This window comes from Camelus bactrianus, chromosome 3, assembly GCF_048773025.1.
Source record: "Camelus bactrianus isolate YW-2024 breed Bactrian camel chromosome 3, ASM4877302v1, whole genome shotgun sequence".
NCBI classification, from domain to species: domain Eukaryota; kingdom Metazoa; phylum Chordata; class Mammalia; order Artiodactyla; family Camelidae; genus Camelus; species Camelus bactrianus.
The window spans coordinates 108751711-109040068 of record NC_133541.1 but is presented as its reverse complement, the minus strand read 5'-3'; the positions used below and the strand labels follow the sequence as shown (position 1 = coordinate 109040068).

The 288358-nt window shown below is 44.8% G+C and overlaps 4 protein-coding genes and 1 pseudogene across 9 annotated transcripts; 4 read left to right on the top strand and 1 right to left on the bottom strand.

The window, feature by feature from the left end:
- Positions 1-6424: 6424 nt before the first annotated feature.
- Positions 6425-28560, top strand: SPARC (secreted protein acidic and cysteine rich). Its single transcript, XM_010970013.3, has 10 exons — positions 6425-6566; positions 16414-16483; positions 18002-18064; positions 18665-18752; positions 20119-20240; positions 22029-22149; positions 23860-23993; positions 24653-24801; positions 26835-26983; positions 27378-28560. The coding sequence occupies exons 2-10, from the start codon at positions 16427-16429 to the stop codon at positions 27404-27406; spliced, it is 912 nt and encodes a 303-aa protein (XP_010968315.1). The 5' UTR covers positions 6425-6566; positions 16414-16426; the 3' UTR covers positions 27407-28560.
- A 51766-nt stretch (positions 28561-80326) lies between these two features.
- On the top strand, positions 80327-81610 carry LOC123612818 (ferritin light chain pseudogene; annotated as a pseudogene).
- An 11178-nt stretch (positions 81611-92788) lies between these two features.
- Positions 92789-163404, top strand: FAT2 (FAT atypical cadherin 2). Its single transcript, XM_010970011.3, has 24 exons — positions 92789-92946; positions 111972-115251; positions 116964-117278; positions 121805-121863; positions 123393-123704; positions 124755-124965; positions 126192-126331; positions 127003-127284; positions 128378-128588; positions 129138-133196; positions 134741-134937; positions 136838-136991; positions 138967-139200; positions 141516-141899; positions 143955-144169; positions 145063-145200; positions 145796-145939; positions 147486-147683; positions 149339-150149; positions 153134-153279; positions 155590-156031; positions 158162-158315; positions 159954-160411; positions 161465-163404. Exons 2-24 carry the CDS (start codon positions 111993-111995, stop codon positions 161995-161997), a joined length of 13056 nt encoding a protein of 4351 aa, XP_010968313.2. The 5' UTR covers positions 92789-92946; positions 111972-111992; the 3' UTR covers positions 161998-163404.
- Positions 163405-171016: 7612 nt separating this feature from the next.
- SLC36A1 (solute carrier family 36 member 1) lies at positions 171017-214613 on the bottom strand. 4 transcript variants are annotated; one of them, XM_045506696.2, is made up of 11 exons: positions 214491-214612; positions 204699-204846; positions 198856-198946; positions 197746-197834; positions 197192-197287; positions 195102-195186; positions 194485-194703; positions 190079-190177; positions 187295-187461; positions 183766-183935; positions 171017-175418 (listed from the first exon to the last, which is right to left on the bottom strand). In XM_045506696.2, the coding sequence occupies exons 2-11, from the start codon at positions 204839-204841 to the stop codon at positions 175147-175149; spliced, it is 1431 nt and encodes a 476-aa protein (XP_045362652.2). In that variant the 5' UTR covers positions 204842-204846; positions 214491-214612; the 3' UTR covers positions 171017-175146. The 4 variants fall into 4 exon arrangements, with proteins under 4 accessions (XP_045362652.2, XP_010968312.2, XP_045362651.2 ...); XM_010970010.3 differs by having other exon boundaries at positions 214432-214607; XM_045506695.2 differs by lacking the exon at positions 214491-214612 and adding an exon at positions 213813-214416.
- A 123-nt stretch (positions 214614-214736) lies between these two features.
- LOC105080901 (proton-coupled amino acid transporter 2) lies at positions 214737-277551 on the top strand. 3 transcript variants are annotated; one of them, XM_045506694.2, is made up of 12 exons: positions 214737-214966; positions 216509-216690; positions 239644-239773; positions 258327-258417; positions 259004-259092; positions 259634-259729; positions 263069-263153; positions 265655-265873; positions 267232-267330; positions 271859-272025; positions 274096-274265; positions 277283-277551. In XM_045506694.2, the coding sequence occupies exons 5-12, from the start codon at positions 259004-259006 to the stop codon at positions 277549-277551; spliced, it is 1194 nt and encodes a 397-aa protein (XP_045362650.1). In that variant the 5' UTR covers positions 214737-214966; positions 216509-216690; positions 239644-239773; positions 258327-258417. The 3 variants fall into 3 exon arrangements, with proteins under 3 accessions (XP_045362650.1, XP_074217052.1, XP_010968311.1); XM_074360951.1 differs by having other exon boundaries at positions 216459-216690; XM_010970009.3 differs by lacking the exons at positions 214737-214966; positions 216509-216690; positions 239644-239773 and adding an exon at positions 245044-255207.
- The last annotated feature ends 10807 nt before the right edge of the window (positions 277552-288358 follow it).

Sequence of the window (288358 nt, the reverse complement as noted above, 5' to 3'; positions counted from 1 at the left end):
TTCAGTTTCTTCTTTGGACAAGGGCATTAGATCAAATAGACATTCCCCAAAGACTCTTCAGGGAACACGAATTGTGTGGGATGCATTCAGAAGTTCATGGAAAAGAGGAACCTGTAACAGTTAAATGGAGTTAAACAGATTTCTTTTTCTGCAGACCTTATCAGAGGCTTTAATGTTCTAATGTGCCTCGGGAATAACCATGAGGAAGGTGGCAGATGCCACATTTCTTGAGTTCACTTGAACCCAGGGTCCTCCTTTTTTGCTGCAGACTAATATTTTGTGGACACACTTTGAGAAATGTTTAATGATCTAATGATAAGATAGCTAACATTTAATAGCATAGGCTATGAAACAGTGAGCCAAATGCATTACATAGATGGTCTATGTAATTGCATCCTCACAAGATCCTCATAAAAGAGGGGTTACACGTTACACTGGAGAAAAATAAGGGTGGAGGTGAAATAACAATGCCCCCAGTGTTAGAGTTAAGTCACTTGCCACAAGATCCAAGCCCAGAGATCCAAAGCTGGGCCTTTTAACTTCGCTTTCATTTACTGACTCTCTTAAGACTCGCGCTCTCTTGAATCTTACACTGACTTTGCACCCAGGAGGGTTAGATATAATAATCATGCCCATTTTACAGACAAGAAAACCAAGGTAGAGAGGAAGGGTGGGCCACTTAAGGACAGATGAGAGGCAGGGCCAGAGGGCACATGTCCTACTAAGGGCTGAACCTAACCAGAACGCAAACGAACCCATCTCCTTGGGTGGGTTTTTGTCAATGTGAGGAAGGGCAGCCAACACACTGTGAACCATCAGTGGAGGAGGCGGCTGTGAGGAGATGTGAGGAGATGTGCAGGCTCTCTCTGGCCCCAGGTAGAAGTGGCTGCCTAGTGGAAAGAGCCTCGGACCAAGTGTCATTTCAGCTCCACACAGGCCACCCAGGTGACCCTGAGCAAGACCCCGAGGGCCATTCTGTCTGCTCAGCCCCAAATGTGCTTGGTGAATCCTGGCTTTTCTACCTGAGAGACTGTGCCGCTCCACATGGTTATGGGTACAAAAGTCCTTTGTGAACTGTAAAGGGCTGAGGGAAAATCTGAGTTTGCCCAGTGGGAGTGCTGTGCGTGGGGAGGGGTGCTGATGTGAAATTTCATCCTCCTCTCCCTTTGGCCTTGCCCTGGTCGGAGGCCACTCTGCCCGGGGACCAAGGGCCAAATGACAATGGAGTCTTTGTGCCCTTCAGCCAATGGGAGGGCTGGTCTGGGGAAAGATACAGTAACAGGACGACAGGCTGAGTCAGGCTCCATGCGCCCAGCCCGTCTTAGCTTGGCAGACTTGACCTTGAGCCAGACACACAAAGGGTACATTGCAGAGTTTTGATACATAATCTTCAGCCCAAAGGAATCAGCCAGTCCAGTCCCAGCCTCCAGAGACTTGGAGCAGCCAGAGCTGGCCCCTGCCTGGGTCTGGAGTTGGGAGACCAGGGCTCCAAGCCTCCCTGTCTGCACTGTGAATTTGGGCTCTACGATTCTCACTTTCCTCAGCCATACAAGGAGGTGGAGGGTTGGATGGGGCCAAAGGGCCCCGTCAGCTGTAAGCTTTGAAAGACTAGGGGAAATTCAGCCTGAGCTTGAAGGATGGGTGGGTTTGGGGCAGATCAGGGAAGAGAGGCAGCCTCACCAAGAGAATGGCCTACGTTGAGCGGTGATTAGGGGAGTGATGGAGAGTTGGGGTATGGAGTTAAGCTACTCGTGTGGATTCCTGGCTTCACCTCTGTGGGACTTTGAGCAAGTTATTTAGTTTTCCGAACCTTTGTTTCCTCATCTCTGGAATGGGAATGGTAATGGGACCCACTTACGGTAGACAAAATAATAGCCCCCTGCCAAGATGTCCATGTCCTAATCCCTGTAACTGTAAATATGCTACTTCACATAGCAACGGGGACTGACTTTGCAGATGAAGTTAAGGCTTTTGAGGTGGGAAGATTACCCTAGGTTATCCAGGAGGGCCCAGTATAATCATAAGAGTCTCTATAAGAGGGAGGCAAGAGGGTCAAAGTCAGAAGAAGGAGCTGTAATAATGGGAGCAGAGGCTGGAGTGATGTGCTTGGTCGGGGGGAGGATGGGCCACAAGTCAAGGAATGCAGGTGGCCTCTAGAAGCTGAAAAAGGCAAGGACACAGATTCTTCCCTCAAGCCTCCAGAACACAGCCCTGCTGTCTCTTTAAATTTAGGACTTCTGACCTCCAGAAATGTAAAGTAATAAATGTGTGTTTTAAGTCACCAAGTTCGTGGTAATTTATTATAGCAATAATGAGGAATTAATATCCTACCTAAGTGTGTACATTAAGTGAAGATTAAATGAGATAATGGACATAGTGTTTTGTCCAGTGTCTGCTCAGAAATATTGGATATTATTATTTCTCTTCCCAGTTTACTCATAATCGTTCCAGCAGGACCTGGTCCCCACAGGCCCTCAAGTTCCTACATGCAAAATTCATCAAGTGTTTTACCTGCAAGGCCTACTCAGGATTTATAGCCTGAAGATTTGAACCACTGAGATGCTGACACTGTTTCCAATGTGAGGCCTTAGGGGATACTTCTTGGCACTGCTTTTATTTATTTAACTTTCTGCTTGGTTACTTTCCTTCTTGCTAGAAGCCAAATCAACAGACTCTCCTCAATCTATTTCCAGAGTTCAGACCTCTTGCTTCCTGTCCAGGTATTTCTGCCCACCTGGCCCCAGTCCAGCTCCCAGAGATGGTCCATCAGGTGGTTCAGGTGACAGGGACTCTGAACTTATGAGCAGAAAGACAAGGAGGTTCTTGGTGGGGCTGAGACCCTGCCTCTGAGCCAGAGCTCAGGAGACCTGGTTTTGAGTCCCAGCTCCATGGTGTGATAAGGGCCTCAGTTTTCCCATGTCTGCAATATCGGTGCTAAGCTCTACTCAGACTCCCTCACAGGACGGCTCTGTCATTCGCTGAGAAAGCAGACAACGAAGTACTTTGGAATGGCCAAAAGAGTGTAAAAATAATAGGAATGAAGCAGGGACAGAGGAAGGAGAAAAGGAAGAGGAAGGCCAGGAGGAGCAGGGAAATCTCTGATTAGTGATTCTAGCCACACTTCCATTCACTTGAAGAATCCACGCTCTCCCCACTCAAGGTCTTGGCACTTATTTTCCCCTTGCCTGGAATACTCCTCCCCTAGCCCTTCTCACTGACTCATCATTCAATTTTTTTTTTTCCTCAAAATCGGTCTCCTCCAAAAGGACCACCCTGACTACCCTACCTAAATAGTCCCCCTATTACGTTCTCATGTCATTCTGTTTAGTTCATTCATTGCATTGATCATGACCAGAAACTCGTTTATCACCTGCATCCATCTATTAGAATGTAAAGGGCAGGAAGACAGTCTTGGTTCTGTTGATTGCTAGAGCCCCGGTGCAATGGAGTCAACCAGTGAATGACGGAGGCAGCTGATGTTCCAGGAGGTGTGGGGAGCATGGATGCCGTGCACCTGTGGGCCCTGCCCTGGCGTTCTCAGGCTGTGCTGGGTGCTAGGTCAGGAAGGACAGGATCAAGGTAGGGTGGGCAGTGCCTAGAGAAGCACAGCTGGTGAGTGGCTGGTGGGGTTCCGGGCAGGTGGCTGGGACCCCAAGGTACTGACTTCTCATTCTGCAAGCGGAAAAGCTGACCCAGTCTGATGTTGGGTCAGCAACACACTGAACTAGGGAGACAGGCACCCAGTGGCTGTGTAGTCTAGAGTCCACAGATGCCAGAGCTGCAGGGGAACTTGGGAGGGGGTAGGGCACAGTGGCTAAGCACTTGGGCTCTGATGTCCCTTAAACGTGGATTTGAACCTCTGCCACATACTTGGTGCATGAGCCTGGGAAAATTATTGAGCTGAAATTCACTTTCCACATCTCTAAAATGGGGATAATAATAGTTCCCATTTTATAAAGATTAGGTCAGAAAATATGTGCCAAGCACTTAGTTCAGTGCTCGGCATATAATGGGTGTTTAATACACACTGGCACTTATCACTATTATGCTGTCCAATCTACTTGTTGACGGAAAATGTGTAGCTCAGACTGGAACAGGGATGAGCCCTGTGTCCCTCAGCAACTCAGTGGCAGAGCGGGGACTGGCACCCAGGTCTAGCACACCTGGCTCAGTTGCACTTCTCTCCCTTTCTATAATGCCCTTGGTGGTGGTGGCAGGAGGACCAGCTTTGGTCCTAGCAGTCTCCCTCCCTAGCTCAAAGGCATCTTGCTTCAGAGGCTCCTGTTTCCCCCAGAGTGCTCTTACCCCTAGATATAAAACCTACCAAGTTTTCCTCTGAGGGTGTTCTGGCTCAGGGTGCACCCACAGGGGCTTGGGGGTGGCCCTCAGATGGGAATCTCTGTCCCAGAACTTTAGCCTAGCCCCAAACAGCTTTCCAGTTCCCGAACCAAAGGCCACGTGGCAACTCCAGCCAAATGCTGGGGATAGTTCCCTTGGCTCATTCTCATCAGAGTCATTATCTTAGTTTATGAAGGAAAACACAAAGTTTAAGTTAATTTTAGTCCTATGATCCCTGGGAGCTATAGCAACCAGTCCTATAAAAACAACCATCTGTCCAGATTGCAGATATCGGAGGAGTCTGCCAGCACCCTGTACTGAACAGCTAAGGCAGAACATCCACTCTTGGCTTCTGGACCAAGGAGAGGCCTTGGGGGTCAACTGGAGCAGAGATCGTTTCTTGGATTCCTGACTAGTCCCTTTAAAACCTGAAGGAAGCCACGGAAGAAATATGCACAGATGCTCAGACTTTGGCAGGTTAGAGGATCTCCTGATGACCAGTGTTGGGCACTATTCCTATTAAAAGACAACTCCTGCATTGATTGAGAGCGAGCTTTGTGTTGGCCACTGTTGTAGATGCTTGGAGCACTGCAGTGAACAAGTGTCTGTAGTGTCTGTCTAGTAGGGGTGACAAGTAGCTTCTGATCATCACAAGTGCCAGGAAGGAAATAAGAGAGTGGGAGGTGTTGAACTATTCCTGTGAGAGAGGGGGTCAGGGAGGGCTTCTCTTAGGTGATGACGTTATAGAGCAGGAACCTGAAGGATGAAAAATCTCCAGGCACAGGAAAATCAAATGGCAGAATGTAGCTGGCAGAGGTAAGAGCCAGTGCAAGGATCCTGGGGGTGTTAAGGAAGTGAGAGGAAGCCAGTGTGGCTGAAGCAGAGTGAAAAGAGAGGAGAGTGGTAGGAGGAGAGGATGCCAAAGGAGGCAGAGGTCACACCGTGTGGAAATTTATGAGAATGTTCTCTGCCTTCTCCCTTTCTGTGTTATTCAAACCCAATCCACGTTGCAGGAGCCACCTATTCCAGGAAGCCTTCTCCACCTGCTCCAACTCAGAGATCCTGCCACTCTGAACCCCTGGGATAAACCTCAGAGTCTGTCCCACTCATGTGAGTGGGTGTATGCATAGGACATGCCCTCTTAGCAAGATCCAAAGCTCCTCAAGGACAAGGACCAGATATTCATTCTTGTGTGAGGCGTACACTCATAAATACTCATACACCCATCAATATGCTCATAAATATTCAACCAAGACCTGTTGCACCGAGACGTTCACACTGCGTAAGAGCGAATCAAGTTGAATGTAGAATCAGCCTGCCTATCCACTTCTAGCCAGGTGGTCTTGGGCAGGTGTAGCCTCTATGAGCCTCTATTTCTTTGTTAGTAAAATGGGCATGATAACAATACCTAAGTCAAGGGTTTGCTGTGAAAATTCTAAGTCCTCAGTAAACCTTAGCCTTTGTTACCTCTGGGAATGTAATCAATATCATCAATCACTTTATCTGTCCTATACTGATGACACAGATCCCCCAGCTAGAAAGCTAATCCCTAACATGTCTATTGGTGGCACGACTAGAGTCTGAGTGGTTATTTTTAGACCATGTCCTGAATCGTCAGCGATGATGCCATCAGTGGCGGCTTCCCCAGCCTGTGCAGAGGCGAGTCCTGGCCTTGCCTTGGTCACAGATACAACCCCCTTGAATTGCTTTGCCCTCCTCAGCATTGCCTAATGTTAGGGAGGCTCTTGTAAAGATCACTGGTCATAAAATCAAGACACATGGGCCTGGCTCTGCCCCTGGGAGCCCTTGGGTAATCCCTTGCTCGCTCCAGGCCTCAGTTTGCCTCTGAACAAGGAGGAGGTTGTTCTAGGTGATTCCTGCCTGCCCTTCCAGCCCTTGGGTGCTCTGCTCTGTCAGGCTGTTTAGGCAACAGCCCCAGAACCCATGTGGCAGCCGGGGTTGGAAAGGCTGGTCAAGAAAGCCCACTGCAAGGAGAGGGAGAAAAAATGGAAAAGAGAGACAGCTTTGACTGCGGGGAGAAGGGGGAGGGGGAGGGGAGGGAAGGAGGAGACAGAGGAGGAGGAGGGACCGCGTGGTGGAGGGGGAGACAGACCCAGCCCAGAGCTCTGAGTGGTTTCCTGTTGCCAGGCTCTAAACCCCTCCACATTCCTGCAGACCTTCAGACTGTCCGGAGTGCACCGCCTGCCTGCTGCCTGCCTGCCACTGAGGTACGCACGACCCCTGCCCTGCCTGTCCCTTCTCCAGTCCCATAACCCCGACACCCTGGTTCACTCCTCCAGTCTGTGTATGAGGGAGGGGAAGCTGTGCTGGGAGGTCTCCGGGATCAGGGACGGGGATGTGCATCTTCTCTGGGCTCCACCTCTGCTCCCCTTACGGGCAGGGGCCACAGACTTGCTGCCTGTTGCTTTTCGGGTGAAATCAGGATCACCTGATCTCCCCTTTAGGTTTGCAGAAAATAATCTGACTGTCTTTGAGGGAGTATTTTCTGTCTCTCTTTGTCTCTCTGGTTTCAGAGGCTGCCTGCCTGGCCCCTTTGCTCCCTTTACAAATGTAGCAGCCTCCTCCTTTCCGGGGAATCCGATCTGGTCACAGCTGCAACGGGGACTGGCCAGCAGCCAGAGCCTGCTCTGCTCCCCATTCCAGGAGAAGCAACTTCCTAGACTTGGTTCTTGATCGGGACTCTGTTTTCTAAAAGGGATTTTGCAAGAATGATAAATTGAACCCTGGAAGGCTAAGGGGAAGTCTTCAACTTTAATCAGCACCTCTTGGAAGGCTCCTAGAATTCTGTCCTCTCAAGTCCCCTCCGCCAACACACCCACACACACACACGCGCGCACACACGCACACAAACACACAGTGATTCCGGTGCCATTCTGCCTGAAATAGCCCTATCAGATAGTCAGTCTTGGGTTAGGCATTGTTCCCACCCCTGGCTCCCCGGGGTGTAAACAGGAACTTGCCAGCAGTAGCCCTCCGTGTCTAGATCTGAAGACCCCAGACATCTGATATGGTCCAGCCGAGGCACTGGGTCCGATGGGAGGCTGGGTGTGCGGGGGACATGCTGTAAAAAGTGGAAGGGGGAAGGCAAAACAGAGGGGGCTCCATGGCAACCTTCTCATGACTTGTTTTGAGCAGCTCAAACCCTACACAAGGCTGCTGTGTAGCCTTTTAGGGTATTAGGGCTTCTTCAGGTAAACTCCTTCCTGTCTTTGGTTCCTTGGCTGGTTGATGAGGGAACGTCCAGAGCCCTAAAGAACAGCAAAGGAAAAGGGGGCACTGGGATGAGGCATGTCTTCCAGGAAGCCCGTCTGCCCAAAAGGGAACAGACAGACACACGTTTTCCCCCAGAAAATTCTATCCTATGCAGAACACATAGAGAAAGTATTTTCACCAGCGATTCTCTGGGGTTAAATTTCTACACACCCCAAGCATTGATGGCAGGGTGAGAAGAACATCAGAGGCAGGGTGACAGACTTAAGGCACCCCTAAATCACACACTTTCACATGTGACCTTGGGTACGTGTCTCCTCTGGACTTAGTTTCCTTGTGTGTAAAGTTAAGAGGGGTGGACTTGATGGCCTTTGGGGTGCCTGACGTCCCCTGAAACTTTCAAAGGAAGGTCTCGTAAACCAGAATCCACAGACTAGCCTTTGAATAGGCTCCAAGGTGCTTGCAAGCCCCTTAAAATTGTGTATACAGCAGTGTCTGTGTGTATGTGTGTGTGTGGGAACAGAGACAGCAGTGCACAAGAGGGTGTTCACAGCCTTCAGTCTTAAGATATTCTCCAACAGATGCCTGACCCTCCAGATAGCCAGAGGGCATGACGTAGGAGATGGAGTGGGTGGGGACTGGAAGCAAAGGTATATTTTCAAGGGGATGAAAAGCTTTGACATGGGAGTGGCTGGGGAAAGAGAGAGTTAACTTGCAGCCGTCAGCTGCCACATCGACAAAGCCTGGAGCAGAGGGAGGGAGGGGTAGAAGGGGGGTGCCTGGAGAAGGAATCAACTTTTGAAACTTTCTCCAAGTCCCACCCACCCCAAGGCTCTTCTCTGCCGTGACTCACTCTAGGAGGAATGCGAGTTGCCACGGTAACCTTTTTTTCAGGGTCTCTGCCTGCTGGCTGGGAGGGGACACTAGAAACAGTCAGAACATCAGGCTCAGTCTGAAGGTCCCCTACTCTACTCTGTCCCCAAACACCAGGACTTACTGTAGGCCCTGCCCCTCTGATCTCCTGGAACCTGGGGCAACTGTGGGGCTGTGACCTGCTTCCTGGACAGGTTACTTGAAGACCTGAGTTTTCATTCCACCTCTGCCTCAAAGGTGCCATTTGACCTTGAACTATTGGCTTCTCCGTTCCGAGCCCCAGCTTCTTCCTTGGTTAAAAGGCGAGAACAGCAGTCACCTCAAAGGAATATGGTGTGGCCAAAATGGGATGAGGCACGGTGAAGCACTTTAGAAAGTGAAGCACTTTATAAAGTTTAGAAACTGTGGTCCCCTACCTATTAGAACTGACGGCATCCAAAGAGTTGATGAGATCATTTCCAACTTTTTTGTCTGGCACTTTCATCATCTTGGGGTTTGGATATAACTTCCCTTTCCTAAAAAGTGCTAAACAAAATAAACACTGTTCAAATTCTCCTGATTTGGGCATTTTCTTGAGTACTTCCCAAGAATGTTGGACCCTCCCATGTGGAAAGAGTGTTGGCCAAGGCAATGGCAGAGGAGGGTCCTAATTCACAGTGAGTGATATTGGAAAGGACTCTTCCCCTCTCTGGGCCTCCGTTTCCCAATCTGTTAAATGGGTAATCTACCCTAGATGGTCTCCAGATGCCCTTCCAGCTCTGAAGTCCTGTGAACCTAAATGCCAGGGGTGGCTTTCATTAGAAAGAGTCAGTCTATATTTTAAACACCCACTGGCCCCCTAGTTGAAAAGGAAACAAGAGAGAAGGGACTAGGGGACCTTGGGTTGCATAACAGTCCTGTTAAAATCTTTATCCATCAGTAGAGACTTGTCAACCAACAGCATGGCTGGGGTTTGCTATTCACAAGAGTAGTTTTCCTTGCTGAGAATGAGCTATAAATAGAAAAGGATGGTGGAGGAAAGGAAAGGGCTGAGGATGTGAGGTAAACAGGAGAGTGTTTGGTTTTGGACGATATTTAGATAGGTAGCTATGTGTGCAGAGACAGACAAGGACAGACACAAACCCACGAGGATGCCGAGTATATAAACACTGATTTCACCAACAGGTACCCACTGGCAACAGCTAAAAATAAATGTCTCAATACAAGAGCAGACACAGAAGGTCATGCACTCACAGAGCTCTCCCTGAACAATACCCTGACTCGCAGACAAGGTCCAGGTGTGCATCTTGATGCACAGGCAAACTCTGACCCTCATCTGTACAGGCTGAAACTGACGGGTGCCGAGTCAGGTAGACATACTCGGACTCACAGACACAGCTTCATACAGGTCCACAAGTGCCGTTTGTAGCCACGCAGAGATGTGCACAGCCAGGCCTAACTACAGGTCATGGCAGGGAGACAGACACCTGACCACCTGTTACATACGACAGACAGAAATCAAGACTCAGAAAGGGAAAATAACTCACTTAAGGTCACACAGCTAACTGATGTCTGAGCCACATTTTCAGACGTTCAGAAACATCCACGTGTTCATCTTGCCTTTTTGGTCTGTTTCATCTGATCGGTGTGGCATCCTGCCTACACGTCCCTCTATAGGAAACAAGCCCTGTGGATAATGAGTGATGAGCAGTACTCCTCTCTCCTTTGCTGGCCTGCCATGGCCTAACCCCGCCCCCGTAGCTTTGTCTGTAGGGCGGCAGGACATGGTTAAGAGGCGGCTACTCACTTGCTTCCTGCTGGCTCCCTCTCTAATCTCCTTTAAAGGACAGAAGGGCAGCCTGGAGCTGAGTTTTCAGCCAGCCCCGGAGATTAATGAAGTTACCTTTTCCCTACAGCACAGAGCCTGGGGCCTGACCCCAGTCCTGAACTCAGGGACAGCTGGGCTGTATGGGGCCAGGGCCAGTGACCAGTGATTTGACAGCACTATTAGAAAACCAGCCTCCTTCTCAACTAGGAGATGTATTAGAATTAACTCTGCCCTCACTCGTCAAGCCGTAGAGCTTGATGAAGATAGGAATGGTGATACCAGCTCTTTCAGAAACTTGGCAGTAACACATCTCATCTGGGGATCCTTCTGGGCCACCTTGTGTTAGTCATGGCCTTAGATGAAAACAAACTGATCAATGAAAACAAGCAAACAAAAAAACCCCCAAAATCAAGGTAAGCATCTGGATGTTCCTGAACATCTGGAAGTTTGGCTCAGGTACCAGCTTGCCATATGACTTCAAGTGAATTATCTTGCATCTCTGATTCTCAATTTCCCTAGCTCTAAAATCAGAAGTACGGCAAAGCGGTTTCCTATGACTTGACAACACCAATCCACTGGTAGTAGCTGCCAGAACTGTGCGCAGGAATTGAATGCCACTACGGACTTTAGACGCCAAAGGTCATATGACTGATCAGTAATGTCTGCCACAGGCACAGGATGGGTAGGTGGAGGCATATATGCCATGGATTTGCTATCTTTGGGATGTGACAGCCTGGACACTTTGATGTTATTTCTCAGCCACTCCATTTGTGGTCACCGGATGCAGCAGTGGCCTCTAGGGGGAGCCAAGGAGGAGAGTCTGAAGCCCCACCCTGGAGCCTCTCCTGACCACCGAGAAACGTGGCATCTTAGATGTGTGTATGGAATCTCAGTCAGGCTGATTCCAGTCTCAAACTCTGGGGCTATTTCTGAGTTGCCCAGAACCTCTTCAAACCTCAGCTTAAGCATCCATAACACCTTAAAAATTTCCCTTAATTTCTTCCCTTCCAGCAAAAAATGTTAGAAGTGGAAGCAGAGAATCCAGGGGCAAGTTGGGAGAGGTGTCATTCTGGAAGGCTTCTGCTGGAGTTGACTCAGAACACAAAGGCTGAAAGGAACCTTACTGACCACCTTGCTTCAGGGTTTTCAACTCTATTCATAGGAAAACCGAGAGACATCCCAAGGTGTGCCGGGGTGTGCCAGGGGTGTGCCAGGGGTGTCCCAGGGGTGTCCCAGCCTCCATCTCAACACCACTTTCACCTGGCTTTCTTTTTTTTCAATTTCAAGCTGATTTAGTAAATAGATAATAATACAGTCACATGCTTCAACAAATGCAAAAGGCTTTTAGCTGTTTTCAACTTGGACTTCTGCAGAAGTCTTCACTGAGAGAAAGGGCTCCCTGGCTTGTAGACTTTTGAACACCACTGATCTAAAACAACCTCCTAATTGTGCAGACCAGGGGCACTAGGTAGGGTGCTGGGAGTACAGAAGCCTGCTTTCATTAGCACGGTGAGCTGGGAGCCACATCGCCAAGGCTCAATCCCTGGACTCCTGACTTCCACGTCACCTCCGAGTGGCTGTGTCTGCTCCTGGGGATGTGAGAGCCAGCATGGCCACACGGGCCAAGATGGCGCCTCTCTGGCCTGGCTCGGCCCTCCTTCCGAGTCCTGGCTCCCTGGGGGGCCTGGCACATGAGCTCCTTTATTAGCCTCTAGGCTTGTTTTCCTCTCTTTGGGCTTGTTTACCAGCAATGTGTGTTTTTGGAACCCTTGTTTCCAAGCCAAACAGTGGAAGCAAGATGCCTGGTTTGCGTCAGCAGCCCAAGTGAGAGGGCAGCCTAGGGCCCAGCCTTTGTCACTGTGTCCTCTGGGAGCCAGGCTGGTGTGCCCGAGATCAAGAGCAGCAATGTCTCCTTCGTTCCACCCCAACACCTTTTCTCCCTGGGCCACAGGCAAAGAGCTGGAATTCTTGCTTTGGATTTTCGAGGGGGATGGAGATTCTGGGATCCTTGGATTTTAAGATACTCTTCCAGTGCTTACCTCTTGTATTCTCTCATGTAAATCACCCTGAGCCTTTCAAGGTAGATGTCTTATTTCCATTTTACAGATGGAGAGATGAATTGAAGCCCAGAGAGGGACAGTCACTTTCTGAAAAGTCACACAACTGCTAAGTAGCAGAGCCAGGACTTAAACCTGCACATTCTGTGTCCAGAGCCTGTGGGCTTACAGTTCTGCCATACTGCCTCTGTAAGAGTTGATAAACACTCTAATATGGTAGCCACTAGCTACCATATGACTAACATACGGCTATGCAAATTCAAATTAATTAAAATGAAATACAGTGAAAAACTCAGTCCTTCATTTGCACATGTGCATAGGAACATTTCAAGTATTCAATAACCACATGTGGCCAGGAGCTACCATATTGAACAATGCAGATGTAGAGTATTTTTGTCATCTCAGAAAGTTCTATTATCCAACATTACTCTACAAACTCTTTGACTCAAATCAGATCTGATGATTGCATCTCAGATTCTGTGTTTCATGTTCTCCAGAGTCTATGATTCCAAGACCCACATTCTCAAATTGTATGATTCTGAGATTTCCCCCAGTTCTGATATTCAGCAAATTTTCAATATCCAGCGAGAGCCCAAAGGAGGCCCTTTATGTTCTGAAGGAGATAAACTGGGGTAGGGGGGCTGGCTGTACTTTTCCATCCCTAGGAGTCTTTCTAAAGAGGGAGAAGTGACCTCAGCTTCGGGTCCTGCTGGCAGCCAAGGACGGGTTTTCAGACATCTCCAGAGCAAATAAAGGCGAAAGGAAGGGACTTGATGTACGGAACAGGAGGCGGTGGGGTGGGAGTGAGTGGTGTCTGCATCTGATGACCACTGAGCCAAGGGAAACACACCTCCTGTTCCCCCCTGGCCCAGGCTAATTTCCTTCCCTGAACCTCAGGCCAGTTCACAGCCCAAATGGGCCCCCTTCAGGTGAGCAGCTGAGAGAGAACGGCTGCCAAGGGAAATAGCCTGCGAGCTGGAGGGCTTGCCAGGGCCTGGGTGGGGGGTGGGGCAGCCTGGGTCCTCATTCAGCCCTGACACTTGCTCCCTCGGGCTCTGGGCAGGTTTTTTTCCCTTCACTGGGCCTCAGCCTTCTCTCCTGTACTAAAGGGCAGAAAGACATACCTTGAACTCTCAGTGGGATGCTAGCTTATGGAAACACTTTGAAAAGGATAAACACAGGCAACAACACAAACTAAAGAGATACAAAGGAGGGAGTTTTCATTTAATACTGGTCCTTTATACAATGGTGTTTCTCTTTTCACGGGGCACGCCAGGCCTAGGATTGATTGGCAAGGGTATGTGCACAGCTGATAGTTTCCGGAAGCTGGGTTTTGAGCCTGTGCTCTGACCTTACTGGGCTTAACGATGCACCCCCTCCCCTTGCAGGATGCGCACTTGATCTCTTCGGCCAGTGGTGGTTTAGAGAACCTCAGAGAGGGAGCTCATGGGTACGGGGAGTCCAGCCAAGCACCCAAGAGCTGTCCAGACGCCCCCCCTTCCCTCCCATCCATCATCTGGAGGGAAAGGGTGCTGGGACTGGTGATGGAGCACTGGGCAAAACCCAAAACTTGGAAAATAACTCCTCTTCCAAGATTTTCTGTCCTTAATACTCTCCTTTTCTGCGTTTCTCCCCCTGCCCCAACCCCAGTCTCTGCTGAGCGCAATCCCTATGAGGCCCAGCCCAACTCCACAAGGAGGGAGTCTGTCAACTTGGCAGGGTCTGAATGTTGTGTGACTTCCTCCCTCTCAGCCTCAGACTCCGCATCAGGACAGTGGGACTCAGAGCCCCCCTGTGCCTGCCCGCCTGCCTGCCAGGGGGTCAGGGGCTCCAAGGAGACAGAGCTGTATGTGAGGCCTTTAGAAACCATAAAGCACTGTAAGATCTAGAATTATTTTTCTCTTCCTGCTGCAGCACCAGCTATGGGGGTGGCAGAAGGGGTCAGTGCACTGCTGAGAAAGTGCAGGTGGTGCAGCAGGACAGATGGAAGAGCTGACCAACAAACCCTTCCCTGGTCAAGGAGTGGGGGGCGGTTCCTCTGCTCAGATGCAGGACACAGGTTCTGGAGACGTCAGTCTTCCTGGCTCTCCAACCTGAAGCTTACTGCATTTCCAGTCCTAACTGGGCTGTTTCTCCAACGACATGACCTCTCTGTCACTGGAGCCCAGAGAAGGTGACTTTTTTTGTTCCAGCTACCAGTCTTCATTTTGACTCTTCACCTTCAAATCATCTCAGATATGTCCTTCACTGATGCTTTCTCTCCTGTCTCGTCCAAAGCCACAAACAGGGGTTTTGCTTGGGTCTCCCAAATGCGGAAGTAAGAAGGGAGATTTTTCCATGTCTAGGCTGGGGGCTGGGGGTGCAGGAAGGGGGACAAGCATACAACTGTGTGATGGGAGGGACATTCCCAAAACTGCCTGGAAAGGGAAGCCTGGACTCCTCTGGGAGTTAGGGTCATGATGAAGCAAAGCCAAGCTCCCAGGCTGATTTCTTTAAATTTCTGTTAGTTTTACTTCTTGTACATTCCGTGACATAGTGAGGTTTGGTGGCTATTTTAATCCAACAAAGGACCACTTTGAAACCTGCTCTTCCTCTGCCTGTTTCTGCTATCTAAATACTATAACCCAAGTGAGGATAGGGGCAGTGGGACATGATGATGTGTGCCAAGACCAGCATGTGCTGGGACGTTTTTAGGGCCCAGCCTACCACCTCAAAGGTCACCTTGTCTAATCCTCTCAGTTAATGGAAGGGGGAACCAGGTCCAGAGAGGACGAAGGGTTTAACCAATACACCAAGTTAGTATTGAGATAGAACCAGCATGCCGGGCATTTAGTTTCAAGTCAAGTGTTTCTTCCATGATGCTAGGGTACCTCCCACCAAGGTGCCTGGTCCGTTGAGGAGTCTTGGAAGGAACTAGGGATGATAAGCCTGACATGGAAGTTTGGGGGACAAACGAGGGAAGACATGGCCACTGCTCCCCTTGACTAAAAGCTGCCTAGGGGCAGAGCGAGCATGCCTGCTGTGTGTGACCACAGAAGGACGATCAGAATAGACCAGGAGAAGCTTGAGGGAGGCAAATTTAACAGTATAAGGAAGAACTTTCTAAAGCCATTTGGAAATGGAAGTTCCTTGAGTTAGAACTAGAAACAAAATGTCCCCATCACAGCTCCTCGGTCAGGGATGATACTTTGGCAGTGAGTCATCAGAGGAGATGCTGGTCCAAGATGCCTTCCAGTCACCGGACTGTTAGAATCAAGAGCTCAGCCTCTAGGGGAAGGTCTAAGCAGTGACCAGGGCAGGAGAAATCTCTAGATCTCCGCTGACATCCTTGAGCTGTGAAGGGAGAGGGCAGGTAACAGGCAGCACATGTCTAAGCGTTTGGATAGTTTCCACACAGGGTCCAGAGAAGTGTCATCTATCCTGGTGCAATGGAGGAAAATGTGGCCACCGACAAGTTTCCATGGCCACCCTCCAGGACTATCTTTCTTTGTTTAAGAATGTAGAGCGCATTGACTCAGATTAGCAAGGGGATGCTGCCTACTAACTTCTCCTGTCAGGGGTAGGAAGGAGGAGGAGGAGGGGAGGAAAAGAACCCTAGGACATCCGGGCTGGAAGGGCCCTTGCACATGATCTGGTTCAGCATCACCCAAACTTGACTGATTAGCCAATCACCTATGGCGACTCACCTTTTAAAAACTTAACTAAATGTGCTGAGAAAGGACATTTAATAGCATCACCATAAATGGAAAAACCTGTGCACCTCTGTCACAAATAGAAGGAAACTGTAAAACTGAACACAAAGGAGACAAAACAACTTTACTGAATTCCAGCTGGATGTAGTTTCCTGTGGAGGCTCAGAGCCAGAGACCTGCTCTCTGTTCAAAAGGGAGGTGGAGGAGGGTTAGAGAGGGGTTAAAGACAGGTTAGCACCAAAATGAGACTTCCTCATATAATCAGGACTGAAAGACAACCAAGAAGAAGCAACTTTCCCCCCTGTCTTTCACAACCGTTTAACATGTACCAGCCGAAATGTTCTTGCACAGCGCAGGAATTCAGCATCAGAAGGACCTCTCCATCACTGAGCGCTCAACCTCTCTCCCCCTACAGGGTTCCCAGCACCATGAGGGCCTGGATTTTCTTCCTCCTTTGCCTGGCCGGGAGGGCCTTGGCAGCCCCTGTAAGTACCTAAAGGTCCTATCAGCCTGGTCTTACCTCCTACCACCAGCTCAAGGGCATCCAATCTGCCAGCCCTGGATACTTGGAGGGGATGGGGACTTCCCCAGCCTGAGTTGACTGTCTTATTTTTTAAAAATATTTTTTTTCTTAAACTAACAAGCTCAGAAGAAAAATTAAATGACCATTGGGTGGAGAGTCCAGAGACAAGAGATTTCTATGTAATGTGAAGATGAACTTCTTAGCAATCAGAGCTTCCCAGAGATGGACTAGAACTGCTTTAGAAGTGACCTTATTGTCCTACGAGGAATTCTAGCAGAGGGGGAAGTACTGTTTGGGATGATGTTAGAAGGTCAAGCCACAGAGAGAGGGCTGGGTGAGTTTCTGCATCAGTGGAGGCTGTTGGGTTGCAAGCCACAGACTCCAATCTGACTAAATTAGTGGGGAAAAGGATATAGGGGTAGATTATAAAGTCAAAGGCATGGGGGAGGCTTGGGAAAGGGCAGCTCTGGGATCTGGGAGGTGAGATCTAATGGACAGTCACGGAGACGGTGCCATCTGAATGTATCTACGCTAACAGTTCTCTCATCTCGAGAGAATGTGCCAAGAAGATTGAAAAAATTCAAGGAGAGTAGATCTAGTTGAAGTTGGGTCCTGGGCCTGCTTCTTGGCTAGGGGAGTGGGAGGCACCTTGACAGACAGACAGGCCCTCCAAGGATCGCAGGCAGAGGGCCAGTCGCGGTCATACAGCACTACCCTGGAAGCCAGGACCAGAAGAGGGAGGAAGAAAAGTGAAGAGGGCAAAAAGATCAGTTTCTTTCAAACTGTGATCCCCTCACCCTCTCTTCACTAGGAGGGGTGAGGATGGTAGACTCTGGCAATCTTGAGCAGGCAGGGACATTTAGGCAAAAGATTTGGCAAGGTTAGCATTACTTTTAGAAGTAGCCCCAAGGGGAAGGGTAGAGCTCAGTGGTAGAGGGCGTGCTTAGCATCTACAAGGTCCTGGGTCCAACCCCTAATACCTCCATTAAAAAAGAAAAAGAAGAAGAAGCTCCAGCCAACCAAGCACCTCGAAGTCATATGTTATCTTGCTTCTTCCTACTCCAAGTTGATAACAAGAAGGAACTGCCAAATAATAGTAGTAGTAGTAACGTCACACTTGTGGGAAAGGTAATGACATCTTTTGAAATTCAGTGTGCACGCCCTCTGGGTCTCAGTTTCCCATCTGTAAGCTGGAGGGGAGTGGTCTGTATCAGTGGTTTTCACACTTTATGGGAGTCAAAGCAACAGAAATGCCTTTCTAAGCCAAATCCTACTAGACACCCCAGACGTGAATATATAAAGTGAGGTGCTCTGGAGCTCCACCGGGCCCCCACGTTTGGCCCCTCTTGTGCCCTCATCGCCCACGCATTGTGGTCCCCAAGGTACAGATCCCAGTTCTAGTGATCCAGGCCAAGACACTTCAGCGGTGAAGCTGGCCTTGGCCCTGACCTCTCCAAACTCCATTTTCACTTCCTAACAGCAACAGGAAGCCCTGCCCGATGAGACGGAGGTGGTGGAGGAAACCGTGGCTGAGGTGGCCGAGGTAAGTGGGTGATGACCTGGGACCCCCGGCCCCTCTCTGCCTGTATCTGCTCCTTGGGGAGACCAGACAGGTGCTAGCGGGCCGTTCGTCCCTTCCCGTGTGCACGCGCAGCACGGGTGTAATCCTGTGTACCCCCAATCCAGACACACTCCTGAATGCTCCCCAAACCTTCCATGGAAACTTACAGTTGGGAGCTCTGATTTTAAATTTTTTTAATTTTTTAAGCCATAGGACATTTTTTTCTCAGATGATCACCCATTGTCTTCCTGTATGTCAACCAGATGAAGGGGGGCTCTGGTGTTGCTGGCAGGGCTGGAGGGCTTGGCACCCCTTCAGGCCCTGACACCCCTGGTGGCCTCTGAGGCATTCCCATAGCACTCCGGGGCACTCCAAGCACAGTGGGTCCGTAAAATTAAATCTCCATTCTGGACCTGGCATTTGTGCTTTTAGTGGCTTGGGCCCAGCACAGCTTTCCAGTCTCATCTCTCACCATCCCCTTGTGGGTCCCTGAGGCTCTAGGCAAGTCCTCTCCAGCCCTGACCCCTCTCTTTCAAGTGTGGACTGGGGGACCTTTGACTCATTCTTCTCCCTCCACCCCAGGCACCTGTGGGAGCCAACCCCGTCCAGGTAGAAGTAGGAGAATTTGATGACGGCGCCGAGGAAGCCGAGGAGGAGGTGGCGGCTGAAAGTAGGTCTCTTGCCCGAGTGCTGTCACATCCAGCCTTTGCCCTCTGCCGCTTGGGCCTGTGCGGTTCCTCCCCAAGGAAACGCAGGGCGGGGTCCTCCCTACAGGCTGGGCTGTGGAGGAGAAACTGCCTGGACTTCAAGGTTGGGAATATTTTCAGGAATCTGGAAAGATCTATTTATAGCCAGGCCGCTGTGAGTGTCAGGAAGGGAAGTTCACAAGTTGGAAATGGCCTTCTCCCCTCACAGCTCTTCACTCTGAGTCCAAGTGGGGTCTCCTATTCCGGATGAAGTCCCCAGTCACACCTGGTCCCTGAGCTCCTTGAGGGTCCTGGAAGCTTTCACACTCAGGAGCTTCCTTGATTTCCGCAAAGCCATGAGGAAATAAGGCCTGGAAACCTGACACAACTCATATAAGGCTACCCATGGGGTCAGATCCAGAGTGAGAGAGATGACCTTGGGCCCCTGGCTCCACCCACCATGAGGGCATCTCCATCCCATGGGGGCATCGGACCAGGGGTTAACAGGATGGACTCCGGAGGCAAACCAGCTAAGGCTGCCGACTCCCTCTGTGACGCCCTCTGGCAACCTGCTAAGCTTTTCTGAGCCTCAGTGTCCTCCTGCCTGACATGGGGAATGGTGAAGACGCTAGACCTTCACCCCAGGAAGGTCGGAGGATTAGGAAATAAAGCGTAAGTGCCGTTGGCCCAGTGCCTGGCGGAGCAGGCGTCCGACAAAGGATGTCGACAACACCCCCGATCAAGCATCAGGAGGAAAAGACTGGATGAGCTGTCATCCTGACGCACAGAGTTTTCGGTGGAGCAGGGGGCTGTCTCCTGAGTCGTGTTCCTTCCCCCTGCACACCCCCCATCCGGTGTTTACCGGACAGAGCCAGGCTCTATTGTTCAGCATGGGCCTTGGGGCCCTTTTCCGCCACAGCCACTTGAGTCCGTTTTGTTGGGCCTCACGGCTCCCCAGTCAACAGCTGACTTTCCACGTCATTCCAGAAAGTCTATCCTAGAATCCAGAAATGCCTCACTGTGATTGATTGACTGGACAGCTTAGAACACAATGCTTCCATCCTGGGGGGAGCCACCTGGCATCCAGTGCTCCTAAGTCCCAAACTGAGCCTCCAGCCCCCAGAGTGTGCCTGGCCCTGACCTCAGGCTGAATCTCTGATCCCCAGACCAAGGCAGCTGCTCCCCTAAGTGCCGACTGCTGGGTTCAGCAGAGGGAAGGGAGGACGCAGGGCTGGCCAAAGCCTGAGTTAGGGCCGCAGCCGAGGATCTCCGTCCAAATCCATCTGGATTAGGATAGGGTGGACGGGCCAGTCCGGGGGGTGCTCACTGCATGCTCTTGTGCTCTACCAGACCCCTGCCAGAACCACCACTGCAAACACGGCAAGGTGTGCGAGCTGGACGAGAACAACGCCCCCATGTGTGTGTGCCAGGACCCCACCAGCTGCCCTGCCCCCATCGGCGAGTTTGAGAAGGTGAGGACTGATGGACGAGGGGCAGGGGGCTGGGGCTCTCCAAACACAGAGTGTCTGCCCAGAAAACTGGTGGCTTGGTGGTCCCATGCGGCAGCCCCTGTCTCAGAAGTCCCCTCACTAGATCTAGTCACGGCAAGAGAGTGGAGGTGAGTTAGGGGGAGGCTCCTCCTGTCACTGGATCTCTCCAGGAACCAGGAGGAGTGTATTCAGCACCAGGAGGTTCCACCTCTATGCCGGACCCAGGAGAGAACACATCAACACTGACCACTGAGAGAGGGGTTTGCTCCATGTGGAAGCAGCTTAGCAGAGCATCAGGTCCAACAATGTGGGTTCTAGGTCAGACTGAAGGTTGACATCAAACCAAACATCCATCACTTGTTAGAGTGAGATCTTAGCTATGGAAACTTTTCAAGTTTTCTCACCTCTAAACATGGGACAGAAATAGACTTTATCTTATAGAGCTATTGGGGGGATTTGTCAGATACTGCCTGGTACTTAGTAAGTATTCGCTATGTGCTATTTTAAAAAATCTTTCAAACTTGTCCATTCTACCTCCAATAGGACTCATCCATCCATCCATCCAAGTAAATATTTATTGAGCACACATGCACGTCAACCATTGTGCTAGTGGTAATTCAGCTCAGGGCGGCGAATCTGGTACCAGCATCATTCCCACAGCCTCCCACCTGTCTTCTCCATCTTCAGTCTCTCCCCAGTACAACTTATCCTCTGGGCTCCAAATTTTAGCATCCTTGTCAACTCTTCCCTCCTCCTCACTCCTTCACCCCCTAATCCCACGGTCACCCATGCCCATCAAGTCTCCCTCTGCAGCGATATATAAGCAATAAGTATTTACAGGATATTCCCCGCAAAGCTCCCCTCCTCCTGACACAGCTATTTACTGCCATTGCCCTTGTTCAACCCACAGCATCTCTGCTCAGCCACCCCCATGTACAGAGACTTGCTAGGACGACCAACATAACTGAGCATACAGTTGTACTCACAGCTGAGACTTAAGGATACGTAGCTGGATGATGAGGGAACAAGACACATGCGGAATCTGGATGAATCCACGCATAGACGTGCTGACTCTCTCCTCGCCGCAAGGGGTCTCAGAGAATATACTCTTTCCCCAGCTACCAAGATGAGATGTAGCCACAGATGAGCAATGTTTCTGCCTGGGAAAGCCCATTACAGACTCAGCACCCAGCATTTAATTGAGGGCCAGTCACATAGGCACCCTCTGCCTAGCATGTACCCAAACGCCAGACTCCGAGCAGGAAAACAGAGGTTCAGCATAAACTGCACTGTTTGTACAAGCCGACTAGGCTCAGCGAGCCACCTGCATGGCTAGTGGGAAGTTTTTGAACAGTACAGTCTTCTGACTGCTGACTAGCCAACTTCCCAGATGCCAGTCAAGGGCCAACCTTTTAAGCAGGTCTTTCTAACGTAACAATCCCAGGCCTGCTGTATTAACTCTTTTCTGTACACCTTGCCCTTGCCCCATCCCACCTTTAATTCATCCTGTTCATACCTTCCAGGTTTGTTTGCCCATATATCAGCCCTGACTCTGCTCAGAGACCAGGAGTGGCTCTCAGCATGGGCTGAACTCAGCCCGGGAGTCCAAAGAGTGGGTTCTTGCTGTGGCCCCACCACTACCTCACTGTGTGACCCCAATCATGCTCCTTGCCTGACCCTCAGTGTCCCCATCTCTGAAATGGGCAAGGATGGCAGTAACAGTGAAGGGCCTTGGGAATGAGGGTGAGGAACTCTGTGCTTTGCCAACAGGTGTGCAGCAATGATAACAAGACCTTCGACTCTTCCTGCCACTTCTTTGCCACCAAGTGCACACTGGAGGGCACCAAGAAGGGCCACAAACTCCACCTGGACTACATTGGGCCTTGCAAGTGTGAGTCTCCCCTTGGGCCCTGCCAAGCCTCCCATCTCAGGGAGAAGGCAGTGAACTGTCAGTGATGCTGGCGCTGCCACCCCTGTGCTGTGTGATCTTGGGCAAGTCTCTTCCCCTCTCTGAGCCTCAAAGTTCCTGTCTACGAGTAGGTTCCTCTCAGCTCTGCATTCAGGACGCCTTGGGGGAAGGACTGAGCAGGTGTGGGAGCACACGATCAGGGAGGATTTCTGGAGCCTCTCACTAGCATCCAAGACAGCTCGTTTCTTTTCTGTAATGATGAGGAAGTTCTTCTTTAGGGCTAACCCCAATCTTTCCTGCTTCAACACTGTAAAACAAAATGATGTTTTACCTGGGGCAAAAAAGTGTTTTAAAAATATGTGAATTTGAATGCTTTAAAACTGGGGCAAGCCTGTCAGTTCCCCTCAGGCCCTGTCACTCTATATTGTCATATCCTTGGCCCTTTTGCTCCATTACATTCCTATCTGCCTGCATAAGACATATGATTAACCACCCTCTTCTATAAACTTGGGAGCCAGGTGTTTGGGAGAAGGGACACCAGGGTGTTGTCTGGCCTTTTGTTAGTGATACCAGGTGCAGATTCAGCTGGCCCAGGTGCCTGCTTCAGTGTTGGCTGCCTCTCTGTCATGTGAAACAGCCAAGGCCACCTCTGCTCCCTCTCCAAGCCAACATCCACATGGTGCATTTGGTACATTGTGGCACCAGACGACACGGGAGAGCCACTCACCTGCCTCAGGTGTGCGGAGTGCAGAAAGGTGCAGGAGGGGAGAATCAGGTTCTCCTGGGACCAGCCCTGCACTGATGGTGTGAAATGAGAAGGCACAGGCCTGGAGAGGGAGGCGGGGGAGGAACGTTGGTAGGAATTCTTGGGCAGTGAGACTGACGTGTGCCAAGCAGCTCTTCCATCCTCTAGGGCGCATCCCTTACTCCAGCTCCTACTGCCTCCATCCCAGACGTCCTCTCCCACCCCCCCCAGCTGCTGGCAAAGAACTTAGTGGTCCTAACCCCAGACGGGGCTTTCCACAGGCCAAGGATGGGGGAAGGACAGACCCCTAGGCCCCCAGGCACCCACATGCCCTGGTCCTGAATGAGGCTCTGACAATGTGGCCTTAAGCAAACCCCTTCTCTCCACACTGACCTCTAATAAATCCAATAAGAGGGTGGACCTGGATGTCATCTCCAGGTCCAACATTCTGGAATTCTAAGTTCCAAAGACCAGGATGGAATCATATTGCTAGGGATGTTCTGGTGATTAAGCATTCCTGACCCTCCCACCCTCGCTCAGCGGGGCCTGTGCATAGATGCTGCTCCTCAGCCTTCCAGCTTCAAACACCTCCCAACGGTTGATACCCACATCATGGGTCCTGGCCTCTGTTTTCAGGGCCCAACACCCAGAAAAGTGCAGCAGCCATTGGAGCGAACCATTTCCCTCAGCAGATCAGATCAAGGCCAAGGGAACAGCAGACGTGCCTTTGCACGTTTCCATTTGCAGAGCATTCTTCCCCACACACAATCTCCTTTGTTCAAAAGGTGGGAAGAAATTGTGGCCCAGAGAGGCTGAGCTACGGTGCCAAGATGGCTGACTGAAGCAGGACAAGGGCACAGGGTAGGGAGAGCGGCCCGGCCAGCATGATGGCCACCAGGCAGGGAGAGTGGGGTCTGTCCTGACCACCCCTGTGTTTTGGACCCTAGACATTCCCCCTTGCCTGGACTCCGAGCTGACGGAATTCCCCCTGCGCATGCGGGACTGGCTCAAGAACGTCCTGGTCACACTGTACGAGAGGGACGAGGACAACAACCTGCTGACCGAGAAGCAGAAGCTGCGAGTAAGTGGTCTCTTTCCAGCCTGTCCCAGGGCGCCTGCCTGGCCCTGCAGTGGACACACCTTGGCCCCGGGCTGGCTCAGACCCACAGTCCCATTCCCAGATCTAAGTCCACATCCCTGCTCTGACAAATGCTTTTATCCTGGGCACCAGGGCACAGCGTCCTCCTTGCTGCCTTGGGAGGCTCACAGAGCACATTCACATCTTAAAGGCTCTAAGAAGTCCTGTACTGAAAAGACCTGCTCACTTTGTTTGGCTCAGTGTTAAACAAGAGACATAAACAACTCTATTCCTTTTTCCTTCTGAGTCTGTGGATCTTAAACTCTAATGGACATCTCAAGTGCTTGGAGTACTGATAAAATGCAGCTCCCTGGGCCCCACCTCAGGCCCGCTGAATTAGTGTCTCTGTGAAGCAAGGCCGCGGAAGCTGCATTTTAACATATGCCCCAGTCATCTCTACAGAGAGCCCTCTGAGATCACCCCGGGGCTCCACTCTTGTGGATGAGATGCTGGCTCCCATCTACGCCACTTCCTTCCCTCATTTTGAACCTTGGCCTTGGCTGGTCTTAGCCTGCCCTGTCTCCCGTCAGAGGTGGGAGAGGCCTTCACTGGCCTGGACAGTCTCCCTGGACCCTTGTCACATGGTGTCCCTGCTCCCCCAGGTGAAGAAAATCCACGAGAATGAGAAGCGCCTGGAGGCCGGAGACCACCCCGTGGAGCTGCTGGCGCGGGACTTCGAGAAGAACTACAACATGTACATCTTCCCCGTGCACTGGCAGTTCGGCCAGCTGGACCAGCACCCCATTGATGGGTAAGACCCAGGCCCTCAGGAGCACAGGGGCTGCTCTGGCCTGGCCCAGGGGAGGACAGTCGTGGGTCAGGGCTGCCAGGCGCACTAGACATGGCTGGAAGACCTCCCAGCAGACTCTGCTGCTCCCAGCCCTGGAGCCTAAGGGCTGGAGTAGGAAGGGACAGGTGTAGGAGAAGGGATGCAGAACCAGGAGGAAGAAAGCCATGAGACACTCCCCCCTGCCAGAAGAGGCAGACTGCATCAGAACTGATAACCCCTCCTTAACCCTGCGAGTGCCGGCCTTGGGTATCCATTAACGCTTAGGAAAGAGAACGACTTTGCAGGGTAGCTGGGCTGAGGTGGGGCAGCCTGCACACTCACAGTCCTTCAGCAAGACCCTGAGACTCAGCCCCAACAGGGCAACCTGGCCCCAGAAGTTCTTAAGAAGTTCACAGAGCCAGTCCTGCCCCCATGGCAAGCCCTTGGCTTGATGGCTCTCACGGCTCTTGTCAAAATGAGTTAGGAAGTGCTGTGTGACTGCCCTGCAGGACAGGTAGGGAGCTGTCAGTGAACACTTACTGAGTGACTGTGACGTGCCCAGCATGATTCTAGGCAGGGGATTTAACAACAGTCAGAACTGACACAGCCCTTGCGCCCATGGAGCTCACACTCTGGGTGATGATCTGCTTCTCACAATCAAAGGAAACAGTAAAGAAGGCTCCCACAAATTGCAGGTGGTGGCGAGCAGGGGTTGTTACCCTCACCTTCTGGCCTTTTTCTGCCGTGTGTTCTAAGAGGAGCACAGAAAGGAGGGCTCCCTGCTCTCACACTGTGCCCAGGGGGGCTCCTCTCCAGGAGGCTTACTGCGCCCTCCTGGTCCAGCCCTTGTCTGAAGCCTGACCACCCAGTCTGCAATCCTGGGGAGCTGGGGCCTCCCCAGCTCTGGGAAAATCCCTGCTGCTCCTCTCCCAGGCTCTTTCTGTGGCTGGAGCCAACTGAGTCACCCTGTGGAGGGAACATCTGGTGCTCAGGCTGAGCAAGGAAGGGCCAGGAGGGAGGCTTCCAGATGGGACTGCAAGGACTGTGTCTGGGAAAGCGCTCCAGCTGGGTCAGGAGATCCATCCTCCCCCTGTTGTCCCAGAGCTGCACGGTGACCTTGACTGAGACCCTGCCCGTCTCTGGGACTCCGTTTCTCCCAATGAAAGGGGATGGGGGCTTCCTTCAAGTTCAACCATTGTGGGATTCCTTCCATGAGTTGGGAGGAGCAGGAAGGCCTGGGGATTGGAGAGAAAATTGGACTCACATTGCAGCCCCCGGGGGAAGAGGGTTTTGAGGACAATGAATTGAAGGCTCTGGGGAACAAGGGAAAAAAATCAGACAGTGCTCTGGAGTCCAGACCAGCTGGGAGAATAGGAATGGAGGACAGTGGGAGAGAAATCAGAAGGCGCCCTCTGACACATTACATGGTGTACAAAAGATTAAAGTTCCATGAAGCTATGAGTTCCCTTTGACCCTCCCACTAATCCCAGTCCCTTCCTACGCTCCTCCCCAAAAGTCAGCACCATCATCATTTTGATCCTTCTCTTTTTAGCCTTTTTGCTGTGCATTTGTATAAGTATGTGTCTGCAAAAAACATGCCTTACTGTTTCATACCAGATTTTGACCTTCCACTCACAGAAGTGCTGAATATTTTCATTTTAAATGTCTGTGCCCCCAACTCTTGGCCAATCAGGAAACAATGAAATGCACCCAGAGACCTGTGTTATGAACCCATGGACCTCAGAACTGGAAGGGCCCTCAGACTTTATGGTCCACTCCGGCCCCTTTGATGGAGGGGGAAACTGAGGCTCAGGGTGGGGCAGTGCTGTGCCCTAAGCCCCACAGCAGATCAGCGGCGGAGCTGGGGGTAGACCAGGACCCTGGCTTCCTGTTCTGCACTGAGCATCCTTTCCTTCTGCCCTGGGAGAGGGGGGCAGGCTCGCTCCCCCTGTCTCCCCACTCGGGGGTGTGGGGCTTTCTCATGCCTCAGGCTCTCCCCACCTCATCCCCCGCAGGTACCTGTCCCACACCGAACTGGCCCCACTGCGTGCACCCCTCATCCCCATGGAGCACTGCACCACCCGCTTTTTCGAGACCTGTGACCTGGACAATGACAAGTACATCGCCCTGGATGAGTGGGCCGGCTGCTTCGGCATCAAGGAGAGTGAGTGTCTGAGCAGAGGGTCCGCCGTCCTCTCCCTCCCTCCTCTCTGCCCATCTCTGCTCTCTGTGCCTGGTTAACTCTGGGCCTCGCTTGCTCACTCAGAGATGGTGTCTTTCTCTTTTCCCTTCCTCCACTTGCTCAGTGCCTAGCACTACTTTGGGAACTCTCAGGCACCCAGGGAGGCAACGGGAAGTGTAACTTGGCAGTATGTGTAAGTGACAAGGACAAGCCAGGGACGGGGAGACCAAAGCTCTCAGGCATTGACTTCCTGGGTGACCTTGGACGGGTCACCCGGCCCCTGGTCCTGGGGATGGGTCGGATCCTCTGACCCCCTGGGAAGCACGTCTTCACCAACACTGGCCTTCAAGTCTAACTGCTCCTTCTTGCTTTGCAGAGGACATCGACAAGGACCTCGTGATCTAAACCCACGCCTCCTCCTGCAGAACCAGATTCTCTCTCTTTAACCTTCCCCCTCCTGTTTTCCCCAATGTTTAAAATGTTTGGATGGTTTGTTGTTCTGCCTGGGGACAAGGTGCTAATATAGATTTCAATGAACACATTAACGGTGCTAAACATGGAAATTTTAACCCAAGTCACGACATCCTTAGTTGCTCCTCAGCTATCACGGCCTCTTGCTCACCCACTAACAGTCGCATTTTTCTCTTGCCATTTGCAGCTCTGCCCATTGTCTCAGGGGCACATGGGTGGATGCTTCCATCTGCTCAAGTCTGCCTTCAACACATGTTGCATCTTCAGATTTTCTACTTTTCTCTTTGAAACTAATACTCGCAGAGTCAGGCTTTGTGTTAATTTTATTTTAGGGTATTGGCTGCCAGGGGGGGTCACCCCTACGTGGCCAGAAGGTGGGCAAAGGGAAGTAACAGACACGTGACGTTGGCAAGGATGTTTCCAGGGCTAGAGGATCAGTGGTGGGGGAGCCCTGCACAACCCACCAGCCAGAACCGCAGATAATGAATCTCATTTGCCTGGGGCTGTGTTATGGAAACGTATAAGCGCTCACAAAAACCCGCCTCCTCGCCGTTTCCCCCTCCCCTTTCAGTGGCATTTCTTTTCACAGTAGGCTGTTTGTTCAAACTTTGGGGAGCCTCTGGAATCCACCTCACCTCTGGGGGGTGGACCCCCACATCCTACAGGGCTACTCCCCCACAGATGTCTCTCGGAGTTGCAGGACTGGGAGGCTGCTTCAGCCAGGAAGGCCAAAATCAAGAGTGAGGTGCAGAAAATGGCAAAATAGAAAAAGTGCAGTTGGTGAATTGGTTTTGTTTTTTTGTTTGTTTGTTTTTTTCTCTTTTTTTCACATTTGGATGGCTGTCATGAGGGAGCTTTCCTTTGGTTTCTAGCATGTTCCTCCTTCTCCCCCCGTCCCCTCTCTTTTCCTTCTGTTAATCAAGAGAAACTTCAAAGTCATTGGGATGGTCGGATCTCACAGGCTGAGAACTCGTTCACCTCCAAGCATTTCATGAAAAAGCTGCTTCTTATTAATCATGCAAACTCTCGCCATGACGCGAGGAGTTTGACAAATCTTTCAAAATAAAAAGTACTTACTGACTTAGAAACGGCCTTCCCGAGTGATTCTGCACGTGTCTCAGTGACCTCATTTCCCCGACCCGTGGACCCGCGGACAGACATGTCCACACATGACCGCACAAGTGAGCAGCTTTGCACACTCCTGCTTCTGTACACACACGTGCACACTCACACAGGTTGATTTATACACAGGGATGGTTCCCATAAGCACGGAGTTAGCTTGCTTTTAATTTTATGACCTGTGGGCTGCATTTCATGATCAGTGCACCAGGCTAAGCAACTCTCTCCTTTCAGTAACCATTCACTCACTCATTCATTCATTCATTCCATAAATGTTTCTGATGTACCTACTGTGGACATGTCCCACTCCAGGTGATGGAGACACAGCTGTGGCAAAGCAGACAAGATGTGTGTTCTTCCGGAACTTAGAGTCTAGCAAGGAATCGATTAAACAAGTGCACAACTAAATACAAATTACAAGATGTGATAGGAGCACTGAAGGAAGAGTGTAAGAAGCCAGGAGTGTGTGTCACAGGAGGACTAGAGTCACACTGTCCCACACGGTAGCCACTACTCACGCGTGGCTATTTCGATTTCAATTTAAATTAATTAAAATGAAATATTTAGTCTCTCAGTCACTCTAGAAACTTTTCAAGTGCTAAGAGCAAAACGTGGCTACTGCTGACCGCATTGGACAGGGCAGGTCCAGAGCATTTTCATCATCACAGAACGTTCTATTGGACAGGGCTGTTCTCGGGCTTCCTTGGGAAGATGAGCTGAGTCACAAAGGGAAAGAAGGAATTGTTTGGAGGGGCAGAGGTGAGACAGGGGGAAGGAGAGAGGGTCAGGGGAAGAGCATTCCAGGGGGAACAGCACCCGCAAAGGCAGCATGATGTGTTCCAAGCCAGCGTGGCTGGTTCACCAAAGAAGGGTGGGTCACGCTGGAGGAGGCAGAAGAGGTGGGCCATGGCAAGGAGTTTGGATTTTAGATTTTTGTGCGGTGGGAAGTTGTTGGAGGGTTTTAAACCAGAGAAAGAGAAAGAGACAAGATTGGATTTGGTTTAAAAAGAACACTCTGGTTCTGGAAAGATAACAGCATTGTAAGTTCAGAGAGCACTTTTTGAAGCTCAGGCATGCCCATGATGCTGGTGTGATATTTCAGGCTGGGCTTCTGAGACTCCCTTTCAAGACAGAGAAACAGATCCTAGAAGTGGGTGCCGCTGCACTGGCCACAGAGCTGGGTCATCAGGTGCTGAGCCCAGAGTTGTTTTTTTTTCCCCTTCTATTTTAGATTCTTTTCAAATTACTAAAATAATACAAACTCATAAAAAAATTAAACTGTGTTGGGGTGCTCTGTTTTTACACAATGGGAGGGAGAGATTGGCCAGTTTGGTCTCGGCCATCTGAGGAATGCAAGACTAGCACTAGTCTCACAATCTCTAAGGATCGCGGCAGAAACTGATGGGGTAAATTTCAGTACTGGCTCATTCATTCATTCGATGACGTTTACCAGATGCCCGCAGCATGCTAGGCTTGTTCTATGTTCTCATGTGTGAAGCGGGCAAGGTCCCTGCTGTCCTGGAGCTTTCATTCTGGCTAGGCAGGCAATGCACAAGACCTTCTGAGGCAGAGACGTGTGCTGTAAAGGAAACAAAGCACAGAGCTCTGATGGAACAAGGCTTGGATGGGTTGTTCCTCCAGGTAGGGAGGGAGATGTGACATTCTGCCTGAGACTGTAGGATGCAGTCTTTGTGCCTTGGCCAGCCTGGGGCAGATCACCCGTGTAACGCACAGCACCTACTATTACAACAGCTCAGCCGTCAGCTTATTCACAGATGGCGTTCAGGTTCAGGGAGGCTGAGTGATAAGGCGGTGAATCATGGGAGAACTGGCACCCAGAGCTTTCTCCTCCATAACTAGATGCCTCGCCATAGGGAGCACCTCAGAGTTTTCAAGGGAAAGGTAGCATGAAAGAGCGGCAAGGATGTGCATCAGCCCAGAGCCCTGGGAGGATGGGTGGGGCTGCATGGCCTGCCGGCTGCACTGACACTGATCGGCTGAGTGGACAGCGGCCCTCAGAATCCAGAATCCTTAAAGGCAGCGTTTTCAGACTTTCCTTCTATTTGTGCTTTCCCCTCCCTTTAAGTCAAAACTCTTTAAAAAAAAAACAAAACAAAACTTAACATTTCAAAGAAATGATCTCATTACCTTGGGTGGAAAACCACTATCATTTACCATAAATAGAGATAAACCTTAAAGAGAAATACAGTAAGAAAATAAATACAGTGGGGAAAAATGTTATGCAATTATGAATGTTCTTTGTGCTTGAAAAATGCTCTGCTTTTTGTTAAAAGAAGACATCTAAGAGACTTTCTCTTTGATAATCAAATGGTCTGAAAGACAACTGAATTATACCTAATTTAATGTCACTTCATGCCAAATCTGAAACTCTCCTAAAATCATCTCTTGCTCTGAAGTGGTGGGTATCTCTCCTCTTTTCCTTGAAGGGGGCGTGGGTCCTCTAGGGATCACCTAGGTCCCGGAAACAGAAACCTCCCTCCTCTCCTCCCTCCCACCCTCCAACATCTGCTGCAGAACGAAACTAAGCCTCACTTAGTCCAACGACCAAACACTGAGCTTGTCTCCTCATCTGCAAAATCCTGACAACAGTGGTCCCTGCCACACAGGTCTCTGTATTGGGCATAGAGGAAGCCGACGATGACAATGATGTTAACGACTGCCCACTTAACTGGGAGAGGCCTGCTGTCTCCCCACTGCCTAGCCTGGCCCTTTATGCCTGGCCCCCTCTCAATAGTAAGGTTTCAAGGCCACATCCCCTTTGTGAAGGGGCTCAGACACATCACACTTGTTAGGCTCTGCTGGGCAGCCTGGTGTCTGCACTGGTTTTGGCTTTAGAACTGCAAAGGGTTAAAATATGTTCAGCAGGAAGCAGAAGTAAGGGCACCCTAAGGATGTAAAGGGGCCATGGACAGGAAGTCAGAAGTCTTGTTTCCAGGACAGTGGTGTGAGCCTGGACAAGTGCCTTCCCCTCTGGAGTCCCGTCTCCCCTTCTAAATAATGGTGGAGGGGGAGCTGGATGAGATGGTCCCATCTTCAGAGACTCTATGACATCTCCTCTTCTCTCCATCTGAATAAGCTGTCTTAGGGAGGAGTAAGGACCTGGGGCCATCGAGGCCTCCTAACCTGGTTTCCACATGGCCCCCCAGAGCCAGAGGGACCAAGCTGACTGCTCCCTGAGCCACAGGCCTGCACAACGCTGCGGAGAGCCAGGGCGCCCTCTGGTGGATCAGGGGAGAAGGGCTCCCAGGCCGCAGGATGCGTCTGAATCGCATCCAAGCCCTAAGAACCCACAGAAGTCCCCACAAAATGGGGAAACTGAGGTTTGCAGGAGCAGAAGATACTCCCTCAGGTAGGACTGCCAAAACAGAGGGCTTCCAGCTAAATTTGAATTTCAGATATATATAAATGTTGTTTATATATAATGTATATATATGTATATATGTACGTATGTATGTATATGCGTGTGTATGTATATATGTGTGTGTGTGTGTGTGTGTGTGTGTGTGTGTGTGTATAGATAGATATATGTAAGTATGTCCCATGCAATGTTTAGAACATACTTCTATTAGAAAATTACTCGGTAGGTATCTGAAATTCAAGATTACCCAGATATACTATCTTTTTGATAAATCTGGCAACTCTACCTCCAGATCACCCACTGAATTCAGGGCTGAGATTCGACAGGAGCCCAGACATGGGTCATGGTTTCTTTCCCATCATACTGGACCAATGTCTTTTGCTAGCAGCTCTGCCGAGCACTCAGGGATGTGGGAAATGCTTCTTGACATTATTCTGGGAGACAGTAAGTTAAAGGATATCTGAATCCTGACTCTGATGATCCCAGGAGTGTTTCAAACAGAGCAAGGGAGATGGGTCCACCCCATTTCTCACACCACCTTCCCCCCAAATCCCCACACCAGCAACCATCAAAGACCCATCTTGAGGTTTTGGTCATAGAGTGCCTAACATCCCAGCCCCAATCTGACTTACAAGTTTAGGGAGGAGCCCAGATATCTGCATATCTGAAAGTTCCCCAGGTGACTTGGATGAGGAACAAAGATGCAGACCCCCTGGGTTAGCTATAAGAACAGGAAACTGCTTGGATGGGGCAGATTTTAATTGGTATATATGAGTAATTGTCAAACTATGCATAGGAATTGCAGTGCGTGAAGGAGTATGGCTTGTTAAAAGTGCACATTCTCAGAACCCGATTGAGTAGATCCAGGCTAGGGTCTTGGATATTTGTACCTGTTTTAATCCTTAAAAACAAAAACAAAACTGAAGCTAATATAGATGAATGGTAAAGTTCTTAAAAGCAGATAGTGATTATATAAATATATTATTCTATTTGCTATAACTTAAACATTTCACTAAAAACACTTTTAAAACTTAGGAACATTAGGGGACTGTGGTACAAGTGGTTTGAAGACCATATCTTGAGGACAGGTCTTGAAAGGTGGAGAAGAGTCAGAGAAGTAGAGAGAAGTATCATGGTCAGGGAGCAAGCAGTCTGAGCAGAGGGGAAAATAAGTCCAGGAGACAAGGTTATGTCTTGTTCATGGCTGTTGTCTAATAAATGACCTCTCCAGCCTTGTCTCCTAACACACTCCTCTCAGTCACTACACTCAGCTAAAATGGCCTTTGTTTTCCAGAAACATGCCAAGGTCTGCCCTGCCTCAGGGCCTTTGCACTTGCTGTCCCTCTGTTGGAACTACACTCTTTCCTCAGCTTTTCTTTAGTAGGCATACTAAAACACTTTCATTAGTAATGAAAATATTGTCTCTTCACCACTATCAGGACTCAGTTCAAATGTCACCTCCTCAGAGTGGTCTTTGGGGTCTTACTCTTACTCCCCTTTCTCTCTTTCATATCAATGATCACAATCTGTAACTATGATCTTGTTTATTCTCTTCTGCTTACTGCTGTGCCAAGAACCCCAAGCACATTTCTTGGAACATGTTCAGTTCTTAGTCGATATTTGTTAAGATAAATAATTAGGTCAATGAGAGGTAGGGCAGGCGGATATTGGGATCTGAGAAAATAGGGAAAAATTCTTTGACATTGCTCTTGGCTAAGATGTTTTAGATATGTCACTAAAAGTGCAAACAACGAAAGTGAAAATAAACATGTGGGACTACATCAAACTAAAAGGCTTCTGCATAGCGAAAGAAACAATCAGCAAAATAAAAAGGTAATCTGCAGAGTGGGAGAAAATATTTGCAAACCATCTATCTGATAAAAGGTTAACATCTAAAGTATATCATGAACTCATACAACTCAACAGCAAAACAAACAAACAAACAAGTAATCTGATTAAAATATGGGCAGAGAACTTGAAGAGATATTTTGTTTTTTTTAAGTTTTAAAATTTAATTAAAAAAAAATTTTTTTTCCTTTAACAGAAGCAGTGGGGATTGAACCCAGGACCTCATGCATGCCAAGCACACATTCTACCACTGAGCTATACCACCTATCCCCTTGAATAGATATTTTCCCCTCAAAAGATATTCAGATAGCCTACAGATATATGAAAAGGTGCTCAGCATCACTAACCATCAGGAAAATGCAAGTCAAAACCACAATGGGATCTCACCTCACGTCTATTAGAATGGTTGTCAGCAAAAAGACTAGGATAATGAGTGTTGGTGAGGGTGTGGATAAAAGGGAAGACTTGTGCACTAGCGGTGGGAATGTAAATTGGTGCAGCCACTGTGGAAAACCGTATAGGGGTTTCTCAAAAACACTAAACATAGAACACTATATGACCTAGCAATCTCACTTCAAGGTATAAATCCAAAGAAATGAAAATATTATCTTGAAGAGATATTTGTACTCCCATGTTCACTGCAGCATTATTAACAAGACATGGAAACAACCTAAATGTTCATGAACAGATGGATGAATAAAGAAAATGTAGACAAAAATGATTATATGGAGACTAAACAACATGCTACTAAATAACCAATAAGTCAATGATGAAATCAAAGAGGAAATTAGAAAATATCTCAAGACAAACGACATTGAGAACACAACCTTACAAAATCTATGGGATGCATGCAACAAAGGCAATTCTAAGAGGGAAGTTCATAGTGATACAGGTTTTCCTCAAGAAACAAGAAAAATCTCAAATAAATAACCTAACTAATCACCTAAAACAATTAGAAAAAGAATAACAAACAAAACCTAAAGTTAGCATAAAGAAGTAATAAAGATCAGAGAAAGAAAGGAAGCCATCAACAAAATAAAAAGACAACCTACTGATGGGAGAATATGTTTGCAAACAATGTGACCAACAGGGGATTAATATCCAAAATATACAAACAGCTCATACAACTCAATATAGAAAACACAAACTACCCAATCAAAAAAACGAGCAGAAGACCTAAATAGATATTTCTCCAAAGAGGACATACAAATAGCCAATAATGACATGAACAGATGCTCAACATCGCTAATTATCAGAGAAATGCAAACCAAAACCACAATGAAGAATCACCTCACACTGGTCAGAATGCTAACATCAAAAAAAAATCACAAATAATAAATGCTGGAGAGGGTGTGGAGAAAAGGGAACTCTCCTACACTGTTGGTGGGAATGTAAATTGGAGCAGCCGCTATGGAAAACGGTATGGAGATTCCTTAAAACAAACTAAAAATAGAATTACCATATGATCCAGCAATCCCACTCTTGGGCATATATCCAGAAAAGATGAAAACCCTAGTTTAAAAAGTTAAATGAACCACAATGTTCACAGAAGCACTATTTACAATAGCCAAGACACAGAAACAACCCAAGCGCCCACCAACAGATTGTTGATTTAAGAAGTTGTAGTACACACACACACACACACACACAATTGAATACTACTCAGCCATAAAAAAGAATGAAATAATGCCATTTGCAGCAACGTGGATGGACCTAGACATTATCATACTAAGTGAAGTAAATCAGACAAAGACATGTATTTCATTATATCACTTATATGTGCAATCTAAAAAATGATACAAATGAACTTCTTTATAAAACAGAAACAGATTCACAAACATAGAGAACAAATTTATGGTTACTAAAGGGGAAAGGAGCTGGGAGGGATAAATTAGGAGTATGGGATTAACAGATACAACTATATACAAAATAGAGAAGCAACAAAGATTTAGTGTATAGCATAGGAACTCTATTCAACAGCTTGTAATCACCTATAATGGAAAATAATCTGAAAAAACATATATATATTGAATTACTTTGCTGAACACCTGAAATCAACACAACATTGTAAATCAGCTATACTTCAATAAAAGGAAAAGAAAAGAAAACACACACATACAAATGGAAGGAAATAAAAGGAAATCTTGCATTTTGTGATATCATGAAAGGACCCTGAGGGCATTACGCTAAGTGAAATAAATCCGACAGAGAAAGACAAACTCTGTACGTTCTCATGTCTATCTGGAATGTAAAAAAGCTGAACTTACAGACAGTATAACAGTGGTTGCCAAGGACTGGAGGGTGAGGCAAATGGGAAGATGTTGGTCAAACAGTACATACTCCCAGCTGTCAGATGAATAAATTCTGGGAATCTAATCCACAACATGGTGACTATAATCAATACCCTGTTATATACTTCAAAGTTGTTAAGAGAGATCTTAAATGTTACCACCACACACACACAAAAGGTAATTTTATGAGAGGGTGGAGGTGTTAACTAACCTCTCTGTGGTAAGCACTTTGTAATACACGTGTGTACCAAATGACATTCACACCTTAAACTTACACGTTATATATCTATAATATCTCAATAAAGCTGGAAAAAATTAAAGACTAAAAACCCCCAAAATTCCTGCATTTCATACATGTGTGATAATTTAGTAATATTTAGCCCTCCATCTGTTAAAAGAAGTCTCAGATCTCTTTGGTTACATACTTGCCAAGGGATATGGCTACAAATGCAGGTGGGTAAGAGTGGGTGGAAATGGCGACCACACAAGCGCTACTGGCGATGTGATTTTATGAGATGGTGAATGACTCTTGGTAAAGTTCTAGACAAAGCAAAGCACAAGCACCCATCGATCTGCAGGGTCACTGCAATTCAGTAGATCTTAAAACAGTGCAAAACCAAATCAACAAACAAAAACCCAAACGACTTTGTTAATGTTTGTAAAGGAGAGTTAGATTCCAGGCTCAGATAATTATGAACAGCATTTTCTCATTGGCTCATTCAAAAGCCATTCAGGATATGAGACAATTCTTTACCATGCAGGACTGTCTCATGCTTTGGACGACGTCTAGGGTCTCTCATCCCTGGCCTGTTAAATGCCAGCTGGGCCCACACAGCTCCAAACAACTCCACACATCTCCAAAGGACGCCCAAAGGGAGGTACAGCCATCCTTTAGAATCTCTTTCTTGTAAGCTTCCTGACGGACCAGCAGGGGGAGCCCTAATGCAAGAAATGGGAACTCTCGTCCTTGTCGGCCCCAACTCCAGACCTCAGCTGACTGGCTCCTTCTGCCCCGAGACGCTGAGGGATCACCTTCTCCACCGCACTTCCTGCCACTTGCACACACCAGGTTACAGATGGGGAAACAGCCCCAGGGAGGAGAAAGGACTTGCGATTTGCTCCATATCTACTCTTAGCTGTGCAGTCCGAACGGGAATTCAAGAAGCAGAATCCCAAAGCCCTGCCATGTCATCATCGCTGTGCCCTGTAATGAAGTGTTACGCGCATGGTCAACACCTACCCGACATCCAACTCCAAAGTGCGCAGAAGAGCATCAAATGAAGTTAAAAGCTCTCCTCCTTGACTCCCATTTCTTTTAACTGTTAATATTCTTCACATATCTTTCTGGAAATATGTTAATAGTATATAAGAATACTTGTGTGTACATATTTATGTATACATGCTTTCTGTTACACAAATTGGGTCAGACCATATGTTTTATCATGTGCCTTATTTTTCATTTAAAATATCACCAGTAATCTTTCCATAGCGAGGATGTGTTTTTGCCTGCTTCCTCCTCCCAGGGCCTGCATGGTATTCCATAATATGAATCTGCCACAGTCTTGTGCTGCACCTACCAGTACCCATGCCCTGTGCTGTCTCTTGAGGTTCCTGCACTGACAAAGCTGCTACAGCGAACCTTGTGCATACAGCTCTGTGCATGTGTGCAAGGATTTCTGTCAGGTGAACTTGTAGACATGGAATTGCTGGGTCCAAGAATATATGTGTGTTTAAAACACTGACAGGTGTTGCCAAAGTGTCCTCTTCTGGCCTAGGAAAAGGTCACCTCCCCAGCTGAACAACCAGGGGAAGTTCTCACCTTTGGGGTCTCCATCTTTTCATCCACGGAATAAAAGGTTGGACTGCATGATACTCAGGGTCCCTTGCAGCCCTAACTTTCTAAATCTGCCTTTTTTTTTTTTTCCTCCAAGATGTCCAGCTTGGGGAGTGGGACTGAGCCTCCAACTTTAGCAGATCTCTGCTCCTCTCCTCTCCCTGCCTTTCCCACTTCCCTTCCAGTCCCGGGAGAGTGGAAAATGCAGGTGGCCTCCAGTTAGCAGACCCAGTTCCTGAATCGCTGTGGGAACCCTGTAAATCTCTCCCCTCTGTCTGTCCATTTCCCCACCTGGTTTTGTAACTTCTGCCTTCCCTCCCAGGGCTCCCATGCGGGTCTCCTGAGATAACATCTTATGAAGTCCTTTGCCAAAAGCATGCCTTTTTCTGCCCCTGGAAGGAATTATTTTCACTTGTTCTGAAGAAGAGTCTCTGCATGTACTAGGAACTCCTGCCAAGAAAACTGAGAGGCCCCAAATTCCTCAGCGCCTGGATCCCAGAATCGCTTAATCTGCTGGCTGCTCCCTTCCAAGGGGCGCTGAGATGATGGAGTTACAAGCTGCTTAAAGGCTTAGAGAGTGTCAGCTTGAAAGGAGGAGAGAGTGAGGGAGCGTCTGCTGCCACTTGGCTCGACCTCTCAGATGAAAGAGTTTGGGAGAAAGGAGTGTTTACAGGGATCAGTGAAGACACCCGAGAGGGGCCGGAGTTTCCCTCAGGTTTCTCAAAGATGACAGAGGATCGACATCATCAAAGCCCCTGAGGAAGACTCCGACTCCTTCCACCCCAAAGTCGCTTAGCATCAGGATCCTCAGAGCCTGAAGGCTCATGGGGATTGGGGTTAGAGGGGACGATCAGGGCTGCTTCAACTTGCACAACTCCAGGGGGCTCTGTACACAGACTATACAGTGAATGGTGCCCAGGAGAGGTAAAAGTGGTGCTGATGACAATAATACAGCAACCAGCAAGACTTTTCTTTTTAAAGTTAAAAAACTCTAACAATTTCTTGCTATACTTGAAATAAAATCCACAAACCTCTCTGCATAATCCAGCCCCATTTTCCTCTCCAACCACATGTCCTACCATCACCCTGGCTCCCTAAGTTCCAATCACATTGGCCTTCTTTCTGACCCCAAACAGGTTCAGTGGCTTACTCAGTTCCTGACTCAGGGCCTTTGCGTAAGCTGCCTCTAGACCTTCCCAAGGTTGGCTGCTGCTTGTTACTGAACGCTCATTTTGCTTTCAGACATGGGCTGTTACTATTCACTCCCATCTTACAAAGTTCTACCCACAAGGAGCCATGCTCCTTCTCAATGTGCTCTTCCTTTTCCCTACCACATTATTTCCAAGCCACTCATCTCATTTACGCATATATCCACAGAGCTAGGACAATGCCTGACACCTTATAGATGCTCAAAATTATTTATTGAGCTGTTGACCTAAAATAAAAAGACTGCCGGGTATTTCTCGAGCAAAAATGATTTTATTTGTGATGAACAAAACATTGCAGTTTGGGACCTGCAACCATGGCAAGCCAACATGAAAGTCCCCACAACAACAAGAGCAGGAGACTTCTTTTTTAAAAAAATTTTATTTATTTATTTTTAAATGGAGGTACGGGGGATTGAACCCAGGACTCTATGCATGCTAAACACACTCTACCACTGAGCTATGCCCACCCCTAGGGGATCTCTTTTATAGAGGGGAGAAGGATGTTGGGAGGGCTAGAGTAAGGAGAGTCCATGGCTTTTCATTGGCTGAGCTGTTGCCAGGAAAGAAAAAGGGCCTTCCTTCTTCCTGGGCTCTGCTATCATCGTAGGGTGTGAAAGTTCCCCTTTCTGGTCTCCCAAGTCTATTTAATTGAGGCTTCTGTTTATTAATTTTTTACAGAACAAGCAGTGAATTGAGTCAGGGCAGTGACAGCACCTTGGAAACTGTAAAGTACTATACCTCAGTGAAAAAACATCCCAAGTAGTAGAAGAGCAATGAGTGTTAGAGTCAGAGGAAACTTGGTGTCCATGAGTTTCAGGAACAGCTCCTAAAAAGCTGAGAACTTTTTTCCTAGGGGGGAGGGGGCAAGGTCAGCACATCATTTTCTCCCCTACCTTCACTTGCACAGGCCTATAAATGGTGGGGTAATTCTGCCCAACCCCTTTACAGTAATAATGTGGAAAGTGAGGCTCTCCCAAAGGGCCTGAAAACACAGATATTAACAGTTGAGCTGAACTATTTGCAATAGCCAAGACATGCAAGCAACCCAAATGTCCATCATCAGATGATTGGATAAAGACATTGTGGTATATTTATACAATGGAATACTACTCAGCCATAAAAAGAATAAAATAATGCCATTTGCAGTAACATGGATGGACCTGGAGATTATCATACTAAGGGAAATAAGCCAGAAAGAGAAATAAAAATATCCTATGATATTACTTATATGTGGAATCTAAAAAAAAAAAAAGGATACAAATGAACTTATTTACAAAACAGAGACAGAATCACAGACATAGAAAACAAACTTATGGTTACTAGGGAAGAAATGGAGGAGGGATAAACTGGGAGTTCAGGATTTGCAGATACTAACTACTACACGTAAAATACATAACCAACAGGTCCTACTGTATAGCACAGGGAACTACATTCAATATCTTGTAACAGACTAGAATGAAAAAGAATATGAAAAGGAATATATATATGTATAACTGGATTGCTATGCTGTACATCAGAAATTAACACATTATAAACCAATGATACTTCAATAAAAAATAAAAATTTTTTAAAAATAGTGGAGGGTGGGAAGGGATAGACTGGGATTTCAAAATTGTAGAATAGATAAACAAGATTACAATGTATAGCACAGGGAAATATACACAAAATGTTATGATAACTCACAGAGAAAAAAATGTGACAATGAGTGTGTATATGTCCATGAATGACTGAAAAATTGTGCTGAACACTGGAATTTGACACAACATTGTAAAGTGATTATAAATCAATAAAAAATGTTAAAAAAAATAGTTGAGCTGAGATGAAGAGCTCAGGTCCCCTTATTCCTGGGCCAGCGTGTCCCAGTGTCTGTTGTACAGACAAAGGACACAGAGGGAACCGTACTTGAGAGGCAGCTTGATCTGCCTGAGAAACCTGTCACAATGCCTAGGCATTTAGTCTCCAGAAGATTCCTATTAAAACAGAAATACTTTATCAAAATCTCAACCCTTCTAAGGGTTTGAGATTTGTTTCTTAGATAAACCGATGTGAGAAAGCAAAGAATGAGAACCAGAGGGAGGAGGAAATTCCAAAGGTGGTGGTGGTGTCTGTTATGAAGAAGAGTTTAGGGTCTGGACATGGGGGCAGGAGAATGGAAGAGAGGTGTGGCACCCACGCCAACCTCTGCCAATCTCCTTTTGCCTCAGGCTGGCCTCAGAGTGAACCACAGAGAACTGTTCAAAGGCCAACAAACAAACACAAGCAGCCAACAAAGAGCTATTTGTGCTGGGGAGAACCAGTCCCACAGGTGGTTTGGGTGTAGCGGAAAGCAAGGCTTGGGTTTTGGAGCAGATGGAGTTCAGAAAGCTGAGGCGAGAGAGGGCCATCTCCGCCTCCCTGTGCCACCCTGCCCATCACTCCTGCGGCGCGGGAACAGTCTGCATCAGAGGTACCTCCTGGGGGCCTGGACCACACAATCTGAGTCCCTCTTCATTCATCCTCCCCCCGGCAGGTGGGTGGGGAGGACCCAGGGGGCTGTCTATACTGCTTGGACAGCTGGATCGGGCAGAAAACCAGCAAGTTCAGCAAGACTTTGATATTCTAGCTAAAAAGCTCAGAACTGTCCACACCCTGCTCCCCGCAGTCAACAACTAGAAACACAAGAAACTCAATGGAACAAATGATGTCATCAGTAGAAGTGGACCTGAGTGTCCCCTGGTTTGTTCCATTCATCCTCTGTTGCTCCAGGAAGGGAAATGAAGCCAGAACCTGCTGCCTGAGCTTACTTTGAAGGCTGCTGAGTGGGCCTTCAAAGCGCAAATAGATTTTCCTTCTCTCCCTATTCAAAACCTATCTGTTCGTAATGGCCCCTGCTCAAGTCCTTTCCAGTCCATAGCAGCTCTCCTCGTTCTGAGCTCTAATGGCTGTTTTCTTCACGTGGCACCTTGCACAGGCAGCTCCATGTCAGCACTGCTTATCAGTGCCTGACATCTCTCCCCAGTTCATCCTCACGCTTGTTGAAGGCACAGTGCTGGGCACACAGGAGGAGACCCTGATAAAAGCCTAGAGCTGGATGGAACCTGAGTCACCATGATTGTCCACCTCCTTCATGTTACAGATGGAGAAACTGAGGCCAAGTGAGGGCAAGGGGCTTGCACAATGGACAGCTGGTGAGGGCTGGGGTATTCACTGAACTAAGAAACAAGGATAATGATGTTCCCTGTGGTGTGTCTGCATTGGCAGGCCTGGAAAGCTGAACTTCCACGGATGAATCTGAGATGTCCCTCAACTTCTGGATAAACTGCATTTTAGGGAATCAAATCCTATTTTAGCTCTTTGGGGGCATTGTGGTTAAGGAAATTATATAGGATATTATTCCTTAAAAGTCAATGATCTAAAGAAAACAGAAGACACTAATGAATTCATCTACAAAACAGAGACAGACTCGCAGACGTAGTAAACAATGTTATGGTTACCGGGGGGAAAGGGGATAGGAGGGGATACATTTGGGAGTTTGAGATTTGCAAATATTAACTACTATATATAAAAACAGATAAAAAACAAATTTCTTCTGTATAGTACAGGGAACTATATTCAATATCTTGTAATAACTTTAAATGAAAAAGAATGTGAAAATGAATATATGTGTGTGTGTGTGTGTGTGCGTATGTGTGTGTGTATATATATATATATATATATGACTGGGACATTGTGCTGTACACCAGAAATTGACACATTATAACTGACTATATTTCAATAAAAAAAATCAATGATCAGTACTAGTAATTGGTCTATTCATATTTTCTATTTCTTCTTGGTTCAGACTTGGCAAATTGTACTTTTCTAAGAAATTGTCCATTTCTTCTAGGTTGTCCTTTTTGTTGGCTCATAGTAGCCTCTTATGATCCCTTGCATTTCTGTGATGTTGGTTGTAACTTCTTTTTTATTTCTGATTTTATTAATTTGAGCCCTCTCCCTTTTTTTCTTGACGAGTCTGGCTAAAGTTTTACCAATTTTGTTTGTCTTTTCAAAGAACCAGCTTTTAGTTTCATTGATCTTTACTTTTTTTTTTTTGGTCTCTATTTCATTTATTTCTACTCTAAGCTTTATGATTTCTTTTCTTCTAATGACTTTGGGTTTTGTATGTTCTTCTTTCTCTAATTGCCTTCGGTGTGAGTGTAGGTTTATTTGAGACTGTTCTTGTTCCTTGAGGTAGGCTTGTATCGCTATTCAGTTTACTCATCTGTAAATGATAGTTTGAGCTGTGCTTCCTTCACATGTCTTTCCAGCTGACTTAACTTAGCCCATTTGTTCTATAATTAAGTCTTTCAAAAATAGTCTTTATTTCATGCCCATTAGGATGGCCATCACTGAAACAAGACAAACCAAACCAAAACAAAACAAAACAGGAAAGAACAAGTGTTGGAGAGGATGTGGAGAAATTGGAACCCTTGTGCACTGTTGGTAGAAACGTAAAATAGTGCAGACAATGTGGAAAACAGTATGACTGTTCCTCAAACACTTAAAACTGGAACTACCATACTCCAAAGAATTGAAAGCAAGGTCTCAAAGAGATATCTCAAAAGAGAGATCTACACACCCATACGTGTAGTAGCACTATTTATGACAACCAAAAGGTGGAAGCAACCCAAATGTCCATCTGTGGGTGAATGAAGAAAATATGGTATATACTATGATGGAATATTATTCAGCCATGAATAGGAAAGGAATTCTGAAACACACTACAACATGGATGAACCTTGAAGACATTATGCTAAGTAAAATAGGCCAGTCACAAAAAGACAAATGCTATATGATTCCATTTACATGAGGTACCTAGAGAAGTCAACTGATAAATAAAGTAGAGTGCTGGCTGTCATTGGGCTGGGGGTGAGGTAGACAAAGGATAACTGTTGTTTAATGGGTATAGAATGTCAGTTCTGCAAAATGAAAAAGTTCTGGAGACTGGCTGCACAACAACGTAAATTAGCACTGCTGAAATATACATTCAAAAAATGGTAAATTTTTTTTCAGTTTTTTTGTGTTGGGCGGAGGGAGGTAATTAGGTCTATCTATCTATCTATTTTATTTTATTATTTTTCTAATGGAAATACTGGGGGTTGAACCCGGGACTTGTGCATGCTAGGCACACATTCTACCACTGAGCTATACCTTCCCCACCCCCAAATGGTAAATGTTATGTCTATTTTAACATAATTATAAAAAATTTTTTGAAGAAGTCTTTAAAGTCTTTAAAGTCTATGTGACTTAATGAATCATGAGAGTTCCATGGGCAGCGATTTTTGTCTGTTTTGAGCTGTATCCCTCACTCTAGAACTGTGCCTGGCATGCAGCAGGGGCTGGGCACATGTGTAGGGAACGAGGGAACCCTGGCCACTTTGCCATGATATTTTATTCATGACCCTTTAAGTGTGATGATGATACTGCAATCACTGTTTGAAGGTCAAGCCAAACCCCTGAGGATCCTCATGGGACTTGCCTTTTCACCTGCTTCCTGCCACCAGCTGAACGGGCACAGCTTGTGCCAGGGCAAGGCAGCAACCGCGCGTGGGCTGTGACAGCCCAGAACCCAGCCTGCGCCAGGCTGTGCCAGCATTCGTACGGGGAACTTAATCAAACAGCCATGTCTCTGAGCACTCTCACTTAACCTGCTCTATCACAGGTGAGTATACCAAACAGTATCTGAAACTAGGACCAAACAAAACAAATAACTCTGTCCTAGAGGCACAGTGTGCCTCCCTGCTGTCACAGTCGCCCTGTTTTGGCCATGTTGGGTAGGGGTCCTTCTCTTCTTTGACTCTGGAATTGGGGACCTGTGACTTGCCTTTATTCTTACACAATACTGGGAACTCCTCAAAGAAGAGCATTTTAGAGAAAGAAGAGCTCTTCTCATAACTTTCACTATGGGACATTTCAAACACATACAAAAGTACACAAGATGCCATAATGAACCCCGGAGACCTATACCCTCACTTCAGCAATGATCAATTCACATCCAATTCTGTCCTGTCTCTACTCACACCCACTCCCACATCTTGTTTATAGATTATGTAAACTTTTATTGAAGCAAAATGCACACCCAGAAAAGTGCACACACTATAAATGTACAACTCAACAGATTTTCACAAATTGTACCCATCCGTGTAATCAGTGCCCAAGAAACAGGACATTGCCAGCTCTCCAGAAGTCCCCTTGTGTCTCCTGGAAGACACTAACTGAATTCTGGTCCAATGTTTTCAGTCTGCAGAGGAGAAAACTAAGGCCCAACAAGGGGAACGGCTGCCCCAAGATGACAAATTTCAAAGCACTGCTATTACTTTATAGACTTAAGAGGTGCAATGAGTCCCACACAGAACACTTCCCTCTGGGGTGCAGTCACAAGCATTTATGGAGCAGAACATGCAAGGTACCTAATGCCCTATGCCTGAGGATGCTCAAGTCAGGGCATGGTCTGCACCTGCCCTTTCTGGGGATGTTTCTACATCCTGGCTGTTCCCAGGGGTTTGTATGGACCTCTCTCCTGACCGCAGACTCCCAAGAAGCTTAACAAGATTGTGCCAGAAAGATCCTAAGAGATCCAATCATCTTAGGGTTTGCTTAAAAAAAAAAAAAAAGAACATTAATACAAAACAGAAACAGATTCATAGACATAGAATACAAACTTGCAGCTGCCAAGGGGGCAGGGGGTGGGAAGGGACAGACTGGGATTTCAAAATTTGTAGATACTGACAGGCATATGTAGAATAGATAAACAAGACTATACTGTATAGCACAGGGAAACATATACAAGATCTTGTGGTAGCTCACAGCGAAAAAAAATGCAACAATGAATATATATATGTTCATATATAACTGAAAAATTGTACTGTACATGGAATTTGACACAACATGAGTTGGCTAGGGAAATCCTGGCTGGTAAGCATGTGCAGCCATCAGAAATAATTAGGTTGCAAGTGACAAAAACAGAGATCACATGACCTTAAGCAAAAAGAGAATTCATTGGTTCTTGCAACGAGTAAGTGGAGACTTCAGGCATGGCTGGATCAAGGGCTCCCTTCCCTCCATCTCTCAGCTCTGCTCGCTCTGCTCGCTCTGCCTGCTGGCTTCTCCTTTTTGCCACTGCTGAGCTTCCTCTACATGAATGGGTGTGGTGGGCTGAATAATGGCCCCAAAGATGTCTATGTCCTAATACCTGACTTGTGAATATGTTACTTTACATGGTAAAAAGTAATATATGACCAAGGTAAGGATCTTGAGATGAGGAGATTATCATGGATTATCCAGATGAGCTCAATGAAACCACAAGAGTCCTTTATTATAAGAGGGGGCAGGAGGGTCAGAGGAGAAGGAGATGTGATGACAGATGAGGTCAGAAAGAGAAAGAAAGTTTTGAAGATGCTCCCTTGCTGGACTTGAAGACAGGAAAGAGCCATGAACCAAGGAACAGAGATGGCATCCAGAAGCCACAAAGGTCAAGGAAATGGAGCCTTCCCCAGAGTGTCCAGAAGGAATGTGACCAGCTGACAGCTTAACTTCAGCACTTGTGATCTCCAGAATGATAAGATAGTAGATTTGTGTTCTTTTAAGCCACTAAGTTTGTGGTACTTTACTACCACAGTACTAGGAAACTGACACAATGGACTGACTTCTCCAGGTTTAAATCTTCTCACGCAATAACCCAGTAGTCCATGGGGGTGGGGAAATTTCTTTCTCCCAAAGTCCCCGTGGGACTCCCAGAGGAAGATTCTCTTTGGCCACAATCAGGTCACAGGACTGTCTCTTGTGGCACCAATCACTGGTCCCTGAACAGGGGAGTAAGAAAGCTGGCCCAGCCTGGGTTACCTGCCTGTGGTGGCAGTTTGGATGGGGACACAGTGAGCAATGGACCCTCAGAGTCACTTAAACGGAGAGAGGAAAGCCTGCTGGACAGATACATAACAACACACATGCCCTAGAGCTGGGATTACCTGGAGAGTGATGTGAGGAGCTGAAACCAAAGGCTGGATTAAGCGCTGTTGATGGTAGGGGAGGTGAGTGAACCAGAAGGGGATGATAGAATTACCTGGAAGGTTCTGGGCCATTTAGAGCCATGTGGGTATTTTTGTTGCTACATTGCAGAGCTGCCAGTGTGGATATTGCTGGAAGAGAAGTTTCGGGGTGCGTGTGTGTGTGTATGTAGGGTGTGTATGTTTATGGGGGGTGTCTGTATTGAGGGCGGTGTGTATGGGTGTGTGTGTATGTGTGTGGTTATGTGTGTGTATGTGTATGTATGTGTGTATGTGGCGTGTGTGTGTATCTATATGTGTATGTGGGGTGTGTGTGTATGTATGTGTGTATGTGGCGTGTGTGTGTATCTATGTGTGTATGTGGGGGGTGTGTGTATGTATGTGTGTATGTGGCGTGTGTGTGTATCTATGTGTGTATGTGGGGGGTGTGTGTATGTTGGGGTGAGCATGTATGTGTGTATATGTGTGTGTATGGGTATGGGTGTGTGTGTGTGTGTGTATGTATGTGCATAGAAGGTAGCAGAGTGCAGCAGTTAAGCTCTGAAAAGTCTGGGCTCTTAATCTCAGCTCTGCTACTTCCTCGCTGAGCAGCCTTATACAAAGTTCTCCATCTCTCCTAAGACTCAGACTCCTCATCTGTAAAATGTGCACAATAGTAATCCTTGCCTCGTGGGACCACTGTGAGGAGTGAAGGGCATCAGGCCTGTAATGTGCTCAGCAGAGTGTCCAGCACATAGTAAATACCATATAGATGGTAGCTACTATTATTATTTTAATTAAGGAGAAACACCTTCAAAGAATGAAAGATTTTCAAGGGACAGCTTGCTTTGTGAGGTCCTGGAGGGCAGAACCAGGGCCAAAGGGTGGAAGCCACAGTACAGCATAAGGAAGAACTTTCTCTGGAGTCTTGGAAGAAAGTCCAGGCCGCCTGGAGAGATGGTGAGCAACCATCGCGGAGGTACTCAGGCAGAGCAGAAGACCACTCGGGGGGGATGCCATGGAGGGACATGTATTCAGCAGGACTTAGCCTCTTAAGGGCTCTTCTTGCTTCAGGAGCCACTGGTTCTCACCCCTTACAGGGAGCCTTCCCCATGTGAGTTGGGCCGCCGTGGTTTCAGAAACTCTCCAGGAGCCCCAAGTCCACACACATTTGGTTCTGACCTGCCCGGCCTGGGATTTCTTCCAGGCTTTGTGTTTGTAGCCCAAGAGCTTGACTCCATCTCCAACTTGTTCAGCTACAGATTAGAGAATGGAGGAACTGGTGTGTGTTCAGTAACCACCTCAGGAATCCTGCATGGAAGGCTTGGGAAAGTAGCTTCTGTCTTGGGGATAAGATCCCAGCACCCCCTGGAGAGCTGAAAATAATAACATTAACAGTTTTTGACTATTTCCTAAGTGAGTGGCACTGTGTGAACTCTGGTATCAACTAGAATCCAGCTCATCTGCACAGCAAAAAACCCCAAATAATCACAGTTTATAGATAAAAGTTTTGTTTTTTCTAGATGTAAAAGAAGTTTGAAAACAATAGAAGATATCAATAAAATCAAGAGATAGTTTTTTTTGAAAGAGTAAACAAAATTGACAAACCTCTGGCTAGGCTCACCAAGAAGGAAAGAGAGAGGATTTAAAAAAACAAAACAAGAAACCAAAGAGGAGAAAGCACAACCAATATCATAGAAATACACAAAACCATAAGAGAATACTATGAACAATTATATGCCTACAAATTGGACAATCTAGAAGAAATGTACAAGTTTCTAGAAACAAACAGTCCACCAAAACACAATCAAGAAGAAACAGATAAACAGATTAATCACTGGAAGTGAAATAGAATAATAGAATCTGTAAAAATAAATAAAAAAAAATCCTCCCTGCAAACAAAAGTCCAGAGCCAGATGGCTTCACTTGGAAATTCTACCAAACATTCAAAGAAAAACTTTCACCAATTCTTTCTCAAATGCTTCCAAAAAGATTAAAGAGGAGAGAACACTTCCAAACTCATTCTATGAAGCCACCAGTACCCTGATACTAAACCAAACAAAAGAATTATCAAAAAAGAAAATTATAGGCCAATATCTTTGATGAATGTTGATGAATGTAGATGGGAAAACTCTCAACAAAATATTAGCAAACTGAATTCACATCACACAAAAAAAGATCATACACTATGATCAAGTGAGATTCATCCCAGGGTCACAAGGATGGTTTGATACTTGCAGGTCAATCAATGTGTTATATACCACATCAGCAAAAGAAAGGACAAAAACCACATGATCATCTCAATAGATGCATAAAAAACATTTGATAAAATTCAACATCCATTCAGGATAAAAACTCACCAAAGTGGGAATAGAGGGAACATATCTCAACATGATAAAAGCTATTTATGACAAACCCACGGCTAACATAATACTCAAGGGTGAAAAGTTGGAAGCCTTCCTGCTAAAATCTGGAACAAGACAAGGATGCCCACTCTCAGTACTTATTTTCAACATAAGTATTGGAAGTCCTAGCATAGCAATCAGACAAGAAAAAGAATTAAAAGGGATCCACATTGGAAGGGAAGAGGCAGAACTGTGACTATATGCAGATGACATGATACTATATAGAGAAAACCCAAAAGACTCCACACAAAAACTGCTAGTGCTGATAAATGAATCCAGCAAGGTAGCAGGTTACAAGAGTAACATACAGAAATCTATTGCATGTCTTTACACTAACAATGAAATATCAGAAAAGGAAAGTTAAAAAAAATCCCTTTTAAAATCACATCAAAAAAAGATAAAATAAATCTGACCAAGGAGGTGAAAGACTTATATGTTGAGAACTATAAAACATTGATAAAGAAAATTAAAGATGATTTAAAGAAATGGAAAGATAGCCCAAGCTCCTGGATTAAAAGAATTAATGTTGTTAAAATGACAGTACTACCCAAAGCAATCTACAGATTTAACGTGATCTCTGTAGAGTTATCCAGGACATTTTTCACAGAACTAGAACAAATAATCCTAAAATTTATATGGAATCACAAAAGACCCACAATCACCAAAGCAATACTGAAGAAAAAGAATGAAGCTAGAAGAACAAGCCTCCCAGACTTCAGGCAATACTACAGAGCTACAGTAATCAAAACAGTGTTGTATTGGCACAAAAACAGATACACTACCACTGGAACAGAATAGAGAGCCCAGAGATAAACCCACAGATTTCTGGTCAATTAATCTTCGACAGAGGCAAGAACATACAATGGAGAAAAGACAGCCGCTTTAGCAAGTGGTATTAGGAAAGCTGCACACCTGCATGTAAATCAATGAAATTAGAACACTCCCTCACACCATACACAAATATAAACTCAAAACAGCTTAAAGACTTAAACATTAAGACTCATTAACATTAAGACTCATCGTACATCTCCTAGAAGAGAACATAGGCAAAACATTCTCTGACATAAATCACAGCAATCTTTTGCTAGGGCAGTCTACCAAGTCAATAGAAATAAGAGCAAAAACAAACAAATAGGGCCTAATTAAACTTATAAGTTTTTGCACAGCAAATGAAACCATAATCAAAATGAAAAGACAACCTACGGAATGGAGAATATATTTGCAGATTATGCAATTTTACAAAGGCTTAATTTCCAAAATATACAAATAGCTCATATAACTTAACAATAAAAACACCCACAAGCAATCCAATCAAAAAATGGTCAGAAGACCTAAAGACATTTATCCAGTGAAGACATACAGATAGCCAATAGGCACATGAAAAGATGTTCAATATTGCTAATTATCAGAGAAATGTAAATCAAAACTACAATGAGGTATTACCTCACACCAGTCTGAATGGCCATCATTAAAAAAATCCATAAACAATAAATGCCGGAGAGGGTGCGGGAAAAAAAAGAACCCTTTTACACTGTTGGTGGGAATGTAATTTTGTGCAGCCACTATGGAAAACAGTATGGAGATTCCTTAAAAAAACTAAGAATAGAGTTACCATATGATCCAGTAATCCAACTCCTGGGCATATATCCAGAGAAAACTCTAATTTGAAAAGATACATGCACCCTAATGTTCACAGAAACACTATTTACAATAGCCAAGACATGGAATCAACCTAAATGTTCATTGATGACTGGATAAAGAAGTTGTGGTATATATGTGGTGTATATATAGATATATATAGATATATCTATATATATATCACGTATACTATATATATCTCAAATACTACTCAGCCGTAAAAAAGAATGAAATAATGCCATTTGTAGCAACATGGATGGACCTAGAGATTATTATATTAAGCGAGGTTAGTCAGGCAGAGAAAGACAAATATCATATGATACCACTTAAATGTAGAATCTAAAAAAATTATACAAATGAACTTATTCACAAAACAAAAAGATACTCACAGACATAGAAAACAAACTTATGGCTACCAAAGGGGAAAGAGGGGGAGGGATAAATTAGAAGTTTGAGACTAGCAGATACAAACTACTATATACAAAATGGATAAACAAGGTTCTACTGTATAGCACAACGAACTATATTCTATAGTTTGTAATAACCTATAATGAAAAAGAATATATATATATACATATATATAACTGAATCACTATGCTGTACACCAGAAACTAACACAACATTGTAAATCAACTATACTTCAATTTTAAAAAGAAAGAAGTTTGACAAGCAGTTCTGGTTCATTTGATGGTGTCATGAAATTACCAGGGACCCAGAATTATTCTTTTTCTACTTAGAGTAGCATTTGTCCAAAGGTTCTTTGGTCCGATAAATTTGGGACACACTGCAGCCTATAACCCTTCTTTAGAAATTCACAAATCAGCCCCATCAGGCTGAGGACTTGCCTTGCTTCCCTGATGCTTCTTGTGAATAATTTTTTAAAGTATTTGCTTTTTTACCCAAACAATTCATATTTGCTATGCAAAGAAAAACTTTAAGTATAAAGACAAAAATAAAAAATAAAAAATAAATTGTCTTTACCTTTTCATTTAGAAAGAACCCTTAATAGGAAGTTGATATGTTACCTAGACTATACATAAAAAATACACAAACATAAGTATTTACAAAATGAGATCATTCTCACATACTATTCTATAACCTGTTTATTGCATTTAGCAAGATATCCTGAACATCTTTCCACATTGGGATATATGGTCACAGCCTCAAATTAATTGGTTTATTCAACAGTTTATTCGGTGTCTAGAAAGTGACAGGTGAGCTATCCCAGGTGGGTTGGACAAAACCAGGCTGTCTCTTCCTCTTGGAGCTCAAAGCAATTCTCCACTGCACTGTGTTTCAACTTGCAGATTCTTGACTCTGCGAACACACGTCCATATAGATATGATTGTTTATTGACAAGTACATCAAGTGAGGGGCTGACACGTCACAAGCACAGCTCAACGAACTTTTCCACATGCACGCGTCCCTGGAACCAGCACTCACATATAGAATGCGTCCAGAACCCCAGAAAGTTCCTTCCTGCCCTTTCCCGGTCACAGATCCCTCTTAACGGAAACACATTTTGGAGAATGTGGATTTTTCACTGGAGTGGGTTTTGTCTCTAGAACTAGGCAGAATTGGGGCTCCTCAGCACAGCCCTTGGGGACAGGGCAGGCCAGTGGGCACTGCTGAGGTCTGGGAGTGTGCCCCGTGCGAACTCCAGCCCCTACCCTCCCTAGGCTTAGGTGTCCCGTGCTCCCAGCTCAGAGGGGAGGAGAGCTTACGGGCTCCTCACAGCAGCGCCTCCTGTTCCATCTGGTCTGGGCATGTCTCAGCGGAGGGGCAAGGGCAAGGGGCACTAAGTGGGAGGTGGCGGGTGGAGAGAGAAAGGATTAAAGACCTTATTCCCATTGCCCAGGTGAAAAGGAGGGGCATCTGGCCACAGGGGTAATGAGTAAAAATAACTGGGTTGGGGTGGGGAGGAATGACCGAGGAAATTTGAATATGGACTGTATATTAAATAATGTTACTGTAGCAAAGTTAAATTTTCTGATTTTGATCATTAAACTATGGTTATGAAAGGGAAATACTCACTAAAGCACTGAGGGATGCTATATTTGACTTAATCTCAAATGGTCCAGATAAAAAATAGGGGTGTGTGTGTGTACTTATGGAAAGAAGAGAGGGGTGAAGAAAATGGGGCAAGAGGTAAACAAATGGTGAATCTGGGTAAAGGGTTTCTGGGAGTTCCCTGTACTATTCTTTCAACTTTTGTCAAGTAAGTTAAAAATTATAACAACGTACAAAGTCACAGAACATAACAGTGCCTGAGACCTGCCTGGGTTTCAGATGTTTCTACTCTGACGCTGGGGAACGAAGTGGTCTTGGGCACCTTCCCATCTCTCTTTGGTCCTAAGGTTCTACTTTGCAGGGGAGAAAACTGGACACCAGATGGTCTTTGTGAGACAGATTAGCTCTGGCTTTCTGGAAACTTAAGGCTCTGGGTTTGTGGAATCACAGGATTACTCAGGTGACCCACAGGGTGACTGATGGGTGTGGGGTCCCTCCATCTTAAACTTCTCATTTTGATCAAATCGCCTGGGGTGTGGGGTTTGCTTCACGCTGGGAAGGAGGAGAGGAGAGGTGATGATTTTCCACTGGTTGCCTTTCTCTCAAAGTAGCAGAAAACTTAGAAGTATGGGAAAAAAGGGAAATGACAAGCAAACAGCCAGGGCCTCTCTAGTCCCACTACCCTAATGCTGGCACCCATCTGACAGGTACAGGCTGTTAGAACTGGAGGGAATTCCCACTTGCTGTGCTGCTGGGGAAACTGAGGCTCTGAGGTGGGGAGTGACTTGCTCAGCATCCCACAGATCTCCCCTGGTGGCAGGGCTGGGATTAGAGACTATGTGCTGTGAATTTCAGACCAGTCCAAACCTGGTTTTTGATATGCAGTGTTATTTTTTCTAATTATGTAGGAAATATAAAACATTTGAAAACATGGAAAAATCCGAGGAGCTATATCTGATAGATTTACTTAATGACTTTCCTGCTCTAAGAATCTCTAGATTCCAGATGGTGCATTCCTCTCTGACTTTGGGCCCCATACCTGGCCCTTCTTTCATCCAGTAGCCTGGACAGGGCAGGGCAGGGCAGGGCAGGGTAGAGCACGGCAGGGCTGGGCAGGGCTGGACTCCATTCCTCAGCAGGGTATTAATGGATTCCAGCTGACAGTCAGTAAAATACCCAGGCCCTGAACTGTTCCTGGTGATTCCTTCGCATCCCTCCTTGGAAAGTTGGGCTGGGGCTAGTCCTTGGACTAGGTGTTGTATATGCCACTCACAGAGCCTGGCTTTGGAGGGTCAGAAAGATAAATCATCTGTGCATTGTTTTACCTGAAATTTCACAGTTAGTGCTTCATTCCTTTACCTTAAGCGTTGGCCGAATTCCTTGGATAGCCATGCCCACCTCTAGAATTCATCAGAAATTTATTCTGTTTGTGGGGAGATGAGGTATCCTGCTTTACTTTTTCTCACTTCCCAGAAACATTTTCATGCCTTTCTCAAGTGCACATCTGAGCTCTGCTCTGGGGCCATCCCTGGATGGGGTTTACTATGATCTTGAGGTATGTGAAATTCAGAATGCCTGAGGGCAGATACATTTAAGTTGTTTTACAAAATAAAACAAAAATTATGATGAACCTAATGTTTATCGAGCTGTTATTTTGAGGTAGGCACTCTGCTAAGTGCTTGACATGCATCAGTTCTTTTAACGCTCACAACAGCCTTATGAGGTGTACATTTTCTTCTCCCTGGTTTAGTGTTGTGGAAAACCTGGCTAGAAAGGTTAGATTACACACGGTTAGAAAGAGTAATGGGGATGGAGTCAGAGATGCAAATCCAGGCCAGGCTCTGGAAGGAGGGGTCACCATTACTTTTGGGGATTGGCTATCATTCAATTTGTACACCTTCTTTGTTGCCATCTCCGGCATTGGGCAAAGGGTCCACCCTCACCCTCTCTGAAGCCCCAACTCTACTCACACTGCTGCCAGATGAGACTTGGAATCACCCTCAGAGATGATCTACACCCACTCCGTCCTCACTTTTCGCACAGCTGAGAAGGCAGAGATGGGAGGCAGGGCCACTGGGTTGCACAACTCCAGGGGCCTCATTTCATTGTATTCCATGTGAATGTTATTTCCTGGAGTTGTGCAATGAGAGAGAGGCAGGGACTATCCCAAGGCACAAGGACTAGGAGGGCCAGCTCTTGAGCCTAGAGCCAAGGCCTTTCCTGACAGTCAGGGGGGCCCTGTGGGTGCATTTTGGAGAATGGGGAGACTTAAGTCTTGGATGGGCATCTGCCCCAGAGGCTTGGTGTCCATTCCAGCCATCCCTTAGGGGGAAAGCCTTTCCTGCAGGAAGACCCACAGCCTCCTACATCTCACCCAGAGCACAACTGGGAGGCAGAGGCGCCCGTGTGCAGCTGTGCAGCCTGGATGGGAACCCTTCTTCCTCCGTCCTGGGCAGCTCTTCCGGAAGGCCCGGCAGATGGCAGGAAGTGGTCAGGCCTCCTCCCAGAGCTGGCCCTGGCCTGCTTCCTGTTCTTTCATATGCCGCCAGCAAGCACAGGGCACAGCAGGTCTCTCCTCCCTTACAAAACCGTCCAGGGTGCCCCAGGGCCTGCAGGATGGAAGAGTCCAGACACTTCTGCCCAGCGTCCAAGGCCTGCCATACCTGGGTTCTACTTCCTTTTTTTTTTTTTTTTTAACATTTTTTATTGATTTATAATCATTTTATAATGTTGTGTCAAATTCCAGTGTAGAGCACAATTTTTCAGTTATACATGAACATATATATATTCATTGTCACATTTTTTTCTCTGTGAGCTACCATAACATCTTGTATATATTTCCCTGTGCTATACAGTATAATCTTGTTTACCTGGGTTCTACTCCTTCAGCTGCATCTTAGGTCATAGCTTTCTTTGCGCTCCATCAACCCCCAGACCACTTACAGCTATCACCAAGCACCTTGAACTCTCCTGCCTCATGCCTTAGCTCAGTTTGTCCTCAGTTCCCCTAGACACCTTCCTCCCCTCTAACCTTTTGTTCTTACCCTGATGAAATTTTAACACTCAGGCCAAAGGTATCTTCTCTAAGAAGTGTTATCTTAGAATCAGAATTATCGTTCCTCTGGGTTCTGAAAATATTTAACTGTCCATCCATCCATTCATTCATCCATCCATCCACCCATCCATCTATCCATTACTACCACTATGTCTTATGTTTAAAGATTCAGTAAGAAATACTGCTTGGTCACCATCCTCAATTAGCTGTTAGTCAAGGAGGCAGATAACTAAGCAAGGAATGTGGTTAAGTGCTGCCCTGGGGGAAGATAGGTCCTCAGCAAAGTCCTCACAAGGAGATGGGAAAGTTAATTCTACTTTAATAAATAAGGAGGATTCAACTCTACGCTATATTTGGAATTAAAGAATAGCTGTTGGTGATTATACTTGTACATGCAAGTTGTCCAGCATGTACTGTTTGTCACCAGCATGGTTGTGTGTTCTTAATAACTCCCCATAGTAACATTTTGCTTTATTTTTTTTTGCTGCAGGCTTTCTTATACATTCTCATTTGGGTCCTACAATAAGCCTGCTGTTTATAGATGAAGACACTGAGGGTCAGAGTGGTGAAGTGAACTGTCCACAGTACACAGCCAGTAAGAGGCAGAGTTAAGACTAGAACCCAAGTCTCCTGAATTTTTTTTTAATATTAATGCCATTTTATTTATTTATTTATTTATTTATTTATTTATTTATTTATTTATTTATTTATTTATTTATTTATTTATTTCAAATGGAGGTACTGGTAATTGGGCCCAGCACCTCTTGCATGCTAAGCATGCACTCTACCTCTGAGTTATTACCCTTCCCTCCAGATCTCCTGATTTTTAATCCCTGGCCTTTCATCTGTATTTCAGCTGCCTTCTTTTGATCTTTTTGCTTTTATACTCACTGGCTCCCTTTACTTAATAGCCAGCATGATGGACATGGTCCCTGCCTTTATAAACGTGGAAATTATAGCCTTTCACCTCTAGCTTATTGAAGAAGAAGCTCTTCTACTGGGAACTTGGAGCCACAACATTCATTCATCCTTTCTAGGGATCCTCTTTCTGGTTGGCTGTACTTCAGCTATGTGACCTTAGGCAAATAACTTAACCTCTCTGGGCCTTGATTTCCTTATTTATAAAGGGGAAAATCATAACTTCCTCCATATACATGTTCCATATACTTGTTGTTAAATACTCAACTCCCTTTGGGGGAAGTTATGATTTATTATATATATAAATATATATAAAATAAATAAAAATATAAATAGTATATAAATATAAAATAATATGATGATTTAGAGCTTGGGCTGTGGAGTTTTTACACAGACGTAGTCACACAAATCCCAGCTCTGCCACTAGCCAGCTCTGTGACTCAGAGTCACTTATGTGACTCTGGTTTCATATCAACAAAATGGGGATATAAACATGATTATACTGGATAGCACAGGGACATATACATAAGATCTGATGGTAGCTCACGGAGAAAAAAATGTGACAATGAATATATATATATGTTCACGTATAACTGAAAAGTTGTGCTCTACACTGGAATTTGACACAACATTGTAAAATGATTATAACTCAATAAAAAATGTTAAAAAAATGGGGATAATAATTGGCAACTTCACAGTGTTTTTGAGGAGATTAAATGAGACATGGCATGAAAAGAATTCCTCTCAGGGCCTGGCATTTTGTAAGTCCTCACGCTTCCTGGTCTTTATCTCTTCTCCCTTCTCACAGTCCCCAACTCACCCTCTTTTAAATTTTAATTGTATTCGATGTATCATATGAGTAGGTAATTCATACAAAAGCCTATGTGAAAAATCTCTTCCTATAGACCCTCTGTGTGTTTTGAATTTGTTTACATAGTCTCTCCTTTTTTACACAAATGGTAGCTTTATATATATATATATATATATATATATATATATACACACATATATATATATATGTGTGTGTGTGTGTGTGTGTGTGTATATATTCATTCATTTTTCTGCACTTTGCTTTTCACTGCTTAATACTATAATAAAGAGGCCATTCCATAGTATATATAAAAAGCCATTCCACTCATCTTCTATAAAAAGCTGCACCACACTCCATTATGTGGATGTCCCACCGTTTATCTAGCCGGTGTGTGGGGGGGATGTTTAGGCTGTTTCCAATCTTCCCCAGTTAGAAAGGGTGATGCAGAGAATATGCTGTCCTTCTGAAATTCCTTTCAGCCTCCCTCAGCCACCATCACCCGGAGGGAAGACACGGGGACCACAGGACACAGGCAGCACACGCCAGAGGTTCGATATGTGAGCCCCAGAGCAGCCAGAACAGCGTCTGAGTCCACTGCTCTGTGCCTTGCACCTGTGTCTTACTCTAAGGCAGTGGGGCCCAGAAATTTGCATTTCTAACAAATGTCCAGGTGATGCCGATGCTGCTGGTGCAGGGATCGCACTTTGAGAACCACTGCTCTACACCTCTAAAGTGGGGAATCTGATCATTCCCATCTCATAGGTTTATTGTGGGGATGTAGCCCTTGAGCACCGCGCCAGCACCAGATGAAGAACTGAATACATCTTAGCAATTATTACCATACCTGCCCCCTCACCACAGAGAGAAAAGGAAAGCCAGAGACAAGGAAGCTGCACAGCGATCCTCAGAGTCCTGATCTAGGCTGGAGGTTTGGGGTGTGCTGGAGTTTCTCCCCCAAATCTCCTTTAAGCCCCAGGTCTTTGAATGGCTAGGGAACTCTGCTGAGCTGCCTGATCAGAAATCTTCACTTTTATGGCAGCTAGGGGTGGAGAACTAAGGGGTAGGAGCCCAATCCAAAGCCCCAGTGTCCACCACAGTGGTGGACGCTTCTCGGAGCACCATCCTGTGCCAGCTTGTTCCTTAGCAAAGGGGGTTACCCAAGAGGACAGAGGAGGGCCCTCCCTGTCCCATCCCAACCCTCACCCTGTGGCCATCAAAGGGCCCCTTCCAATCTTAGAGCCTTTGTAATTTGCTCTCATTAACCGAGCTTTGTTCTGGTTGGCGCGGGGGGTGGGGGTAGTGGAGAACCCCAGGCGTCCACTGCAGGCCTGGTCATGCCCCTACCGCCCTCTCCTTCCTGCCCTGGGAGGGGAAGCCCGGAGTGAAGGCCATGCTTGGTTCCTTCCCACGCCACCCTCTCTGCAGGGAGCCAGGGGACTCAGGAGAGCCGGACCGTGGCTGGCGGAAGTGTGTGAATCTGTTAGAAGAAGGGCACTTGGCAGAGTACCAAAATCACTGGGCTGGGGTCAGGGACTGGGCTGTGTGACTTTTGGAAAGGCCTTTGCCCTCTCTGAGCCTCACTGTTCCTTTTGGTAAAACAAGGGGTTCTCAGGCTCTGCACCTGATGCCCTGAGTCAGTGTCAGTTCCTAGAATTAAAAAGTCAGCAGCATTTTCCTTTGGCTCACCTGTGCCCAGATTGGAGACCTTGAGCTCTAGCTCCTGCACCTCTGCTGCTTGGTGTCCCAATTTGCCACCATCACTTCCCAGCCTCCTTCCACCATCTCCAGTTTGCATTCCATTCCCAGGTCTCACAAGACAACGACATACCACCACGACACTGCACTACTTGCTGGCTGTGGGTCTGCAGGGATTCAGAGTTCCCATGGGTAAATGGAAATAACATCATTATCCACTGCCTAGAGCTGTCGTGAGCGTTCAGTGAGATGATACACAAGCAGGGTCCTCAGCACGGTGTCAGGCACATGATAAACTCAACAACTGTGAGCCCCTCTTGTGATTATCATTGCTGGTATTTAAAAAAATTATCATTGCTAGCTGAACCAGGGATCTGGGTAGACAATCTCCTAACTCTTTTTTAAAAACACCTTTATTGTGGTATGGTTCCTGTACAGTAAACTACACATATGTCAGATGTACAATTTGATGAGTTTTGATAGATGTATACACCCATGAAACCACCACCACAATCAAGACAGCTAACATTTTCATCATTCCCCAAGAGGTGCAATTTTTGAATTCCCAATTTATCGCTTCCCACCCCCTTTACCCCCTGGTAACCGTAAGTTTGCTCCCTATATCTATGAGTCTGTTTCTGTTTTATAGATAATTTCCTTTGTGTCCTTTCTTTTTTATTTAGATTCCACATATGAGTGATATCATATGCCATTTTTCTTTCTCTTTCTGGCTTACTTCACTTAGAATGACAATCTCCAGGTCCATCCATGTTGCTGCAAATGGCATTATTTTATTCTTTTTTATGGCTGAGTAGTATTCCATTGTATAAATATACCACAGCCTCTTTATCCAGTCATCTGTCAATAGACATGTGGACAATCCCCTAACTCTTGAGACCCAATGTCTTTGCTTGACTTTTTGTTTTAACATTTTACCACTCTTTCCTCTATCCCTAACACCTAATTATCTAGAAACTGTCCAACTTGTCTTTTTTTTATCAATGAAAAGACATAATTTTATTTCTTCTTTCCTTCAATAAACATTCAAATATTTATAAAGCCCCTACCACATCCCAGGCCCAGCAGCCATCAAAGCAAAAAAAGATCAGGAGGGTCCCTGACCTAGGTGGGGAGGCAGGGAATAATTGAATAAGTTAATATGTGATTATAACTTGGAACTACCCTCTGGATGGTACGGTAGAGGCAAGAGAGGGCTCAGATATTGTAGGCTGAGGTCCTTTGCAGATGGGGTGCATCTCACACTGGGCAAAATCAGATATCACAGAATCTCCATTCCCAGGGTGCTTAGGGGCCTGTAGGTGAAGGGAGTGTCAGGGTGGAGGAGGGCTGCTTGGTAGACAGTGGCTGCAAGCGGGATACGGTAAGTGACTCTGATGAGTCACCGGGCCTCCCTGATCTGCTTAGCTTATTTAATAGGAGCAAGAAAACTGACTTCCCTTGGTCCCAGGAAGGGCTGCAGAGACTTCTGACATAAGAGAATTGTTCATGTGTGCCTTCATTTATTCTCAAAAGATCCCTTGAGCGCCTACTCTGTGCTCTGCACTGGAGGGATGGCGAACCCATGGGCTGGGCTCTTGAGAGGCTGATGGTAACAGCCAGGAGTTATTGCGTGTTATTATGTTTCAGGTACTTTATCCATATTAAGTCATTTTATTGTTGAAAGAGTCTTATGGTGACAGTTCTTATTCTCCCACATTTTATAGGCAAGGAAGCTGAGGCACAGACAGGCTGAATGACTTGCCCAATGTTCCCAATAGTTTACCTGCAATAACTACACCAGTGGTTCTCAGGAGTGGCCCGGGGAACCGTGAGGGTCCCAGAGACCTTTGCATGTGGTCCAAAAGGTCAAAGTAATTTTCCTGGTGACTAAGAACTTGCTTGCCTTTTTTACTCTCATTTTCTCATGAATGCACAGTGGAGTTTTTCAGAAGCTTCATGGTTTAAAACATCACAACAAGCAGTGAGGAGAACCCCAATGTCTTATGTAGAGATGTGCAAAAATGTAAAATAATGCCACTCTCCTCACTGTTTTTTTTTTTTATTTTGAAAATCTTTTTCATAAGGATACTTTATGACTATGTGATGGGTTTATTGTTACTTTTATAATAAATTGCCCCATCAGGATTGAGAATGTTTTTCTCAGTGTTAATTTCTAAAAAGGTAAGAATGTAAAGGGGTTTGGAGACCAAAAAGCCCCCATCATCGTAATGCGGGCATAATGCTCCAGGAGAGGCCTGGTGGAGGTGTGGTCCATGTGTTGTTTGCGGGTATCATTAGCACGATGAAGAGACAGATCCCTGGACCATGCTACATGGAGAACCAGTCCCATCACAAATCAGTGTCTGTGATTCAGAGCGTCTGCCCTTGTGACTTGCAATATGGGAGTTAAATTTTAAACTCCTCATTGTGTTTCTCTTTCTATAGCTTCCTGAGGACTATGCCTTCTCTATGTTGATCAGCCACCCCTCCAGTATCTAAGGTGACTTCCCCACTCTTTAAGATGCCCTCCGCCCGACTTGAGTCCTGCAAAATAAATCTTGTTTCCTACACAGCCTGCGTGTCATATAAGATGCTCACAAACATTCCTGCCAAATTTGGTGACAATCCATCCAGCTGCTTTCATTTGATACAGTGACAAATCAAAACTGAATAATTTAAAAGGAGGGTAACAGTGATAGCAGGAATTCGGTCAATGTTAATGGCCTGGAGACAAATGCCAAACCACGGCAGACCTGAGGAAAATTCTGTGAAAACTTTCACAAAATCTGTATGTGCTCCTTGTGGGGGGATCTGGTCTTCTAGATGGCAACCTTGATACTGTCTTTTTAGATTATTCTCTTTATCTGGAACTCTACAGGAGCTTCTTGAAGGAATTCCAAAGGACGTCTATTGGAGAGGAATTTCATTCCAGAAATATTAAGTTATAATCTGACAAGAACAGGATTCTAACTTAGTGTTTCTCCAAAAGACGAGAGCTAAGTTTTTAGCCATCTTGGTTTGAAATACTACAGTTGCGCGCAGTGTGTTTGTTCTCTGTACAGACACACCCCAGAGCATTCTCTACCATGGCTGGCAAATCGGCTTCACCCGGCTCTGCTTTGAACTTTGTAACCCACGCAGAGGCTTTCCCAGGAGCTGATCTGGTTTTGGAAACTCACGATGGATGGCACGGTGTCAAAAGGAATGAGCTTCCCAACTGACCTGAAAAAATAGTGCCGACCACAGATTTCTGTTCCTGAATCAGGATATTCCTGTGTGATTCTGGCTAAATTGTTAGACATTCTAGAGCTTCAGCAACTAAGCTGTCAAATGGAAAAAGAAATCTACCCTTCCAGCTTTGTTCTGAGGATCAAATGAGGTAAAAGACTTTAAAAAACAGAAAGCCCTTGTCTCTCTGCTGAGGCCTTCACACATGCTTTGCTCCCTACCTGGAAGCAGCTCCGACCCTGCCCTGCAGTCCTAACCTACGGCTTGCTCTGCTCCAGCCATGCTGGCCTGCCCTGCAAGCCTGTCTCAGGACCTTTGCAGCTGCCATGCCCTTTGCATGAAATGCTCTTCCCTCAGGGACTGCACAGCCAACTCCTTGATTTCCTTCAGGTCTCGGTTCAAATGTCACTTTGTCAGAAAGGCCTTCTCCTGATGCATTATGTGAACTAACATCCAATCACCAGGGGCTCTCAATTCCCCTTACACCACATCCACGTTCCTCAGAGCACGTACACATTTTATAGCTATTTACCTGTTGATTATCTGACTAAAATGTCAGTTCCCAGAGAGCAGGGGTTTTGATTTATTCTTCTATAATCCTAAAGTGTAGAACCTAGCATGCATGCTCTCCTCCACCAAAATAATAATAATAAGAAAATCAGCAGACAGGCTTATCAGAGTACAAAACAGGGTGGGTGGAGTGGAAAAGACTTTGGCAGGGCAGACCATACAGAACAAAGAGGAGGCCCCATGTTCCTTCCTGCCCCAACTCCCACCTCTTGGCTTACATGTATTAGAGCAAATCCTCAGTATAATTATGAGGATTTGGATTGTTTACTCCTTATTAACCACCCTCTTTGCTCACTTAATTGGTCCAAAGCCCGCAGTATGAGTAACTAACTGTGCAGCAACAACATGGCATGTGGCGAGCCAGTAGCGGCAGGGTGATTACACAGCGAGGGCTGCGCTTGCACTAACAGGGCTCTGGGTGCAGTTCTCATGCAGTAATGGGGCTCAGACGGGTGGCTACTGCTGCCCACGGCACCTTTGATATCTTGGCAAACACATCCAGTGGGACTTGCCGAGCCCCGGCATCTCAACTCTGGGCTTCCTTCAGGTGCCTGATTGTCTCCAGGATTCCATGCTCTCTGAGTATCCTACTCAAACAGGCAGAGTAATTCACATCCCTGCTTCAGTGAGAGTAAAATCCAAGCCCCATAGCCATGGCCTGCCTTCTACTTGCCTGACCATCTCACCTCATAATGTTTCTCCTCATTCAACTCCTGCTTGCTTTCCTCTACAGGTCCTACCTCAAGCCCTTTACACTAGCAGTTCCCTTATATCCTCACCTCTTCTTATCCATCTCTCAGCTTATATGAATGACTGGATGGATTGCATGACTTTGGGCAAATCCTGGTCTCCCTCTGAATCTCCATTTCTCCAGCTGAGAAATGGGTAGATGGATTCAGAGTCTACATTCCTCTCCAAAACGTATGTCTGAGCACTGTGCTCATCATTGAATGAGGCCACAAAATTTTTTTGAGACCTTACTGGGCACTGGGTCCTAGTGGGCAAGGTAAATAGTGGTGATAAAAGAAGGAAGAAATACTGCTCTCCAGGGGAGTACATTCTAGTGGGAAGACATTGACAGACAATAAACATAGAAACAAATAAATAATTTCAGTTACTGTAAGTGCTGTAGGATGCTAAAAATAAAAGAATGTGATGGAGAGTGAGCGATGGTGGAGGGGCTGTGGTTAGAGCAGTCAAGGAGGGCCTCTTTGAGGAGGTGATTTTTGAATTGAGACCTGGACAATAGCAAGCTGGATGAACACTCCAAGAAGCAGCAATTGCAGGGGTCCAGAAAAAGGAACGAGGGTGCCATCTTCTAAGAGAAGGAAGAAGGGGAAAGATGAGCAGCAGGCAGGAGACAGAGTATGAAGGTCTTGTCCAGGGATCATGGTACATTGTGTGTGTTTCACACTAAGGGCCATGGAATGTCCATGGAGGGTTTTAGAAGGGTGATTTATATATCAGAGCAAATAATTTTAGCTGCTTTGAGAACAGACTACGGGGAGTCAAGAGAGGAGGCAGGGGAGGAAACATCCAGGGGATAACAGGCAGCATCTGGGTCAAGGGCAGTTTTGGGGCTGATGGATTGGATGTGCTCATGAGAGAGGGAGAGGCATGTGGGGTATCATTAACACATGTCTGATGAGTAAAAACAAGGCTCCATGATCCCTGCAGGGTGCTAGTTTGCCGAAGGGCTCAGCATTGGGATTTAGGCACATCTGAAATGATAACAGGATGATCTTTATATTTCCCACTTGTCCTTGTCCTCAGGAGCAGGAACCAGGTGGGTTTTGTCCCTTTACCCCTGGTGCTTTGCACAATGCCAGGCACAGAATGACACTTACAATAGTTACAAATGCTCTCTGGAGATTGTATGTCCCCAGGCACCTTACGGGGAGGCTGGAAGGCTGGGCCAAGAAGGCTCTCAATACACATGCTACCTCATAGTCCTATTGGTCCCTTGATTAACCAATCAACTCTGCTGCATCCCCACTACCAAATGCAGATCACCCAGAGTCCTCCTCCTGTCGCAGGCTCTCAATTTTGATGTAGTCTGGCCGTTTTTCCAGCCCCAAAATATGCCCACTGCTTAAAATTTACCAAAAGTCTGGACCTCCAACCCCTTCTTCCTCTGATGGTCACGTGCACATTCACAGAGGCTGTTGGGAGACCCAGGAATCTGTTTCATACTAAGGGTGGAATTTCCACTGTACGGGGGAAATGTTAGGGGTACGGGTCCTTTGGGGAGGGGATAATCTCTATTAGTCCAGGCTTCTTTTGGCTAAAGGGATCCCCACTCTGTCTATGACTGTGGTTGGTACAGGAAAAACAACTTCCTTTTTCAGAAGGTGCCCCCCAGGATGCCTCTAGCAGGACGAGGGCTGCCCAGAGAGCTTCTCGGGGAAGGGACTCCAACCCTTGCATTCTTGGCTCAATCTGACTCTGCAGGCTTCGCCCTGTTCCAGAGCTAATAAGAAAGCACAGCCCCAAGGCACTGGGCTTTATAGTAAAATTTTAATAGCCACAGTGGGTTTGATCCCACACTCCTGGGAGAATTAGTCACTCCAGGTTCAAGTGAGGAATTAATGGGCAGGCCTCAACAATCTGCTTCTAATTTGGGGATGGAAACTTTGGTTCAAGAATCCCAAGAGACAATATGGTATAGACAAGGAGGTTGAGGTTCCTACTGTTCAAAAAATTCTATTAGTCTATGTGTCTGGCACTGTGCTAGTCCAGGCTCTTTCCTGCGAGTCTAAAGCTGTGTGATTTGGGGCAAGTTCCTCCCCATCTCTGGCCTCAGCCTCCTGACTTGCAAATGATAGAGTGAGACTCTTCCCACCTCTGAGGTCTCATGTCTGGGTCTATGAATGACAAATGGCATCTCCAGCTGCAGCTGCTCCATGGGAGCAACTTACGGAAAGTTGGCTTTGGGGGCAGAGCAATTCCTAGATGCACAAGCATGCCCTGCCCTGAAACCCTGCTGGCCCTCCTGCTTCTGAGGGAGGCATGGAAGGGGTTAAAGTTGGCTCAGCCAGACAGGGAGAGACTCACTCAATCTCCTCCCTCTTCAGGTCCTCTCCTCTTTTTGTTCTCAAGGATTTTCTCAGCTTGCTGAGCTGAGGTTAGGTAAGCTCCCTTGCTGGGCTGGGAGACATGCCCCTCCGCCTCTCTGCTGTGTGAGAGAGCAGAGCTGTAGTGACTTGCCTTAGCTCTTCCCCTAGGCAAGAAATCTGAAGCTAAGGTAAGGGGTGGAGAAATCTTGGAAACTGACACAGTGATTCTAGCTGGAGCCAGAAGAGGCTTTAGAGTTTACTGAGTCCAACTAACTCCTTTTGCAGATGGGGAAACTGAGGCCCAGAAAAGGGACTTTTCTTAGGTTCATCCATAGAGTTAGAGATAGAGACTTAAATGTAGGTTCCCAGAATCCCAGGCCAAATCTTTTCTCCTGGGCTGATTTCTGGAGTTTGGGGACAGTCCTTTGGGCTGAAGCTCTCAGGAAGAGATAACGTTGAGGTTGGGGGCAGGCAGGAAACAAGCAGAGGGGGCATGATTCCAGGTGTCATGAAAGCAGGAAAAAGGGCCTGACTCTGGTGATGCTTCTTGGAGCTGCCTTCCTGACATTCATCCCTGCCTCTACCAGCTTGCACCAGGCACCAGAAATGTCTACCCCTCTGATCCTCTGATCCTCCGATTGCAGTGGGCAGGTCTGCTTTTACTAAGAACCCAGTTTAGATGCAGGTTCCTTTGTGTAGGGCCCAGTTTTGTCAAGAGTCCCTGCCACGAGCCCCAGCTTCTTTTCTTATTAGCTGTGTGACCCTGGGCAAGTTGTTTAACTCTTCTGATTCTGAGATACCTGTCTGAAGAATGGTAGCGCTAATAGTTCTCTCTTCACAGCATTGTTGAGAGATGAGTGAGACAATGCAGGGCTGGGCATAAGGTAAGCACTGGAGAGATGACAGCAGCTATTATCACTCCTTAACTTCCTCCTCTTCTCTTCCAGTAAAATGAACCCATTTCTAGGCCTGCCCTCCTCACAGGGCAGTGTAAAGCTCTAACAAGGCAATGGAGATAAAGGAGCTTTATAAGTACGATGTGGAATCAGTGGTTTCTCTTGGCGGTCCCTCTAGCTAGCTTGTCCCATGGCTCCGTGGCTCTGGACGATTCCTCGATGGACCAGTTGTTGGTCAGCTGAGGATGTGGTGTAGGGGAAACACCAGAAAGCCAGAATCCCTGCTTTTCCTAATTCATAGGTCTATGGTGAAACTGCAAAGCTCTATGCCTGCTCCATTCCCCCTTCCTCTGGTTCCACATCTGATTTTCATGAGGGGTCCAGTCCACTCTAACCTTCAATTTTAAGCAGTGGTTTGGGGACAGCTGACCCAGCCTAGGCTCCAGGGTTGGGGCTGAGACCTGGCCTTGCCAATTAGAGCCTTGAATTCCCTATGGTCACCATGATTGGTTAGGCGATGGGCCTGGGAGACAATCACAGCCAACCAGCTTTCATCCTGGAACTTTTACCTGTAGTGACAGGGAGAAATGACTCATTCTCTTTCCTGCCTGACAAGAGCTGGGGTGAATGAGAGCTTGGAGCTTCTAGGCACCATTGGGTGAGGAGAATCTACCTGATTCTCAAGCAAGTGCAAAGGAAAACAGACAAAAGGTGGAGAAGGGCACTCTTTTGTCTATGTTGTTTGCACACCTGGCCCCAGATTTACCTAAAGCCAAACTATTCCTGAACTTATCAGGAATCAATTATTTTTATTATTTCCCTTCCTTCTTTCTTTCTTTTTTCTTTCTATTAATTTCTCTGTCTATCCATTTATTTATTTTTGCTTAAGCCAATCTAATTTGGGTTTCGGTTACTTTCCATCAAAATTTCCTAACTGAGACCAAAAAAAAAAAAAAAGATAATAGTTACTGGGATAAACAATGTTAGCTGCTGACTCAATATCCTTTTTTCCTCTTCTTCACTAACAGAATACTGGTTGGAGGATGATGGCAGGAAGTAGTGTGGGAAGTCTCAAGAGAGATGTGATGTTTGGTTTAAGCTAATCATGACACCTCTGTTTCATGTTCTTCAGAATTCCTTACATTGACAGTGGTCATGTGACCTAGTTCTAAACCATGAAACAAGGAGAAATCCGCTGGAAAAGGAAACATAAGAGACATCTGTGAAAACAGACATAGCCAGGACACCCTATCTCCCTTTTCCTGCATTGAAAGAGGATGTGATGACTGGGATTACAGCAGCCACATTGTGACCATGAGGCAGGGGCCAAAAGAATTGCAGTGACACCAATTTTGACATCATTGAGCACTGAACTAATGTCATCAGTTGTCTGCCTGTGTGTTTCTTATAATATTATAAAAACAAATACTTATTTGTTTAGGATACTGTTAGCTGGATTTTCTGTTATTTGCAACTCAAAGCATTCTTTAGGAATGAGTCATCTTAGTCATGCAGAATTCAAGTAGCTATCCAGCAATATCACTGACCCAAAACTCAGACAAGAATACTAAGAATAAAACAAATAATATGTATTGGTTAGCTACTATTGCCAGGCAACGCGTTAAGTGCTTAAGTCACATATAACCTCATGTTTAGTTGCAATAATCTAATGAGGCAGATACTATTATTTGTCCCATTTTATAGATCAGAGCCACAGAAAGATATTTTTTAGGGTCACAGGGCTAAAAAATGCTGGAGAAAAAAAGGCTTCAGAGTAGCCACAATGAATTCTACCACGTATTTCACTCAGAGGAAAGCTCCTTGCTGAGATGGTATATGTACACATTTTCTACACAGTGTAGACATGGATTTATCTCACAGAATCACTGCTGTACAGAACAGAGAGAGAAGGGTCTCTGAAGCAAGTGACAGCTGACACTCTGCCAATGAACAAAGAAAAAATATGAAAAAGAAAAGCCTGGCTCTTTCGGTGCAGGAGCGAACAGCCTAACATACCTTCACGGCCCTTGAGGACCCCCTCAGCATTAAGACTCAGCTCAATCATTAATGTTTTATAATGGCCCTGAGTCATCAAGTAGAGATGAAGTCATGCTTAGCCTCTTGTTTGGGAAGGCAGGGAAGCAGTAATACATCTAGGGAAGTTTCCCACCTGAAATACTTAAAATTTTAGCATGTTCATCAGCAATACCTTTCTGCCCCACCCCTCCCCTCAGCCCAGCTCTCTCTGGAAAAATCAGCTGGTAGAATGCTCCCACTCCCAGAGGCCCAGAGGCCCAGAGGCCAAGGTGGTAGAGGACTGCATTTTTCATCACCACTTCCCCAAGATGTTCCCTTCCCAAGCCTAGAAATGTCAACCAAAGGGTTTCTAGCAAAGGGGATCTTAATTATAATGCCTGGGGGTTACCAATGGGCACTCACAGCAACAGCGAGATGACTTGAAGAGCAGGACTCGGTTGGGACCTCTGTTCACAGCCTGAGCTGGGATCACGGAACACTGTACAAGGAGTGGGAGAAGAATCCGATAGAGGCAATTAAATCAATCCAATGTCTGGATGGGTAGGGCTCACTGAGCAAAGGGCTTGAAAGTAAAAACCACACCAGGCTGAGACTGGATGTGGTCCCTGCTGTCTGTAAACCCAACTTGCTCTTTTAACAGATCGGAAAACTGAGGTCCAGAGAGGGAAAGGGACCTACTCAAGGTCACACAGCAAGGGTACAGCAGAACTCAGAGCTTTGTTTCTGACTTTTGACCAAGGCAGAGGGGCACACTGAACAAAAGTCTGAGGGTTAGAGAGGTCGCTGAGACTTGTGTCCTGAGCTAGGAATGGGATCAACCTGGTTGAAGTTCCTCTCCCACCTTGGGCCTCCTCTTTGGGACATCTGGGCCAGGTGGGGGCCTCTCTGAGATACTGATTCAACAGGTATGTACTGAGTATCTACTATGTTCTCACAACAGTGAGAAGAATGGGAAGTGGTGCCTGTCCTCATGGGACTAACAGTCACATGTGGTGGTTGAGATGACATATTCTGGAATCATATGGCGAGGCCAAGCTTGGGGCCTCTTGTTTGCTGTGCTTAGACAAGTTACAGAGGGAAAGACAGACATACAGACCACACAAGAGCCACAGAGACACAGGCAGAGTGACCTACACATTCACACACAGATGTAGACATTGCACACTCAGAGACACAAACACAGATGTATGTATAGACAGGTGTGCCCATCAGAGACACACATACCTATCACACACGACACATGAACGTGCACACACATGAACACATACATAAACACACACACATAGCCTTCTTACATGCCTCCCCATAAGCAAACTGCAGAACCAGCCACTCTGGAGATGATATCTACATATTTTCCTGGAAAAATGGACTTCAATGCTGCCTGATCCAAGACCAGGGGTGCCAGATCCCAGCCCCCTCACCTCCTGTCCTGCTACAGGTATTTGCCGGGTAGAGGCCGGAAACCAGGATCCAAGCCACTCCTGCCTGATTCACTCCTCTTGGGCCGAGGAGCTTCCTCTTCCCTGATCAGAGCAGCTTCCCAGGGCTCAGCACTTTGAGTTCTGCCCCTGACTCATCCTGCCTCAGCACAGTACACAGGCCTGTGGTTTGCACAAGTTGGGGCACGACCCAAGGTGGGGATGGCGTGATTTTGGCAGGGGCTGGGGGTCATTAGTAGGTAAGGGCTCAGGAGGAGGCAGAGGTGGGGGCTGTGTGTATTGCAAGGGTACAAGGAATATACTACTAGTCAGTCCTGCTCGAAAGCCGGCTCATGGGGACAGAGAGGGGGACTTAGCAGTAACTCCAGGATTGCCTGCAGTTAGGATACACCTCAGGCTGGAGCTATGAGGCCCCACCCTGCCCCTCCTCCAGCTGCATTCTCCCCACGGGGCCAAGAGTCTGTGGAGCCAAAGGGACAGCTCACCCTAAGCCTGTAACCCCTACTTCCCCATCACACTCTGGGCACCCAGATCTTGTTTTTTGTTGCTCAAAAGCCCCACATAGCTTCCTAGGCCTGTGCAGCAGGCCTCTGCCAGCTGTCTTCCTCCAAAGGCTGGCAGTGCATCCCTAGGTGTGTCTAAGGGAGGCCAAGTTGGTGCTGTTTGCTGGGCAGGAGTTAGGGTGCTGTGGATGGAGCTTGGGCTGGGAAGTGGAAGCACCTTCCTTGTGGGAAGGGAAGGGATGGGAAGGGAAGGCAGGTGGCCGGAGCCATGGGCCCCTGCACCTGTACTTGGCTTGGTAACTTGCAAGTTAGGGGTGGACCCACCTGAAGTTGGTCAGTTCTGGCTCAGAGGTGGAGAGACCTCCTGAGAGGCCAGGCTGAATTTCTATTCTAAAGACAGAAGTATGAGGCTGAATGTTAGAGAACCTGGGTTCTGGCCAAGTTCTGCCAGATTGAGGCCAAGAGTACCGCTGAATAGGAGTGTAGGCTCTGGGGTCAGCTACCTCAGTTTCAAATCTCTGGAAATTTGTAGCTATGTGACCCTAGTCAAGATCCCCTCCAGGAGCCTCAGCTTCCTCCTTTGTCACGGGAGACCAATAATTGTCTCTGCCTTGTGGTGATTAGCAAAGTGCTTAGCACGGTGGTCCTATTAAGTGATTAATTAGCATGATTATCTGTGACCTTGATAAAGTCCCTTGCTTTCTTTGAGTCTCAATTCTTTCAGGAAAGGGTGGGGTGGGGGTGGGGGGTGAATGATGCTAAATTCAATGATCTCTAAAGTTCCTTCAGATGCTCTTGGTCCACGATTAGGTCCCAGGGAGCACAGCAGCACACTGGACGGTCTCCAGCACCAGCTCTCTGCTCTCACTGATGGTTTGAACCTATGAATCCTCATCAAAGGGCTTGGAGAGGAATGTGGTTCTCAGAGAACCATACTCCCCACCCCAAGGCCTTTGCACATGCTCGTCCATTTGCTGGGAACACATCTTTCACTTCTCACCAGTTAACTTCCACTTAGGTTTCAGACCTTAGATCAAATATCACTTCCTCAGGAATGTCCAGACCTTCTCTTACAGGTTCTCATTGTTTCTCGTCTATTTCCATGTTTAACTATACACCTACGTAGGTGATATTGGATGCTACTTCCTCCAAGAGGCCTTCCTTAAAACCCTGCAGACATTTTGTGCCCTGCTGCTGTGCTCCCAGCACTTTCTACTTCACCTTTCATCTTTGAAATCTTTGCGTTTCATCTTTAAGGGGTGGATGAAATGTCACCTCATCACGGAGGCCCCAGATCAAGCTGGGCTTTCCTGCTGCATGTTCCCGTAGTGCTTCTTATTCTCCTTTCATAAAATGCCCTGCACTTGTCAAACTTGTCATGACTTACTCAATGTCTGTCTTCTCTCACCAGAACAGGGACTTCCTGAGGCAGGAACATACTTGCCTCCTGCACAGTTGTATGCCTAGCATACGGGACAGTGCTTAGCACATTGAAAGAATTAATGGCTACCTGCTTACCCTCTCCCCTCTCCAAACACACACACTCACTTTCACACTCACAAACCGGCTTTCATCTTCTGTGCCTATGACAGTGCCTGGCACAAGGTAAAGTTCTCAGTGAGCACTGGTTGGGTGAATGAATGAATAAAAGAGTCTCCTCTATTGGAGCTGAAGTTCTGGGAGGCCAGGGATCATGTCTTCAGCGATGTTTTCCATCTCTTTGTGAACATGGGATCAAATGGGAGCCCCAAAGAAATGCCCTTGTTACAGGACCAGGTCTCCCGGCTTCCACTCCAGGCAGAGCCAGCAGGTCCTCCATGTCCTCGCTTCTCAACTGTTTACAGCCTTCCCCCTTCTCCCATCCAGCCCCGAGCTTTCTTTCCACAACCTCCCCTCTACCTTGGGGATCAGCCACAGTGGCCTTCCTATGGTCCCCTGAGACCACTTGGGTTTCTCCATCATCCAGTGGCTCCCCTGGAAAGCCAGGAAGAAGGGCAGGAAGAGATACACAAGTTCAGGGGAATAGGGGAAACTTCACTGAAAGAGTGACATTTGACTTTGGCCTTGAAGGGTGGGTTTTTCTAGCAAGGCTGAGACTATGAGAGGTGGAGTAGAAAAGAGCACGAGCGGAAAGGCCTTTCTGGCAGAGAGAACAGCCAGTCAAAGCTCAAGGCAGGACCCGCTGAAATTCCCGGCAATGTGGCTACTCCGCTAAGAACACTGGGGTCCAGCATTAAGGGGGTAACAGAAGCATTAGCAGGGGCTGGAAGAGAACCTGGAGCTGGTACTGTTTTAGAGAGAAGAAGTAGTACTATCATCAGCAATAGGAAAATTAAGATGTGACCTTCCCTTTTAAAGAGACCATTGTGTCACGATGCATGGGCCCTTGCCTTTGCCTTTTCTGGGCCTCAGTTTCCTGTTCTACAGAATGAATATTTTGGATAAGCTGATCCCTCCAATTCTTTCCAGTTCTGAAGTCCTGTGACTGAAACTGAAGTCTTCCCTTGGCTTCTCGTTCCTGTTTGGGCCAGCTCCAGGACTTGTGACCAGATATGAAGTCAGTCTTACAGATTTCAAGACAAACGAGGGCTCTGTCTGCGCAGCTGGTGCCCATTTCCTGTGCCCAGGGTTTCACTCTTGTGCTTCGCGTGGCCGGCTGTCACCACGTCCACAGTGTCACCTGCTCCTACCAGCCTTTCAGCTTCTGGGCTCCTGGAGCACTCCCGGAGCTTGGCCAAGGGAAGGTGGTACAGCAGGTCAGGGAGGGTAGGTGGGCGAGAGGGGCCTACGGAGGGCTGGCAGGACACTGCAGACACCCTGAAGGTCCTTGGCTTGATGGTCAGTTTTCTGTCTTTTTTCCCCCTATACTCACATATGTTCTTTGCAGCCAGTAGATTTTGGAATGAGTCAGACCTGGCTTTGAATTCCCTCCTTGTCATTTACAAGCTGTAGGCATTTGGCCTAGTTTAGTTTAGTTGTTGGTTTACTACTTATTTCATATGTCCATTAGCTCAATTTGCTTGTCAGTGCATCCACTAATGCATGATTCAAGAAACATCTATGGAATACCTACTAAGTGCCCACACAATGCAGGGGATACAGGGTCAACAGGCTGACCCCTCCCTGCCCTCCTGACACAGTGTGACAGGAGTGTTGGGCTGCGTGTCCAAAGCAATAGCCACTAACCATTCATGGCTACAGAGCACTTGAAATCCGAGTACTGTGACAGAGGGAATGAATTTTAAATTTTATTTCATTTTTATTATTTGAAATTTAAAAGCACATCCTTGGTTCACCTTTAAGTATGCTGGAAATAACTCGGGAATGTGAAGCTACTTTTTCAACTGTCAATTTTGTGAACTTTAAACACAGATCAAATATCGCTGATGAAAATTTTAGCATTTGAGTCAAGACGTGCTGGACACGTACAAAAACATGCTGGCTTTTAAAGTGTTAGTGAGAAGAAAAGAATGGAAAATATCCTAATAAATATCTAAATATTGATTACATGTTGGAGAGGGTAACATTTTGGATATATTGAATTAAATAAAAATACACTACCAAAATGAATTTCTTGTACTGTTTCTTTGTACTGTTTCTTTTTCTGTTTCTTTTTACTTTCTAAATGTGGCTTCTGGAAATTTAACATCACATTGTGGCTCACATGGCATTTCTATTGGACAGTGCTGTATTAGTCAATTAAATAATATGATGTGAATTTACAAGATTGTGGTAAGCATCAAATGAGGTGCATCTTAAGTGCTTAGTTCAGGGTAAGCACTCAGTCAGTATTATCTGTATCTGAGTATCAGACATTCAGCTGTACCCCAAGTCACTCCTTTCCCTCATCTTGACAAGTGGTGGCTTCCTGGTGCCAAGATCTAGGTCCCTTGGTAGAGGGTAACTATTTTCCCAGGAGTCTCTTGGGACTTTCATGCAAATAGAGGCTTCCATGCCACCTCTCAGTGCTTCAGACACTCCAAGATGTACCCGTTACAACAACGTCCCGCTTGATGCCATCTCTGTTCCTCATCTTCCTCCTCCTCACCAGAAGTTCACTCTCTCCAACTTACCCCCAAATCTGACTCCTTCTCCAGAACTTTCTAAGTCACTTCTGGATTTCACATATTGTTAAAATGCCTCACAATTTTAGGGGCCCAAAACAAGATGGCTTTACTTTCTTTCTTTCTTTCTTTTTTTTTTTTTTTTTGGTTAAGTAAAGTCATTTAAAAATTCAATCACTGTCTTCTACCACCTTATTTCATGAGAGAAAGAACACTTCTAAAAACGGGACCTTTTTTTTTTTTCTCAGAATTTGACAAGCTAGTTCTAGAATTCATATGGAAATGGAAATGCCAGGGACCCAGATAAGCCAAAATCATCTTGAAAAAGAAGAGCACAGTTGAAGGACTCATATTTCTCCATTTCAAAACTTACTACAAAGCTACAGTAATCAAGACCATGTGGTACTGGCATAAGGCTAGACACGCGGGTCAGTGGAAGAAAATTGAGAGTCCAGAGATAAACCCTTACATTTATGGTCAATTGATTTTGATAAGGGCGCTAAGATAATTCATTGTGGAAATAATAATCTTTTCAACAAATTGTGCTGGGACAATTAGATAGGCAAATAAAAAAGAACAAATTCGGAGCCTCATATAGCATCATATACAAAACGGTTCAATATGGAATATAGACCTAAATTAAAGGGTTATAAACTCTTAGAAAATACAGGGGTGAATCTTATTGACTGCGGATTAGGCAAATGATTTCCTAGATACGACACTGAAAGCAAAAGCAATAAAAGAAAAACAATTGATAAACTAGACATCACAATTAAAAACTTTTGCATTTTAAATGATACTATCAAACAAGTGAAAAGACAATGCACAGAATGGGCAAAATATTTGTAAACTGTATATCTAGTAAGGAACTTGCATCCAGAATATATAAAGAACTCTTACAACTCAACAATATAAAGACAAACAATCTAATTTAAAAACAGGCACCATTCCCAGCAACATGGCTGGACCTAGAGATTATCATAGTAAGTGAAGTACGTCAGAGAAAGGCAAATATCATATGATGTCACTTATATGTGGAATCTAAAAAAATGATACAAATGAACTTATTTACAAAACAGAAGTAGATGCACAAACATAGAAAATAAACTTACAGTTACCAAAGGGGAAGGGGTGGGGTAGGGATAAATTCAGAGTTTGGGATTAACATATACACACTACTATATACAAAATAGATAACCAATCAGGACCTACTGTATAGCACAGGGAATGATATTTAATATCTTGTTATAACCTGTAATGGAAAAGAATCTGAAGAAGAATACATATATATCTGTATAACTGAATCACTTTGCTGTGCACCTGAAACTAATACAACATTGCAAATCAATTACACTTCAATTTTAAAAAATGAGCAAAGGATTTGCAAAGACAGTTCTTCAAAAAAACTGGTCAATAAGCACATGAAAAACTGCTCACGCTCAACATCTTTAGTCATTAGGGAAACGCAAATCAAAACCCCAGTGCCGGATCCTTTCACACCTGCTAGAATGGCTATAATCAAGAAGGCAAATAATAACAAGTGTTGTCAAGGATGTAAAGAAACTGGAAACCTCATATGCTGCTGGTGGGAATGCAAAAAGGCCGCTTTGGGAAACAGTTTGACAGTTCTTCAAAACGCTAAGGCTAGAGTTACCATATGACCCAGCCGTTCTACCCAAGAGAAATGAAAACACGTCAAAACAAAACCCCCTCATACACAAATGTTCACAGCAGCATTATTCCTAATAGCTATAAATGTAGAAAAAGCTCAAAAGTCCATCAACTGATGAAGGGATAACAAAGTGGGGTACACCCATTCAATGGAATTATCAGTAAGCCACAGAAAGGAACGAAGCACTACTATAATACATGCAACCATATGAATGAACCTCAGAAACATTATGCTCAGTGAAATAAGCCAGTAACAAAAGAACTCATAGTGTATGATTCCATTTATTTCAAATGTCCCATAGAGGCAAGTCTATAGAACCAGAGAGCAGATTAGAGGTTGGCAAGGGCTGGTGGTGAAGGATGGGGACTGGGGAGAGACTGCTGGTGGGTATGAAATTGGCGGGTGGGGCAGGGTGGTAAAAATGTTCTAAAACTATATGAGGGCAATCATTGCATAACTCTGTAAATAAACTGAAAGCCATTGACTTGTACACTTAATTTTTTTAATATTTAATTTATTTATTATTGCATTATTCAATTATTTTATTTTGGCAGGGGTGGGGAGGTAATTAGGTCTATTTATTTTTGGAGGAGGTACTAGGGATTGAACCCAGGAGCTTGTGCATGATAGGCATGCACTCAACCACTTGAGCTATACCCTCCCCCATTGACTTCTACACTTTAAATGGGTGAATCTTGTCGCATGCAAACTAAAGCCATTAAACATAAAAGTGGGCAGACAGTATATTGGTTGAGAGGGCAGAGCTCTGTGTCCTGAGGCCTCCGTGTGTCTCAGCTCTGCCACGTTTCAGCAGTGAGACCTCAGACAAATGAGTTGACTGTGCTAAGCCTCAACTTTCTCAACTATTGGGGGGTGTTGTGAGAATTAAACAGGAACATCTTTGTCAGTCGTCCAGGACACAGCCAGGGTTCAACAATTGCCAGGCATTTTTGTTTTTAGATAAGTTTTCATCTCTGAGTCAAGTACAGTCCTTTAAATGAAATAAAGTTAAATTTTTTTTTTTAAATCTCACTGGCTTGTCCTTCTTTTTCTCATTTTGTAAAAACTAATGGAAGCTTCTATACCAGCCAGCATCTCCCTCAACCCCCCGAGCAGCAAGGTGCCACATCCCTCCCTTTGAGAGGGAGATTGCCAGGGCTGCAAGATCTTTAGGGATCATTTACTCCAGCCCTTTCCAAACACACTTTAGGAGTGGAATCAGTTTCACATGAAATTAAAATACTAGTAACCATGATCATAGACAACGATTATTCAGACTTTATCATAAGCCAAGTACCAGGTTCAGCATCTCACGTGCACTATCTCCTTCAATAACCCTCCAGGTACCCAAGGCCACAGTGTTAGTAAGTAGCAGAACCCTCAAATCAAGAGTTTGTTAGTTTAATGCAAAACATCTGTCCTCTGAATCAAGGGACAATTAAAAGGGACCTGACCATAAGCGTTTGCATCCTAGTTCAGATCCTAGACAGGTTACTTAACAGTTCAGTGCTTTATTCTCCTCATCTATAAAATGTACATCCTCATGATACAAATACCATGCAGGGTTACTGCACTAAGAGCTTTGCACACACAAGCGCATGTAATCCACCCAACATCGTGTGAGGGCTCAGTGTTTATTTTCATTATTACTACACAGCACCTCCTCATGAAGAAACTCAGTGTGAAACAAATTAAAGAAGGGCTGTTCCGGTTGAAAAGAGTGGAGGCTCCACTTCTAACTGTCCTATCTTCTGCCCCTTCCCACAAGGCAGCCCTAAGAACCCATCTTTGGGACTCTAGGGCTCCCTGAAGAAGAGTTTGAAACCACTCTTCTTAGTCCATTCTCATTCACTGCACAGATGAGAGAACTGAGGCCCAGAGAGGGCAGGATACCCACCCAAGGTCACACAGTCACTCAAGGGCAGAGATAGGGCTACAACGCAGGCTTTCAGGCTCCCAACTCAGTTGTTGCTGAGGCACTCGGGGTCCTCAGGCCTCCCTGCTGCCTCAGGGGAGGTTGTATGGCTGCCAGAACTCCCAGGTTGGGCTCCCTCCCTTCCCCCGTCTCAGGGATAATCCTTTAAAGAATTAAGTGCAGCAATTATGGGGCTGAGAGGGAGGTTGTGTTACTTTTTGGTAACCAACTGGCATCTTACAGGGTCTCATTTACTGCCAGTTGAGTGCTTAGAAAGAAACTGTCTCACTTTCCACATCTTCGCGAGTTCCTCCCCACCGCTTTCCCCTTCAACTGATAGCAGCACCCGGCTGGGCAATGGGGACATGCGAATGAGACCCCCGACAGCACCTCCTTTCAGGACGCTTCCATCTAGTGCAGCAGGCGGCACCAACCAAGCAAAATCCAGAACAAAACCACAAAACATAAATAGTCTCAAACTACCTTCCAGCGTGCAGTTCTCTGGTTCAGAGCGGAGGGAGGAGGTGGGTCTTGGAGGAAGCACACAGAACATGGCCTGACTGTTGCTATTCCTTCTGCCTGGAATCTTCCTCTCCAGTCTGTGAGGCTGGCTCCTCTCTCCGGGTCCCCTCATGGGTCATCTGCTCAGAGTGGTCTTCCCTGGACACCCTACCTGAGTGCTGCCAAGCTACACTGGCCCTTTCTCTGCTTTACTTCCTTTGGGGGCCCACAGCTTGCTCCAATCATTCAACTGATTGATCTGCTGATGTGTGTATTCTGTCTCCTCCCCACAGTGGAATCTCTGGCAGGCAGGATGTGTGTCTGTCTCTCACTTGCTGTGTGCCTGGCACTTAGAGCAGAGATTGGCATCTGGTAGGGGCTCCGCAACATTTGTTAAATGAATGAGAAGGGGAGAAAATGGGAGAGCAAAGTGCAAAGAAGTGGGAGCTGGGAAAGGATTCTACTTCCACGTCTGTCACTAACTTACAGAGGGACCTTGGGCAAGCTGCTTACTCTCTGTTTAACCTCATTTTCTTCAATTGCAAAATTAAAGAACCAGAGTTAGCATCTCTTTTGGCTGTGTGCTCACATCTCCCTGTAAGGATTTTCACACTGAAATATAGTTTTGTCTCTAGACATCTGTTCATGTGTCACAAAATATTATGCTTGATTTGATTTTTTTTCAACTGTTTAAAAATCTAACACTCATTCTTAGCTTGCAGGCAGTACAAAAATAGGTGATGGGCTGGAATGACCCATGGGCCACAGTTTACTGGCCCTTGACCTAGAAGGGAGAGGATAGGTGTTAGGCAGCCTATCTGAGGGCTTTCTGGAGAAGGGACACAGAGGCACGGAAGGATGTGGACCAGGGAGCAGTGGAGATCTGAGTCCGAGGTGAGCTAGCAGGGGCACAAACTCAAAGGCTAGCAGAGGCCAGGGAGACCTAGGGAGTGAGAGAGGCCGGCTGGGAGGGGCTGAGGGAACTCGCACACTTGTGTCCCATCTAAACTCTGCAGCATCTGAGCTCTGGTGCTTTGCTGCTAACATGCCCATTTTTCAGACCATTGAAAATTTTAAGAGAAGCCTGGATTTAAAAAAAAAAAAAAAGTATAACAGTGCATTTGGCAGTCCTGCGGATCTGTCTCTTGCTTCAACAGTGTTTGGACGGCCCTTACTCCAGCCTCCGACCACCCTTCAACCTTTTTTCCAGTCGCATCCTTCAGAACCAGCCACTGTGCTATCTTGAGCCTCTGGGACCAGCCAACACCGTTTTGTGAGCTTAACTCCTTATTACCGATCAACCATGAGCTCCCAGATTTGTCAGAATTATTCCAGCGAGGTTGAGGCCTCTGTCAACCACCTGGTCAACATGCATCTGCGGGCCTTCTATACCTACCTCTCTCTGGGCTTCTATTTTGACCGCGATGATGTGGCTCTGGAGGATGTTGGCCACTTGTTCCACGAATTGGCTGAGGAGAAGTGTGAGGGTGTGGAGCATCTCTTAAAAACGCAAAACCAGCGCGGCGGCCGCGCCCTCTTCCAGGATGTGCAGGAAAACCCAGGACACTATGGAAGCTGCTATTGTCCTGGAGAAGAACCTGAACCAGGCCCTTTTGGATCTGCATGCCCTGGGTTCTGCCCGCGCAGACCCACATCTCTGTGACTTCTTGGAGAACCACTTCCTGGATGAGGAGGTGAAACTCAACAAGAAGATGTGCGACCACCTGACTAACCTCCGTAGGCTGTCTGTTCCCCAGGCTGGGCTGGGCGAGTATCTCTTCGAATGGCTCACCCTCAAGAACGACTAGGAGCCTCTGCAACCCAGCAGCCTTTATGGAGCCCCTCTGGTGTCAGGGCTTCTGCCTGAAGCCTCTCTGCAGTCACCAATCAGCTTTTAACCATCCTGGAGCCCTCTCCCAAGCCTTGGACCAAATGGAAACAATAAAGCTTTTTGCAACAACAACAACAACAACAAAAAATAAAGTATAGTTGGTTTACAATATTGTGTTAATTTCTGGTGTACAGCATAGTGATTCAGTTTTATATATGTATTACATACATACAGTCCTTTTCAATTCTTTTTCATTATAGACTATTACAAAGTACTGAATATAGTTCCCTGTGCTAGACAAGCCTGGATGTTTTTTGAAATTAAAAACTTAAAAACAGAGTGGGTCAAACAGAATGTGAAGAGGGATGACTGTGTCTCATGACTCTTGGCTTAGGATGTGTCTGGAGATCATTCAAACCAGAGTGAGGGGGAAAGCTTCTAGACTGGGGGAGTGTGCCTCTCAGGACAGGTGGACACTGGGAGGAGGGGACCAAAGTCCACTGGATAAACAGGGCCTATATTCCCAAAGAGTCCATTTTCCTGAAATATTTTGGAGGAAATCATTGTTAAAGTGCAAACATATTTGGATAGATCGCAAAACTTACATCTTTTTCCCTTTTTTTTTAACTAATGAAAAAAATTTTGGTTGGCATTACATAACATAAAGTTCACTAATCTTCATTGTACAGCTCAATGAATTAGTTTTGCCTGTTCCTGAACTTGACGTACATGGTATTTGGGGCCTGGCTTGCTTCTCTTGACATGTTGTCTGAGATTCCTCCATGGCATTCCATGTAGCAGTGGTCTGCTATGTTTTGTGGTCATGCATTAGTGCTCAGTCCACTTATTTTACTGTTAATAGACATTTGGCTTATGTCCAATTTTTGGAGTCTATGAATGACAGGGCTATGACAATTTCTGCTGCGTGAGTCTTTTGTGGACATAAGCACTCGCTTCCCTGCAGTATGTGCCCAAAGTGGACTTGCTGGCGGTCTGGCCGATGCGTGTCTCAGAAGAAGGATGTGCTTGCTGTGAGCGGTTTTAGACTCTGCCCCCAGGCCCTCAGGGGCCCAAGCCCTGTATCCTTTGCAGTTAGGTGCCACCATTGGAAAACTTGAGAACACTGGTGTAGGAGCAAGAGCATGGAATGAAGAACGGAAGCCAATAGATAGTACCATTATTAGCATCATTTTGCAGGTAAACACACTGAGGCTCAGAGAAGCAAGCTGATTTGTTGGAGGTCAGGCAGATGTTAAGGGGAGACCTCGGGTTCAAATCCAGATTCATCCAACTCCAGACTCATGTTTTTAACTGCTCTGCTTTAAAGCCTGGGAGTAGGCAGCTGTATTTTCACCGGCCCAGTGTCCATTCCTCTCTTTTTGCTAACAGCATCCTAGCTGTCCGTGGCTATCTGATGCAGTCTTAGTGGGCTGTCACTCTGGGTACCCTCCACCCTGGGCCAAGGTTCAGGCTCAGCACTAGGGTGAAGGGAGTAAGGTGTCTAAGGTACCTAGGGTGCAAAATTTCAGGAGGCACTCACTCTCAGGGTCAGACAAGTGTGAGGTCATCTTTGTCCTCAGCCCAGCCCTCCAGGGGGTCCAAGCTCAGCCAGCACCCACCACCCCACTGACCCCTCAACCCCGGACAGCAGTCTAGATCTTGAGAGGGCCAACTCATGGAGAGGAGGGGCATCTTTCTGGTGATGAAGGCCTGAGTGAATTGCCCATCCACTCCTAATTCTTGCCTTTGGGGAGGTCTAACTGTGAACCCTACACTGTCATTCTCTGCGTCACTGATAACCGTGCACTAAACTCCCCTTCTGTGTAAGTAAAGGGTTGGTTTCTGTGACTCATAAGGAACACACTATATGCTAGAGAGCAAGTTGCCTGACGTTTCTAACCCTCCTTTTCTCCATCTGGAAAATGGGAACTCCATGCTTAGCACTCCAGCTGGAAAACACAGCAGGTCCGTGGGTGAGGGATACTTCTAAGCATTGCTTCTCAGCCTTGCTTCCACACTGGCATCAACTACAGAGACTGAACAATCCGGCGCCCGGGCTCGCAGACATTCAGAATCTCCGAGGGTGGGCCGCCATGGCAAGTTTGTAAAGCTCCACAGGTGATTCCAGTGAGCAGCAAGGGCCGAGAACAACTGTTCTAAACAACTCGGGATTTCTGTGGGTAATTAGTAGCTCCACTTCCCCTGCAATGCCCCGTGGCTCCACAATTGGGACTTCGAGTATCAGCACTGGAAAGGCCCCCATCTGGGCAGCAGGCAGTTGGGAGGAGAAACAAGAATTTCTTGGGCCTCCCTTATCCCCGGGTTTTCAAGGATCCCAGCAGCAGCCTGGTGAAAGCCTGAGGGCTTAGTTCGAAATCCTCAGGCAACTGGAGAGGCTTGTGTCTGGGAGCTGCCGAGGAGTCTGCAATCCCAGAGCCGAGGGCCATGGAGAGTTCATTTGGGCCATTTCCTTGCCTCTGGGCAGGAGGCACTGACGGGGGCCCCGGAATAGGCAGCAGGAGAGCTGGGTCAAGTCTCAATCCTGCCACTGGGACATCAATCAGTGAACCTGGGCAAACAGCAACAGTTGCAAAACGAACAGATCTTTATTGAAGAATCACTGTGTGCAAGACACCAAGCAGGTATCCTCAATCTGGACACATCAAAGAACTCTGATGTACAGGAGAGAGGTGGGACCTGAGGGTCTGCACTTGTCCACGGGCATCCAAGCAATTCTGATATTGGTGGGCTCTGGATACTGACCCTAAGGCTAAGTAATCAAGGTGATTCTCAAGAGGGAAGCAGATTTGAGCATCACAGCAGAAGGTGCTGTGTCGGGGAGGAGTGGTGTGTTTTGAATGGTGAGACAAAGTGAGTAAACCCAGACACAGACATCGAGCAGTCCCCAAACATCGGGCCCTTACTTTGCTCAACGAGTACTTGATGGAGTAGGACCTACTGCTGTGTGATACAAATTCCAGCTCCACACCTACTCCTCCACTGGTCACTCATTATGTACCAGTTCTGAGTCTCTTGCATTGTCCTCAATGTATATCTAGGACCGAGAAGCCCTTTAGCTTTGCTCATGACCACTGGCCTGTGACACTTACATGCAGTTTATGCAGTGCTCCCTCTCATCTACTATTTTAGATAATTCTCATAATTTCCTGGGGGAGGTGGCAGGCTGGACTGACTTATCATCCCTCTTTTTCAGCACAAAACTCTCAGGGTCATGTGGCCAGTAAGAGTCAGTAAGAAGAAGGGCCCAAATCCAAACCTGGACATCAGACCCTACGTCATCCAATGATCCTAGACCAAGATTATCTTTCTGCCTCTCTGCTTGCTCATCCATTTCTCCATCATCCTTTATCATCCATCCACATGTCCATCAATACACGTGTCCATCCAACCATGCATTGCTAGCTTACTTTCACCTGCTTATTTCTGTCATCTATTTAATATACTCATCTATGTCTATGTATCCATTTAACACGATTTGGTGTCTATAGCCATCTGTTTACTGCAAACATTTGCAGAGCCTGCCATGCGTCGCACTCTCCCTACTTTGTATCGCCTGTTTCTGCTCTCCAGATACCCATCTTCCCTCCAAATGCTTTCTCCTCTGACCTCTTTGCAGGACCCTCAGTCTGTGTGGCCACGATCTCCACTTGACTGTCTCCTAACCCACACTCTTCCCTGATCACTTGGGAGCAGACCCCTTGTCCTTCCATGACTGCCCCAACCTGGCCCCGTTCCTCTCCATGCTAGACTCCACAGAAATATTGATTCACTTGATGACTGGACTCCTAGCTGGGCTGTTTGCAGCTGGAGAGCAAAGATCATGTCTTTTCCAACGTTCCATCCCCCTCAGTACCCAGTCTAGGGCTGTGCACATGTTATGCATTTTGTTCACACTGGTTGCCTGGAATTCACAGTCCTTGGGAATTGGAAGGAATTTTTCAACTATTATTCATTCAACAAATCTTGCATAGTTTTTCTTGCTAGATGCTCTTGCCAGGCATAGAGATGAATGAGTACAATTTTATTTACAGATCAGGGGAAGGAAGCCCTGTGAAGGACAGGGCCTTGCTCAAGATTCAAGGTCCCACAGCTGTGGCAGAACCTTGAGGACAGTGAAGAGAACGTCACTACTCTGGACCGAGACAGCTCCCGAGTGTCCCACAGAGCTAGATGGTGTGCGCTTGAAGGTCCCCAGAGAGGAGGTATGGGGAAACCCTGGGCTGCTTCACCAGGTCAGACCAGTCAGGCTCCATCAAGAGCCACGGGGAGCTACCTTCTGGGTGGCAGGGAGAGCCTGAGTCAGCAGTGCCTATACAGATAACATCAGGGTGACCTGCTGGCCAGGGAGGGAGGAGGGAGCCCTGAGGCCAAGGGAAGGGAAGGGAAATAGGGGACCCTAGCTCCATTCCAGAGTACCACACCCTTGATACAGGATATCTGGGCAATGGAGTCCAGCTCCAAGTGCCAAGGACACTCTCATTAGGCTGGACTTTCCTGGAATATCCTGTTCTTCCCATGCTTACCTATGTTAAAATCACTCATAAGATGTGATGTCAGAGTTTATGTAAGAGTTCAGAGGTTCTCAAACTTGAGTGAGCCCCAGAATGAGCTCCGAGCATGGGATGGAGTGATGTGTATTGTACTCCATGAAAAGCCCCCAAGACATGTTGAGTGAAAAAGCTACAGAATGACTCACAACTTATTGTTTTAAGCCCCATCCCCATCCTCTTTGAAACAAACAAAAACCCCAAATGCTATATATTTCCTACTGGTACATTTATATGTGAATGTAAGTATCTAGAAAGAGTACACACTTGAATGGTTATATTGTTTGTTTTTGGAGAAGGTATTGGTGGTGCTGGAAAGAGGGCTTCAGCCTTTAATGTAATGTTTTATTATTTCAGAAGGAAAATATACCATGTATTATTTGTATACATGCTATACTTAAAGATTTCTCCAATTTTTTTTTCACCCATTTTCTCTGGTTGAAAGTCTGAGAATGCATTTTAGCAAAGTTTCTGTGCTTCTATGGAGCTGATCCACGAACTGCACTTTGAGAAAAGCTGACCTAATCCCATCATTGTACAGATGAATAAGATGAGAGTCAGAGAGGGTCAGGAATTTGCCCAAGACCACACAGCATGGTAGTGACTAAGTTGGGCCTTGAACCCAGGATGATTAACTCCATGGTGCTCTCCTGTACATGGTGACGTGAGAAGGAAATCAACTAGGAGAGTGGAGGTGGAGGGGCCCATGGACGTCCAGAGGCTGAATGTGAGTGGTGGGGGCTCCGTGTACCACTGAGCTGGGCCAGTGAGCAGCCTCTTTAAGGGAGGGGGTACCGGGATGGTGGTGGGGCGAGAGGAGGAAATATTGCCCATCTTTCTAACTTTTCTTTGAGCCACTGTGTTCTCAGCCCCTCTCCCTTTCTGGGTTTCCCTGCCCTTGTGCAGCCTGCCGCTGACGCCCTCCTGTTTCCAGCAGGGGCAGTGGCCCCTGTTCAGACAGGGCAACCTTGGGCAATTCTCTTCCCTCTCTTGACTGCAGGTTCTTCATCTGTCACCTCCACAGTGGACTGAATCAGAGGCTCCCAAACCTAGCTTTGCACCCTCTTGGAGGCTCATTTAAAAATGCTGCCGAATGCTGGGCCCCTCTGTAAAGGCAGTGAGGGGGAAGGTGGGCTGGAACATGCATTTTTTCACAACCTCATTTGTCTTTCCCTCTATGATTCATAGAAAGGCTTACATTAGAAAACCACTGCACTACCAGTCTTTTCCCCCTGAGCAACCCTCCCTGAGCCTTGGGCCTCGGGCGGCCTGAGGTCTGGCCTGTAGGGTCAGAGCACCCGGCAATCCTGCCCCCAGGAGACCTCTCTCCTTGCAGCCCCCTGGTTCCGGATTTCCTCCCTCAGGGCTGGCCTCTTCCTCGCCTGGGCAGAATGTCTGGAATGTGGCTGCTGAGAGAGAGAGACAGGGCTGGTCAGGCTGCCAGAGCTGCCTTTGGAATTCAGGCGGCAGGGAGCAGACTCCAGCCCCGGAGGGCCTCTGTCCTGCTGGCCTCGAGGTGACCGGGCAGGACCCAAGCACCCAAGCAAATGAAGAAGGGAGGGTGGTGGGGAATCTCTCTGGGCCTCAGTCTCTTCATCCAGAATCATGTCCTATTTTCTACACGTGTGGCCTTTTGGCACTCGCAAAGCCATTTCACATCTACCTGTCCTCTGTACCTATCACATCCCATGACCACTATCTGGAGAGCTACTGGAAATTCATAGATGAATTAGACACCAAACTGATCCAGAAAACCACCATTTTTTTGCCTCAGGCATACTGCTTAGAGTTTGACAGATTCATCACTTTAATCTTGACAAGCCCTGCAAGGTAAGAACGCCACTTGGTCACCTCCACTGCCACTTCCATTTCAGATGAGGAAACTACTTCCCAAAGAGGTTAATAATTTGTCCAAGGCCACACAGTTGCAAGATAGCAGAGCTGGGTTTGAGTCCAACTGTCTTCCCTCAAGTCCAAACCTCCCCCTACTCCCCTGACAAGTATAGCGAAGGGGAGAAGGACCACAGCGGTATCCTGCCCTGATCTCACTGTGAGACCAGAGCCAAGCAGTCTGTACTCCGCAAGGGTGCGGAATCCCTAGCGGTTCATGGGGAGGCCAAGAGATGCTCCTGGCAACCTTGCAATGGGCCTGGTAGATGCAGTTGTGATGGCAATCTGGGTACAGACACAGCAAGAACCAGTGGAGGGTGAGGGGCTGATCTGCAGACCTGCTACCTCACCTGCAAGGCCAAGTGCAAAATGATAACGGGGAAACCTTATTCAAAAGTTATTGAGGTTTGCAACAGAGACAGCAGGGCATTGGAGCAAGAGCAGGGCCTTTCTGGATGCAGGTGGCATGCCCATGGATCCAAACCCTCTGATTGGACTGGAGCATAATGTAGGGTGGAGTTTAAGAGCACAGGTTTTAGATCTAGATAAACTTAGCTCAAATCCTGGCTCTGCCATTTAAGGGCATGACAACCTTGGACAAGTCACTTTAAGTCTCAGTTTCTTCCTCTGTAAAGTGAGAACGGTAATAGCAGTAACTTATTGGAAGGATCTATTTGAGGATCAAATGAGATGATGCTTAGGCTTGTACTTAATAAATGAGAACAAATATCAGTTATTGATATATTCACCACGGTTGTTATTGTTGTTATTACTATACAACAGGGAGAAATGGGAGATGATGCCGGAAATGTGGTTTGTGGTGGTGGAGAAGGGGACGTGGTGGGGATACTGGTTCTCGGGGCCAGGGCCACATCAGAGTCTAGGGGCACGTAAGGGTGGAGATTACATCAGAGGTTTCGCTTCCCATCCTCAGGGTGGCTCCCCATCTCCCAGGATTCCTGTTGGGGTGATCTAACAGAAGGCACTGACCCAGCCAGCCGGGCTCCAGGAGCTCTCAGCACCAGCCCCATCCCCCAGCACCAGCCTGGGCCGGGCCGACTGCGGGATGGATTGGGCAGGTGAGCTCATTCTCACCAGCCTGACCAACAAGGCCGGACACTTCTCCTGGCAGGAGCCTGTCAGAATTGCCAGCTGGGGGTCAGGATGAGCTGGAGGGCCTGGTGGTGCCCAGATGCCCATGGCCAGCAGGTCTGCTGAGTGTTTGATTACATTCCCAGGCACCCCAGGCAACGCCAGGGCTGGCGGTTCCAACTCCTGCTGGGTCCCGTCTGTCAGCCACAGAGCTGACACCCCAGACTCGGCCCCCACGGCCCACCTGCCTTCCACCTTCTGCTTCTTCCTCTTGGCTGCAGGCTGCAGCCCTCATGGAGCCAGGTGGCCTCATCTCCCAATGACTTCATCCCCCTTAAAGGCATGATGTCCCTTTGACAGCCAGGCCTCTGGAGGCCTTTCCTGTCCACAGTCCTGCAGACCAGCCTCCAGGGTCTCTGTCCCTACTCCCATCTTGCTCTAAGTGACCCTCCCCAGGGAGAACGCAGTACAACAGAAGGGATGAAGCCTTGGAAATGACAGTTTGCGTTTCATGTTCATTGAACACGTTGTCTCAATGTAACCAGTCCATCAGCCAACTGTCCCCATGAGCTGAATCTCCTCTTCAGACTTTCCAGGTGAACCGCCCTTACTCGGCACCTACTCTGGGTGGGCAACTCCTGTGGGGCAGTAATGCAGCTGTTCCTCCATTAGGGTGAGGCACTGTCCCCATTGCCCCGAAACTGTCCTGCTTACAGCACTGAAAGTCCTGCATCCCCAGAAGCCCCCGAGTCCCACCCCAACCAGGATGTTTGTCAGTGAACCCCACACACGCATCTGTGATGCACTGCCTCTCCTGATTCGTGCCTATGATTTTCACTGAATTAACCTGAGCCTTTAGCTGGCACCAGAAGGAACAGAGGGCTTCAGTCTGTTAAAAATGCAAATAATACTATCTGTGTTTACAGACTCCATGGACACCCTGAAATTTACCATCTGGTTAGAATTTTCACCACTGCTCAAGCCCCTCATTTATAGTCTCCACCCCATGGTGAATGTGGACAGATTGCCCTAGAAAGGAAAACCTAGGAGGGAGGGAGGAAGCGCTCACCCGATCCACAGGGGAGAGGACAGCTTTCCTCAGGCAAGTAGGAGGGTGGACAGTGACAATTTGCTAGGTCTTTCTTTAGAAGCCTACAACATCCTATGTCAAGAATATTAGAGCTTTAGAATATCAGGCTAGATGTTAAAGATCAGAGTTCAACACCTGCTTCAATGAGATAGGGAAACTGAGGTCCAGGCAGGGGATTCAGAATCAGATGTCATTCTTTTTAATGCCTGTGATGTGGCTAACACTGCTCAGAAACACTGATGCCCAGGGCCCACCTCCAGGGAGTTGGATGTAATTGGTCTGGGATGAGGTCCGGGCATCAGAGTTCGTGAAAATTCTCCTGGGGATGCCAATGCGCAACCTCAGTTGAGAACCACTGGTTTAGACAGAGGTCCAGACATCAGAGTGGGGCAGGAGGTGACGTTAAGAGAGGCACACATAGAAGTAGAACAAAGCAGAGGGTCACACAGGAGGTCCAGCAAGAGGGCTGTGGGGAGGAAGGGGAGTGCAGTCCAGTGGTTAAGGGGTCCAGACAGAGTGGGGCTTGCAACTTTGCTTAGTCTAGACCAGTGACCCTGGGCAAGTAATTAAAGCTTTTCTGAGCTTCAGTTTCTTCATCTGAAAAATAGAGAATGATAACAGCACTTAATCCATTGTGGTAGTGTTCAGAGAAACGAGATAATCCCCGCAGAGTGCTGAGTTGAGTGCCTGACATAAAGATTAGCTATTATTATTATTATTATTATTATCATTATTTCTGACTCAGGTCAGGGCCATGGTCTGGGGGAGCTCAAAGAGAGGAGCTGGCATGTGGGCAAGATGGATAGGTACAATTTTCGATGTCCAGGATGCTGTGAACAGGAGGGACACTGAGGAGTGTAATTTCCCTAGAGCCCAGAAGATTCCCCAGTTAGGTCCTGGGGCCAGTAGGGAGGAGGATCAGGGCCTGGGTCAGGAGTGGCAGGGGAACTGGAGAGTGGAAGGCGAATGCCGGTAGCATTCTGGGGTTCTGCATCCATCCCAATCCTCATCCCCTCCTTAGCCCCAGGCTGCAGACAGTCCCTGTGCTGGACCGGCTGGAGGCCAGCCTTGGCCAGGATGGGGAGCCCAAAGGCAGACAGTCACACATGACTAGCCAAAGGGCTCGTGCGGCCGCCTCGCCACCCTCCTCAGGTTAATGCCTAATCAGCCGGGTCTCGGAGACCTGGGAGGCAATCAGCCAAGTGGATAATTGCCCAGGTTAGCCTTCTCACTGGAGTTGATCACAGGAGTCCCCTCATGCTGTAAACCCTGAGGCATCTCGTGCAGTTTATAGGAGGGATGCCTGAGAAAATTTCCCTGGTATGGGGCCCCTCTGGACATCTTAGGCAACATGTGGCAGCAGCTTGCTTGACACCTGTGGTCATCCCCAGTGCGGTGACAGATCCCTGAAGGCACGGCCCATAGTGACTGTAAACATTCCATGAATAGGTATTGCCTGAAAACTAGGAAATAGCCAAGAGCCTCATTATTCCTTCATAAGCAACAAGACCAGAACCCTAATGGTTCCATTTATCCAAAGGGTCCAGCCTGAACTTCCAAAACCAAGTCCTAGCCATGGCACCAGGCTTTAGCTTTCATCACATGGCAGAGGAAGGAGATGAGTGGCCTCAGCAGGTGTGAGCCCATTTAACAAATGAGGAAACAGAGACTTAGCAAAATGACATCATTTGCCTTGGGTCACATAATTATAATAATAGCAATAATAAAGATAAGCAGAATTCTTGTTTCTTAACCAGGTTCAAGGGCTTCTGCTCAGCTGAACATCAGATAGAATTGCTTAGAGTCAGAACTGACTGCTAGGAGAGGTAATGAGATCCCTGTAACAAGAGGTATGCAAGCAAAGATTGACTTATTTGCCAGGGACACTACAGAGTGGCAGTGAATCCTGGGAGGAAGGGTGGGGGTTGAATAGGATCGTCATGAACCATTATCAGCTCTGTGGGACAGGAACAATTCCATTTACCTCTATGTCCCCAGGACCAGGTATAGTGCCTGGAAAAGCGATGCTTTGCACTTTACACACATTGTCTGTCTCATGATGCTGCGTAACCTTATGAAGCAGGAATTCCTGCTACCCCCATTTCACAGCTGGGGAAACCAGAGCTCAGAGAGGTTAAGTCACTTATGGAGGAAGTCACAGCTCATAACAATAAGAAGAGTTACCTTCTATGGGATACATTCTCTACTATGCGCCTTCCTGCAACCTTTATCTCATTTAATCCTCATAACAACCTCATGAGGTAGGAGTTATTATTATCTCCATCCAAAAGGAAACTGAGGCTCAGACCAGTAACTCATCCAAGGTTACTGAGCTAGTAGATGGCAGTACCAGGGCCCTGAACCAGACTTTGGCGAGGAGTTGTGGTTGTTGATCTCAGGTTTGCAGCATGTGGGAGGAGGGGGGAGAGGACACTGGCCAGAGAGCTGAGAGCCCTGGGTCCTTCCCCTTCCCCCCGTGGTCTCTGTGTGTCCTCAGGTGAGTACTACCTGTCTAGGGCCTCGGTTTATCCCTCTGTGAAACTGAGAAGAGAGGTGGAGATGGGCTCGGTTTCTCAGCAACTCTCCAGCCGTCATTTTCCATGACTTGATTCCCCACCGTGAGTTCTGGGCCACAAACCAGTTGGCTCCTTTCCTCCCTCTCCCTGAGACAGAGAGCTGGCAAGAGGGGATGATCCGCCTCAATTCTCCCACCTCCTTTTCCCTCCTCCTTCTCCTGGGCTGGGACACACCTACTCCAACTTTCTCAGCAGCCTCTTCTGAGCGCGCGCCTTCCTGCTCCGCGTCTCTGCACCTCCCTCCTTCCTGAGCCTGTCAGCCTGGTGCTTGTGAAAGGGGCTCCATCCCAGCAGCCCACCCCGGGGCACCCTCCCCGACGTGAGGGGCACAGGTAAGAGCTGCTGGAGGATGGGAGGTTAGGGGGAGGAGGGGTGCAAAGCTAATCCATTCTGGTCCCTGAGCAAAGGCTCTTGGAAGGTGGGGACAAAACCAGGAGATGGCCGGGGCAGGCGCGGCAGGGGGAGGGCAGGACACCTGGGCCTTGGATCACCTAGGTACACGGAATGCAGCCAGAGATGGAGCCAGCCTGAGCCTGGGGGCTGGGGCTGGTGGCCCAGGAATGGCTAAGGCTAGAACTTTGATCTCCTGGAGGAGCAAGGTCATATTTGCATGTGTGGAAAGTTGGACTCCTTTTCTTAGAAGAATGAAATTCCCTGCTGGGGCTGTTTGGGGATGAACCTTCAAGGGGATGTGGAGACAATTTCCTCTGTGGTTTTAGGGGGAAGTGCTGGGGCCAGGAGACCAAGAGGGGCTGGCTTCTTGTGTGTGTCCATGGGGGCACAGGGTCCCTGTTACAGACAAAGCCACCTGGGGAGGCGGAGAAGGGGAGGGCAGAAGGGAGAGTCAGATAACCTAGCCAGCCCTTGTGCGACTCTTTAGAGGCACCCAGATTAGAACCTCAGCTCTCCTGACTGTCAGATGGGGGTGCTCACTGTCTCCAAAGGCTGTGAAAGATGGCGAGTCTGAGAGGCACCAGGGGCAGCACCAGGGGTCGGGGGGAGTGGGAGCAGGTCTTGGGGGAAGCAGGAATCTGATGCATATCTTTGGAGGCCAGAGAACTGGAGTGGAACACTGAACAGAGCCACCAGGCCAGAGTTCAGCCCTCCACTAGAGCGGGGGACTCAAGCGGGGGTTGGGGGTGCTATTTGCTCCAGTATGGAAGCAGAAAGCCGTGCTGAGGTTTGCTGAGGGCTCCGAAAGGCTGCCTCCGTCCCCAGCCACACAGCACTCAGGAGCACGACCTGGGCTCAGGAGAGAGCAGGGAGGTAGAAAAGCAGGTGCAAGACTCAGCATTTCCAATCCTTCCTCTCCTTTTACCTGGCCAGGTGAACAGTGCCCTCCACACAGAAACCCCTAACAGTTATATCACAGCTGATACTCAACTGGATGCTTCCTGCATGTGGGGACTGGGGTGAGTCTGTGTGGTCATTTGAAAATGTTGAGGTTTCAAAGCCAGCAGGGCGAAAAGAGAATTTCATTATTCACATCCTTGTAATTCACAGGCGATGTGGCCTGAAACAGTGCCCTACTGCTCTGGGCCTATCTCCCTACTTTTAAAATAAAGGTGGTTGGATTTTTAAGATCTGTTCTTAATCGGTTCACCCCAAAAAGCCTGCTGGTAGGCAAAGCAGGAATGACTGCGTTTTGCGGGTGAGGAAGCTTTGGGACTTGACATCCCTCGGCGCAGAAGGAAGGAAGCTCGGGTTCCCCCAAGGCTCTCCATGGAGCACAGATTACACTTTGGGCAGGAAGGGGCCGAGTACAGGAGTTGGCCAGCCTGGTGGAGTGAAACAGTGAGGCCCCCTCTGCCACAAGCTCCCAGGGCCTCAGTTTCCTCATCTGTAAAATGGGGGAGGAACTGGAGACAGTCAAGATCTCCCTAGACCTCTCCTCTGTTTCCACCACTCTCTGTGGTCTCCTTAAGGACTCAGGGAACCAGACCCAGCAAGACACTGACATTCTCCAGCACCTACGTGTCAGCTGTGCCTGTGCTCTCCAGGGAGGGGTTGCCAGGCCTTCTCTGCACCAGTCCTCTGTGAGCTGGGCCACTACACTCCTCCCTGGTGCCACTGATCTCACCTTGACCTGGCATTTCTCCTTCCCCAGGGCAGGCCATGGTGCCGGCGCTGCTGCCGGCCAGGTGGGACCAGGTAGGAGAGCATGCAGGGCAGGTGCTAAGCCTCAGAGAAAACCAGTGTGCGCTGGGGGCAGGATGGGGTTGGTACAGGGGACCTTCCTGTACCTGTGCCTGCTGGATGGGCCCTGACTTTTGGGTTCCTTCTGGAACCAGTGGGCAGAACGAGTGGGCAGAGCTTCTGGAAGCTTCCCGTGCTTCCTAGGTCTCAGCACAAGCTGAGCTAACTCAGAAACTCAGTTCTACTGTTTCTATTACTAATGGTACTAACGCCTACATTCATAATAGGGGTTTCCAGACAGGTTTACAAAGAAGAGTGTGGGTCTAAATCCTGGATATTATTAGTTGTATGACCTGAGCTTCAACCTCATTAAACCTCAGTTTGAAGAAGTGGGGCTATTAATATTCCTTTTCTCAGAGATTGAGGTGAAAATTAAACGAGACAATGCATGTAGTGCCCAGGGCCTTGTTTATGATGCTCACAGTCATCAATTAATTGGCTCCTCTCTGCTTCCCTGGAGTGGAGATGCACCTCTAAGTGTTCCTTCCTAAGATGTGCCACAGTCATAATGATGAATTCCTTGTGTATATTTCGTTTGACATGGTCTCTCCTACAAAGCGTTGCTCACTGCTCTGGCACCCATGTCTAGCATAGCTCCTGGATCATAAAAGAATCTCATCGCATATCTGATGAGAGAATGAATAAATCTTCACTTCTTATTCAGAAATGAGAACAGTCACTCAGAGGGACTAAGCATTAGCCCAACCCCATCACAGATCAGAGTGGAAGGGTCGCTGGAGATCATTGAATTAGACAAGTGGAGATACTGAGGCCTCACCAGAGGAGGCTGACAACTTGGCTGAGGTCACACAGCAAGTAAGTGGGGAAGGCATGGCCACGACCCAGATCTTTTCACTTTCCTCTCCCTCTCTCTGCCTTGCCCAGCTCAGGAGAGAGTTCTGTTTCCTATGTGGGTGGTCAGCCTTGGAGGCCAGTGAATCAGTTGTCCCTACGTCCCTTGGAGACAATTTGGGATCAACCTGTAAGATGCCTTTCAGGGGACAAGGGACATATACCTCATCAATCAGACCCCTCCCCCAGAACCCAAAGACACTCACACACACACCATTCCAGCACTATCACCGACAAGTCAGCAGATATCTGTAACTGTACAACTGGAAGGTCCTCAGGAGTTTCCCAAAGTTTCCCTTCAAGAATTATTGGTTCCATTTTACAGATGTGCCTAAAGTCAGTAGCCAGAGTGTGATGGTGTCCTGGGTCGATGCGGATACGCAGCACTGAGTATTGAGATTTAAACGTTGAAAGGGGCACTCTGACTTCCTGAGCCCCTCGATGTGCCTGTCAGTGGGTTAGACCATCTCACATAAACCTTCTCTTCTCCTCTGCACAACTGCCCTGCAGGTCAGCAATCATCATCCTGTATGGCTTCCTTTTGTGTTGCTACTGTTGTTTTCAGTGTGGAGATGAATAGAGACTCAGAAAAGCTAAGCCACTTCCTTTCAGTCACACAGCTTCTGTTTTCTCAACAGATCCTTAGTTCAATAGATACTTAGCGCCTGCAATGTGTCACCCCCCAAAGACTCCCAGTTGGTGCAGGCAGACCATAGCTGGATGGCTTAATACCTTGAGGAAGGTGGTAAAATAGAGGCAAACTCGGGCTGGCAGGGGGCCGAGGGGGGCCAGAGTTAGCCCAGTTATGGAGTCAGAGAAGGAAGGCTGCTCGGAGGAGCTGGGACTGAACATCAGTTTTGAAGACTGAATAAGGCTTAAATAAAGAAAGAAGAATGGGAAAGGCAATTCAGAACGAGAAAGCAGTGTACGCAAAAGCACAGGGTTAAAAGAAAACGGCATGTGTGCGCTGGAAATTATCAGCTGGGTGGGGACCAGTGGGAGACGTGCTCTAAAAGGCAGGATGGGGCCAGGTCACTGAAGACTATGTGTGCCAGGCCACGGAGCATGGCTTTTTAAATATATATACACTCACATATATAATTTATATATAATTTTTATTAATGGGAAATTATAGAAATGCCCCAAAGTAAGCAGAATAGTATTTTAAAAACCATCACCCAGCTTTAATAATTATGTTTCCTCCATACTCCACCAACTCCTCCCTCACCAGGTTATTCTGCAATAAATCCCAGATACATAATTGCATCTGAAAATATTTCCATGTATATCTTTAAAACGTAAGGGCTTCAGGAAATCCACAGGAGCATGATTTTTATCTTGTTAATACTGGCAGACCATGTTGAAGAGGTTAAAGTTAACGAGAGCCTTGGCTGGGCGTGTGGCTGTGGGGAGGAGCAGGAATTTAAGGAGAGGGTCAGAGCAGAAGGTGAAATTATCTTGTCTCCCCTTTGGCTAGTCACAGTGCCTGATAGTCCACCATCACCCTTGGATTGACAAATTACCTCCTAAAGCCCATCGCCTCCTGAAAGAGGTGATGCCTTAAGCATTTTCCAGTGTGGAGCCTGCAGAAGAAAGAAATGCCTCCCCTATCCCCTTCCTGAGTCCTTCTCTATTGCTGAGACCAGGAGAGCCCCTGCGATGAGGCCTTGAGTGGCAGGTAAACAGCAGCAGTCCATCCCCTGGCTGGGGACAGAGAGCCCACAACAGAGAACTCATCAGTTCCCAGTTCCCATTCAGCCACAGCGCCCACAGCAGTTGGCCTCAGTGCCAGCTGAGCAGGACTGTACCTGCCAGCTGTGGGGTAATGTCAGCACGTGCGTGCGCGTTGGCCCGAGTGTGCTCACGTGTCCCAGGTCAGAGCTGCCATCTGTCCCTGCAGCATCCCCTTCCCTCTGGGTTCTCCCAGCAAATGCAGGGCTAGATGGCACAAAATGCATCACTGAGACTCTTAGATGCATTGCTTGGGGAATCAATGGAGCTTGATACCAGTATGGTGCCATGGCTGGGCACACCTGCTCTGCAGCCAGGGCCCTCCAGTTCCGGTCCTGGCTTTGCCACTTTCTATCTCTGTAACCTTGAACAGCCACCTTGAAGGCTGTGGGGTGGATAACGCTGCCTACTTCACAGAGCTGCTGTGAGTTGATCCATGTAAAGCTCTCAGCATAGTAGTTAGCACATACTAGGAGCTCACAAACGTTAGCTACTATTACAGATGTTGGGGCTCCTGAAATCTTGGGAGTTAAGTCAGAGAATCACAGCATCTTGGAAAACTCTAATTCTAGAATCTGAAAGTGTGTAATTAGAAGAACCCTATTGGATCTCTCCGAAAACACTGTGTGAAGGATCTCTTGGAGAACTCTACAGTGTCTCTGACAGTCAGCCTGATTTTCCCCCTTCTTTTTGTAAACATTCAAAATGATGGTGTAACAATTGTTAAGTTATTGCTTGATGAATTTTTACAAGGTGAATGCAAACGGTGGCTAACCAGCAACCAGAGCAAAAAGCAGACATCACCAGCCTCCCAAGGGCCTTCCTGATGCCCCTTGTCAGTCACTGCCTTCTACCCCAAGCATAGCTATTGTCCAGCCCATCTGGCTGTTCTCAAATATCTCCTTGAGGCATTGTGTACCACTGTTAGGAGAACTCTAATTATTAGAGAGGTTCAGTGAGTTAATTTAGAAGTTGCTAAACTAGGCTTCACCTTTAAATTGTTTTGTTTTTACTGTCATATTTCAGTGGCAGCCTGGTTTATAGCTGAGCATCCCAAATGCCTAGGGCTGTTTTTAAAAATACAGCTTTCTCAGCCCCATCCTAAGTCTATGTATATCATTGGAATGTGCGGTCAGGGGGTAGGGCCAGGGAATCTGGATTTTTACAAGCTCCAAGGGAACTCCAGGTGAGGTCCAACTGGGTTTGGGAACCACTGGACTAGTGGTTCAGAGCTTGGTTTCAACTCAGATAGACCACTTCTTCCAATCCATGCTCCATACTTACTGGCCATTGACCTTGGACAAGGCACTTGGACTACCTGACCTTTCAGTTTTTCCATGTGGAAAATGGGGATGAAATGATAGTACCTACCTGTTTGAGCTGTTGAAGGACTCTGAGCCTTCCCCTGGGAAAGTGCTGGCTAACTGACAGGTGCTGTAATCAGCACCCCTACGACTGGGAAGAGCCCATCTGCGGTGTAGCCAAGGAAGTGTTGGATTTGGCATCCGAAGCCTTGTGTTTGAGTCTTGGCTGGGCCACTTGCTAGCTCTTGCTAGCCTTGGGCAAGTCTTTTGACCAATTCCCCCCACCCCTCGCCGGCTCAGAGCCTCAACTTCCCTATCGATAAAATGGAAATACTCGGCTCTATTCATAGGGTCTTTGAGGGAATCAAACAAGAAAATGGACCAGAAAACTGCTCTGAGGATAGCAAAACGCTGCATGAAGCAAGACCCAATGAATTGGAACTCAGCTGAACCTGGAAGCCAGTGGAAAGCGGGTTGCCATTGTCCTTATGATTCTGTGAAAGGCAGGCTGGGTTGGGGTGGGGAAAGGGAACTGCTGAGGCATCGGTTTTCCACAGCCCTGGTATGCCCTGGCACGGTGCCCAAGCTCTTGGTTTCTGAGAACTATCTCCTTCCTGGTTCCTGGGATAGGAAGAGTCCACGATTCCATGGCTATGAAATCCTGCATAATTTGCTGTAGTCAGAAGTCACCTGGAGTCCCCTTTTATTAATTTAAGTGTTTTTCCTTGTATTAAAAGTCTTCTTAAAAGTCCTTACTAGCATTTTTAGAGAACTTTTGAAGTATAATATGCATACAGAAAAATGCACAAATGCTAAGTGTACAGCTCAAGGAACTTTTCAGAAACTGACCAGGTCCCAGATGAAGAAACAGAACATTATCACCATTCCAGAAACCCTCTTTGTACACCTTCCAGTCACTAACCACCCCTCTTCCCCTGCACAAGGGTACCTTTATCCTAATCAAATCCATAGATGAGTTTTGCCTGCTTTAAAGCTTTATATAGTTGGAAGAGCACAGTGTATACTCTTTGGCACATGACTGTTTTCACCCCATATTATGTAAGTGGAATTCATCTGTATTGTCGCCTAGAGCAATACTTTCATTTTCTGGGCTGTATAGCATTCCACTGTATGACCAAACCACAATTTACTTCTCCATCTGATCTTGATGGACATTAAGGCTGTTTCCAATGTAGGGCTATTATAAATAGTGCTGCTCTGAACATTCTCGTGTAACTCTCAGTGAACATATATACACACTTCTGTAGTGTACATGCTGAGAGTAAAAATGCTGGGCCATGAGGTATGCGAATGTGGCTAGAACCCTTTGATTTTCAGTTCAGGTCTATTCAGTGCAAGAACATGATTCACGGGGCTGAGTCTCTATCTGGGAGATAGACAGATGTGACCACAAGAAGACACACAGTTGTCTCCAGGGTCTGAGATGCTGATAAGCAGACAGATTTGCAGAGTAAGAGACTTCCAGGTGAAAGTTAGGCACAGGAATCAGATTTGTTGCTTCCCCCTCCTGTCTGCTCCTCTATTTGATTTTAGAGATAACCTCGTGTCTGCTGTGACTGGGCGCCAGTGTTCCCCATCTGCAGGGTAAAACATGCCCTCCAAGTTCCACCACAGCCTCAGGAAACCTTAAGAATGACACTGTGATTTTTAACACACTGATATTTGAGAAGCATTCATCTAGCTTAAAAAAGTCATGAAGATTTCAGTCTTTCCCTAACTTCCCCTGCCCCCTCTCCACTGGGGCTTGGAGAAAGTCACATATGGGATATCAACTTTGAAACAGGCATGGCAGGACACAGGATTCTAAAGAAAAGTACCATGTTCAGCGATCCCAAATACCAGTCACATGCAAATCACCCTGGGAACTTGTTACACATCTATTCTTGAACCTCACCCCTAAGGATTTTGATTCAGTAGATCTGGGGTGGGGCTTGGAATATGTATTTTTAACCTCCACTTCTACTCCCTTAGGGAATTCCCAATGATGGGAACCCCTGGTTCAAGTCCATGGCCAGCCCTCTCCGGTGAGAACACAGCAGGCCCAGCAGCTCTGTTGCGCTCTGGGTGCCTCAGTGGTTGGGTGGAGCAGAGTCATCATGGGTAAAAGGAATCGGTGTGGACAGAGCCCAGGGGGCTTGAATGTGGAACTCCAGGGCTTAAGTTGGAGTCCAGGGCAGAGGCCCCTTTGCATCTCATTAGTATGCACCCTGATGCTCCCAATTCATCCCTAACCCCTCTCTTGCCTCTGGCCCTGCAGTCAGGTTCAGCCAGCTCAACTGCAGGACTGGGTGCCGCAGACAGCAGAGCTGCCTGTCTTGCCCCGCTGCTAGGAGGCAGCTCCTCACCTGCCGAGGCCTGCCCACCTGCCGGCTTTGTCCTAAGCTGTTCTGCTCAGAGGGGATTGGACTTGGAAGGACAGACAGAGCTGTGCTGCTGGGCTGGGCTCGGCTAGAGGGAATGTGATTGAACTGGAGATGAAGCCTTTGCTGAGAATCTGTGTTTGCTGGTGTGAGTTGACCCATGGTTATATGATCCCTGGTGTTGGGGAGGGACCATAAACCCTCCCCATTCCAAGTGCTCTCTCCAGGCACCGCCCCCTCCCTTCCCCACCCAGCTGGCATGGAGAGGCAGGCCAGGGAACTGTTAGACACATAAGTGATCTGAGTTTTAATCCTGCCTTGGCTGCAAACTAGCTGTGTGAACTTGAAGCTGAGGTAACCTCTCTGAGTCTCATTTATCCCATGTGCAATTGAGGATAATTACAGGGTTGCTGTAAGCCAGCTTAAAAGTGATAATGCATGCCAAGTGCTCATGACAGGCCCGGCACACAGCAAACGTTCCGTGAACGTCAGCTGTGACAGTGCCTGTCTCTGTAAACGTTCTGTATTCTCCAAACCTCGCCTTCTTCATAGCATCATTTGACAAGTGCTCAGTGGAGGGTTCCTCAGGAAGGCAGGAGAGCAGGGACTAGTCCCAATTCCCAGATGGGCAAGTGGAGGCCCCGTGAAATGAGGGGGTTTTCTCAGGGTCCCTGCCTTGGTCCCTTCCTGGGCTGTCTATCACTGAGGCCCCTTGGTACCAAAGGCGTGGGGGCTCCGGTCCCTGAATCACTTCATCACAGCCGCTAGTGCGTGAGGGCTCACCTGTGAGGTACTGCGACCCTCATTTGAGGCCCTTCATCTTAAATGACCCTCACTGCAACTTGAAGATTACTTTCCCCAGTTTATATATGAAGGGACTAAGGGGCGGTCAGGTTCAGTGACTGGCTGGAGGCCAGACAGCCAGCAGCGGGCCGGGCAGGACTTGCCCGCAGGCCGCCTTACTCCAGAGCCTGAGCAGGTGGTGGTGGGATGTCCGTGACATCCTCAGCCACCCTCTTCCATCCACCTCACATCCAACCCTCTGGCCCCTCCAACTCTGAATGAGATCACACATATGACCTCTCTGCATCCACTGTGGGGAAAAGGGGGACAGGAACAGAAATGATTCTTATTCTTTGAATGCTGCTTAGGCTGTTGTGTGAGTTTTGCTGCAAATCTTTGCAAGGGGAGAGGGAATGTCACGGAGGCCCACAGGGTGTGTATGTGTGTGTAATGGTGCCTCTGTAAGGGGCTCCCGGGGTGTGGGTGGGGATCCATACACACACAGAGACTAGTTCCTAGATTCCACATGTATTTCTGAACACCTACTGTAAAAGTAATAACATTACTATCATTATTACAGCAGTGATAGTAATATGAGTAACAGTAACAGTAAGAACATTGGCTACTTTCTCTATGCTAAATGCTCTGCATGCATGAGCTCATTAAATCATCCAATGAGGTTACCGTTGCCAGCCCCATTTCACAAATGGGGAAACAGAGGCTCTGATAAAGGAAAAGGGTCCCCAGGTGAAAGCAGAGGCAAGATTGGGGGCAAGTCTGACCCCAAAGCCTGGCTGCTTCTGCGGCACTGCCCTGAGTAGAAGGACCTTGGCTCTGTGGGGTCCTGAGGGGCCCCAGGCTGGGAGAGGGGCTGGGTGGAGGGGAGCAACTTGGCTAGTGCAAACTGCTTAGGACAAGGGGCCCGGGTTCTGGTTCCAGGTGTGCCACCAACATGCAAGGTGACTTAGTACATAGCACTATGTGACTTCTCTTCTGGTACACAGTTTTCCCATCTTTACAAAATGGAGATTAAACTCCTAGCAGTTTTCAAACTGTGCCTTAGGGAGGCCTGGGAATTTCACAGAGATGCCTCAGAAGGTGAAGGCAGCAACAAATGGGGACGGGGCCCAGGGCAGCAGCTGTGTTTCAATCTGTTCTACATAATGATAACGATAGTTTTTACATTTTTTTTTTTTTTAATGGGAGTACTAGGAATTGAACCCAGGCCCTCGTCCATGCTAAGCATGCACTCTACCACTGAGCAATACCCACCATCCTCCCATAATGATAGTTTTAAAATAAGGACAGCTGGCACTAATTTAGTGGTTGCTGGTGCCATGCACTGTGTTAGCTGTTTAATACGAACCGTCTAGTCGAAACTTCAGAACAGCTATCTGAGGTGGGTTCAGTTAGTATTTCTCTTTCAAAGATGAGGGAAAACAAAGGCTTAGAGGTTCAGTTAGTTATCCAAGGTCACCCCTGTTAGAACTTGGTATCTGTATGTCTGGACACTCCTCCATAGCTCCTGGAAAGGCAAAGGATTTCACTGGATCAAAGAGTTGCAAGGAACACAGAAGAGGAAGGACCCCACCAGACGAGGCCCTTGCAGCAGGGACATTCTGGCCTCTGCAATCTGTTCTATCCACTGAAAGAAGCTTCCCAGTCCTCCGGGGGAGTCTAACTCCTGACTTCAGGATACAACCTCCAGCCTCCCAGAGAGATACCCCAAATCCAGGCCTGCAGGATAGCCCTCTCCTATACAGGGGGCTTCCTGGTCCCTGCCTGGCCAGAGGCTGCCACTACCAGGAGGAAAGAATCCAGGGTTCCCACTGGCCTTCCTGATGGGTCCCGGGGCAAAAACACAGAACTCAGAGGAAGTGCTCTTTTCCTCCTGCTTTGTCTCCGGAGCTTCCAATTGATAAATAGGTTCAATGCCCTGCTGAGCTGGAGCTGGTTTTTATCTTACAAACCCTTCTGACCAGGGAGCCCTGGAATAAGTAGGGCAGGATCGGCCCTCCCTCTAAGCCCTCTGATCCTGGGGCACCCTCTGGTTTAGGGAATTTTCAGCCCCAAATGCAACCCAATCATGGACCTAGATAGGCAACTCCAAGAGGAAGAGATCTCTTGCTCTCTCTGGAGCTCAGTGAGTGTCAGGGTCTCCAAACTCAAATGCCTACAGCCAGGGGTGGGGGACAGAGTGGGTGGCTCAGGAGTGAAGCAAACCTAATGTGTGGACAGGAGGACATCCTGGAGTGTATTTTCTTCACAGTTTGGGAAGAAACGTGGGTACAAAATGTGCGTCTCTTCTACTATGAAACTACCTTGGAGATAAACAAGCAGGAAGAGCCTTAGTGTCTGGTAGAGCTTGGGAGGGGGGACTGGGGTGCTCAGGCCCTGTCTAAGGGGACACCCACCACTCGGCTCCAGCCCACAGTGCTATGGGAGAACACAGACAGTGCCCTCCACTTTTTAAAAGAGAAGCTGGAATTTAGATTTTGGGGTGAAGCTCCCCAATGTTTATATGTTAATAATAAATTAAGTTGAAAACCATCAAGCAACAAAACAATGCATTATGGGCCCACAAAACTAAAGGCAGCTGGACAGCCTATAAACTACCAGTTGGCCACATGGGATGGTCATAAAGGGTTCTAAGATTTTATGTCCAACAGCAGGTCCCTCTCTCCTTCTACTCTTCTATAAGAACCATCAAGTAAATCCTATGATATGTTTCACCTCACTACAAGGCTTTTCTTTGGCCTGAATTGCCCTGGGCCACCTCCCTGACCTTGCTGGAACCTCTCTCTCCTTGCTAGCCTATCTGCATGACCTCTTTGCTCCTGCCCCAGGGCCTTTGCGCTGCCTGTTTCTTCTGCCTGGAACCCTTTGTCAAAGATGGCTTTGTGGCCCTCTCTTTGCTCAAATATCACCTTGTCATGTAGGATTTCCCTGATGGTCCTGTCAAAAACAGCACCCCCTCCATCACTCTCTAGCCTTGCCTGGCATGATACTCCTTCATATCACTTTTCATCACCTGATAATAGTATGCATTTTTAAATTTAATATCTCTCTCTCTGCCACTAGAATCTAATCCCTGCAAGAGCAGGGACCTCATCTGTCTTGTTCTCAGTTCTAGAATGCCCTCACAGGGTAGGCCCTCAATCAATAAGTATTGAATGAATGAATAAATGAATGAATGAACGACTTTGGCAGAGGAGGGCCAATAACAAAACACCTTCTCATCATCCCCCACTCCATCCCTTTTCTTCCTTAAAGCCCAAGTGCCCAGAAGCCCTTTGTTTCCTTCAACTATCTATCTCCCCACAGTCACATTATGACTTTCAAAGGCCCTAGTCACTTTAGTTTTTGTGAGCCCCTTCCTCCATGAAAAAATATATTAGAAATTATATTTAATGACAACATTGGTATAAAGATGAATATATTGGCTAGTGGCTCCAACACTGGACAGCTCAGTCATAGAACATTCCCACTGATGTAGGAAGTTCTGTTGGAGAGTGCTGCCCCAAGGAACTGGCTCCAGCCACTCCAGCCCTCTCTGAGTCTCTCTTCTTGGAATACCAATTCCTGTTCTGAACTACCACCTACCAGATGCGTGAACTGGGGCAGAACTGTCCAATTATCTGAGTCTCAGTTTCTCATTTACAAAATGAAAGTGATGATGGTAAGTGTCACAGTAAGGAGGGGATTGATAGAACAACTACTTACTGAGTGTAAGCTGTGCTGGGTATTTGCCATGCATTGACTCATGCAGCCTTCTCAACAGCTCTGTGAAACAGGTGCTAATCTCGTTTCCCTTTTTCTGGGAACAGAGAGGTTAAATAACTGCCCAAGTTCACACAGCTGGTGAGCAGTAGAGCTTGAAATTTGAAAGCAGGTCTATCTGACTCCAGAGACCACTTTCTTACTATTAATTCTACCCAAAACTGTACCACCTCCCCAAAGACCAAGTGGGAAAATGCAGGCAGATATGTTTTGAAAAACTTGTAGATTACCATATAGATTATAAGGCAGTATAATTTTTGTCATTCATCATCATCATCATCATCATCATCATCATCAGAATACTGATAAAGAAGGAAACCCCAAGTCCCAGCTCCCTTTCACCCATGCAGTAGGCAAGGAATTCCTTTTCAGTCATTTCTCTTCCCCCTAATTCCCGGCTTGGGCAGGCCTGGCTTTTACCGACAGCTCTCCCGGACAGCCTCTCCATTCCGGCTGCCATTCACCAAGCCATTATTGGTCCTAATAAGGTGTTCCTCCCTGTGCTTTCACCCTTCATATTACCTGCCTTTCCTCCAGCCCTGAGAAGTAGGTAGGAGTAGCTATTATTATCTCCATTTTACAGACAGGTAAATTGAGGCTCAGAAGAAGTTCTATGGCCTTCCCAAGGTCACACAACTCATCTAGCATTCAAGCTACTGATCCTTTTCCTGCTCGTATCCAGTTCTTTGACTTGTTTTTGTTCATGAGAACCCAGCAGTGCCCACCTACAGACTAGCACATGACTCAAGTGTTCATCCAAGATTCTTGAAGCACATCAAGCCTCCCTCCCAATTCCTGAATTCCAGTTGACTTAAACCAACAGAGCGGGCGTTCAAGCCCAGTCCACACTGGAGTGGGAGTCTTAAGTAGGAAGAGCCCTCTTTTGATCTGATGTTAGATTACTCCTCCCAATGTGTAGTTCTGTTCTGGTCCTATCTCTTCTCCAAAACGTTCAGTGGCTCCCTACGACTAAGCGGAAAAAATATTTCAGTAGCTAAGGACTTCCTGATGAGCAGGTACCTGGAATGTCAACATTCTTTCACTTATGGTTTTAATCTGGCTCAAAGGCACAATCCCTCCTAATTTCCCCTCCCTGCCTTCATCCTTCCCCTCCTCCCGGCTTTTAGCATAAGCAGAACATATTAAGGATTTTTTCTTGAGAGCCACAGGAGCCAGCCCTAACACTGGACGCCTGAGGCAAAGGCAGGGAATGGGGTGGGAGGTCAAAGAATAAATGCTGACAGCACCCAAATCCATGTAACTTCATGTTCAGATTTTTTAGGAGGAGGGTGAATGTTTTCCAACTCAGAGGAATGAATCCAGTGACTCTTTCTTTCATGAAAAGCTCTCCAAACTTTAAAAAATATCTTCTCTCATTGTTTCTCCCCAAAGCCTAGGAAACCCAGAGCACCCAGCTTCGGGAAATCCAGCTCTCTGCTATCAGTTCAGACGTTCCCCTCCTGGGTGGCCTTGGGTTTGCCTTACCCTAGAAATGGGAGTCAAGGGGCAGATGTGTTTCTTAAGTATTCTGTGTAGTTAATGTCTGTGACATGCATAAGAAAAGGCCAGGAGGGAGAAAGTCATTGCTGATCTGTGCCTGGGTGATGGCGAGGAATTTCATCGTCAGAAATAAAGCCTCGCATTTGGAACAAATCTGGTAGGAGCTTCTTTAGTGTAAGTTTGATTTGGCTTTGAAGTCCTCCAAGTACATCTGCTTCCCTGAGGAAGGGACAGAATTACTCAGAGTCACAGACTCCTAGAACTAAAGTGCCTGAGTCACTGCACACGGACCATTACGGATGCGGGTCACAGAGCATGAGAATCACAGCACATGCAACCACACGTCTTAGAACGTGCAGGCAGGACACAGAACGTTGGGCTAGCAGAGGCCCTGCTTGTTAGACCTGGAGGGCTTCAATCAGGTCAGCTAGTTCTGTTTTTCAAATCTGGGAGCACTGCTCCTCTCAGTCATGCTCACAGATTTTTTTCAATGACTTGGATAAAGTCATGGATGTTACAATCACCAAGTTTCTGAATGTTAGAATTAAGATTCTGAGAAACATGGGTGAAATGAATCATGGTCTCATCGAAGTCCTACATCATTTAGTTGCAGAAGATCGGCTGGCACAAGAACAGATTGGGAATGACAATACATCTGAGAGTTCTCATTACCCACAAACTCAGTAGTCAATAGCAGACCTGGCTGCTCAAAGTAAGAATGCTTAGCATTATTTTTTGAACATTGGGTCACATACCATATTCTGCATTTATGTACTTAATTAATTTCATTCTCAAGATAGTATTATGATGGCAGGAAACTGAGAATCAGAGAAGGTAAGCCACTTGCCCAAAGTCACACAGTCAGAAGCTGTGTGCTGTGAACCGCCTTCTGCTACCTTCTCCATCCGTGAGATGGGGTTGGGAGTTATAAAGGGACAGAGTTTGAGTCACACGTAGATCCTAAAAGGGCGCAACCAGGGACCCCACACCTGCACTTGCTCTCACCTGTGCACACGAGCCCCACTGCCACCAACTTATTTACTCATATTCATCCTGTCCAGCAGGCGCACACATTTAGTGTACCCACACAGTTATTCAAAGTTGCCTCTTAAGTGTGTGTGTATGTGCACTCTTGCAAATGTGCACATTCACCCACATGCAGATTTCCCTCTGCGTCAGGGGAGCCAAGAGCGTGAGGCCCCACCCCAGGCAAGTGCCTGCTCGCGGCTTCCCAGCAGAGCCCATGGCTGGGCCAGCAAGCTGAGACTCGACCAGAGACTGGCAGCTTCCTGCTCCACCGGAGTTCAGGCTAGGTCTTCTCCAGAGGGTGCAGTGGACCCCACCCTCACCCCCAACCTCAGGCTTTGATTCTGCCTTGGCTTTGCAATGAACAATGAACAGTATTTATTGAGTGTTTTTCTATGTGCCGGGCACTGTGCTAAGCATATTAATGTACATGATCTTATTTCATCTTCATAAAACCCCAGGAAAGCAGTACTCTTAATAGCCCTATCTTACAGATGAAGAAACTGAGGTTAAGAGAGGTTAACTTCCCCAAGGTTGTGCCGTTAGCAAGTGGTGGAGTTGCGGTTGAACCCAAACAGTTGGATTTACAAGTGAGCCCAGTTTCTCTTCCTGGCAGCATGCTTGGCTCTGGTTCCCACCCTGTGACTTTGGGCAAGTCCTTTTCTTTCGTAGGGACTTTATTTTCCAGCTTCAAGAAGGAAGGAATGATCACTAAAGGTTCTCTTAGTTTCTACCCAGTCATTGATTTTCCTAAGTCCAGATCCTTCCATCTTTCAACTAGTATTTTTTGAGCTTGGATATGTGCCAGACACTGATGCAGGCACTGGGAATTCATGCATGAATAAGATACACAAAGCTCCTGTCTTCATGGAGCCCAGCATCTAGTGCAGGAAACAATAAACAAATAAACAAGAATATATTGAGAGGTGACACGCACCTTGGAGAAAACGAGGTGCAGTGAAAAAGAAGTGTGTTAGGAAGGAGGCGACATCAAACTAGGGGTTAAGAGGTGACATATGAGCTGAGAACTGGATAACAAGATGGAGCCAGAGGTGGGAGAATCTTAAGTGGAAGGAAACAGCAAGTGCAAAGGCCCTGAGGCAGATCCCAGCTGGTATGTTTAACAGAGGAGAAAGAAGGCCCGTGTGGCTGCAGCTTGGTGGACAATGGCGAGAGTGCTGGGAGGTATCACTGGAGAAGCAGGCAGGGCCCAGATGGTGTGGCTTATCTTACTCCATGGTAAGGAGTTTAGATTTTCATCTAAATGCTATGGGAAACCACTTGAAAATTTTTAAGCAAGGAAGTGATAAGAACTGATTTATATTTTCACAGGTGTTTCAAAATAGTGGTTCGAGGTGCTGTGGGCTGGGAGCATAGCCCGGGGAGCCCAATGTGCCCCTACACCCTGCAAGCCTGTTCACTGGCCTGGGCGTGGTGCCAGAAACAACCTCAGAAACAGGCCCTTCCCCCAGTAAACCACTCGCCAGGTCTGTGAGTCCCACAGCTTGAACACAGCCATGGGCACCAACCCCTCACGCAAGTGTGCAGTCTCTCTGCATTTTATCCCCCTCTAGAGAGACCTCACCCCTACTCCCATTCCCTGCCGCTCATCTTAACACTCGGGCTCTGAAAAGCGCCCCTGTAGCTGCTGAGCGGAGTGTCTTGTTGGAACCTGCCCTCCACCAGTGCTGACCTGGTGAACAGGAAGCCTTCCACAGAGCAGGGCAGGCAGAGCTGGGAGGCTGCGTGCACCCTGGGCTCGCTGGGCCACAGAGTGAGTGGACCTGGGACCGGGGTAAGCACTCATGTTCCCCCTCGGGCTTCAGCTTCAAAAGCAATGCCATCCTGGGGGCAGGAATGGGGTTCAACTGTCTCCTGCTTGTGGAGGACTGTCAGGGGTGGGGTGAGCAAGGCTTTTGCCTGTGGCCACGTCCCTTGTGGGCTGCAGTGGTAAGCAAAGGATGAGAATGAGGAGACAGGAAGGTAGGGAATAGGCAACATCTGTTTCTGTCACTGGTTTTAGGACCCTAAGTGTAGAATCTGCCTCCATCCTGCCCCCTCTCTTTTGAGGTGCTGGGCATGGCGTGTCACCAACAGGATCTCAAATGAGAGACGGTGGCAGAAAGGCTGAAAGGCTGGAGCATGTTCAAATTCTTCTGTCACAGGCTCTCAGATCCCAAGTTAGGGTGACTTGGCCATCTGCCTCCATCCTCCTCGACATGTTAGGATGCAACTGGCAATGTCTTAAAGAACCTGAATTTGGTTCTCTCAGGACTCTGGAAAGACAAGGATCTAAGCCTCTTCCTTTCCCCCTTGCCCTGAAAGTTTAACTCTTCTTTGCCTTTGAAGAGCAAGACAACCGGAAAAACAAGTCTTGCCTGTTTCCCCCAGGAATGCTCCGCACATCTGGCTGACAGCCATGAACTCCATAGAGTCAAGACTCCCACGGGCAGGCCGGGCACCAGCGTGATGTGCCCAACCTCACACTTGGCTTCTGGAAGACCCGGTCTGGCATCCAAACTCTGCCCACCCTCCCCATCCCCATCCTTGGCCCTTAGGAGTTTCACATTTTGACCTAGGCTGCAGTTTGGGGACGGAACATGCAGGAACATCAAGGGAAAGAATGGAGACCACCGCAAGTCTTAGAGGGGTGGAGCATTCACTCACAGTTAGCTCAGCAATTGCCAGGGGCTGGTTCTTACCTGGCCACCCACCACGTGACTTGGGGCAAGACCCTTCCCTCGCCTGGGGCTCTATTTCCCAATCTTTCCATGAGGAGCCAAGTTTGAGCTCCATCATCTCTCAGGTCCATTTCAGCTCTGACATTCCAGGAATAGAGTGGTTTTCCGTGTTCAGGGCTACCAGATGTATCAGAATCAGGCCCCATCCAAAGGTACTTGTGGTGGGACATGCATAGTAAGCCTGGGATTGGGGAAGCAGCCTCAGCCTGTGATGTAAGGCGCTCCAGGTCTAATTCTTGCTTTCTTTCTATCTAGCTGTAAGGCTCTGGGCAGGTCCCTTCCCCTTATGAAACTTAGATTCCTAGTAATAATAGCTCATATTATGTTAAGATTTACTATGTGCCAGGCACTCTGCTAGGTCATTTACCTTTGTTATTTCACTTATTTTTCACAACAATCCAATGAGGTAGATAATATCCTTATCCCTGTTCTACAGAAGAGGAAATTGAGGCTCACAGAGGTGAAATAATCTGCCCAGAAAGTAACCTAGCTAGTAAGTGATGGATCCAGGGCTGATGGCCGGGCATCCTGATGCCAGGCCTGTGATTTTGGTCCCTTTGCTTTTCTGCAGCTTTTGCTTGTGCAGATGCAGCTCAGCTTGACTGGAGCTCAGCACTGGTGGAGGGGTCTCATAGGAAGTACCTAGAGCCAGACTGGGTACCTGGTTGGACTGATTTCACCATCCCTGTGGAGCCACTGAAGGTTCTGGGAAACAGAGTAAAGTGGTCAGGACTGTGTTGTATCTGCCAGATGCCCTGGAGAAAGCACTTAAGTTTAGTCTGTTATTCTTTAAACACAGGGTTTCTCAACCTCGGCACCATTGACATTTGGGGCCGAATCATTCTTTGCTGCGGGGGGCTGTCCTGTGCACTGTAGGATGTTTAACAGCAGCCCTGGCTTCTATCCGTTAAATGCCAGTAGCATCTCCTGCATAAGCTGGGGTACCCAAAAATATCTTCAGATATTGCCAAATGCCATCTGAGGGGCAAAACCACCCCTGCTTAGAACCACAGCAGTAGGACCCATTTCTTTCCTAATCTCCCCTCTTCTCTTCTTCGCCCAGGGCTTCGGGAGTTTTTCCATCATGATTATTGCCTTGCTGGGTTTTGCCATTTTCTTGCTCCATTGTACAAGTTGTGAGAAACCTCTAGAAGGACTCATCTCCTCCTCAGCCTGGCGCTTCACACACTCCCTTTATAATGCGACCATCTATGAAAACTCAGCTCCCAAGACCTATGTGGAGAGCTCTGAGAAAATGGGCATCTACCTCGCAGACCCCCAGTGGGCAGTGAGGTACCGGATCATCTCTGGAGATGTAGCCAACGTGTTTAAAACAGAGGAGTATGTGGTGGGCAACTTCTGCTTTCTGAGAATAAGGACAAAGAGCAGCAACACGGCCCTTCTGAACAGGGAGGTGCGAGACAGCTACACCCTCATCATCCAAGCCATAGAAAAGACCTTGGAATTAGAGGCTTTGACCCGTGTGGTGGTCCACATCCTGGACCAGAATGACCTGAAGCCCCTCTTCTCCCCACCTTCATACCGAGTCACCATCTCTGAGGACATGCCCCTCAAGAGTCCCATCTGTAAGGTCAGAGCCACGGATGCTGACCTGGGCCAGAACGCCGAGTTCTATTACACTTTTAACACAAGGTCGGAGATGTTTGCCATCCATCCCACCAGTGGCGTGGTCACCTTGGCTGGGAAGCTCAACGTCACCTGGCGAGGGAAGTATGAGCTCCAGGTACTGGCTGTGGACCGCATGAGGAAGATCTCAGAGGGCAATGGGTTTGGCAACTTGGCTGCACTTGTCATCCATGTGGAGCCTGCCCTCAGGAAGCCTCCAGCCATCACCTCAGTGGTCTTAGCTACACCAGGGAGCAGTGAGGATACCACCTATGCCACTGTAGTGGTAGATGCAAAGAGCTCAGGTGTTGACATGGACTCACTGGAAATTGTCGGTGGTGACCCTGCAAAGAACTTCAAAGCCATCAAGTCTTATGCCCGGAGCAGCGAGTTCAGTTTGGTTTCTGTCAAAGCCATCAACTGGATGGAACACCCTCATGGGTTCAACCTCAGCCTGCAGGCCAGGAGTAGGAACACACCTTCTTTTTATTCCCAGATCAGGGGCTTTCATCTACCCCCTTCCAAACTGGCTTCTCTCAAATTTGAGAAGGCCATTTATAAAGTGCAGCTCAGTGAGTTTTCCCCTCCCGGCAGCCGGGTGGTGATGGTGAAAGTAACCCAAGCCTTCCCCAACCTGAAGTATGTTCTAAAGCCATCCTCAGAGACTGCAGGGTTTAAACTGAATGCCCGCACAGGGCTGATCACCACCACAAAGTTCATGGATTTCCATGACCGATCCCACTACCAGCTACACATCAGAACCTCACCTGGCCTGGCCTCCACCACTGTGGTCATTGACGTCATGGACTGTAACAACCATGCCCCCATGTTCAACAAGTCTTCCTATGACGGCACTTTTGATGAGAATATCCCTCCAGGCACCAGTGTTTTGACTGTTACTGCCACAGACAAGGATCATGGAGAGAATGGATATGTCACTTACTCCATCAGTCGCCCAAACACTGTGCCCTTTTCTATCGACCCTTACCTGGGGATCATCGCCACCTCCAAACCCATGGACTATGAGCTCATGAATAGAATTTACACCTTCCGGGTACGTGCATCAGATTGGGGATCCCCATTTCGCCAGGAAAAAGAAGTGTCTGTTTCTCTTAGACTCAAGAACCTGAATGACAATAAGCCTATGTTTGAGGAAGTCAATTGCACTGGGTCTATCCACGAAAACTGGCCAGTAGGAAGATCAGTAATGACTGTATCAGCTATAGATGTGGATGAGCTTCAGAACCTAAAATACGAGTTTGTGTCAGGCAATGAACTAGAGTATTTTGATTTAAATCACTTCTCCGGAGTGATATCCCTTAAACGCTCTTTTAGGAACCGTACTACTGATCAACCCATCAATTTTTCCCTGAAAATTACAGCCTCAGATGGGAAGAACTATGCCTCACCCACAACTTTGAATGTTACTGTAGTGAAGGACCCTCGTTCTGAGGTCCCTGTAACGTGTGATAAAACAGAGGTATTGACACATTTCACAAAGACCATTCTGCACTCTGTTGGGCTTCAGAACCAGGAGTACAATGATGAGGATTTCACTTCCTTAAGTGCATATCAGATCAATCATAATACCCCACAGTTTGAGGACCACTTCCCACAGTCCATTGACATCCTTGAAAGTGTTCCTCTCAACACTCTCCTGGCCCGCCTCGCAGCCACTGACCCTGACACTGGCTTTAATGGCAAACTGGTCTATGTGATTGCAGAGGGAAATGAAGAGGGCTGCTTCGACATTGAGCTGGAGACAGGATTGCTCACGATAGCTGCCCCCTTGGATTATGAAGCCACCAGTTTCTACATCCTCAATGTAACTGTGTATGACCTGGGCACTCCCCAGAAGTCCTCCTGGAAGCTACTGACAGTGAATGTGAAAGACTGGAATGACAATGCACCCAGATTTCCTCCTGGTGGGTACCAGGTAACCATCTCGGAGGACACAGAAGTTGGAACCACAATTGCAGAGCTGAAAGCAAAAGATGCTGACTCAGAGGACAATGGGAGGGTTCGCTACACCCTGCTAAGCCCCACGGAGAAGTTCTCCCTCCATCCCCTCACTGGGGAACTGGTTGTCACAGGTCATCTGGACCGGGAATCAGAACCTCACTATATACTCAAAGTAGAGGCCAGGGATCAGCCTAGGAAGGGGCACCAGCTCTTCTCTGTCACTGACCTGATAGTCACATTGGAAGATGCCAATGACAACTCTCCCCAGTGCATTACAGAACTCCGCAGGCTGAAGGTCCCAGAGGATCTGCCCCCAGGGACTATCTTAACATTTCTGGATGCCTCTGATCCTGACCTGGGTGCTGCGGGAGAAGTACGATATGTCCTGTTGGATGATGCCCGTGGGACCTTCCATGTGAACCTGATGACTGGGGCACTCAGTCTGGAGAAAGAGCTGGACTTTGAGAGGAGGGCTGGTTATAATCTGAGTTTGTGGGCCAGTGACAGTGGGAGGCCCCTGGCCCGCAGGACCCTGTGTCACGTGGAGGTGATTGTCCTAGATGTGAATGAGAATCTCCACCCTCCCCGCTTCACCTCCTTTGTGCAACAGGGCCAAGTGCAGGAGAACAGCCCCTCCGGAACCCCTGTGATGGTAGTGGCTGCTCACGATGATGACAGTGGCTTGGACGGGGAGCTCCAGTACTTCTTGCGGGCTGGCACCAGCTTTGCAGCCTTTAGCATCAACCAAGACACAGGTACTGGTATTGGGATAGGACTGGGAGTACCAGGTGCTAAGAGGGGATGGGCATAAGGGAAATCAGGGGTCCTGAAAGAAGTCAGGCTATAGGCTAAAAAGAAGAGCAATAAATAGGGATACTCCTTCCTGTCCCTTTCATTTTAGTTTATATTTATCATTTTATATATATATACACACACATATATATACACACACACATATATATGTGCATATGTGTGTATGTATATCCATTTAAGTTGAATCAACCATCTCACACACATGTATATACACACACACATACACATAAACATATACTACATATATATGCTTATAAAAGTAACGCATTGTGGTTATAAAATTTTAATATATAATTTAAAAATGAATGTTTCTTTGTGTCACTTCTCCCCAGATATAATTTCTATTAATAATATGGTCCATAATCTTCTAAGTTTTTCCTCTTTATATCTGATATATTGTCACTTTTCATTTTATTATTATGAAAACATAATACAATCGGCACTAATTCTGAAATTTACTCTTGTCACATAATGTGACACCAGGATATCTTATGTGTCAAGACACATATATTTGTTTCATTCTTTTCTAATGGTTGCATTTATTCATATACTTTTACTCATATGCATAAGTCGCTATAGGAAAAACTCTTAAAAATGCAGTTCTTAGGTCAAAGGATAATGCATATTTTCAGGGTTAATAGATATTTCCAAATTGTCCCCCTAAAAGGTGGCACCTTAGTTCCTTTAAGCTCCATAGAAAATATGTGTAATTCAGCAAATACTTACTGAGCACCCTCTACTTGTGAGGTCATGAGACAGACACCTTGGGGGAGGGGAGATCCCAGTGAATAAACGTAGGTCATTCTCCTTGAGGAGTTTACACTCTGATGGATGATTTATCTCCAGGGTTAAGGGCAAGGTGTTGTGGCAGAAAGATTAGATTATTCTGAGAGTCAATTCTAGACCCAGCTCTTGCGATTACTTGCTACATGATCTTGGTCAAGTCATGCTCTTCTTTTGGGCCTCAGTCTCCCCTTTTGTCAAAGAAGTAAGGTTCCATCACCTCTAAGATGCTAGGGCTAGGAGCAAAGGCCTCGCCCTCTCCACCTGGGGCCTTCCAGCTGAGTGTGACCCATGAGAACTCAGGGTGCAAGCCTCTTCTGCTCACTCTTGGATCCTCAATTTCTAAAACTGGCCCACAATAAGCAATTTGTGGAGTGAGCAAACCAATGAATAAAACTAAGTCTCTAAAATCATGAAGAAGATGGAGAGGGGAACAACAACTTATTCATCAAATCCCTAACCCTTGAATTGATATCTGTAAGGACTTGAAGCTTAAAGGAACCAGTCTAAGGACAACAGTAAGGAAATCCCACTTAGAGAATGAGAACTAAATAAACTGGATTTGGGTTGAAGTGGTCAGGAGAAAGCAGGTCAACTATCACAATCTTCTGGAAACCCTGCAAAAGCCCGTAGGCCACAGTCATGGGCCTATTTCAGTAGAGAAAGGCTCTGAGAGATTCTACAATAAGGATATGAATTCCCCCATGTTTAACTCAGCAGCTCCCGCTCCATGTTGGCAAAGTTCCCTTTTCTCAGAGAATACTTACTAATATCCTTTCCACAGTACAGTTTGGGGACTGTTAGGCAAAGTGATTTCTAAAGCTACTTTAAGCTCTAAAACATTTTGGGTTTGATGATCTCCTGTCCCTAGGAATGATTCAGACCCTGGCACCCCTGGACCGAGAATTCACATCCTGCTACTGGCTGACGGTACTGGCAGTGGATAGGGGTTCTGTGCCCCTGTCTTCTGTCACTGAAGTCTACATTGAGGTTCTGGATGTCAATGACAATCCACCCCAGATGTCCAGACCTGTGTTCTACCCTTCTGTCCGGGAGGACGCACCCTTGCACACCTCTGTGCTCCAGCTGAATGCCTGGGACCCAGACTCCAGCTCCAAAGGGAAGCTGACCTTCAACATCACCAGTGGCAACCATATGGGATTCTTTATTATTCATCCTCTCACGGGTAAGGACCTCAGAATGCTGGATGAATAGGATTCTCTACAACAGTGCTTCTCAAAGTGTGGTCCCAGACCGACATCATGAATGTCACCTACGAACTTGTTAGGAATTCAAGTTCTCAGTCCCCACCTTAGTCCTGCTGAATCAGAACTCAAGGTGGGGCCCAGAAATCTGTATTTTATTAAGATATCCAGAGAACTTTAATGTGTGCTAAGTTTGAGAACCACTGCTTTACAAAGTCTGTCTCTATGGGAAAACAAGAGTACGTCAGCTTTCTTTCCCTGGGGCTTAGGGAAGCTAAGCAGATTATCTGGTGGTCAAGCTGGAACTGTTTCTGGCCTCCAAATGCTCCCAACTGATCCCCTCCCTGGAGTCACAAGCCACAGGTTGAATCTCTTAACTCTAGCTCCAAACTGATCTCAAGCCTGCCCCTGTAGCGGTGGTGACAGAGATCCACTTCAGTGGAGTCAACCACCTCACAAAGATCTATCCTTAGCCTAGGGCCATCTTGGACAGTTTACAGGGATAATCCAAAGGTTACCAGCTTACAGTCCTTAACCAGAGGTGGCCCACAAAGGTGTTCCTGTTTGGCCCACACAAGCTTTAAACAGTGATTTTTCCAGTTGTTGCCAACATTTAAAAATTAGGACATTTTACACAACATTCCAGATTTCTGGTTGTTCTTTAAAAAAGCTAGAAGATCTGGCCACACTGACCCCACATCCTGCAGGGCTGCAATAGTCTGGAGCCAACAGCAGCTCCCTATACAGACCAGGCGTGTCCTCTGCCCCAATGGTCCCCTCTCTCCCTATTGTATGTCTCCTAGCCTGCTTCCCGCATTTATGCTACCTGCCTGGCTCCCAGCAGAACTTGAGAGCCAGTTCCCACTGCTGCAGGTACTTCTCCAAGGCCACATATTCCTCTTGATGATGATCAGTAACAGCCCTACTGCAGAGAAGGCTGACACTCTCTCCTTCGAACACAACCTCCCATCCTTCAGCTCCAACAACTTACTCTTGTCCTGGAAGGACAGACTCTGGCAAAAGGGGGAAAGGGAAAGGCAGATGGTAGCAGCAGATCCTGAAGACAAAGGGAGTCAGGAGGAGTGATGGGCCATCGGGGGTGCTGAGGCAGACTGCTGGTGGGGGAGACGAGGGCCTCTGCTGCGACATCTGTTTGGAACCTGTCCTGTTACCCTTTGACCTCAGAGAGTGGATTAGTCCTCTTGGAAGGAGGATGCTTTTCCCTTGAAAAACAGGCCTAAGCTGGCTCTCTGCCTGGGCCCACTCTGTCCCTCCCTGTTTGGGAGAGGGAAGAGATCTCTCACCTAAGGCAACAGCTTCTCTCCTTCTTCCAAATCCCTGCTCTGTTTACTGTTAACAGTTCCCTGACACCAGGTCTGGCAAATGCCCCAGAGGACAGAGATGTTCTTAGTCTTCCTGTAGTTGAGGAGAAGAAATTTTTATCAGCATGAATATTTGAAAATTAAAATAATAAATTAACAATGGCTCCCTGCCCCTAGCCCACCTTTCTTATCCTACTTTCGTTACTGAGTATCTTGGATGGTTTCCCAATGCCCCTAAGGTAAAGCCAGACCCTGCTGTGTCCCACAGACTTGTGCCTGACCTGGCCCCTGCTGACCTTTCTGGCTTCATCTTGCCTCTCTCACTCTATCACTCCCTAGTTGCAGCCACATGCCCTGCTTCAGTTCATGCTCTCTCCTGGCACAGGGCCTTTGCACATGCTGTTCCTTCTGCCAGGAGTCTCTTCTCCTCTCCTTTTTCAGGCTAACTCCCACTCTTATTTCAGATCTTGGCCCAACTATCCCTTCCTTAGAGAAGTTTTTCCTGACACTATGCTACACCTCCCAGCAGCATCTACTTTTTAAAAAACACTTATCACACAGAACATTGCATTCATTTGTGTGTTTATTTCATTAATTATCTACGTCCTTCACTGGACTTCAAAGGCATTCCAGAAAAGGAACCTTGACTGATTTGTGCCCACTAGAATATTTCTGGTGCCTGGCATATAGCATGACCTCAATAAATAATTGGGAAATGAGTAAATAAATCTCTGACAGCACCCACAATCTTTGGTTAAGGCCAAGATTCATTTATTCAGCAAACATTTAAAGGTGTCTGCCCTTATAGGGCATTTAAACTGTGTGCTATGGAGAGATGGGAGAATAAATAAAACAATTTCAGGCCTTCAGGAATTCGATCTATCAGGAGCATGAAGATCTGGATAGAGAAAAAACTATAAGAACCAGTGTAAAAACAGTACAGCATCATAAAACATGTGTAGGTATGATGCTGTGACTGTTCAGAGGAGAGAAGGCTGCTCAGTGTAGTGGATCAGCAAAGGTTCACGGAACAGGAATGGTTATGCTCGGCTGAAGGGTGGGGAGAACTGTGACAGGCAGCAGCAGTCTGGGAGGGCACCTGGGCAAGGACAGTGGCAGGAGCAATAGCCAGGAGGGAAGAAGACCCAGGTCTTGCTGAAGACAGAGCAAGTAGGTCCATTTTCTGGAGGCATATCCATTCCCACCACTTATTAACTGTAAGATCTTGGGAAAGTTGCTTAACTGCTCTATGACTGAGTTTTCTTACCAGTAAAAGGGGGACAATTACAGCTACCACCTGGGTGGTTGAGATGATTAAACGGGTTAATAGAGATATATAAGGAGCTTTGAAGAAGTCTGGCTGTGGAAGAGCTCAGTGAGTGGTGGCTCTGCTCATTCTGAGGGAAGGCAGAGGAGGGACAGGAAGCTGGGAAGGTTGGCGGGGTAAGACCCGGATGGCAGTGGGGCACGATGAGAAGAGTAGAAGGATCTGGAACCCATTAGAGTGAAATCAACAGTAGTTGGAAAACCACTGGATGAGGAAAGAGAGGAGAGGGAGAGGCTGAGGAGGGCCTGAGATGGGGTGACAGGGGACACTGGTTTGGAGGGCAGGAATGATTAAGAGTGGAATGGCTGTGCCCACCTTGTGCCAGGAGGGTCCTCGGTGGACCCTCACCGGCCCCCTGGGATGGTTCTGCCATGTCCTCATCCTACAGGGGCACTCCCTGGGAGACCTGATGTCGACTTCAGAGTTGGGGATGAGGCTAAGAACAGGGGCAATGCCTGGAGAAGGTGGGGGCCCCTGAAAAGGTCGGGGGAGGCAGTGGTGAGAGAAAGGAGAGAGAGGAAAGAAAAACAAGAGATGGAGGAAGAGTGACTGAGATCCTGAGAAGCAGAGATGGAGAGGGAGAGAGGAAGACATGGGAAGGCAGAGAGAAGAGAAGATGAGGGATAAACAGGGAAAGAGGAGAGAAGAAGGGGGATGAAGAGAGAGCAGGAGGGGGCAGAGAGCAGGACTGCGCCAGAAGGAAGGCTTCCTGACAAGGCCCTCTCATCCCTGCGAGTCCTGGGGGCACCGGATGCCGGCCCTTTCCCATCAGGCCTCTCAGCTGGCGGACAGGCTGGGTGGGCGACCTGAAACAATATTCATTCTATCCGAGAGGAGCGTGCCTTCCTCTCCTACTGGAAGGGCCTCTGGCTGTGGGGCTTTCCAGGAACTTTCGTCCAATCCCTCCCACACCTGCCTTCAGTGAGGGAAGAAAAATCCGGGATGACTTGACTCCATAGCACAAAGGCAAGAACATGCCCCTGACGGAGGTCACTCCTCACACCACACTCCCATTTCCAGCACCGGAGGCCCCGCCCCAACCCCAGACCCCCCTTCCCCTCACAGAGCCCCCATCCCCACACTTCATTCCCTTACTCCATCATTTAATTGCCTAAACAAGATCAAGAAACATTCTGAAAGTTTTTAGACAACCCACTGACTCCTGCTAATAGCTCTCCTTTCACTTAAAAGAGACCTCCCCACAGGGCTACGACCTCTCAGTCTGTGGGCTTGGTTGGATGCCCCTCTGGGGCCCTGACCACCTCAGTCTTGACATCATTGATGCTTGTAGAGAACTGGCACCTTCGCTCCTTTGTGGCCTCAACTTACAGACATAGTGCCTAGAAAATTACAACCAGAGTTCCAGCTCACTAAGTCCACCTTCCTTAATTCACAGAGGAGCTGGGAGGAGTCCAGAGGAGCCCTTCTCCGGCTCATCTGTGCCAGCAGGCATGGGAAGAGCCGGTCCTAGGCCCCAGGTGAATAACAGAGTAACAACAAAGGAGTAAAGGGCCACCCCTTTGTAATTTCTCGTGAACAGAAGGCAATGACCGTGATGCCTGTGGTAAATCCTGAGAAGCTGCCTGTTTTACTCAACAATATATTGTGCTCAGCACCCTCCTAATGGTGAAAGTAGGACGCAGGCGGGAACCACTGCTGATACCAACACTTCTGTCATCCTCTCCCCTTCCTCACTTTCCCACCTCTGTCTCCAGGGTTCCATTTCCCCTTCATGTTCTTGCTCTCCAAAGACCAAAAAGATTCCGACCTAGGCTTTGAATGGAACCCCTGAACTTAGCCCAGTAAAATGGCCCTGGAGTTCTGTGCTCCGACCTCCCTCCTACCATCTCTCCCCCAGGTCTCCTGTCCACGGCCCGGCAGCTGGACCGAGAGACCAAGGACGAACACATCCTGGAGGTGAGCAGTGCTACTGAACCCCTTCGCTGGACTGAAAAACCTCCTGAAGGAGGCCAGGCTGGAGCCAAGCCCAGCCTTGGGGCCACATGCACGTCTCCAGACTGTAGCTGAGCAGGGTGCTGACTCAGGGAGGAGTTCCTACTTAAGCTGAATCTTGCTGTGATTGGCGGTGAAGACTCTCCGGGTCTTTGCTGGCACCGTGAAGGGAAGGAATCTGAAACCATGTCTGGGAGGGACAGGAAACACTGACTGATTAGCAACGTCTACAGTGAATGCAGGAAGAGGGAGTACACCCGCACTACGTGCTTGTCCAGTCCAGTTTCCAGCCCACCTCCACGGTCCAGAGAGAGTCACTCAAAGTCAAACACTGGGTCAGTAGCAGAGCAAGGATGAAAACACAGATCTCTGTCTTCTAGATATGCTCTTTCTAGGATATCTCTAAAATCACATACGCATTTCTGGTGACCATTCCAATAAGAGGTGTTGGTCTCGACCTAGAGGGGATTAAATCAGAAGGGGTCTGGTTACGCCCCTCCTGTGCTGTCCATAACTGATGAGAAGGTATCTCTTCTAGTCTTAAAGACACCAGGTGGGAGGCACGCATATTCCTCAGCAGCACTGCTAAATTTGCCTTCTGTGCTCCGAGTCTCTACACCTTCCCTCTGTATGAAACAGGCATTACTAGTAAGAGTAAGCAGCAGCTAAGCGGACTTCTAAGATAAGCTATTTGGGTGGGGGAGGTAATTAAGTTTATTCATTCTTGTATTTATTTATTTATTTTAATGGAGGTACTGGGGGTTGAACCCAGGACCTTGGGCATGCTAAGCACACGCTCTACCACTGAGCTACACCCTCCCCCTTAAATGGCCTTCTAGGGACTGAAGCGTTTTCCACAGTTCAGTAGAGGGATTTGTCTTGAAACATCAAAATATTTACAAAATTTGGAATCATTTAGAGTGTCCTACCTCATACTGATGTGGAGGATGATTTGCCCCTAGATGAAACGGCGCCTGATTCTGAATTTGTTTTAGTGCCTGTGCTGTCTCTGGATTTCATTTCAGGCATCAGGCCACAGGTCTGACTCCAAAAGTACCACCTATGCCTCCATAAACAGCTTCTCCTTTGTTTTATTCTAACCTCCAGTAGCTTAAGGAAAGCAGAGAACAAAGCTTCTCTGAGAATTCTCTGAGAATTACGAGCAAATAAAAAGTAAATGGTCTCTGCGAGAAATGGCCCATGGGCCTCCCAAGTAAAGAGCTTCAGCTTTTGTCTAGAGCCTCTGCAACTCTGTCTTCTTCCAGTCCTTTCTGGTTTCTTTCTCTGTTCTTGTTTCCTGTGGGTGAGGTTACCAGAGAGCTGGCTTCCAAGTACGTGAGCTTATAATAATAAAAACCACAAGCACATACCACAGAACAGACTGACTGATAGGTCCAGGCTTTCAAAGGCAGGGGTAGTGGCAGGGTTGTAGTGGGTGGCGATACATCTTCATTGCTTTGTATCTGTCAATTCATGCTGGATTCTGTCCCCAGGTGACTGTGCTGGATAATGGGGAGCCCTCCCTGAAGTCCACCTCCAGGGTGGTGGTGCGCATCTTGGACGTCAATGACAACCCCCCTGTCTTCTCCCACAAGCTCTTCAATGTCCGCCTTCCAGAGAGGCTGAACCCGGTGACCCCTGGGCCTGTGTACAGGCTGGTGGCTTCAGACCCAGATGCGGGTCTTAATGGCAGGGTCATCTACAGTATCGAGGAGAATGATGAGGGGGGCTTCAGTATCGACCCGGTCACAGGTGTGGTGTCATCCAGCAGTACCTTCACAGCTGGAGAGTACAACATCCTCACGGTGAGGGGTGGATGCAGGCTGTGGAGGGGGTGTGGCATAACTGGCTAAGGATGTTCTTTGAGGATACAGGAGGAGGAAGACAGCCATGAGGCATGATGGAGGTGGTACTTCCCTCCGTGGCTTTCTCCCAGAGAAACGGAAACTCGACTTCAGCCAAAAGCTCAGAATTCTGGGCCTTTCTCTTTGAGGGCAATAAGGTCCTTGCCTGGAAAATCCACTCTATCCTTAGAGATAAGAATTTTGATGAGGGTAGCAGAGGCTTTGGAATCAAGATAAGCCTGGGTTCCAACCATAGAACTGCTTGTGTGGACTTGGACAAGTCATTTAACCCTGTGAGCCTTGGTTTTATCATCTGTAAAATGGGGATAAGAACACATTCATTGTAGGAAGCCCATAAAGCAAGTGACTAGGGCTTGGGGCTGTCATCTCAGTAGCCTGAATCCAATCCCAGCCTCACCGCTGGCCAGGTAGACAAGCCTCAGCAGTTGAACTGGGCTGAGCCTCAGTTTCCTCCTGCAAAAGGGAGGTGGTAAAGGTACCTCTCTGAGGGCTGTCATGAGGATTAAATAAGATATTGCACATATCGTTCTTAGCGCAGGGCCTGATCACAGTGAGAGCTCAATAAATTATAGTCTTTTATGGTTTGGGGAAGGGTAAAGGGTCCATGCATGTTAAATTCAGTTTAGGAACCAGTAAACAGAAGGCCTTCAGTTAATAGTAGCTTTGATTCATTTTTTTCATCATTTGATTCAAGTTTCATGTGAAACTTTTCACAAGGTTTCACTAACTATGAAAGTTTGACTCATAGTTTCAGAACCATGAGTTTCTGAGCACAGTTCTACGTTCTGTTCACCACTGTGCCCCCGACAACTGGCATGGTCCTTGTTTCCAGAAAGCCCTCAGCTGTGTTGAATGGATAAATTAATGAATGAGAGGCCAGTTCAGTCAGTCACAGGGTGCTCTGTCTCTTGGCCTGGCCGCCTGGATCTTTTGTTTCTTGGCCCCAGCCCTACAGATAAAGCTTCAATTTCAGTTTTGGAATCTTTTCAGATCAAGGCAACAGACGGTGGGCAGCCACCACTTTCGGCCAGTGTCCGGCTACACATCGAGTGGATCCCCCAGCCCCGGCCCTCTTCCATCCCACTGGCCTTTGACGAATCCCACTACAGCTTCACAGTGATGGAGACAGACCCCGTGAACCACATGGTGGGGGTCATCAGTGTTGAGGGCCGACCTGGTCTCTTCTGGTTCAGCATCTCAGGTGAGGGCCCAAGGAGGGCCAGCCCCTCCTATCCTTACAGACCACTCTAGTCCTCACGGCACAGTCCTTTTGAGCCCTGTCAAGGTCACACTTTCCAGCAGCCACTGTTTTGGCCATGAATGGTGACTGCCTCTTCCCTGGTTCTCTGCGGCAAGGGGTAGTCAGGGTACCACTTCTGCCAAGCTTTCCTTCCACACCAGCTGTGACCTCAGGTGGAACCTCCATGGTCTCACTGGTAACCCCAGCCAAGAGCCAGACAGGGCCTCAGCTACCCCGAGTTCCTGAGAGCCCTAAGATGGTGGTCCAGACACACACACACACACACACACACACACACGCACATCTGCATACAAATTTAGGGGGTTTATAGATTCTCTGAAACCCAGCCAGGGATTCCAGGTTAAGAATCTCTAATCTAAGAGTTTCAGTACCACCTGGACCATGAAGTCCAATTACAGAGATTCCCAGGCTGCTTCAGAGATTGGGTACCAACCTGTCTCAAGCTTTCTGACCTCTTGGATTCACTTCCAGTACCGATTCACTGCTTGTTTTAAGTGTTTGGGGGTTTTTTTTGTTGTTGCTGCTGCACAAAGTTAATACATGTACTCTATAAAACATTTAGAAAACAATGAGTACAGAGAAGAAAATAAAAATCACCTAAACTCCCACCAATCGGAAGATAATCCACTGTTATAATTTTGATGTTTCCTTCTAGTCATTTTCCTTTACACACACACATGCGTAGGGTTATATTTAAATACTGTCTTACAACCTTTTAAAACATATCATGAACATATTTCCACATCACTAAACAGATTTCTACTAGTAGATATTTAAATAGCTACATGCTAATTCTGTACTTTGGAGTCTCATCATTTATTAAATCAATTCCCTCTGGTTGAAAAGAGTTAGTTCCATTTTTCCCTGCATCTAGCCTCCTTTAGACCATGCAAATTATCTGTAAGCCACAAGGTAGAGTCCATTACTCCTGCATGTTTCAATCCTAGTAGCAGCATACATTCTATGGTATATTTTGGTCCTCTGGGACTCTTAAGTCCTTGTAAGTGTACCTTTTCCTGTATCATCATTAGGATCTTAATAATTTGATAATAACTTGACCGGAGCTGCTACCACCTCCTCTACATCTGCAAGCCAAATCCCATAGCAGGTGTGCCACTACCCACATCACTGAGGTCGTGTGTGCTTTCCTCCTACTTCCCCTCCAGGTGGGGACAAAGACATGGACTTTGACATTGAGAAGACCACGGGCAGCATCGTCATTGCCAGGCCCCTAGATACAAGGAGAGGGTCAAGCTATAACTTGACTGTGGAGGTGACCGATGGGTCCCACACCATTGCCACCCAGGTGAGAGGCCTCATGGGGAACCCTGGTGGAGAGGAGATGGGAGGCCTCCTTGGTGGGAAAGCAGCTCTGCTCACCATTGTACCACCAAGCACACAGGGGCCTCCTCAGTTGGGATGAGGATGCAGAAGACTCTCTGTGGATGTGGTATACCTCAAAGAACACTGAATTTGGCATCAAGGTTCTGCATTCCAGTCTTATCTGATATACCCTCTAAATCTGTGGTCTTGGGAGAATTCCTGTTTCTACTGTGGATCTCTGTATAATGAGGGGCTTTGTCTAAATGAGTGGTTTTCTTTTTCTTTTTTAAAAAATAAGCGGTTTTCAATTAAAGATAGAGTGTCACAGGGCAACCATGGATATAAGGAATGAAGGAAGTGGGGCTCTGGGTTTATACTCTGGTTTCAGCCAGTTTTATTTGTGTCATATTTGGAATTTCACCAAAAGATTTTCATTTGAAGAAAAGACCATTTAACAAGAATTTTGTTTTTGAAAACCACTAGAATGCATACTATTTGAAAGCCTTGTGATTTTGAAATCCTGTCATTGATTCAACAAATATTTATCAAGTGACTGCTGTGTGCCAGGCACCATTGTAACGGTGGAGAACTAGACAGACGAGGTCCCTGTCCCCCTGTAGTTTACAGTGTGTCTTCTCTCACTCTCCTCCCTAGATCTACATCTTCATGATTGCCAATGTTAACCACCATCGGCCCCAGTTTTTGGAGGCTCATTATGAGGTCAGAGTTCCCCAGGACACACTGCCTGGGGTTGAGCTCCTCCGAGTCCAGGCCACTGATCAAGACAAGGGCAAAGGCCTCATCTACACTATACATGGCAGCCAAGACCCGGGAAGTGCCAGCCTCTTTCAGCTGGACCCAAGTAGTGGTGTCCTGGTAACTGTGGGGAAATTGGACCTGAGCTCGGGGCCATCCCAGCACACACTGACAGTTATGGTGAGTTAACTGAAAAACTGGGTAAAAATGCGCTTGCATGTGGACGTGCGGGGGTGGACACGCTTGGAGGCATACTGAAGGTTCCCCTTCCCCTGGTGAGCCAGGTGTACTGATGCTCATGATGATAATCCATGAGATGAGTTGTGACATCTCACAGTCTGCCAGAGGCACCTTCCATAATGGATGCCCGGGAGTTGGGAAAGAGATGGGACAGCTGCCAAAGAAGCTCCTGCAACCTTGGCTTTGTCTGGGCTCACTCCAAATCCCTCCCAACAAGTCTGCTGTATGACTGTATGATAACAACGATGTGAATTTACATCCCCTCAGAGCTGGGAGGGACCCAGAGAACATCCCACCCAGAGCAAGCACTAGGATGAGGTGAGCGAGGTTTGGAGGGTACAAATTAAGGAGGACTTAACTCTCTGGGTCATATACCTGCACTTTTATGACCCCGAGAATGAGAGCCTCCTTAAGTTGATGCCCTACATGCCTCCTTTGCATCACTCTAGTCCCAGCCCTGGTCCCACCCATTTCTCTTATCTTACACCTGAGACCTGTAGAGGAAGAGAGACTTGCTCACCATCATCCAGTTCTTGATGGCAGAACCAGAATCAGAGTCCAGCCTTCCTGACTCAAGGTTCAAGGTTCTTATGTGTTAGTTTATCATCCTCTGGGCATTTAAATACATACTAAAGGCTCTGAGAAGTCCGGCAGCTAAGAAAACTTCAACTTCATTTAATTCAGTGCTCTTTAAATTTATCTGACCATAGAACTTTTTTTCCCCTGAATAACATGTTAACACCTTGGAGAACAAATATTCTCTGAGAATTAAACTGGAAAATACTGCTTCTCCACTTATTTCTGCCTTTCTCCTCAAGTGCAGTTATCCATGAAAATAGCTAAGCCTAATAATCATGAAGTGACAAACTTACTTAAAAATAAAAAAGAGCATACATGAGAGCAAAACTTAAAAGAATACAGAGAGTTACAATCAGGTATATTTTCCCCAGGCATTCTATTTCATTGACCTTAATCTAACCTTGCCCCCTCCCATACATCTGCTGCTCATCCCATTACCCCCTTGGGCCCACAGGTTCGTGACCAGGAGATGCCCATAAAGAGGAACTTTGTGTGGGTGTCCATTCACGTGGAGGATGGAAACCTCCACCCACCCCGCTTCACCCAGCTCCACTATGAGGCAAGTGTTTCTGACACCACAGCCCCCGGCACAGAACTGCTCCAGGTCCGAGCCATGGACGGTGATCGGGGAGCCAATGCTGAGGTCCACTACTCCCTCCTCAAAGGTGAGGGGCCTGGCCCTGGGTCCAGAATGTGAGGGAAGGGGCTTTGGCAATGAGGTATAGCATCAGAGGCATGGATTTGCGAGTTATTCAAGTGCCAAGCTTGCTAAGCTTTGGCAAGTTATCATTCTAGAGCATTCCCTGGGACTATCATGACCAAAGCTATTAAAAGTTATGTAAGGAATGGTTTAAAATTCTGTATAATGAAACTGAAGCTTTTCCTATAAAAGTCACCACTGACATACACAGAGGAGTGTGTTTTCCTACAAAGTGGAAGTCTCCTTTCTTTGCTTCAAAAACCTACTATAGCTTTGGTTGGTAGCATAAGTTGTGACCCAAAGACTCAGTGATTATTGAAGCTGCCATTAACGGAGCACCTACTATAAGGAATTTCATACAATATGTACCAGCCCTACACATTATATCTCAATCCAGGGTGGCACAGGATGTAGCTTTTGCCCTGTCCAACTTTTGTGTGATAGCCTTTTACTGATCTAGAAAGCCTAGTTGGTATCTCCTGAAAATGTGGTCAACTTCTTGTGTTTGTTTCAGGGAACAGTGAGGGTTTCTTCAACATCAATCCCCTACTAGGCATCATCACTCTAGCACGGAAACTGGATCAGGCAAATCATGCCCGGTATACTCTGACAGTGAAGGCGGAAGATCAAGGCTCCCCACAGCGGCATGACCTGGCTACGGTGATCATTCACATCTACCCCTCGGAGAGCAGTGCCCCCATCTTTTCAAACACCGAGTTCTTTGTAGAGATCCCTGAATCAATCCCCATTGGTTCCCCAATTCTCCTTATCTCAGCTACAAGCTCCTCAGAAGTCACCTATGAGTTAAGAGAGGGGAACAAGGATGGCGTATTCTCCATGAACTCATACTCTGGCCTCATCTCCACCCAGAAGAACTTGGACCATGAGAAAATTTCATCTTACCAGCTGAAAATCCGAGGCAGCAACATGGCGGGTGTGTTTACTGATGTCGTGGTTCTTGTCTACATCATTGATGAAAATGACAACGCTCCCATGTTCTCCAAGTCGACTTTTGTGGGCCAAATCAGTGAAGCAGCTCCACTGAACAGCATGATCATGGATGAAAACAACAATCCCCTTGTAATTCGTGCCTCTGACAGTGACAAAGAAGCTAATTCCTTGTTGGTCTATAAAATTTTGGAGCCAGAGGCTCTGAAGTATTTAAAAATTGATCCCAGCATGGGAACCCTAACCACCATATTCGAAATGGATTACGAGAGCATGCCCTCTTTCCGATTCAGCATCTATGTCCATGACCAAGGAAGTCCCATCTTATTTGCACCCGGGGCTGCCCAGGTCATAATCAATGTGAGAAATGTAAATGACTGTCCTCCCAGGTTCTCAGACCAGATATATGAAGTAGCAGTACTGAAGCCCATCCACCGGGGTATGGAGCTCCTCACGGTGCGGGCCAGTGATGATGACTCAGAAATCCATTACAGCATCAAAACTGGCAATGCTGATGAAGCTGTTGCCATCCATCCCGTTACTGGCTGCATATCTGTGTTGAAGCCTGCTTTCCTGGGACTCTCTCGGGAGCTCATCATCAGGGCTTCTGACGGCCTTTATCAAGATACTGCACTGGTAAAAATTTCTTTGGCACAAGCCCTTAACACAAGCTTGCAGTTTGATCGGGATGTCTACAGGGCAACAGTGAAGGAGAATTTGCTGGACATAAAGGCACTGGTGATTCTCGGTGCCCAGGGCAATCATTTGAATGACACCCTATCCTACTTCCTCTTGAACGGCACAGATATGTTTCACATGGTCAATTCAGCAGGCGTGTTGCAGACAAGAGGTGTGGCTTTTGACAGAGAACAACAGGATACGCACGAGGTGGCAGTGGAATTGAGGGACAATCGGACACCTCAGCGGGTGGCTCAGGCTCTGGTCCGAGTCTCTATTGAGGATGTCAATGACAATTGCCCTGAATTTAAACATCTGCCCTACCACACAATCATCCAAGATGGCACAGAGCCAGGGGATGTCCTCTTTCAGGTATCCGCCACTGACCAGGACTTGGGGGTGAATGGTGCTGTCACATATGCATTTGCTGAAGAGTACACATATTTTCGAATTGACCCCTATCTTGGGGATATATCATTGAAGAAACCCTTTGATTATCAAGCTTTAAATAAGTATCACCTCAAAGTCATTGCTCGGGATAGAGGCACCCCATCCCTCCATACTGAGGAAGAGGTACTTGTCATTGTGAGAAATAAGTCCAACCCACTATTTCAGAGTCCTTACTATAAAGTCAGAGTGCCTGAAAATATCACACTCTATACCCCAATTCTCCACACCCAGGCTCGGAGTCCAGAGGGACTCCGGCTCATCTACAACATTGTGGAGGAAGAGCCCTTGATGCTGTTCACCACTGACTTTAAGACTGGTGTCCTAACAGTGACAGGCCCTTTGGACTATGAGTCTAAGACCAAACATGTATTTACAGTCAGAGCCACAGACACAGCTCTGGGGTCGTTTTCTGAGGCCACAGTGGAAGTCCTGGTGGAGGACGTCAATGATAATCCTCCCACTTTCTCTCAGTTGGTATATACCACTTCAGTCTCAGAAGGCTTGCCTGCTCAGACCCCTGTGATCCAACTGTTGGCTTCTGACGAGGATTCAGGGCAGAATCGTGATGTCTCTTACCAGATCGTAGAGGATGGCTCAGATGTTTCCAAATTCTTCCAGATCAATGGTAGCACAGGGCAGATGTCCACAGTTCAAGAGCTGGATTATGAAGCCCAACAACACTTTCATGTGAAGGTCAGGGCCATGGATAGAGGAGACCCCCCGCTCACTGGTGAAACCCTTGTGGTTGTCAATGTGTCTGACATCAATGACAATCCCCCAGAGTTCAGGCAACCTCAGTATGAAGCCAATGTCAGTGAGCTAGCAACCTGTGGACACCTGGTCCTCAAAGTCCAAGCTCTTGACCCTGACAGCAAGGACACCTCTCGCCTGGAGTACCTGATTCTTTCTGGCAATCAGGACAGGCACTTCTCCATTAACAGCTCATCAGGGATAATTTCTATGTTTAACCTTTGCAAAAAGCACCTGGACTCTTCTTACAATTTGAGGGTAGGTGCTTCTGATGGGGTCTTCCGAGCCACTGTGCCTGTATATATTAACACTACAAATGCCAACAAGTACAGCCCAGAGTTCCAGCAGCATGTTTATGAGGCAGAATTAGCTGAGAATGCAAAGGTGGGAACCAAGGTGATTGAGTTGCTAGCCATAGACAAAGACAGTGGTCCCTATGGCACTGTAGATTACACCATCATCAATAAACTGGCAGGTGAGAAGTTCTCCATAAACCCCAGTGGCCAGATCACCACTCTGCAGAAACTGGATCGGGAAAATTCCACAGAAAGAGTCATTGCTATTAAGGTCATGGCTCAGGATGGAGGAGGACGAGTGGCCTTCTGTACTGTGAAGATCATCCTTACAGACGAAAATGACAACCCCCCACAGTTCAAAGCATCTGAGTACACTGTATCCATTCAATCCAACATCAGTAAAGACTCCCCAGTCATCCAGGTGCTGGCCTATGATGCAGATGAAGGTCAGAATGCAGATGTCACTTACTCAGTGGATTCAATGGAGGACTTGGAAGAAGAGGTCATTGAAGTTAACCCAACTACTGGTGTTGTCAAGGTAAAAGAGAGCCTGGTGGGATTGGAAAATCGGGCCTTTGACTTAAAAATCAAAGCCCAAGATGGGGGCCCTCCTCACTGGAACTCTCTCATGCTGCTACGACTTCAGGTGGTTCCTAATGAAGTATCCTTGCCCAAATTTTCTGAGCCTCTGTATACTTTTTCTGCATCAGAAGACCTTCCAGAGGGGTCTGAAATTGGTTATGTTAAAGCAGTGGCAGCTCAGGATCCAGTCATCTATAGTCTAGTGCAGGGCACCACACCAGAGAGCAACAAGGATGGCATCTTCTCCTTGGACCAAAACACAGGGGTTCTAAAGGTGAGGAAGGCCATGGATTATGAGTCCACCAAATGGTACCAGATTGATTTGATGGCACATTGCCCCCATAATGACACTTACTTGGGTTCCTTGGTCTCTGTCAACATCCAAGTGAAGGATGTCAATGACAACAGGCCTGTATTTGAGGCTGATCCATATAAGGCTGTTCTCACTGAGAATATGCCAGTGGGGACCTCAGTCATTCAAGTGACTGCCAATGACCAGGACACTGGGATTGATGGCCAGGTGAGCTACAGGCTGCCAGTGGACCCTGGTAGCAATATCCATGAGCTCTTCACCATTGACAGTGAGACTGGCTGGATCACCACACTCCAGGAGCTTGACTGTGAGGCCAGCCAGATCTACCGCTTTTATGTGGTGGCCTATGACCATGGCCGGACCATCCAGCTATCTTCTCAGGTCCTGGTTGAAGTCTCCATTACAGATGAGAATGACAACGCCCCTCAGTTTGCTTCTGAAGACTACAGAGGATCCGTGGTTGAGAACAGTGAACCTGGTGAACCTGTGGCCACTCTTAAAACCTTGGATGCTGATATCTCTGAGCAGAACAGACAGGTCACCTGCTATATCACAGGTAAGGATACCTATCTTGGAATGGAGACACTGGGGTGTGTTGAAAAAAGTCCAGTAAAAGGTTCCCTAAGCTATGGGTTTAAGTCCTGGCTCTGCCACTAATTAGCAGTGACCTTGGGTAAATTTACACTTAACCTCCCAGGACCTTAGTTGCTCCAATTATAGACTTGATATGCATGTTCTCATTCAACTTACAGAGATGTTGGTAAGGTCTAACTTGAAACAGTTTTGAGAGCCCCCTATAAATTGGAAAGTGCCTTGTAAAGAGGATTTCTTATTACCTTAGGTGGAGTAGATAGAACAGAAAAGAGATATTGTAACTGTTTTCAGCTTCTGGGAGGTGGAGAGGGAATCAAAGTTGTGTGGTCCATGAAAACTCTATGAGGTGACCGTCCTTGTAGAGTAGTATTCTGCCTCATGCAAGTTGTGGAGAGTAGAAAACGCTTCCTAGTCAATCACAGGACCCAACTGTTGGAGGTAAAACACTTCCTTAGATATAATTCCAGCCCAATCTCCTCATTTCACACATAGGAGAACCAAAGCCGAGATGGAGAAATGCAACCAAGGTTACACTCCAAGCTTGCATCAGGGCTAGGGTTAAAACCACACCCTATAAACTGCTTTCCTTGATGGGTATCTGTTGCAAATCTAAATTACCCAATCTCTGTCCAGTGGCTGAACCAGGCAACCAGTGGTCAAAAGAGTTTCTTTACTTCTCAGTGCCCCTTTCCCCGTCTCCCAGGTGCTATGTCATTCCATTTCCAGAGTCATGGTTTCTTCTGTTATCATAGCTGTCTGGTGGAGAGTTGATGAGCCTGAAGTTCCAATCAAGAAGCACAGAATCCTGGAGACAGATCCTGGATCAGAGCTATTTGAATTATGGAGTCTTAGTGAAACAGAATTTTAATCATCTTATAATACAAGACTCTTAAAACACGAAAGTCTTAAAATCTCTGAATAATAGAGTTAAAAATGTCAGTATATCATCAACTCTTGGAATAGCTGAATCTTGGAACTCTGGTATCTTAGAATCTCAAAAATCCATCTCCCCTATTGGTGAGTGATTGTGTCAAGAAAAGATGACTCAGAAGCAAACCTCATGATCCACCTAAACTTCCACTTAGCCAATTTCCTCAGCTGCAAATAAAGCCTCAGAGAGTTTAGTGTTGTTAATCACCTGTCCCTCCACTGTCAAACAGATACTAGATACTAGAAGGTTCTTGTATAGAATGGAAATTTACTTCCTTTTAACTTTTCTCAAAGTCTTCCAAAGCACACCAGTAAGAAACCTGCCCCTCAGCCACATCTTTTGGAGCAGGGTTTCTTGCAGTGATAATTCCGTTTAACAGGAGGCATTTGGAGTTGGAAGAGGCTTCACAACACCAAGAAACTGACTCATTGCATAACTGTGGTCCCTAGTTAAGGGAGGAAACTTTTGCCTTCCCCAGCAATCCTAAAAACTGTCAGGTGGGCAAGCCACCTACGGCACAAAGTCTGGTTTGTTCCTGTTGCTTGACTTCTGGAAGCTCTGTCTCATCTTTTTAGAGGGAGATCCCCTGGGCCAGTTTGCTATCAGCCAAGCTGGAGATGAGTGGAGAATTTTCTCAAGGAAGACCCTGGACCGTGAGCAGACGGCCAAATACTTGCTCCAAATCACAGCTTCCGATGGCAAGTTCCAGGCTTCGGTCCTCGTGGAGGTCTTCGTCCTGGACATCAATGATAACAGCCCACAGTGCTCACAGGTGAGAGCCTGGTGAGGGTGTAGTGCGAGTGGAGGCAAGGAAGCTGGAGTGAAGGGCAAGAGGAAGGAGAAGGACTCGGGGTACCACCTCTGGGGCTGGCCATCATTGATACCTGCACTTGCTTCACCCCAGCTGGCCTCAGACTAGTGCCCTAGGCAGGCACCATTCTAGGTAATTGCCTCCCCTCCCCTAGAAGGGATGTCACCAAACTCTTTAGAACCCATTGTCCATACCACACCCCCTACACTTCCTATAAAGGTCCTTTATTCTGCAAGACATATCTAGAAGTAAAGTAACTTCATTCTCCAAACACAGTCTGCTATGCCCAGTGGGGAGGCCCTTCCAAGGCTCAGCTTGTTAGCATGGCTCATTATTGTCCAATACATTCAAAGAGACCCACCCCCAGAGATGCCCAGCACCACTCACCATGCTTATATGTGCATATCCTCACATCTGCATGCATTATACAGACCAACAGATACCCTCCTTCTGGTTATACGTACACACAAGCAGGCAGGCAGGGGAGTTACATTTTTGACAAAGGAGGCTTTCCTACGGACCTCATATAATTCAACACTAAATTTTCCATGGAAAATGTTGAGTGGTGTGTGTATGTTTGTGTGTGTGTGTGTGTGTGTACGTGGAGGGGAACTACTCTTAAAGGGCATAAAACAACAATCACTGTCATACAGCTTTGCTTTTAAACTTTTTTTTTAAACATAGTAAATAATTTTTTAACTTTGGGGGATTTGCATTACTTCAAAGTTGCTAGATAAAGTTAAACTATTAACATTTAAATTTTATAACATCTCAAATTAACATACTTCAAATTTATATAAAATCCAACCATTTACTAATGCAAACTTATACCTATGTACTCACACACATACACATAGTCAAAGGGTCACCTGCAACTCTCTCTAAATATGCAAGTACCTATACATAAAACACACAGATACCCAGAAGCATACACCTACAAACCCACAACATTCATCCATCCCATGTACATATATAACTCACAAGAACATACTTACAAACGCATTTGCATATATGGATACCTCAGTTCTTCATACTTTATTTGCACACACATACGTACATATGGACACATACCTTGGAACGCACACAAATCATATATCTTATCATTTTCCCTCCTCTGTATTCTATATTCCAACCTCATAGAAGCATGAGAGAAAAAGAAAACTTGGGTTATCAAGGGGGGTGCATGGAAAATGTCTTTGAAGGATCCAATATGACCACCTGAGTCTAAAGGGCAGCCTCTGGGTGTTAAGAGTGGCCACAGGTTCCTCCTCTTTCCCCTCAGCATCCTTCCAACCAGCCCGCATGCTCCCCGTGCTGGGAGAGGCTGGGACCATGCTAAACCTGGCCTTCTCAGAGGTGGTCAACCACATCACCAGAGCCAGGGGAAAGAGACCTGGGGGGCTGTCTCCACACAGCCCCTCCAGGCACAAAACCTCCACCCAGAGCACATACAGAGGTCCATGCTCACCCACACCCTGCAGTGGGGGGACCAGTGTGCCTGGAAGCTATGTCCAGAGCCAGCAGCTGTAGGAACCCTGGGAGCTCCAGCCTCTCCTCTGTGCCACACCCCTTGCATTGCAGCAGGTCCTTCTAGGCCTGAGTGTGAGCTTTCAGGTGGTAGAACTTCTCTCTCATTCTCAGCTTTTCTGACTACGTCTCTTGTCATCTTTCTCCTTGTTTTTAATCTCTATTTTCCTTGCATTTTCCCTCTCATTCTCCAACCCTCTGTTCTCCTCCCCTCCTCTCTCTGCTTCTCCCCCCATCTGCCCCTTCATCTCTGTCCTCATATCTCTCACTCTGCTTCTCTCTGCCTCTCTCTGGATCTCAGCATGTCTCCCTCTGCTTTGTCTTCCATCTTTAGCTTCTCTATACTGGCAAAGTCAGTGAAGATGTATCTCCAGGACATTTCATTCTGAAAGTTTCTGCAACAGACTTGGACTCCGACACCAATGCACAGATCACATACTCTCTGCACGGTCCTGGGGCGGATGAATTTAAGCTGGATCCTCATACAGGTAGGTTTCCTGAACTGCAGATCAAGCCAAGAACTGATTTACTGAAAAACGAGTGCCCAGTACCCCGGCTCCATGGATGAGAAACAGGAATTCCATTATCCATCCAACCGTTCACTCAGCAAAATGTATATTGGCCCTAAGTGCTGAGCATTCACTGGATGCTAAAGACATAATCAACACACTGATAAGACAAGATCTGTGTCTTTACAATTTAGTGGGAAAGCCAGTCATTAAATCAGTGGTTTGAAATGCACAGAATTAAAAAACCCAGGATGCTAGGGGAGGTTTGACAGGAAAACCAGACTTAAGCTTGGGAGCAGGGTTAAATAAAATCTCTCTGAAGAAATGTCATTTTAATGTGAGACTTGAGCACATTAAAAGTTAGTCATTGGGTAAGGGAGTGGTAGGGATGGACATTCAAGGCAGACGGAGAGTTTATACAAGGACCTTGTTTTGGGAAAGAGTGCGCACATCGGAAGACCTGACAGAGAGCCAGAAACTGGTGCACACAAGGTGGGGAAAGAGGGCAAAGGATAAGGCCCTCAGGGCAGGCGGTGCCATGTCCCCCACTGAGAACCACTGAAGGATGCAGGCAGGTGAGTCATGGTCAAAGACATGATCTCAAGGTTGTATGCTGCAGACTGGAGATAAAACCTCATAGCACTGTTGCCAGGATCCCAATAAATAAAGTATATAGAAATCTAGCCCAGGTCTGGCACATAGTAAAAGTTCAGTAGAATATGGTTTCCACTGTCATTATCATTAGTTAGGGGACAAAGCAGAGAGAGGGAAGCAGAGAACCCAGCAGGCAGACCAGGAACACTTGGGAGAGGCTGGGCTATGAGAAACTGGTGGAGAAGACAGGGTGGAAGCTGCTTCTTTGGAAAAGGTGGGGTCCCTGTCCTGCTGCTGTAGGGGAGGGTGTGGCGACGGGCAGCACAGAAGGCCCAGGTCACAGAGGGCCAGCTGCTCACACTTGGCTTTGAACCAGTAGCTCAAAGGATGCCTTGGAAATTCCTGTGCAGGGAGGTGGCAGGTGAGAGTCAGTATCCCAGGAAGCTGTCTGGTAGATGGGAGTCAGCAGTGCCCGTCCCGATCCCAGCATAGGCATGCTGAGTCATCCTAAGTAGGTGACCTAATCTCTTTCTGCTGCTGTTTGTTCAGCTGCAGGATGATCAGTAGGGTCTTAAAAAAAAAAAACAACTCAGCTGTTTTTTTTTTGGAGTATGGAAATAATACACGTTCATTGTACAAAAATTCAAACCACATAGGCGTGTTATTATGAGGACATTGGAAAGTCTTCATAAGAACCAGTCTCTTCCGCAAAGATAAGCACTCTTGGTATATATTCTTTCAGACTGGTTTTCTGTGCATTCCCCCAAGTCTCTATATAGCATTCTATTTTGTGACTTGCTTTTTTTCTCGTAGCGATATCTTGGAGATATTAACAAGGCACCACATAGAGCTTTATCATAATTCCTTTTTGGTTGCACAGTATCTTGTTGCATGACTAAATGATAATATATTTAACCAGTATCTTTTTGAAAGACACACAAGATGTCGTCAGTATGTTGTTATTTATGAAGAATGCTGCAGAGACCATCTCTATGTATATTTTTATCCTTGGCTTGATGATTCTGTAGAATACATTCCTAGAAGTGAAACTATGGGCTGAAGGTTAAACACATTTCATGTGCTGTTATAAACTGCCTAACTGGCCTTTAAAAGTGTCGTGCCTTTTGGTAGCTCATTGGTGTGGACCCTAAACTGGGGACGTGCTAGAGGAGTGTGACCAGGGAGGCAAGCAGGTGTGGGGAGACACAGGATGAGCGTCTTTCATGAGTACACAGGCCTGACCCTTTTCTCTGTGACAGCACTCTGTGTGGCTGAGATTTTATCACACAGACATCTGGAAGGCACACGCCAGGGTCACGGCCCCAAGAGAAAGCTCACTTGCTGTCCTTTCTCCGGCCAGGGGAGCTGATCACACTCACAGCACTAGACCGAGAGAGGAAGGATGTATACAGCCTTGTTGCCAAGGCGACAGATGGAGGCGGCCAATCCTGCCAGGCGGATGTGACCCTTCACGTGGAGGATGTGAATGACAACGCCCCCTGGTTCTTCCCCAGCCACTGTACTGTGGCGGTCTTCGACAACACCACGGTGAACACCCCTGTGGCGGTGGTACTGGCCAGGGATCCTGACCAAGGTGAGAAAGAGAAGGACTGGAGGCCATTTGCTTATGGGGTCACCCTGGGCGAGGGTTTGGCTCTCTCTGTGTTGCTCTGGGACTGGCAAGGGACTGTACCTCCCTCCTGAGTCTACAGACACTTATAAGTAGAAAATATCCATAAACTGCATATCTAAGTGCTAAGTGATGAAGAGTTTGGTAATGTTTCAAGGCCCGTATGGGGTATTTCAGCCTCATTGTTTCTCACTGCCACTTAGACCTAGAGCCCTTCCAGTTCCACTGTTTAACCTCAGGAACATTTTGAATACAAACATTTAATTTGAAATACACCAATCAGAATTATTCAACTCTGATTAACCTGGCCACAAGAAAGAACCTTAAGGCACAAACTCCACTAGGTCTATTAAATTCTTGGATCAATTTTCTATAAAATGAAGTGGAATATTTTAGATTTTATTTTTAGGTTTAAATATTTTATATGTTAATTTTAATGACATTATTTTCATTAGGATTAACTCTTTTCTGTTTAATATTTACAAAGAAAACTGGATTTGCCTTGTATTCATTCCACATTATAACATTTATAGCTTCTGCCATCATGAAGTGCTTCATTGTGGAGATATGTATTTTTACATAGACACATAAATATGTAAATATACACATATCCAATTTTCTTGAATCAAATTATATAATTTAAGTGGGGTAAAAAATGCCCTCAGGGTCAAAATAACCAGATGAACACAGGAGATGATGATGATGATGACGATGATGATAAAAAGTAGGGTCAAAACACCCTGCTTTGTTCCACACCAACAGAGTAAATTTAAGACTTCCTGGAGGAAGTGAGTTTTAGTTTGGCATTGATGGAGGTAAAAGATTTTGGGGGGATGCAGGGGTTCCAGGGAGGGCAAATAGTGCAAAAAGGCATCTAATGGCTAAAGGCCTTGCAAATGCTCCATTGGCCGGTGCTTACACACCTCCAGGGACAGGAAGCTCCCTCCTTCCCAGGCAGCCCCTTCCTTCTATGGAACCAGATAATTATCAAGTCCCATCTTTTGGAGCTGACACCTGTCAGTCCCGGTGCTGCCCTCTGTAGCCACACAAATCCCCCAGACCCTTGCCCATGACAGCCCTTCCAAGCCTGGGAGAGAGTGACTACCTACTCCTGCCTCAAGGTTCCCTTTCTGGGTGAAGGAGCCATAGTTTCTTCAATCTTGTGTTTCCAATCCCACCTCCTTGTAGGACACATCCTTTGGCCTTGCACCAATGAACCAGTAAACCTTCAAAACTGTTATTATTATTCTAAATCAAATATTCCACCTCAATATTTCAAATGTGGCCTCACTCGCAGTTTTCTCTCTTCAGAAAAACTATGGTCTTTTCAGAAAAATGCCTATATGGGAGAACTGCATGGTATGCACATTTAATTCATGTAAATTCAACAAATGTGGGGGGTATGTCCCCACGTGTGTGTGAGACTTGAGGCCCACGGGCTCAGGGCCTGTGCTCCTCCCACTGGGTGAGGATTTCACAGCTGAGCATTAAATGTTGGTGTTCTTTAGACATGATGGTCCCTACACGAGCCAACTGCTTCAACTGGTCCACAACCAAAGGACATAATAGCATCTGAAACAAAGCTGGAAAAACACAGTGCTTTGATTTACTAAGAACTTTCCATGGATACGTGCGTGTTTTTGTGTTTTTTTTTTTTTTTTACCTTTTATTTTGACATAATTATAAACTCGTAGTTAAGTTGCAAAACTAGTACTGAGAGGCCCATGCACCGTTCACCCAGCTTCCCCCAATGGCAGCATCTGTAGTACAATATCAAGGCTAGGAAACTGGTTCCAGGACATGACTGGTAACAGGACTCCAGTCTTATTCAGATTTCACAGTTCAATATGCATTCCTTTGAATGTGTGTGCATGTGCACTTCGATTCAATATCATTCCATGTACAGACTCATGTAACCACCACTACAATCAAGATACTGTTCTATCACAACCAAAGAACTTGCTATGGATGGTTTTGATCTTGCACAACTTTCACTTTAGAAGCTGACATTGGACCCTAATGTCCACAGAAGGAGCTTCAGATATTGCTAAGGGTCTGCAGAACAACCCTCCCCTTCACAGAATCCTTTCAATGAGGCCTTGAACTCCACCCCAGTCCAGATTCCCCCACACGAGAGGTTCTCACTCCTTCCAGCCTGAACATGTGAGCCTTTATGGGAATGCCGCCCGGCCCAGGCCCTCCTGTAGCTGAAACTTTGCTGCAGGCAGGGCCAGAGGAGGGTCTTTCTGTATGAATCATGCTCTCCATCTCCCCCACAGGCGCCAACGCCCAGGTGGTCTACTCTCTCACGGACTCTGCCGAAGGCCACTTTTCCATCGAGGCCACCACAGGCGTGATCCGGCTGGAGAAGCCATTGCAGGTCAGGCCACAGGCGGCCCTGGAGCTCACCGTCCGTGCCTCTGACCTAGGCACCCCGATACCACTGTCCACGCTGGGCACCGTCACCATCTCCGTGGTGGGCCTGGATGACTACCTGCCCGTGTTTCTGAGCACTGAGCACAGTGTGCAGGTACCTGAGGATGCCCCGCGTGGCACAGAGGTGCTGCGGCTGGCCACCCTCATTCGCCCAGGTGCTGAGAAGACCGGCTACCGCATGGTCAGCGGGAATGAGCAGGGGAAGTTCCACCTGGATGCCCACACAGGTGAGACAGCACCGAGGCAGCCCCAACCCTACACACACACACACACACACACACACACACACACACACACACAGTCTTGAGGAACGACGATGGATTTTTCGCATACCACAGCCCCTCCTTGGCATCTTTTGGCCCTTTCTTCACTCTGCATCTCTCCAGGTACCAAGTCCCTTCTTGCCCCCTGGGGCCGGCTTATATGGGAACATCACTTATTTCACTACATCCCCACACAGGACTCTGCGTTGAGGATTCTCTCTCCCAGTTTTCAGTTTCATGGTCCAGGCTCAGACCCAGCGCCAGGAAGCTGAGGCCACCATCCATCACTGGCAGCCAAGACACAAAGCACTTGTTGGAATCTGGGGTGTAAGCAGTTCAGGGCAAGGCTGTCTGCTTCCCCCAAACATCCTGGCACCCCTGAATTTTTCCTTATTCTCATGAAGAGAGAACTGCAGAAGAATCTAAGTCAGACCCACAGAATCCCATGGAAGGGCTTCAGAGGCTGCCCAGCCTACCAAACCCCATGCGTTCCCTCCCCACAGCACCTCTCTACTTCCTAAAGCAGCCGCTTTACTGTTGAGCAGTAGTTTTTAATTTTTATTATGGAGACTTTAAACATGTAAAAAATAGAGGGAACAGTATAATGGACCCCATGTTCTCATCACCCAGCTTCAATAATTATCAACATTCATCTACTCTGGTTTCATCTTTAACCCCCTGCCCCTCCATCCACCATTTGCTGCATTACTTTAAAGCAAATCTCAAAGATGATATCATTTGGTTGGTAAATACTTTGGTGTGCATCTCTAAATGATAAGGACTCCTTCTATAAATACAACCATAATACCATTATCACACCTAAAAGGTAATAATAATTCCTTAATATAGTCCAATACCCAGCCAAACAATTTTTCAGATTATCTCATAAATGTCTTTTTAAAGTTAGTTTGCTTGTCAACATCCCCCAAATGTCCACATATTACATTTGGTTGATGGGCAGTAATTTAAGTCTCTTTCAAGCTCTAGCATTTTCCTCTCCCTCTTTATTTCCTTCTGCCATTTATTTAATGAAAAATTTGGGAGATGTGTGTGGCAGGATTTTTGAATATTTTGGATTGGCTAGTTGTATCTTTATGATGTCACATAACATATCCCTCTAGCCCCTAGATTTCTTATAAATGACATTTGGATCAAAGGCCTTGATTAGGTTCAAACTCAATTTTTTGCCAACAGTGCTTCATACATGATGCTGGGCTCTCCTTTGCACCAGGTCGGGAGGCATATAATGGTTTACGAGTTCTTTATTCTGAGGTTAAGACTGACAGTGGGCTTGGAGGTTGTCAGTCTGATCCATTCACTATAGAATTCTCCATCAGCTCTTCTTCTGATGGTTTTAACAGCCTTTGATGATTATTTCCTAGATATATTATTTCATGGGGGGCTACAAAATGGTGATTTTCTAACCCTATCCTTCCTCACTCGTTTATTAATGAGTTATTTTATAAAGAATTTTCTGCTATTAACTATTCAGTTATCCAGGAACATCGGGAGGAATTCTTTTATGTTCCAGTTTTCAGAACAATAAATCTCTGCCCTAACAATCTGTTGACCAACTTTGGGTACTATAAAACTCTGTCATCTAAGTTCTGTCATTCACTAGCTGAGTGAGCTTGAACTCATCTGTTGGGAGCATCAGTTGACTCACCTAGAAAATGGAAATCACACTTGCTCCTGCTCTACAGGGTTATTACAGATCTACCTGAGATAAGAGTTAATATTGTAAGTTTAAATGAGATTTCAATGAAATAGTACAGAAATAAATGAGGGAAACACTGCTGTTGAGAATGGTAATAGGGAAAATGAGAGGAGATGGAGGGGAAGGGGGACGTGATGGGGAAAGGAAAATAGAGAGGGAGATGATGGAGGAGGTGATGGAGGAAATCTGTCTCTCCCAAGCTGGATGAGCTGCTTCTCCTGGGGTTTGGCTCAAGACCCCTCAGCAATCTGCCTCTGTGGTCTCAACTGCCTCAGTGCTCCCATCACCTCTTGTTTCTTCAGGAATACTCTACGTCAACAGGAGCCTGGACTTTGAGACAAGCCCCAAGTACTTCCTGTCCATTGAGTGCAGCCGGAAGGGCTCTTCCTCCCTCAGCGACATGACCACAATCGTGGTCAACATCACTGACATCAACGAACACCGGCCCAGATTCCCCCAGGATCTGTACAGCACGAGGGTCTTGGAGAATGCCATCGTGGGTGATGTAGTGCTCACGGTAAGGATCTGCAGTTTTGCACTCTAGGGGGCATGGACTCTGTGGGTTCTTATCTCCCTTCCCCCAGTCATCTACAAGCATGGATTATTGGATTATTTTATCAGTTAATACACCACAGACTTGACTCTGACATGTAGTCACTCAACAAAACTCTCTCATGACAAAAGGTCTCAGGGCCATGTTTTATAAGATCTAGATCAGAATGGGGCATGGGAGAAGCCCCAGAGGACTGCCAGAGGGACACAGAGTGTCAGTGTGGAGGGAAGGGAGGAAGGGGACACCAAATAACACCTCTTTGCATTTAAACTTGTAATTGCTCCACACTTCATGGAGTGAAACAAACTCTGCATGCCCATATTCAAGGTTCTCATCTCCTTCCACTCTCTGACATGCACCCCATGCTCCAAACACACAGCAAGATGTGCCTTTCCCCATCCTCTGCACTCTCGTACTTCTGCCTGGAATGCTGACTCTGCTCCCAGAAGCTCCTTATCCTTCAAGGTTTCATGACTCCTCTTCTAATCTCCCCGAGTGAAATCTATCACCATAAAACTGATCATACTTCACCCCAGATTAGGTTTGCCCATAAAATAAGACATTAAGCTCCCTGAGGGCATATCCATTTTGGTACATTCCTCAACTTATAGCACAGGACCCTAGCACCCTGTAAGTTATGAGTGAATGAATGGATCAATCAATAAACCACAACCTGCTGACATCCACACTAGGATGTAAAGGAAGAGATTCCTTTGGCAAGGATGACTGTGGTCCAGGGACTGCCAGCCCAAGGGCAGTCTAGGGGGCAGGGACATATCTGTGCCTCCTAGGGGCCAAGATTCCTTTCTGGTCCCTTTTGCCCCTCCATTTACAGCCATCCCCCCTCTCCACTGCAGGTGTCAGCGACTGATGAAGATGGTCCCCTAAACAGCGCCATCACCTACAGCCTGGTAGGAGGGAACCAGCTCGGGCACTTCGCTATCCACCCCAAGAAAGGGGAGCTACAAGTGGCCAAGGCCCTGGATTGGGAACAGGTGAGTCATGTGGGACGGGCTCATTCCTAGCTCATCAGAGCAGAATACAGCCCCGCAGCAGGTTCAGAAGATGAACTGTGGTCAACACCCCATCCTAACACTTTTTCATACCTGCCTTCAGTGTCTCCCACTTCCTTTCTCTGGGGGACCTCTGTGGCCTGTGAGGCCAGAGTCAGGAGAGGGACTGAGTGACCTTTAACCTTCCCTGGAAGAGCTCAGGCCAGCTTCTCACTATTAACCAGGCATCATTAGATGATTATAACAAGTTATCATTATGTGCCAGGAACTTTGCTTATGTGCTTTACATACATTATGCCATTTGCTCGTTAAAATAATCCTAGGAGATGGGCCTGCTATCAACCTCACAAAAGTTTAGTCATTTTTCCCAAGGTCTCACAGCTTGTAAATGGTTAAACTGGACATCAAATCTATTTCTGTCTGACTTGGAACCTGGGCCCTAAGATGCTATGGGAGGGCAATGGGGACGGGCATAGGGGAGTGTCTCCATCTTATTTCTCTGAAAATATTAGTCATGAATCAAGGGGCAGAACTGAGGGGTCTTGTTGCTAACTCTCCACCGGGCATCTTGCTGTAGACATCTAGCTATTCCCTGAGGCTCCGAGCCACAGACAGCGGGCGGCCCCCATTGCACGAGGACACAGACGTCGCTATCCAAGTGGTTGATGTCAATGACAACCCACCAAGATTCTTCCAGCTCAACTACAGCACCTCTGTCCAGGTACACTCAAGCTTCCAAAGGCATCCTGAACCTATCTTCCTTTCATTTTTCCTAGTAAACGGTGCTTACCACTGGTACCAGTCCACTCAAATCCACCCAAGGACTGTGACCTTGCATTGATAACCCTAATGGCAACATAGCCTCCTGAAGGGGATTATGAATTACACAATTAAGAATTATCAGGCACTGTGCTAGGCAATTACACATCCATTATCTCAGGACTCACACAGCCACATGGAACTTGAACCCAGAAGATTTTCCAGATTCCAAGTAATTTCCACCATACTAATGGTTTGCAAATGGGATTCAGAGACTTTGGGATTCTATGGGGAATTATGACCCTAAGGGGTGAGAGGCAGTGGGTAGGAGGACAGAGTTCTGGGTCCCATGATGCATCAGCCAGGGTCATCCCACTTTACCTGTTTTATATATCATGAATTAGGATGCTTTGGCTGCAAATAAAGGATCACCTGACTAAAAGTTTACTAAATCATAAGGACTTATTATTTCACATAACAAAAGATCTGATAGTGTGACATTGTATTCCAGAATTAGTTATTTCAGCAGGAAAATAATATCACAACTTTGGGTTACCTTCTTCGAAATTCCCTCACCTTCTCCCTCAAGGTTCCATAATGGCTGCTGCAGCTCTCGCATCACATCCTTGCCTAACCATCTTCAAAGGCAAACAGAAGGGGACTTCTTTTGCAGAATCTGTTTTTATCAGAGAAGAAGACTTTTCAGAACTCCCACCTGGTAGACTCCTCTGATGGTCAGAAATGGATTACATGATCACCCTTAAATTTAAAAACTGGCACAGGGGATCAGAATATTATAACTGACTTAAGCCACTCATAGTCCATCTCCTCTTAGGAGGGGCATATCTTTTCTGAGGATGTTGCCACCCCACATCTGAACAGAAGTAGGGTTTTGTAAAAAGGGAAGGGAAAAATGTCTATTGGATAGACAACTACCAGTTTCTGGCTCATTTTGTTTCTGTTTGTAGGTTTTGATGCTAAAAAGACAGTAAACAACCATCGTGTTATAGCACACTGAATTCTTGTTTTATAGAACAAAGACTGGAATGACACCCAGGGGATCTCAGTTGAATTTCTAACCATCTTTGAATTTTCTCAGTCTATGTGGGTTCCACTGGTCCTCTAAGCAGGAAACCATTTATAGGTGTTCAACTGGCCCTGTGAATCACAAAATTCCTATGGATCCCAGGCACCAATTTATCAATATGAGTCATCAGCTATGTGACTTGGGCAAGTCACCTCTCTGTAGGATAAAGGGACTCTAAAGACCCTTCCAGCCCCAGTGGGCTTTCTTCTAAAACCCGGCACTGCCCTCAGGAAGCTCTGGGCCAAAGTAAGTCAACAACCAATTCATAGACAGGGAGAATGAATGAATGAGAGCTCCCGGTGCAGGCGTGGCCTGGGAGCAGTCAGGGTGCCAGGACTCATCCCAGAGAAGGGGATGCAGAAAGATATGGAAGGACTAGGACTCACTTTGCTCTTTGATTTCCTGTCACTCTTGATCTCAGGAAAACTCCCCCATTGGCAGCAAAGTCCTGCAGCTGATCCTGAGTGACCCGGACTCCCCAGAGAATGGCCCCCCCTACTCATTTCGAATCACCAAGGGAAACCATGGCTCTGCCTTCCGAGTGACCCCAGATGGATGGCTGGTGACCACAAGGGGCCTCAGCAAGAGAGTCCAGGAATGGTATCAGCTTCAGATCGAGGTGAGAGCAGTGTTGGGTCACTGGTGGTGACTATGGGGACAGACAAAAGCACTATCAGTGCTTTTCATATTAGAAAAAACAATGTACAGAGTTCTTACTATGTGCCAGGCGCTGAGCTGAGTGCCTCACGTGCATCTCTGCGCTAAATACCCACAACATGCTTTAGGGTGGGTATGGTCATTACCCCCAGTTTCCAGATGTGGTCATTGAGGCACACAGAGGTTAAGTGACTGGAGTAAAATATTACTACTACTAACTGGTAGAGCTGGGTTGCTTCAAACCCAAGCTCTCTGACTCCGGAGCCCAAGCTCTTAATTCCTGCCCTGCTCCCAGATAGAAGGGAATCCCCTCACCCTGGCCTCTAACTCCTGGTGTTTGGCCAGAACAGCTCTCTGAATCTCAGGTCTAGTCAAAGGCCTGCCTCTGAGAATCGGTGTTGTTATCAAAGTGGGTTCACTTTGTCCAACTGCACAGCAAACCGACCGAAGTTTGCAGCAAGAGAGGGTTTACTAGCAAGGCAGCCAAGCCAGGAGATAGAAGAACAAGTCTCAGATCCACCTCCCCAACGGTGAGGGGCCCAGGGTATTTATGGGACAAAGAAGAAAGAAGCAGGGGGTCTGAAGCGTGGGGACCACAGGGAGCGGGGACTGGAAAAAGGTGCGGTAACCATCGCTCTGCGCAGGTGTAACTAGGCTGCAGGCCTCTGCACGTTCAGAAACGGAGGCACTTAGCACTACCTGAGGGTGGAGTTTTCCGCCCTCTGACGTCAAGGTCACCAAGCAGACACTTGAGCATGCCCAGTTAAAGGGTCGTGGTCTGACCCAGTCTTAACCAGCTCAGATCTAACTAGACACAGCTGACTCCAAGTCCTGAGAAACAACTCAGGCAAACATCTTATTGTTTAGGCTACAGTGCTGCTTGGAGGACATACAAGTGGTAAAATGACCCTGCTTAGTGAAGGCTTGCCCAACCGAGAGCCTGACATGACACTCGAAATTCCCTTTCTGTCACTTCTTCTCCTCCCTCAGGACTCAGCTCAAGTGTCAACTTCTCAGAGACACCTTCCTTCCCATCTGATGGAAGCCAGGTCTCTCCCCATTCAGATCTCAGTCACACGCTCCATTTATCTGAGTCTGATCTCTTGTTTATTTGACAACTTACTCACTGTCTCTTTTTTTCTGATCGTAGTAGAGGGCCTGGCCCATACAAGGCACTCAATAAATATTTGTTGGCTGAGCTGAAGAAGACATGCCCACCCTGACCCCGACCCCAGTCACAGAGGTAAAGGGGAGTAAGAGAACCTCCTTAGGCTGACAGGGGCCATGAAGGATACATCCTGGTATTGCTAGGAGACATTTGATGACTCTTCTAAGGACAAAGACAGAATGAGAGCATTTCAAGAGGAAGGAGGCCACTTGTGGCTGGAGAGGTTCAGGAGGGGCTCAGAGAGGTGTCAGAAGGGAAGATGGAGTTAAGTTTCACCATGTGGTATGGGATGTAACTCCCTCCACAAAGGCCTCAGTGCTTCCGGAGTTCATTTTCCTTTTCAAATGTGACAGCACGCTGAGCCTGCTCCCTAGCAGAGGGACACGGCTCCCTGAGGAGCCCCAGACAGCTGCAGTCCTGTGGTAACGCGATGCCTGCTTTGCCCACAGGTGTCAGACAGCGGCACCCCTCCCCTCTCATCTTCGACGTTGGTCAGGGTCCACATCAGGGAGCAGAGCCACTACCCACCCTCCGCCCTCCCACTGGAGATTTTCATCACCATCGGGGAGGAGGAGTTCCAGGGCGGCATGGTGGGCAAAATCCATGCCACAGATCGAGACCCACAGGACACACTGACCTACAGCCTGGCAGGAGAGGAGAGACTGGGCAGGCGCTTCTCAGTGGGCGCGTCCGATGGCAAGATCATCGCCACCCAGGGGCTGCCTCGTGGTCGCTACGCGTTCAACGTCACAGTCAGTGACGGGACATTCTCCACCACTGCCGGGGTCCACGTCCATGTCTGGCATGTGGGGCAGGAGGCTCTGCAACAGACCATGTGGCTGGGCTTCCACCAGCTAACCCCAGAGGAGCTGGTGAGTGACCACTGGAGGAACCTGCAGAGGTTCCTCAGCAACCAGCTGGACATCAAACGAGCCAACATCCACCTGGCCAGCCTGCAGCCCGCAGAGGCCACAGCCGGGGTGGACATGCTTCTGGTCTTTGAGGGGCATTCCGGAACCTTCTACAAGCTCCAGGAGCTGGCATCCATCATCACTCGCTCAGCCAAGGAGATGGAGCACTCAGTGGGAATTCAGATGAGGTCAGCCATGCCCGTGATGCTCTGCCAGGGGCCAAGCTGCCAGGGGCAAATCTGCCAAGAGACAGCGCACCTGGAGCCCAGGGTTGGGCCCACATACAGCACAGCCAGGCTTAGCATCCTGACCCCGCGGCACCGCCTGGAGAGGAACTGCTCCTGTAATGGTGAGGAATGGGCCTCCCCCAGGGCACCCCGCGCTGCTGGGCCAGCCAGCCGGACTCTAGGGATGGAGATCCCGGGGAGGGGGGAAGGAGTGCTCTGTGGGGTAGTTTTAACAGGGCTAAAGGCCACAAACCACTGTGAGACAGACGTGGACTCACAATATCTAGTCATGGAATAGACCCTTTTGGACCCTAGTCGTGGTCACGTAGTCATGGACCCTAGTACTTGTCACTTTTTGTAATTCTGAAAATAATGGTAAGGATATAAGAGGCAGTTCAGCATCATGCATGAAAGCACAGATTCTGGCATTGGGGTGCTGAGTTCAAATCACAGCTCTGCCACTTGCTAGCCATGCGAGCTGAGAAAATTATTTAACCTCTCTGCACCTTTGCACTGTCGTATGGATTGAAGGAGTATTAAGTATCAAGTGCTCCCTTAGAAAAGTGCCTGACATAGAGAAGGCGGTCAGTTAACCTAAGTTACGCTGCTACTATTGCTATAGCCTGATGGTTTTAACCTCAGTGTTTAGATTAGACAGCTCAGGTTTAAATTCCAGCTCTGTCATTTACTAGCTGTGCAACGCTGGGTGGATTACTAAAACCTCTGAGCTTTAGTTTCTCATCCTTGAAATAATGAAGATAATATCATCTGCCTCCTTGAGTTGGTTTGGGGAGTAAATTACTTAATGGATATGAAGCATTTTAACCCGTCTCGTACTAAGCACTCCATCAACGGTGGCTGTCATTCACACAGTAGCATTGCTGTTATAAGGACTCTGCTATGTGCCAGGCTCTGTGTGTATGTTATCTAAGCTCGTTGTCATCACAACCTTAGGAAGCAGGGTCACTGGCTCCATCTACAGTGGAAACTGTGATATGGGGATTGTATTGATTGCCTGAAACTGTACGGCCTCCAATGAAAGGCTGGCTGTTCAGATACCAGATACCTGTGTGTCCCACTCTAAAGCCTGAGTTCTTCCCCAAACTCTTCAGGAACTCAGTGTTCTGATAGGACTCACCCCGGCGCCCCTGGCATTAGGACCAATGCATGGGACCGGCTCAGGTTCATTTGCAAAAGGAGAATGACATCACCTGCAGCTCACCATCGCCCCCTGCCTGGCCTGGCCTATGGGTCCGCTCAGTTTGCAGTAGGGAAATTCTTTCTAGGAAGATTTGTAAGCTTTCTCCAGGGCCTGCTGGATTTAGGCTGGGTGAGCCACTCTGGGAGTGTGGCAGGCGGCGAGGGGCTTTTCTTCTTGTGTCTCATACCCTGGAGTCGGCCACAGGAAAAGCTGTGATGGCTGAAGGTTCTCTCTTGACCCCCTGGCCTTGGACTGCAAAGGTCCTAAGAGTCAAGACTGTGCAAAAGCACCTAGGGAGTGTGTGTTTGTAAAGTGACCTGCTCCTGGGTGAAACACCTCCAGAGTTTTTCATTTAGAAGGTTTTGGGTCAGGTCTGGAATTGGCATTTTTTAGCCGGAACCTCAGGCAATTCTGAAGCAGGTGGGCCAGGGGCTGCACTTTGAGAAATACTAGATAAGCTGGCTTACCTATCACCAGAATCACTTGGAAAGAAGTTTGGTTTTTGTTTATCTGTTTGAACATTTTCGTGAAATATGACATACAGAAAGATCCATGTATCCTAAGTGTACAGCTCAACAAGTTTTCACAAACCAAATGCACTTGTGTAACCAGCCTAGCTCAAGGTAATCACCTAGATCAAGGATCAGAACATGATCAGCATCTTAGAAACCTACCTTGGGCTCTCTTCCAGTCACTACACCCATCATGGGGAGATTTTTAAAATACAGATTCTGGTGAATGTGCCACCAGAACTATAGAATCTTACTCTCTGAGGGTAGCACTCTGTATTTTAAAAGACTCTTTGGTGATAGGATATTCAGCCTGGTTAGAGAATTCTTAATCTAGATCATCTTCAATGTTCTACCCAATAACTACTGGCCGGGATGGAATTGCCAGCATCAGAGTGTTTTAGCTGTACGGTGTGACAGCATCTGAGGACCTTGTAATTCCCTGAGCCTCACTTTGTGGTTCGTCTTTCTCCTCCTTTTGGCCTGTGTTCTCTCTCTTCAACAATTCCTCTTCCCTAGGAATCTCGGGCTGGTCCCCTTCCCGTGACCACTGATAAGTTTATTCACACTGTGGTTTTAGGGATTTAATAGCTGAACTCACTTCCGGGAAGAGTGGATTTTTTTTTTTAATATGGAGAAGGCATTAATTAATAAAACACAGCATTTCCCAAAGGGGTTTCCACAGAATGCTATTTCTAGGGGCTAAGAGTAGGTGGTCCACATTAGAGGATCCCATAGTCAAATAAGCTTGAAAAACTCAGGTTGGGGTGAAGTCTCAGACTCCTCACCATGCAACTGTGCATTAGCAATTGCCACGGGGAATGGAGCACACAGGACCTGACAAGTTTTGGCCACATAATCTACCACTACCCTTTTCCTTTATCACAGAAGTCTCTCGACTTTTAGCAGCATTTCATTTGGGAAGTATTACCCAAATGATTATACTCCTAATGATGAAGGAGCTTTCTTGAGGCAAAAGAATCCTACGGTGGTTCTGAAATCACACATATATATAAAATCCTCTTTGACCTCCTTCTTCCCCAAGTGATGTCAGAAACAACTGGGAAACTATGGAGTATAGAAATTTTGATTTCCACGTATTTGATTAATGATATTTCTAGCTTGATTCCTGTTTTCTTAATGGTTTGAGCTCATAGTTTCTGACCCAAGTTGCGACCCAGGACAAAGGTCCCTGAGACCAAAGGATGGTGTGCAGGGTGATGGCTTCTGTCTAGCTGTGTGACCCTGGATAAGTAACCCTGCAGCCTCATTCCTTCATCTATAAAAAGTGAGCAATGGCCTTGCTCGCCTCCCAAGGGTTGAATGAAACAAAGTCAGTTCGAGGGCTCCATGGGGACCACTTCGTGTGGCAGCGACACCTCTGTGGCTTTCACAGGTACTGCCGCAAGGTTCAGCGGTCAGAGCTTTGGACGGTACAGTCTCCCAGAGGCTCAGAACTGGCACCTGCGTTTCCGCCTGAAAACACTCCAGCCACAGGCCATTCTCCTGTTCAGCAATAGGACAGTGGGTATCTCCCTGAAGGTAAGGCACTGCCAGCCTGAGAGATTTCATGTGGGCATTTCATGCAGGGGAGGTGGGGCAGCATGGGCATGGCCAAGAAGGCTAACTTCTGCAAAGAAATCCCTGCATGGATTTCAGGGATGCTGGGTATGACTATTAGGTCAGAACAAGAGACTTCCCAGCCATGATGGCTAAGGCCACCCCAACTGAAGATACATGTCCAAGTACAACAACAGAGGTCAGGCTGCTCTGTGGGATGAGAGAAAGAAGATAGATGAGTGAGGCCACCTAGACCTGGTCAATGCTTTTATCACTTTTGCTGAGTAATGGACCAGTGTTTCCCAAGATGGGTGGAAGGCTAGCTACCTCTGAGGGTGCTCAAGATGACAAACCCAGCATTCAGTTACATGGAAGCACATGGAGGAAATGTGAATTTCCATTCTAAGGGTCTTTCGGTCCTTCTGGTTATGTCTTGCAGAAAGTCTTAGAGTGCCTGCCTGGTTTTAACATCTCTATCACACATGCCATCTGCCATTGTGACACAGAGAAAGCAAACTTTGGTGGCTAGTTAGAATTTAATGCATTCAATAAGTATTTATCAAGCATCTACTGTGCAACAGGCACTGTTCCAGGTGCTTGGGTCTCATCAGTGAATAGACAAAAACCCCTCTTAGAGGTTTCATCCTACAGGGGGAGACTGACAATAAACATAAACATAATAAATCAGAAAATTATAGTTTGTCCAAATGTGAGAAGTGCTTTGGGTTAAAAAAAAAAAAGGTTAAGAGGGATCAGGAGTGTGGGGAGTTGGAATTTTAAATAAGGTGGTCAGGGAGGGCTTCACTGAGGTGATAACTGAACAATAATTGAAGCGGGCGAGGGAGTCAGCTATGTAGGCCTCTGATGGAACAGAATTCTAGGTAGAGGGAATAGTGATTGGCAGGACATTGCTTGGCATGTTTAAGGAACAGCTCAGACGTCTATACAGCTTAAGTGACGTGAGCAAGGGGGCAGTATTAGCAGGAGTTGAGGCAGAGGTTTAATAGGACGTGGACATAACCATAAAGGTCTCATAGACCGTTTAAGGACTTTGGCTTTTATTCTGAGCAAAGTGAGGGGCATTGAAAGGATTTGAGCAGAGAATTAATACGGTGTCAAAAGGGTCCTCATGGCTATTGTATTGAGAATAGACTTTAGAGGAACAAAGATAGAAGTGGAGCGACTCAGCCAAAAGACAGTCATTTGAGTGAGAGATGATGGCAGGTTAGATCAGGGTAATGACAGTAGACCTGGGAAGTAGAATTCAGATTCTGGATAGATTTTGAACATAAGGCCAACAGGACTTTCTGATGAACTGAATGAGGTCTGGGAAAGAAAGCAAGCAGTAAAATTCTTATCTGAGCAACCAGAAGGAAAGGAGTAGCTGCCAACAGACCTGGGCAAGGATCTGGATAGAGCAGGTCTGGGGGAGTTCAGTTTGGGACATGTGAGCTTGAGATGCTTATTAGACCTCCAAGTGGAAATGGATAAACAGTTAGTGAGAAAGGTCTGGACTGGAGATTAAGATCTGGGATGCTTCCATACACATCTGGTATTGAAAGCCATGAGCCTGGGGGAGATCACCAAGGAGTGAATGTAGACTGCAAAGAGAGTAGACCAAGGGTTTATCCCTGTGATACTCTAACACTGAGAGGTTGGGGGACAAGGAGGATCCAATAAAGGAGAAAGAAAAGGAGCAACCAGTGATGTTGGAGGAAAATCAAGAGAGGATTTTATCTGGGAAGCCAGGTGAAGGACGTGTATCAGGAAGGAAGGAGTGAGTGATCTGCTGCATAATATGCCGCTGAGGTCAAGTAAGACGGGAAGTGATATCAATCATGGGATTTGGCAACACAGAGGGCACCGAATACCCTGACACCAGCAGTTTCAGTGTCGTGGTGGGTGAGGGGTGAGAGAGAGGTTTTTGGTGTCTCTGAAGGCTCAGGAGTGTAGAACCCTGGAGAGGCCTGTGAAGAAGAATCCAAACGACAGGGTCTTGATCAACAAGGCATCGCCGGGTCTGTTTCCTCATCTGCAAGATGGAGATGTCATCCCTGTTCAGACCTTCCCATGGAGAGCCATGAGGGCCACATGAGACCATAGACAGGAGAGCACTTCGAGGGTTTTTATGCTCTACAAATACAATGTCTAAAAGAGCCTCGAGAATCAACAAAGACTACTCCTCCAGCCTGTGAAAATACAACTAACATTCTTTGCACTGGCAGCTTCTGAGCAGGGCTTTTTATAAGCACTTCTTGGCTTCGCTGACGGCCATCTGGGTTTTCTTTGCAGCTGGTCAACGGAGTGCTCCAGCTGGAATACCGATGCCCAGGTGGCTTCTATGGAAAACTTTCCTCCCAGTTTCACGTGAATGACCAAGAGTGGCACTCCGTTCTGGTGGAGGAGATGGACGCTTCCATTCGCCTGTTGGTTGACCGCACAGGCAACGCCTCTCTTGTGCTCCCAGAGAACTGCCAGGGTCTGAGGCCTGAAAGAGACCTCTTTCTGGGCGGCCTTGTCCTCTTGAATTCTTCCCCAAATGTCTCCCAGGGCTTCGAAGGCTGTCTGGATGCTGTGGTGATCAACGGAGAGGTGCTGGAGCTGCTGGCCCACGGCAAGAAGGCGGCAGGCTTGCTGGAGAGGTGGGCCCTCAGCCAGTGCTGCTTCCACAGTGATGAGTGCAGCCCGAACCCATGTCTCAATGGTGGAAAGTGCTCACAGAGCCGTGGGGCAGGTGAGGCTGGGGCTCACCCCAAGGCTTATCCCAGGAGGCTCTTCACAGGGCTCCGCGTGTTGAACTAGCAATCGTATTTCACTGTAGAGTTTACAAAGCACAGTCCTCCACCACAGCCCCACAAGGGAGAGTGGGGGTTGGGAAGAGAGCCATTAAAGCTCCATTTTGCTGCTGGAAACCACTGAGCTATGTAAGGGATACCCAGAGTGGTAAAGAAACTCACTCAAGGTCACAAAGCAGTTAGGTGAGAGGCATGCTTGGGGTGCAGATCTCAGTGGAGCACTTCTGCCTCCCGATTCCAAATGTCCCTCTTTCCTTCACTGGTCTTGTGAGTAACAGGTTGGATCTGCTAGGTTTACACTAGGGGAGGCCAGGAGTCTTCTTTCTCCCTCAGCAAGAACTACCTTTGATTCCACTTTTTTGGATGAGGGTAGGGTACACGTGGGGACCTCTGATGTTGAAGGCTGAGTTCATCACCCATCTTAGTGTCATCACTGGTCCATGCTACTTTCTCTTTCTTATTCCCCTTTAATCCTTCTCCCTTCCCCAAACCCATCAGCAAAAGTTTTTTCCATGAGTTCTTTCAAAATGATATTACTATTTTCCACATGCTTGAGTTTCTGACTTACATGAGTGGTATATCACATTTTATACTTTTCCATCCACGCTGCCACAAGTAATTCTTACTCACTGCTTTTCACTGCAGCTCAGGTCTCCAAGGTGTGAGTGTACTGACCTTTCCCCCCTCTCTGCTCTCCCAGAAATGGACCTTCCCCCTCGTCAACAATGCTGCACTGAACATCCTCACATGTCACCTCATGAACCTATATGCGAACTTCTTTCACACACACACACACACGTGTACACACCACCACCACCACACAGAGATGGAATTCACCTACCTAGGGTATACTAACAGTTATTCTGACTAAAGAGAGTGAAACTGCTTTCCAACCTGGCTGCAGCAGTCTGTCCTTCCACCGTCCAAGTGCATGAGTGTCCACACTTGGCATTATCTCATTTTCTAATTTTTGCCTGACTAATAATACTGTCATTTCTACCTGCAAGATATCCAAGGAGTCCATTGCTTCTGCATCCCCATTGCCATCTGTCTGCCCCCAGCCCCCGTCACCTCTCATCTTTTCTTCTACACCAGGCACTTCCCTGCTCTCCTGCTTCTCTCCCTCCGCCAGCATCTTCCGGCAGGGCATCAGAGCCTTCTGTATACAATGCAGATCTGAGCAGGTCACTTCCCTGCTTAGAACCTCGAGGTGGCTTCCCCTGGCTATTAAGAGGGAGCCCCAGTTCCTAATTTCTGCATATGGCTCATATGCTTTGGCCCCTCCCACCTCCCGGCCCTGCAGCTCCCACTCGCCACTTTGGTCCTTAGGCTCGCCCACCCTGGTGACATGCCACACTCTCTCCTCCCAGCCTTTGTGCACGTTCTCCTCTGCCTGAAATGCCTTCCTCTTTGCCCCTCTATCTTTTTGCCTGGCTAATTTTTACTCATCCTTCAGGTCTCAACTAAAATATCACCTCCTCCAAGAAACCCTCTGCGTGCCTGGTCTAGTCCCCTCCCTCAACATTTCCCATCAATAAAACAAATTTTTATGATAATTACTAATATACTGATATTATTTATAACTGTCTGAGTTTGAATCCCAAGTTTGCCGTTTGCTTGCTGTGTGACCTTGAGCAAATGTCAGACATTCCCTTGGGCCTCATTTCCTGACCTGCCATCAACTCGTACCTGGGCCTGATGAGGACAATAGCAGTAACCAATCTCAGAGCTGTCAGGAGGATCAAATGAGCTAATACCTGAAGATTCTTAGAACAATGACAACACTAAATAGTGTCGTCTAGGATGACGATGAGGACACCCGTGATTATTCTTTAGATGCCCGCTCTCTGTACACTGTAAGCTGGTGGAGGGCAGGGACAACTCTTCTTGTGCAGCGGGACACCAGTGCCCAACACGGTGCCTGTGGCAAAGGGAGGCACCCGATAGCTAAATGTGCACACTGGAATCAGCAAAGATGCCGCGGTTGCCCCTGCATCCTGGAGGACCTGTCCGCCTGCGGCTGCACTGCTAAACCAGCGGCTCCCTCACCTCCCTTCCCTTCCCCCTAGGCTCTGTCTGCACGTGTCCCCCACAGTTCTCTGGGAGGCACTGCGAACAGAGAAAGGAGAACTGCACTTCGACGCCCTGCCTGGAAGGTGGAACTTGCATATCCTCCCCCGAAGGAGCCTCCTGTAACTGCCCTCACCCCTACATGGGAGACAGGTAAGCACGGGAGAGGCCATCTACCATTGGCTCCTCTCCCTGTTTTAGCACCACTGGGGAATGACCTCTGCACTCTGACTCCTAGAGAAGCTGGCGGGCAGCCAGGGGCTGAGTGCTCCAGAAACTTGGCTTCTTGGCCTTTGCCACGTGTTAAGGCTCCTCCCCGACCCCCCTCACCTGCATCAGAGCACACTGGGAGGGGAGATGCTTGTGAAGAAGACAGATTTCCCAAGCCCTATTCTGAACCTATTGAACTGGACCCACCTGGCGGGAGCCCAGGAATCTGTACTTCCTACCAGCTAGCTCCTCAGGCGGTTCTGATCTTTGCTGAAGTCTGGAAATGGCTAATTCATATTCTCTTGCTCTAGACCGTGACTTCCCAGAAAGCGGCCTGGGGACGATGATTCCACTTGGTACAGGCACTGTGGGGGGTCTCAAACCCCACCACAAGCTACCTGTGCCTTGTATTGTGCTGATCGGGGGGCTGCAAGGGAAGGAGAATCATCGCTAGAATCCTAGACATAAAGAGGCTTTGGAAATTCTCTGATTTAACTTGGAAATTACTTGGAAACCTTTAAAAATCATGAGGGAGACTTGTGAAAAACACAGATTCCTGAACCAACTAAATCAGAATCTCCAAGGAATGAGGTTTGGGATTCTACTTGTAACAAGATCCTAAGGGATCCCCTTGCTGTCAGTATGTGCCTAAGGGATCCAGTGATGTAGTCCACCCACTCATTTTACATATGGGTAAACTGAAGCCCAAAGAAGGAAAGGGCTTGTCCAAGATTCCTCTGTGTGTTTACAATCCAAGTCCTTTCTCTCAGCAACTGGCATTTCCGGCCCGCCATGTGCACCTGGCCCTGCTGTAGGGATGTGTTAGAAAGACACGTCCTGACTGAGAGTGGTGTTTGCATTTTAAAAGGGGAACCTGGGGAGGCCAACACTGAACCCAAAAGGACAAGCTGTCAGTGGTGAAATTTTAGGCACTGGGACTCATGTGGGATGGAGGGAGCCTTTCCCCAATACCCCTTAAAAGTGTGTAAAGCTGGCCACAGGAGTCTCCTAGGAGCCTCACACTACGGAAAGCCAAGCTGATGGTGACCTGAGAGGTCATATGGTTCTGGGTGCTTGCTCTGAGAAAGCTGTCCAGTTTAAGGTCTGTGTAGGCCTATGTTGGGTTCCTGCCACCTCAGAAAAAACAGCGGGTAACACTTGTGCCAGGGTGTCATTGCTGGGTGAGTGCTGACTTGTGTCCTGGGAGCCTGATCCGGAGGACAGATGGATATGCTGGCTGCCTCTACTGTAGTATATAACTGGAATCTGACCTCAGTGGTGGGCAGTGTATCCAAGGCCTAAATCTCATGGTGGAAATTGATGGAAATGCCCAAAGCCTAGATTCAAATGGTCCTCAATGAAACTATAGCTGAGTCACATACCTCACTGGGAGAGGATGGAAAGTTGATGTGAAACTGAAGTTGACAGGTTGATACATGTGATAATTACCTTTTTTCTTTGTGGAAAATTAGAGAGGCGGGCTTGAGTGCAGGGGTCTCCATCCCATCAATCTTTGTATGAGAGGACATGGAAAGGGCAATATAGTGACTCCACACTCTGAGTACTTCTCTGTCTCTGCAGGTGTGAAATGGAGGCAAGGGGCTGCTCAGAAGGACACTGCCTCGTCACCCCTGAGATCAAAAGGGGGGACTGGGGGCAGCTGGAGATTCTGATCATCATAGTGGCCCTACTGGTCATCACTGTAAGCTCCGCTGGGCTTCTCTTCTACTGCCGCCGTTGCAAGTCCCACAAACCCGTGGCCATGGAGGACCCAGACCTCCTGGCCAGGAGCATTGGTGTTGACACCCAAGCCATGCCTGCCATTGAGCTCAACCCCCTGAGCACCAGCTCCTGCAACAACCTGAACCAACTGGAGCCCAGCAAGACCCCAGCTCCAAATGAACTTGTCACTTTTGGACCCAGCTCTAAGCAACGGCCAGTGGTCTGCAGCGTGCCTCCCAGACTCCCACCAGCTGTGGTTACTTCCCACTCTGACAATGAGGCCATCATTAAGAGGACCTGGTCAGGCGAGGAGATGGGTCAGTATAGACACAGGTCTTTGGCCTCTGGGGTTGACATAAGGGGGCAGTGGACCGAAACACTCCATTATTGGAGGCACCAGGGTGTTGGCCACAATCCAGTCCAACCCCTTAGGGATGGGATAGGAAGGGATGTGTTCAAGGTCGCGGCACACTAGTGGGCTGGACCAGACCCCAGGCCTCTGGACTCAGAGTCTGTGTCTCATTCTGCTGCACCATAACCCACTCCTCTAAAGGATTGATGTGCATGGAAGAAACTTGTAGACCCTAGGTAGGGGTGGCTAGGATCCCTGGGGTGAAAGAGGGGCTTCTGTGTATTTGTGCTTTTCTGGAAAGGGAAAGAGGGGCAGTAGTCCAAGTTTCTGGTTGCGCAGTCTGGAGGTACGGCAGCCTTGGGCCAGACCTGGCTGGCCCACAGGGCCTTCACTCCCCTCTCATCTTTGGCTCAAAAGGAGGTGAATTTGTATATTTTCTGGCTTGTTCACTAATAGTTAAAGCAGGTATTTTCACTAACTTTCTGCCATTAGGATAACTGGGGCCCACAAAGATTTTCTTACTCATCCAACTATTCTGTAGTAGGGACAGAGCTAGGAGCAAGGATGCCTGACCTCCAATCTTCCAAGTCACAGCTCGTTTAATTACCCTCAGCGATAGATGCCATCACACCTCCTAGTCCAAAATGTGTGTCCGTTTCCTTCAATTGAGGACACAAAACTCACCAGTAGGTCTTGGGATGGAGTTGCAGTCTCCAGGAGTAGGGGTGGGCTGCATGGAGCCATTCCGATTCTTACCTTATTCACTGACCCTTGGACCCATGGCACAGATTTGCAAGATGGGCTGGCTTTGAGTTAAACCTCTGGTTTGAACTTGGCCCCACTGGATTCTAGATATGAATCTAAGCTGCCAGGGACAACGCACATAGGTGGGCCACACACCCACCCCCTCTTTGGCCCATGTCTACCACGTGCTAAGTCATGCAGAGCAGCTCTAAGGCCAGCTGGAACCTTCCCCAGGGAAACTCAGAGCTCACCCCATCTTTCTGTTCCCTTCCAGTGTACCCAGGTGGAGCCACGGTCTGGCCCCCTTCCTACTCCAGGAGGGAACGCTGGGAATATCCCCACTCCGAAGTGAACCCTGGCCCTCGGCCACCATCGCCTCACCACCACCAGACCCCAGCTGTGATGCCGGACCCCACTGGCCTCTATGGCGGCTTCCCCTTCCCGCTGGAGCTGGAAAACAAGCGAGCACCCCTCCCACCCCGTTACAGCAACCAGAACCTGGAAGATCTGATCCCCCCATGGCCCCCAAGTCCCCGGGAGCACCTGCTGGCCCCCTGTCTCAACGAGTACACAGCCATCAGCTACTACCACTCGCAGTTCCAGCAGGGAGGGGGAGGGCCCTGCCTGGCAGAGGGGGGCTACAAGGGGGTGAGCATGCGCCTCAGCCGGGCTGGGCCCTCCTACGCCGAGTGCGAGATGGGGGGTGGGCATCCCACAGGCCGGGGCCAGCCCCGGGCCCCCCCCAACTATGAGGGCTCTGACATGGTGGAGAGTGATTATGGGAGCTGTGAGGAGGTCATGTTCTAGCTGTCCTCAGATGGAAGGCAGGCGGGAGGCCGAGGACTTGGTATCTTCCTCTGTCTTGAAGGGAGTGAGTTGAGCATGGCTGGGAATGGAGGAGGTAAGCCCCCATACCCAGACCAGGCTGCCGGACCTTGAAATGTGCTCTTCCAGACTCCCAGCTAGTCCCTGAGGATGGAGGGAAGCTGAGGCCAGAGCTCCAGAAACAGCACTAGGGCCACCAGCAGAAATGGGGTGTGCAGAGCCATTATCCTGGAAACCCAGGAAAAACTGACTCCTGGGATGGGTAAGAGGCAGCATGTCTCACCAGTGGTCCCCCAGGAGGCAGGACATGAACTACTGGGCCGATCCTGTCCCACAGGTCACAGCTGCACTCAGGAGGCCAAGGTGGGCTCGTGCCTCGCAAGCAACCACCAAGGTGCTGGGTCACCAACCCTGGAGGGCAACAAGGTGTCCTCTTAGGGGCTGAGAGGTGAGCAGCAGGCGAGCGGGTACCACACATAGCCTGAGCACCCTGCCTTACTCACATGCTCACTGCAGAGTCGGCTCTGTGTCAGGCACTGTGCTAGGCATTGGCGACAAGGGGTCCCGGGGAGCATCACCTGGCCTCAGTCTCCTGGAGGTCCCACTCCTCTAATCTAATTCCAAGCACCTTGCTTCGCCTCTTTAAGTCATGTGACTTTGCACCAGCCAGGGCCTGCCAGGATCTGTGCAGCCCTGAACCGTCTTTATTAAAGAATTTAGACCTCATGGAACTCTGGGTTCTTCAGCCCAAGTTTCTCAAGCACTTTGGGCCAAAGGCAGGAAGGCCATCATTCTTCATTAAAAAAAAGTTTAGGCACTTTTCAAACTTGCTGTCTGGATGAGTTGTCCCAAAGGGATTTTTCTTCCCTAGACACAAGGAAATCAGAGCTCCCACGCAGAGAAGGGTGGAAGCAGGGAGCCAGACACGAGGAGTGTTCTTTCCTGCCCCTCCATCTCAGATGCTTGCCAATTTAAGTGTTACCTGCAACGACTCAACCCTATGCATGGAGGGTCAATGTGGGCACGTGTCTGCACGTGTGGGCGCCCATGTATAGGACATGTGTACACATGTGCAGGATGTATGTAGCCAGGAGTGGCAGGGACCAGAGACTTCTGGTGGCCTTGCCATTCCCTCCCCTGCTGATCCCTCTCTCTGGTCCACTGCCTTTTCACGTGTGTTGTTTCTGGAGACTGAAGTCAAAAAGAAGAGCAACAGAGACTCTTACCCATAGGGCTGCTGCTTACAGTGAGAGGGGGCTATGTGGGTGAGGGCATTGGTGTGAATGGTTCACGGCTGTGAGTGACAGTGAGTGTGAGTGATGGCATGCCTGGTGTCATCGGTCATTTGTTGTTGTTTTTTTTAACAATAAAATAATTTTTTTACTGTTATCTTCTGTGTTACTTAGGCTCTTTAGGGTTGGGTCAGGGGAAGGGCCCTTCCAATCTGAGGTCCATGGAATTTGGGAGCTGGAAGGGACCCTAGAGATCATTAAGCCCCAAACTTCACACACCTCACAAAATGGCTAAAATACGGAAGATGTGTTTTGTGTGTGTGTTACACACAGAGGAATGGAATACTACTCAGCCACGAAAAAGAATGAAATAATGCCATTTGCAGCAACATGGATGGACCTAGATATTATCATACTAAGTGAACTAAGAAAGAGAAAAACAAATATCATATATCTCTTATATTTGGAATCTTAAAAAAAATTATACAAATGAACTTATTTATAAAACAGAAAGAGACCCACAGACAGAGAAAATAAACTTATGGCTACTAAAGGGGAGAGGGGGAGAGGAATAAATTAGGAGTTTGGGATTAGCAGATACAAACTACTATATATAAAATAGATGAACAACAAGGTCCTAATGTATAGTGCAGGGAACTACATTCAATATCTTGTAATAACCTACAATGAAAAAATATATATGTGTGTGTATGTATATATATATGGATGTATAATTGGATCACTATGCTGTACACCAGAAACTAACACAACATTGTAAAACAACTATACTTCAATTAAAAAAAAAAAAGATCGCTGAGACCTACCCCTGACATACAAAATCAGAACCTCTGGGGCTGGCCCAGGATTCTCTAATTCCAGTACAATTGTCTGTAGTTAGTGAACAAGTCTGCTAAGCAGCAGGTTAGTGAAAGGCCCAGGACAAGACATCAGGACTGCTGACCCCCAGCTCACACCCTTTGCACATCACACTGGTCAGGGAGAGGGGACTTAATATCACACATCTTGGGGAGCCAGCCCTTGACGCCCAGAGTCAGCCTGTGGTTGCTGCTCCACAGCTTGCCCTGAGGCCTAGCTGCATGTGAACGTCACCTGGCCCATGCAGGTCCTGCGGGTACAACACCGAGATGAGACAGTCCAGTCCCTGCCATCAGGCTCCCAATGCAGGTAGGCAGTGAAGGCACACCCACGTGAGGCACCACAGCAGACCGTGGCCCTGGGGTCAGACGGGCTTAGTTCCAAACCCGCTCTGCCACGCACTAACGTGGCCTCAGGCAGGTATGACAGGGCCTCTTGCTGTTCAGTAAAATGACAAGAGTAAGTAATGGCTACCTCATAATACCATTCTGAGGGATAAGTTCAAAGAGCTTACAGCAACATAAACAATAAACGGTGACCATTATGCTAGGAAACAATGCAGGAAATCACAAACCATCTAGCCCAGTGTTGCCCAAATTTCTGTTGTTTGGCTTACCACTTTTATGATTTTCACCCTGACAGAATGACAGCTGTACTATTATTTACTTAATATTTTTCTTTTAGTGTATTTAAATTTTTAAAAATATTTTATTCACCTTAAAATGATAATCTCCATAAACTAAAGGATCTTGAAGTTACATTCTTTTCTAGCACAAAGGTAAATACATAAACATTCTGGATTTCAAAATGACTGTCCAGGGCCCCCTAAATCATCTTTGGGAAACACGGATCTGGTCCATCTTTGTTCCCGATGCTCCTCACTCTGACGCCCACAGAGCAGAAGGGGTTTGCCTGAACCAGAACTTCACAGGGGTGAGACCCACATTCAGGTCTGACACAAGGCTAGGGGTCTCCCTACAATACCACCTGCTCTCATCCTGGATGAAGGAGCCTCTCTCCAACCAGCCCACCTCTCTCCAGACCAGGCCTCTCCTTTCCTTTGTCCTTCTGAGCCTGCACTGTCATGGATCAGTCACCAGAGGGCTCTCTGGGATCAAGAAGCAGAGCCACAGACGACAGGGATGTTTTCAGGGAAATCCTTCCATCTCAAGCCACTGAGGTTCTGGTTCCAAATGTCTTGAGTCTGACACAGCATAAAAGTGGCAGAGAAAGGCAGAGACCCAGGTCTCCTGTCTTGACCCAGGTAAAAACACTGGATGTTTTCACAGTTCACCATGACCATCCTCTCCACCTCCTCTTACTGGCACTTGCTACAGGACAGGTGCTGGGCGAGCACTTGGCATGCCTTATCTCATTCAGTCCTCATAAAAAACCCATGATATAAGTACTGTCATCTCTGTTTTACAGATGGAGGAACAGAGGCACACCGGAATTAAGTGGCTTGTAACTTACGGAAGTGACATAAAGTGAAGTTTCTCAGTTCATCAGTGACAGGGTCAGGATTCAATCTAGGGCTGCCTGACTCTAGATCTATGCCTTATATTTGGGTTCATGAAACCAATGATAAAAACAGGACATCAGAGGATTGAGGAACAGAAGGAAGCAGGATGGAGAGGCCTTAATCTAATGATCCAACTGAGTTCAGAGGCCAGGAATGCCACTGTCATTCTAAGTGGTATTAACAGCTGGAACGCCTGGATTTTGGGAGGTGGAGTCTACTCAGCCCCAGGGCTCAACTCCAGGCCCTCCTTGTAATCCTGCATCCAGTTCTGGGCCTGGATCTAAAAGCAACACAGAAACCTTGGGCATTGCTAGAGGAGGGCAGCCAGGAAGTGGTTGGCAGGGTGAAGACTTACAACCACATCCTGTGCTGAAGGGCAGCTGGAACCCACCAGGACCAAAAGCAAAGGAATGGTGAGATCGCTCCTCAGATAGGTGGCCAGCACTACTGCGCCATCACATGAGGTTTTCAAGGTCTTACAGAGGAGGTAGTCAGATCTTTCAGGAATCAGAGCAGTGCTCTAGAGGGACACACGTGAGGTCCCAGGGAGAAAACTAGAGCCATAGCTAGAGTCTCAGAAATTGAGTATCTGGGGGTGGAAGGACAGACAGAGCCAAACCACTCTCTTCTGGACTGAAGATTATGGAGATTCTAAAAGATAAAGGGGAAAAAAGATACAATATGTAAAGTTTTGCGATATGGGATGACTTGCCTGGGGCCCACACTAGCTCCGTGTAGAGCGGCTGACCCACAATCCTGGCTCCACACGATGAGTAGGGGAAACACCATCCTGCGCGGGCACTGGGCACCGGTGCTGAACAGCAGCCCACACCGCAGCACCTGCAGACGGGCTCTGGAAGTCCTTGGCGACTCAGCGAGCCCGACCTAAGGAGAGGCGTAAGCAGTGGCACTCTGTGAAGAGCAGGAACATTCTCAGGGACCAGGCTGGGGAAAGATAAGCCTTTAGAATTTTTTCATGATGCCTCAACAGCCCTACAGGGTCCAGCCAAGGAAAGTGTTTGGTTAGGTTGATATGAAACTCAAATATAGTGATGTCAACTCCTCCCAGGCCAGGACACCATTCTCTACTGAAGGAGATGACACTGAATTTAGTAACCAACCCATTCCAGGTACAGGATTAGCCCCACGGATAGGCACTGGGAGCTCAAGCCTGATTTAATCAACGCCACAAACAATGCATGATATAGGGAAAGTGGCCAAGTGGTCACATCTCTCCTGCATCACTAGGGAGGAGGCTAACCCAAGAAGCTGGCATTGCTGACAAGGAAGCCATCAATTCTGACACAAGTGGCCAGGGAAGGTTCTCGAGAGGAGCAGCCATCCGAGCTGGGCCTTAGAGTGGAGCTTCAGATTGAGCACAGGGAGAAGGGCCAGCTGGGCTAAGAGAAAAGCCCAAAGGGAGGGCCTGAAGGTCCTAAGTATTTGGGCAATGGTGGGTGGTCCTAATGGGTGGGAGGGGAGGGACTGTGGAGCACAGGGTTGGGAAAGCAGCCTGGGGTCAGAATGAAAGAGGAGGCAGGTGACCCAGACCAGGGCCTGGAGATGTACTGTGTCCACTGAGGGATGTGAGGGGAGGGATGACAGAATCAGGTAAAAGGGATGTGGATCCTAGGGGCAAAGACATGAGGTCTGGACTCAGACACACCTGGCTCCACCATCTAGAAAATGTGTGATCTTGGGCAAGTCATTTAATTTTGTATGCCTCAGTTTGCAAAACAGGGATATTACAGATTGGAAAAAGAAAAGTACAGTTACCTCTAATTGCAGACAATGTGCCTGTCTACAGAGAAAATTCCAAGAATTTCAACCAGAAACTCATTGAACTACTGAGTGCAGAAATGTCATAAGATACAAGACTAACACTCAAAAATCAATTTCATCTCTATATACTACCAATGAACATGTGGAAACCAAAATAAAAAACACATTACCACTTATAATTTCTCCAAAGAAAATTAAATACTTAGGTATAAATCTAACAAAACATTTACAAGATCTGATAAGCAGTTAAAATAAAAAATAACACCACCATCAAATGCGGACAGGAATGCAAAGACACTGCATAATTTACACATTCCTGACGGAAATGTAAAATGGTACAGCCATCCTGGAAAACAGTTTGGAAATTCCTCTTAAAACTAAAAATGAACTTGCCATGTAACCCAGAAATTGCACGCCTGGACATTAATCCCAGAGAAATAAAAACTTATTTTCATGCAGAAACCTGTACATGAATATCCACAGCAGCTTTATTTGCACTAGCCAGACCTGGAAGCTATGCAGATTTCCTTCAGCAGGTGAATGGATAAGCAAACTGTGACATATCCACACCATGGAATACTACTCAGCAATGAGAAGGAACAAACAAATTACACATGCAACAACTTGGATGAACCTCAAGGAAATTATACTGAGTGAAAGAAGCCAAACTACACAAGGCTATATAGTGCATAATTCCACTTACAGAACAATTGAGAAGTAACATAATGATAGAGATGGAGAATAAACAGATTAGTGCTTGCCAGGGGATACGACTGGGGTCAGGGGTAGTACAGGGTGTAGGTGTGTCTATAAAGGGGTTGCATGAAGGAGTCCTGCGGTGTTGGTACAGTTAAGCATCTTGATTATGGTGGTGGAAGCCACACATGATAAACCTGCTTAGAGCTGCACATAAAAACACACATATGAAGTGCACATAACTGGAGAAACATGAATGAGCACTATGGATTGTGCCAATGTCAATTTCCTGGCTCTATCATGTACCATAGTTATGCAAGCCATCAACACTGGGGGAGACCAAGTGAAGGGTGCACTGATCCTCCCTAGACATTTCTTCGCACCTCCCTGTAAATCTATAATTACTTCAAAATAAAAAGCTTAAATTTTTAAAGACCAAATTTTAAAAAGAGGAAAATTATTTGAACAAATACTTCACTAAAGAAGATAGACCAAAGGCAAATAAGCCCAGGAACAGATGCAGAACATCACTAATCATTAGGCAATGCAAATTAAAATCACAATGAGGTACCACTACACATCCATTAAGATGGGTAAAACTGAAAAGACCACAGTATCAAGTGTTGGTGAGGGTGTGGAGCAAATGGAACTTTTATAAACTGTTGGTAAGAATCCTAAATGGTACAGCCACTTTAGAAAACAAATGTCCAGTATCCCATAAAGTTAGTATACACTTAATCATACAACCTCACAATTCCGCTCCAAGGTATTTGCCAAAGAGTAGTAAGTACATATGTCTACACAAAGATTTGTACATGAATATTTACAGAAGCTATATTCATAATACCAAAGACTGGAAAGCAACCCAAACATCCAACAACTAGTGAATGAATAAACAAATTATGGTTCAGCCATACAATGGAATATTATTCTGCAATAAAAAGAAACAAACTCCTGATACATGTCACAACATGGATGAGTATTAAAAGCATTATGTAAAGTGAAAGAAGCCAGAAAGGACCATATTTAATGTTCCATTTATATGACGTTCTAGAAAAGGCAGAACTAGAGACAGAAAAATCAGATCAGCTGTTTCCAAGGGCCGAGTGGTGTGGGGATGCGACTGACTGCAGAGAGGCACAGGGGACCTTTTGGGAGTAAATGAAACATTTCATATCTTGATTGGAAATGGTGGTCAGATGACTTGCATGCATTTGCCGAAACTCATCAAATTGTGCATCTAGAAACAGGTGACTTTCAGCATATGTAAAATATACCCCAATTTTTTTCAAAAAGAGGTCGAGACCAATGGCCAAGGGTCTAAAAAAGGGCATCAGTGGAAGACACACAGTTTCTTGGCCCACATCTGCAGTGGTCTGGGTCTGAGGAAGCCAGCCTGCCTAGCAAAGAGCCCTAGATTTAGGGTCCAAATTCAATTCACTGTCACTCAGTTTCTGCCTGTGCAAGTGCAGTGGGCCTAACTTGAGGGCCTTGGTTACCTGGAAGGAGAGGCTACAGCCACAGGTATGGACAGGAGCAGGAATAAAAACGCCAAGAGGTGAACAGTTAAGAAGGGTTGAATGCTCTGCCCAAAGCAAGTGAGCAAGACAAGATTGGAATGAATGAACGTATCATCAAAGAGAGCAAGTAAAGCTGCTTCTCTCCAAATCTTGGTTTTCTTTAATTCAGCTAATATTTCATAAAATGCCTCATAAACCCTTCATGCCGGGTGCTTTATAACTGTCTCTCTAACCCTCTCAACAGTCCCTGAGGGTGGCCCTCCCTCCCGAGGCTGTAACAAGTGCCTAGGAAAGCACTTGGGTTCTGCAATCACAAGGCTTGCATGTGTATCCCAACACTGTCCCTTGCTGGTTGGTGTCCTGGAACAGTCATTGAATCCCTTTGACATCCCCTCCTCCCAGTTTCAGGTTCCAGTAGTAACACTGATCACTGAAAAAGTCGTATTACTTTCCCAACCTTCCTCTCTCAGTAAATTGTTATGCTTCACCTGTGTTTCTTGAGGGCTCAGCTTTTAGACAAGTCTAATCTAGTAGCCAACAGAGATTAGTTTTCATATCATCTCGGGGACAGCTCAGGCGGCCTTGTTTTTCCTCCTACATGTGACAACAAGGGAAGGGGAGTCATCTCTTGCACTGTCCTGAAATCAGTCTCCCCACTTCAAGAAAGTTGGGTGTTGCCTGTTCTATCAGTCAGAGTTCTTCAGAGAAACAGAACCAGTAAGATGGAGATACTCGTACATACAAGTATGGGGAGGGCAGGGGAGAGGTTTCAAGGACTTATGTGGTGCGGTAGGGGCTGACAAGTAGCTGGAAACACTCGGGCAGAAGCTGATGCTACAGTCTTGAGGCAGAATTTCTTCTTCTTCAGTGAAACCTGAGTTATGTTCTAAAGGCCCTTCAGCTGACTGGATGAAGTCCACCCGCATTTTGAGCACTTTCTTTTTATTTAAAGGCAACTGACTGTTAACATTAACCACATCTACAAAATGCCTTCACAGCAACACCTCAGTTAACGTTGGACTGAATAACTGGGTTGCTCAGTACAATCGCCCAGCCACGCTGACCCTTAAAACTAACCATCACACCTGTCCTGTGAGGTCATGCAATACCCACAGAGGGGGCTGAGGATTCCTACTCAAGTTTTCAAGAGAAGCAGGAGCAGACTTCAGAAGGGCAGGATTCTCTAACATAAAAATAACTACCTGGCTCCCTTCTTGGGGACTCTCAATTCCACGGATGGTTCTACTGTTTGCACTATTCTTCTGGATGAGCTCTGGGACATAAACTTGAAACATTTTGACCTAAAATCTAATAAAGGGATTGGAGTGACATTAAAAAAAAAAAGTAAAAACAAAGACGCAGACTTCAACCTCTCGAAAATAAAAAATAAAATTCATTTATTAAGGAAAAATTTAACACATGATCCATGTGCAGAATCCCAAACAAGATCTTCTACAAGCTCCTGCAAAGCCCACATCTCTGCACGTACCATGTGGGAAACACACATCTATGGAGACACAGAGCATACACAGGACTGTCTGGTTATCAAGACCTGCTGGACAGGAGTTTTTCATATTCCTCTTATTCACACATCCACTGACATATTTTACAATAGTCACATAATTTTACCGTTCAGTAAGACAAAATAGCTTCCGCAGCATTACTTTGACTGAAACAAAAGAACACGGCTTACAATAGGTACCCTCCACCTCACTCCCCCACCGTGACTCTGGCAACCTCATATCAGCACCATTTACGTCCCCTGGCCAGGAAAGGACACAGCGTCCCAAAGGATAGAGAAGAAATGCCACAGGCTGATATCAGAGAAAACAGCCTTGCAACCAGCAGAACCAATTGCCTAAAAGTATTGACCGTTATTTCAAAGACAAACCATACCCTCTCCTTTTCCCTGAATGGTCTCAGAGATGTGTGATGTCCTTTGGAAACATTACTTCTAAGGCAGACCTGGAGCCGACTCTGAATCACCAAGTCGTGCCACCTGCATTTTGTGTCTCATTTGTGAAAAAGCAGCTTGCGTTCTGACCGGGGCCGAGCTGGGGCTCGCCCTAACATCCAATCAGCCACGAGATACAGCCCGCTGACACAGATCCCCTTGGGGTGAGTGGTGAACAGAGGGAGCTGTAAACAGACATAAACTGAGACTGTCCACTTTCAAAAAACATGAGGTAAACATGTAGTGTTAAACAGAGAGGATATACTATATTTCAGGAGGGAGAGATTTAAGAAGAGAAAAGCAAGACAGGAGAACAGGGAGGGAGAAAAGATTTTCCTAATGTACCTGTGTGGGATCATCACTTTAACACAGCTGATAAAACTGCAAATTTTACCTTTCACAGGGGTAGAGAGGGAACAGTGAGCATCAGCCTGTGAATCTGGCTGGAGAGGTGAGCAATGGAGGAGGAGGGTGTAAGTGGCAGGTTCTAGGTGAAGACACGCTACATGGTCACATATCTCTAGCCAGGCTCTGTGCAGATGAAGGGCTCCTAGCAGCTGGATAGCAGCACAATATAAATATAAATAATGCCACTTGTGAAACGTACAACTTTTAGGTGAATGAAACAGAAGATGCCAGGTCATGCTGTGGCCAACAAGTACCTGCATTTAAGGAGAGGTATATCACCTATAGGGAGTTGGAAACCTGGTCCCAACAGTGGTATTTGCAGGAGAGAACAAGGGGCTCTGAGAAGCCATCTCCAGGCTGATGGGAATCTGGGGTTGCCCTGGGGAGCCTGGAGATGGACACAGAGCCGAACAGTACTGGGCCAGAAAACTCCTCGGTTGGCCTTTGGTCTGGCAGATGTGCCTCACACTCCTGAAAGGCCTTCTGCTGCTCCCTGATCAGTCATCTGAATACACTGGGGCTTCTTCACCAGGGACCAGAGCAGGGCCCAGGGAGAGGTGGGGTAGCTGGTCCCTAACAAGCACTGGAAAGAAACCAGGGAGGGCTCCCTGGCTGAGAAGCCCATGAATAGCAGAGGAGCAAGGGTTGACCCTTTACTTGACACCTAATCGCTGTGCAACCACACTCGCAGGAAGTTCCCCATGGGGTCCCCCTTGCCTGGGTCTCCTGAAGACAGGTGATCCGGCTATTAAAGCAGCAAAAGCATAGAAAAGCGATCAAACAGGGTGAAGCCCAGGCCAAACTGTCTTCCCACAGTGCCAGAGCTAGAGCTGTCTCTCCTACACACGATGGTCCCTGGGCAGAGGCTCTGAAGCAACAGACCTGGAGCTGGAGGACCTCAACACTATGCTGTCCAGTCCTCAGTTCCCAGCATCACAGTCCCGATCTCACGACCCGCCTGGACAGGGCTGCTTCAAACAGCTCCCTGAGTGCACAGAAGCTCCACTGAGGATGCTGTGGGCAGGACACATGTCTGACTCCCTTCTGCTGGCCCACACCTTCTCACTGAAAACAACTCTGCTGACCACTGTGGAGAGACAACTGGAGCCCGGGCTCACAAACAGGAGATGACAGTTCTTGAACCCACTTCAGTAATTTCTAAGCCTGAGGCTTCAAAGGGCAAGGCCACTGCAACCTCCAGTTAGAGCCCTGGTCATTTAAGCACCCAGTAGTGACCACCAAAGAGCGGAGAGTGTGGATGAAAAGTACCATTTTCCTAAGGGAAACCAAGACAGCAATGATTGCATCTTTTGAAGTTAATAAATTATTAGATAGCTCAGGAGTCACTGCTATGAGAAAGTCTGGCTTTGGAACAGAAGAAAAAGAAAAAGCAGGGGCCACAGGAGTGGGTCACAGCCCTTAGGAGCTCTGGTGAAACACAAAAACAGAACCCGATAAAGTTGAGCTGCTCTCCCAGACTTTCAGGTACGTGAGAGCCTGGTGGCAGGGCTGGAGGACAGCAGGACCCTGTTACATGTGCATGAACACCTACACACACAGACACGTAAACCGCTCAAGAGATGGAGAATTAGTGAATGCTCTTCTGCAATCCTTCTCACACCGCGAAGGGAGGAAAGGCAGCCCAAACCAAGGCAATGCACCTTCCTCTGCCTTCTCTGCAGTTTGTTCCCAAACCTGAAGGCTGACCTTGAGGTGACTCAGCCCTGAGGCTATTTCTTTTCTGATACCCAGGGAGGCAAGCGGGGGGGGGGGAGGGGGGGTGAGCGGGAAGGGAAGAATAAGGGCACCATTAGTGTTCAGAACACAGGAGACCGAAGTCCCACCCAACCAAGTGGTTCCTTTAGAAATCCAGGTCCTGGAGGCAGCCGGAGGCGGGGCACTGTTTCCACCCCACCCTCGAGGAATTGTAAACAACCGAGCAACACTCTTAGTGTTGGATGCACACTGGCCTTATCTTCTCCACGGCAGGAGTCTGGAGGTCTTCCCAGCATGAGGGCAACCGGATGCAGCCATCCTGTTTGTGTGTCAAGGGCTGAGGCAGGGAAAACAGGCCTGAACGCACAAAACAACCATTTCATAAGTCTCCTGTGGGGAGAAACACACCCAATGTGGCCATCCTTCCCCTCGGCCTCGTGTGTCAGCATCTCCTGTGTCCCTCGTGTTTTCCCAGGAGGAAACCAGGCTGGTCTGTGGGGAGGCAGAGTCCGTGGCTCCCCACGGAGGTCCGCACATTGGTGATCCTGATTAAAACCCCTGGGGTACTCGGCAGAGGGTGCTGAAGGCCTAAGCAGACGTCTCCTGGAGGAAGGTCTTCTCAGCAGGAAAAGCTAAGGAAGGGTTTACTGAGAAAGGAACAATTCACAGTAACCCCAGATCTCGAGACAGAGTCTAAAAACAGAAGCTAATTTTAAATAAGATGTAAATATTTTCCATTTTGGCAGCACACGGTGTCTTCCAGGAGCTAGAGCTACTAAGAAAACAGTATTGTGACCCACATGAGGAATTTGGAGAAGAGAAGGTATTGTCCAGGGTCACAACAAGCCAGAGAGAACAAAGGCTAAAAAGTCCAGCTTTGGGGGCTGGTTTTAAACTACTAAGTAGGCTCCATTACTAGGTGGAGACTTGAATCAGTAGGAGAATACTGAGGTAAAATATTTGGGAGAGAGATAAGAGATAGGCCCGGCTTTGTAAAGAGGGGCATTCCCTCTTACTTCACGTAGGCCTGGCCCAGGAAAGGGGAAAACATGAAGTTGGAGACATGAAAAATTGTAAATAAAGTGAGCTGTGCAACAGGAATAAATTGGCTGAGGGGTTAGGAGAGAGGCAGGTAGTAAGGGAGGAGGCACAATCAGGGAAAAGAGTTGAAAAGTTCTGGGTTAAAATAAGTACAAATAAACAGTGATGGCACTGCCATAAGAGGTACCTCCCACGGAGCTGCTGTCCACCCTTTCAGCTGCCCTCAACCCTACCTGGCCCACGGTACCCTGGTGCCAGGTAGAGGGGTTCCCGCATGGCAGCCTGGCCTTTCCCCAGAACCTGGACCCTACCTGAGGCTCTGGGGCCAGGTGCTGGGGAACATACAGGGTGCCGTGGGATGATGCAGGGAATGCACCGAGCCCGCTATGCAAAGGCACTGGTGGAGTTGATGAAGATGGGAGCGTTGCTTGGCTGGATCAGCTCGTAGATGGCCACACACGTCCCCACCACAAAGCCCACGAAGCCCAGGATGCTGATCAGGGCGTCCTTGATGATGGTGAGGGGGCTCATGCCCTCTGAGTAGTAGGTGGCGATCTCCAGGAGGGGCGGGATGATGAGGGCCAGGGCACTGCTGCTCACGGAGCCCACCAGGGAGATGACCAGGTCCAGGCGGGGGATGAGGATGGCCAAGATGCCTGCGGGAGAGAGGACATTCCTGTTCACGACTGCCCACAGCTGGAAGAGACCTCCTCACCATTTCGCAAATTTAGCCAGTGTCCTTCTTACAGAATGCAGAGCTCCAAGGAAGCTTAGACATCATCCAGTCCAATCTCTCATTCCGCAGATGAGAAAACAGATGTTTGGAGATGTGGCATGACCCAGCTCTCATTGCAAGGACTGGGACTGGAACCTACATCTCCCAGCTTTTCCCACTACAGTACTTGACTTCCATCTTCCTGAGGAAAAGGAATCAAATACATTCCAGGGCAGTCTGGTCCTACCAACGAGAGCGAGTGTGGAGCAGAAAAGCAGGCAGACCTTTTCTGAGCGATGGCTCATCTTCTTACAGCTAAGGGTACCTCCAACACAAACCTCTCTGATTTGACTAGCAATAAATGAAATAGGGAAGGAAACCCCTCCTTCTTCTGGAATGATCTCACATAAATCCCACTGCAAGGAGCGTTTTCATACAAGGAAAGAAGAAGCAGGTCTGTGTGCAGGCTGACCTCGATGACCATGTCCCTGTGTAGGACAAGCTGGTGGCTCCCACCTGAAACTCAGCCCTGGGTGTATGTGAGGAAGATGGCACTGATGATAAACATGAATGGCAGCTTCGTGAGGAAATGCCAGTGGCTTCCACAGCACACCAACGCCTGCACCACTGTCCAGCTGGCCAGACGGTGCTGTTTAAAACCAAGAGGAGGAGGCTCCACTGATCACACTTATTCTAGTGCCCCCTGCTCCCACCTAACTCAGCTCTCCACTGAGGGGTGAAGGCCAATGTTTCACAACTTTATTGAGGATATTGGGCTCTGGAATTAAGCACTTGTGTTTGATCCCGGGCTTTGCCTTCAGTGATACACGGCTGCTATCCCAGTTTTCCTGTTGGCAAAATGGGGATGCTTAAAGCCCCTATGTCACAGAGATGTCATGATGGTCAAAGGAGGTTAGAAAGGCACTCAACAAAAGGCCTGGTGTACAAGAGGCACAGGATACAGTTAACACTGTCATCACCAGAGCACATTGTGTCGCTTGTGGAAAGTGCATCATTAATTCATTAGTAAGCAAATGTATTTGGATGAATTGTCTTCTCCACTGCCGGGCTCCACCTGGATATCCTGAGCACTGACACAGTAATCCAGGGCACATCTATTACCTTGCTGATCCCACGAGAGACTTACCCCTGGACACAGGGGTTTCTGTTCTGACTTCATTTCATAAAGCAAAAATGTAGTCAAACTGCTCTGAGGAAGGCGCCACGCTGGGGAGCGGCCAGAACATCTTAATCCAATGTAGCTGATTTTATCCTTCAGACAGACTGTCTAAATTGATCGCTGCTTCTTTGGCTGAGCACCAGACCCAAGAAGCGGGTTGCATTTAGAGGCCGGGATTTAACAGAAACACTTACTCTTTTTAAAAATTTTTTAATTTTAATTTTTTCCTCTTTAATATATTTTCATTGAAGTAAACAAACTTATGGTTGCCAGAGGGGGAAGAGAGTGGGAAGGGATAAACTGGGAGTTCGAAATTTGTAGATACTAACCAATACATATAAAATAGATAAACAACAAATTTATACTGTGTAGCACAGAGGAACAATTTAAACTGGAATACCACTCCCCGCAGTAACAAGGAGGCATGTGGGAACCGAGGTTTAGCGGAGTCCTGTCACCTGTCTCACACTTACTCTGCAGCCGTGTTGTCTGATAAGCCCACAGTCACCAGCTATTCAAGTTTAAATGAATTCAGTTCCCCATTCACACTGGCCATACTGCAAAGATTCAACAGCCACCTGTGCCTAGTGGCTACTGTCCTGGACAGCACAGACCCAGAACACTTCCATCATGGCAGGACACCTACTGTCTAGTGGACGGCACTGGGAAGTGTCCACTCACTGGGCTGAATTTGCCTCGGCTCCATGGGGACATAATTCCACAACATTATTGTCATCCCCATGGAAAGAGAGGTCTGAAGAGGTTAAAGGACCGAAAGTGACAGAGCTGGGACTAGAATCCAGGACCTCCAGCCCCTGGTACAGTCACATCAGAAACCTGATGAGGAAGAAAATACAGAATTATATGCACAGAGGAGGAAGGACACAGCATCTGGCTGATGAGCAGAAAGATTCTGTCTGTGAAGAACTAGGGGAGGCAGGTATCAGGTTAGCTTTCCCAGGGCTGCACCACAATCGTTTGGTAGAGAATAGGGTATACAGTCAGCCCTGATCCTTCTCTGCTTTGTAAAGGACACCAAACAAGGGTTATGAAGCCTGATAACAAAAGGGGATACAGAAAAAAATGAGTCTCAGATCTGCCTTTGCCGTCCAGGGTTTTACAGCCTGGGGGTGGTCCTTCCTCTTTCTTTCTCCTAGTATTCAACCATCATGGCAATAACAACCTGACTGCTGAGAAGCCTTCAGAAAGTCTACAAAAAGTATATGCTTTTAACTTGCTTTGCAAGTTAAAAATAGTCTGTTTCAGCCTTTAGCTATTTCTAAATAAAGAGTTGGTGATATCCGTTAAACCTTCAGTGTCGAATCTGGGGAAAAGCTGTAAGTGTTTATAGGCTGATGACAAAATGGTGTTCTCATCATAGATAACCTAACACTCAATAAGAGATGATCTGCTGTATGGCTTGGAATAAGACACTTGCCCTCTCTGGGGTCTGGGTCTCTCTTTGCCTAATGCTTAACCACATAGTGCTGGCTCGTAGATGTTCTGATTTGAGTGAGTAGTGGGGTGGAAACAGAGAGGCAGCCATCAGACCAGCCGACCCACACCCAGGAGAGGCTGGTACAGGAATGTGATTAAACATACAGGCTCTGGACTCAGAACCTAGAACTCAATCCCAGCTCCACCAGTGACCAGTCAGTTACTTAACCTCTTTAAGACTCATATCCCCTACTGCTACAAAGGGGATGGTCAAATGGGATCATTGACGTAAAGAACTTGGAGTCCTATGCACATAACAAATGTTTCATAAATATTAACAAACAGAATCACCCGTCTCTGCTCAGTAGTATGCTGAGTGTGATCCGAGGGGAAAAATGATGATCCCGTGATAAGCCTCAGTTCATTCACCCGTGTCGTTAAGGTGACTGTATTACACTGGACAATCGGTCAAGTCAGACTCAACTGTGCAATTTTAAGGAACAACACAATGCAGATTCAGTCACTTAAGAATATGTCCTGGGATATGTCCCTCAACTCACTGCCAACTGGGAAGCACCGTGTGCTGTTCCAGAGGGGCACAGCAGAGGGATGGGATTCTACTCTTAGAAAATGTGATTGGGCCAAAAACATAGCTTCTCGTCCACCTGGTTTTGTATCGTTAAAGGGAGTGTGAGTTATTCCTCCTGGTCCCTAGGATGCTTCAGTTCACTCAGGAGAATGGAGGCCTTTATCAGACAATGAGCCCCAGGAGGAGGCCTGCCTGGCCCCTCCCGGTTCTGAGAGTCTGTCCTCTCCTCTTCCTCTCTCACATTGGCCTGGAGGACAGATGGGCACTTCACGATAAGAGTTCAGTGAAGTTACATGTGTCTCCACTCCGATAAGAATTAAGTGAAAACAGAAACAGAAGCTGATGTGATCAGAATCTTTTCTCAGATTGGAGGAGATGTTCCATTTCACCATGGCATTTCAAGAGCAATCTAAAAACTTGTACTTCCTTTTTCTATAACAGACATACAAGATAAGTATGCTTAACACAAATGTCCTTAATAGATATATTTTTTAAGGGGCAAAACCTTTCTCTTAAAGCCAGGACCACAGGGCTGCAAAGGGAGGACCCTCTTCCTGTCCTAGCTGGACCGGATACACAGCTGAACCCTAAACTCTGACATTGGAGAAAGATAATGGGGGGAGAAGGCAGGAAGAGTGAGCCTCCCGCTAATACACTAGGGGAAGAAGAAGAGAAAGGGACCCAAACCAAGGGCTCAATAGCCAAGATATCTGCTTGCCACCAGGCAAAATGGGGCAAACTAGTTTTAATAGTTCCAGAGGTGGGACTCGGGTACTTAGGAAAGGTATGGGAGCAACTAAAACCTCTTCCAGCACTAAATGTCTTTATTTCATGAGTTAAAGGCCTCTAGAAGAGAAACTCAAGGGGGCAGAGATCTGAGGAAGCAGCCAACTGGGAACACCCTCTCCCAACTCCCCCACAAAAAAAGCACCTCCCAAAAAAGACAGCAGACTCCTCTCAGGCAGTTCCACAGCCCTCCACAGCAGCCTAGCTGTGGCATGTACAGAAAGGGGGTACTGAGGACAACCAGACCACATGATTAGGCAAGAGGCTCCAATGGTATTACAAAACATCTTCCCGTTGGGCTAAGAGATCTGAAAATATGACCTTTTAACTGCTGAAACAGCACAAGGCCAACGGCCAGGTTCAGAAGTGACTGGGATTCTGGAGCCTGTGGTTTTAGACCAGCAACAGAAAGAGCTGACTTCTGCACAAGAGAAGAGAAAGCACTTAAGAGAAAACAAGCACACACTGACAGAAATGGCTTGAACACTTACATCTCCTGTGTCCAGAAGTGCTTTCTCCTGTTTATTAAGATCAATGCTGGCATAGCCCACCTGTGTGACTCTTAAATGGCTAGAAATCTGCCTTTAAAATTAATGTCTCGGACAGAACATATAATTTCATTTAATGGGAGTATAAATTTAGAAAAATACAAAAGCCACGCAACCTATATGTCCATCATTAAAGGAGTAGTTTAGCAAATATGATCCCCTAATAAAATGGAATATCACATGGTCACAAATATATTTACAAAAGATATGTATATTCATGATGTGATTTTTAAATAAAACGCGAAGGACAAGGTTACGTGTATACTATGATTGCAACTATTTGTAAAAAGCATCCATGAGAATTAACACAGAAGATAAAATGCAAAAAAAAAAAATTTAAGTCAGTGGGATACTGGGAATTTCTTCTTCACTTATTCCAGATCTAGACGTTCTTCAAATGTTTTTATATTAACTTTCTCTTTTCGAGCAATATTTTAGTAGAAACTAAAAATTAGGCTCAAAGTCGTAGTTAGGCATGAAGGCAAGCGTAGGGATCAGATCCCCTTGGTCCCTTACAGCTGAGGCCCTGTGACAGCTCCCGCGGTGGGGAAGGGGGCACAGTGCGCAGCTAACAAATGCTGCTGTCCTTTTACTTTGTAGTTGCAAGACTGAGACACCTGAAAAACCAAAAAGAGTTGAGAAGCCACTATTTGGACTTGGAAGCTTCATGCTCGAAAGTGTATGGCTGCTTGGAATGTTTTACATTCCAGCCTAAACAGGCTTCTTAACTGAGATGGTTTTATTGTTACTGCATCTTCAACAATAGGTTTGTGCCATTCTCATACTTAACTGAAGTAAATCGTTTCATGTGGCAAATGGCACAGAGAATCAGTACAAATCTCTGAGGGACAGGTTAGTGCCTCAAGGAATCCAAAGAAACTACTCTTTCTACACCTCTGGCCTCCCCCAGGTGGAGCCAGCTGCTCCAGCTTCTTTTACACAAAACTCTGGACATAAGGTGAGCTGCTCAGTCTGCGTGTCCACACATATGGGCTGGAAGTAAATACTGTCCCATATAAAACCAGAACAAAATAAGCACCAATCTCTGATGTGCGTATTTTCCCGTCCTCTCCTCTCCAGTAGCGTGAAATTGAGCATCAAAAAGTAGAAACAACCATCTTTAGGGGATGGGGAAGAGTGGTAAGAAAGTTGAATTCCAAGTGGAAAAAAAAATGAGGCTGGACCAAATTCTCCTGCTTCCCTTGGACATGGAGGGTGAGGAAGAGGAAGAAAAGTTGGGGAAAAGACAAAAAAAATCCCAAATATCAGTAAAACAAGCTGCCATTAAAGTTTATGGGAATAACTGAAAACAATCAGCTATATCAAAGATCTAAAAGCATATGCCAATTAACCTTCTGCAAAAGGATCTGAAGGTACAGAGAAACAAAAACAAAATGAACTCACATAAATGCAATTAAGTTGGTGCTATAGTGAAATGTATCTCCTGAATCCCACAGTCACTTCAAAGTCTCCAGGGAAAGCAAGAGAAGCTGAGTACTCAGAGATGAAGAGGCTGCACCCTTTAATAGGATGACACTGCAATGCTAAGTCACAACAGATCACAGAAGAAGGGGAAAAACAACCCAAAGCACTTGAAGATCAAAAGCAGCTTGTGCCCTTTGAGCGTCATACTGTAGGAGGGAGGTGAGACCCACAGACAGTGCTAGGAATAGCGGAGCGAAAACCAAGAGGCATCTAAGGATAGCAATGATGTCTATGAATCAGAGACTGCTGGCTCCTGCAGGGCTCAGTGGAGAGGATCCTGGCAGGAAGTGAAACATATGCTCCTGAAGGCTGAGCCAGGCTTGAGAAGAAATCGGGGCAGTGAGAGGAGTCAGGGCCAGCTCGCCGCTCCAGTTCTTCTGGCAGGCACAGCACATTTTACCCAGAAGACCTAATTTCTCTAGAGGAACCACTTTGAAACAAAGCCCATTATTTGAACTATCCCTGTCCTTTCTTCCAACACCCCCTGGATTCAAGAACTGGGGCCCTGAGGTTTGACCTTATGAAGACTTGTCACATGGAAACTGTCTCCTCAATACTCAGACTTAACCCATTCACAGAGGAAACATATGCATTTGATCAAAGTATCCAGAGTTGCCAGCAGGATTCAGGAGTAAAATTGAGAGTCCAAGCATCCTATCTTATCACACATTAAGTTAATTTACTAGAAAAGTAAGGTAGCTCACATTCCTTTCTTTTCAGTCGCTCTAGGGCAGCAGTGGCCTGCAGGCAGCCTAGGTCACTGGATCAGTTGCAGAGTGGGTTGTTTTATAAGCTGGTCTAGAAGGGAGCTGGAAGGGTGGCCAAATACAGGCTATAAGAAATCAGATTCTTGGTTTCCATCAGCTCCCTGGGGCTGGAGAATCCAAGGTGTCCACCCTTTGCCCCGCTTCTACCCAGGTCCTCTCTGTAAGACATCTTCAGCAGGAGAGCTGCCCAAGATTAAATCAGAAGATCAAGGGAAGGCCCTTTGTTCCTCATCTCCAGTCAGTTCTTTCTACACAGATCCAGGATGCTGAACTTCCACCTACTGTCCTAGAAGTAATATGAGGTAGACAACTGCAGGTGGCCCAAGGAGGTCCATTCTGGGATGGGCGCTAGTCTGCGCCCCACGTTTGCTGTGGTGGAAGGAAAGGATGACAGCCTCTTGCCAGCGCTGCTCTTGCTAACAGGCAACCAATACAGTCATTTCTGACTTTCCAGACAATGAACATATGCTAGATAACTTTCACATCATTTATCCCTAAAACACTCCATTTTGGTTCAATCAAAAAGTCATACAGACCTATATTTATTCCAAAAACTGGGAACTTTTCCAGAAACTTGGACTGGATAATTTAAGGAAAATCCCAATGAAGTCTTAATATGATAAGCAAAGATGTTTCTTTTCCCAAAAGAATAAAATAAAATAAAATAAAAGCCCAATATAGTAAAAAAAAAAAAAAAAAAAAGACATCTCTAATTCAAGCATTTCAATTTGGAAAGAAATTTTAAAATTACCTAGAAATTTAAATTAGATATTATAGACCAATTTATTCAGAGGTTCTCTATTCTATCAACTCACAGAAGATGCCCCTCCCCCCAAAAGAAAAATTTATTTTTATTTTTAAATTTATACTAGTTTTAACCAACAGCAAATAGGGTGATATCGCTAAACTCATACTCCTGGGTGTATGGTCAGGGAAGAGGAATAAAACACAAAGTGATAAATCAAACACCTGGGCTAATCAATAAACATTTTCTAAGAAACATTTAGTAAGACCAAAACCCCAAAATGTCTAGAATAGTATCAAACAGTCTCAAAATGAAATCCAAGGAACAGACTATCACCCTGGAAACAAAATTATTTGAAAAAAACAAATAAATATAAACCCACTACCAAAGTAACCTATAGTCCTCATTATGCATATGGGTTAAACAGCTTTCTTTGAGACTTAAGCCGTATTTCATATGTAACAGTCACTGCACATGTTTACTATGAATTACGACCATCGCCATCACATTTTAGGCCACATCTATAAATAAACCACTGCTCTCATTCCAGCGTCCTTTAGAGAACACCCATAATCAGTTCACTCCCTCTGTGGATGTGCCTCAACTGTGAAACTGAGACGGCGCACCAAGTTTCCTGTTCACAAAACACTGGCCGTTTCACTACAACACAAGCTCTCGCTCGTGAAAGCCCCAAGGACTAGGTGCCCTCTCAGAAAAAACAGACCAGGCAATGACCTGGTCTTCTACTCACACGTCAGGCAGACCAGCATGGTGCGCACGGACAGGTCTATCAGCAGCTCACAGTGCTCGGGCACACGGGCCACGAAGAAGGGGACGATGATCTCGGCTGGGACGTAGAATTGGAGGGCGTAGGTGAAGAAGATGCCAATGGAGTAGAGCAGCTTAACCGACTGGTACAGCCTGCAGAGAAAGCCGAGACACAATCAGAGCCACTCCATGCGCTCATACACCAGCAGTGAGAGTGCAAAATGGTCCGGTGGCAATTTGGCTATATGCATCCAAGTTACAAACGCACGTGTCCTTTGGACTGAGCAACTTCGGGTCTAGGGATTTATCCTGTAGATACACCTGCACGTGCGCGTATCAACTTCTGTTAAAAATATGTTGCTACAGGGGTAGGGGAATAGCTCAGTGGTAGTAAGCATGCTGGAGGTCCCAGGTTCAATCCCCAGTACCACCATTTAAAGAAAAAAAATTTTTAAGGTCACTGCAGCATCATTTAAGTCTTAAAGACTGAAAAGAGTTTAAATTTTAATCAGTGGGGAACCAGCTAAATAAATTACAGCACTCCCATACAGCTGTTAAAAAGGAAGAGACAGAATTCCAGGTACTAATACAGAACTAGCTCCATAAAATGCTATGAAAAGAAAAAACCATGAAGCAGAATAGTGTCAACAGTGCACTACCAACTGTCCAAGAAAGAAAAAAGAGGGAAAAACACTCCCCCTCATACACACACATGCATGTGACATTCTTACATACATCAAATCTCTCCAGTAGGAAACACAAAAAAATGGTAATATGGTTGCCTCTGAAGTGGAAAACTGTAGAACTGGGAACCTGGAGAGGCAAGTGGAAACTTCACATTTCTAGTATGCCTTTTTTGAACATTTACAAACTTTTCCACAGGTATACATCCTCTCAAAAATAAAAACAATTAAAAACACAAATTAAATGCAACAAGCCTATTTATAATCCTTTCCATCCAACACATTGCTCCCTAGAATCAGATGGCGACCACACATGACCAAAAGGCAGGACCACAATCCATTTTCCCACTCCACCATAGCCACCATCCTACCACTGCTTCATGGGCAGCTTCTCAGGGAGACTGTCAGTCATCATAGGATAGCTCTGTCTTATCCCAGGCCTAGGACTGTGCAGAGTAGAAAGTAAGTCTGATTGATAAGCACTAGTTTAATGATCTGACATCATCATTAAAGAGAAAGTCACCTTGCTCCTAAGCAAAGCCCTACTTCAAACAAGACTCTTGTACATAATGGAGCGAGAAACAGTAGCCTCCTTCCCTTGTTGGAAATCTATTTAAAAGCAGTCATTATATTGTGCATGATGTGTACTGAATTCCTCTGTGGTTGAACTTAATACCCAAAAGATGTTCTAATGCTATAAAGCAGGAAGACACCCTGGGAGAGGCTGAGATTGACAAAAGGTCTTATTTGCTCCAAGGATAGACAATAAAAACTCTTTGCAAAAAAACCAGCAGGTGGCTCTATAATTAAATCCAGTGCAGCACTAAAGCCTTCTGGAGTGCTGGGAAGTCTGGAATCAGGATAGTCACCTGCTGGGACGGCCAAATAAGCCTCACCTGAGTGGAGGCAGAAAGATTAGGGCAGCTGGGTTTGGAATATCAGAGGAAAGATGACAGATGCTCAGCTGTGGCTTCAGATTATGTGGCCTGCTTCTGCTTCTCCTCATCTATTTATCTCCAGTTATGCTGAGCTACCACCTGATTCTTCTCTCTTGAAAGGTCAGGGACATTTGGAAATTTAAAAGCAGACATCAAAAGAATATGAAAACAAATATACGTACGTTCATGTATGACTGAAGCATTACGCTGTACACCAGAAATTGACACAACATTGTAAACTGACTGTGTTTCAATAAAAAATATATATTAAAAAATAAAAATAAAATAAAAGCAGCCATCAGAGGGAAAGAGAAAGACTTTCTGAAAACAATGGCCCACTTCAGGCTACTGTCTGGCTGGCTAAACAACAAACCTAGTTAGTCCCCAGAGCCCGGCGGATTAGGGTGTCCTGTGCTAAGTACTGATACTACTGAAAAACCATTTTTCTCAATTTTCTCAATCTGTCCTTGCACAATGCCTCACAGATCAGAGCTGTAAAACACACACAGGCAAGTCAAGCAGGCCAGCCTGAAAGGTTACGGTGATCCCCAGGGCACTTGACAAGCTTCTCAGCATCTGCTCACAGACGCTCTCTGCAATGAAATTCTAATCTTCCAAACAGAACTGCTAGGACACCTCCTCTGACAACCACCATTTTAGGAAGCATTTAAGTATGTCGAGGTGTCTCCCTACAATACAGCAACCAAGACTTAGGGAAAGTGAGATGCAAAAGGGCTCCTGACCCACCCTGGCCCACGGTGAGAAGCTCCACCTGCACATGGAGTGGATGACAGCCATGGAACAGACACAGCGGAAGCTGGGAACCAGGATGGTTTGTCCTCCTCTCTGCCCATCTATTTGGAATGATTCAAGGTCAGTGGACTACTCGCTTGGCCTCTGTGGGCTCAGATCTCCAGGGAGAAATGGCATATCAGTCAGCTGATCAACCAACCCACAGAGCATAGTCTCCACTGGAACGACTCATCCCAACAAAGCATCAAGCTCAGAGCAGCATCCTACTTCTCCATCGTAGCAGCACATATTACAAAGCTCACGCGTGTCCTGTGATCTTCATGACACTCCTGGCAAGAAGAAATGACTGTTCCTGGTTCCCCGGAAGGGGGAATTGAGGCAGTGAGGAGCTGTGATTTGTACAAGGCCACAGAGCAGGGACATGGCAAGATCACCTCTATCCTGTGCCCGTGACTTCCTGAAAAACCTCTCCTCATTTATAAATGCTCAGTCTCACTGCTTAGTCTCCTGTCATTCAAAAATCTTTTACTGGGTTTTGATCATGGAGAACTAGATGTCTGCTGCCCTCAGAGCTTACAGTGTGGAGAGATCACAGTACAGGTAAACATTCAACTACAACAGAATGGAATAAGAATTAGAACAGGATCCTAACGGGATCCCATGGGAGCAGAGAGAAGCAATAGCCTAGACTTGAAGTTGCAGCTGCTCAGTGAGACATCAGAGAAGTTTCTCAAACAGAGGCTAAGCCTTCCAGCTGAGCAGGAATTAGGTGGGGGTGGGGCTAAAGCCTGAGCGGCCCTGACTGCATAGAAGAGTTTTGTCTTTATCATAAGAGCAAAGGGAAGCCTTTGAGCCTTCTCAAGGAGGAAGCATATGACTGGACTGAGTGCTAGATGGCTCACATGGGTAATGGAGAACAGATTTTGAGAGAGAGTCAGACTCGGGCAGGGAGACCAGCCAAAAAGCTTTTTGGGCAGCCAAGGAGGAACGGTGCTGGGCTGGGGGATGGTGGCCAGACTGGGCTAAAGTGAAGTTGACTAATTTAAGAGATAAGGAGGAGGAAAAATACACATGCTGACCCTCACTAATTTTTTTTAAAAAATCCAGTGCTCCCAGGCTTCCATCCTCCCCCACATACCAACAGTTGGGCAGGTTGAGAGTTATGCTGCCTTGGATATTTGCTCCAAATTGCAGGTACCCCAGACTCCCCAGGCTGATGTACAGGGCCGTGACAATAGCCATTCCCACATAGAGGATGAGTGAAAATTTCCGGGGATCCTTCATTTTGTTTTCAAGGGGCAGAACCTAGGAGAGTAGTGAGAGAGGAGAAAGCACAGAATGAAGCAGTGTTAATGGCCAAAACAAAACAACACGTAATATTCTCAGAAGAAAAGTAACTACGCTATCCCTGGAATTCCCCCAAAGGACACATGTCCTTTACAAGACAAACAAATGCAAGCTGTTTCATCAGAAGTTACGCTTGCCAAGTTGAGCTGGAGGAGAACTGGAGCCCACTGTCTAAGCCAGGAAGTCCTAGGAAGCAAGGGTGGGTAGGCCTGGAACCTGGGTCCTGGCGCAGGCCGGCTCTTTGCCTCCTGCTAGGAGATCCCTGTGGGCTGAGAGTGCTCTTCATCCCTTGAATGCAGATCGTGCCCACCTGGCCCAATGGGGAAGAGAGGCTGGTGTCGGTGCAGCCAGCTGTACCTCACCTGAGACTACAGCTCTGCTAACCTGTCCCAAGAATGCAAAATGTAGGTCATGGAAAACTGCCACTCCAGTTCCCAGAAACTGTTTCCTTATTTCACAAGGGGTGGGCACTAGCAATGACAAGTTAAACCTCCAAGTTAGAGAAACTGAGGTGCTGGGGGTGGCATGACTTAATAGAAGATCTTGGAGACTGAGGATCTTCGAGATGTGTAACAAAACCCTGTTTCCAGACTCCTAATTCAAACCACTGACCCCTGGGGCCTCCATCCTCTCAGCAGAGGACTTTAACATTACCTGAAGCCAAGGAAAGGCACCTTATGAAGACTGGGTGATATAGGGAATGGGAAAATAGCAGGTGTGACTATGACAATCTTCGTGATCTGCTATCAACTGCATCTGGCTGGGCTGATGAGGAAAAGCAACTCAGGCCCATGCCTAACTGTACCACCGACCGTCTTTGACCTTGTCATCATGCATGTTTTCCTTGAGGGCCTGTGGCCATGAGGCAGAGTGGGCCTGACGGTCGGAGCCAGACACACCTGAAAGACGGCAGACACCACCTGCTGCAGGCCTGGGGCTCTAGGGGGCATCATGGCTCTGTATCTCCAAGTGGCCCACAGCATCCCCCCACCAGCTCAAGGGGCTCAAGCTTAAGTGGATCCACATCCACTGAGAAACAGTTTCTAAGCTTTCCTCCAGTTTCCTTCTATGCAGAGTCTCAGGAGCCAGAAGGTAGGACACCCATCTCCTCCAGGCTGGCCAGCCCAGGCCAGGGGTGCAAACACAGAGACAGAAAGTGAACCCACAGTGAGCCCAGCACTTTTCCCGGACTCGATGCAACAGCCCTCAGATCCAAACCAAGAGTCAAGACAGCAGTGTCTACATTGTAAAAAGAGAAAACATGGACAAATCTTGAAGTAACAGATAATGACAATTACAGAGTGACTCTGTGTCCAAGCCTCACCTAATGAAATGAAGCAAAGAACAATCTCCACCCTGTGCTGTTAGGGAAAACTGATCAATCCAGTACAATGCTTCTGAAGAACCCAGGGTCCCGGGAATCTTCCTAAACTTATTCGGCCTCTTTCCAGTCCTGAGGGCTCGGGCCCTCTTTCTCCTGCTGTAACACTGGGCCCTTCAGGCCTCCGCCCCAGCAGCAGGGAAAACATATATGTTTGTGAATCAAGGTGAGACATTCTTCCTGGGCAATGAGAAGGCCTAAGAAACAGCACAGGAAAAGTTTTAAAACCTCAGGACAATCACATCCACACAATCACTCAAAAAGCCTCCCCTGTAGTGCCAGAGCCTTAACATGTCCCATTGACACCACTGGGGCAGTTCCTCAAATTCTGACAAAAAATGTCCAGCTTCTAGGTTCTCTTAAAAGTGTACAAGGTGACAGGGAAATCAAATGGGGACAAAAAGATATTCCAGGAAAGGAGAAGTATCTTCCCATTTCCTAAGACCTTGGCCAATAGAGCTCATCATTTACTTCAGAGAAGAATTCTAGACCTTTGTGATGAAAAACACAAATAAAAATCAAACTAGGTACATCGAGTTACCAGATTTCTCTCTTTAGGAGAAGAATTTGGTGGAATCACAGTAACAGTGGTGGGGAAGCTGAGCTATGAGTGAAGGCTACTCATTTGCACAAGGAAAATACTGCACACCAATGTTCCAGGGCAGAGAAATTATTCATACATGTATTGACTGTGCAATAACATCAACAGTATTATTAATAAAAATAAAAATTATTAATGCTCATCATGTGTCAGGGGCCATGCAAAGCACTTTACACGCACATCTCATTTAATCCCAACAACTGCTCAACACTGAACTCACTTTTCAGAAGCAAACAATGAAGGCTCTGAGAAGTTAAGTCCTTGCACAAGGTCACACAGCACCTCTTTGGCAGAGCTGGGCCTCACCTCAAGTCAGTCTGACTCTAGACCTTGCATTTCCAATTGCCACGCATTAATGCTGACTGCACACACAGGACACGAGTGTACATAAGAGGGGGCTTGAAGGGAAACGTTCTCAAATAACATACAACTTTCAAAGATGGAGCTAGGAAACTTGAATGGAATCCCTGAAATGTTGTTCATTAACTGTCCAGTAGGTCTCAGAAGATAATTTCTAATAGCATTTCTTCAGCATTCCTTAAAGCGGCCTCAAGGACACCGAGAACACCAGAGAATCACAGTGCAACTCTTACCATCCCAATGCCTTCAAACGCAAAAATGGCTGTGCCAAAGAACAGAGGGTAGGTCTTCCAGGATGCCACCAAGGGGAGGTGGGTAGGGTCTGGGATCTCCTGAAAGAGAGAAAATAAAACAGAGCAAAGGCTATACGCAGATTCATGATTTCGACCCCAACCTCAGGTCAAACTTTTCCTAAAGCCAAGTTTCTCTGAAGGGAGAAAATCTAACACCTGACAGATGATTTGGGGTCATTTATAGCTTTTCTATTTTGTTCTTCAAGCTGAGAAAACTCTACTTGCTTTGGGGAAAGACCAGCCCAACGTACCATTAAAAACTCAAATGTTGGAGCCAGAAAAAAAAGGAATCATATTCTTTCACTAGGTAATCCCATCCCCAGAAATATAATTCGAGTAGAAAAAAATGATCAAAATACGAAAAAAGTTGAGGAAAGCTTTTTAACAGTAAGTAATAGCAACCTAAATGTTCCCAGACAACTGAACAGTTGGTTTACTGCACATCAACTATACCACAGAATACTATACACTATTAAAAAGTAAAACAAGAGATAACTAAGTAGTACATGAACAACTGCTTACAAAATAATGGCGAGAAAAATGTTTTTAAAATTTACATATTCACCATGATTTAACATAAACACTGCACACAAATAAAGCTGGAAGAGAAGGTGGTAGATTTTTAGATGAGCTCTTTCTCTTTTTTTCTCTATTGTTCTTTCTTCTTCGAAAAAATTCTGTGAATCAATTTGAGCACTTGGGAAATATTATCAATAGGCAAACAACAGGAGTTACTGGAATATTTGGGGAAAAATAGCAAAAACAGCATTTTAAAAAGTAGGTAAATAAAAACCTATTTATATAAATAAAGTAAAAGACAATTGTTAACTGCAAGTACAATGTAAGGATGAACCTACCCGGCAGACCAATGAGCAGGAACCCTCAGTCATGGACGGCACTGAAGGAATGGGACTCAGAGCAGGCAGAAGCTGCCTTCCTTTTAGAATCTGACTTTTTATGCCATGTGCATACATTGCTTAGCTTAAAATTTAAAACGACTTTAAAACTTCCTTTTACAATATTTTTTTTTAAAAAAATTGGGGGGGGGGGACATAATTAAGTTTATTTATTTATTTAATGGAGGTACTGGGGATTGAACCCAAGACCTCTTGCATACTAGGCATGCACTCTACCACTGAGCAAAAACATACCCTCCCCACCTTTTACAATATTTTAAAATTAACTTAGCTACAGAGGTATCCAGAGAAATACAGGACATGTTCTAACAGTGTGACAGAATAATATCAGAGAACAAAAAGAGATCTAATATTAATCTCTGTAATAGGTTTCTCTTTGAAAGATTTTAAAGCAATTATACTATAGTTTCCCTGAAATATAACTACTTTTTAAAATACTTCTTTTCTGAGCCCCTGCTAAGAAATCAGTTAGATCTCTTTATAAGAAGCACTTCAGTTCCTTGAATGAAGACAGCTAATAAATATTTTTGTTCTTCGATGAAACAAGAGGGTGAGATTGCCCTGTAATTATTCCTGAGTCACTGTGTAACTTAAGTTCCTGGAAACTGGAGCAATCTGTTGGTTAGTGGCTGACTACTGTCCAGGTTCGTACAACAGATCAAGCTATGGTACCAGAGAAGGAATTTTAAAATACATGTGTGGGGATACCAATGTGACTGAGACCAACAAAATGAGTTCATAATTCTACATACTTAATGACTGCTGTTGATTTATACCCCAACCAACTAAACAGAAAATGTTTAATTTGCAAAGAAACATACAAATTAAAATCAGCTCACTTTCAACATGTTATCTCCTCATGCTGACAACACTATTTTATAATAATAACAGCTTTTTGAAAAACTGCTGTTAAATGTACATAAGGACTGCCAGATGTACTCCAATTTTGGAAATGTTATAACTGTGAAAAAATGCATCTCAGAACTGAAGATATACAGTGATAAAGCATTTCCTGGGAGCCCCTGTGGGCAAGGTACTCTGCTCGGCACTGCGCCGTTTATCCCGCACATGACAAAGAGACCTGCTGGGGGGAAGACATCATTCGGCTTCCCAGGATGGCATGGGGCAGAGGAGCAACAGCACTGGCCACAGACATGTGCATGATCAGGCGAAAATTCAGCAACTATGGACAGCAGAGGAATTGTCAAAGTGAAGAGGGCAAAATACCAAGATGGGACAGTAACAGCAGCAACCAAAACAACCCAGAGGGAATCTTTATCTCTGCACCAGGTCAAAATGAAGCTGCTGGACACACTGCCAAACCACCATTCTCCCATCCTGTTCCCTGGGCAGACGGCACTACTGGATCACAAGACACCTCCAGGCTGAGCCCAGAGGCGGGCTCAGAGTCACTCTCAGGAAATAAGCAGGGCTGCCTCGGCCCAAAGCACAGGCTGTACTAGTTGTAGACAACGCTTTAGACAGATACTCACTGGGACTGAGATGCTATGGAACCCGCACTCCCATCCCAGCCCTCTGATCACAGTAACCACTGCAGTCCCATTGCCTGCGGTGGTTTAAATTTAATGTGGTGTCTCCGTGAGGTCATCTCACTCCCTTGTCCTTCATGTTCACTGCAGTGTGTCCTGGGCACCGTCTGAGGTCTCTAATTACACATATTTACCTTTCCTTGTTTTAACTGAATTGGCCAGAGAAAGAAACTCTTCTGGAAATAGTCATTCATGTGTTCGTAGTCCCTCTTTTCAGTTCCATACAAAACAGGACATGGACAGCTGTCTAATTTATGTTTTAGAAAATAGTTCCACAGGAGAAGACAAAGTATCTGCCACCGACTTGACTTACCAGGAAAAGGGAAAAACAGTAAATGCTCACTGACTACAATGCTAATCTAAGTCCATTATGTCATTTTCTCAGTACAGGAAGTCCTTGTGTTTTATAACCCACTGTTTTCCTAGAAACTACACCAGTAGCACACTAGGTTACACAGGGTAACCAGGTCACTGTTAAGCAGACTGTGAAAATGAAGTAATGTTTACCTGTCAGACTGACCCAAATTAAAAAGATTCATAGATCCAGTGCTGGCTAGCATGGGTCGCTTATGCACTGTGGAAAGGAGTCAATCTGAAATTGGTAAATAGCTTTCAGAAAAACCAACTTAACGATATAAAAAATTCCAAAGTGCATACTCTTGAGCAATTGCACCTTTAGCACCTCTAGATGTAAATCTTGGAGAAGTATTTATACGTGTCCACAAAAAGAAAGGTGTAAGAGTATTCACTGTCATAATACTGAAATAATACTAAAGATTATAAATGACTAGACAGGCCACTGACTGGGGACTGGTTAAATAAACTATGAAACTATGGGATGTCTATTCTCTGAGTTACCACTTAGTAACTTTAAAAAATGAGATAAAACCAGGTATATCAACATGGAAAGCTCTTTGAGGCATTGCGGAGGGAAAAAATAAAAGCAAAGCAGATGAACACTACATATAATACTTTTTTTAAATTATGTTAGAAAAACATGAGACAATAAGTGTTTGTCTTATTTATTTCTCTACGTTGGAATACAGTGTGTAAATGCTTTCACAGAACCTAGAAACACACACAGTGGGTCCCGGAGAGGAGGAGAGTCAGCGTGGGGATGTGATGTTCAACAGGTTTGTATTTTAATGAGTATGTATTGATGAGTTATTTGGGGAATTAATTTTAAAAAACTTTTTTTAAAAGTTATTCTTATATTCACCTGCTTTCACTCTTCCTTTTCTCAAGTCTTGGCAAAACGTCCACAAATAATGACGGTGTTTAAGGGCATATTTTTCTTAGCCTGATCTTCCACCCATTTATATATAGATGTCCTCTCCTGCTCTGCCCCACAGACCTGCCCACATGGGCTATGCAGGGGGGAGTAATAACTGAATTTATAATTTTGACAAATAAATATAAAACTGGAGTGAAAAATAATAATAAAATAATATTTCTTATTATAATATATAAAGATGACTCATTTACTGTAAGAATACAAATTTTATAATTTAAGAATCATCTTAAAATTTTTTCTCTATTACTCAATCTTATACAATGCTCACGTATTAACTAACTGGGAAAAAGGCTAAACCAGTTATCTCAATGGGGGTGATGTTGTCCTCCAGAGACGTTTGGTTGTCACAACTTAGGGAGTGGTTGCTACTGGAGTCTAGTGAATAGAGATCAAGATGCTGTGAAATGTCCCATGATGCACAGGACAGCCCCCACAACAAAGAGTTATTTGGCCCAAATGTTACAGTGCCCAAGTTGAGAACCCCTAATCTGAGAATACCACTCATAAGTAACACACCCCTATTTATGTTCCACTTACTTGCTTCTCTGATTATCTAACAGGCAGAGGGGGAGCCTGGGCTCGTACCTGAACAATGAACTGGTAGATCATGACCAGGCTGACCAGCATGGAGATGTTGGCCAACAGGGAGAAGATGGACAGCACTCGGAGGTTCCTGATGAATACCAGCAGCACCAGGAAGGGCAGGAAGGTGAGCATGTAGAGTCGCGAGTCCATGGTGGGTGTCAGAATCACCGTCTCATTGCTGTGGCAGTTGTTGGTGGTCACATTGGCTGCTTCTATCACCTAGAATGAGGGGAAGAAAAGAAACAGAGGAAGCCTCTCAAATAACAAAGGCCAGTGGACCTCCCCCCAGAAGGGGTTCTTGACTAAAGGCTAGTGCGTGAACTAGGCCGGATAGAAATTAGTGGTTGGTGAACCATCTTTGGAGATCTTCATAACTATCATTAGCAACCCAATTGTCTGAGCTGCGTTTGATCATATCTTACCTAAAGACAGGGGGACTGCAAGACATCTAGAGGTTTCTCCATGCCCTGGGTCTTAGATAAAATCAAACAAACAGCACTGTTCTATGAAAAGTGTTAAGATCTCTTATTTTGACCAAAACCTGGCCTGGAAGGGATCCTAAACAGAAAGTTCACTCATCTCTTGCCATCTTCTCTTCATTTTCACCAGGGCCCTACCTGTTTAAAGTTGTCAGCCAGAAAGACAAAATAGACACAGCAGAATCCCAGCTGCGTGACGATCAGGAAGAAGTCCACAATGTGTCTGCAGGTGGGGAAGGAAGGAAGACAAAGATGGTAACAATAAAAAGCAAGAATCAAAAAAAAAAAAAAAGGCAAGACTCCCAGAGAGATGGGTGTTAGAACAGTGCTTCCTCCCAAGTCATCACAGATTCTTCCCATCAGGTGACAAGGATAAGAGTGCCCTGGTAAGAGGAGAAAGTGTGCCACGTGCCACTGTCTAGAGCCTTGGAGGAAGGTGAGGGAGGCACTATCTGCATGGTTCCTGAGGTCCCTTTCCTGGCTTCGTGTCTGGAATGTGACACGGGGTCAGCCAGTCCTGAGACTGAACTGGCTAGAACAGTGCACACACATCAGGACCACTGCTCAGCCCCTTGGCTTCCCCCTCCCCATGGCCCACTTGTCCCATCTCACATTGTTTGTTCTAAAGCTGCAGGGAGCACTCAGCATAAAAGCCCAAGAAGTGGACCCCTTCATAGTCTCTTCCTATAACCCGGATCCAAGAACCACCCGATTCTCACATAAGGACACAGAAATAGATGTACCAAAACAGGCTGCTGGTTGAAGCACTGTTACAACAACAACAACTGGCGACAACCTAAGGGGTCATCAAAAGGAAAATGATTAAGTTATAGACCATTCTGAGATGGAGCAGTATGCAGCAGATAAAAAGAACTTGTTAAAACTACGTGTGCTGATAAAAAAATGTCTAAGACTTTTAAGGGAGAAAAAAACAAGTTTCCAATCAGTACGCAGTATGGTCATTAGAGTAAAAATGGTACGAATGTGTATATGTTTGCACATACATAGAAAAATCCAAAATAACACCCATGCAACTGTGACCAGCATATACTTTTTCTCTTCACTTTATGTCCTTCTAGCTCATTCCAAAAAAAATTTTTTTTTTACCAGGAGCACATATTAGTTTTATTACAGGAAGGGAGGAAAATAGAGAGGGATTAAGGAAGGAGGGAGGAGGAAGAGAGGAAGGAGAGAGGAAGGAGAGAAGAGAAGAAGGAATTAACCACCAACCAACCAACGGTGGTCACTTGGCAATCTGGCTGCTCCCAGTCACATAAAATGATTTGCTGAAAAAATTACATAAACCTGCATCACAGGAGGAAGCTGTGTGTGAAGGTAAAAGTCTCCCTAGGACCACAAAAATGAATTTTTCTGGAGAACGTAACTTTAATGTGGTTCAATTAAAAAAAAAAAAAAAAAGGATTCAGCCTTGATGTTATCAGTTCTCTACATTTAAATACACCATTTCCTCAAACAGGAAACAAACAGTAGACTATTTCTCTCCAGGCAACGCCATAAGGAGAAATTTTCAAACACCTCCTACTCCGCCTCCTGAAATGTCTCTTTCCCTACCAAACGCATCTGTTCTAGCTCACCTCACGTCCTCCATGAAGCCTTCCCTCTCTTGCCCGGTGCCCTGCCCTGCCCTGAAAGCATTATCCTGTGCCCTTCTCATTTGCCAGCCAGTGTCAAGAGCCTCTTTATGGCTCCTCCACCTCAGCGCCCCTGGAATGTATTTCTGACTCACGACATCCTCTCTCTACTGGGATATCCTATTCCTGATCTCTTGTTCTCAAGCTTCTCGCACATCTCTCTCCTTCGGAGACTACAAGACCCTGGAGAGACAGAACATATAATTTACCTAGTGGAAACCCCTTCTTTCTATACCAAGAATTGTTTTCTGCCACTTAACAGAGAGTGCTTAAATATATCTGTTGAACAAATGAGGAGATAAAATAATCACTGGTCACAGGCTTTCAAAGCTGGCACAGCTCTTTGAGATCTTCCAGGCCAGGCCCCATGTTTTACCAGTGAGGAAACTGAGGCCCAGGCGGGGGGGGGGGGTGTCACACAGCCCAAGGTCAAACAGATTACTACTGGCAGAGCTGAGTTAGAACTCAAGTCCACAGTCCCAAACAACGCCTTTCCCTCTACCGACACCATCTCCCACACCTCACCTCCCTATCTGAAGGGAGGCCACAGCCACAAAGACACTGGAAACCATGTACCTTCCCCAGTGCGCGTGGTTCCGGAGCCAGGAGCTGGGGCTGGCTTCCAGGCCGTACATCACCGTATCCCCGTAGTCCACAAAGGGCTTGTTCAGTCTGAGGGAATGGGAGGGAAAGGAAGGGCAGAGGGCAGGGGTCAGACAATGACAATGACAGAACAAACACAGCTCACAGCGACTGGGGCCAGTTCCCCACCTGCCACCCTGACGTACCACTAAGTCCTATATCGAATGCTTTCAAGGAGCAGAAGTGTTAAGTCAACAGGACAGTTACTTTCCTTAAACAATTAACAACCACCTGGGAAATCATTTCAATGGGGTAAATATTACAAAACACATAAAATGAGAATGTGATCTCTGTCCACTGGACCTAAGAATGACAGATGACAACAAGCTAAAAAAGGACACAGAAATCACCAGGGAAAAGCAGTGCTATGGTAACCAGCAGCCGCCTTCAGCTGGCACAGACAGCCTAGACTGATCGCTTATGTGCTCACTTTCAGTGGTGGTAACGGGAACCCAAAGGGCAATCTGTCACTCAAGAAGGGCTCTCACCTGTGGCAGAAGTGGTGGGCACACTTCACCAGGATACCCATGCAGTGCACAGCCACAAGGCCCATCACCAGCAGGCTGAGGGGACCCATCTGGGACAGGTTTGCAGGCAAGAAAAGGAGACATGCAGGTAGAATTAGAACTGGATTTGCAAATGATCAAAATGCTACTCAGGCACCCTGCAATGACAGAACTTTCAGGACAGCATTTGAGAGAAAAGTGTGCCCACAGAGATTAGCTTTGTAGGATGGGTACCATCTGAATCTGAGTGTGCCTTCTAGAGAATTAATCTCCAGGAGAAGAAGGACACAAGATAAGGCTGTTCCAAGACTGTTGCCAATCAGAATAGAAGGCTCCTGTGACTGTCTGGGAAGAACAGACAGGCTAAGGGGTGGTGGGAGAGGGAAAAGTTCTCTTGAGAGCAATGCCACAGACAGCCCTTAGCTAAGGACAATACCCATCTCTGAGCTATCTCCAACTCTTAAAGAAACCAGAATGGGTTTTGACAGGTGGTCTACAGGAGGGTGAATCATTAAAAAAAAAAAAAAAAAAAAAAAAAGATTCTCAGAGTTGGCCATCTAAGGGCATGGAAGGACTGTGTAGAAAACGGACAGAATTCTGTTACTAATTCATTAGTTAATTTTATTGCTAGAAACTGCAAGAAACTTTTTTATCCAAAATGTGAGCTATTTATTTATTTATTTATTTACTTACTTACTTATTATTATCTTGTTACTGGAGGTACTGGGGACTGAACCTAGGACCACATGCATACTAAGCATGCGCTCTACCACTGAGCTATACCCTCCCCCACTCTCCAGAAGCACTTTATATGCATCCTCCTTGCCACAAAGTAAGCTCCAACAGGAATCTCTGCCTGTTTTATTCACCGATAATATTCTTACAGCCTTAGAACAGTGTTTGGCATACAAAATATCCTCAATAAATGTCTTAAGATGAATGAACATCTGAACTTTACTTTTTCTCAACTGAATTTGAAAAAGAAAAGTTTTCCATTTTAAAACATTTTACATGAAGTCAAGTTTTTTAAAAAGGCCCCACCATCTCCTAAAACTTGTCACAATACTTCCCGGTACCGATGCACACCCTTACCAAGATGCCTGCATTTTTCACTGCCAGAGGCAGCCCCAAGAGTCCTGTGCCAATGTTGCCTTTTAACAGGTGGATCAGGGTCTGGAACCATCTGAAGTGGGAAGAAAAGTAGACAAGGGCAGGTTAACAATAATGAGAGCTAATGTTTACTGAGCACTCAGCATTGTGAGAAGTGCCCTCATGAATTATCTCATTTAATTTTCAAGATAACCTTATGAGACAGATATTATCTTCATCTTATGCGCAAAGAAGCAACTTGCTCAAGGTCACACACCAGAGTGTGAGCCTGGATTCAAACCTAGGCTGTCCGGCCCCCAGCCCACTCTCCTAGCAACTGGGCTATATGCTCTGTTCCCTGAGGTATCTCCGAGGGTCCACCTCTCCTGGAGATCAGACCAGAGGGACAGTGGGGGTTTAACTAGGCATCTGCCCTTTCCCAGTATCTCTGGGCCTGGTTCTCACCCCAGAGCTGTCCACCGTAAAGACTCAGATCCAGAAGTGCAACAGAGGGTGCCAAGCAGAACTGTGAAGGGCAGACACTGTTGTGAGAAAAGAACAGAGGAAGACAAAATAGAAGCCCCAAACTCTTAACAGAAAGTTTTATGCAAAGTGAACAGAGTTGTATGGTCCCACAACAGGCCAGTCCCTAAAGTATTCCGTATTTACCTTATTTTATTTTCATTTAATTTTAGTTAGTTCACAATGTGTCAATTTCTGGTGTACAGCACAATGTTTCAGTCATACATATATATACATATATTTGTTTTCATATTCTTTTTCATTATAGATTACTACAAGATATGTACTCTGTATTAAAAAAAAAAAAAGTCAAATGCCATAGAGTCCTAGGGCTGGAGAAGCCCTTTTCAGAGAGTCAGCTAGTTTATCCTTTTGCCTCAAGGACAGATTTTTCCCTCACCTATTGTACAGAATGTCCACCTCAAGCTGCAATTGTAAAGCCTTTCACGTGCTCTCATTACTTTTTCACTCAACAAATACCAACTCTCTTACATTAAACATCGTGTTAATACAGTGATAGAAATAAGCATGAATCAGATATGGACCCCGGTCTCTAGAAACTAATAACGTCTCCAGGAAAATAAGGCAGACACACTAACAACCACCCAAGGCAGAAAGATCTCTGTCCTAGGGAGAGCCCAGGGACAGTGCACAGGAAGGGGGAGGCAGATGAGGGTTCACCTCATCTGGAGACAGGAGACATGTCTGGGCTGAGCCCAGCAGGACCAGCAGAGCTGTGAGTGTGCTGACGCGGAAGAAGGAAGGGCCTGGGGAACACGCGCCCAGAGAGGCATGGGCACCAATACATGGGAGCACGTTAGCTTCATGGGCACAAGGGCAGGGTGAGGGTGGGCATCCCACAGAGAATGGGAATTCCTCACAGCTCTGATACCAGGGGCCTCATATTCAGCATTTTCTATCCTTTGTTACCTCTAGCAGGATATGAAAAAGATCAAACATGGTATCACGTTGCCCTAAATCACAGACCTACTCAGGATTTGGCCCCTGGAAATGTCTAGAAATTCTCGTGCACAAATAACCTAAAGACCTCCTGGGTGATGCCTCCATATATTTATTCAAATCTGCAATTCAGCAGAAACTGAAAGCAAATACTGTGTTAACTCATAAAGACCATAATAAATAAGATCCATCTACACTCTCTGGAAAGGAATTTTACTTTTGGTGACCTTTCTCCCTCCACCTTCAGGAAGAAAAGCTCTTGACCTTCTACTGTTTCCAAGCTTTTCAGGCACGGTCAAGAAAACTGCTTCAAGTCTGAATGAGAAGAGGTAAGTGCTCTCCTGGACTAAACTAAGGGAATAGCCCAAGGACCACAAGGGTCCAGGGGCAACTCCTTCACTATCAGTGGCCAGTGACCAGGAGCTTACTGGGTGATGGACCAATCAAATTTCCATCTTGGCAAATGTTTAATCCACTTAAGGACAAAGGTAAGCATTGTACTAAACCCAGAGGCCTCCCCAAATGCCTCTGAGCTGGGTTTCGTGGGAGATCAGGTCCCTCTAGCCCTGGCTCTGCCATTAACTCTATTCCCTTCCCTTCTCTGGGTCTGTTGTCTCATCATAGAATAAAGGGACTGGACCAGAACAAACACTTCCGTTCTGAAACAGCAGGATTCTAGGCAACTGATCAAAATTATTCTTTTTAATCAATGGCCATAAGCTGGGATTACCCAAAACCATATGAGTATCACAAAATCAACTCCACGGACTTGTAGAGTCTTAACTACAGGGGGTGGGAGGAAGACGTAAGCCTTGCAGATCTCTGTCATCTACTGATGCTCTAAGTCAGTAGTTCTTACACCTTTTTGGTCTTAGGACTCCTTTATACACTTATAAATTATTGAGGATCCCAAATAGTTTTTGCTTATGTGGATTATATCTGCTCATACATATTATATTATAAGTTAAACCAAAAAATTTAAAAGTATTTATCAGTTTCAAATAACAGTGAACCTACTATATGTTAGTATAAATAATCAGTTTTTAACAAAAAGTAACTCCTTTTTCCAAAAAATGTGTGAGAAGAGGAGCAGTATTTTACTTTTTTGTGAACCTCTTTAATGTCTTGTTTGACAGCTGGACGATCTATTTCTGCATTCAATCTGTTGTGATAGGTTGTTTGGGTGCAATTATCCAAAGTCTGTCCTCATACAGACATGCAGTTAGAATGTATCTCAATAGCCTCTTCAGACAATTGTTACCATTGATCTTTGATACTACACCAAAACTCGACACAGTAGTTTCTCAGAAGTTAGCTGTAATGTGGAATCTGAACATTTCATACTCTATTTGCACAAAAACCCACTGGTGATCTTGCTCTCTGAGTAGCTCTTTTACCCACAAACAATTTTCTAACATCACACTTCAGTCATCTGGAAGATAATGGTTCCCTGAGTTACGTGATCTTCCAAATGCTGAAATGTACATTTCATTATACAATATCAAAAAAATCACATTCACTAATATCATCTCTAATCTCAACAGAAAAGTCTAAGTAGAGGGAAGCTGTCAAGGTCACAATACTGGATACAAGGTTTTTTTCCCTCCCTAACTTTGCTTGAAAGCTCACATTTTATTGTGGGCAGCAAATACTGCTGATTGTTTTTCTTGATTGACAGTATCATTACTTTCATTTTCAAGAAAATGTCTGGCAAGTACTCAGGTCTGAATAACCTATGGTGTGTTAGTTGTTCAGTAGAACTATTTCACGTGTACTTCTCATTGTGTCACATAGAATAATAAAAGACCTGTAGTGAAGAGTCAAGATTTAACAAAATTAGTCGTGTGACTGCTTCTCAAGGACATGCTTAAGTGAAACCAGCTTATTCTCTGCATATGTTTGGCAATGAAACATACAATGATGACTAGCATAATTTGGTGCTACAGCCTTGATTTACGCTCAGGTGCCAGCAATTTTATCCACCATTGTTTCTGAACTATCAGTGCAAACGTCAACACAGTGAAAAGACAAATGAATCACCTCTTAGTATTGCTAGGAAAACAGTTTTAACTTTTGGACTTCTTGAAATGGTCTTGGATCTCCCAGAGAATCTGAAGACCATATTTTGCAAATGGCTGCTCCAGATAACCTACAGAAGACCAGTATCAGTCAACTGGTTTCTCAGCCTGCCAGCCTGGGGAAGAAGTATCAAAGCTCAACCACAGGCAGTATAATGCAGCTTAACAGGGCAACAAGAAAACTTTGCCCAAAAGAGTGAAAAAACGAGACTGTCATCAAAGAAGTCAACAGCTTGATAACATGAAGTGTTAGGAAATAACCTCACCAAACACGTCATCACGGAAGTGTCTGAGGTTCCTATCCTGTCCCTATCCCTGATTAGGGATTTTTACTGAGCCCTTAAGCCCTAGAAGAGTCTGGTATGTGCATGTATATACGTTGCTTCTTGTACTTTGTTCCATGTACTTTTTCCATACACTTTGTTCCTTGACAAACTAGATAACATGGTGGGGCAAGTCCCAATAGACAGGAATCCAGATCAAAAATTTGCCCCTAACACTTCTCACCTATTTTGCTAATTAGGACACCCCAAATCAGCTTATACTTAATCACTACACATAATGCTTGTATGGGTCCAGGCCCCAGGAAAGTACTCCTCCAAGTCCAAACGGAGTACTTTTTTCTGTACCATTTGTGATGGGACTGCGATATCTGCCAACACTTACAGATGGGCTTTTCTGGTCACTAACTTTGTACCACAACGTCAGGGCAGAATGGGCCTTCAGAAAAAGTATACCATGGAAAATATCCCAAAGCAAACCCAAAGGAAGTATCTTCCAATTGGCAACTTCAAGCAGACAAGGGGAGATAACTTGGGGTTGACTACAGAATAGCTAACAGCCATGCCTTATCTTCAATACATACAAAACCTATGAGCTACCATCCTGAAGTTCCTAGCTGGCTAGTGTTGAACTTCAGAGGGGTCCCTGTAAAAAATAAAAACCTAGACTCCATGTGACAAGCATTGTACAGACAACTTGATCCTTGAGAACAAGAGCGAAAACTGGAAAGGAAACTAGAGAGAGAGGCTTGGAAGAAGTACTTCACAACAGCGAGTGAGACTTCTGAAGGGAAGCTATTGCCTGTCACTGGCTGCATTGACATTCCTTCCCCCTGGGGGAAGCCAATTGGGTAGACAAGGTTAAGAAAAAGACGGAATAGTCCTCACTGCTGCCAGTTGTGCTCCAAGCTATCTCTGTCATCAGCTAACACTGCAAGCAATGGGCGATTCTATAAAAGCATGCCACGTGAGGAAGAAGCTATGGAGAATGAATCCTTATGAGCAGAAATCAGCTCGGGGGGGAGAGGAGCTTGTAGTGTGGCAGACCATCTCCTCTAGTTCTATTTCACTTCTTAAGATAGAAGGTCCTGCCCCAGGAAAGACTGCAGCCAGAAGGAGCCTCACTTAATAATGAGCTCCAAAAGAAGCTTCCATGGTCTCCTTGGGCAGTCTTGGGGGACAGTGTGAGTCAAGGACATAATGGATCTCTCAGTAAGTCACACCCAACCCACAAGGGAACACCGAGAGGGCGATAGCTACACTTGAGTAATAAACAAAATGGCTGTAAAAGACAGGATGCTGGGATCCAGAGAAAATGTCAGAGGTCTGCTGAGTTTCAGAACTGAGCTAGACAACTCAGTGGAGTAGAAAATCTTCCCCTGAATCTTTCCATATGAATGGTGAGCACCAGACAGTCAACATAGCTTCATAAGAGGGTCTTAAGTTTTATCTTCTATTTGGAAAAACAGACTGGCAGAGGGGCAAACTCAGCCCAGATAAAACTTGGGATTCAGTGTCCAGGGATAAAACTTAAGCCCTCCTCAGGGCATGCAAAGCAGATCACCTCTTCTTTATCAACCCCTTGAATTTTTTAAGTGCAAGAGAAGTTATTCCTCCCTCTTCCTACTTCTTCCACCAAATGACCCAGCCGTCTGGTGATGGGGACAGAAGTCTGGAGGAGACTTTGCAAAGGCGGCTTCCAATTGGACTTGGAAATATCTGAGATTCTAGCGCAGATGACCCATGGTTCTATATTAAGAGAATGTTCAGGCTTTTACTTGGCACAAGCCTTCTGGGACCGACACAGCTGAAATGAACAAAAAATGAGAAACAGAGAGCTCAAACCTCAGCAATGTTACTCACTTGATCTCCTTACATTGTACCTTCATTTGTAAAGTATGGAATTGATAAAATAGGGGAGCAAAAATAACCCTAAGGGAGACTATGTTACTGCAGAACTTGGGATCATGAATCCACCCAGGAGGGCAGATGGAGGGCTACTTACGTTGTGCTGTTGCTTTCCCCGAACCGCTGGTAGGAGCCTGAAGAAGAGAAGTTGTTCAGGGTTTCGGACGGGCTCTCCTCCGGGCTCACATCGGTGGAGCTGTAGTCACGGTACTCCTCGTTCCGAAGTCTCTGCGTGGACATGGTAGCTGGGGGGACAGGGTCAGTGCTTAGACCTCCAGTGTTTGGAGCCTTTAGCTCCAAGCCTAGGGTGGGCTCTGGGGCAGAAACAACCATTGCCACAGTAGCTCAGTGACAGCCGCACTACAGATTAAGCACAATGAGAGTGCCTGATCCAAGAGAAGTGAAAAAGGTACAAAGTACACATGGGCGGGCTGAGCTCACTTGGCTTCTGTCTCCCAACTTTCTCAGACAGTGCCACACTCATAAGTTTCTAAATTTGCCACAGCACACCTAGACAGAGCAAAGGTGAGACACTGCTTGGAAGGGTGGGGGAAGATGCAAACAGGCACTTCTAGGTAGCCTTCCTCATTCCTTAGGTGGGGATTAAAGACCTCTTCCTTTGAGCTAACTTCTTAGACCTTGAACAATAGTGACACTGTATCTACATCCATCTTCCCCAAGAGCAAGCTCTTAGGGGACAGGAACCTGCATATTCCTCACTGCATACTATTTTTCCTCTGCATTTGTTAGAGAAAGAACCTTCTGCATTGGAGAAACTCCTTCTGGATCACCCAATGCTGCTCCAACACCCTACCAGGTCCCACAAATGACTTTCTCTTTCTCTCTGCACTGATGCCTGGCCTGTCCTATGCTCTTTGGAGGTTATTATTGATGCTTGTCCCCTCATCCTCAGACTCCTTTCTTGTAAGCAGCCTGAATACTCAGAAAGGGCAGCTAAAAGCAGCTCAGAGGAAGACCAGGAACATGAGAAGTGCTTGTCACTAGCCCTTGTCTCAACATTTCCCTTCCACAACCCTTCTTCCTTTTTATTTGTATAGATTTGCTAATTTTTTTTTTAAGATAGTGAAAAAAGAAATCAGTCCGTCCAGTAATAGCACCAAAATCCTTCTGACACTCGGAAGACTGCCTATAAGGGTCTCTCCCCCAGCCTGTGGCTGGATGCCCATCCTGAATCTGATGCGCTATCTCAGACACCTGGTGAGGAGACAGGACCTCCAACAGCCATCGCAACACACTGCTCCACCCGACACCCAACATTAGCTGCCAGAGAATAGCTTTGTGTCAAATACTCCCAGAGGTCCAGTCCCAGGGGACCCATTGGAACCTGGTCCCCATTGGCACCTGACTGATCCAGGAGTGATCTCATTTTCTCCCATCAACTGCTGGAAGAAGGACCCCACATAATCTCACAAGGAAACTGCTTGGCAGAAAGCCAGTAAAGACTCAGAAGTCCCAGAGACCATCCTGCCTAGCCCCACCACCAGAGCTGACTTTGTTAAATATCTAAGAAGGCACCATTTACTCACATGCTGGAGGAAATCAAGGAAGTCATCTAGATGTTGGGCAATTAAACTCAAAAGAGGGCCAAGAAAAAAATTTACAAAGTATCTTACTATGAGCAGTTGAAAGCTGCTATTCAGGCAAAAGTGATTAAGTTAGTGTCTATGCATATCAGAAGGCCTGGCTTCTACAGCTGCTTCTGTTACCAGTTTGCTTAGTAATTTGGAACAATTCTCTTTATTTGTGTAGGATCTCAATTTCAAATGCTCAAAAAGGCCAGGGGTGGGAGGTGTGGTGTACTTAACTGTCTTCCAACAATTCTCCAGCCCTAATATTCCAGGAATCAATTAATGTCATTCTTTATGCAAACAACAGCTAATTCCCAGTCTCTTCTAACATACCAAAAGCATCTGAGGAGTAGAGCTTTCCAGGTGAATCCTGCATTTTACTGAGGGAGAGGGACAGAATACAGGGACTGACAAGTTCCCCAATTCTTCCCCATCGACCAAGAAACCGCTTAGTTGTTTACTTGGTATAGACGCTCAATTTATTTTAAACACTGTAAAGAGGCCTCTCTACGTTGTGTATAAAAACTGAAGTGACCCACAGCAGATTATCACTAAGAAAATGGCTCAAAAAGAAGCTGAAATCTATAGATCAGAAGTCCAATAAACAACAGCAGGATGTGGAAGGTGTGGCTTGGTAACTGTGCGTGTAGGTTCAATAAGAAAAAGAAAATGCTACTTAACGGGTTTTAGTTGATGATAAGCTCAACAGAAATCAATGATATAATAGTAGATGCCAAATAAGGTAATGCAATTCTTGGTTGTGCTATGAGAGAGAAGCCCAGGGAGATGACAGATTGTTCTTTTTTGCAATACCTTGTATTCTGTTACAGGCAGTTCACTATATGGGGATACTGATAAACTGTGTTATAGCCTAAGGTCAGCACCAAGATCATGAGGGGGATGGAAACCAGCTAAATGAAGAATGGCCGGAAGCTGTTAGAAGGTTCAACCTGGAGAACTGGAAACTCGGGAGGGATTAAAAACAGTCTTTATTTAAAAGCAGTCCTATGGTTCAGACTCGTTTTGTGGAGCAGGATCAGTACTTACAAAGTAAAGGAAGGCAAGTCTTTGGCTAGACCTAAGGAAGACCCTTCTATCCAAAGTCATTGTCCAAATGGATGGCTGTAGGCGATCGCTCTAGGAGATAGTGTGTTCCCTATCCCTGGAAAGACTCAAGCAGAAGTCCCCTGAGAGCCACTACGTAGGAATTCAAGCACTGTAGCGGGTTGGTGTGGCCACTCCCTGGAGTACCTTCCATGGCTTTTTCTGGCAACCAAGGCCTCCTCCTCTCTAGCTGTTCCCACTGACTGCTAGCGTCCAAAGTCACCTTGCCCCCAGTGCTCTGTGATGAAACCTGGTTTCTGCCGTCTAATGCTGTGAAAGTCTGCTCCTGCCCTGTGGGAAATTTTAATAGAACCTTTTAACTGTCACAATGAGGGGAGTAATACGTAAGAGATCAAGGCAAGCTTGTCCTTCAGGTTCTTGAGGATAATGAACAGTGTTTATGCATCATGTGTAGCCCACCAACACAAAGTAAAAATCTCCATAAGACATTTAGACTCAAAAGACTGTGTTAAGTAAGAAAAGTCTGCACGTTTGGTGGGAAAAAAAATGTATATATAGTTGTTGTCATTATTAAAGTATACATTTAACCAAAATTACATTGAAATATCAACTATTTGTATAACCTTGACAAATTTTCTTCTTTTCCCTTATATAAACTATTTTAAATTAATTAATGTTCTCATTATTTTAAGGTTTTTCCCCACACTTATTTCATATATATTCTTCCTTAAATCACAGTGCATACACTGATGTATATTTAGTTACAATATAATGGTCCATCATTGTATTAATAAAATAATTTGCTTCACTTTGTCCCAGTTGTTGGATTTTGGGCTTCTGCTTTCTTTTTTTTCAATGACTATCTTATACCACATGATTTATGATTAAAAAAATTCATACAAAGAGTTTTTAATTTTCAAATCATATTCTTGCAGTACAACTAGGTGAACAGGTTTTTTACGGCTCTTATCATACAAATGATGGACCTAACATACAGTATCACTTGTAAAATATGAACATGATTGTCTTTACATAACCCTGCCAATGCTGGGTTTTATTGTTTTTATTTTTGCTCTTTTTGATGAATGCATGGCTCCTTATATTTGTTTTATTTTACACAGCTTCAATTTTCAGCAAAGACCATTGATATTAAAAACTTTAAGGGCATCTTTCCCCCACCTATTGGGCTCATACTTTTGAAAATACTAAACTCACTTTTGAACTCACTTTGAAAATACTCAAATGTTCTCAAGAGAGCTAGTTAAGAGTTTACTGATAAGATTCAACTCCAAATTGAGAACAATAAACTACTAGAACTAAGTTCAGGAAACCTGTAGGATGTAAGCTCAATGTACAAAAATCAGTTGTATTTCTACACACTTTCAATGAACAATCTGAAAAATGAAATTGAGAAAACAGTTCCATTTACAACAGCATCAAAAAGAATCAAATACTTAGGAGGAAATTTAGCCAAGTAGGTATAAGACTTGTACATGAAAACCACGAAATACTGTTGAAAGAAATTAATGAAGACCTAAATGAATGAAAAAAAATCCCAACATTCATGGATTAGAAAATATAATACCATTAAGATGGCAATATTCCCTAAATTGACCTACAGAGTCAATGGAATCCCTATCAAAATCCCAGCTGCCTTTTGGCAGAAACTGACAAGCTGATTCTAAAATTCATTTTGAAATTTAAGAGGCCCATATTAGCCAAAACAATTTTGGAAAAAAAGGACAAAGGACTTCCCAATTCCAAACTTTAATACAAAGCTACAGTAACCTTAAGACAATACAGTTTTGGCATAAGGACAGACATATAGATCAATGGGATAGAATTTACAGTCCAGAAATAAACTCTTACATCTATGGTCAATTGATTTTTGACAAGGGTGCCAAGACAATTCAATGGAGGAAAAAAAAGTTTTTTCAATAAATGGTGCTGGGACAACCGGATATCCACGTGCAAAAGAATGAAGTTGGAAGTCTACCACACACCATATATGGAAATTAACTCAAAATAGATCAAAGACCTACATGTAGGAAGTAAAACTATAAAAACTCTTAGAAGAAAACACAGGCATAAACCTTTGTGACTGTGGATTAAGCAAAGTTTCTTACATATGACAGAAGAAGCACAAACAAAAAAAATAAAAAAATAGATAAATTAGATGTAATCAAAATTTAAAATGTTTATGCCTCAAAGAATACCATCAAGAAGTGAAAGACAATCCAAAGAATAGGAGAAAATTTCTGCAAATTATATTTCTGATAAGAGACTTGTATCCAGAACATATAAAGAACTATTATAACTCAACAATAACATGACAACTCAATTTACAAATGGGTAAAAGATCTGAATAGCTATTTTGCCAAAGATGTGAAAATAGCCAAAAATCATGAAAAGACATTCAATATCCTTAGCCATCAGGTAAATGAGAAACAAATACCACAATGGAGATATCACCTTACACCCACCAGGATGACTAGAATCAAAGACAGCTAATAGTAAGTACTGGCAAAGATGTAGAAAAATATAGAGAACTCTCTCTTTTCTTTTTTTTTCTTTTTCTTTGGGGGGTAATATTTATTTATTTTATTTATTATCATTATTTTTTCTTTAACGTGCATGCTAAGCATGCGCTCTACCACTAAGCTATACCCTCCACCAACCCCCTGAGAACTCCTTCTTACACTGCTGATGGGAGTGTAAAACGTGCAATCAATTTGGAAAACAGTCTGGCAGTTCCTCAAAAGGCTAAACATAGTTACCATATGACCCAGTAATTCCACTCCTATGTACATACCAAAATGAAAATGTATGTCCACAGAAAAACGTATACACAAATGTTCATAACAGCATTATTCCTAATAGCCAAAAAAATGGGGAAAAAAATTCTGATGAACAGATAAATGAAATATGGTATATCCATACAGTGAATATTATTCAGCAATTTTAAAGAATGAAATACTAATAGATGCTACAACATGGATTAACCTTGAAAACATTATTCTAAGTGAAAGGAGTCAGTCACAGTGGACCATATATTGTATGATTTCATTCATATGAAAGTCCAGAATAGAGAAACCTATAGACAGAAAGCAGATTAGCAGCTGTCTAGAGTCCAGGGTGGGAAGTTGGGAGGGGTGAGGGGTGACAGCTAAAGTGTTCAGAGTCTCTTTTGAGGTAATGAAAATGTCCTAAAATTGATTGTGGTGATGGCTGCACAACTTTGAATTCAATATAAAAGCTACTGAAGTGTACACTCTAAATGGTTGAATTGTACGCTAAAAGGAAGAAAAACAAACAAGGGTCCAATCTGATTCAACCTGAGCATTTTATTTTTCATCAGCTTCCTAGATGATCCTGATCACAGGCATATGTAAAACACTAAGGAAAAAATATATATGATCTTATTATGATGGGTATACCCCAGGCCTCACCACCTACCAGAGTTCATGGATTGGTAATACATGCAGACTAAAAGTGCTACCTGTTATTGTGAAACAATTACATTCTCTGGAACCCAGAGAAGCAGCAAATTCTCTAGATAAATGTTCTCTTCTCTGTTGCTGGAATTCCAGAAACATGAACAAAGGCACAGACTGTGTTCCTGTATGTGGTCAACAGGGAGGGAAGTGAAAATTTCTGACATCCACATGTTTTGTTTTAAAGGATATTGGATAGGACTCCATCTAATTACCACGGAAGTATATTCCAGAACTTGAGACTCCTGCCTGAGAGAATCCGGTGCTAGCACAACCACAGAACAGCTGCTGACCTCAGCAGGCTCTGCACTGGAGCAGCTGAAGCAGCAAACACACTCACTTTCCCCCCACAACCATAAAAAGCCCTCAATGTTAGGACCAGGCAGGACTTAGAGGTGACCAGTTCCAAATTCCCATTTGTAGTGAGAGAACCAAAGCTCCAGCTGGTTAACAGTTAGGGATTAGAATCCAGTATACCAGATTCCTAGTTGTCTTCTTTCTAACACACTAGAAATTTTCTACCCTCCCTAAAATCCCCTTCGGAACAAAACTGGGGCAGGATTAGGTCTGCAGGGGGGATTCTGCATAACAAAAAGTAAATGAGTTCAGATCCTAGCCGTGTGACCCTAATCTCCCTTTATCTCAATTTCCTCATCTGAAAAATGTCATTAATAACACCTACATCACAATATTGTTACGAAGTTAGAAGGAAAAGATGCTAAATATGTTGCTTGGCCCATAATGGACATTGATTAATTAATGGTAACAACTGTGATTATTACCAGAGAGAAGTTCAAGGACAAGAAGTCAGAAGTTCAAGTCAGGAAGTCACTACACAAATAAATGCTTCAGGACTTGCTGAAGCATTCCATCACTCTGGAGAGCTGAGCCAGGTCTCCATTTTGGAAATAGTGATCTATGTGCCATGAACATCCCACGTTACTGGGATGTAGACAGATTCCCGAACTTCACAGAAACGGGAAGCACAGAGGAGTCTTTCCTACTAGAGAGGTCATTGAGAACTGGCTCTGGGTGACAAATCTTTCAAGACAAACGTTTGGGAGATAAAAGAAGAGACAGTACCAGATACAGTATCATGAGGTTTCTCTTTTGGCATATTCAGAATGTCCCATCCACTGGACCCCACACCCATTAAACAGAGGCTAGCTTTGTGTGCTCAGACCCAGTGAGGCCTGGCCAAAGGAAGGAGGTACAGGATTTCTCCAAGGCCTGGGTTAAGACTCAAGGTGAATTTCCTCTAAGGAATAAAGAGAAAAACTAGCCTAGGAGTTAGTGGTTAGTCACACACTTCTGGAATTAGTTATTAGGACCAGCCAGCAAAAGTAGAAACCAAAGTCCATTTTTTGAGTCCAGTTCTAGGATATCGCTTCAGGATAAGGAGGAAAGAAGAAACGTATCATTACAGCAATGACTCTTTAGCCTCTGACCCTGGAAGAGGTATTAAAACCTTAAAGAACTAAGACACTCACTCAGGAAGGGAGGAGGGACAATAAGAAAGAAAGAGCAGGAGTACTTAACACGAGAATTGTTATCTGAGAAAAGGAGGGAAATAAAGCATTCACAAAAAACGGTCCTCTGCTCCACCTACTCCACTTCACATCCCACATGCTAAGCAGTTCAGTCCTAGAGTTTCACAGAACTTCTGAGTTAGAAGAAAATTTTTATCTAGTCCAACCCTCTACCCAAAACAACGATCTAATCTACAACATTCCCAAAATAATTGCCAGTGACAATGACCTCTAGTGACAGGGACCATCATGCTCTGTGTTACAATGTGAGAGAGCGCAAATTCTTCTAAAGTTCTTATGCTCTCCCCAAACCCACTTCCCTAATGGCACTTCCATTCACTGGTCCTAGCTGTGGTCTCTGGAACATTACAAAAATAATGAATCCACCTCCTCACATTGCCTTTAAAATAGACAAAGACAGTTCTAAGCACTTCAAGCTTCCACAGGCATGAGGCTGAATAAACAGATAGATGCTTTAAAGGGAAAACAGGGACTTAAGAGTAGACGATTATAAACTGCACAATCAGAAAACAAAGGGAGAGAAACTTAATATCAACATTGGAGCAGCCTTTGTTGCATACGGCCTCCACCCCAGTCTCAGACTCAGAGCGAATGACCAAGTCTTTTGTGTCCTCTTTACTTCAAGAACATCTTCAAAGAAAATACACTCTAAATGTACAATTAAGTTAATTACTGTAGATGAGGCTCTCAACAGGAATCAAAGAGCCTTGATCACATTTAAAATAATAAAAGTCAAAAACATTTTCAGCTGTAAGCATTTAGCTTAGACATAATACAGAGACAGGAAGAAAGAGGAGGATTTCATGTCAACCTAAAAACAAGTAGGGAAACTGCTTCCTGGACGACTATATTAAGCCTTGCTGCCAAGCAGATACTAATACACACGCGGTGTGGGAACCTCTCTGATTAGAAAACAAACAGAGATGCAGAGAATGTCAGAGCAAAAGGAGTCCTTAGGGATTTTACCCATCACTATACAGACTGGGAAACCTAAACTCAAGCAAGGATGGAAGTCACCCAAGATTGCAAAGTAAGTGTCAGACCTAGAACAAAATCTCCTGATTCCCCAATTTCAGATCTTTCCAATACACCACGCTGCTATCTTCTTTCAGCAAGCCTCAAATAACTGCAAAACATCCATCCAAATATTACCAGCATTCGCCAAATCTGACAAGCTACATTAAAAATAGAGCAAAGGTCTTGCCATTCTCCAATTTAATGCCAGAGCTCTCTACAGCCTCAGCTAAGAGCCACCTACCCTTCTAGGAGCATACTTATTTCATATAAGTTCCGGTTCTTATTTCATATTTTGGTTGGTATGACTTACACAGAACTGCAGGACGGTTAGAAACAAAACCTACAGAATGATGAGTTTGCAGAAAAATCCTGAACACTGAAACAGGGAACCACACCCAGAGCCAAGCCGAGCCGGAGAATGGAGTATGCAGGAATGCACAGCTAAAAACGGAAGAGGAATGAAAGAGAAGAGGAAAGGAAAAGGATGCATTTTCACCTGTCAAGTTTTCCGCTGGAGGCAGTGTGGTGAAAAGCAAACAGCAGCGGGAGCTCAGGGAGACTAGAATTCTAGTCGCAGGTCTGCGACTAACTCACTGGATGACCTTAGGCAACCCCTACCCCTTCTTGGACCTCTATTTCCCCACCACTCCTAGAAGAGGGTTGCAAAAGATAATTTCCCAGAGTCCGAGCAGTTGTGGTATTCTATGACCCAAGGACCCTCTACCAGCCAAGTCTCAAGCAGGGCTCTCGCAGCGAGCGGGACACCAGCCCGGCCCGTCAGGACCGACCCCTTTAGGACCTATGCACAGCAGAAGCCCCAGCTGGTCGTTTCGGTGATCCTTCCCATCTCAGGACCTAGTCTCCACACCTGTTAAACAGGGCAGGGAGGTTAAGCGAGACAGCGCGAAGGACAAGGGATTCTCCAGTTCTCATCCCCCGGAGGAGTGTCCATACCGCACCGCAGCAGCGGCTGAGGAGCTGAGGAGACTCGGACCGGCAACCCAGGGGGGTCTATGCCTGAGCTGGCGCATCCGCGGCACCCCGAGGAAGGCGACGTGGGTCCGGCAGAAGGCGACGACCCGCCGTCAGCCCAGCAGCTCAGCGCGCGGACTCACCGCTCGGGTTTTGGCTCCGGCTTTGGAGCTCTGGCTCCCACTTCAGCGCAGCAGCCCACCTGTCCCTGCCTCAGCGCGGAGCCCGCCTCAGCCGGCGCCCGCCTCAGCGCGGAGCCCTCCTCAGCGTGGAGCCCTCCTCATGTCCACCCTCTGCCGCTCTGGCAGCCGCTTCCGGACCCCATCACGTGATCCCGGCGCCCAAAGCCGAACCCTGGGTCACGTGCTCCCGCGCGCTGCTGCCCCTCCCCTCTGGGGAAGGCGGTGCCCCTGAGAGTGGGGACTGAGCGGGCAGTCGTTCTCGGAGCATGCGCAGCGAGCTGAGCGTCGGAGAGCGCGAGATCCCCAGAGTGCCCTGATTGTGGGCTTGTGAGGCACTGCTCAGTTTTACACTTGTCGTATTTTCTTTAGTACGTCTCTATGACCATATGTTGCTTTTATAATCGAGAAATAATACATCTTTTTAAAAAATCATCACCTCGTATTTTTAGACGTTCACTCAGATATTGGTGGTTGCAACCGGAAATGGGACTGTGAGGTAACTCAATATATCTTTTCAATGTATTTTGAAGATTTAAGTAACATTTTAAAATGAATGGCAACAATTCAGTATGTTTGAGGTGTATACTCTACTCTTTCCTCCTTTTAGCAGATTTTACTTCTAAAAATTATGTGAATACTCAAAAAAAAAGGATGAACTATTGATACAGGTGCTAAATGGCTAAATTTTAAAATAACTGTACATGGATAAATCTAAAAATAATTATGTTGAGCGAAAGAAGCCAGAAAAATATTCTGTTTATATAATATTCTAGAAATTTAAAAATAATCTACACTGACAGGAAACACATCAGTGGTTTGGGGTGGGGAGGTCAGGAGAAGAGAGTTACTTATTAAGGGGCATAAGGAAACTTTAAAGGTGACAAATATGTTTATTATCTTGCTCATGGTGACGGTTTCCCAGGGGAATGTATTTGTTGAATGTTATCATATTATACACTTTAAATATGTGCAGGTTATTATATGTAAATTATACCTCAGTGAAGCGGTTAAAATATTCAGTAAAAATTATATGATACCTTAACATTATCTTATTAGAAATGTTAGACAATATGTAAGTACATAAACCGTGAAAATTAACCCTTCTTCCAAATTCACTGTCCTCCCCAAAGATTTAGTTACCAGCATGTGAGTATTGTCCTCTAAACCCTATGCTATGTATTTATAGAAATATTTATATATAGACATGTACAGATGTATTAAGATGTAGAATCATAAATACCAGTGTTTATTGTTTTGCTTAAGAATTTAATCTTCACTGTTCAAATTAGTTCATAAACATTTATTACTTTTTGTAATATATTACATTATGTTTAAAATCTCTATCTGGTTTATAACCTATATATATGTTTTTAAAAACCTACTCCAGTTGGTTCATTTCACCAGGGAAAGAGAAAAAGATGTAGATTCATGCTCTGTTTAGAATATGAAGACAGTGACTTCATCCCATCCTGGAAGAACCACCCGACTTCCCCCAGCTCAGTTCATTGGCTACTCAGTGCCAGGAGCTATGCTTAGAATGCTACTGAGCCCAAGTCAAGAAATGTCCCCTTTAGGTCACCTCCTGGACTCAGATTTCACTGATTCTATGGCTCCTGCCAATGTTTCACCCAGGAAAGCCAAAGCTTATGAGAATCACAGCTCCTGGTTGGAATTACTGATCAAGTGGGAATTTGTCTTCCCCATCTGTACCTGGGATGCATTGACTTTCAATAAGGTTTTCCTTCTACCTGACCACCACACCCTTATTAGAGAGACCCTTGAAAAAAAGGCTGCACTATTTTCAGATACTGTTAGGACTCTATCTACCTTATCATTATGCAGCCCTAATTAGAAAGTAGCACACAGTAATGTTTAATCTTTCCCAATATGCAAATCTCCACTTCTGCTCCCACTGTTTACTCAGAAATATCAAGATTTCCAGTACAAAATGGATGTGTAAATAAGCATTTTGATTCTTTTGCTCTTAGAAACTATACAAAAGCAAAAAGGAAAAAAGCTCTGCAAATTCTATTTACAGCAAAGCCAGAAGATAAAGAGAATCTACAGATACCAAGACAAACAGCAAAAACTCTCCTAAATCTGGTTTGGATAAGGAAAGGGGAGATGATGAGGATGACAGAAAAATTTGCACAGATGAGCCAAATTTGCCCCAATCCATCTGTGGCAACAGAAAAGAAGGGACTGGAAATACATGTGTTGGTAAGTACGTGAGGCAACCAGGATTCTCATCCATTGCTGGTGGGAGCGTGCAATGATGCAACCACTTTGGAAAACTTTGGCAGTTTTTAGTAAAGTTAAACACATCCCTATCCTATGGTGGAGCAATTTCACTCTTAAGTATTTACCCAAGAATATAGAAACATATATGTAGTGGGCTGAGGGCCTGGTGCCTTGGGAAAATTTAAGGAGGGACTCACTCTTAGAGTTGTGCAAGTACTGGGTTGGCATTTATATGTACACAAAAGCAAGTGTGTTCTTAAATTTTGTGACCTAGGCTTCCTGGCTTGCCTGACCCTAGTCCTAGCTCTAATCCACACAAAGACTTGTACTTACCTGTTCACAGCAAACAGCTTAATAAAGCTAAATTAGTAACAACTCAAATATTTATCAATAGGTGAATTGGTAAAGAAATTGTGGCATATATAGCAGGAAGGAGCTACTGATACATGCGAAAACATGAATGAATCTCATTATGCTAAGTGAAAAAAAAAGCCAGACACAAAAAACTACATGCTATGTGATGCAGTTTACATAAATCTATAGAATGAGCAAAAACTAATCTAGTGACAGAAGGCTAACAGTGATTGCTCGGGACGTGTAGGATGGGGGTTGACAGCAAAGGAACACAAGAGAACTTTTTGAGGTGGTGTATCTTGATTGGGATGATGGCTTCATAGGCTTATATGTTTGTCAAAACCATTACCTAAACAATTAAAATATGTGAACTTTATTATGTTTAAAATGTTAGTTTAAAATTTTTAAGGAGATTACCAGACATCTGAGAAAAGCTTCTAAGGTAAAAGTTAAAAGGTTAATCAATTGGACAAACACATGTAAGCACCTTGGAAGAAACTACACAAAACATAAGAGTACAGATTGTGGTCCCTGGACCAGTAGTATCAGCATAACCTGGAAACTTATTGGAAAGACACATTCTGGAGTTCCACTCCGCATTTACTTACTGCATCAGAAATTCCAGGAGTGAGGCCCAGCAGTCTCTGTTTCAACAGCCCCTCCAGGTAATTCTGATGCCCCTTCATGTTGGAGAACCACTGCCCTAAGTATCCTCAGAGAGGCAGGGCGTTGCAGTCATGAAATAAAAACAATGTGCTTTAAAAAAGAATATCCTGAGAAAAAATTGAAATATAAATTTTATATTTTAGAATTAATTTTAAATTAAATTAAAATTTGGAAATCTAAAATATGACAGAAATTAAGAATCAAATAGAAGAGTAAGAGGCTAAAGATAAGGAAATGTGTTCATTTTTTCATTAATAATTATTTATTGAGTATCTTTGTGCCAGGCTGTAGGAATACAACAGATGACAAATTGGACAAGAGTCATTGCTCTTGTGAAGCTTATATTTTAGTGGGAGGAGACAGACAACAAAAATAACTAAGAATAAGTAGCAGGTGTATCTGCTATGGAGAAAAATAAATCAGGAATATGGAAGAGGCAGTCTAGGGGCAGAGAGAAGGGGTTGCAATCTTTTTAAATAATCAAGGAATCGCTCGCTGAGAAAGTGATAGGTAAATAAAGGCCTGAAGTAGGTGAAGAGACATGCCACGTGGACTTCTCTGGGGAGAGCATTCTAGGCAGAGGAAATAGCATGTGCCATGTGGTGGGAGTGTGCCTTGCCTGTTTGAAGAAAGACGAGGTCGTCAATGTGGCTGGAGCAGAAAGAGCTAAGGGAAGAGAAATACGTCAGGTCAGAGCAGTGACAAGTGGGTGAAAATTATACAGTGTTCTGTGAGCCACTTTCTTAAGGCTTTTATTCTGAGTGATACGGGAAGATATTGGAGGAGTTTCAGCAGAGTGCCATGATCTGACTTGGGCTTAAAAGGATACTTTGTCTATTGGGTTGATACAAGCAAGGGCAGAAAGAAAAAGAAAAAAAAAAAGAAAAAGAAAAAACAAAAAAACAAAAAAAAACCAAGCAAGGGCAGAAACAGGGGGACCAGTTGGGAGGCAGTTGAAGTAACCCAGGATCAGATTGTGATGACTTGACAAGTGTGATAAGCAGTGAAGGTGGTCAGTTTCTGAAAATATTTTTATGGTAGGTTGGAAATGTTGATGGACTGGAAGTGGAGTATAAGAGAAAGGAGACAGATACTTTGGCCTGAGCAACAGGGAAGATACAGCTGCCTTTAACAGAGTCAGAAAGACAAAGGCAGGAACAGGTTTCGGTGGGGAGCAAAGGGAAACTTTGTGAAGTGTCTGTTAGACATCCAAGAGAAGAGGTCAGGCGGCCATCGGAATGGTTGTGGAGAGAGGAGGGGTCCAGCCTAGAGATAAAAATGTGGCCTTTGTCAGCACTGTTGATGATAGTTAATAAGCAAAGAGAGTAGATGAGATCACCAAGGAAGTGAGTACAAATAAAGATGAAAGGAAACCCTAAAATCAAGTCTAGAGGAGGACAGAAAGATGACTAGGAATGAGCAAAAGGAACCACGAAGACATGGTCACTGAGCTGGGAAAAACCAGGAGTGGTGTTGTCTTGGAAGCCAAGTGAAGAAAGTTTTTCAAGGAGGTGAGGGACTATGTCAAATTCTACTGCTTGGTCATGTAAGAAGAGGACTAAACACAGACTGCTATATTTAGCAAAGTGTGACCATTGATGGTGTTTAAAAGAGAAGATTTGATGTGGTGGGAGTGAAAGCAACCCTGCAGAGAATTATTGGCCAACATTGTTTATCTATATCCCAAACCAGTACCACCACCACCCTGATTATCTGTTCCCAATGCCTCTGCACCCTAAATTCTCTTGAAGCAAATTCCAGACAGGTACTCTTAGTGGAAAAAAAGTGAAGAGAACAGTGATATAGCCTTTTGTACAAAAGGAGGAGATATATTTGTATTGATTGTAAATGTCATAGGAGTCCTGCCCAGTTTCTTCTTTCACTCTCTGTATCTTCTTTCAGGGTCCCTTGGGTCCCTAATCCATTTTTTGTGTCCTATGACTGATGAGGACTTGCGGGAGTGTAGACCACAGTCAGTTACTTAAGTGGGGTGGGAACAAAAGGTCAGCCCCCTTACCTCAAGGCGGGACCGGCTCTATGATGTAACTTGTGCTCCAGAGCTCTCTGTGGATTCAGGCTGAAGCTGGTCTCCAGCTGAGACTGCATCCTCACTTAGCTTTTCTCTTTTTCCTCACTTTGGCTTCCCTCACGCACCTTCTCCTGAGAACACTCCCTCAGTAAATCACTTGCTCAAGGAAGAAACCCTATCTTAGTTTCTCATTCTAGGCATGAGGCATTATCCCCATTTTCCAAATGAGGAAAGCTTTAGTAAGGTTAAAGACACTTACCCAAGGTCACGTGGCTAATCAGTGTTAAAGCCAGAATTCCAGTGACCAGGTACTTAACCATCTCACTACATCCACCAGTCACCAGCACCCGCAGCTAGTGAGGCAGGAGAGTGGAGAATGCCATCAAAGTGCAGAGTACATGCAGGAACGGAAGAAACTGAGCAGACCCCTCCCCAGGTTATGAGTATTGTGGCGAAGCTAGTGAGATAACAACTTCCCAGCCTCCCATAGTGCCAGGCATGTGACGTGACCTCTTGGGGCTGGACCTCCCTGAGCCTCTGCTGCCTCATCTCAGCCAGAAGAGGGTCTGATGGGTGTCGGAGCATTTGGTGCACTGTAGATTGGTATCCCCACACAAGAGATGATTCTCATTACTCTCACTGTGGACCTCTCAGAGGAGGGAAAGACCTGGTTCGCAAGGGGGAACGTGCCTATTTTGCCTCTGTGGGATCTTCACTCAGGAATTGGAGCTGTTCAGCCTCATGAGAATGGGAAGGGGCAGGGAAGCTGACAAGCACCTTAAACGAAGGAGAGCTCCTGTCCTGGGTGTGTCAGAGGAACCCCAAGAAAAGTGATGACAACGATAGAAAGAACTCAAGTTCACTGAGTGCTTGCCATGTGCCAGGTGCTGTGCTGCATGCTTTGCAAACTCATTTACTCCCCCCAGAAATCCTATGAGGTCGTTATTTTTAATTCCACTTAATAGATGAAACCCAGGCAAGGAGACAGGAAAACAGTGCATGAATGTAAGCGATAAAGCCAGGGGTCAAGCGTTGTATAACTCCAGAGCCAGTGTTCTTAAAAAAAATATTGTGAGTTGAAACCTATTTTTTTTTTTTATAAATTAAGTCCATACTCACCCTTTGTGAGTCTAGGCATCTTCTTTCTTCTTTCCTTTCCCTTTCTTTTATCAACACGGATCTGCTCCTTCCTGTTTTTCCTTTTAGTTGTTTCTTGTCCTTCCTCTTTATTTTCTTTTTCTTCTTTTCACATCCTTAGACATAAAGAAAGAGAGGGATTCTTCCAGGGCGCCTCCTTTAACTGTAGATTATCAGGGCACCTCTTTTAACTGTGGATTTTCAGAGCTGGAGAGCCCCACCTAGGGTTAGTTGAGTCCAACCTCTCATCCTTAGTAGAGAAACGGAGGCCTGGAGAGGAGGGGCAGTGCACCCAGAATCGCACATGTCTTATGTTTCTTTGCTCTGACTTCCAAGCTCTTAGCCCCCTGCATCATACAGAGGTTACAAAATAGCTTACATAGAATGGTCGCATTTGGTTAAGGAAGAAAACAAAGCAAAGCAGGCTACACAACACGGTCTGTGTACACATATCTGAATTACAGGAATTTAAGATGGTGTAATATTAAAATGTAAATAAAGTTCTACTTCCTATGCAGAATTTAGAGTATTTAGAATTCCACTTGAATTTAAAATTTCATGAGGTATCCCATAATAGCCTGACTGATGCTCAAGAGAGTGAACTGTAAACTGTGCTGCACTTTGGCTGGAACACAGAAGTGCCCACCCACTTTTGTCAGAAGCCAGAGAGAAATGCCATTGTTCACGTGGAACTTCTGTGGGTGGTTTGAATAATTTATTAGCTATAGTATAAGCATTCATTGTTAACGTAATTTAAGATATTCCATAAGCCATAGCAATATAATTTAGGATTCATTAAGTGGCACAAATTCTGAAAAATTAATTTAAAAATCCTTCATTTTGGAATGAAAATTAGAAGAGGTAAATTGCTATAAAGAAAGCCAAACACAGTCATGCTATGACATGCTGAAGACTAAGGGGAGTGCATCCTGTACAGTAAATTGGCAACACAGTTGAAATGAAAACTAGAGTTAAAGCAAGGACCCCACTAAGGGAACGAACAGCACCTCAGATACTAGGAAAAGTGCTGGTGCCAGAAAAGCACACTATGGTGTGCCTTTCAGCTTAGCTCTTGTGATTTTTGGTGATTAGAAACAAGATAATGATGATAAAATGTTTTACCATTGGTACTTTTCTGGTAAATAAAGTCTGTTTAGAAAAAAGAATGCATTATAAAGTAAGAGACTTATGCACTCTGAAGGCCCAAAGAAAAAATTTGCAAGCTGTTCAAAAGCCCATCCAGAGAATCCACTGGGACTGCTCTGATGCCTGGGTTAATGCGTGAGAGATGAGGAATTCTGCAGGGACACAGAACTGGAGGGCATATGTGAAAAGATGCCAAAGGAGAACCTCAGTCTGACAACCTGAATTAACCTGCAGGCAGCACTGCAACTACAGGAACGTCAGTGCACGTGTATGGAAACCCCAGTAAGCAACTTGGAGTCAAATGCTGCCACACAGGAGCGCATCAGAAGAACAGGCTTTAAAACTTACTATATTGTTTTAGTGTAAAGAGGACTTTGCCAGTGGTGTGCAGTAGCCCATGGGGTACCATAAATGGGTTATAGCAGTGCTGAGATATTGGTGCTTTTGCCCTGTGGAACAGCCAGGTGGGTCCTAAGGTGACTGGAGTGTCTGAGACAATTACCTCTAGTCATGAGCAGGCTTGTTCTTTTATCCTGAGGATCTATAAAGTGTTACCACTTTCTACAAGTGTTATATAAAAAAGATTCGGAAGCACTGGATAAGTAAAGTGTTCATACTGGAGACACTTTAGAAAATGAGAGGGGCTGTATTGATAATTTACACCAGGACACCAGACATATATATATGTCTGTGTGTATATCTATATACATATCTACATATATATATCTACATATATACGCATACACACACACACACACACATATATATATAGTGGGTCTGTTCCAGGTAAATTGGGATGTACGGCAGAGTAGGCAGAATAATGGCCCCCCAAAAAATGTCCAGATCTTAATCTCTACAGCCTGTGAATATGTTACCTTAGGTGACAGAAGGAACTTTGCAGATGTGATTAAGTTGAGGATCTTGACAAGAGGAGATTATCCTGGATTGTCCAGGTGGGCTTAATGTATTCACAAAGGTTCTTACAGGAGGGAGGCAGGAAGGTCAGAAAAGAGAAGATGCTGTTCTACTGGCTTTGAATGGAGGAAGAAGCCACAAGTCAAGGGAATGCGGGAGGCCCTTAGAAGCTGGAAAAGCGAAGAAGCAGATTCTCCCGGGAGCAGCCCTCCTAACTTCTTGATTTTAGGACTTCTGACCTCTAGCATTGTAATTTAACAAATTTGTGTTGTTTTAATCCACAAAATGTGTGGTAATTTGCTACAGCAGCAATAGGAAACTAACACAAATACTATTAATAATTTATAAGAAGTGTATCTTTTTTTTAAAGAAGTGTATCTTGATGCTTATATATTTTAAAAGGTACAAAAATAAGTAAAAAGGAACTGAAACAAGAAGATAATTTTATCAAGAGAAGTGGCGGAGGTCAACAGGTGTAAATGTTCATCTAACATCAGATTGATAAGTTGAGAAATATGTTGAGAAATACCACTAAAGTGTATTGTATAGAGAGATGGAGAACTAAAGAACTAAAATTAAACTGATTTTTTAAAAAAGGGATAGTCCCTGAAAGAGGAATAGAGAGGGTCAGATAAGGAGACTCTGGCTTTTTATTATAAATTCTTTGGTTAAAAAATTTAGTTTAACTGTGGGCATCTTTTTAAAGATGTGAATATTCGTTTTTAAAGTGGAACTGTGTTGTGGGAAGCCTCTAAGAGCTTACTCAGCTTAGGTTTTCCAGAGCTGAAGCTTCCAGTCTACCTGAAACCAGCTTACAGCTTCCACCTCACCTACAGACCCTCCCCTAACCTCTTACTCAGCTAACAGCTTCCTTGATGTCAGTCGTGGCACTAGACAGTGACAAGTGGTAGGTCCTCCTGAAATAAGGCAGGAAAAGGCAGCCTTGGATGAGGGATATTCCCAGGATTGGGCCCAGGCACTCTAAGAGATCTGGAGCAAACCCACTAAACCCCATCTGTAGGGTGGACAGACCTTAGGGCTACCTCACAATGGTAACAAAGGACCTGGGAGAGCTTACAAGAGGGAAGTGCCTCCTTTTGCCACTGAAAAAACACATGTAGTAGCCCAAAGGGAGGGGCTGAGGCTAGCTCTGCCACGTACTAGCCAGTTCCTTACATCCGGGCTTCTCGTCAATGAAATTAACAGGGAAGGAAGTTCATCTCCAAAATCTTTCAGCGCCACGAGTTCTTCTTTCCCTACTTCAGCCACATTCCTCCCTCCAAAGATGACTGGATGGGCCCTCAGTCAGCCACAAAGTTATTATATATCACTCTTTAGAATTTCTTTGAGATGGTCTGCTGCAACCCATTCATTTTATATATGAGAAACTGAGCTTCAGAGAGACAAAGGTATTTATTTGTTCAAGGTCACACTGGGTAAAAAGTGTGAGAACCTCTGGGTTCTCCTCTGACCCCTCACTTAGACCCTAAGGTTCTGTGGTCACAATTTGCCATATGAAGGTACAGAATGGTACCTGTTTAATATGCAAATAAATTTTGTCTGAGTTTTTTCAAATGCAGTATAAGATGCCATTATGGAAAAAACATATTTAAAAATGAGTGGTTGTGTTAGTTTCCTATTGCTGTGTAATAAATTACCACATACTTAATGGCTTAAAATGACATATATTTATTCTCGTTCAGTTTCTGTGGGTCAGGAGTTCAGGGAGTCGTCTGCTTATAGGGGCTCACAGGCTGCAGCCAGGTATAGGTTAGGCTGCTTTCTCACCTGGAGGCACAACTGGCAAAGAATATTCCTCCAAGCTTGCTCAGATTTTTGGCACAATTAATTTCCTTGCCATTGTAAGACTGAGGGCCCCGCCTTCTTGGTGGCTCTCAGCTCTTAGCCATGTGGGCTTCCTAACACTTACTTCTTTAGAGCCAGCTAGACTTGGAGGTCTCTATAGTCTGCTAGTAAAACAAAATCTGTATGACATAATGTGACATTCCATCACCTTTGCCACAATCTGTTGGCTAGAAGCAAGCACAGGTCCCATCCACACTCAATAGCAGAGGATAAACAAGAGCATGAACACCATGAATAATAAGGGAGGTAGCATCTTAGAGTCTATCCACCACAGTGGTGAAAATCGTAAGTGTAAAAAATATTAAAATTTCTACTCATGTCAAGGCAAGTGATAAGAGGGCTAAGGTTTAGCCATTGGATTTGGCAATGGGGCGTTGTTGCCCTTCGCAAGAGCAGTTTCAGTGAAGTAATGAGGATGAAAGTTGGCTGAGGTAGGTTCAAGAGAATGGGAAGTGAGAAACTGGAAAGAGTAAAGACAACTCTTTTAAGGACTTTTGCTATGAAGCAGAGCAGAGAAATGAGAGATTTAAGGTAGTATGGTATGCTTATATGTTCATGGGAATGATGCTGTAGAAAGGGAAAGTTTGATGATGTGAGAGACAGGGAAGGATCTTTGCAGGAGAAGGCTCTTGAGTCAGTAGAGGACAACGGATGAGATCCAGTGCACAAGACAAAGGGACTTAGAACAGGATGAGAAAGGCTCAGCTATTTTCCTGGGAGAAAAGTCCTGCATATGGAATCAGACATAGGTCAGTGGGTAGATTTAGTGGCTGGAGGATAAGGAAGTTCTCTTCTGATTGCTTCTATTTTCTCAATGAAGTACGAACAATGTCATCAGCTGAGAGTGGAAAGGGAAGAGTGGTAGAGGTTTAAATTGAGAGAAGACATAGGGAACAGTCCCATTGAAGAGTGGAAGAGTAGCATAAATAAGACAAGGAGAGGATTTGCCGGGTGGTGCTAGGACCCACCTGAGGTTGTGTGCCAGCTGCCAGGCCCTGGATGGTGCCACCCTAGGAATGCTCCAGCAGCCCCTGGGGAAGGCCTACCAACTCCTCCACCAGGTGTCCTCCTGCCTGGAGGACGTCAGTGGGATCTCATAAGTCTCCTTACATTCCCAACAGGAGTTCTTGAGCCTGAGATCTTGTACCTAGGGACTTTTATGGGAACTTTTCCCTTCTTCTTTCCAGTAACTCAAGGAGCTAAATCTTGACAGACAGGCAAAGAGAGGTGCAGAAAAGTTGTGTTAAGGGCAAAGATAATGCTCCTCAAAGATAATTCTTGGATCCAAAGCATAACTCTTTAGGGGTCCATTTATTCAACATTATTGCTTTTTTTTAACTGCTTTATTGAGGTATTGACTTACATCCCATAAAACTTAGTCATTTTGAGTGTACAATTCAATGAATTTTTAATAAATTTACAAAGTTATGCTGCTATCACCACGATCTAATTTTAGAACAAGTTTCATTGCTCTAAAAGAAAGCTACCCATGTGCAGTTACTCCCTTCTCTGGCTCTTTTGAGTGTCAGTTTTCTCACCTGTAAAAATAAGTATTGACATTCTACTTATTGGAGAGATTCAATAGTGTATGCAAAGTTGTTTTGTAAATGTTAGAGTACTTGACACTTAAATGGTTTGTTTCCACTATTATTTTTAGCATAATTATTGGTTAATGATTACTTTCATCTTATGTTTCTCCCTAATCCACTAGTCTTCTTAGGAATTTCATAAACCTCATGAAATTGTAGGCAAATTTTAATGACTAACATCTGCTCTTTCTCTGAGAGGATCAGTTTATCTCATGAAAAAGAAAGTCGTGATTCAAAAAAAAGAAGAAAACATTATAAGTTTTCTGAACAGTCTAGTTGAATGATAACCCTTTCATTTCTCCTTTGACTTAGAAGTCCATATTATCTCTCCCTAAATTTAGCCTTATCTCCGGAGATCAGCCCCTAAAGTCTGTTCTCTGCCTGTCCTTCTCCAGTAGCATTGAAATCTCCACACCCTCCACCCTCTGAAGTTTGATGTGCCCTCTGGGCTGTGTCTTTGTTCTCTGTGATGTTAGAGATGACTGGGAGAGTGTCCATGCTCAGACCCATTTCCTGTCTAACATAAAGTACTTTTATTTTATATTCTCTGTTCTCCTCTCCCAGGCAACAGAGCCTGGAGGCTCTTTCTGCAGAGTGCTTGGTGGGGGAAGGGCAGAGGAGTCTACCTTCTTTGAATCCTGATGCCACCACTAACCAACCCTGTGGCTTTGGTTAAGTTCCCTAAGCCTTAGCTGCCCCATTTGTAAATGGGGCTAATATTAGAGGTTCTGTAGGTTAAATGAGACAATAGCACTTAGCAAACACCCTCAATGGTCACTCTAATTAATTACTCTTATCTTAGGAAATTTTCAGAAAGTTATGCTCCCAGGAAATAATGCATAAAACCTTAAGAATTGAGAGACGCTTGAGAATTGCAAGCCCACTTTACACAAAGAGAAAATGGACGTAGAGAGAGGAAGGGACTTGTCCCAGGTTGCACAGAAAACCAGAGGCAATGGCAGGATGTAAACTGGGCACTGAGCTCCCAGCACAGGGCTCGTTCCATTGCCTCACAAGCCATGTTCAAAAAACGTTTTTTAATAGTGGTTAGTATCATTTTCTTTGCAGTTATCATGAGCACAAATATATACAGCAACTAGTATACTACTAATCTCTAGTGCACTGACAGAGCCCATGATGGGAGGGCTTGGTGCCCATTCTTTATCCTGTTTCTCTTTTCCTTTTGGCCATTTACTGCTCCAGCCCTGGTCTACTCTTGTATTTTATTGCACTGTAGTGTCCATGTGAGACTAGTTATATACTTACATCATTAATAGTATCAAACTACAGAGTTCTTAGTCCCCCTGTCTACAGTTCTTAAATATTCAGGGCTTTTGTTTATTTTAATACACTTTCCTTCTTTCAGAACATTTTAGCTTCTCAGTAACATTGCCCAGAAAGTATACGGAAAGTTGAAGAGGTCATGTGTACTCTGCCCTGATTCATGCACAGTCTCCCCCACTGCCAACATCTCACAACAGAGGGGTACATTTGTTACTGTTGATGAACCTGCAGTGACACATCATTATCACCCAGAGTTCATAGTTTACATTAGGGTTCGCTCTTGGATTTCATGAGTTTGAACAAATGTCTGGCACATATCCACCATTATTTATCATAACAGAATAATTTCACCACTTTAGAAATCCTTGTGCTCTGACTAATCCTCCTTCTGCACACTCTTGGCAACCACTGATCTTTTTACTGTCTCTATAGTTTTGCCTTTTCCAGAATGTCATATAGCTGAAATCATAGAGTATGCAGCGTTTTCAGATCAGCTTCTTTGACTTAGTAATATGCATTTAAGTCTCCGTCATGTGTTTTTATGGCTTGAAATTTCATTTCTTCTTAGTGCTGAATGATATTGCACTGTCTAAATATATAACAGCTTATCCATTCACCTACTGAAGGACACCTTGGTTGCTTCCAGGTTTTGGTAGTTACTAATAAAGCTGCTATAAACATTCATGTAAGGTGTTTGTGTTCAGGTAAGTTTTCAACCCACTGAATAAATACCAAGGAATGCAATTGCTGAATCATATGGTAAAAATGTGTTTAGTTTTGTAAGAAACAGCCAAACTGCCTTTCAGAGTGGCTTGGCTTTTTCATACCATTGTGCATTCCCACCAGCAATGTGTGAGAGTTCCTGCTTCTCTACATTCTCACAGTGCTTGTTGTTGTCAGTATTCTGAATTTTGTTCATTCTAACTGGTGTTTACTGGTACCTCCATGTTGTTTTAGTTTGCATTTCTCTGATGACATATGATGTGAAGCATCTTTTCATATGCTTTTTTTTTGCCTTATATATATTTCCTTTGATGAGCTGTCTGTTGAGGTCTTTTGCCCATTTTTTAATCAAGTTGTTCATCTTATTGTTGAATTTTAAGAGAGATAACAGTCCTTTTTCAGATATGTCTTTTGCAAATATTTTCTCCAAGTCTATGGCTTGTCTTCTCATTGCCTTGACAAATTTATTTTTGTCCTATGTTTTTCATCCTAACATATCTACTAAGCTTCCTTCTTTCTGCCCATGTCCCCATCTCCAGCTGGGTCTCGTCAGCCTGTAGGTGATAGGCCTGTGGCCGTGCACTGCATGGGTCTCCTAGCGAACTATGCCTACCACTTTGCTACTGGTGAGAGTCTCTGAGTCATCTCATGAACAAGACTTTGCTATAGTTCTACTGCCAGGTTTTGCCAGGTCTCCTGCTATCTCTCTTTATACACATACCAGAACAAGTCCTCTCAGTCGTGCTCCATCAGCCAAATGTTTGTTCCACCACTAGAGTAGTGTCTGTGGGGAGGGAAATAGTTAAAGTACGTGCTTAGCATGCATGAGGTGCTAGAGTACGTGCTTAGCATGCTGGGTTCAATCCTCAGTACCTCTATTAAAAAAAAAAGTAGTGTCCCTTTTTCACTTTCAACATACACAATTTTAAAATAATATTGAATATGTTTTTAAAACTGCAAGATTTTTTAAATACCCTATTTATGTTTATAAATTATTATACATAATATTTATAGTTATATTTTAAAGGCCTGGGATTAATTACACTACACTGTCGAAAGTACTTATTTCTGAGGAAAGAAGTGGGGAGGAGAATTAGATTGGGATAAGGTGGAGAGAGGATCAGAATAGGGACATTCATTTTTACTTACATGCTTCTATACCATTTGACCCTTTTATAACAGCATTTATCACTGCTGTATTTTTTTAACTAAATGAAAAAACAGTTACATTCCTTCTCATTTCCCTGAAGTCCTGATATGCTCTTAGAAGTGTGAAACCCTTCGCTCCTGGTCAAAACCATTGTACCAAAAGGTAGCATGCATGATCATCTTCATTGCTAGCACAAAGACCAGCAATTTGTGTGGAGTCAGGGAAGCAGCAGGGTGTAATAGGAAAATCACTGTTTGAGAGCCAGGAGACCGGAGGTCAGGTCTTGAATCACTCATGTAAGTTGAAGTACTCTGTAAACATCTTTACTCATCCTTATTGGCTCTGTTCATCGTGGGCCTGTCTGAGCAGAAAGAGCCTCACACCAAGGCAAACGGGATCAAAGTGTAAGACGTGGGCGGCAGAGGCTCTGCAGCTCCAGTGGCTTCAGCAGCTGAGGCCAAGAAGCCAAGGTACATACAAGTACAAAGGGAAATGGGGCCAGGCTATAACGAGGCCCCAGGGCAATCTGAAATGGCTCCTGACCCTGAACATCAGGGGATGCCAGCCAGCAAGCAGTGCTCAAAGTGAGATGGATCCTGTGTGTACTTCCTAGAAGCTCAGTTTCCTAGAAGGAAACCAGCTTCCCATTCACTTGTTAATTCATTCATCCACTTACTGAACAAGTATCAACTAAGTCCTTAGTATAAACCAAGCACCACGCTAGGTGCTGGGGAGATAAAGGTGAATAAAATAGACATGATCCCTACCTTGATGGAGTTTTATGACCTAGCAGTAGAGATAGAAAATACATAAGAAAAAGAGATAGAAAATAATAAGAAAAGAAGTAAATGAATAATTATGTATTAGGGTAAGAGCTACAGGGGAAAACCTGTCTGAAGAGGTGAAATTTAAGCCAGGATCTGAAGGTCAAGAGCCAACTAGTTGAAGAGATGTGGAAACGGTACCAGCAAAAGGCCACGGAGTGGGAAGAGCCCTGAGTACTCAGGTAGCTGGCGAAACATCCTGAGTGAGGAGGAAGAGACGTAGAAGGAAAGAAGGGAAAGGTATGCTGGAGCCAATCATGTGCTAGAATGTTATCCTAAGAGCAGAGAGGAAAGCCGCATAAGGTCCTAAGCAGAGGAAGGGCATGATATAATCAATAATTTTAGAAAGATCGCTTCAGCTGCTTCAAAGATCATAGATTAGAAGGCCAAAAGAAGAAGAGATTCATTCCATGGGGAACGGATAGCCAGTACTGAGCTGAGTGTTTAGTGTCCAGATCAAGTCAGAATTTGCGGGCAGGGGACAGAGACTTCCTTCTCCAAGTAGATGAGATTGAGCAGCAGATAATGGGATAGGGAAGCCGAGGCAGGCCCTCAGCTCCATAACTACCTGGACACAGGTGAACACAGGTGTCAGGGCATTCCTGCCCCTTCTTGAGCTGGAGAAGGTTTCAGGCTGCCACAAGGCTTTCTGCCTGCAGCTATGGGCAGCAAGGGCATCCAGGCAAGAGGGGTGAGGCAGAGGCTTATAACACCAGCACAATGGGTGGCCCCATATTTTCTCTGCCTTCTCTCTTTATAACAAATCATCTTTTCCCAACACCCAGGTACAATCATGTTCTTCCTCCTGTTTTTGGACCATCTGAGATTCTGGTTGTTCCTCATGTTTGTGGTAGATAACTGTGAACAGGTAGGGCAGAGCCCTGGTGTAGAAATAAAAGGTGGCAGGAGGTATCCCAGCTTGAGCTTTGAGCAGCTCCCTCCAAAGCAACCTAGTTAGTGAAAGCCTAAACAACTCAGCTTTTGCTTTGGACCCTCTAGGGCCTTATCTCAAAGCAGCGTCATATAAAACTGAGCATACCTTGTCTACTTGAGAATCTTCAAGGTCTCCCTTTTGGACAAGATATATTCTAATCTGGCTCATAAGACTCTGAGTAGCCTGGTCCCCACCTACCCTCCAGTGTGATCTTCCACTTTTCTCCTGTGCTCTGACACATCTGAGCTATCTGCTGCTCCCAAATATATACAGCTTTCCCACCCTTGAGCCTTTACTTCTGCTCTTCTTCCCACATGCAGTGTCCACCCTCCTTCCTCCTCCTCCTCCTCCTTCCTCTCTCCCTCCCTCTCTCTCTCTTTCTGTATCTAAATCATGACCATTCTAAATGCCCACCTCCTGTGAATATTGTTCCCTGATCCTCATTGCAGAATCACCACCACCATTAGTTTATAATATATAAGTTTCATGTATACAACATTAGGTTTTGACTTCTGCTCACCACCAAAACTTTGGTTTCCATGAATCACCATACAGTGGACCCCCTTTACCCATTTCACCCTCCCCAAACTCCCTTCCCCTCTGTTCTTTGAATCTACATGTTTGTTTTTGTTTGGTTTGATTTGTTCTCTCTCTCTCTATGTATACATATATATCTGTTCTACACATGAGTGAAATCATACAGTATTTGTCCTTCTCCATCTGACTTACTTCACTCAAGGTCCATACATGTTGTTGGAAATGGCAAGATTCCATCTTTTTATGGCTAAGTAGTATTCCATTGTATGTATTTACCACATTTTCATTTTCCATTTATCTGTTGATGGGCACTTGGTTTGTTTCTATGTCTTGGCTATTATAAATGTTGCTATGACAAACAGAGGGGTGCATATATCTTTTCAAATTAGTGTTTTCATATTTTTCAGATGGTGGAATTGCTGAATCATGTGGTAATTCTGTTTTTAATTTTTTGTGGAACTTGAATACTATTTACCATAGTGCTTGCACATAATGGCTGCAACAGTGAGTGTTCCCTTTTCCGGACATCTTCTCCCACACTTGTTATTTTTTGCCTTTTTAAAATAATATCCATTCTAACAGGCCTAAGGTGTTATCTCATTGTGGTTTTGATTTCCATTTCCCTAAGAATTAGTGATGTTGAACATCTTTTCATGTGCCTATTGGTCTTCTGCATATCTTCTTTGGAAAAAAATCCTTTTAGCTCCTCTGCCCATTTTTTAATTGGGTTGTTTGTTTTTTGTTGTTGAGCTATATAAGTTCATACGTGTGTGTGTGTGTGTGTGTGTATGTATGTGTGTGTATATATATATATACACACACACACCATATATTATGAGTTCTTATGTATAACAGATATTTCTGATATTAACCCCGTATCAGATATATGATTTGCAAGTATCTTCTCCCATTTGGTAGGTTGTCTTTTTGTTATTGATTTCCTTTGCTGTGCAGAAGCTTTTTAGTTTGATGTAGTACCATTTGTTTATTTTTGTTTTTGTTTCCCTTGCCTGAGGAGACATATTCAGGAAGACATTGTGAAGACCAGTTTGAAAGAATGTATTGCCAATGTTTTCTTCTAGGAGTTTTATGGTTTCAGGTCTTATAGTCAAGTCTTTAATCCACTTTGAGTTGATTTTTGTGTATGATGTCGGATAGTCTAGTTTCTTTTCTTTTTCTTTTTCTTTTTCTTTTTCTTTTTGTTTAGTTTTGTTTTGTTTTTGCATGTGGCTGTTCAGTTTTCCCAACACCATTTATTAGAGAGACTATCCTTTCTCCATTGTATGTTCCTTCTCCTTTGTCATAAATTAATTCTCCATGTATTGTGGGATTTTTCTGGGCTCTCAGTTCTATTCCACTGATTTTTGTATCTGTTTTTCTGCCAATACCATGATGTTTTGATTACTATGGCTTTTTAATATAATTTGAAATCAGAGAGTGTGATACCTCCATCCTTGTTCTTTTTTCTCAGGATTGCTTTTTATTTGGGGGTCTTTCGTGGTTCCATATAAACACTAGGATTTTTTGTTCTATTTCTGTGGAAAATGTTGTTAGGATTTTGATAAGGAATGTGTTGAATATGTAAATTGCTTTAAGTACTTTTAGCACTGTTAATTTTTCCAATCCATGAGCATAGAATATCTTTCCATTTATTTATGTCTTCAATTTCTTTAAACAATGTATTACAGTTTTTAGTGTATAGATGTTTCACCTCTTTGGTTAAATTGTTCCTAGGTATTTTATTCTTTTTGTTGAGATTGTTAATGGTATTGTTTTCTTAATTTCTCTTCCTGCTAGTTCATTGTTACGTATAGAGATACAACAGATTGTTGTATGTTGATTTTGTACCCTGCAACTTTACTGTATTCATTTATTACTTTTAATAGCTTTTTGGTGGAGTCTTTACGGTTTTCTATATACAAAATCATGTCATCTGCAAATAGTGACAGTTTTCAAACTCTGATACTGATCTGCCATTTACTTTTTCTCTTGCTTAATAATAGATCATGGACTCATTCTACATAATTTATTTACCAATTTCTTATTAATAGATATCTGTGTTATTTCTATTTTTTATTTTATTTTATTTTATTTTATTTTATTTTGTTATTGCTATTATAAACAACACTGCAAAGAGAGTCTCCAAAGATAATTTTGCTCTCTTTATATTTTCTCTTTGCTTCTTCGTGTTTTCTGTCATCATCAAATATTTTGTCATCATCAAAAAAACTTCAGTTGAAAAAAAGTGAAGTGTCTAAGCTTTTTCTCTGTCTCTGTTCAGAATTTCACTATAAGTTCTCTTTCAGTAAGTGAGTTCATTTATTCAACAAGTATGTATTGATTATCAGCCATGTGCTGGTCATATTGTTAGCTATACAATTGTGCACAAACTGAGTAAGGGCCCTACCTTTGAGAAACTTACATTCCAGTGGAGAAGACACATCATGCTAGTATAAAATTATAATCTATAATAAGTCTTATTGAGGAAGTGGGCTGGGTACTCTGATCTAGTTTATGGGGTCTGATCTAGTTTGGGGGAGCACTGTCTCTGAAGGCTGAGCAGTGAAAAACTAGAAGGTTGAGAGAGAAGGAAAATGTTCTGCAGAGGAACCTGCAGTGGCCTGGTGCTTCTGAGGGCTGTTGATTTGCAGGAAAAGCTTTAGCGCTTGTAGATGGGGACAGGCAGATAGCAGCTGAGGTTCAAGGCATCCTTTCTTATCTGTAGATGATTGAGCCAATGGGATTGCCAGAGCAGATGGGTCATGACTCCCACACCCCTGGATGTCTGCATCTGTGCAGTGTGGGCACTTCCCTTCCTGGTACCACTGTGTTCATTTTCATCCGGAACCTCTGAACCCTGTCAACCTTCTCAGTGCTGGCCAACATCCTTATCTTCCAGCACCTCCTGCAGACAGTTTCCTCACCCCAGGATATTGCCTTTTTAGGTGTGTGTGTGTGTGTGTGTGTGTGTGTGTGTGTGTGTGTGTGTGTAACGAAAGCCTGGAAACACACCCTCCAGCCTGTTAACAATGATTCCCTCTGGGGAAGGAAATTTCAGGTTGGATTGTGCTTTTTTATATACATCTGTATTTTTTGGCTTATGTACAGGATTGTCACACAGAAAAGTTCTTCCACTGTTTTCCTAATAGAACATTTCTCTTTTTTTTTAATGCCCAAACTTCATAGAACGAATGTCCAATTTTTGTGTACAGTGTTTTCTAGGAAATGTTTACATTTATGTCTCCAGACTCAATACATGTTTGACAAAGCAGTCTTTGGGAAATGTCTTGAGACATTTCTTAGATTGTCTTATATTCCAGACACAGTCAAATGTTAGAATCCCACACAGACAGCTTAGAAAGCAGACCAGATGTCCACAAAGAGGATGTGGAAGATGTTACTGTAGACAAAGCAACTTTTTGTAACAAGCATGTTAATTTGTGTTCAGTATCACATTGTGAGCATTTATAGCCAAACATCACAGTTTATTACTTACATGCAGACACTTTACTGAGTTTTAGTTATGTTTCAAAATCTGGCTAAGTGTTTGGGGTTGGTGTGCCACGTGACATAATTTTTCCCATTCAAAATAGTAGGAACTTGATTATCAATTAGCATGCTTGCACAGAGCAAATTTTTAGGAGCAGATTACTGATACTAAGAAGGGCTCCCCGCCAACAAGTAGGTATTTTGTTAATCAGGGAAAAAGTATAATAAGGACTCTCATTCACTCATCCTAAAGTAACTGGTGAACAAAAGGAGACTGTATGAGAAAGATTATGGGAACTTTCATGGAACAATCAAACCCCAAGAAGGATCCTGAGACAATCAGGCTTAGGAGCAGACACACCCAGGAGTCAGGCCACATCAGGGCTTCCAGTGCCTCCACTTAGGTTGGCTCTATGTATTTTGATGTGAACCAGCTCTGCTCATAACTCTTGAGCTTTACATTTTACCATTTTAGGCACCAGAAGGAGACTAATCTGACATTCTGTCTGGTCCCAGTAATCCAGGGAAGGAATTAATTCATTGGTTCAGCTTGGGTCAGGTGCCACCTTTCAACCAATCATCCATAGTTAGGAAAGTGCTTATAGAAATCACAACTAATACAGAGGTGTGGTCAGGTCACCTCAGACATACGGAGAAGGGTTGCTGAGCAGATAATCCTGTAGACATCCATGACAGACCTTGAAGAAAGAAAAAAAAAATCAGGAATAATGACTGGGCAGAGTTCATCTGTAGCCTTCAGCTTGGCTCATTCAAGAGGCACAAAAACTTCCCCCAGACATCTACCACGTGTGGGATCAATTAAGGAGAGGTTTGAAATGTGGATATGAGTCCTAGCTGCAACTCACAAGTCATGTGACGCTGGATAAGTCATGCTTTTAGAATGAGACTAATAATTCCTCTCTTGTTAAGCTGTTGTGGTGAAAATCTACTGATGAGAACCCAGTGGTTCTTAGGCAGCAGAGTGAGTTTAGTGAATACAAGTGGAGACCCTAGAGCAGTTGTCCTCAGCCAGGGGTGGTTTTGGCAATGTCTGGAGCCAATTTTGGTTGTCACTAGTAGGAGGGGATGCTATGACCAATAACTGCTTGAAAGCCAGGGACACAGTTAAACATCCTGCGATGCACAGGGCACCCTGAATGTCAATAGTGCCAAAGCGAAGAAACCATGCTCTACAGCCGAGTTACCTGAATTCTGTTTATAGCTCTACCACTTCAAAGTTTGACAAATTACGGTACTTTCCTGTGCCTCAGTTTTCCCCTGTGGAAAATGAGACTAATACTAACACCTACCTCCTTAGGCTGTTGTGAGACTCAAACGGATTAATACATGTAAAGAGCTTAGGCTCCTCCTGCCTGGTACACAGTTAAGTTCTCCTTAAATGTAAGCTGTTATCTCCCCTAAACCTGGCTAAGCATCAGAATCACTTTAAGACCTTATCTAGTGACAGATTCCCAAGCCTTGCCTCAGTTGTACTGGATCTGAATCTTTGGAATTTGGAATCCAGGAATCTGTGAGGTTTTTAGAGTTTCCCAGCTGATTCTGACGATCAGCCAAGTTTAGGAGTGATTACTCTGAAGCACTGCTGTGCGGAGTGGTCTTCAGACCAACCGCGTCAGCAGCAGCTCAGAGCAGTGCCACCCAAACTCCAGTGTGCACACGAACCACCTGGGAACATTGACAATGCAGGTTCTGATTCAGGAGTCTGGGTGGCACCTGAGATTGTGCTTTCCCGACAAGCCCCCAGGTGAGGCCGATGCTGCTGGTCCTCTGAGCACACTTTGAGTCACAACACTCTAAAGCCCTTTATACATGCATGTTGTGGTTTCCAAGCACTCAGTAATGCTGCTGACCACAAAGCCTGTTGAATGCCAAAGGGCTGAGCTTCCACCATTTCTCCTTTTCAAGAGCCAAAAGCAAGGCAAAGATAGGATGCAGCGTGTGAACTCTGCAGGTAGTCTTTATCTCATGAGGGCCCCCCTGCCCAAGCAACCGTGGAAACCCCCCAGGAGATCAATGCTCCCCTGGCTGGGAAAGTGTCTCCCTGCTCCCAGAAAGAAGAAGGAACCTCAGAGGCTCCTGGGTTCCCATTTGCTGTCAATAACCTGCAGATTATCTTGTTTACAGTGAAGTTTTAGTGGTTGCTCCCTTCCATGGCTAGTGTCTGTTGACGAGCATTGCTCTCAAGTGTCGGATCTCACCAGCCTCCAGGATTCTGTGTCCTTAGAGAGTCAAAGATAGGACTGGACCGGAAAGTCCTTTAATTCAGTGGCTTTTCAAAGTGTGCCTCCATGCCTCTGGTGGTACAAGTGATGAACTTAGTGGTGAGATGAGTAATGCTTGTTTACTTTCTTAAATTATGTATTTGTGTTGATATGTTCTATTCATGGTGATTTTAGAGTTGCACTATAATACTTCTTTCTAAAATCAATTTCCCTTTAAAGCATAGACTTGATGAGAAAAATAATACAGGTAGAACATATATATGATAAATGACTTTCATTTCAGACATGCTGTTTTAGTTCAACTTCCTTGTTTTATAGAAGGAGAAACTAAAGCAAGAGAGGCCCTCAACCTCAATTTTCTTATCCTTAAAGATAATAATCCCTGCTTTCAGGATTGTGGTGAGAATTAAACAGTACGTTTAAAGCACTTTGCATATTGCCTGGCCTATCATACGAACCAAAGTAATAATAGCTACTCACATTATCTGTATTAGATAAGGGACCTTGTTAATATGACCACCATTAGTCTTTCTGAGCCTCTGGGTCCCCATCTGTAAAGTGAAGGCATCAGATGAGAGGACTGAGCATCTCTGGCCATCCAGCTCCCTCATCCTTTAACATGCCAGAGAAAAAAGTACCTGACAGAAAGCTATGGGGTGTTAAACAAATCTGCTTTTTTCAATGGACCTCATTTTGTCCATCTATAGAATGGGAGAACTGAAAACATCTGTATGACAATCCCAGCTAACAAGTAAACCTACTTAAACACCGTGGTGTCCATATTTAAAATCTGTTTACTTTGGTATGCTCTTAATTGGCATGTTTGGGTGCTAGATCTGTTTTCATCCAGCACTGGAAAAAAGTCAGCACTAAAAGGGAACTTAGCAAAGGTTTTCAAATATTTTCTTATCCTTTGAACTTTTGAGTGAAATCACAAGAGGAACACAATCTTTAAAACAAATCAGTTATTCTCATACAGCTCAGAAAAAAATACATGCACACCACGTATGGGTGGTGGGTGTGTGTGTGTGTATATATGTATGTATGTATATATATGTAAAATGCACTCACATCTACACACAGAAACTGAGGGCTAGAAGCAATCTAGTCTAAGAGCATAACGCTGTCAAATCCCAAAGCCAAGGCTTAAGCCCTCATCTCTCAGCTTCCAGACCAAATGTCTCATGTCAGTTGCTCCTTCTGGTCTTCCTCTTTTATCTTCAGTTTCCTTTTTAGTTCTACTTTTGACAGGATTATCTCTGGATCTCCCCATCACCAACTGCCCCACTGCTCCTACACACACACATTTCACACCCCCCCACTCCCCCCACACACGAGTAAGGCTGCCTGAACCATTGTTCGGAGCTGATGCCCCCACACTACTACTCTGAGATACAGAATTACTGATTACAGACAGCTGGAGCTGGAATAAAGGATGAGCATTGTAGAGAGTTTTCTAGACAACTAACTCATACCACGTATAAGGAAACAAGTTCTTCAGTCCAGGTGCCAGTGCAATTTATATTCCTTTTCCATCCTTTGGACAGGACCTGCTGCATATTTTGGTGTATAAGAAAGTCTCCCCTCTACCCCCACACAAAAGGAACCGAAAATTATACTGTAGTCTGCACACCTGTGCTTCCGGACCTAAAATTAGGGAAGGTGCTCCTCCTGGTGGTCAGAGCCCAAAGCACAAGTCCTGCAAAGACATCAGCTTATATATTTTATCAGTAATTTCTATAACAGCAACATTTTATTAGTAATTTCTATTATCATCAACCCTGGCCACAGGGCTGCTCAGAGGTGGAGTCTTTCCTGCGCATGGAAGAGGATACTTGAGTGTGGCTGGCTGGACTCGAAGTCCCCTAAGGTCTTTTTAGTGGTTGACATTGTTATAATTCAGTAGTTTGTTGTACCTAGTGGCACCACATATTGCAGTTTGCTTTTTCTTTTCCTCTGTCAAACTTTTTCATGACTGAAATTGATGAATTTAGAATGATAACATAAATGGAGATCACTGTGTAATTATGGCCGCTCCATTCACAGGTTTTGCTTCTTGAAAACAAGATGTGGGACTGTGCCCAGTTTCTGCTCATCCTATATGGGGGGATATTGGTGATCACCACCCAAGACCTCCGAGGCCTTGGACTACCTCAAGTTTGGGGCCACCACCCAGGTGAGCATCACCCTCAACCTCCCCAGCTGCTGGTGAGTGAAGTCCTGGCCTCAGAGCTGGAAAGATGACGTGCAGAGGGTGGCTGGCATCCCCTCGTTAGAGGGGAGTAGCAAAGACATGAGTGAGAATTGTCTTAGCATAGAGAAGAATGCCAGGAAACTGTCATGGAAAACCATGGAAATAAGTGGACTGGGTTAATCAAGAGACCTGGATTCTAGTTTAACATGGCCATTAATTCTCCTATCTTCTAAGTAAGATACTTCTCTTCTCCTCTCAGTTTCTCCATCTACCAAACAAAGGGATTAGACTAAATGATATCTAAAAGCCCTCCCAGCAATGACTGATGTTTAGTCAGATTTCTTTCTTTCCTTTGCAAGTGACTAAAATCCAACCCAAACTGGCCTAAGTTTTAAAACAAAAAGAAAAGTCCATGCGTATATGTAACTTCAGGCATGGCTGGATCCAGCTACTCAAGTGGTATCCCCAGGACTCAGTCTCTCTCCATCTCTCAGGTTTGTTTTTCTCTGCGTGGGCTCTATTCATGTACACTCTTCGCACACAGCACACAGTGGTACATGACTGCTAGCGCCCCTCATTATAGGCCGTTCTCTCAACAGCCTCAGTGTAAACAGCCTCTCTATTTCAAAAGGTCCATTAAGTCCTTGGGATTAATTTTGCACACCTGAAACTAATATAACATAAATCAACTTTACTTCAATTAGGAAAATAATAATAACAGTACTTGCTTCATGGGGTTGTAATTAGAAATAATCTATGTAAGCTCAGTGCTGAGAAGTGACTTAGAAGTGATTCAATAAATTTTGGTTATTATTAATAATATCTCTCCCTGAAAATGCAATCATGTCATTTTTCTTTCTTAAAAAAAAATCTAAACCAAGATACCTTTTTTCTTGTGTATATGACCTAATTGATTTTTGGCTACTATAAATTAATAGCCCTAAAGAATAGAAATTCTCATTCATAATCTAATGTGTGAATAAAAATGTTTGGAAAAATACAGTGTGACCACTTTGATTTAGTTTTCTGAGTAATTCATACTCATCATTAAAAAGGAGAATGAATAGCACATATTTATTGAATGTTTCCCATGTGCTAAGTAGTTTACAGGCATGATCTCATTTGTCCTTATCATAGCTGCATCTACTACATGGAAGATACAGAACCTCCTGACATGACTTGGAGACACACACACACACACACACACACCCCAGGAAGACCATGTGAGGACATAGGGAAAAGGCAGCCGTCTACAAGAGAGCTCTCACCAGGAGCTGACCCTGCCAGACCCTGACCTGGGACTTCCAGCCCCCGGAATTGTGAGAAAATAAATGTTTGTGTTAAAGCCACGCGGCCTGCTGTACTCTGTTGTGCAGCTCTAGCTAAGGCACAGGCACTTGTTCTGCTTGTTCTCCTTCTTCCTGGTCCTACAGCAGCATTCAGAATATGGTAGTGACTTGGCAAATATTTGTTGAATGAATGAAATAAACTTCCTGTTTTTACTACATTTCAGGGTGCTTGGGAAATGGTGAAAACAACAGGGCTGGGAAGTCAGGAGACCTGGGCTGGGTTACAGTCTCAGTCCTGCCATGGCACCACTGTGTCCCTTCCCCTCTTGGGCCTCAGTTCCCTGATTGGTGAGATAGTACTGCTCAACAACATGACCTTTCAAGTTCCCTCTAGTAATGAAGTGATATAATAAAAATAGCCCCCCTCTCTGGGGCACTAACTGTGATTCAGGTCCTGTACTTGTCCCTTTTCTCATTGAATCCTCCCTTTTGCCTGGAAAACAATAAATGTGCTCATCATTTCACAATGAGGAACCAAAGGAACAGAGCTTTGACTTACGAGAAAGGGGAGGAGTACTCTTAGCATTAAAACAGTGTCTTTTATCCCGAGATGCGTCCTTCAGCATTGAGGGGTTGAAATGTTCTTTCTTTTAAGAAATAACAGGGATATTTTTAAGATCCTTACAGAGAAAAATGAGAATTTGGCAATGTGTCAGCTGTAAGAAAAAACATAAAGTAAAAAGTGCAAGTTAAGCTTTATCCGGGAACCTTACTGACAACTATAGTCCGCGAGACAGCCTCTCAGATGCCTCTGAGGAAGTGCTCCAAAGAAATAAGGGAGGAATTAGGATATACAGAAGGTTTTTTAACTGAGAAGAAAGGTAGTCAAACATGAAAAGACTACTGCTAATCACGAAGAACATACATCTCAAGTTAAGGATTTTGTGCCTTTTTTGAATGGGAAGATGCAAGAATCTCAGTTCATTGAAATCATTCCTTAGATATACATCTTAACTATCTTGGGCCCGTATCCAAAGCATAAAATGCTTCCTGAATGCTCCAGGGTGCACTGTCAGTGGGAGACTGCAGTGGCTAATGGCTTTATCCTTGTAGAACTGGAATGGCAGGCACCATTCTTTGTTTATAGTGTTCCCTGTGGGTCATAAAATTGACCACGTTTTGGGACCAGTTTCATGACCAGTTTGTCCCAGGGTGCTAGGAAGTCTCATTACTAAATCAGACAAGGATTTTGTTGGTAAGCCACTGAATGGTCTATTTTTTGGGTTAGGCCCTGTTGATAACCCAAAATTCTCTGTATCAACTGTTTTACTAGTTTATTATGATCCAGGAACTGTTTTCCCTTGTTGCTTCTTCCTGTATCTAGAGTTGCACTATTACAATTATTTTATATAGAGTTATATATCTGATCAATTGCCTCAAGACATTTAGCCATCATTAATTTTGTTGGAGGCCTGATTACACATTGGGTAAAGCCAGAGATAGCAATCTTAAGAGATAGACAGGATATAAGTAATATAGCTAGTAACATTAATAAAATCATAGTACACCAGAGAGAGACACAAAGCATAAACCTTTTGAATACAATGAAGAGAGAACAATTTAAAACAATGATTAGTATAAGTAGTTGTAATTTGAATCACAATAAACTATCAAGTTCAGAGGGGAACCAGCTGGAGAAGCCAAATTCTGGACAGATCAGGCAGAGAAAAAGATAAATATTTCATCTTCATTTATAAAGGTATACTTTATCAACTTGATGTAGGTCATAGTTAGCATAAAAGGAAAAATTTTCTAGAAAACAAAGATTAAAAGCCTGTAATAGTTCAGACAAAAAGTCATAAAATTATAAATCATATTTATCTGTTCATTCAGTCCTATGCAGTTAATTCCTGTTGATCTGGATGAAGGCATCAGGTTTTCCATTAGAGTTTTGTAATTTCTTACCCTGTTTGGTAATATGATCTAAAAGTCATTAGGAACCTTATTTGTCAAAAAGTCCCTTTTATGAATCTTCTTGAAAAATCTTCAAGCATCAGAGTAAAGCAATGACAGATGACTTTAAATGGCATGGTTAAAGATCTGATTACATGCAGCTGACAAAGAAACTTGGTTATTTCTGTGACATACAACATTCTAAAATAACTAGAATTATGACTGATAATGATTATACCGGACTTACCAGATTTTTAGGAATTCCATATAATTTTTGTAATATCTATGTTAATGATACATACCCATACACCATAACCCAAGAAGGTTTACTGCCACTTATTTGACAATGTTTCCCATGTAATTAAACATAGAAAATAAACCTAACTAGTTTAATCTCTCTCTTTTGGTGGTGTTTCAGGGGTCCTTTGAGGCATCCCAAAGTTAGCTAGAGGTCAAAAGAACTTCATTTAGAATTGAGTCTGTCAAAGATATCAAAAGGTTTTAAAACACTTGGTCAATTAGGATCATAGATCACTGCAAAACAATACTTACTCATTCAACCAGAGTGGCAATAAACAATTTTAAGGACAAATACAGAAAGTTACAGCAGATAACTTAAATGGTAAAGAAAATTTACAACCCATTATCAAAAGTAGATCAATATTCCAAGAAAACTTTGTTCTCTTAACATAGAAAACCAAATTCTAGTTTTGTCACCTTTTTCTTTTTTTACTTGTTTTTTCAATTATAGTGAATATACAATGTTGTGTCAATTTCTGGTGTGTAGCATAATAGTTTGTACCAGCTTTTGATATTAAAATCTATTTTTTTATTTTAATCTTAGCCAGTCTTAACCATGAGCAAAACTTTTCTCAGAGTTCCTTTCCCACAAACGTTTTACAACTTTCTTTTTTACTTTCAGATTTTGTCCTATGTTTTTCCCTTTCTTTCTCTTTCTCCAGGAAAAAATTATTTTCTTTTCCCTTAACAAAATACATTTCCATTCCTTATACCTTTTCCTTTCATATAAAGTTGTTCTCCTTATTAATTTTAGTAGTTTTACCTACATATATTAATTAGAATTCTGAACTTTTAAAAACTTTAATTTCTAGTGAAAACTAAAAGTAAGCAATTATGAACTCCCGTTTATATTAGTATTCTGTAGGTTGGCAAACTTATAAACATTGTGATTTTTAAAAATATGTGCTTTTTTATAGAAAAATTTTCAGTGTAGCACCAAACATTTTTATTAGTAGTCCTAAATACCTTTAGTTTCTCTGCAAAAGGAAGCCTGTATTCAATAATGAATGTCTCAGTATCTTATTTTATTTGGGAATGATATAGATACTTAATGAGCTTTCATTATTTAGCTTAACTTGGCAAAACTCTAAAGCTTCAAGTTACCAAAAATCTGGAGAAATTAATTTTAAGTAGACATACCATGAAACATATTTATTCTTAAAAGAGATCACTTAAAAGCTCTTATTCCATCTATATCTATTTAATTCACTTTTCCCAACAATTGTGTTTAAATTACACATGAAACATTTATGAGACGTTAAACCAAGTCAGCCATTTTTCTTACCAATGAATTTTATAACATAGATAATATGACCTTATTTAACTATTAGTAAACCTAGGTGCAATAAAAGTAACAGATGTCTATATTAGCTAAACCAACAAACTTAAGTTTTAGTAACTAATATTAATTTAATATTGAATATTTCCTAGATCTTGTGAACTTGAAATTCATTTGGGCTAGTTTCTGTTACATTTAGAAATATTTAACTTGTAAGCATTTCCTTTTAAGGGGAAACCTTTGAGGGGAAACCAAGACCACAAATAAGACTTCCCAAATCAGATTTGTTTGTTTGTTTGTTTTAAATTAAAAGAGTTCTTAATTTAAGGGAAAAAAGCAGTCTTAAGAGGGAAGTTCATAGTGATACAGGCCTTCCTCAGAAAACAAGAGATATCTCAAATATCTTAAATAAAGCTCTTCTACAAATTTAATTTTGGTAATACTATCTGAAGGTAGAGACATACATGTGTAATGCACACAAAGACATTTAAACAGACATAACCAGAGATCTTATAGTTTGATTTTTAAAACTTAGTCATGAATCCGGTGTTACAATATAAACTTACTAGTTTGTAAATCACAGTTGAAATGACTTAAATTTATTTGCTCAGATGACTAAGGCTTTTTACTATTTGTGGAGAAGACTTTTAAGATTTATATTTGTCCTGGATAAATCCTTCTGGAGACTATGAATTAGATTTTGGGTGAAGGAGCCTTTTTAGCAGTTTGAGTTTAAAAAGCTCTTTTTCCCTTTGGTTTCAGTTTCTACTTGATTGAGCTAATTAGGCTCAGTCTCAGGTCAATGTGGGTGTTTACATTTCTGTTATGTAGAGAGCTGCAAGACAAAGATAGTTGCTTTTCGGGGGAGAGGGTATAGCTCAGTCATAGAGTGGATCCTAGCGTGCATGAGATCCTGGGTTCAATCTCCAGTACCTCTATCAAAAATAAATAAGGAAACCTAATGACCTCCATCTGGAAAATAAAACAAACAAACAAACAAAAAAGACAGTTGCTTTTAATCCCCCAAAGAACTGTCATGCCACCTAAATAATATCAAAAGATTGATTTGCCCAACTACATTTTCCTTAATTTGCTTTTTAATTAGTGACAAGATTTCCAACTAACCCGGAAACCAAGAGTTCTATGTTCTAGAACTTAAGGATTCAGTTTATCATGCCTTTTCAGAAGTTTTCACAAAGCATTCAACAAAAGGCCCTTTTTCTGAATACACAAGTTAAATCCAGAGCAATTTATCCTAGGGGCAAAAAAAATCTCCATTATTACTTTTCCTAGCTCCTGAATATTAACCCCCAGTTTTTACTTCATGTTGTGTGGGCTCAGGTAACTGTAGTGGTTTCTTTTGGTATTTTAGTATTTTAATTAATATTGCTTTGGAGGCGGATTTATAAGCCTTGTCTTATAATACCAGGCAGGGAAAGCATTCCCCAGTGAGACATAATGTCTATTCTGTAAAATAATTAAGCAAAGAGATGTAACCATCTTATATAAGCCCATTCAAATACACCAATTTTTATAGACTTTTATCTCAGTTGTATCAACTCATACCTTTAACTTTAGCTTCCCTTAGAACCCAATCAACAAGTCTTAGCTTGGAGTCCCAGAAACTTTCCCTTTTATCCCCCAGCCATTTTATCCATTTTTGTATAAAAGGCTTTGGGGTTCCTGGGGAAGGATTGAGCCAAGGGGCTCAGGCCCTTTTGTCAGTCTTTAACCTGATTAATTGGTCTAACTGTTGCCCCCAAGCAATTGCTTATCAAGTATCTCTGTGTAATTTTCTTCCAGCCTTATAAATTTTTTTTTTTTTAATTAGAGGTAAATAGAGTAGACTTCTTTGGTCCTTTTAATGTTGGCGTGACCAATAGGGAGTCCCTTTGGCCCATCCAGCTTTGGGTGGTGTTGTATCAAAACCTTTGTTTTAACGCCATCAATATCCACTTTATTTATTCTATTTCTTAATAACCATCTAAAGCCTTCCATACTGTTGGGAAGAGTACTCTTAAAAGTTTCACCTTTTTGGGAAGAAGTCTCTTGACCTTCCCCTCAGCTGCTTCTTAGTCCCCTGTTAATCAACCTAATTAACATTAATTAATCTAATGTTTTTATTAGCATCTGTAAGACCCTTTGAGGGGAAACCAAGACCACAAATAAGACTTCCCAAATCAGATTTGTTTGTTTGTTTGTTTTAAATTAAAAGAGTTCTTAATTTAAGGGAAAAAAGCAGTCTTAAGAGGGAAGTTCATAGTGATACAGGCCTTCCTCAGAAAACAAGAGATATCTCAAATAAACAATCTAACCTACCACCTAAAAGAATTAGAAAAAGAAGAACAAACAAAACCTAAAGTCAGTAGAAGGAAAGAATAAAGATCAGGAAGGAAATAAATAAAACAGAAATGAAAGAATCAATAAAACCAACAGCTGGTTTTCTGAAAGAGTAAACAAAATTGTCAAACCTCTGGGCAGGCTCACCAGGAAGAAAAGAGAGGACACAAATAAACAAAGTAAGAAATGAAAGAAGAGAAAGTACAACTGATTCCAAGAAATACAAAAAAAAAAAAAAAAAAAAGAATACTATGAACAATTATATGTCAACAAATTGGACAACTTAGAAGAAATAGACAAGTTTCTAGAAACATACAGTCTACCAAAATTGAATCAAAAAGAAATAGATAATTTGAACAGACCAATCACTAGAAGTGAAAGAGAATCTGGAATGGAAAAGAAAAAAAAAAAATCCTTGCAAACAAAAGTCCAGGACAGAATAGCTTCACTGGGGATTCTGCCAAACATACAAAGAAGGACTTATACTTATCCTCCTCAAACTCTTCCAGAATATTGAATAGAGAGGAACATTTCTAAACCCATTCTATGAAGCCTGATACCAAAACCTGATACCAAAACCAGACAAAGACACTACCCAAAAAGAAAATTACAAGCCAAAATCTCAGATTAATATAGAAGCAAAAACTCACAACAAAATATTAGCAAACCAAATCCAACAACACATAAAAAAGATCATACACTATGATCAATTCAGATTAATCCCAGAATCAGAAGAATGGTTCAACGTACACAGATCAATCAATGTGATACACCACATCAACAACAAAGAAAAGGGCAAAAACCACATGATCATTTCAATAGATGCAGAAAAAGCATTTGATAAAATTCAACATTCATTCATGATAAAAACTCTCACCAAAGTGGGTATAGAGGAAACATATCTCAGCATAATAAAAGCTATTTATGACAAACCTACAGCCAGCACAATACTCAACGCTGAAAAATTGAAAGCCTTCCCACTAAGATTTAGTACAAGACAAAGATGCCCACTCTCACAGTTTCTATTCAACATAGTTTTGAAAGTCCTAGCATAGCAATCAGACAAGAAAAAGAAATAAAAGGCATCTACATTGGAAGGGAAGAGGTAAAATTGTCACTATATGCAGATGACATGATACTGTATATAGAAAACCCTAAAGACTCCACACAGAAGCTACTACAGCTGATAAATGAATTCAGGAAGGTAGCAGGATACAAGACTAACATAGAGAAATCTGTTGCATTTCTTTACACTAACAATGAAATATCAGAAAAGGAAAGTTAAAAAAAAAATCCCTTTTAAAATCACATCAAAAAGAGAAAATACTTAGGACTAAACCTTGACTAAGGGGGTAAAAGATGTATACGCTGAGAACTATAAAACATTGATAAAGGAAATTAAAGGTGATTTAAAGAAATGGAAACATATCCCACGCTCTTGGATTGGAAGAATTAATATTGTTAAAATGGTCATACTACCCAAAGCAATCTACAGATTTAATGTGATTCCTATCAAATTAACCAGGACATTTTTCACAGAACTAGAACAAATAATTCTAAAATTTATATAGAATCACAAAAGACCCCAAATTGCCAAAGAAATACTGAAGAAAAAGAGTGAAGCTGGAGGCATAACCTTCCCAAACTTCAGACTATACTACAAAGCTACAGTAATCAAAACAGCATGGTACTGGCACAAAAACAGACATATAGATCAATGGAAGAGAACAGAGAATCCAGAAATAAACCCAGACACCTATGGTCAATTAATCTTTGAGAAGGAAGCAAGAATATACAATGGAGAAAATGTACAATTTCTTTGACAAGTGGTGTTCGGAAAGCTGGACAGCCGTGTATGAATTCGTGAAGTTAGAACACTCCCTCATACCATACACAAATATAAACTCAAAATGGCTTATAGACTTAAACATAAGAAAGGACACCATAAATCTCCTAGAAGAGAATATAGAACATTCTCTGACAAAAATTTTAAGAATGTTTTCCTAGGTCAGTCTCCCAAGGCAACAGAAATAAAAGAAAATAAGCAAATGGGACCTAATTAAACTTATATATTTTTGCACAGCAAAGGAAACCATAAACAAAATGAAAAAACAATGTGCACACCAGGAGAAAATATTTGCAAATGATAAGTGATGTGACTGATAAGGGCTTAAGTTCCAAAATGTACAAACAGCTCATACAACTCAATAAGAAAAAGCCAGACAGCCCTATTGAAAAATGGGCAGATGACCTAAGCAGATATCTCTCCAATGAAAACATATAGATGGCCAATAGGCACATGAAAAGATGCTCAGTATCACTAATTATCAGAGAAATACAAATCAAAACTACAATGAGGTATCACCTCCCACCAGTCAGAATGGCCATCGTTAAAAAGTCCACAAAAGATAAATGCTGGAGAGGGTGTGGAGAAAAGGGTTCCCTCCTACACTGTTGGTGGGAATGTAGTTTGGTGCAGCCATTGTGGAAAACAGTATGGGGAGTCCTTAAAAAACTCAAAACAGACTTACCATATGATCCAGCAATTCTACTTCTTGGCATATATCTGGAGAAAACTAATTTGAAAAGATACATTCACCCCCGTGTTCATAGCAGCACAATTTACAATAGCCAAGACATGGAATCAACCTAATGTCCATCAACAGATGATTGGATAAAGAAGTTGTGGCCATAAAAGAGAATGGAATAATGCCATTTTCCACAATATGGATGGACCTAGAGATTATCTAAGTAAAGTAAATCAGAAAGAGAAAAACAAATATCATATGATATCACTTATGTGTGGAATTTTTAAAATGACACAAATGAACTTATTTGTAAAACAGAAACAGACTCACATACATAGAAAGCAAACTTACGGTTACCAAAGTATGACGGTTAACTGTTATATTTTTTGTATACACGTTCTAATTTGGTCTTTTAATAGGTACCAATAAAAAACAGCTATTTGTAAGAGAGTTCTCTTAAAAAATCACCAATTTAGAAGTTTCTCCAACTTAAAGGATCCATTTGTCTAGCTGTTGGCGAATAGTATTTTAATAGCAACCCAAACCATTCAAGATACAAGATGCATTCACAAAAGAGAGTACAAAAGATGCAGTCTTTACAAGATCTAGAAAGTTTACTCCCAAAAAAGTCTAAGAAAGTAAAGGCCTTCAGTGTACAGGTGATGCAACAAAGGTTGAGATGACAAAGACCTCTTATCCACTGGGACCCCTTATGATAAAATTCCTTGAGAGTTGGCACAGCCAGATAAAAAGACTGTTTGGAATCCTAGTCTTTTTGAATGTACCTTCTGGATGGCAGAGGACAAACTCTCAAAACACAGAACAAAATGCCTAAGAAGATCAGTTAGAACATTTACATCTTAGAGGCACAAGGAGAGAAATGCAGGGGCTTTACTGGCAGGGGCTGGGGGGAACAGCAGAAGGTGAAGGTGACAGAAGAAAGAGAGAGCATCTGGGTCAGGCAGTTATGAGGGAGTAGCAGAGGGAGAGGCAAGGTTAGCACTAGCAGCTTTTTTTTAAACTCTAATATTGTTTCAAGCAATTTTTGGATTGATTTCCTGCAAAGAAGTTACTTTATCATTTCCTCTTTTAGAAGTTTCTAAATACCAATCAAAATAAGCATTCTATTCAGTCTGTTTGATCTTATGGCCAGCTTTCTCTAGCTGTGGACACACACAAAAATTAATTTTGGAATGTCTGAAAAACCCCAAGTTGGCCATTTTAGGTTGAGATCTCCCTTAGTGTAATTTTCCAAAATAAGTAAGTATTTGCAAGTGTAAATTCTATAAGTAATGTACATGAACCTGGCTGGGGTGTTAGTTGAAGGCTGGTAACCTATTACTCCTTTTTCTTTAATTTTGAAAGCTTTGTTTCCCATTCAGGTTGGTTTGTCAAGATAAAACTGCTAGTAATGATTGTGTGATGGGTCACTGTGCTGTTTGTGAGCTTAATTCATCTACATGTCATCCAAGAGTTGTTTCAGCTGTATTATATGTCTTGATTTCTCCCTCTGGCAGTCTAAAATCGTCATAGGTGCTCACATCACTGAGTGGCCAGCTTTTATGTGTGGTCCCTGAACAAGCAAGTTTTCTTGATTAAATGAGTGGGTTTCTCTGTGGGGCTGCTACAGGGAATGAGAACTTGCCTCCACCACTCCTGCAAGTTTCTCAGTTGCCTGAGAAAGCAGTTGCTGGCCGGGAGGAGATGCCCCTTTTCCTCTTTGGAGCTGAAAACTCTCATGCTTTATTTTCACTTTAATTCTGACAAATTCTATTAAAGTAGCCAATTTAAGGGAAACAACAGGCCAGTCTCCTACCTAATCACCCAATACGAACTTACTTAAAGTTTTTTTTAACTGGGTAACCCAGGTACCACTTCTTGAAACTAATTTCAAAAAAAAACCTTGAAAGAGCTTATCTACCACCAAATAAAAACAAAGAGTTTATCCACCACCAAATAAAAGTTAGGGTCATCAGCCAATAAAGGGAAATCCAATACAAAAGAGAGGCTCACCTAAATTTCGTCTGGACTCACCAAGGAGCAGACAGGCACAAGGGGCTGCTGTTAGTATGAAGATTCTGGATCCTCATTGAGTTCAGACAAAGGAGAAAAGTCTGCTCTGGATCCCTTCATAGTCACCTGAATTGTCAACTGAAAGAAAATTGCGCAACATAAAAGTTGTCAGTTAAGTTTTATTTGGGGAACTTACTGAGGACTATAGCCCGGGAGACAGCCTCAGATACCTCTGAGGAAGTGCTCCGAAGAGATAAGGGTGGAACCAGGATATATGAGTTTTTGCTGGGAAAAAATACAAACAAACATCAAAAGACCACTACTAATCACAAGGAACACATATCTCAAGTTAAAAGTTGTAGTGCTTTTATTTGTATGGGAAGGTACAAGAATTTGGGTTCATTGAAGTTATTCCTTAGATACGCATCTTAACTACCTAGGGCCAGTATCCAAAGCACAGAATTCCCCTCAGGGCACACTGTCAGTATCAGTCGGCAACTGACTTGATCGGCTTGAGGTTGTAGAAATGGAATGACAGGCACTACTCTTTGTTTACCAGAATGACAGACAACATCTTTTGTTTTCAAATGCCAGTCTCTAAAATTCATTTGGAAATTTGATTGATGCATGAAACCCCAAAGTCTTAAACCACATAAGCTATGTACATGGGAGTGTTTTTTGTTTTTGTTTTTGTTTTTTAATTTTGGAGTTTCTACTATGCATTAGGCACAGTAGGGGAACAGGATAACTAAACTACAGCTTCAGAGGCTTGAATTCAAATCAGAGCTCTGCCTCTAATACTAACTGTGTCACCTTAGGCGAGTGAAGTAAACTCTCTGAGCCTGGGTTTCCTCATCTATAAATTGAGGATAATTAATAGTGCCTACCTTATGTAACACACTTAGTCTAAAGCTAGGCACAAGTGAGTTAGTATTAGAATTATTATCTAGGCAATGGGAGAACCGCAGTAAACAGCCACAGGCAATGAAAAGGTGCCTGAGGGAACAAGGATAAGGTAATAAATTTCACTTATGTATTGGTTGCATTGTTGTTTCTGAAGTCCCTAACTTCCAGCCCAAAAGAGTACTTGTGTTCATTTCCATAGATTATACCACCTCAGGCAAAGCATTCCCCAGATCTCTGCCTCGGGTATCTATTAAAGAGTGGGCAAATCCTCCTACTCCATAGAATACTAGAACTCAAATTCTGGCTAGTATCAGAACCACCTGGGGAATGTAGTAAAAACAAAAAGGCCCAAATTCTTCCTACTTCAGTGAGTCTGGGTCTCTCTGTGCTTTATTATCTTCCCAGATGGTTCTGATAACACACCAACTTTCCAAACTGCCGTTAAAAAAAAAAAAAGACAAGGCTCCCTAGTTATTCTAAAGGATGATAAAAGATTATCATGATTAAAATCCCATTTGTTCCACTGTCTGTGCAGATGTCAAGCAGTTTAGGCAGTCCTCACATAAGTTGCTTGTGCCCCAAGGGAAGCTAGGCCTGTATCTCAGCATCCATTGAGAATGAAAAGCACAGGCCCTGGGGGCTTCAGTTCTTCAAAAGTCTTCTATAACCTAGTGCCCGTGTCAGCAAGGGGGAAAGAGGAGCAATACCTTTCCTAGGGTCACATCAGCTTCACGGTAGAGCCGTGGTGGAACCCAGAGCCGCAGATGCGTGGGCCAGTGTTAGAAGGGCTTATCTGGAGGCTCCCACCCTGGAGGATGCCCTCCTGCCTGCGGACAGGTGGTACAAGTTGGAAGCCTGCAGGCAGTGCCCTGCAAGTATTCGTTTACCTGATATCTGGAAAGGACCCCAGCAAAATTCTGATATTCCAGCAACCCCTTTCCCAAAGGTTTGAAGATTAACTTGGGGTCTTCTCACAACTGGAGAGGAAACAAGAACTAGCCTTATACCTGAACATCTCAAGATCCTTGACAATCTTATTGACCAATCTTGTTGCCTCAGCCAGAACAAAGACCTGTCAGTTGGATGAGATCTGAGATTAGAATTGCATTATGGACTCTCAATGCTGTGAATAAACAGGCCAGAGGATGCATCTTGCCTCCCCTCAGGCCAGAAATACTGCCATGTAATGGTGCCAGACAAGTGAATAGAGGATTTTTCTCAAACCGCAGTGTTTCCGTTGATTCAGGGCAAGAAACTTGAAGGGTGGGGCCAGTATTCAAACCCAGGGGTCAGTGTAGTGGTCAAAGCTACAGGCTTCAGAGATAGAAAGATATGACAAGGGCAGAGTTTGGGCTCTGCGAAGGAGTTGTTGTGGCCTTAAGCAAGCTATTGTTTACTTCCCCAAGCCTCAGTTTCCACATGTGTGAAAACAAAATAACAGTGCTACCCAGAAAAGTAGACAGGCTTTATGGGGCCTGAAGCTTATACCCTGGGAATGAGGTTGTGGGTAGAAGTAAGGGGTGGAGAGGGCCTCTTTAAGAAAAAGAATACAAAATTACAAATTCAAAATTGCCTGGAGGACCTTGGAAAGGGCCCCATGTAAGGGAGGGGCTCAGGCAAATCTTTCTCAGTTGCTACCAGTTAGTTGTGAGATCATTTAAGTAAAGCTCATGGCACATGGGATAATGGTATGGGGAGTGGTATGGCTTGAGTAAAATGCTATAATTTTGAAGGAGGAGGAAATTTTGGCCCATTCATCTGTCACTGAAGTAGAGATAATGACAGAGAATGGAACACTAGAGAAACCTCCAAAACCTTCTTTAGCTGCAGAGTTCTATCCTGACTGTCACATGTGACCTTAGGCAGATCACGGCCTCTCCTGATGCCAGCATCCTACCCAGTAAAGTGTGGCTAGGGGTTGTACAATCTCTGCCTCTCCGTCCCTTCCCAAAAGAATCCCCATTCCTCTCTCCCTGGAGCCTCACAGAAGCTAAGAAGCAGTTAGAGGTGAGTAAGTGCTCCTTTTTTTCCAGCTTAAGAAAGGGGAGCTCCCAGAGGATGCCTTACAACAAATACACAGCCAGTGAGAAGTGAAGCCCCTGTCCTGGGTTGAATAAGGAGGTGGGGGTGTGTAGATAGTCTCTTGGAGGCAGAAATAGGGCATTGGTTAAAAAGCCTGATGCACTGGGCTCTCGTCCTTACTCTGGCACTTTCTAGCTTAGGCAGATCCATTTAGTTCAGAGCCTGATTTCCTCATCATTTAATGTACAGGATTAAATGAGAAAATAAAGGTAAAGCACTTAGGGAGAGTATCTATCCCTTAGTGAAGTGATTAATAAATATTAGTTTTTAAAATGATCAGTGTTGTAGTCGCTGTTGCCATTACTGTTATTAGGTAAACATGGATGACTCCTTTCCCAAAACCCTCCCTTCCTCTCCTCCTGCTGGAGAGTGATCCTCTTCCACTGGGCTTCTTCAGGCAGGAGGAGCACCCTCCGGGGGAGGTGGGCGGGGCTTCATTCTAGCTTGGCCAGAGCCTGCTAAGGCACAAGCCACTGAGCTGGAGTTTGCACCTGACTAGACACCTTCCTGCTCAGTGCAGACCCCTGACCATAGCCAGGAGCCCTGTCTTTCTGAAGCAGTCATGCCCATGACAAAGAGTGCTGAGGGTCCCCCAGGAGCTGTTGACCTCAAAATGGACCTCAAGTCCCCTCCCCAAAGTGCCGAGAAGCTGCAGAACAAGGACTCCGGTTTCTTGGATGGGAGCCCTTCAGAGTCGCCGGGCTTGGAAACGACGAAGGGCATAACGTGAGTGCTTTTTTCTGCCATCCCCATTTCTGCCTTCCAGCCTGGAAGCTTGCAGTGGCGAAAACCCCAAGGTGGGTGTGTCTGGCCCACAAGCCATCGTGCAGGAGCCTCAAAAGATACAGTCAGAGGCTGAATCAAGTTGAGAGCTTAAAGAGGCAGGAGGGAAGACTACCAGAAAGCCCTTAGGATATAGTGATCCACCCTCCAACTCGTGCAGGTGGTGAAACTAAGACAAATTACCCAAGGACATGCACTGGCTCATTGGCAGGATGGCGGCTGGAATCCAGTGGTGGCTCTAGAGTCTGTTTGTTTTTAGTTGAGGTATAGCCCTGGAGTCAGATTTGTTCCTAGCCAACTCTGATAATGTTGGGGAGGGAGGGCAGAATCCCCAGCTTCTTGGAAGAGAAGGTGACACTTGAGCTAAAACCACAGGTACCCAAGCATTTCCTCTTCCTTGCCTCCTTCCTGCAGTTCCCTGGGCTTCTACTTCAATTGAGAACTGCAGTGACTATGTGTAAAGCGCAATACGTGGAAGAGTCTGATTTCTTCCACCTCTCTGGACTGTGTTTGAGGGGAAGCGGGGGATCCCTCGCAATGCTTTCTAACCGTTAACAAGGAGGGGTGTACTCAGAGGGTTTCTGCAAGAGAGCCAAGCTACCGGGCTCCCGTTTCCTTTGCCTCTACCACTCAGGCAGCATGGCTAGTTCACTGAGGAAAAATAGCTGGGGTGGTTGGCATAGTGATGAAGTTCTGCACTTTAAGAAGAAAATGTTGACACCATTGGTACAGTAGAAAGAAAACTTGCGTCCACATTGTGATTCTGCTCCTTCCTTCTCTATGCCTCCGTTTTGCAAAACAGGGATAAATTGGTGGCAGTGTGAATTTAAGGAGGTTGCCTGTGGAAATTAAATCTGAAAGGTTGTGCGGGAGGGGGGGCCAGTGTGCAGCAAGGAGGGGCAGTTACTGTAAGAGGCAGGCAAACCCCTCTTCATTGCCACCCTGCAGGACATTTCAGGGATGGACACAGTGACTGGCGCTATGATGTGTTTCCGTTGCCCAAGGGCTAGTCCTGGGGCTTGTTTAGAAATTGCAGTCCTGAGAGTGAGGTCTCCAGGCCTTGGGGCCATCCACTGCTGAGTTTATTTCTCAATCACAGGTCTTGGAGGAACCACTTAGCTCTTATGCCCTGAACTAAAACATGATTTGATGGCAGTTTTAGCTACTTAAGAATCAAAGAAATAAAGCAGGTGAGAACTTGCTTATGACTTGGAGGGAGGTAGTAAACAGGTTGGGTAAGCATAGTACTTATGGGGTCACCTCACCTGGGTTTGAATTCCCACTTTAGCTATTTACCAGCCTGATCAAGTGATGGAACTTCTCGGTACTCTAATTTCTCCCCTGTGAGATAACAGTTCGCTCCTCCCAGGATGGCTGCGAAGGCGAAGCGTGCGAAGTGTGCTTAGCGAAGCCACTAAGCTCAGTCCCCAGAAGCCAACTGCAGTGACTACAGTGACATTCCAAAGTCACCAAAGGACTTAGGGCTAGAACCTAGGTGTACTGCCTCCCAGCCCAGTGTTTTACACAGCTCATTGTATTATTAAGTTGGCTGAGTGGCCCAAAGTTGAATTCTGATTTCCTAAGTCCTTTAGTTAGAAATTTCAAAGTGACCCGTTGATCCTAGTTGCAAAACAAGCCCATCATTGGAGGCCCGTGGTGTGCAGTGCTCCGTCAGCAATGTTGACACCCACAGGGAGAGAGAAAGGCATGCAGAGACTCTCCACCCTCTTTCTCCGGCAATTTTTCTCTTTAACCCTTAACAAATCAATGGGCAGATCCTCAGGAAGCTAGAGGATTCAGGGATTAACATAAAGATACAGGTGTTTGGGGCAGTTCTTTCAAAACATCATTCCTCCTAAGACTTACAGAGGCTCAGTAAAGCAGACATGTTGCCCAAGATAACACAGCTAGTTAAGTAGTAGCCTTGAGTCTTAGTCCCTGGTTTGTCCAGGGACCAGGCTCCTTCCACAATACCTCTGCTGCTCCTCACAGTAAGTCTCCTCACTGGAAGTCTCTCATGGGAAATTTCCAAGATTTCTGAAGTTGTGGATGTAATACTCACCTTGGTTTAACCTGGTCCAGGTACAAAGAGGTATAAAAATAGGTTGGTCTGTTATTTCACCACTAGAGAGGATACCTCCGTAGAACTTTCTCCTTGGTGATTGAAACCTAATTTCTGGTCTACCTTCACATCAGTCTTTAAAAAAGGGTCTGAGTTTTTGGTTTTGTTTTTTTGGAGGATAGGAGGAGACATGCCATTCCCCAGTTTGATGTGCTGGCCTGGCAGGAAAAATTCCTCTGGAAACCAAACCCGGAATAACCCTGTCCCAACAGACCATATCTAGGGACCCAAGTTATTTGACCTCTTCATTCAGAAGTCACAATGATTTCTTTTTGCTGCCTGCACTTTCCCCTCTTCGCTGAGTTCAGTCCCTTATCTGCTACTAGTTCTATGACCTTGGGCTATTCCCTGCCCCCTCTCTGAGCCTCAGTTCCCTCAGTTATGAAATGGGGCTGTCCCTTTACTCATCTGTCCGGGCTCATTTCCAGGAGACAGTCCAGTAGAAATGAGGTGAGGAACAGGGACTCTGACGCAGTCCTGGGTTCAAATTCTGCCTCCCCAGTATATCCTTTGATAAGTCACTTTAAAAATCTCTATTCCTCAGTTTTCATATATCCTTTGATAAGTCAGTTTAAAAATCTCTATTCCTCAGTTTTCTCATCTGAAAAAATAAAAGCAATAACCTACTTTCTAGTCTTGACAAGAGGATTACATGAGATAATATATATAATCCTTAGCATAATGTCTATTACATAGTTAGTGTTCTAATGGCATATGTTTAGTGTTAGCTGCTAAAACCAGGACAGTATTGGGCAAACTGAGATGGTTGGTCACCCTACAGGAGACCACGAGTGCCAGGCAAATCTGTGGGAACTGGGAAGTGGCCAGGAGCCCACCTATCCAGCTTAACTCAGGTTTTGGCATACGAGGAGGGATTTCGCCTGTCAGATCTCCTCACCTCCGTGAACCCACATCCTCAAGTCTTTTTCTTCTCCTTTAGAGCATTCCAGACCTTGGTTCACCTGGTGAAAGGTAACATAGGCACAGGGATCCTGGGACTACCCCTGGCTGTGAAGAATGCAGGCATCCTGGTAAGAGGGGCTGCCACAGGTGGGGGAGGACAGCCTCTAAGAGTTTATAATGTCTTACATTGAGTAGTCTTACTGAAAGGCAGCTTGGTCTAAACCTGGAGTCTAGACATCTAGTCTGGGTTTGAGTTCTGGCTCTGCCATGGACTTTGAGTGGCCTTAGCAAGTCATTTGTCTACTGGCTGAGCCTCAGTTTCCTCCCTTGTGGAGTGCAGGGGTTGGATGACTAGTTTTCCAGTTGTGCTCTGTAAAACACTAGTGCTGAGGGATGCCTCAAAGGCCACTAAACATCAGAAGTCTGAGTCCTCTACTCCCACCATAACACGTCATTGTAATTGCTTTTTACACTTTATTGGAGTACTACTTGAGATCATATTTGAAAGAATATATAACATTGTAAATCAACTATACTTCAGTAAAGAAAAAACAAAGTATAGCTATTACTGCTAAAAATGCCTTGCAAACCAGTTTGCTAGATAGTTCTTTGAGTCTTGAATGAAACCTGAACTACCAAATCCCTCCCTACCATGTTATTCACAGATCCATTCTCTTCTCTCTTGCCTTGCCCCTTGGCATCCCCGTCCTCTAGATGGGCCCGCTCAGTTTGCTGGCCATGGGCCTCATCTCCTGCCATTGTATGCACATCCTGGTCAGGTGTGCCCAGCACTTCTGCCACAGGTGAGGAAAACAGTGTTCTCATGTCAGTTCCTTTGGTGCTTGGTTCTCAGGGACATCCCAGAATTATACCCCATATAAACAAGAGTTTACTTCTTAATTTCCTCCAACAAGGCCAAGAAAAAGAGAAAAGCATTCAGGGCAGGGACCTAAAGTGAGACTCCTCCATGTGACTCATTCGGTGATCTCAATCAGGCCATTGTGCCTATCTGCTTGGCTCATCTGTAAATTGGGCATAAACAATCCATGCCTAACCCTGCCTCAGAGAATTGTCATGAGGATCCAATGGGATCATGAATATGAAAACTACTGTACCCACGCAAGGTATATATTATTACCCTTGTTATGTAGTAACTGCCCTACTTAATAGGCAAGAAAAACAAGCCACAAAGGAAATACCACCAGGTGTCAAAATACTTTGTTCCCTGCCCCAGTGTTCTTCTCACTCCAGCTAGGTCCTGCTGTGCTATGTGTCTCCTGACTTCTCAGTATATGATCTTAGATTAAACTGCCTCTTGGTAACTGTATGTCCTCTCTCCTTCAGGCTTAACAAACCGTTTATGGACTACGGGGATACAGTGATGCATGGACTAGAAGCCAGCCCCAGCACCTGGCTCCGGAACCATGCACATTGGGGAAGGTACCTTGTTCTTGCTTGACCCAAAGTGGGGAAGAAATGTGGCTGTCAGGAATGCCCTCTTCCCTGGAAATTTGGCTTATGTAACACAGAATATTGCAATTCACATGGAAGGAGTTCATTGGCAGTCTTCCTTATCCGGTCCCACTCCTTGTATATCCCCAGCAATAGGGTCATTTCTTTGCTATGCAGCTTTAATGTTATTCACTTTATTAGAATTAGGCCCTAGAAATACCATGGGGAACAAAGCAAACAAAGCTTTGCCCTCACAGGACCCATAGTCCAGTGGGAAAGGTGGACATTAGTTTAGGACACAGTTACTTAGTAACCACTGGGATAAGTACCTTGAAGGAAAGAAGTACTAGTTGCTGCTGTACAGGTAAGGAGATGTGCGTGGGTTCAGGTAGGCTTCCTAGGGTGGAACAGTTAAGGTGAGTTCCGAAGGAAGGCAGTCTTAGGAATGAGGAATTACCTAGGGGAATGCAGGAGCCTAAAGGGCCTCCCAGGAGGAAGAGCAAGATGTGAAGGTCCCGAAGCAGGAGGGAGTACGTGACGGTTTCAGGGTACAGGAGGACCAGTCACTTGAGGGCAGATAGTCAGGGAGATGATGCTGAAGAAAGATTCAGGGGCCCAGCCAAGCTGCACATTTTAGACTCTCTTCAAGGTTTTTTTCTTTTCTTAAAAACAACCAGGAAACCATTGGAGGCTTTTAATCAGAGGCTTTCCTGTTTTAGTTATGGTTGCATTGTCTAAAGATCTGTCTGGCTTCTGTAAAGAGAATAGATTGTAAGGAAGCAAGAATAGATTTAGTCAGACCCATGAGGAGGCTGTTGACAAGGTCCAGGCAGGTGGTAATGATGGCTAGGTCCAAGCTGGTGGCAGTGACAATGGAGAAAAGTGAATTTGATCATAATTTGGATCCCATGGTTGTGGGAAAACAAAGGAGTCAAGGTTGACTCAGATATCTGATGACTTCTGTTTTGGATATTCAAGTAGAGATGTCAAATGGGTAGTTGTATATATATAGGCTTGAGCGTATCTTCAGGCAGGAGACAGAATTGAAGTCAGCTATGAGGCCAGGGGACAGAAGAGGTCTTTTAGGGAGAGAGTATATAGTGAGAATAAAGAGAGAAAAAGACCATGACATTAAGCACCCTTTGGTGAGCTGAAGTCTTCCTCCTGCAACTCCCACCTTTTCGCTTTCAGAGCTGTTGATGAACTTGGGACTAAATCTACTCTTTTGTCTTTGTTTTCAGACCTGTCCCCTCCCCGTCTGTCTACTCCTTTCTGAGCACCTCTAGATTATCAAAGTCTTTCTTGAACTGTGATACCCCGAACTGCACCACCTGAGGTGTGTCCTGCCCATGAGCATCATGGGTCTGGCACCTCTCTTGACCCAAAGCCCATTCACTTACTGAGCTAATAAATTCAACCTATGAGCAGACTAGGAAGGCTATGGGATGATTACCAGTATTTTCCCAATTGTGTGACCCAAGCTTTTGTCTGTCACAACCCCTCAAATCCTTCTACTCATTGTTGGGCATATAAAGTGGATTTTTCCTGCTCTATTTAGAGACTTTGCTTTGCTAATTATCTGCTCTTCTGTGACTTGAACTTTTTTGAACTGTGTGCTCTTCCTCTCAACATTAAAATGTGTTCATGTATCTCCATCTTAAAAATAATAAAATAAATTAATAAACCTTCCTGGACCTCATACCTTCCTTTAGCTACCATCCTATCTCATATTCATTATCTGGTTATTCAACAAATACCTACTGAATACCTACATGACAGGAAGTACTTTAGGCAGTGGGCTCACAACTATGAACAAAATGGGCACCTTCAAGACTGGAGCTCACACTCCAGCTTCATGAAGGAATGGCCCATCTTCTGACTTTACTTCCATAGACGCCATTCACACCTCTTTCATGGGTCACCTGGCTTTCCTGTCCTATACTTCTACTGACGTTCTTTCCACCAGCACCTTAAAAGACCTCCTTCTTTGCCCTAGAGAACCTCTCAGCAGCAGTAGGTACGATTGACTATTGTTTTCTTCAAACATTAGCTCTTCACTTGGCTTCTGTTAAATCCTTTTTCACCCTAGTTTCCCTTTTACCTCTCTGGCTATTACTTTGAAGTCTTCTTTGTTTCTATCCTCCCTGTAAGTGTTGCCGTTCTCTAGGATTTGAAACCTTCTCACTCTGCATACTTTCCAACACTGATCTGCCTTTTCAAGGCTTTATCTATTACTAACAAATCAGCAGTTCCAGAGCATTAATATATGGTTGTCTCCTGAATGTCCCCTGTAGGAACCTCAGGCTCAACAATTCAGGTACTGAATGTGTCATTTCTTTCCCTTCCCCTAAAACCTGTTCTTCCCTCTGATTTCCCAGTTCATTTTGTTGTCCAAGCCAAAAACCTGTCAATCATTTTAGGTCATTTCCTTTCCCCTTCCCCTTGACGTACGTGGTCACCAGGTTCTGTAAGCTCTAGCTCCCTAGCATCTCTTAAAATAGTTTTATTTCTCTCATTCTAATGGCCATGTCTTTGTCTGGGTGGCTGCCATATTTCACCTCCATTATTGTAAGAATCTCCTATCCAGTCTTCCCATCCTCCGTCTTGCCCCCTACAGTGGATTCTTCACATGGCAGCTAGAGAAATCTGCCTAATCCCTCTGCTGAAATGTTCTTTCCTCACCACTTCCTTGCCATCTCCTCCTCCCCTTTATTCCTCTTCTCCTCTCTCTCTCTCTCTCTCTCTCTCTCTCTCTCTCTCTCTCTCTCTCTCTCTCTCTCTCTCTCTTCATATTCCTGAGGGACTTCTGCCCCGGTATGGATTTTTCTAAGAAGGCTCTCTGCTCTATAATTCAGGTAAAATGCCCCTTTACCATGGTCCTTATTGCCATATTATTTTTTATCCATCTCATCCACTAGTCTCTAAACCACTAGAGGAAAGACAGTGTTACTTGTCTGTGTGTCCTCAGTGCCTAGTATGGTGTCTGGCACATGATAGGAAAAAAATTTTAATGTTAATTATAGCTAATAAAAAACATTGGGCCTATTGCCTTACATCAGTTAGTATTCAACACGGAGCCAGGTGTGGAGCAAGATTCCTGACGATGAAGAATTTTACCACTTGCTGAGCTGAGAGTGTGAGGGTGGTTGAGAAACATGTGCTTTTAAAGAACTACTGTTACCTCCCTTCTTACTGCTCCATTGTTGACTGTGGTGGCAGGACCAAGGGTGCTGGTAGAGGGTCACCAACCCCTGGGAACAGAAATGGAAATGACAAGCCTACTCTTTTTATAACAAGTTTTCTTTCTCTCTCTCTCCTTTCTTTCAGGCATATCGTGAGCTTCTTTCTCATAGTCACCCAGTTGGGCTTCTGCTGCGTGTACATTGTGTTTCTGGCCGATAATTTAAAACAGGTAGAATCTTCTAGAGAAGAAGGGAGGGAAAAGGACATGGCTTCTTCTCTTTGGGCCCTAGTGTCCTCATCATACAAAGAAAGAGGTTAACCAGATGTTATCAAAGAACCCAGGCTTCCCCCAGTTCACACATCTGCAGATTTCTGTAAATGGTTAGTTTTTCCGCAGCACCCTTTGTCCAAGTTTTGTCTCTAAAACTGGACCTGTCCTCAAGATTGGTTTTTAAAATTGAGCTGGAGGAAACCTTGGATTTTGTCTGTCATCCTGCCTTGGAACTTAATCATCTTTAACTCTTCTCAAACTGATATAGGCCTTTTTGGATGATACCTAACCTGTGGGTCATCTTTATCTACCTTTAGGTGCTTAAGCTCTATGATTTAACAGTTTTTGTCCCCAAGAAGTTCTTTTGACCTACCACAATAGTTATCTTGTAGCAATCTGAGCAAAATAATATGGGTAATAACAGAAGCTATTCTTTGTCAGTCAATAAGCTTAAAAAAACCTATTCTTTAGATTCTTTAGAGGTTTTTTTGTTTGTTTGTTTTGCTTTTAGTAATACCAGAAAATTGGAAATATAAAAAAAAGAAATTAGAAAGAAGGAAAAAAAACAATAAGCATTTAGAGTTAGCTTCTATTAAGCATCAGGTACAGTACTGAGCGTTTTATAAGCTTTCCCTCATTTAATTCTCTTCATGGCCATATCAGAATAGATACTGTGGTTATTCTCAATTTGCAGATGAGAAAACTGATGTTGTGAACTCTATAATGTATATTAATAACAACACAGAGCAAAGATTAAAAACACAGGCTTTTCAACATCGCAGCTTAAGTTCTTAAACACTATGTTATATGTCGTCTCAAAACAAAACAAAATTATTTTTAATCCAACCACTCATGGTTATTGTTTTGATTATCATTTTTCAGTGTCCTTACATTTTTAGTGTAGTTTTTAATAATTTCATAATTTTCCATCACGCAGATGACTTCAGTGTTCTATGATTGGATATTTTCTTTGTTTCCCTTTGTTTTTTTTTTTACTATAATTTACATAAGTCTTTGTACATTCTTTTATTCCTTATATTCATGTGTATATATTTTAAAGTAAAATTACTGGGTCAAGGGTTTGATTTAAAGGCTCTTACCTGCCAGATTGCTGCTTGGAAATCAATGATATAGACAGAATTTTATCAGTCATCTGTCTAGAGACAAGGTAAGCATGTCTCAAGGAGTCTGAGGACTAAGTGGGATGTGCTTTAAAACATATGAAAAGTTAACTATCAATATAATATTTTGGTGCTGGGTCAGGACACCTCTAACACCTTGAGGCTGGGGGTGCTTAATTGTGAACTAAGGGGCAGAAATGTGTGGAAGCAGGAAAGATCATTGGAGCAAGAGAAGGCTCCCTTAAGGAGATGCATCTGAGCTGGGCATTGAAGGGCAGGTTAGGGAAGAAGTGGTGGCAGCCAAGGTGGGAGAAGGGAGGAGTGAACGCCTAGAGGCAAGAATGTGTGGGGCTTGCTCAGTAGAGACAATACAAGTGATTGTAGAAGGTGTGGAAGGTGTGGGCCTTGGGAAAGGAAGAGCCTTCACAGTTGAATGGGCCTATTTATAGAGGGCCTTGAATGCCTGGCTAATGTTCCAAGTAGTTTTCCCTACTGTAGGGAGGAATCAGAGAAAAACAAAACTTAATGATTCATTTAGGTATCCAGGTGTGTAGTTAAGTGAAAGGGAGATTTCAAAATAAAAGTGTATGCTATGATTGCAGTTTTGTAAAATAAAGAGGGATGTGTATACTACATGTAATTTGTGGCATTGCATACACAGAAAATGTACAGATGAATATATCACAAGGCATTACCATGGCTACCCATGGATATTGAGATTATCATTGCTTTAACATTTTCTTCTTGCCTAACTCTGTAATTGTTCTGTAGTAGATTGTGTTGCTTGTACAATGAGACTGCATCAGTTAAGTCATGCTGATTCCAAAGGAGGGTGGTACCATTCCCCCAACACTCACTTTGCCAAGGGGGTGTTTGTACAGTGTGCAGTGGGGTGTTCCTTGTTTGTCACGATGACCAGAGGATGCTGATAGCTTCTATTGGGTGGCATCCAGGAATGCTAAATGTCCTGCAATGAATGGTCCAGTCCTCACAAGAAGAGTTCTCTCACTCAAAAGGTCAGTTTTGGTGCAGTTAAGAAATAGTAAGTGGTGGACTTTTTCAGTTAAAAGCAAAAGGAACAGACTCTGTAGAACTCAAGTAGAAAAATAAGTTTAGTGGAAGAATATTGGCTAACTTCCAGAATGACAGAGAAAAATGTCTATCCTCTTTTGAGAAAGAATGGTGCAGAAGATTTACAATAAGAAGTCCTAAAGTCACCCTAACTCATTGTGAGACATGCCAGTTCTTTGAGTTTGATTTTGGGCCAGGCACTGAACTAATCAGGTAGCCAGAAGATTCACTGACTTTTCCCCTTGCTTTTCCCTGTTCCTTCCTCAGGTAGTGGAAGCAGTTAATGGCACCACCAGCAACTGCCATGACAACGTGACAGTGATCCTGATGCCCACCATGGATTCACGACTCTACATGCTCACCTTCCTGCCCTTCCTGGTGCTGCTGGCCCTCGTTCGGAACCTCAGGATCCTGACCATCTTCTCCCTGTTGGCCAACATCAGCATGCTGGTCAGCTTAATCATCATCATCCAGTACATCACCCAGGTTAGTGCACACCACACACCTGACTCCTCCAGTGGGCAGAGGCTTTTATATATATAATAGAGTGACATCTGGGGCCAGTGAGTGTCCACTTCACTCTTCAGCCTAGTACCCATTTTATGGTTGCCTTCCTTCCACAAAGATGTCTCTGTACGTTCTAGATATCTCCTCTTTCGTGTTGCTTCTCCAATACTCATTTCCTGTCAAATCCTGGTTTTAGAAAAAAAATATGCTTTGCAAGGGAAACATCTTGATTGGTGAACTATAGACCATTCCTGTAATGGTTGGAAAACAGCAAAAGGCAGATGAAAAACAGCATCTTCTACCACAGTGATATCTTGCTGAGTTAGTCTTACAAACTCGAGGCTACAATTCCAGGTAATTTCAAAATTACCCCTAAGGAACTCAAGAGGAAAAAAAAAAACTAGTATTTAGTCACAGAGGTATAAATAGAATCTTGAAAGACCACAAGCAAATCTATCATGATATAAATTACATCTTTCAAGTTGAGTTACGGATATTGATTTTCCCTCAATTTCCTACTTTTCTATTCTTTCTAATTTTTATTTTATAATGGGTAAGACTACATAGAAACATAAACCCTGAAGATCCTTGGCATACCTAGAACCTTTCAGATGTTTTTCTCTTTGAGAAGTCACAGAGGGAAAAAGTTATAGAGTCCATGGAATTTAGTAAAAATAACAAATTAGTCAAATATTTTAGGATAACTACAGATAAGTCTTATACTCCTTAAGGCAATATTGATGGATTCTACAAAACTGAATTTTCTAATGAGATAGCTACCTCTGATTTACTTTTGGACTATTCCAGAGATTACTTAATTAGAGAAATGGTTCTGCCATTTTTACATCCTAGGTCACAGGGTACATAAAATATTTATTCAACACACTTTTTTCCTTTCAATTTGTAGCTCATTGAAGAAAGAGCACTATCATATTTCACTAATTACTTTGGGCCCTAGAATATCACTGTAACTGTAGTCACAGTAACTTCCAGCACCCATAACCAGTGGTACATTTGAAGTGTTCTTGGGCATGTTAGGCTGGTACTCACCTGTGGTGTGTAAGATTTTCTTCTGGAGGATTCTGATGAACCAAACTCTCTCCATGAGATACTGATCCTTCAGTACTTGGACAATACCTTGATCTTTCTTCCCTCTGGCTCTTTGGTGTTGTGTAATGTTAAAATCAACTTTGATTGCTGCCTACTTCCTTTTGAAATGTTCTGAATTTCTTGACATTCAATTACTTAAAATTCAGATGTACTCTCAGAATACTCCCCCCTTAAAGGAGCAAACATACTTGGAGAGTAAAGGTCTTACTGCATTTCTCTCCCCACAGGGAATTCCAGACCCCAGCCAGTTGCCACTGGTAGCAAATTGGAAGACCTACGCTCTCTTTTTTGGAACAGCCATTTTTTCATTTGAAAGCATTGGCGTGGTAAGGTTTGAATTGGGGTAGACTTTCCCAGGTGCTGTGGGTGGCCTTCTGAGCAGGAGCTGGGAGCTCTGAGTTACTGTGACCACACAGGAGAAATAACCTCTGACATCACTTGGGCCAGTTGTCACCAGCAGGAGAAAAGTAGGTTACACACAACAGAGAGGCAGTCAGGAGACAGTTTCATTCTTGCCCCAATACATTTATTAAACATTTATCCTCATATCAACATATGTTTCCTAATTTTTTAAAATCAAGATAAATGGAGGTATACAATTTAAATTATAGGATTTGATGAAACAAAGGAGTTTTACACTGAAAAGTACAGTCTGTTTACAATGGATAATTGTATAGTCTCTACTTCCACACGTGAGGAAGGATAGGTGCTGTGTGTATACTCTTTTTCTTCCAGTTTTATTGAAATATTATTAACATGTAGCATTGTATAAGTTTAAGGTATACAGCATAATGATTTGACTTATATCATGAAATGATTATCGCAAAAAGTTTGGTGAACATGGATCATCTCATATAGACACAAAATTAAAGAAACAGAAAAAAATATTTTTCCTTGTGATGAGAACTCTTCGGATTTACTTAAGTTTCATATGTAACATACAGCATTGTTAATTATATTTATAATTCACCTACAGCACTATGTTAGTTCCTGTGAATCACAACACAGTGATTCAGTACTTCTATACATTTCAAAATGATCACAGGGTAAGTCTAGGTATGATACGTCACGATACAAAGATATCACATAGTTTTTTACTATGTTCCCCATACTGTTCATTTATTTTGTGCAGTGACTCATTTATTTTGCAACTGGAAGTTTGTACCTCTTGACCTCTGTATACCTCTATATACCTCTATTTCAAAGTTTACTTCTAATTTGTATACAGTACAGTTCATTTTTTTGGTGCACATTTCTGTAAGTTTTGAGAAATGCATAGAATCATCAGTGCACCACAGTCAGGACGCAGAATAATTCCCTCACCACAGAATGCTCTCTTGTGCTGCCCACTTTGTAGTCAGCTTCCCCCCATCTCCCACTAACCCCTGGCATCCACCTTCTGTTCTCTGTCTCTATTGTCTTATCTTTTCCAGAATGTCATCCACATGGGATCATACAGTATGTAACTTTTTAAGCCTGGCTTCTTTCACTCAGCTGCATGTAAGGTCGTCCACGTGGCTGCATGCATCAGGAGCTAGTTGCTTTCCACTGCTGAGCACCCACTGTATGGGCAACACCACCACTTGTTTATCCATTCACCTGTTAAAGGACATTTAGGCTGTTTCTAGGTTCTGACGTTTATGAGTAATACTGCTGTAAGCATTTGTGTACAGAGTTTTGTGTGAACAGATGTTTTCATTTCTCTAGGAGTAGGTTTGTTAGGTCACATGTTAATGTGTTTAGCTTTATAAGAAATTGCCAAACAAGTTTCCAGAATGGCTGTACCATTTTGCATTGCCACCAAATGTATGAGCATTAGAGTTGCTTTGCATCTTCGCTAGTTCTTGTATGTATTTTCAGTTTTTTTTAATTTTAGCCTTCTGCTAAGGGTGGTGGTATTTGTGATTTAATTAGCATTTTACTAGTTACCAACGATTTTGAGCATCTCTTTATGGGCTTATTTGACATCTGTATATCATCTTTGGTGTAGTGTCTTTCAAATCTTTTGCAAATTTTTTAAAAACTGAGTTACTGTCTTTTATTGCTGAGTTTTAAAAATTCTTTATACATTCCAAAAGCAAACTCTTTATTATATATGTAATTTGTAGATATTTTCTCTGGTCTGTAACTTACCTTTTCCTTCTCTTTACAGTGTCTTTCACAAAGAAAAGGCTTTAATTTTGATCAAGTTCAACATATGAAAATTTTTCATTTGTGGATCCTGCTTTATCTAAAACACTTTGCCTAATCCAAAGTCACAAAGATTTTCCTCATATATTTTCTTCTAAATGTTTTATTGTTTTCATTGTACATTTAGATCTATGATCCATTCTGAGTTAATTAGTAAAAGTGTTCATAGGTTAAAGTTCAATTTTTTAAGAATGCCCAGTTATTCCAGCCTTATTTGTTGAAAAGACTACCTATTCTCCATTGAATTACCTTTGCATCTTTGTAAAAAGCTAGTTGATATACAAGTATGGGTCAGTCTCTGAGCTCCCTATTTCTGATTCATCAATCAATGTGTCTGTCCTTTCATGAATACCAAAATGACTTTGAAGTGGTGTTTGGCTCCGCCTTGCTAATGTACTACCCAGGGACCAGTCTTGGATGTAGATGGTGGTCACCACAATAGGTTAGCTGTCAAAGCCTTTGCTTTGGTGCTTCACATCAGTTCATGTGCACCTCAGGGCTGAGCCCAGGACTTCATCCATAGATTTAGGGGATCACTTTGTCTGGCTCTCTCCTTTCCAAGTTTTCCTGCACACTCACCCAGTGGTTTCTTTTTCTGGTCTTCTGGCTACAAAGCCAGAGTTTTATCCTCCATACACTGTTACACACTTCTTGTGACTGGACCTAACTCTAGGGTTAAGCACTGAGAGAAAAAAGGGAAGAAAGTAATAGGGATTCCACCCAGGACAGCTCCCTGGACTTGCAACCTGTGTGGCCATCTAGGGCCTTTAGAAGGATCCCACAGTTGGTTTAATGCTTTGCTTTCATTATCTTGAAATTCCTAATCTTTGATCAAGAGGCTCTGTATTGTCATTTTGCACTGGGTCCCACAAATTATGTAGCAAGTCCTGATTCCCCTCACACTCTGAATTCCCAAAGCCCCCTTTACCTGTTCCTCTGCTCTGAGAGGAGTTTGCCTCAGATTTTTAGGTGCCTGTGTAACCACCACAGTCACTAATAACAGCAGATTGTTGCTTTGGACTGAGACTTGCCTTGGGAGTATGGCCTGGAGAGTAAAAAAAAAAGGAAGAAAAATATTAGGGATTCTCTCCATGCTGTCTGTCCCACAGGGTCCTCTATTTTAGGTCCTCTAACCAGAAAAGAGGTTTCTCTTTGAGTTTTCCCTGTCTGCATCCACTACATAGTTCCAGAATTTGGGCTCCCCTTCAGTCTAACTGGGAGACATGGGAAGAGAAAAAATCAAGAAATTCACTACCATAATGGCCATTTTTACTGGTTTTGAGCAATTCACCTTCTATTATACACTTTTCAGAGCCCATGTATAGTTGCTTTATGTTTTCTGTCCAGGGCTTTTAGTTTTAATCAGTGTGGGAGATATGATGCAGTGTGCTTACATCATCTGAACAGAACTAGAAGCACTTTATATTTAGAATTTTGGACAGTCATGGCAAAAAGAAGAGTACAGTGGTTGAGCAGATGGCTTTGGAGGCAGAATGTGCCAGAATCTTACTTTAGCCACAGGCTAATCTCTGAACTCTAATTCTTCAACTATAAAATGATGATAATACATGTTCAATAAATATTTGTAGAACATCTACTATCTGCTAATGATTATTAGTATTACAGTTCAGATTATCTTTAGAAACCTTCTATCCCAGTCTCCAGTTTTACAGAAAAGAAGCCTAACCCCAGGGAGGGAAGAGGTCTTGAATTGGGTCACCAGCTGGGAGATGGTCCCAGTCCAGAGACCTTCCCACTCTATGTGAATGGCCATTTATCTCTTTGATTGACTGGGGGCAGGGGAAGTCATCTACTTACTATGATATGGCCTTGTGAAAAGATCCTTTTTAGCTTGGGGAATTTATGCAGCAAAAATGTAAGGCAGGGTAGAAAAGCTCAGGTTGGATTGTCTGCTCCCCACTTAATCCCTTGGACACTTTCCTGAGCACCTGCTACAATTAGGAACATGCACCTAACCCAGAAGAAAGTGGAAAGGCTCAGCCATGACCCTGACACGCACTCCCCTCAAGTGTCTTCCAGTTGCTTGGAGAGGAAGGGGAGGTGCTTATTGGACAAAAAAAGGATTAAAATATACCTAACATAAATTTACCGTCTTAACCATTTCTAAGTGTACAGTTCATTGACACTAAGTACATTCACATTGTTATGCAACCATCATCACCATCCATCTTTTTTTATCTTTCAAAACTGAAACTGTGTACCCATTAAACAATAACTCCCCACTTCTCCTTTCCGCCAGCCCATGGAAACCACCAATCTACTTTCTGACTCTGTGAACTTGACTACTCCAGGGACCTCATATAAGTGGAATCACACAGTATCTGTCATTTTGTGGTTGGCTTATTTCACTTAGCTTAATGTCTTCTAGCATGTGTCAGAATTTCCTTCTTTTTAAAGGCTGAATAATATTCCATTGTATGTATGAACTACTTTTTGTTTATGCATTGCTCCATCAGTGGACGCTTGGGTTGCTTCCAACTTTTGGCTACTGTGAATAATGCTGCTATGAACATAGGTGTACAAATACCTATGCAAATGTCTGCTTCCAATCCTTTTGTGAATATACCCAGAAGTGGCATGCCTTTCTTCTTTATGCTCCTATTCCTCATTCTCCTCTTTTCTTACATAGTGATATTTCTGCAGGTTCTGCCCCTGGAAAACAAGATGAAGGATGCCCGCCGCTTCCCAGTCATCCTGTCTTTGGGGATGTCCATCATTACTGCCTTGTACATCAGCATCGGGACTCTAGGCTACCTGAGGTTCAGAAATGACATCAAGGCCAGCATAACCCTTAACCTGCCCAACTGCTGGTAACTCCATGGGCCCTCAGGCAGTGGGGACTCTGGGCTGGTAGAAATGGGAACACGTAGGTCACTTTCCCCTCCCCTCCACAGATGGCAAACTGAGGTCCACAGGGAGCAGCAGAGCTGTCACTGGAAACCTGGGCTCTGGATTCTCTGTCCATGGAGCTCCTTCACCAACAGCCTCCCATGTTGAGAGAGGCCTTGATAGCTGAGCATGAGGAAGGACCTGATTTAGGAAGAGAGGGGAGAAGTGAGGCCTTGGTCATCTAAGGAGAGAAGGGGCATGGAAAGAGGGCAAGAGACAAGAGGAGCCGGTGGGTGGCTCCCGTTACATTTACTAAGGCTGTTAACAAGTCTTGCAGAGTAGCTAGGATGAAAAAGTAGTAAAACAAGAACCAATTGGGGAAGACCATTAGAATCTGTAAAATTTTTATGTTCAAATGACTGAATTCATGCAGCACTTTGCTGACCCAGACTTCAACAGTGCCATTTTTAAAGACACACAAACTCTTATCACATTGTGCAGCACTTTCTTACATACTGAGGTATGTCATTAATTACAGGATGCCTATCTTTTTAAGGGTCACTTGGAGGCTTAGTTTATCTAAATGGGGCTCCTTTCCCAAACTGATCAATGTCATTCATCAAGCATGTACTGCATCCCAGTTACATGCAGCTGCTAGTCTAGATACATGGGGTGTGGAGGATGCTGATGTGAGTAGACTATGATTTTGAGCTTCACTAACTTCCTCAGCTCATGATCCAACGGGAATGGGGAAGGGATAGTGTATGTACACAAGTGTGACACAGAACAGAAAAGGAAACCTTCCAGAATAGCAGAGAGACCTTGGGGACTTCCAAGGACAGAAAGTTCATCAGAATGGGGCAACAGGGAATCTTCTTGTCCAACAAAACAACTCTACCCAAACCAGGACAACTATAGCTCCTCTGGATCCAGGTCTCAGTTGTACCAACTCTTAGCTCGTGGTCATGTGTGATTTACTTAACCAATCTGACCCTTGGCTTCCTCATCTATAAAGAAGAGTTATCATATGGATTAAGCTGAGTATGTCTAAAAGCATCTGGCATGTAGTGCTTGATCAAAAGATGGGAATTTCAAAAAACAGGTGGGGTTTGCACAGATGGAAATGGAGTAGAGAGGGTGTTCCAGGCCTCAGAACTAGTGTGAGCAAGAAACACAGAAATGTGGATGTTAGTCTTTTTAAGATATGGGCTAAATATACACACAGACACAGACATACAAGTTTATTAAACATGGCAGATACATCTACCACATTAGTGGGCTAAAGGAAAAAAGCCGTATCTCCATAGGTCAAAACATTATAGATAAAACTCAACATCCCCCGTCAGATGCTCTCTCTGCCCGTAATCTGAGGCCTGCAAATAACTCTGCCTTTCCTTTTACCCCCATTCCCCACACAACCCTATTTGTAGACCACCTCTTCCCCCAAGGATTCAGGATTCTGCATTCTTTCAACCTACTAGAAGCATTTGTTGAAGGCCTGCTATGTGCCAAGAGCTTTGGGGGATCCAGAGAATTCCTAAGGACAGACAGAGATCTCAAGGGATGAGATCTTTTACATCCAGGTTTTTTGGTTTTCACCACTTACCACTTGTGCCTCCCTGAGCAAGATACCTGGCCTGAGCCTCTCTTTCCTAAAATCTAAAATTCAGCATCAGGTGATAATGATTTGTAAAGGTGATATATTGAGATAGATAGATAGATAGATAGATAGATAGATAGATAGATAGATAGATAGATAGATAGATAAATGGATATAGATACAGATAGATTGATATCTCCATGCCTGAATTTTTTTTTATTTAGAGATGACCCTCTCAACTGTGCCATTTGAATCTATGGTGCTTCACTCTATTTCCACTGCATGCTCTGCTGTGACTCCCTCTTGGCTCTTAGAAGGTCCTTCCCCATCATTTTTAGACAAGGAAACATTGACCCAAGGGACTGTTCCAAGGTCAGAGTTTAATGTCCAAGAAGGGCTGGTGTCAGAGCACATTGGCCTTAAGAGAGTATTGCTCTGGTTTGTCCTGCAGGCTGTACCAGTCGGTCAAGCTCCTCTACATCATTGGCATCCTGTGCACCTATTCCCTGCAGTTCTACGTCCCTGCAGAAATCATTATTCCCTTTGCCATCTCCAAGGTGTCACAGCGCTGGGCACTGCCTCTGGACTTGTCCATCCGCCTCGTCATGGCCTGCCTGACATGTGAGTAGAAGGCAGAGCACCATGTTGCTCTTTTCCTGAGGGCTGTCAGGAATCTGAAATATGGTAGATGAACCAGCATTGAATGAGTACCAACTGTATTTTAGGGACTGTCCTAAGGCCTTACAAGTAGTAACTCATTTAAGCTTCAGGAACAACCTAATTTTTACATGTTCCTAATTAGACAGATTTACTGGTGTCCAGCTTGAGGGAGTGACAGCTTATCAAATAATAATCATAATAACTGACTTTTATGTTAACACTTACTGTGTGCCGGTCACTGTGCTAAACTCTTTCTATTCCATATTCCATAGTAATTTTTTGTTTTGGGGGGAGGGCAGTAATTAGGCTTATTTATTTATTTACTTATTTATTTAATGGAGGTACAGGGGATCAAACCCAGGACCTCATGCATGCTAAGCACGTGCTCTGCCACTGAGCTATACCCTCCCCACCCCCATATTTCATAGTATTTTATTCAGTCCTTGCAGGAGCTCTTATGAGGTAGTACCATGATAAACCCTACTTTATAAATGAGAAAACTGAAGCAGGGAGTGACAAGTAATTGGGCAGGAAGTGCCAGAGATGGAATTTGAACCCAAGTCATCTAAGTCCAGACCCTTCACCTCCAGGACAGAGATTGAAAATGGCAGCTAGTGAGTCTAGTTTGGCAGCAGAGGTGTATTGTTTCACCCTCACAGCGTTGTATAAATTTGGGCCAACATTAAAAACGTGGAAGAGCTCAGGTACAAATGCAAATTTCTAATGTTTTGGAAGAAAAATAAAATGATTTGGCAGTTCTCCATTGGCAACAGTCAAGTGGAGCTCCTTGCCCCACAATGGGCCCATGTTCACCTGCTGGCATCGGCTGGCTCCACTCATCCCCTCAGCAGCCCTCCCTGTGCTCCAGGCCCTATGATCCAGGGTACCTCTTTCTGCTAGTATTTTAGCAGGGGCAAAGATGATAGAGATTCCTGCATTGTGCGTGGCATGGTCTAATTGTGCCTAAAGTTCCTTTAAATGTGATTCTTGCTCTGCTAAACCAGCCCATATAAGTCATGGGACACTGATTTTCTTCCTTTGAAGTCATTCATTCCCAATTTGCCCTAGGAAGCAAGGGTACTATCATTCAGAATATTAGAGACTCCAGAGGATCAATTAATTTTCCCCAAATAAGAAGATAACAGTTCCTTAGGCATGCATTCCTTTTGCATGCATTGCCCCAGCCAGTACATATGAGTAAATAAACTGAAGCAATAATAAAGATAACTTTTCTAAGTGCTTTACATGAATTAACTCATGTAAAATTAACACCATTTGCAGTATGAACCATGATACCTAAAAAGATCAATACTGTCGCCATTTGGCAGATTAGGAAACAAACTGAGAAAGGGTTGGAGACTTAACAAGACCACACAAAGAGAGGCCAGAATCCTGCCTTCCAGCTCTACTTTGTTCTGTTATACCACACTCTATCACAGGAGACTTGGGGGAGGCTTCTGGGCTTTCTTGATAACCAGGAAGTTTGTCCAATGAGTAAAATTAAAAATGTAAAGACAAATGAACATAAATACAAAACAGAAACAGACTCATAGACATAGAATACAAACTTGTGGTTGCCAGCGAAGAGGGAAGTGGGAAGGGACAGACAGGGAGTTTGAAATTTGTAGATACTGACAGGTATATATAGAATAGATAAACAAGATTATACTGTATAGCACAAGGAAACGTATACAAGATCTTGTGGTAGCTCACAGTGAAAAAGAATGCGACAATTAGTATATGTATGTTCATGTATAACTGAAAAATTGTGCTCTACACTGGAAATTTACACAACATTGTAAACTGACTATAACTCAATAAAATAAAATTTTTTAAAAGTATAGATATATATTACCTGTTGGGTCTAGGAACCTTTGAAGCAAAAATTAATTTTTTTAAATGTAAAAGCCCAGGCCTATAAAACATCCTACTAAAAAAATATATGTATATGTATATAATTTCAAAATCTTTGGGTTTTAGTGTTTCTTTGTTAGATGTTTTCTGACATGTATGTGAAACCTGGAGAAGATACTCCTTTAAAGAGACTCTGATCTTATTCCAACTGAAGACCTCTCTCTCCTATAAATAATTTCACATTCTAATTGTTTGCAGGAAAGAGGTGTTTGTATTCATGTTAATTATTAAAATATTAGCTCCACAAAGGCAGGAGAGTTTTTTTGTCTGTTTTGGACATTGATATTTCCAAACAGCTGGGACAGTTCCCAGCACTGTTATTTAGTGTTATTTATTAAGTAATAGCTTAATCATTGAACATGTAGAGATTTGAAATGCACCTCTCTGGCATAAAAATTATTTTAAGCTAAAAACATTAGAGCTAGTAGCCACAGCAGAGGAAAAAGCTTAATCTAAACTTCCTTTGCTGAATTCAGCAAGAACTTCTGAAAAATACAGGCACCATAAATCCCCTTTCTGGGAGGTTTTCAGCCAGAAAGGAGACTAACCATCATCACAGACTGAGTACTTACTTAAATAAACTATCAGAGAATGTCATACCTTTTACTTGTTCTTTCATGGAAGCTATTTCTCCCTGATCCAGTTCCCCTTATGAAGTGGGTATATAAACCCCTATCTTTGTTTGGGGACCCAATTCTTTGAAGGCTTCCTAGCTCTTAAAAAACGTTGTCTTTCTTCTTGTTAATCTTCTATTGTCAAATTCTCAGGCCCCCAGATCACTGAACCTAAATGAGTGGAGAGAAAGTTTTTCCTCCCAACAATATGAATGTATATATTTGAAAAATAATTATTTGAAAAATGATTTAAAGGAGACGCAACAAAATTTTAATGCATAAATCCAGTGAATGTGATTGAGGGTATTATGGGAGTTTTGACTTTTTCTTTATGTAATTGAATATATGAGAAACATCTGGTTTATGTTTTAAGAAAAGGATTTTTAAAACAAACTTTAAAACTTTGGCTAAGCCTGGAAAGATCCATCTATCCTGTATCATCTCCTGCAGGCATCTTGGCCATCCTCGTCCCCCGCCTGGACCTGGTTCTCTCCCTGGTGGGCTCCGTGAGCAGCAGTGCCCTGGCCCTCATCATCCCGCCCCTCCTGGAGATTGTCACCTACTACTCAGAGGGTATGAGCCTCCTCACTATCATCAAGGACGCCCTGATCAGCATCCTGGGCTTCGTGGGCTTTGTGATGGGTACCTACCAGGCCCTGGACGAGCTGATCCAGTCAGAACATTTTCTCACCTTTCCCAACTCCACCACTTTTACTTAGTGAAAATGGCACTGCTTCTTACCCACCAGCACCTGACTTTTAATGATATAAATCTCTTTTATATGCATTTATATGTATTTTGCTGTTTTACCTTTCTCTGGGCTAAGCCACAATGAAACAAGCACAGACTCACCAGCTACAACGTCTAGATGGTAATTTTTTAACTTTTTTCTTTTCTTCCACCTCTAGCTTTCCACTACATTGAGAGCTCTCCCATGGAAATCTCTTGTTTCCATCCAACTTTTTGGTAATTCACATGATGAATTTCATACCTTGAGGGGGTTATGCAAGAGGAAGCTACCAGGGGGCATCCAAGAAGCAGCAGCTGACAGAAGGAGGTGCAGCCAGCTAAGGCTGATCATGATTTGACAGACAAATGGTTTCCTCTTTTCCAGATATGTTTAAAGAGCAAAGATTAGGAGTGGGGACATATCCATAATCCAGCAAGGTGTCACAGCTCCATTGTCAGAGGAGCTCCATTGCCAGAGGTCCAATGTAAGCTGCAAATCTCAGACAAAAAGGAGCCATCATATTTAAGTCTGGGGCAATAAACCTTCTAAACTACTAGATAAAGTTTGGCCCAGTTTAAAGACCTCAACAAAGGACAGGCATCATGGAAGTGGATGTAACAATGGCAGGCAGGAGAGGATGGACAATGACATTATTTAACATTATTTACCTCTTAATTCTTTTTTTAAATTGAAGTATAGTTGATTTACAATGTTATGTTAGTTTCAGGAGTACAGTAAAGGCCAAAAGGCACATGAAAAATGCAAAAGATGCTCAATATAGCTATTATTAGAGAAATGCAGATTAAAACCACAATGAGGTATCATCTCACACCAGTCAACAAGCATTCTTGATTACCTACACTATGCCAAGCACAGTTCAAAGCTCTTATAGTAGATTATAAAAATAGCCACAGATTCCTCTTGACAGTGTATCTTTGCAGCTTCTCCTATCAAGAGGTGAAATCTATATCTCTACCCTTTGAATCTTTTCTTGGCCTTGTAACTTACTTTGGCCAATGGGACATTAATAAATGTGATGTAAACAGATGTTCGGTGATGGCCTGTGCATCGGGACCTTCATCTCGATGCTCTGTGGAGCCAGGAGCACCAGGTGAAGAAGCCAGGGCTAGCCTACCTGGAGGATGAGAGACCATGCGGAGCAGAAATGAATCATCCCAGGTGAGCCCCATCTCCCAGAACAACCAGCCTGCTGACTTCTGACACGTGAGTGAAGTATCCTAGACTATATACAGCCCTAGTCAAGCTGGCCCAGCCCATAGGTATTGCTCAGATGATTCACAGAATTATGAGAAATAATAAATGTGTTTAGTTTTAAGGTATAAGATGTGGAAGTTTTTATGCAGTGAAAGCCAACTGATACTTCACTCCAAAGAGGATACACGAATGAGTAAGAAAAGAATCTCTGTCCTCAAGCTGACCTGCTGTCTACTGGGAAAGAATGACAGGTCATTAACTAAGTCACTACCATCATAGGTCCTTATAAGGTCAGGGGGACACTTAACTGTTCTGGAGTACTGAGCATGACTTTCCCAGGTGGCACCATTTGAGCTGGATTTTTGAGTAGAACTTGGGTCTCCCAACACTGAATCTGGTCCTCCTTCCTCTCAGTCCTGCTGCCTTGACAATGCTGTGCCTTTCCTCATGTCTGATCTTGGCTGGCAGCCAGGGGCCCCTCAACCCAACACACCACTTCAACTTTCCTGGTGGTTACTGCTCCCTCCATCCCCACTAAAACTACTAAAATTTGGAAAAGGCACCTAGATAAATGAGATGTTGTAGGCAGATCTGTAGTTCATTGGTGGTAGAGAATTTCTCATTACACTCTCTGTGGTTTGGGGGAGTGACCCATGCTTGTTTCAGCCTCGGTTTTAAGGGAACATTTTTAAAAACCCCTTCCTCCTTATTTTCATCCATTATCCTCCCTGCACAACCTTAGGAAGGTATGGAAGGGATAGAGCATCTGTCCTAATTTCCAAGTCCTAGTCTCCTCTTCTTGTGTGTTACTTTCTACCTGCTAGATTTCCAGAAAGTATTTCATGAACACAAGCTCTGTAGTCTGCAGAGTACCTGCTGGGAGATGGGACACTCAGAGCCTGTGCAGTGGTCCACAGCTCACTTGGCCAGAGGGCTGAGTCATCGTTTCTGCACATTGCTTCTGTGTTTTATCAGAAGACCCAAAGGACTTCCACTGATTGGCTCAAGGCCTTGGCAAAGTTCATTTCCTCCCACTGAACTTGTCTTCCACCCTTCTCAACTATCACCCCACCCAACCTTGCTAGATTTAAGATTCTTTTCTCTGTTGTTAAAAAATGGTCACACTCATTCTCCAAGGAGAAGCCCCTACTGTGCAAGATTATCAGATTAATCTTATCATTTAGATCAATTTGGCAAAAGTTACATCTTGGAAAGAAAAAATAAATGTAGTAACATTGGTATAACCAATAAAAGCAAGCTAGAAGGCTCATTAGTAATTGTCAGCAACACTAAAGAATACCAACTGTTAGAATTCTGTTTGATTTATGACAAACCTACAGCCAGCATAATACTCAATGGTAAAAAACTGAAAGCCTTCCCACTAAAATCTGGAACAAAACAAGGATGTCCACTCTCACCACCTCTATTCAACATAGTCTTGGAAGTCCTAGCCACAACAATCAAGCAAGAAAAAGAGATAAAAGAGATCCAAATTGGGAAAGAAGAGGTAAAATTGTCATTGTATGCAGATGACATGATACTATATATAGAAAACCCTAAAAGCTCCACACAAGAACTACTAGAGCTGATAAAAGAATTCGGCAAGGTAGCAGGATACAATAAAATACTGAGGAATATATCTGACCAAGGAGATGAAAGAGTTATACATGGAGATCTACAAAACATGGATTATGGAAATGAAAGATGACTTAAAGAAATGGAAAGATATCTCATGCTCTTGGATTGGAAGAATCAATATTGTTAAAATGGCCCTACTATCCAAGGCAATCTACAGATTTAATGTGATCCCTATCAAATTACCCATGACATTTTTCACAGAACTAGAACAAATAATCCTAAAATTTATATGGAATCATAAAAGACCAGGTATTGCCAAAGCAATACTGAAGAAAAAGAATGAAGCTGGAAGAATAACCCTCCCAGACTTCAGGCAGTACTACAGAGCTACAGTCATCAAAACAGCATGGTATTGGTATGAAAACAGACATATGGATCAATGGAACAGAATAGAGAGCCCAGAAATAAATCCACAGGCCTATGGTCAATTAATCTTTGACAAAGGAGGCAAGAATATACAATGGAGAAAAGACAGTCTCTTCAAGAAGTGGTGCTGGGAAAACTGGACAGCAGCCTGTAAATCAATGAAGTTAGAAAATGTCCTCACACTATACACAAAAATAAACTCAAAATGGCTTACAGACTTAAATATAAGACAAGAAATGAAATCTCCTAAAAGAAAACATAGACAAAACATTCTCTGACATAAATCTTAGCAATGTCCTCCTAGGGCAGTCTACCCAGTCAATAGAAATAAGAGGAAACATAAACAAATGGGACCTAATTAAACTTACAAGGCTTTGCACAACAAAGGAAACCATAAGCAAAACCAAATGACAACCTATGGAATGGGAGAAAATATTTGCAAATGATGTGACTCACAAAGGCTTAATTTCCAGGATATATAAATAGCTCATGCAACTTAATAACAAACAAACAAAAAAAAAACAACCCAACCCAAAAATGGGAGGAAGACCTAAACAAGCATTTCTCCAATGAAGACATACAAATGGCCAGTAGACACGTGGAAAATGCTCAAATCACTAATTATCAGAAAAATGCAAAGCAAAACTACAATGAGGTATCACCTCACACCAGTCAGAATGGCCATCCTTAAAAAGTTCACAAACTAGAGAGGGTGTGGAGAAAAGGGAACCCTCCTACACTGCTGGTGGGAATACAGTTTGGGGCAGCTGTTATGGAAAACAATATGTAGATTCCTCAGAAAACTGAAAACAGATTTACCATTTGATCCAGCAATGCCACTCCTGGGCATATATCTGGAGGGAACTCTAATTTGAAAAGATACATGCACCCAATGTTCATAGTAGCACTGTATACAATATCCAGACATGGAAACAACCTAAATGGCCATCGACAGATGACTGGTTAAAGAAGTTGTGGTATATTTATACAATGGAATGCTACTCAGTGTTAAAAAAGAATAAAATAATACCAATTGCAGCAACATGGATGGACCTAGAGATTGTCATTCTAAGTGAAGTAAGCTAGAAAGAGAAAGAAAAATACCATATAATATCACTCGTATGTGGAATCTAAAAAAAAAAAGGAAAGTATGAACTAATCTACAAAACAGAAACAGACTCACAGACATAGTAAACAATCTTATGGTTACAGGGGAAACGGGTGGGAAAGGATAGATTTGGGAGTCTGAGATTTGCAAATGTTAGCTACTATATATAAAAATGAATTTTAAAAAAGGATTGTTTGAGTGTTATGGGTATTAAATTTCTTTAATCATTGGTACTGGGTTTTAAACACACACACACACACACACACACACACACACACTCTCGTACACACACATAGGCTTCCCCCCTACCCCCACCCTCTATTGATTCTTTAACTTTTGGAGCTTGCTCTTGAATCAAGGGTCATAGAAAATCCTCCCCTCCCTCACTGAGCACTTTTTTTAATGTTAATTTTTTTAAATTGAAGTATGGTCAATTATAATGTGTCAATTTCTGGTGTACAGCACCAGTCATGCATATACATACATATACTCTTTTTCATATTCTTTTTCATTAAAGATTATTACAAGATACTGAATATAGTTCCTTGTGCTATACAGAAGAAACTTGTTTTTTTAAACTATTAAAGTGTTTTGCATGGAATAATCTCATTTAATCCTTACAATGAAACTATGCGGTGTCATTGTCCTCATTTTCAGATAAAGAAACAGACCTAAGAAATTGAGTAACTTGCTGACAATCAAACGTGTAGTGACAGATGGGTTCAGGACTGAAGCATTTGCCCAACACTCCTTACTGCTTTGTAGAGCCCAAGAGAGACCTTTGAATAATGGTGGTCAAAGGGAAAAACAGAGAAAATGTGTCCAGTGAATTACACATCTTTAAAAATTAGAAACAGCTTCTCTTTACAATAAGAAACCAGCTATGAAATGAGGAGGGGTTTCTGGAGACTGTACAGTGAATTAGGAGTAAAGCAGGATTTTCTTGATACCCTTCAATTCTGCCTGATGGTATTTAAACTTTTTTCAGACCTAGAGAGAAAAGAAAGTCTTCCCTACTTCTTATACAAAGATATCCTGATTCTGATAGCAAAATCAGAAAAACCATGACCCAATATAAGTATAAATACAAGCATCTTTAAAAAGAGCAGATAGAATCTAGCAGCATATTAAAAGAACAGTACACCATGGAGCTTTCCCTAAGAATGCAAAAATGATTTGACATTAATAAATCTATTACTGTAGATAACATTTGAAATCAGGGAAGAAAAAAATAATAGAACTTCATGATGCAATCCTAACTTTCCGAGAAAACTAGTAGTAGTATAAAAATATAAGAAACTTAACATGATCTGGGAGGAAGGGGAGGAGGAAAGTGATCTCAGAGGCATAATTAACAGTGAAACACCAGAAGCAGCTTCAGTAAAGTGTGAAATTAAAAAAGGACGTTTGTAAATCTCAAACTCCCAAATTTATCCCTTCCCACCCCCTTTAAAAAATATGAAAACAAATATATGTATGTATTTGCACGACTGGGACATTGTGCTGTACACCAGAAATTGACAAATTGTAATTGACTGTACTTCAATTAAAAACAAATAAATAAATAATAAAATTAAATTTAAAAGGACATTTGATGTCACTATCATCAAAAACAATAATATGAGGTATAAATTTTGGAAAGAAAAAAATATTTGCAATACAATTACCTGGAAAGGTATAATTAACTGAATGCTTTTAGACACAAAAGGGATCAGTAAAAGGGACAGTGACAAAACAAAATCTGCAAAATCATTATCTTTCCTACATACTAATTATCATCAAAAAGACAAAATGGGTAGAGTGATGTCAACAACATGGTAGCAGTGAGCTATGCTTCTCTATCTATCCTTTCAATCTACCACCAGTCAGATAGCCACAACTCAACAAAGGTGCCTCTGCCTAACATACCAGACCACCAGAGAATTCCACACATCCGTACACCTAAAGATGGGAGGACTGGAACACATAGAGGCAGAAATGAAGAACAGAATTGGTGCCTGCAATCCTAGCCCTCTGACCATGACAGCTGAGTCCACAGCTTCAGAAAACCCAGTAACAGAAGGGGAGGTGGTTGGTGCACAAGACTCTGGCCTCCTGACCACAGCAGTGCCTGCAGTCACAGGTAACTGGGCAGCAGTGGCCTGGGGCCTGGGCCCCCATCCCTTCAGCCACTGAGGCATGCATGACCCCGGCCCACCCCCCATCTGCATTAGTGGAGCCCTTGAACCTTCCAACACCAGACACGGTTAAAGGCACCTACATAACCCTAGCTGCCCCTCTCCACCGTCCCCCTCCTCCAAGGCATCAAAGCCTGCAAGTCAGGAGATCACAGATACTAGGGAAGAGCCAACCATCCAGTGACAACAGTGGCTCTGGCAGAAGCAAGGCAGCAAGGACCGCACAGGCACAGGAAGCAGTAACAAAGGCACAGACCTCTTAAAAAGATGATGGAGGCTGAAAAGTTCCAACTCAAATAATACCAGAGGCAGCTCAGGTAAGAGAAACCAAAACCTTGTGTTATAGTGCCACCTACCTGAAAACAAAAGAAAAGACTAACTTCTAACCTGACATTAATTCAAATGCGCTGGTAGAGGGACAATTCAAGAACCATGAAGAACCACAGTAACACTATACTACCAAACAACAACAACAACAATAATCATAATAATTCTCCAGAAACAAGTAATGGAATATTGTAGTCTAACCAGTAGAGAGTTCAAAATAGCTGTCATGAAGAAAAGTCACAAACTCTGAAAGGCAGTTTGATGAGCTGAAGAATAAAATTAATGAATAGAAGGAATACTTTACCAAAGAGACTGAAACTCTTAAAAAGAACCAAACAGAAATTCTGGAGCTAAAGAGCTCAGTAAATAAGATGAAAAATGCATTAGAAAGCAGTGGAAATAGAGCAGACCTCATGGAAGAGAATTAGAGAGCTTGAAGATACAAATCTAGAAATGATATCAGGAGAAGAGGAAAGAGAAGTAAGATATTTTAAAATGAGGAAATTCTACAACAGCTATCCAGTGCTTTCAGGAAAGGTAATGTTAGGATAATGGGTATCCCAGGAAAAGAAGAGAGGGAGAAGGGAGCAGAGAGTTTATTAAAGAAATAATAGCTGAGAACTTCCCAAACCTGGGTAAGGAACTGTATATACAAGTCCATGAAGTTAAGAGAACACCTAATTACTTCAATGCAAAAAGTCCTTCTCTAAAACATATAATATTAAAATTGTCAAAAATCAATGACAAAGAATTTTAAAGCCAGCCAGGAAATAAATAAAGGATGGTAACCGACAAAGGAACCCCCATTAGTCTATCAGATTTCTCAGCAGAAACCCTACAGGCCAGGAGAGAGTAGAATGACCTTCTCAAAATACTGAAAAATAAAAACTGTCACCCAAGAATATTCTATCCAGCAAAGTTATCATTCAGATATGAAGGAGAAATACTTTCCCAGAAAAACAGAAGCTGAGGCAGTTTATCAACACTAGACTTGCCTTACAAGATATGTTGAAATTAGCTCTTCTATCAGAAATAAAAAGGTAAAAATACACAAGACTTTGAGCAAGGTGATAGACAATCAGAAAATTGCAGCTCTTATTATCAGAATAGGTTTTTAAACACTTTATTATAGCATGAAGCTTAAGGGAGAAAGAAAGAAAGCAGAAAAATAACTATAGCTACATTTCAATTTGGTAACAAACCCACAAAATAAAAAAAGATAACTCGAGACAACAAAATATAAAAGAGGAAGAGGAGAAGGATGGAATCTGTATAGGTAAATGAAAATAATTTGCTATCAGCTGAAATAGGACTTTTATCTAAGAAACATTTTATACAAACCTCAGGGTAAGCACAAAACATAAACATATAGCGGAGACACAAAACGTAAAAAAGAAGGAACTAAGAAAGTCATTATAGAAAACCACCAGCCAAACAGCAGACAGAAGCACAAGGAAAAAAGAAACAATGGAGATACAGATCAACCAGAAAACAAAAGACAAAATGGCAGTACTAAGTCCTCATCTATCAATAATCACCCTAAATAAGTGGATTGAATTCACAATCAAGAGACACACAGTGGCTGGATATTATAAAAAAAAAACAAGAGCCAACTGTGTGCTGCCTCCAAGAGACTCACTTCAGCTTTAAAGACAAACATAGGCTTAATAGAAGCTGATACTCTTAGCAAATGCCAGCCAAAACAAAGTGGATAGTCATACTAACATACAATGAAATAGACTTCAAGCCGAAAAAGGTAACAAGAGACAAAATGGACAGTATATAATAATAAAGGGGACAATTCATTAAGAAGACATAACAGAAATTAGTAAATGTACCCCTATCACAAGAGCATCCAAAATATGTAAAACAATTAGTAACAGACCTAAAGGTAGAAACTGACAGCAACACAATAAAAGCAGGGGACTTAAATACCGTATTTATGTCAGTGGATAGGTCTTCCAGATAAAGTCAATAAGGAAACAGTAGCCTTAAATGAAAAATTAGGCCAGATGGATTTAATAGATTTCTATAGAACATTCTATCCAAATACAGCAGAGTACATTCTTCTCAAGTGCATGCAGAACTTTCTTAAGGATAGACCATGTATTGGGACACAAAACAAGTCTCAATAAATATAAGAAGCTTGAAATCATATCAAGCATTTTTTCCAATCCTAATGGAATGAAACTAGAAATCAACTACAAGAAGAAAATTGAAAAAAATTACAAATATGGGGAGACTGAACAACATGCTACTAAACAACTATTGGTTCAATGAAGAAATTAAAGGAGAAATCAAAAATTACCTGAAGATAAGTGAAAATGAAAATATGACACACCAAAATCTATGGGTTACATCAAAGGCAGTACTGAGGGGGAAGTATATAGCAATATAGGTCTACCTCAAGACACAGTAAAAATCTCAAATAAACCATCTAACCTTATACCTAAAAGAAGTAGAAAAAGTAGAACAAATAAAACCCAAAGTTAGTAGAAAAAGGAAATAATAAAAATCAGAACAGGAATAAAATAAATAGAGACTAAAAAGACAATGGAAAAGACAATGAAACTAACAACTGGTTCTTTGAAAAGGTGAACAAAATTGACAAACCATTAAGTAGATTTACTAATTAAAAAAGAGAAGGGCCTGTTAAAATCAGAAATGAAATTGGAGAAATAACATTGAAAACCACAGAAATATAAAGGATTATAAGAGAATATTCTGAACAGCTACACACCAACAAATAGGACAACTTAGAAGAAATGGACAAATTTTTATAATTGTACAACCTTCCAAGAATGAATCATGAATAAATAAAAAATCTGAATAGACTGATCACTAATACAGACATTGAAAGAGTAACTAAAAAGCTCCCCAAAAGCAAAAGTTCAGGACCAGACAGCTTCACAGGTGAATTCTACCAAACATTCAAAGAATTTAATACCTGTCTGTCTCAAACTCTCCCAAAAAGAGAAGGGAATGCTTCATAACTCATTTTATGAGGCTAACACTACCTTGATACTAAAACCAAAGACAACACACAAAAAAGAAAATTACAGGTAATATATCTAGTGATAGACACAAAGATTCTCAGCAAACTATTAGCAAACTGAATTCAACAATATATCAATATTCAAGTTGGATTTATTCCAGGGATGCAAGGATGACTCAACACCTGCAAATCAATCAGTGTGATACACCACATTAACAAAATGAAGGATAAAAACCATATGATCATTTCAATAAATGCAGAAAAAGCATTTGACAAGACTCAATGCCCATTTATGATAAAAATTCTCAATTGAGTGGGTGGGGGAGGAATGTACCTAAACGTGATAAAAGCTATATATGACAAACCCACAGCTAACATTATACTCAATGGTGAAAAACTGAAATCTGTCCCTCTAAGATCAGGACCAAGACAAGGACTCCCACTCTCATCACTCTTATTCAACATTGTATTGGATGTCCTAGCAGAGTAACTGGGCAAGAATGATTGAATGAATGAATGAATGAATGAATAAATAAAAGATACCCAAACTGGAAAGGAAGAAGTAAAACTGTCACTATTTGCAGATGACATGATTATATGTGTGTGTATAAAACCCTAAAGACTCCACCAAAAATACTATGTGAAATAGTAAACAAATACAGTAAAGTTGCAGGAGATAAAATCAATATACAAAAGTCTGTTGCATTTCAATATACTGACAAAGAGCTAGCTGAAATAGAAATTAGGAAAACAATCCCATTTACAATCCCAACAAACAGAGTAAAATGCCTAGGAATAAATTTAACCAAGGAGGCAAAAGACCTGTACCCTGAAAACTGTAATTTATTATTTAAAAAAATTGAAGACACAAATAAATGGAAAAATACTCCATGCTCATGGAATGGAAGAAATAACATTGATAAAATGTCCATATTACCTAAAGCAATCTGTAGATTCAATGTAATCCTAT

Coding starts and splice junctions, on each gene's coding strand:
- SPARC (XM_010970013.3), top strand. CDS start 16,427: ATGAGGGCCTGGATTTTCTTCCTCCTTTGCCTGGCCGGGAGGGCCTTG. Junction 18,753..20,118: donor GGAGGAGGTGGCGGCTGAAA/GTAGGTCTCTTG, acceptor GTGCTCTACCAG/ACCCCTGCCAGAACCACCAC. Junction 20,241..22,028: donor CCATCGGCGAGTTTGAGAAG/GTGAGGACTGAT, acceptor CTTTGCCAACAG/GTGTGCAGCAATGATAACAA.
- FAT2 (XM_010970011.3), top strand. CDS start 111,993: ATGATTATTGCCTTGCTGGGTTTTGCCATTTTCTTGCTCCATTGTACA. Junction 117,279..121,804: donor TATTATTCATCCTCTCACGG/GTAAGGACCTCA, acceptor TCTCTCCCCCAG/GTCTCCTGTCCACGGCCCGG. Junction 145,940..147,485: donor ACTACAGCACCTCTGTCCAG/GTACACTCAAGC, acceptor TCTTGATCTCAG/GAAAACTCCCCCATTGGCAG.
- SLC36A1 (XM_045506696.2), bottom strand. CDS start 204,841: ATGTCCACGCAGAGACTTCGGAACGAGGAGTACCGTGACTACAGCTCC. Junction 198,947..204,698: donor GGGGAAAGCAACAGCACAAC/GTAAGTAGCCCT, acceptor TTCCCACTTCAG/ATGGTTCCAGACCCTGATCC. Junction 190,178..194,484: donor TCTACCAGTTCATTGTTCAG/GTACGAGCCCAG, acceptor TCTCTCTTTCAG/GAGATCCCAGACCCTACCCA.
- LOC105080901 (XM_010970009.3), top strand. CDS start 255,044: ATGCCCATGACAAAGAGTGCTGAGGGTCCCCCAGGAGCTGTTGACCTC. Junction 259,093..259,633: donor GCCCAGCACTTCTGCCACAG/GTGAGGAAAACA, acceptor TCTCTCCTTCAG/GCTTAACAAACCGTTTATGG. Junction 263,154..265,654: donor TGGCCGATAATTTAAAACAG/GTAGAATCTTCT, acceptor TTCCTTCCTCAG/GTAGTGGAAGCAGTTAATGG.